Source organism: Phoenix dactylifera, chromosome 8 (assembly GCF_009389715.1).
Source record: "Phoenix dactylifera cultivar Barhee BC4 chromosome 8, palm_55x_up_171113_PBpolish2nd_filt_p, whole genome shotgun sequence".
NCBI lineage: Eukaryota > Viridiplantae > Streptophyta > Magnoliopsida > Arecales > Arecaceae > Phoenix > Phoenix dactylifera.
In genome coordinates, this window is record NC_052399.1 from 476614 (window position 1) to 714202 (window position 237589).

Below are 237589 nucleotides of genomic sequence, written 5' to 3' on the forward strand. Positions count from 1 at the left end.
AAGAGGTTCAAGGGAGTTGGTGCTTTAAAGAGGAGAAATCAAGTGCATTCAAGCCTTCTTCATCTGATTTCGTGCTCATCTACTCACTCCCACTTGGCAATCAAAGCTCGCATTCAAGCCAACGTGATCCACATCGGAAGAACCACCATCATCCACGCTTCCAACGGCAAAAAGGGTTCTTCCGATTTTATTGTTTCTCATTGCTATATTTGCTTTCATAAGAGCTTTTAAATCTTTGTAAAACGTTTGAATATTGAGCTTGTTCCAGTCAAGGGACTTGGAACAAAGGATAGGTGTCCCAAGCCTAAGTTAAAATTGGGGGATTGTAGGGTTCGTTGTTAGCCCGGGGTAAAACAACGAGTTGGGTAGTTCACTCGAAAAACTACCGGATTGTAGGGTTCGTTGTTAGCCCGGTGTAAAACAACGAGTTGGGTAGTGCACTCGCAAAACTACCGAACTGTAATCGCTGATTATAGTGGAAATTTCCAAAGGTGTTTGGGGAGTGAATGTAGGAGCAGTGGAAGCTCCGAACCACTATAAACCTTTGTGTTTGCGATTGACTGTGGTTACAACTTTAGTTTCACTTTTGCACATACACTTGTGTATTTTCTTTTAATCAGACAAAAAGTTTTTAAAACACCCAATTCACCCCCCCTCTTGGGTTGTATCTACTGGGCAACAAGTGGTATCAGAGCAGGTGCTCTTCTATTAATTATAGTCTTAACCGACTAGAGCTAAAGATTATGACAACCCTACATAACATATTATTTACCGAGGGACTTTCCATAAACAGACCTCCACTGTTTGATGGAACATATTATATTCAATGGAAAGCTAGAATGAAAATTTTTGTTCAATCACAAAACTATAGAATATGGAATATCATTATAGATGGACCTCACACACTCTCTCAAAATGTCAATGAAAAAGAGTTAGTACAATTGAATGCTAACGCCATGAACTTTCTATATTGTGCTATCCATGAATCTATATTTCATAAGATTTTTGCATGCTTATCTGCTAAAGAAATCTGGGATACTTTAACAATTATTTATGATAAATCTCAGATTAGCTCACATGTGCTTCAATTACGTACTAACAATGAGATTGCAGAATCTTCCACATTAGCCGAGTCGACCCCCAATTTGTACGAGTCAACTCCTAGAGAAGAACAGTCTGAAAGACAGATCAGTTCAAAAAATAAAGAGTTCGGTAATGGAAACAAGGATCCATTCCCGAACACCGAAAGATTCAAAAGCTTCCTAAAGATAGAGAAGAAGAAGAAGCAAGAAGAAAGAAAGAAAGAGATAAAAAGGAAGAAAGTTTTGACCAAGGAAGAGTCAAGCAAGAAAATGAAAGCTAGGAGCAACAACGATGATTTTAGCTCCAAAGAACTACAAGAGGTGACTAACTTTTGCTTTATGGCACAAGAAGATAAGGTAAAATCTGAATCTACTTTTACATCAAATGATTTTCAAGAAGAATTTTCTTATGATGAACTTTTAAATGCTTTTCATGATTTGTATGGTGAATGTAAAGAATTAGCTATGAAAAATAAAAATCTTAAAAAGCTTAATTTGGAAATTTCAAAAGAAAAAAATTCTATTGCTGAAATACATGACAAACTAAATTCTGAATATAAAAGCTTAGGGTTAATTTCAGAAGAATTGATTCAGAAAAATCATAGCTTAATCAAAACAAATCAAAACTTAAGTAAAGAAATTAATCAATTAAAATCTTTTATTAACAAATTTACTGTAAGTTCAGAACGATTAAAAATGATGTTTGAAAGCCAATATGTTGCTTATGATAAACCAAAACTTGGCTTGACTCCTTTACTTAACAATAAATCTCTAGAGAAAAAGGTTATCAATGCATCAAGCAAACCATTAAATAAGATAACTTATTTCAAACATGAAAAGAATGGACATAACAACTTTACCTTTCGTTCTAACATAATTAAATCAAGTGGTAAAGTTATTACAATTAAACAAATTTGGGTTCCAAAAGAAACCATATGTCCTAACTCTCAAGGACCCAAGCAAGCTTGGGTACCCAAAATGAAAATATGAGGATATAGATGTAGGTGTGCCAAGATACCCATGGAACAAATAGAACTTTCATACAAATGGGTGTTCTAGACACACGTCAAAAAAATGAAACTTAAAATATAATTATGAAAAGTGATTAAAAATAATAATAATGAAATCAGTAACCCTTGCATCTCATCATTATTTTTGCTTTAGTATTTGATTAAAATATGAATTGCAAGTATTGATCAATTTTGTGATATGGAAAATACTTTTGGAAATATAATCAAATCACTTCATCTTATAGTATGATTTACTCACTATTGGATAAGTTGCTAAGAATAACTCTATGAATTCTCTATATGCTTGATTGAGAGTTTTTATCCATGGCATTATTGTTTATCGATCATAGATATGAAAATATGCACTCGGTATGCCTTTGAATATATGCACTATGAATACCAAGATTAAAGAAACCATCCTTGGGATATAAAATTAACTCAAGTTAGTATGTACTTAATCTCAAAAGATCTTGTCATTGGTTTACTTAGATTATCTTCTGCAAGGTCAAAGTTTGCTATGCATATTAACTAAGGAAACAAACAAAAACCAATCTCTAAATCTAAAGATGTTGTTTCCAACACTAAGTTTTCAAAAGCTTACATTGGCCTTGTTCTTGGCACTCAAATTGAAATATTTTCTACATTGGCACAAACTCACAAAAAGGGTTCAAAAGAAAAAGGTTTGCAAACTATGAAAATAACGAAGTATCATGGCATAGTTTTGAAAACCAATTTTGTATTAAGTTGTGCATAGAAAATAATATTGAATACAATTGTTTCTGCACCAAGAACACCATAAGTAAAATAGGATTAATAGAATCCTTGAAGAAATGAAAAAGGCAATGTTGTATGATAGTCATCTACTTAATTTTTTTTTGTTAAAAGCTATCATCATTGCTTGTCATATATATGGTTTCTACTAGGTCTATTTTTGATGAAAACTCTATTTGATCTTCTGAAAAATAGAAAATGAACTATTGCATATCTTTCATATTTTTCAGTCATACATGTTATGCTTGATATGTTCTTATGAAAATAATGCCAAATCTGATAAAGATACTTCTATCTTTGGGTATCATTCATCAAGCAATGCATATAGAATATTCAATGAAAAGATCCTAGTTGTAGAAATATCAAGTCATTTTATGAGACTAATGATCTTTCATCAAGTCACTAAAATCAGATTATATATGTATATGTTGATCTTTTTTCTTACATATAACAATCTAAAACTAAAACACCTTAAGAAGAATGAACAAGATTAGAATTGGTCAAGTTAAACTAAATCATTTTTAAAAGAAAGAGAATTTGAAATCTTGTCGATAAAATCTGAAAACTTGTTAATAATTAGAACCAAATTGAGTTTTCAGAAATGCACTTAATGAAGAAAAATTGGTGACTACTAAAAGATTCAATCAAGAAAAGATGAATTAGATCTTGATGAAATTCTTGCATGATTAGAAGTAAAGATCACCATTATCATTTGCTTGCTTCATGAGCTTTATAGTCTGTCAAATGAATGTGTAGAAAACACTCATTACAAATATGATAAAGCAATATGTGATTTGGAACATGCACCAATATACATGACATAAAAGCTTGAGTAACTTTTTGATAGAAAGTAATAGTGATAAATCTATGCATCAAAAAGAAGAATTTGTGATATCTTATTTGCTCAAAGTATACATTGATGATATCACTTTTTGGTTCTACAAACGAGGATTTATACGAAGATTTTACTAAGCTCATGCAAGGTGAGTTTGAAAAATGTATGATGAATGAATTAACATCTTCTCTCAAACTCCAAATTAAGAGAAACAAGAAAGAGGATCTTCATTGACCAAAGTTAGTCCACAAGAAAACTCTTATAGAAGATTGGCATGAAGAAGGTATTCTATGACCTCATCTTGTAGAATTTGAAAAGAATGAGCAAGGTAGATCTATTGTTTTTAAAGCTGTATTGAAGCATGATAGAATACTTATTTTATCATACAGCTAGTAGACCAGATTGTATGCTCATCATGTGCAAGATTTCAATCTAACTCTAATGAATCATAATTTATTGATAACAAATAAATCATAATCTGAATTTTGATAGAAACAACTGTTTAAGATAAGTTGATTAAAACTTAGCTAGCGTGTCTTATTGATAATTATCTTAAGCAAATAAAATCTAAACTAAATTGAACTTTGAAAATAAGAAATTGATTTGACCTTGATAAATCTTCCTATTGCCTCACATGCTTGTCCTTGAACCATCTTGGTTAATGAAACTATCTCTATAGTTCAAGTGATATGTGCTTGCTTATACTTAGGCAATCTCTTGAGTAAAGTGACTCAACATTCAACTAGTGTCATATCTTGTATTGAGTCATCTAGTTAAAGATATGGTAGATGAATGTTTTGTATCTTGAAGAAACTAATGACTTTCTTTCAAGAAAGAAAAGGAGTTTGCAGGATCCTTGAGCAAGAAAATGAGAGATTTCAACTTGAAGGACACCTCCATAAAAGGTACAATAAACATTCACATGCAAACAAGAGAGAGGACTTTCTTCAGCCAAAAGGCTACACATAAGAAATCTAGTAGGTATTTGACTTGAAGAATGCAGAATGATTCGATAATTTTAGATACCTCTCTCATAAATTAGCTGAGCAAAGTCATTAACTTAAATCTTACTATGGCATGATTAAAGTCTTTAATTATTAATTTCTTGATATCATGTCTATATATGTATTGATTGACTTGTGCTTTTAGAAATTGTTTCATGGTTTGCCCAAACTAAAATATATCTTTACCTATGTCGTAACCATGAACTACACAAGTTTATGCTTAAAATTTTGATTTAAAATGACTTGTGAGAAGCTATGAATTCTTGAGCATAATGAAAATGTGTTTGCATGATATACCTCTATATGATACATTTGATTATTTCTTTATTCTGCTCTTTCAAGTAAATTACTTGAGAATAACAAAAAGAAAGAGAGATAAAGAAAAGATAATGGATATTATTCAAGAGAAGTAAAATCTAAGTAAAGGCAAATACTCCAATCTTAGAAAAAGCAAAACAAGCGTAATATATTCAGCACATTTGTAAGACTTGTATGAGCATTCTTTTGGAAGGATAAAATCCGTAATGAATTATACTTAAATAGAGGGAGAGTTTAAAGTAAATATTTTAACCTTTCTATATTGCTCATCATAGGGATGGTGCCAATGGGGAGGCTAGTGGTAGTACCCGGCACTATTTGACCCAACTATTCGGTGTAGGGCATATTAGGGACGGCACAAGAGGGAGGCTAGTGGTAGTACCTCGTGCCCCTTCCAACTCCACCGGATAGGGAGCAAATAGAGTATAGAGCATAAGAAAGTTAAAATGAATGACAAAGTAAATGAAAGTATATAAGAAGAATCAAGTCAAGCTTTAATCACTTGAAAACACATTTCAAGGATGAAATCAGTGCAAAATTATATTTAAATAGGGGGAGTTTATTTGAAAAGAATTGATTTTGATCCTTGACATTCTTTTTCTTATTATTTTAATGCATGACTTAACACATAATATATTTTGCATGTGGCATGATGTCTTGAATTATGAGTTCTCAATATTTTGTAATGCTCCATGCTTGGACAATTTGATTGAATGTTTGGAATACTACATAAAATTTTTGTTTGGTAATATTGAAAAGAAATTCCAGATTTGTCGTACACAATCATCGTCAAAATCTGAAAGTTGAATAAATTTGTAAAAAGGAGAAGAGAAGGATATCTCTATTTAGGCAATGACTTTAGTATATAATGTTCTAACTCATACCAAAACTCAACATAAATACAAATATTCTGAATATGCTCTTATATGTTTGAAATATGTGTTTTCAATCGTAATGATTTAAGATGAGCTACAATGTGGAAGATACATATCTCAAATTATGACTTCGAAAGCCTTTATTGAAAATCTTTATGAAATTCAAAATCTGATTTTATATAAAAGCTTAAACTCAATATGATTTCTAAATAAAATCTTAATGTAAGAAAAACAGAACTAATCTTGATGCCTTGGTTGATTGCTCCGATACGCATCAGAAACATATCATTTCTTATCTTTAGCATGTACCAATATTGGTCCAAATGATGTGTCTTTCGATGATCTTGATTGCAAACAAAAATTTCTAAATATATGACTTTATTTTGATATTAAAAAATTTATTGTGTTTCATGTATACATTGCTGAAAAATTGTGATTAAGAAATTGAGCTCTATAAATATATATACCCCAATGGTAATCTATATGTTTTTCTCTCCTACATTCTTAAAGACTTCCATAAGAATATATATAGAGTGAATGATCTTAAAGCTAGAAATATTTCAGCTCACTCAAACGAGTCTAAAAGAAAGAAAATGTAAATGCTTTTGAAAGAAACTGAGCTTCAAATGAATCATTTTCTGATTAATATTTCTATACATTTTCTCTAAGATTAAGAGAAAGCATAACTTGTTCTTGAAGGATTAGAAAGAGTAATTGCTACAAATTTTGAATAATACTAGATTACTCTACATTCTCGATATCATAGAATTTCAGTTTTATTCACGTTTATCACTAAAATTTGAAATTCAACAATAGAAAAGAATGATTAAAAAAGAATGCATCTTTTGAGGGGGAGCTTTAGATATTCAGTATCTCATACCTTGATTTTTATGGATTGATTTTGATGAACCTCCTTATATTGCAAGACTTGCTTTAATTATATAATAAGTTTATACCTTGAGATGAGTTCTATAAAGGCTGTCTTATCTCAAACATTGAGTCTTATAAAAATAAGCTGAAACTTATAGAAAATATATTTTTTTTGAGATTGACAATTTTATTGAACATTATCTTCAAATTCTAAACTCTTAAATGGAATGATCAATTGAGGGGGAGAAAGAAAATCTCAGAAGGAGAGATCTTATGGAACTTAATCGCATAAATCTATAACTAAAGGAGAGAGAAAGCATACTAAATGAAAAGTGATCCTAATGCTCTCCAATATGTATCATCTGAAATTTAAATCTTAAAATCCTTATGATACACCTTGAGGCTTGTTATTGGATTAGTATATCTTATGCATCAATCATGAACCAAGTTGCAATTCAAATAGTTGATCTTAAGAGCCTCTAATTTAATGAAAAAGGGAGAGAATAATGTGTTGAATTTTCTTGAGTATCTCTTAGAAAACCAATTTTTGGAATTTACTGATGAGTTCTTATTGGCTTGTTCTCTAGATCTTCAATTTTTATGCCAATTCATTATTATATGTACCAAAATGTGTTTCCTTTTTAAAAGGATTAAAGTCTTTATAAGAACCTTCAAAGCTTTGAATTTTATGTATGCTCTAAGATATATCATAAATTGCATGAATTCATGTTTTTGGCATTTATGCCACAATATTTTTACACCATAAAAGAACTTTGCAATCATACTTAATATACTGCTCTTATACTCTGAAAATTAGTTAAATTGCTCTCATGTTGATAAAATACTTAATATATTGGGCAAAAGATCTTAAATGAACAAGCTTTCATACTTATTATTGAAGAGAGGTTAGATTTCCATTCGTGCTTTCCTTGAATATCATGTGTGGTACTTCTTGAATTAACTTAAGAAAGATTTCATCTACACTTGAGTTGAAAACTATCCTTGGAATCACATTAGATGTGCTCTCATCATAATTTGCTCTGAAATTATCCGAAATGGCTCTGATCTATGCTCATTTATCTTTTTCACTATCTTTTTGATGTTGTCAAAAAGGGGGAGAAATATCTGAGTATATGCTCCAATATGGAATGCAAAATGCAAAATTTAAACTCATACTTGAAATTTTAATTAGAATCAACAAAATGAAAAGATAAAATTGAAGAATATTGGCTTTAAGACAATTGTCCTTCTGGAAAAGAAAGGGGGAGTCAAAAAGAACTTAGCTTTCAAATTTTAACTTAATTCAAATTCGGTTGATGTGCTAAAATTGCTTAAGAGCTATAAAGATCAATCTTATGCATAATGATAGAACTCAAAATTGACTATTTTGAATTATGCACACTGTATCTAGCTCTAATCAAAACATTATGCTTATACATCTGATCAAATACTGTGTATATGTTTAAATTTTGAATTTTGCATATACTCAGTGTTTTGTCATCATCAAAAAGGGGGAGATTGTTGACCCCCTAATAGATTTTGATGAATACAAAACACTAGAGTATAATTCCATTTATCTTAACAATTTAATTGAGGATTTCATGTATTTTATTAGGAATATTGTTAAGAAATGTCTAGGCAAGTTCCCATAATTTTTAAGGACTTATTAAAGAATTTTTGAGATGAAAGAAAAAGTTCAGGGACAGCCGAGACGTCTCCGGGTTGTCTCAGAGACGTCTCTGGCACAAACAGGAAGAACTGGCACGTCTGGAGACGTCCCCGGCACCTGCCGAGTCGTCCCCGCGATAGCGGAGTCGACTCTCTCAGTGGCGGCAGAAAGGCAGTTTTCAAGAGATATGCGCGAGACGTCCCCACCGTACGCGGAGTCGTCCCCGCAAGTAAAAAGCAGACTTCCCGAGTCGTCCCCAAGATAGCGGAGACGGCTCTCTCAGGGTTTTTCAGAGAATGACTTTTTCGGTGATAAGGCAGCGGAGACGTCCCCTGAAAGAGCGGAGTCGACTCTCTCAGGGAATTCCAGAAGACATGTTTTTCTGAGATAAAGAAGCGGAGTCGTCCCCGAGGCAGCGGAGTCGTCCCCATTCAAAAAGTGCAAACAAGCCGAGACGTCCCCGTAAAGTGCAGAGACGACCCTCTCAGCAAATCAGAAAGGCAAGGATTCAAACGGTACAATTCCAGAGTCGTCCCCGTAAAGAGCCGAGTCGTCCCCAGACAACGTAAAAAGTAAAATCTTGTAGCCGAGACGTCTCTCGTTGAAGCAGAGACGTCCCCGGAGCGCCTGGGACGCGACTGACAGCTTTTACAGGTTTGGTTTGAATTTCAAATCTCTTTTACTTTATCTCTAACGGCTATATTTGCTTTTTGAGCTATAAAAGGGAGCTCTTAAGTGCTTCTCAATAACTTCTCACCAACCCAAAGCAAGATCATTCAAGAGAGAAGAAAGAAAAAGAGGTTCAAGGGAGTTGGTGCTTTAAAGAGGAGAAATCAAGTGCATTCAAGCCTTCTTCATCTGATTTCGTGCTCATCTACTCACTCCCACTTGGCAATCAAAGCTCGCATTCAAGCCAACGTGATCCACATCGGAAGAACCACCATCATCCACGCTTCCAACGGCAAAAAGGGTTCTTCCGATTTTATTGTTTCTCATTGCTATATTTGCTTTCATAAGAGCTTTTAAATCTTTGTAAAACGTTTGAATATTGAGCTTGTTCCAGTCAAGGGACTTGGAACAAAGGATAGGTGTCCCAAGCCTAAGTTAAAATTGGGGGATTGTAGGGTTCGTTGTTAGCCCGGGGTAAAACAACGAGTTGGGTAGTTCACTCGAAAAACTATCAGATTGTAGGGTTCGTTGTTAGCCCGGTGTAAAACAACGAGTTGGGTAGTACACTCGCAAAACTACCGGACTGTAATCGCTGATTATAGTGGAAATTTCCAAAGGTGTTTGGGGAGTGGATGTAGGAGCAGTGGAAGCTCCGAACCACTATAAACCTTTGTGTTTGCGATTGACTGTGGTTACAACTTTAGTTTCACTTTTGCACATACACTTGTGTATTTTCTTTTAATCAGACAAAAAGTTTTTAAAACACCCAATTCACCCCCCCCCCCCCCCCTCTTGGGTTGTATCTACTGGGCAACACCCTCTCTAGATTTCGGGCAGGACTCCGCGAGGAGATCCAGAAAGAATTAATCCTCCGAGAAATTACCACCCTTAGCCAAGCATACCAGTTGGCTTAAGATATGGATAGTTTCTTACGGATCCCTGTAGTGATGCGTACCGACTCTCGCTCCATAGCCCCAGGAGCCCGACCTAATCAAAATTATCTTCCGCAATCCAGGCCATTTTCTAACCCTCTAAACCTGCCCGGTTCTAGCCAAGCGCCGACTAGGACGTCCCCGATGCCTGGTCAAAATCCGTCAAATGATAAATAAAAAGGCATACTAGGTTCCAACCCTCCTTCAAAAAGCCAAACCCAATGTTTCAGGTGCCAAAAGTTTGGTCATATTACGTCCCAATGTAATGCCAAGACCTATCTAATGACTGAACTTGAAGTTGGGACCCAGGAGACTGAATGTGTCGAAGAAGTCTATGAACCAAACATCGAGAATTTTGTAGAAGACTTTGGAGACGAACAGATCGGGTTAGAGTTAATTCAGGCTGAACCCCAAAATGAGCCCACTGATCGGAATGACCAAAATCCTAGGCTTCATGTGGTTCGGTGTACTCTAGCTCAGACTAAGATTGAGCAAGATTGGCGTAGGACCTTCCTATTTTACACGCTCATTAAGATCAATGGTAAAACGTGCAAAATCTTATTTGATAGCGGAAGTTGCATCAACGCCATTGCCTCCGGAGTTGTTTCCCACCTAGGTCTGAAATCGACCCCTTATCCCAACCCATATAAGGTAGCTTGAGTGGATAAGATGTCCATCTCGGTGTCGGAAAGATGCCTTGTTCCGATTCAATTCCTATCTTATAAAGACAAAATCTGGTGTGACTGCATTCCAATGGACGTAGGTCAAGTCATTCTAGGAAAACTTGGTTATACGATAGGGACGTCACACTTCATGGACGGTCGAATTCGTATAGCTTTATGTTCTAGGGTCGGAAAATTATACTGAACTCATTGCCTCCTAGAGAGTCCGCCCTTAAAAAAGAGTGCTACACTACGGAAAGATAAATCACTTAATATCATTACTTCGAAAGAGGTAATGAAAGATATCAAAAGCCAATCACCTGTGTTTGCCCTTGTGGCTAGAGTTATCAATGCGGAGTCGAATCCTGAGCACCCACCAGCAGTAGTTCCCCTATTGGAGGAGTTTCACTCTGTTTTTTCTAAAGATCTTCCATATACACTTTCTCCGATGCGTGATATCCAGCACACAATTGACCTCATTCCTGGAGCATCCTTGCCAACTCTTCCCCATCATAGGCTTAACCCAAACGAGCACACTGAACTGAAACGTCAAGTTGACGAACTCCTCACCTGAGGGTATATTCGTGAGAGTTTGAGCCCCTGTGTTGTACCCGCACTCTTCACTCCTAAGAAAGATGGCTCTTGGAGGATGTGCATCGATAGCCGTACTATCAATAAAATCACGATTAAATATCGTTTTCCTATTCCTATGCTAGATGACCTTTTGGACTTTGTGTCTGGTGCTACCGTTTTTTCCAAGATCGACCTAAAGAGTGGATACCACCAGATTCGGGTCCGTCCTAGGCATGAATGGAAAACTGCCTTTAAGACCAAAGATGGACTCTACGAATGGTTAGTGATGTCGTTCGGGTTAACAAATGCTCCCAGTACTTTTATGAGGATGATGACACAGATTTTTCGATCTTTCTTGAATAAATTTATCGTTGTATATTTTGATGACATCCTCATCTATAGTCAAACTCAAGAGCTCCATCTCTCACATTTAAGGCAGGTCTGTGATGTCCTTAGGAGAGAAAGCTTCTTTGCAAACTACAAAAAGTGTACCTTCCTGATCGACCACGTCACTTTCTTAGGGTTCATAGTGTCTTCTAAGGGTGTCTCCGCTGATTCGGAAAAAGTAAGCACGATAGTCGATTGGCCTGAGCGCAAGACCCTAGCGGAAGTACGTAGTTTTCATGGTTTGGCTACTTTTTATCGTCGCTTTATTAGAAATTTTAGTTCAATAATGTCTCTCATTACATATTGCATGAAGAAAGAAGACTTTATCTGGACTAAGTCGACATCCCAAGCATTTAATGAAATTAAGAAAAGTATGACCGAAGCTCCTGTTTTGCGTCTCCCTGATTTCACGAAGGTATTCGAGGTCGCATTCGAGGTCGCATGTGATGCCTCTGGCATTGGCATAGGTGGCATGTTAAGCCAAGAAGGTCACCCTGTCGCATTCTTTAGGGAAAAATTAAGCGATGGCAGGTTGCGTTATTCCGTCTATTATAAGAAATTCTATGCGGTAGTGCAAGCTTTGTGACATTGGCGATACTATTTGCTACCACAAGAATTTGTCTTGTACTCAACCATGAGGCTTTAAAGTATCTCAACTTCCAAAAGAAACTGAACCATCGACACGGCCGATGGATCAAGTTCTTGCAAGCCTATACTTTTGTCCTGAAATATAAAGCCGGAGTTGAAAACAAGGCTGCTGATGTGCTCAGTCGACGGATCTTCCTCCTATCCATGATGAGCACTGAAGTAATTGGTTTTGAAAGGATCAGGAAACAATATACCACCTATCTCGACTTTAGTGAAGTATACCTGACCCTACGAGATGGAGTAGAGAGAGAACAAGATGATTTCTTCCTACAAGATGATTATCTCTTTTGCTCCGATTGATTGTGTATTCTTCGAACCTTATTGAGAGACTTCCTAGTATGGGAAATACACACTGGAGGACTGTCAGGGCATTTCGGGAGAGACAAAACCATTAAAATGGTAGAGAGATGTTTCTTCTGGCCGAGTCTCAAGAGAGACATGGCCAAAATTGTCGGTTAGTGTCGCACATGTCATCTAGCCAAACAATATAAACAGAATACTGGTCTTTACACTCCACTACCCGTTCCCGATTGTCCCTGGCAAGATGTTAGTATGGATTTCGTGTTCGGGCTTCCACGTACCTCTACCAAACATGATTCCATTTTTGTAGTTGTGGACCGATTTTCTAAGATGGCTCATTTTCTCCCCTGTTCTAAGACTTCTGATGCTTCTAGGATTGCGAAACTTTATTTTGATGAAGTTATTAGACTCCATGGCCTCCCAAAATCTATTGTGTCCGATAGGGATGTTAAATTCATGAGTTACTTTTGGAAAACCCTTTGGCACATGATGGGCACCAAATTAAAATTTTCATCTGCCTATCATCCACAAACTGATGGTCAGACAGAAGTTGTTAACCGTAGTATAGAAAATCTTTTACGATGTCTGGTAGGTGAGCATGCTAGGACTTGGAATTTAGTGTTACCGACCGTCGAGTTTGTATATAATAGTTCGGTCAATAGGTCCTTAGGCATGAGTCCCTTCGAAGTGGTGACTGGATATAAACCTAGGCAACCCATAGACTTGATTTCCATGTCTCATCAATATAGAGTCTCTGAGTTTGCACAATCATTTGCATTACACCTGCATTCATTGCATCAGAAAATCAGCAAACGTATTCACTCTAATAATTTAAAATATAAATCCTTTGCTGATTTGCACCGACATTATAAAGAGTTGAATGTAGGAGATTCTGTCATGGTGAGAATTAGACCTGAACGACTTTCTTCAGGAACGTTCAAAAAGTTGCAATCCCGTAGTGCGGGACCGTTCAAAGTTCTAAAAAAAATCAGTTCGAATGCTTATGTTGTAGATCTTCCTGAAGACTATGGGATTAGTGCGACATTTAATATTAAAGATTTAGTCCCATACAAAAGGTCCACATTCATTCCTTCTGACCCTTTTGTTGATACACCCGCCTCTGTTGATCACTTTGACCCATCACCTGCTATTGAGCCTAAACCATCAAAGTTTCATGCACGTAGAAAACACATAGAATATATATTAGATGAGCAGGTTATATCTACCAGGAGAGGAAGCTACCAATGTTACCTTGTTCGGTGGAAAGGTCGACCCGAATCGGATGTGACGTGGATCTCGCGAGCCGAGTTGCAGCGCCTTGACCCTGACCTTCTAGAGCAATACAACAGCCGGCCAGACCTGCACTCGAAGGGGTCAAGCTTTTCCCACCCGTGAGGAGTTGATGGGGACATCAGAGCTGACCATCTTTTCGTTTAGTCTCCTATTTTATTTGCATCTTATTTTCTTTTATTTCTGGGTTTGTTTGCAATTTTATTATTGTAGGACTTTATTTGTGTATTTTTAGGCTTGGTGGGAATTATTTTGTGTAAGGGAATTTTATTTTAATTGTTCTTATTTGGCCCTATTTATAGGAGACTTTTATGATGATTAGGATTAATGAAGGATTAAGAACTTTTCCCCCACGTCTTTCTCTTCTCTCTTCCTCCTTCTCTTTCTTCCTCCTCTCCTCTTCTTCCGCTTCTCCTCCTCTCTGCTGCTCTTCCTCTCTTCTTCTCCTCCTGTTCTTCCTCCCTTTTCCTCTGTTTTCTATGTTAAAGCTACAGCAGTCATCCCAAGAGTGAAACGTTACCGCTGCAGCCACCTCTCCTGTGACCGGTCTGGCATCAATAGCAGTACAAAGAAAAAAAGAAGAAGGTTGAACCATGTCTCGTGCCAGCCTTAAAGAAAAATCATAAATCAACTTGCTGTAGGTTGAAGAACTCAAAAACTAGATATCACAAATAGATTCCTCGCAAACAGTTCTAGAAGAATCATCTGTTTCTTGCCACCACAGCTTTGAGCTGGGCAAACCATATAGGAATATGGAAGAGATACACTTCATCCATTGGATATACAAGTCGAGATTTATAGTGTACAGGGTAAGGGAGAACTAGAAAGCTCTAGGGAATCAACATGAAGGGTGAAGAGAATTAACTTGAGGAAAAAGAAGAAAAATCCAAAGTACCAGAAGTTATTTAAAAAGGCAAATCAAAAGTTATTTTTTTAGATTCCTTAGTCCGCCCTCCCATACTCTCCTCGTTTAAGCCCTGATGTTCTCGTTAGGCTAAGGGTTCAAATTCATTCAAATCTAATCACAAGCACCACGATCAGGTCGTAGTTAGCTTTAATGAATCAATGTTGCAGTGTCACGTTGTGTCCCGTAATCCACATAAGTTATGAACCAGGTCTGCTTTGATACTGTTGGTGGAAAAATGGACCACCCCACAAATGCAATTATAGCACCCAAATCCGTCAGCAAGATCGAGCTCATCCAAGTGCTCGGGCTCTTCCGCTCTCGAGCTCATCCAAGTGATCGGGCTCTTCCGCTCTCAAGCTCATCCAAGTGCTCGGGCTCTTCCGCTCTCAAGCTCATCCAAGTGCTCGGGCTCTTCCGCTCTCGAGCTCATCCAAGTGCTCGGGCTCTAAGTGCTCGAGCTCATAGGCCGAGCCGAGCACAGAAGGCCGAGCACAGCAGGCCGAGCACAGAAGGCTCAGATCAGAAGGCCGAGCTCAGAAGGCTGCCGAGCACAGAAGGCTGCCGAGCTCAGAAGGCCGAGCACAGCAGGCCGAGCACAGAAGGCCGAGCACAGCAGGCCGAGCTCAGAAGGCTGCCGAGCTCCGCAGGCTGCCGAGCATAGAAGGCTGCCGAGCTCAGAAGGCCGAGCACAGCAGGCCGAGCACAGAAGGCCGAGCACAGCAGGCCGATCGCAGAAGGCCGAGCACAGAAGGCTAAGACCAGAAGGCCGAGCTCCGAAGGCTGCCGAGCTCAGAAGGCTGCTGAGCTCCGAAGGCTGCCGAGCTCAGAAGGCCGAGCACAGCAGGCCGAGCATAGAAGGCCGAGCTCAGAAGGCCGAGCACAGCAGGCCGAGCACAGAAGGCCGAGCACAGCAGGCCGAGACCAGAAGACCGAGCACAGAAGGCCGAGCACAGCAGGCCGAGCACAGAAGGCCGAGCACAGAAGGCTAAGACCAGAGGGCCGAGCTCAGGAGGCCGAGCACAGCAGGCCGAGCACAGCAGGACGAGACCAGAAGGCTGAGCTGACCTCATAAGGCCGACCTCATCGTCTATATGCTACGGCCATGCCCTGCAGCAGCCTTACCGCACCATGTTTTACTTGCCGGCCACGCCACGACATATTAATCAGGAACCATACTCTGCTACGACTGTGAACGTCTCATCATTCCCAAGAATGTACTGCACTATGCGCCTCAAGCAAGCTCTGGCTGCACGCCATCTCCTTCCATGATGGGAACGGGCCATCCACGGCAACTCATTACTTCCACGCCCACGTCCAATCGTGACGGTAACCCATTAATTCGCCCAGTCACATCACAGGTAACCCTACCACTCTCCCTATAAAAGGGGAGCTTCTCCCTCTAAAAGGGGGGGAGGCTTCTTCCTCCCAAGGAGATTTTTCGGACTTCACATACAGTCCCTCTCTCTTCTCCAAAATTAAGCCCCCCTCTGACTTAGGCATCGGAGGGCCGGCGCCGGAAAGCCCGGCCACCGGCTTCTTGCAGGTTCCCCCGGAAGGAGCTGCACGCCGACGATCCACCGCCCACCGTTCTCGCTCACAGGCCCCCCCGGAGGACACCGCCAGACGACGAACCGCCGTCCGCCGATTCTCCCACCGGAGCTCCTCCTCCTCGGTTCGCGGCCGCCCCCGGGTCCAATTTCCAGCAACAGTTGGCGCTAGAGGAAGGGCCCGAGTTGCGGCCATGAAACTAAGGAGCAGAGGAGTCTTTAACGCCTCTCAGCATCATGCTCCAAGTCCCAAACGCTCAGTCCAGAATTCTCCACCAAGATCTCCGGTAGATCAAGTTCCACAAGTCCAACTCGAGTACTTCGATGCGCTAGTGCAGCAAGTCCAAGCGCTAGCCATTGCAGCCCAAAGCCTGCAACAAGTGAAGGCCCCTCCTGTGCCGCCTCCACGGGATCATGTTAAGCAGAGGAAGAAACTTTCTCCCGACTCCCGAGCCATCTCGAATCAGGCATGGCTCCCGCTGCAACGATGTATGTGGGGGCAACCAGTGAGAAGTAGTAATCTAAGTCTCACGTCAACGAGTTGGGAGGAAAGAGAAATAAAAGCTGAGGTCTGAAGAAGGAGAGTTATGGAGCTTTAAAATGGGATTGTAAGCCTCTGTGACAAAGGGTACAGCCCCATTAAATCCCATTATCTTTCCAAGTCTTCTGTCTTCCGGCAGCAAGCAAGAAACCAGCATGTACTCCCTCCTCACGGGCATAAGTCCTTAGGATAGCGCCCGCAACGTTCCTCCCCTTCAGAGCGTCGCCATCACAGAAGCCCCCGCCGAGCTCATACAGGCCGAGCTCATGCAGACCGAGCTCAGAAGACCGAGCTCATGCAGGCTGCTGAGCTCAGAAGGCCGCCGAGCTCATCCAGGCCGAGCTCATGCAGGCTGCCGAGGTCAGAATGCCGAGCTCAGAAGGCCGCCGAGCACAGAATGTTGGCAGCGACCCGCACCGGAACCCACTCACACCGGTACAACCACCAACGTCGGACAAGCAAAGAGAGAAGCAAACGGATAAGCACTCTCTCGCTCCCTCGACACCGGACTCAAGGATCACCGCTTCGCTTCCGCTACGAAGGGCAAAAGATTACCCCGTGGTATCAATAGGGTAAAACACTTGAGCACCGCAGCGGATTATCAAACCAAAAGAAGAAGAAATAGGAAAAAAATAGCAAAGCAAACACAAAGATGTAACGAGGTTCGACTACAAGTAGCCTACGTCCTCCACCGCTCCAAATCTCAATTAGGATGAACAGATTACAGAGATAGCACACACCCGAACGATCACACGCGATCGCTCTACAAGAGATTCACACAGAATTTCCTTTGCACAAGAAGTAGGATCTCAATCCTCTTCTTCTCTAGAACCCTAGCTGCACAAAACAAGAGTCTCTCTCAAAAATTATCCTTGAATATCTATCCTCCTAGGGCTCTCATGAGTCCTATATATAGTCTCAAGACCTTCAGATGATCATAGCCGTCGAAACGCCACCAAAAACACCAAAAGAAAATCGTCCGTACGATTTTTCGCGAGCCCGAGTCGACTCGGCTGTGGTTCAAGTCGACTCTGGCACGTCTGGAAAAAAACTGGCACGATCTAGAGTCGACTCGACTGTAGCTCGAGTCGACTCGACGATGCTTCGAGTCGACTCGACTGTATCTCGAGTCGACTCTGACAGTCGAGACAGAAACATGGTTTTCTCGGTCTTCTGGCCTTTCTCCTCCCAGGTCGACTCGACTGTTCCCGAGTCGACTCGACTGTTCCCGAGTCGACTCGACTGTAGCTCGAGTCGACTCCGACAGTCCGCCAGACAGAATTATGCAGAATTGATTCTCCTTCAATTCTCTTCATCACCAATGGTCTCCACATACCCCAACAATCTCCCACTTGGAGACCTTGGGTATATCCTCTTGTTACTTGGCTCTCCTCTGTGCTCCCACTGAAACTGAATCATCCTAGTGAGATAGGTACGATGCCTCCTCAACGTCTTCAAGCATGAAGACCAGCAGAAGCTGAACAACTCCTCAGCTTCTCCACCGTGACGACCTTCGTCAACATATCTGCAGGATTCTGACTTGTATGAATCTTCTCCAACTTGACGAGTCCCTGCTCGAGCAATGACCTCACAAAGTGGTACCGTATGTCAATATGCTTCGTCCTTGAATGGAAAGCTGAATTCTTTGCCAGATGAATTGCACTTTGACTATCTGAATATAACATGCAATCCTTCTGCTCCTTCCCAAGCTCCTTCATTAAGCCCTGAAGCCATATTAGTTCCTTGCACGCCTCTGTGGCTGCCACATACTCCGCCTCCGTAGTCGACAGTGCAACAACTGGTTGCAACCTGGAAATCCAACTGACGGCTCCACTGCCCAGGGTGAACAAGTACCCTGTCGTGCTCCTCCTGCCGTCCAAGTCCCCTGCCATGTCTGAGTCTACAAAGCCCTGTAACCGGATCTCAGAACCTCCATAGCACATTGATATGTGCTCCGTGCCTCTCAGATACCTCAGTATCCATTTGACCGCACGCCAATGCTCCAAGCCTGGGCAGCTCATAAAGCGACTCACAACTCCCACTGCTTGAGCAATGTCAGGTCTCGTACAGACCATAGCGTACATCAAGCTCCCCACCGCCAATGCATACGGGATTTTTGACATATTGAGCTCCTCCACCCGCGTCTTCGGACTTTGTCCTTTTGAAAGCTTTAAGTGGGCACCTAGTGGTGTGCCAACAGGTTTGGCACCCTCCATGCAAAATCTCTTGAGTACTCGGCTGATGTACTCCGCCTGAGATAGTCTAAGGATATGTTTAGACCTATCTCTGTTGATCCGCATCCCAAGGATCTGTTTCGCTGCTCCTAGATCCTTAATTGCAAATTTTCTTGACAGCTTCAGCTTCAATTTTGCAATCTCATGCATGCTAGCTCCTGCAACTAACATTTCATCAACATATAATAGCAAGATAATATAAGATGTACCGAAGTCCCGGAAGTAGCAACAGTGATCCTCCTGACATCTCCTGTATCCTATCTCAAGCATGTAACTATCGAACTTGAGATACCATTGCCTGGGCGCCTGTTTCAAACCATAGAGGCTTTTCTTCAATTTGCAAACCAAGTCACCCGTGCCAGCTGCAATGTATCCCTCCGGCTGCTGCATATATATCTCCTCATCGAGATCTCCGTGAAGAAAAGCTGTCTTCACATCAAGCTGCTCTAAGTGAAGATTCTCTACTGCCACCATGCTCAGCACTGCCCGAATAGAACTCATCTTGACTACAGGAGAAAAGATCTCCGTGAAGTCGATACCTGCTCTCTGCTGAAATCCTTTTACAACCAGCCTGGCCTTGTACCGTTTCTTCCCATTCTGCTCTTCCTTCAGCCTGTAAACCCATTTGTTTGACAGTGCTTTCTTTCCCTTGGGCAGATCCACCAAAACCCACGTTTGATTCTGCTCCAATGACTCCATCTCATCATCCATGGCCAACTCCCACTCCTTCCTGGTATCAACCTCCAATGCCTTCATGAAGCATTCAGGTTCGCCATTATCTGTGAGCAGCAAATAACTAAGAGTTCCATCATACCTTTGAGGAGGCTTCCCATGAGTACTACGAGTGGACCTTCTTAGTTGTGGAGAGGGTGCCAATACTTCAGGTTCTTGCTCTGACTGAGTCTTCTGACCAGAATTTGTAGACTCCTCTTCAGGATCCACAAAACACGGCTCAACAGGTTTTGTTTCTGATTCAGTGCTCTGCTACATTTTCTCATTAAATACCACATCATTACTACGAATGATCTTCCTGTGCTCGGGATCCCAAAAACGATACCCAAACTGTTGACCTCCGTATCCAACGAAAATGCACTTCTTTGATTTGGCATCTAATTTGCTTCTTTGATTGGAATCAACATGGACATAACTGGTACAACCGAATACTCGTAAGTGCGCCAAATCAATCTTCTTCGCTGTCCATGCTTCCTCAGGAATTCCAAATTCAAGTTTCTTTGATGGCCCTCTGTTGATCAAGTAGGCAGCAGTGTTAACTGCTTCTGCCCAAAACTGCTGTGGCAATCCAGCATGTATCCTCATACTCCTGGCACGCTCATTAATTGTTCTGTTCATCCTTTCAGCAACTCCATTTTGTTGTGGTGTCCCTGGAACTGTCCTCTGCCTGACGATCCCAGCTTCTGCACAGTAGTCCTCAAACTCTCTGCTACAATACTCACCACCGTTGTCTGATCTCAGGCATTTTAACCTCCTTCCTGTCTCGAGTTCTACCATTGCCTGCCATCTCCTGAAGACCCCAAATACCTCTGACTTGTGCTTCAAGAAGAACACCCAAAGCTTCCTGGTAGCATCATCAATAAAAGTAACATAGTACTGAGATCCACCAATGGAAGAAACCGGTGCAGGCCCCCACACATCCGTGTGCACGAGATCTAGCTTTTCTTGCTTCCGAGGTTTACCTTCTTTGTTGAATGAAACACGCTTCTGCTTTCCGAGAATACAATCCTCACAGAAGTCCATCTCAACACTCCTGAGACCCTGCAGCTTTTCCAACTGGTGCATCACCTCCAGTCCCTGATAACTCATGTGCCCAAGTCTGCAATGCCATAACTTGGCGTCCACATCTGCTGCAGCAACTCCAATAGAGTTTTCCGTGCCATTGGCGATATAAAGTGTCCCAACCTTCTTGCCACTAGCCACCATCAACGAACCCCTGGATATCTTCCACTGATCAGCTGTGAAAATAGTCTTGTACCCCTGGCTCGCCAACTGTCCAACAGAAATCAGATTCCTCTGCAGTTGAGGCACGTGCCGTACGTCCTCAAGCTCAAGTGAAGATCCAGAAATCAACTTCACTTCCGCGCTTCCCCTTCCTTGTATGGTGCAAGGCTCTCCATCTCCTAAGTAGACTTTGCCGAAGTCTCCCTTCTCATATCCTCCAAGAAGCTTCCGTTGGGATGTAGCATGGAAAGACGCGCCTGAGTCTATCACCCAAGACTCGTCACCGGTAGATAAAGATAGAACGAGGGCATCCATGTCACCGTTTTCAGCAAGATTTGCCAGATCCTTGCTGACTCCTTCGGTGTGGTCGCCTTGCTTCCCTTTAGGAGATTTGCAGTCTCTCCTAAAGTGCCCCATCTTTCCGCAGTTCCAGCACTTCGCTCCCTTGTTCTGAGGTGCTCGAGACCTGCTGGATCTCGACTTCGAGTCGCTTCGAAATCGACCGTCCTTCTTTTGTCTTCCCCAGTTAGAGATGTTTAGTGCACTTCCAGACGACTCCGTAGCTCCAGAAGATTTCCTTCTTGCTTCTTCACTCAGAAGCACTCCCACAACGTCATCAAAGATCAACTTCCCCGTCGCCGAAGAGTTGCTCACCGCCATCACCAGGCCCTCCCAGCTATCAGGCAGTCCGGAGAGGATTAGCAATGCCCGAATCTCATCGTCAAAACTAATCTCCACTGACTCCAACTGGGCTGTGAGTCCGTTGAACTCGTTGAAGTATTCTGCTACGCTACCGCCATTTTTCATACGAAGATTAAACAACCTCTTCATGAGAAATACCTTGTTTGATGCTGAGGGTTTCTCGTACATCCGCGACAATGTTGCCATCAACTCCATCATCGTCTTCTCGTTTTTGATGTTGAATGCCACTTGGGATGCAAGTGACAATCTAATGGTGCCGAGCGTCTTCCGATCGAGAACCTCCCAGTCTTCATCGGACATCTTCTCTGGTTTCTTCGCTCTACCTCCAAGAGGTAAATAGAGATCCTTCTGGTAAAGATAATCCTCTATTTGCATCTTCCAAAATCCGAAGTTCGTGCCATTGAACTTCTCAATTCGTAACTTCCCTTCATCCGCCATTGCAGAATACCAATAGCTCTGATACCACTTGTTGGCAGCAACCCGCACCGGAACCCACTCACACCGGTACAACCACCAACGTCGGACAAGCAAAGAGAAAAGCAAACGGATAAGCACTCTCTCGCTAGCAAAAGATTACCCCGTGGTATCAATAGGGTAAAACACTTGAGCACCGCAGCGGATTATCAAACCAAAAGAAGAAGAAATAGGAAGAAAATAGCAAAGCAAACACAAAGATGTAACGAGGTTCGGCTACAAGTAGCCTACGTCCTCCACCGCTCCAAATCTCAATTAGGATGAACAGATTACAGAGATAGCACACACCCGAACGATCACACGCGATCGCTCTACAAGAGATTCACACAGAATTTTCTTTGCACAAGAAGTAGGATCCCAATCCTCTTCTTCTCTAGAACCCTAGCCGCACAAAACAAGAGTCTCTCTCAAAAATTATCCTTGAATATCTATCCTCCTAGGGCTCTCATGAGTCCTATATATAGTCTCAAGACCTTCAGATGATCATAGCCGTCGAAACGCCACCAAAAACACCAAAAGAAAATCGTCTGTACGATTTTTCGCGAGCCCGAGTCGACTCGGCTGTGGTTCGAGTCGACTCTGGCACGTCTGGAAAAAAACTGGCACGATCTAGAGTCGACTCGACTGTAGCTCGAGTCGACTCGACGATGCTTCGAGTCGACTCGACTGTATCTCGAGTCGACTCTGACAGTCGAGACAGAAACATGGTTTTCTCGGTCTTCTGGCCTTTCTCCTCCCGGGTCGACTCGACTGTTCCCGAGTCGACTCGACTGTTCCCGAGTCGACTCGACTGTAGCTCGAGTCGACTCCGACAGTCCGCCAGACAGAATTATGCAGAATTGATTCTCCTTCAATTCTCTTCATCACCAATGGTCTCCACATACCCCAACACAGAAGGCCAAGCTCAGCAGGCCGTCGAGCTCAGAAGCCCGAGCGCAGAACACCTCCCAAAAAATCGAGCCAAAGAAGGCCGGTGCTGAGCCAAGTCCTGAGGGACTTTGGAGCTCGGGAGCCATCAAATTATCTCCAAAAGGTACAGGACGCCACTTTGGCTTCAAATAATTTCAATATTTTATCTATTTTCAGGTCGGAGAATCCAAAAAACGACCTACGGGTATCTCTATCTCCAACGTCGCCCCGCTTCGAATAAGGGCGCACGATCGCCAACGAATGAAGTCCATCTCCCGCATGTCTCCAAGATCGAATTCCCAACCAAGCTCAGATCCCCCAGTTAAAGGATTAATGTCATGCTACATCAACTATCGAGCTCGGCTCGATCTCCATCGACTAATCGAGCTCGGCTCGATCTCCATCGACTAATCGAGCTCGGCTCGATCTCCATCGACTATCGAGCTCGGCTCGATCTCCATCGACTAATCGAGCTCGGCTCGATCTCCATCGACTAATCGAGCTCGGCTCGATCTCCATCGACTATCGAGCTCGGCTCGATCTCCATCGACTATTCGAGCTCGGCTCGATCTCCATCGACTATCGAGCTCGGCTCGATCTCCATCGACTATTCGAGCTCGGCTCGATCTTCATCGACTAATCGAGCTCGGCTCGATCTCCATCGACTATCGAGCTCGGCTCGATTTCGGCTTGATCGCCAACAGACAAGGCCAAAGAAGGCCGCTGAGGCAACCTGGAGCACTTAACTCCAACTGCATGAGAGGTACACCCTACTTGGCACGTACATCTCTATACATATTTGGCTATATTACAGGATGATCGACGAACAGACTACTTCCTTCGTCCGAGCCAAAAACCAGCTCGAACTCGGAAGTCGGGGGGTAGTGTTGGTGGAAAAATGGACCACCCCACAAATGCAATTATAGCACCCAAATCCGTCAGCAAGATCGAGCTCATCCAAGTGCTCGGGCTCTTCCGCTCTCGAGCTCATCCAAGTGCTCGGGCTCTTCCGCTCTCAAGCTCATCCAAGTGCTCGGGCTCTTCCGCTCTCAAGCTCATCCAAGTGCTCGGGCTCTTCCGCTCTCGAGCTCATCCAAGTGCTCGGGCTCTAAGTGCTCGAGCTCATAGGCCGAGCCGAGCACAGAAGGCCGAGCACAGAAGGCTTAGATCAGAAGGCCGAGCTCAGAAGGCTGCCGAGCTCCGAAGGCTGCCGAGCACAGAAAGCTGCCGAGCTCAGAAGGCCGAGCTCAGAAGGCTGCCGAGCACAGAAGGCTGCCGAGCTCAGAAGGCCGAGCACAGCAGGCCGAGCACAGAAGGCCGAGCACAGCAGGCCGAGCTCAGAAGGCTGCCGAGCTCCGCAGGCTGCCGAGCATAGAAGGCTGCCGAGCTCAGAAGGCCGAGCACAGCAGGCCAAGCACAGAAGGCCGAGCACAGCAGGCCGATCGCAGAAGGCCGAGCACAGAAGGCTAAGACCAGAAGGCCGAGCTCCGAAAGCTGCCGAGCTCAGAAGGCTGCTGAGCTCCGAAGGCTGCCGAGCTCAGAAGGCCGAGCACAGCAGGCCGAGCATAGAAGGCCGAGCTCAGAAGGCCGAGCACAGCAGGCCGAGCACAGAAGGCCGAGCACAACAGGCCGAGACCAAAGGACCGAGCACAGAAGGCCGAGCATAGAAGGCCGAGCACAGAAGGCTAAGACCAGAGGGCCGAGCTCAGGAGGCCGAGCACAGCAGGCCGAGCACAGCAGGACGAGACCAGAAGGCTGAGCTGACCTCATAAGGCCGACCTCGTCGTCTATATGCTGCGGCCATGCCCTGCAGCAGCCTTACCGCACCATGTTTTACTTGCCGGCCACGCCACGACATATTAATCAGGAACCATACTCTGCTACGACTGTGAACGTCTCATCATTCCCAAGAATGTACTGCACTGCGCGCCTCAAGCAAGCTCTGGCTGCACGCCATCTCCTTCCATGATGGGAACGGGCCATCCACGGCAACTCATTACTTCCACGCCCACGTCCAATCGTGACGGTAACCCATTAATTCGCCCAGTCACATCACAGGTAACCCTACCACTCTCCCTATAAAAGAGGAGCTTCTTCCTCTAAAAGGGGGGGAGGCTTCTTCCTCCCAAGGGGATTTTTCGGACTTCACATACAGTCCCTCTCTCTTCTCCAAAATTAAGCCCCCCTCTGACTTAGGCATCGGAGGGCCGGCGCCGGAAAGCCCGGCCACCGGCTTCTTGCAGGTTCCCCCGGAAGGAGCCGCACGCCGACGATCCACCGCCCACCGTTCTCGCTCACAGGCCCCCCCCGGAGGACACCGCCAGACGACGAACCGCCGTCCGCCGATTCTCCCACCGGAGCTCCTCCTCCTCGGTTCGCGGCCGCCCCCGGGTCCAATTTCCAGCAACAGATACCATTTGTAACAATCCGTGACCTCATCCAAAAAGGCTAGTCGGAAGGTATTATTTGGATTCTTTAGTCCTATATAAGTACTCAAGATTTTCTTGGCAAATAACCGATGTAAGACTAAATACATATCCATACAGGTCCTCACACTTACCCTGCTGAGTTGTTCTAACTCATCCCTAATCTCCTAAAAAAGGGCTGTCTACTGTGGCTTGTTAACTGGCCGCTCAACTTATAGATTATTTGAGACGATCAAACATGTCTGTAAAGGAAACATGTACATAAACGTTAAGGCCAAATTTTACAACCTCTGAAATGTTTAAAGCAAGTAAAGGCACGAAAGAACCTTTTCAAAAGCAATGTAAAGTTAACCCCACTCATCAAATGGACGTGCTAATGAAAAGCTATTGAAAAGTTTGCAAGACAACTAAGAAAGCTTTAAATCACAAAGAATTAATACAGTAAACATCACACAGGTGCCCCAAACTATGAAAGACCAATTAAAAATTTCCAATAATTTCAATCTGGAGCTTAAAAATTTGGACACGTGCTGGTTCATGATTTTTTTTTTTTTTTTTTGGATCAGGGTGAGCATGCACTCCACTAACTAGTGGAGCTTATCAATGCTGGAGGTCTATTTCCAAGTGCTGTAGTGAGATGCATGCATGGAAATCAGAAACTGAAAGAATAGAACCAACAAACCCAACAACTTGTCCAATTAGCAATAAATGCGAAGTCCACTTTGGTTTCTTCAGCCTTTCAATATTCCAAATGCTGAGGTATCTAAAAGAACTCTTTCCCAGCAGCAATGCCAGTCCGTTTTCTCAAACTATTGCCAAATCTAAGCCCCTTTCTTTCAACTTGGAAGAATAACTTGGAAGCATAAAGATCTTGTTGACTAGTGCTCAATTGATAAGCCGGATCTTGGCATAATATATGGTGAATTGAAGCTTTACTACGGCACAAATATGTGCTGTTACATGTGCTACATAATAAAGTTTACAAGTTATTTTCAGATGTAATTGAAGGCAAAGAAGGAAGATTTCGTGAGACTCTGCTTGGTAAACGGGTCGACTATTCGCCGGAAAGCCTTTCTTCTTCTTTCTCTCCTGGAAAGGATTTATCACAGTACTATAAAAAGAAAGCTAATGTCTGGGAAAACTGCAAGTCACCATGATTTCCAAGTCTTGATGGTCCCAATTATAATCTAGGCGCATGACAGGCAAATTCTAGTCTAATGATGTAGTCGGTCGCATGTCTTGCTGGCCGTTCGATAAAGTTTAGCAAAGCATGATGTGAATGAATCACAAATGGAAGGACATGCTCTCGCAGAGCTGTGCCCTTGTCATGCCGTGCTAGAACTCTATTATATTTTTGCAGGTTATAGTAATCCGTATACATTTCCCATGCAGATGAGGACGAAGAAACAAACCGACCACCAAGTTAGATCTCATCAGAAGAAACAGGAGCAGCAGTACCATTGCTGCTTGCTTTTATTTGGTCCAAACTTGGCCTAACTTCCATGTTTTTCCCCCCACCAAACTTCGTAGTAAAGTATCGGACATCTCGGGAGAATCCAGCACTGGAGTTTTAATGCCTTGTTGTAAAACTTCTACCCCTGAAACTCTGCATGGGGCATCAGCTTCTGTAGCTGTAGTTGCCACATTGAGAAATGTATGGTCAAATTTACCTACAACTCGCTTGTTTGTAGAAGATATTATTTGAATGTAAAATTATTAGCATTTGTGAGGTTGCCCCCAGACTTTCATTATGTGGTCCTCACTTGGAAGACCCAATCATTTCCCCCATTGATAGAGAGAAGGAGAAAGGTGGGGGAAGAGAGGCAGAGCTGCAGAGGGAGGCTCATTAAAGGTCCTGTGTTGGAAGCTTTGTTTCCTTGCTTGAAAGTAGATGGAATCTCTGATGATTTCCCCCTGAACGCAACAACCCTACTCTATTTGTGGTGCAACAAATATCCCACAGAGTCATTGCCATAGCAACCTCTCTCTCTTTCTCTCTCTCTCTCTCTCGGAGCCAATCAAGATAAAAAGCTGCATGCGTACATCCATCCATCGTGGGAGAGAGTAGTCTTTTTTTGACGAATACTGACGGAGAGAGTGGTCACCTCTTGCGACCTTTTACAGAAGGGTTTGGTGGATGCGGTCAAAAGAGCTTTCAAACTGAACTCACCTCTCTCTTTCAATCTCAATGTGGGGCTCTTCTGTCAAGATCTTACTAGTTTTAGTGCATTTTTGTCGAGAACTTACTAGCTCTAGTGCATTTACTCGAACTGAAATCAGTTGCAAATTAAGGTAACCAACACCAGTCCTACTATTACCTTTAGGCTTGTTGACCTGGGTCAACATAACTGACAATAGAATCACTAGGGGCTAGTTTAGTTTGTGGAAAAAGAAGAGAAAAAAAGTATGGCTAGCTTAAAAATAAAAAAATATTTTTTATGTGAAGAGTTTTCAAAAAAAAAAATGGCATTGCTATGGTAATAAGATTTTCATATTTTACTGAAAAAAAAACCAATAAAGGACATAGAGAAGTTATTTTCCTACCAGTTGAAAATTGGGCGAGATCGGCATGGCTGTGGGCAGGGTTCCCGCAGGGGGTTTGGTGTATGAGGCTTCAGTTTTTACAAATGATGCAGCAGTGGTTGACCCGACCTCGGACATGTCAGGAGACTATTCGAGCGACCTGCACAGCACATCAGATCTGGCTGGCGAGGAACGCCCGCACCTTCGGTGAGCGCAGGGTGTCAGCGAGGTTCGTTGCGGAGTTCGCACGAGTACAGGCATTGGAGATCAGACCTTCTTCAGATGGACCTCTAATAGCTCGGGACACCTGGGGTTCCCTCTCTGCTCCGGCAGCTCCTCAGCTGGTATTTTTCACCTGGGAACCCCCACCTCCGAGTTTCCTCAAGGTCAACTTCGACGGATCGGTCCTGGATGGAGGCGCGCGAGGTGGTGCGGGTTTTGTGATACGGGACCCGCACTCCAGAGTGGTGGCAGCAGGAGGCTGTCAGTTGTTCGGTACGTCGGTTCCCGGGGCTACGAGCTACCTGGGCGGGTCTTCGATATGCGAGGCAGGTATTGCAAGCTGGCTCGATTGTCTTGGAGGGCGACTCGGCCACAGTTATCAGTTGGATCCAGGAGGAGCTGAGGGGTGAGAGCTTAGACCACCCCTTGGTTCGGGATATAGAAATGATGTGTGGAGTTGGGGTGGCCATCCAGGCCAAACATGTATTCCGAGAAGCTAATGGGGCAGCCGACTGGGTGGCTGCCTTCGCGGCTCATCATTCAGGGTACACTTTTTGGATGGGGGAGGGGGAGCTGCCACTGGCTCTCCGTGAGTTAGTTTTTTTTGACTTTATTGGGTGTATTCGTACACGTACTATATGAGAACCCGTTTTCAGCAAAAAAAAAAAATTGGGATCTCTTTTTTTTTTTCAAAAATAGCCTTATGCCATCAAAATCCATGAGTAAAGTAGTTTCCTTTATTAGGGTATAATTGGTATTTCATACAACTTTTCTAGGAAGGTAGATGTTGAACCAAACACAAGCCACTTTAAAATATGTCACTTTTCCATGATCAACCAAATATGGCAAAACCATTTTTTCAGGCATCATATTTTCAGGAATCATCTTTCTAGAAAAAACATTAGAATGAGTAAATTTTTTTTTTATGAACCAAACGAGTCCTAGTTGGGTCGCCAATTCTATAATCAAGGGGCCTAGCACAAGAACCTTTGGGGCAATTTTACACCCATCTGTTTGAATTGAGGCGACTGGAAGTAAAAGCATTGTTAAGTGTCTAAATCCACCAAATTTGGAGACTTTTCTTGCCCATCTCTACTCCAAGCTTTGGGCCCTTGCTTTGGGTGGTCCAAATCAGTTTGAGCACGCAAAAGTCACTTACAAAGAGAGACAGGAAGGATGTTCAAGTGAAAAGCTATGGTAGCGGACGGGAAGAAAGAGATTCATCTTTTTTTTTTCTTTTTTTTTGTTCTTTTTTGAAGGTAAAAAGAGACGCATCTATATGGATAGGAAACATGTTTCAAGGGCATTAGGCCTTGAGCTAACTATTCTCCCATAGAGAAGCAGGCACCACTATTCCAAGATTGATGCCATCCTTTGCATTCCGTTCTCTGAGGAGTGAGGAGGATTGGAGGTGGAAATCATAAGCTCATGTTTTTTCTTTAATCATCTGCGGTGCAAAAAGATGGTAAAAGCCATCAAATGAAACAGTTTGTTTTTATCAAGGCTAAACAAAAAGCCCAAGTCAAAGCAAAAATTTAGGAAATCTGTTGGTCCACATGAAAAGAGTCCAAAAGAAATTCTGCTTTTTATCCCTGCTTTTAATATTACTCATTCACTGATACAAATCGGCCAAACCCGTTCCAAAAGGCATTGACCTGAAAATTTTACTTATAGCAATCCAATATCTACATAATTATTATTTAATAAAACAAAGGGTAGTACAGTAGCAAATAAGCTTGTTTAGATCAAAATCTTTTTGCTTTGAGCCTTTGAATAAGGTCAGGTTGGGGCATCTCAGCATCAATTCGTGTTACATTGAGATAGGATCGGATGCATTAGTACTGGTACGATCGTACCCAAATTGACATTTAAAGTTGAAATATGCTCGATCCATCTCTGAAGACTACGTGACTGGGGTCAACATTTACCAAACCAGCCTACATGTTTTGCGAGCCACAGCAGCCACCCCTCCTGCTGCTTGACCAAAGTTTAGGTATTAGTGGGGTCAACAAAGAAGAAACAGACAAATGGAGAAGAAAGGGCATGTAACTCGTGCACATTTTTAGCTGCCTTCTTGTTGCCATGTACTTCTTAAAGTATTAATGGAGCACTAAGTTTTCTTGCCGGCACGGTAGGAAACGTACTAGTTCAAATTGAACAGTATAGTAGCCCTGTTTCCTTTCCATTGACATAACTGTAGGATCTTTTCCGAAGATATTGGTGGTATCCAATAATCATGGAGCTACTATTCCAAATTTCAACCAGGAGAGAAATCTTGGACCCAAGCAGTTTGAAATGTCAGTTTGATCGAATCAGGTCTCCGTAAGTTTAAGTGGACAAAAGCTGAAACTTCTTCATCAGCACATTCAGTTCAAGAAAATTTAACACAGGTATTATCCAAATCAACCCAATTCAAGATTTCTGCTGCTCGACTAGGAACTCGGCACAGCAATGGGAAATGGAGCCTGAGTCTCGACGGAGCAAACCAGATTGCCGACCTAACCGACCCATTTGCAGCCCCATTTGCAGGTAAATAATAATGATAGAACTGCACTACAAAAGCTTCCACCAATCATTTATTTTTAATCTCCATAAGCTTTGCATGTGCTTGGCTGAGTGATTTTATCATTTAACTTAGTTTCTGTTCCCAGTGAGACCTTCCTTAAGAACTTCTTATAACTTTCTATTGTGTTCTTTAGTTAAATGTGATTTCATCATCTCCAAGCCACTTGATGGATCTAGAGAATCTAACAAGAGTCACTGGCCCCACCACCCACAACCGACCCACTGATTGAAAAGCACCAGATCTCCACAACGGTTCCTGTTAATAATTCACACGGGATCCTAACCAAAATCCAAGGCCATGAAAGAAAGAAGGGTAAATAAAATAAATTTTGGGATCACGGAAAGCAGGTGGGGGGCCAATGGCAGCCACACACAAAGATGTCATCCAGGACCAGCAGGCTTTCACATCTTAAGATCACAACAGCAAAGTCAGATGGCAGGCTAGCACCCAATAGCCATTGGATGCTTTTGTTCCACACCTTTCATGGAGACTGTAACTCACAAACGAAGGTCCAACTCCACGCAACCAAACAAGGAACGATACCATGCTATGAGAAAGTTTCAGAGTTTTGGTGGAATCTTATGGGTGAAGAAGTCGTAATAAAAATGATTCGGTGTGGTGCTTATTTATTGTTATAGGGTAGAAAGTGAGGGTACCAGTCATGGGGACAACCTTGCATTATGCCATACTTGTTTTCTATCTACTTCTCTCAGTGAATGCTGCAACCTGTCAAGGAAAATAATGCGCGTTAAATCATACATCACGAGCCATTAAGCCTTTAGTTGGAAAGCTTGACTAACTACACAAGACGAACCTACTGATCATGCAGGCGAGAAGTTTGCCCCTGCCAAAATTCGAAGAAGTTTGGTTTTAGTCTATAACCTTGCCGATCCTCTGGTTTAGGAATCAAGCTCCTGTTTAATCATACAAAATAGGATCAGAAAATCAGGTCTTTTACCGACCCGATCTATTAAAATGATGCAGAGATCACATATCTTGCAAAGTGGGCAGTTATCAACAAGGTCTAACATTAGAAGGGTGATAAGAATTTCTTTTCTATGCAATTCTGTTCCTAGTCAACATCTAGAACAGTATAAAAACTACCTTATATAATCGAAAAGGGTATTAATTCACTAATATTAGTAATGTTGAGGTCATGAGATCGGATAAACTTTATCCACAAGAAGGGGACAAATCAAAAGCAGAAATAAAAAGAAAAACATATATGCAATGTGACTCGAGTATGGAAAATAATTCAGAAAACTATCTTAACAACTCAGGAACGAAATGAACCTTCTTCACCCATAAGAAGGCGACAGAATCAGAACTTGGGTTAGTCAACAACTTGCTTCAAAAGTCAGTATCTGTTATCAACTCTAAACTCTAGTATATATCATCCCATGTCTCTCTGACATTAACCAAATGGAGTATGTTTACATAAAAAGAATGATACATCAATAAATTCTCATAATAAAACCAATAATGAGACAAAGCATTCTATACTCCCCATTTTGAAAAGGAAATAATATGTAAAACAACCACCAATAGACAACGTGTTCTAGTTTCACAAAACTCCAGCTACCTACAGTCATGTAAGCAAAGCGCGAGCCACCATGGGCTTGGTCCAAGTCCAGCACATTTAGTATAATAATCTAATGATCGCACTGATAGAAGAATAGTTTGATACAAATTATATGTGTTCTTCTCTTATGCATGCAATGCTATGGTTACTTTGTCTGCTTTTAAAATTTTGGATAGATCATAGGTGCATCAATTGATTAAGAGAAAGGTATGCCGTACTAGCCCAAATTAGGCAATACGGAGCATACCGTACCGTACCAATTTGATACCGGTACCCGGTACGGGTGGCATACCGACACTCGGCATGCTAAAAAAAATTTTGTACTGTACCATACCCACACTATGCTAGTGTGGCATCGGTACAAGGTCCGGTACCGAGACGGCGAACCTTGATTAAGAGCATACATATAAGACCTTTTCAATATTGAAATTCATATAAATATTTATTTTATTTCATTGATACCTAGCGGCAGATGGATTTGATAAATCCAAGCCTTATCAAGAATAAGTTGTGCCTTAGCGAAAAAAAAAAAAAAAAAGAAAAAGAAAAAGAAAAAGTTGTGCCTATCAGGCTACTGGGCTAGCCCGTCCCATTGACACCCTTAATATGGAAACATCACATTGTACATCCAACCTCCATGAAAACGCTTCATGAGCTGTTGAAGAAAAGACGCCATTATTGCACCAATCAATTAGGAGCATACATATAAGACCTTTTCAATACTGAAATTCATAATAAATATTTAATTTATTTAATTTATACCTAGTGGCAGATGGGTTTGATAACCAAACCCAAGCCTTATCAAGAACAGGTTATGCCTGTCAGGCTACTGCAAATTAACCTGGCCCGTTGGCACCTTTAATGTGGAACCATCAGTTTGTACATCCAACCTCCAAGAAAGCCCTTCATACGTAGTTGAAGAAGAGTTGTTATCATTGCACCTCTCTCTCTCTCTGGATTAGAAAAGTAGCTGCTACCTTCCCATTCCACTCTGCTGCTCTCCAATCCCAACCTCTTTTTCTTCAATATGCTAGTCCATCTTCTCATGAGCTATGCTGTGTTCTGTTTCTCTTTGCACTTAATTTTGAATGTCAGGGTGAAGAAAAAAGCGATTTACAGTTTTTTTTGATATTGGAATTTTCAAAAAAAAATATTGGATCGAAAAGTAAAATAATTGATCCAACAAATAAGTTGCTACTCAAGTTAGGATGAGTTGGAAATCTAGTACTAAATATATTTAGGCTGGAGTAGAGCTGCATTGGATTTTCTGAGTATATATTGGCATTTCATACTAATATCAAGTTCAATAAGTCTACCCACTCTTACTCAAATTTCAACTTGCGCTGGATCAGGCTCAAACTAGCTTGACCTGATCTGGGCCCAGTCCCACAAACTCTATTTTTCAAATAGCTAATCGTAACAAACACTAAAATATCATGGTTTGGGTCTGCCTCAAATTAACCCAACCCAAATAGCATCCTCTACTGTACAAGGATATTAATAGAATAATTTATCTTTGTCAACATCATGCTTTTGGAAAGCGCACAATGCACAGTTTGTATTCCATACAGTCAAAATAGGATTAAGCATTTATCTTATACACATCCATACATCTGTGCTTCCATGTGCACGTGAGCGCACAGAGGGTTTCTAGGATTCAATCTTCAACCTGCTGGTGCAAAAGAAATCATAGTTTCGTTAAGGAACCACACGATTGATCTAGAATATCTATGATATCTAAAAAAAGTTCATGTGTTTTGGAGGGCATTTACTTATGCCTCAAATGGTCCAAAAAGTGGGTATTAATGGCTCCACATCATGTTTTTACATCATGTTTTGGGATGGTTAGATCATAATCTCCAGCATGGATCCAAAAGTTTTTGTCTTATTACTCATTTCAACATAACAGAAATATTGATACCATCCATTTTGTGACCCCATACATACGTAAATGACCTGCACACACTTCGTGGTTTTTTAGCATTTAAGATGTCATAGATGATGATTAATGGTGTTGATTTTGCACCTACAGTACTGAAGCCTCCCATCAGCATAAAATCAACCATGCTCTATAACATTTTAAATGTCTAGAAACAAGAAAATCAAAAGGTTTTAAGATTTGCTACCTCTTAGAACCTACCTATGCATCAGTGACCACCAATAATGAAAAACCAATCTTTTGGTTCTCTTGTGGGTGTGGTTAAACAGAAGCTGATATTAACCAAAACATCCTTGATGAAAATCACATCTAGACTGAAAAATTTTGGTTTTCAAACAAGGATGGATATCTAGAAATAGCTTATAGATCATGGATTCATGCAGTCTACAGAAGGCAATATAACAGCAAAATAATAGTATGCATCCACTATGAAAAAATTAGCGCACCCTTTCAATAATCAGAGAATAATTAAAACTAAAGAGAAATCAGGCCTGAGACAAATTGACCCATTAAAGAATCTTCCTTCCAAATCCTTGAATGCTTGGAAAAGCACAAAGCAAATATAAAAATCTTCCCAGTCTAACATATAATAAAAGAGATTTCTCTTATGGATGCTCAAAGACAAGACAAACAAACCATACCTGATTGCTAGCTATTGCACAAAGCAGATGTTCTCGAGGACAACTGTGGAAGTACCTTTCAGACTCCTCATCAGAACCTTTTGAACAGCGCCTTCTACTCTAGCCTGCAAATTTTGATGCTGATAATCTCAGACATTGTAAACCAACCAGATGGTAAATAAGGATGTTGAATTTCTTTCCCTTTACATCAGTATAGTTCAGCATATTTTATGAAGGACAATGAGTCAACAGCATGCCCTGGGCATGTTCTCTAGTTGAACTAATATATGGTGATGCATATCAAATTAATTTTGACATCTATATAAGGTTTCAGATTTTTACTAACAAGAGGCTAGTTATAACACAAACCGAAGATGACATAACCAGCTCTAAGCATCAAGAATGTGTGCCTTTTTTCATCAAGAAATCTATCTGTCACTGTATGAAAGATAGAAAACTAGAAAATTAAAAACTAGAAAAATTTATACATACCAAGTAGGGTTTTGAGAAAAAATAATCAAAGAAAAATATATTCTAAACTTCCAAAGGAAAGCATTACCTATCCATTTGATGCTATCTGTCTGAAATATTCTTCGCCAAAGTTCTTATTATCAAGGACATCTTGTGATGCTACAAGCCTTTTCCTATCTTGTCTCACTGCTATTATTGATGTTTACCTGTTTTCCTTGTCTTTTACAAGCCTCCAAAGTAAATTGAAACCTCTCTTCTTATTGAGAAAATCTTTGGCCTCCCTTATCTGAATCTATTTCCAGCACGTTTAGTACTATTCCTTCGTTGAGTTTTAATATGCCTATAAAAAACCTTCTCTTCTTCAGATTCCCAGCAAGCTCCTCAGCATCCATGAGCATGCTGATGTGCACGAGTCGACCAGGGCTGATAACCAATCGAAATTTTTGTGCTAACACAGACATGTAGTTAAATGGATCAAGTCAACCTACAGCCCGGGATCAACCATAACCTTGTCAGACATGGTGTTACAATTTGGACATAAGTTCTAACAAATGCAGAATATAATAGAGAAGGGTAGCCATGAGAGGGATACGAAGCTTTAAGTGGCAGTTCAGAGGCATCTCACCGCTTGCTGCCAAAGATTCTATAATGAAATCACCTTTCTAATTCTAACAAGTTAACTACTTATTCTCTCAAGGTGTTCTAAATAGAAATACATACAAGAGAGCATCTAAAGAAAGAGTACTTGTACTTGTCCATTTCCTATTGTTTAATCTAATAGACTGGGTCAATATCTAACCAAATAACACAAAAGTAGTACAAAATAGAGCTCTGCATCACCTGGCGGTTAAAAGAATTCCAGTACAAAAGAAGGGATGAGGATTTTCAGATAAGTCTTGATCCTTTCAGCCTCCATAATTGGTATACCTAAAGAAATAAAACCAAAGCCATATATAAAAAATACATGAACTTCAAATTTATAACTAAAGCTCTGCATCACCTGGCAATTTTCTTTTCGAACCATTATCAATATCACTCAGTGAACCAAGCCTTTGGATAAGATCATCAAAAGGTGGCCTCGGTTGACCTAATTTTGTAAGAGTCAAAACTATTAGCCACAGATTGCGTGTGAAGTAGCTGCAAGCAAGTCTTATCCTGTCAACTACATAAAAAGATATTAACGTATGATAATGCCAAGATGACATAGAAATAAAAAAAGAAAGCATGAACTTTTAAGTATTCTCCAATTTTCGCAATTCATGCATGTACATACCATCAAAGTAATAAAGTAACATGCTGATACCATATTGAGACAAAAATCTAAGACAAAGTTATGCCAGTTTGAGGTCAGTGTAGAGAGGTTTTGGGTATGCCTTTTGCATAACAAACAAAGAGTAACAAACAAATGGTTTATATCCAAAGTGATACAGATGACCGGCAGCTACCAGACCATCACCACCATTATTTCCTGGGCTGCCGATAGCAAGAATTCGGCTATGTTAACTTAATTTGTAGACCTATTGAGATAGTGAATTTATAATTATTACTTTGAGGCATAGAAAAAAGTTAACAAGCATTACACACTAAACACAAAAAAGTTGTCTCTAACGTGATGAAACTATATTATACCATAATAAAGGATCAAGCATGGTACGTCGTATCGGCCCGAACTAGGAGGCACGGAACATAATGTACCATACCGGTTCGGTACTGATATCCGATACAGGTAGCATACCGACACTCGGTACACCAAAAAAATTCCGCACTGTACTGTACTGATACTGTACTAATGTGGCACCGGTACGGAGTCCGGTACCAAGACGAACCTTGGGATCAAGGATTAAGAATATAAAAATATGCCAAAAAAAATTACAAGCTGGCTAATAGAAAAAAAGGATAAAGATAAAGAAAAAAGACATGTTTGGTATAATGCCCGTGTGATTTGGTAGTGGGAATATATGATGTAATCTACCGTATCACCACAAACACTAGCCAAGCATGTTTGGAAAAATGAGTAATAATATCACATAATGCAAACTAGCCATCTATAATATGTTAGTAGGGGGGAAACATTTTTCTTATTTCTTTGTGTATATACTACACTCAGTTTCTTTCATTAAGAACTATATATGTTTTGAACATTGGGACAAGAATCTTAGATCTTCAAAACAAATGTCATAGTTTAAGATGAACAAAGGAAGCTAGAAGCAAGAAGAGAAGATGCAATAATAAATTCTGATGCAAGGAAGATACTGGCTATATCTATTTGTTACTAGTAAGAAGTAGATTTGCTTTGAACTTTCAGGTAAGAATTTTTTTGAATCTTTTAAGATAAACTTCAAGCTTAAGTGAAACCATGGAATCCTATCACTGAAAGGAACGTAAAATTATATTGCTAGAATTCAAACTAACACAAGGAACAAGTGTGAGGGGCAGTTGACGCTGTGAGGGCCTGGTCCATTGACCGGCCCGCACACTCATTGGGCTTGGGCTGGCCTGAAGAGACCAGCCTAGTGGTTGTACGTGAGCCGCACGTGACGAAACAGGAGAGGAGCACTCCGGTTGGGAGTCTCCTTCCTCCCCATTTTCGATCGCGATCGCGATCGGAATAGTAGTTGTTCAAGCTAATCCGAACACCGAAAAGCCCGGATTTTTGCCTATTTAAGCTTCCCCATCCTCCCCTTTTGAGATCCATCAAAGAATAGAGGTAGTTTTTCTTTCGATCTCAAGCTTTCTTCTCAAGAATCTTTCCCCGTTTTTCGTCAGAAAAGGGCGCCGGCGAGCCTCCCCGGACCTAGGTACGAGCTCTCCATCTTCTCCTCTTCCTTCCTTTGTGTTTTGGGCCTTCATTCCCGTGGATTTAAGCCAGCAATCGCCTGAGTCTCTTCCAAAATAGAGCACATTTATTTTGGTTTCTTCCACCGTGATTTCACACCGCCGGCCGCTGGGTTTGATCGGGGATTGCGATCGCCTGTGGTCACTGTCGGGTGGGCAACTGGGCCACCCTGCTGCCACCTGTTACTGGCGAGGGGAAGAAAGAAGAGAGATGGAAAGAAGGATTCTTCCCTCTTTTCTCCTCTCTACTTTCTCTCTCCTGTCTACTTTCTCTTTCTAAAAGATCTATGGAACCCAGTATCAGGTTTTATTGACCTGATCTACGAACCCGAGTTGATATCTGAAAAAAGGTCCTAAACTGCTCTAGTGCTCGGAAAGCCTACCAGATCGATCATCCGATCTTGTCAAGTGTCCGTAGAATCCACTGATGATGAACTATGTTAAATGACCTTGGTCCTGATCAAATTCATGCCCTATGAATTATTGATCGAATCGTTTGGGCCTGACCCACCCGAAATCGTCGAATGCTATCATCCGGCAAATCGTCCCTATTTTTTATTATTTCAATTCGATTAAAATCGTCAAACAAAAATTAATTTTGCTTGTAATATTTTTAATAGGGTTAACTAAATTGCTTAGTAAAGTTTGACAGTCTAAGATGAAAGAGGTAAGTAGATCTTATACTCCTTATTATTTTCAAATTATCATGTTTTCCATGCATATGATTTTTCGGTAAAAATATTATATTTTTCTTAAAATTATGAATCAACATACGTATTATGAAAATCATGTTTTATTATGAAAAATAATTTCATGAATGTTTTAATAAAAATAGCTTTGTTATGAAATATGAATCTGATAATACCATTTAGTATTTTTCATCTATTTATATGAATATTTTAAGAAAAAGATATTAATTTTCTAAAGGCTCTTCGATACCTATGTATGATCTATAGAATTAGAAAATCAATACCCTAAAGTTAACATCCAACAAAAATGGCTCTCTATCAATGAATTAAAGTTGGTAACGAATACAAATTATGATATCTTGTTGATTACGAAGATGGCCCTATCATGGGTTATAGTGACCATGGCACGATTATCTGTGAGCAATGTTTTGATCCATAATGATTAAATGACATGAAGAATAATTTATCAATTTATTTGCAATATAAACTTGGAGCTATGTTTATGAAAGATGGATGATTTGTTCATACATGATTTACTTTATAACTTGTTTTAATATACTATACTATAAAATGCTTATTTTGAAATATCTATTATTTTTCTTAAATGATGCATTGACATGAAAAAACTTATCCTTGATCCGGTAAGATAGACTAAGATTTGCTTACTGAGCTGTGTCTCTTATATATCTCCATTTTTATTTTTCTCTCTCTATATGAATAGGGTCGATAGGAACGAAGAATGGTCCACGCTTGGAGTTCACGCTAGCAAGCTTGGCGATTTTGTAGAAGAATTTTAGTATCTTAAATTAACTATGAATTTGTAGTTAATGATTTTATGAATGTTGAGGATTATGAATTTGATATTTATATTTGGATCTAGACACTCTGGACCAGTGTTGGTTGTATTTAATAGATAGTAAAATTGGACTTTTATTTATCATATTTTGTTAGATAGATTTGAAAGCTACATGTAATATTGGCTTCATGTTATCTTGGATTGTATCCCTCGGTAGCACGACCATGTTATACTCCGAATTTGAGACGTGATAGAAGCATGGATGGGGAATGGATTTACATTAAATTTAATGATTCCTACATTTGAAAGCTGAAATCTAGCCAATGCAATAAGATAGACCCTATCATACATGACAGCACTAGGAAAAAGTATAGATACATACATTAGGAAACAACAATTTTCCAACATAGGCTACTTTTCAGCACTTGATCCTGAATAGAAGATTTTTGAATCTTCAAAACAGATCTTATAAACTAAGTAAGATGTGTAGAAGACCACTAATAACAAAACCAACATATATTATGAATGATCTTCTCATTTATATTCAAATCTTGACAGCCTATTTGGATGATATTTCTATCCATCTTGGGAAGGTGAAATAATGATGGCAAGCTGCAAGGTGGAGCAAACACATCTGCCAGTATTGGATCTTTTACAATGTCTAATGGCATGCCATGGAGCTTGAAGGATCAGAGCCTGGACAGTTAAAGCACTTAGATTCATCATGGCATCTCCCGGTCCAGATGAAATACCAACAGCCTAAGCCAGATGCCTGATCTCTATCCTTACTTTTCTCAAGTGTCTCCATGCTTGACTCCATGACCATTTACATGGTCTCACATCTAGCTTATCATTATCCAAAGCTCAAATGTCATGAGATCCACATCAATTAAAAAACCTTCCGTTCCCAACAACAAATGTAAAGATAAACTCCATAACGGAACTCAGGACACAATCTAATGCCATTCACAGGTATAATGAAAGAAATTTGAAGGATATCATGTGTCCAACAATCAATCCCTTCAGAATTAGTATACGATCCAATTTTCTTCAGGGACTCTTAGTCACGCTACAAAGTTTTATATCAGCATAAACTCAAAGAAAAACGGAAAATATCAAAAAAGCCGTGAACTGAACAGAAGCAAAGATAGAAATTGGCAAATTAAGCAGAACCAAAAACGACTTCTTTCAACCAAATTACCCAACTTAAAATTAATTCAATGGGAAAAGAATTACTTCTTCCTAGGCTTTAATACATCAACCAAGGTACTAAGCTAAAAAGCCATAAAGATGAAATTTTTACCGCTGCGATCGGATAAGGACCCCATTAACTCCTCTATCAAGGTGGCCACGCTCAGTCTCCGCCACATCTTTCTGGGAGAGATACGACACCGCTTGGCCCCCCATCCCTCCTCCCGAAGAGACGCCGCAAGAAGAAGGCGAGGCGCGGGTTGAGACGCAGCGCGTCTTCTCAGAGACCAAAGAGGAAGACGAGAGAGCGTCGGAGATGGTCGGCGGCGGGTATATGGGGACGTAATCGGGGCGGTGGCGGCGAAGGCGGAGGAGGAGGAGGAAGAGAGAGTGGAGGCGAGAGGTTTCCAGAGGACACAGTGAGATGGCATCGGGCGGGATTTGGCCTTGACAGTTGTTAACGGGACAGGGCTGTTACAGTCGCATCTTTTGCGCGAACAAAAGGGTTCCCCTTCCTTCGTCAGCCACCGTTGGATGACCATCCACACATATCTCAAAGCTCTCCAAACCTGCCATTCACCGCCGGCGCAGCTCTCAAAGCGACCGTGGGCGATCCAACGGTGGCCAAGCGCAAAGGAAGGTGATTCCTTCTTTCGGACAAAGGACGGGGTTGCTAACATTCCGATGCGATGGCGTCCGGCCATAGAAGGAATGAGATTTTTATTCATTTATTTATTTTGCAAATCGACACGTAATATTCTTGAAGAGAAAAGAAAAAAAAAAAGCATGTAACATTATCTTGCATTTGCCAACTATTTTTCGGTTTCCTAAAATAAATATAATTAACAATTTCAAAATAAATGTTTCAAATGCAGTTGGTAATGCTATATCCTCAAATATGGTCGAGATGTCAGAAAGTCTTAGTTCTTTTCAATTTTTTTATTTACAATTTTTTTTTTATATACAACTGCAATTCCCATCCGCCAAAGGGGTGCAACCAACATAATTAAAAAAAGAAGATAACTCAGAAGGTGAGACACCGACACGTAGCCCTCTTGGTGAAATCTCCAAAGTGGTGGACCACGAATCAGGCTATCCAATTAGCCGCATTGTTTGCCTTCTTATAGATATGTTTGAACCACGACGGGTCATCCTCGTCCAAAAATCTGCGAACATCATGGATCAGCGAGCTCTATCAAGCTCCGAATCTTGGATGCATGCAATCACCAAGGCTGAAATGTATAGAAAGCATACTAAAATATCAATTCATCTTATTACACTTGAATATAGAGTTCCTAATAATAAATTGACTTCAACCTTTTTCCAATATTATTATCATAATAAATTGATTCTTAAATTATATCATATTTATGATGAAAACTAGCATCGATTTTTATAAGGTCATGTTGGTTTAAGATTATAGCATTGATAATCCAATAAAAACACTTTATCTTATCTAATATATTGTTGGTGAGTTACGAAAAACTAATTAAAAAATAGTAGTAAATTTTGAAGTAAGGACACTTTAAATGATAACCATTCCCATAACTATATTTTATGGTTCTCATGGTCGTAATGTATAAATAGTGGATATTTATCAGACACTAGTAGAGTTAGGCATAACACACGTGTCGATATGCTAGAGGTTAGAGCTTAATATTAGATTTAGCAATTGTTGTGCTTCTCCTAATTTAATGCTTGAAGCAAATAAGTTCAAGCTCAATCAGCGGCCACTCTTATATAGCAAAACAATTTGACATTGAGCAAGATTTGGGATATTGTTCCATTCCCCCTCAATCAATCACTAGCTTTCTAAATTGTATAAATAGCCAATGATTGAGCATTAATCCTCTCTAGTTCGAACGCGAACCAGAGAAAGCTGGAACTCTGCATAATCTTTACTTGTAATAAAAGAGAGCTAATTTATTATAAGAGAGTCCCACCTTAAAATTGAATGGTAGGACCATTGGGACAAGCCTTAGTCCACACCAACTATTTTTTATTTTGCCTATTTTAATTAACACTTCATTTAATAGAAATTATTGAAGATAAAATGTAGCAGTTCTTTCGTCATGGATACATGCACGTCATTACCCATTGCTCACTACAGGATTTTAGCATGCCAATAACAAAGTATCTTGTGGACGGTTTGAGAAAGAAGGCTATAATTTTTTTTAGTCTAGATAGAAAAGAATTCCCAATGACAATTTTGACAATTTGGCCACAACAACCTTTTGCTATTAAATATTAGAGATATTGGTAAAAGTTAATGATAGAGGAAAGGTAAATGAGAACTATTTCATCAAAAAAAAGAAAGTCTTACGGAAGTTTATCAGAAAGCAGCTAAGCCTTGAAGATTAGCAGGCAAAGTAAATGAGTTTAAGCTTATGATGTCGCAAGTAGGGATGACAATGAGATAGTTTAATGTTAACCTAAGCCTGAATTTCGCATAGTTCAATGGGGCCCAAGCCCAACGTTGATTTGCTTGAGACAATGCACCAGGCCGAACTTAATATACTAATCAAGTGGGCCTAAGCCCACCCAGCCACATTGGGCAACATCAACTTGACCGGGCCTGTCATAGTTTAACCCATATACACATCAAATGCGACCGAATGTTCCTTCTCGACCAAACTATTATTTTGTAATTGGACTTTCTTTATACCTGCACCATCCTTCACAGGGCTTCAGTCCAACTAAAATAGGGACTTTTTTTTTTCAAAAAAAAATTAGCACTCTTAACTCAATTGAACACACCAATATTGATGTGCTGATGTGCCTAGACTAGAATCCTCATGCCATAAGAGAGAGGGGGGGAAAACTTAATCAACAGGGGTCAACCATCATACCAAGAGAGTGAATACATATATTTAAGAAGGGTCCAAAATAATCTTTGATATCCCTACATATTTGGAGACCATATGAATTGATGAAATATCTAAAAACTTAACATAGATATGCTCTAAATTCTTAACCTCCTCGACTCTGCATAAAAGTATCTATGTTTTTTAACTTTGCAATTCTCATGATAACCAAATTAGAATTCTCTCCTAGGGTTTTTAAATCATGCTGAATTTCCATAAGAAAAGAGTTTTAACATTGCCTAGACTTGAGAACAAAAGGGTCCAAGAGGGATAGATACTTTAATTAGACTGGGATTTCCATAATTCTATGCATAATAAGAGTTCCAATTCCTCCATTCAAATTCACAATTATATGTTAACCATAACGAAACTTAAGCTTATCTAGATTAAAAATATAATATACCAAAAAAAGTATAAATAATTTCATGAAGAAGGTATATTAGAATCTAATTCACACTAAAATCTTTTCAAAATTTATTCTATATTTAAAATTTTTGGTAGCAGCCAAACTTTCATTTTGACAACAAAATTTAAGCTTATTCAATTAAGAGCATAACATACCAAAGAAATCATCTTGAATTTCATGGAGAAGGAATATTAGCATTTAATCCATGCAAAAATATTTTCAAATTTATCTTACATCTAAATTTTAAATAACTAGTTCAAATAAAATTTCATATCAATTTTTTCTTTCTTTTTTTTTTTTCTCTCGCATGAATATAGAGAAGTCTATGAGCTCGAATATATAACCATGCTTTTATCATGTGTACATAGCATCTGCTTGATGCTAATATGCATATGCAAGTTTATTTTCACATATTTACGCCTTCGAGGTTTTAGCCAAAAGGAGTAAAGTTCTTTAGAAAGCTTAAGATGTCGTTACTACAGGAGATATTTAGGATACCAGATATTTTGCTTAGACATTTTACAGAATATTTTTATGGATCATTCTAGAAGATATTACATAGATATTCCTAGAATTAGATATTTGTTGCATTGAGAGGACTAGATTGCTCTTAGAAAATTGACCAATTGCATAATTAAGGCCATACGTGTACTTGGCCAGGGCCTATAAATAGCAGAGGAGGGCTCCATATATTATCAACTCCTCTAAGAGTGTTGCGCTCTCTGCACTTTGTAATAGTAGAGCTCTCTTTTCACTCTTGATCGCTCTTTTACATTCTCCCCCTTGCCAAGTTTTGGGAAGGAGACCTCGTTGCCCAGAGGGTTTGGCACGTGTCTTGGTAAAGGCTTAGCATAAGACGGAAAGATTTACTCAGTCTACGCGGTGGTAATCCAAGCACAGCACGAGCTTTGGACAAGGCAAAATCAATGAATCCATGGCATCGTGCTGGTAATAAGGAATATCTTGCGTAATATTTAACTTATGGAGGGTGGTATTCACAAGACTGTTTAGAGCTTTAACTAGTCTTATCTAGAGGTGCAAATGGGTCGGGTCGGATCGGGTCGGGGTCACCGACCCGGTACCTAACCCTGATCTGATCCGGTTTTTTGTTCGGGTCCTAATTTTGGACCCAGACCCGATCCGGTTGAAGATCGGGTTGGGTCGGGTCGGGTTCGGGTCGGGTCCGGATCCGAGTTGGATTGGGTTCGAGTTCGAATCGAGTCCATTTTTTGTGCTTTTGGGAAAAAATTTTGAGCAAATCTAATTTGGTCATATCATAACTATGAGGTGCTGGGTGACCCATGACTTGAAAGACTTGCAATTGACCTCCAGTCAGAACAGATGACCCGTGACGAACTAAGTAAGTTTGTCTACCAGCCAAATTTCATATCACACTATTTTTTATCTACATGACTGATTGGACGGAACTTGGTGTCTCCCAGCTCCCCTCTCAGGAGGGCAAAGAAAATTCCAGACGTTCTTCCAAAATCCAATTCCATTGCAGAAACTGGCACATGACCCATATTCAGTTCAGCGTTCCCTCACTTTCTCCCTTCAAAAGTTAAAAGAAACAAAAACCGAAAAACAGAAGAAAAAAAAAACCCAGCTACCGAGACACCGGAGGTTTCAACAGTGTAATAGATCAAGAAAGAATCCGAGCTTTTTCTTTTTTATCTCTCTCCCTCTTCGGGTCCATTCGGATCGGATCGGATCCGTTCGGTAAACCCAGATCCGACCCAGAAAATGATTCGGGTCCATTTTTTGGACCCGACCCGGATCCACGGGTCCTAAAATTCGGATCGGATCGGATCTATGCGGGTCGGGTCACGGATTAATCTGACTTATTTGCAGCCTTAGTCTTATCCCGCGTACTGATGTGACTAGTTCTCGGACTGCGGAACACTTGCATTCAAGACCATATCAGCTAGATATATTCCATTCAAATCCTTTTCTCTTCATCACAAATTTTTTATTTCGGCCCTGCTTCCAGTGGAATGGTACCTCTTTAACTAGCCTCGTCAGACTAGTACCTGGCTGCGGACCTGCGGTGCGGAGTAATTGCATTTAAACCCCTGTACTATGGAATATTATATCTAGTACCTGGCGGCCTGCAGTGCGGAGTAATTGCATTTAAAACCGTGTCCTATGGAATATTATATCCAAGTGCTACTTTTAAAAGAGCCTACATGATAGGCTCCGTAAGCATTATAAAAAAAATCATTTTTTTGAATTTTGCATGCCTAGAAAAGCATTATTTTAATTGTACCTTCGAATTATTGATTGGTATGGGCCTAGCTCTAATGGATTATGAGCTGATGCTGGTCCAATGTGATATGTTGTATTAACAGAAAAATAACACAAAATAGAGCGATACGGTTCATGAGTAACATTTATGTTGCTCCACTATATATCTTATATTTCATGAAGTATGCAAAAATAGCGAAGATTAATTGGACATAAATTGTGTACAGTTTACTCGAGTTTTGGGTGTTTCTAGAACACTACTCTAGCCTAGTAGCAGATCAACCACATTAAGATTGGTTGGCATAGGACATTACTAGGTTGATCAAGCTTGTTGACAAACCCAGACATTAATTTTTTTTCCTAAAAGATCTCCAATAATGGAAGAAATTTCTGCGTTGCCTAGGACTGCAAATGAGTTCGACAAATATGGGGCAAGTAGTAATTTACTATAAGTCAGGGATATTTGAGCATGAGCTGAGCTTGAGCCAAGCACAACAGCTATTCAAACTTGATATCCAACATTCTATTAGCTCAATGTGTGTTCAGGTTTAGCTTGTCAAATTTTTATTTTATTTTTTAAAAAAATATATAACTTGTCAAGTTTTAAATGTCAACTGAAGTCTGCCATTTTCTAATCGAATTAGCATGATGGAGCCTATCCTCTTTGTGCATAATTTGATTCCTTTGATGCTCTACTAGTACTTACTGAATAAATGGGTATTTTCCTTGAGCTTTTCCTTCATTACCTTCATGAATTATGTGGGTTTTCTCTTGTAGAAGTGGCTGAAAGAAATTTCTAGATAAATATTTACAATATCAAATGTCGAAAATCTTTGAGGGGATATATGCAATAAAAGGGAAAATCAATATGAATAGCCTATACTTATATGTCTAGCCTTTGCATATAAAATTGTCCCTTGAGTGGAGAGTGCCAACTGGTTCAATTGATAAAGTCATTAGGGATTCGTTACCAATAACTTCGGTTCGAGTCCTGCCTGTGCTCCAACTTTAATAGATTTTGTCTCGTCCCAATTCTGAAAATTTTTTAGAAAATATAGTGTGCATGTAGCTTATGCAGGGGCGGCCCAATACATTTGGGGGCCTTAGGCGAATTCATTAGAAGATGCCTTTTTTATTATTATTTAAATAATAATTTTTTTTAATAAGTATAAAAATATTTTAAAATTTTTATTTAAAAATAATTCGTCTAGCTTTTTAAGAAGCAAAATTACTAATTAAACTTTTATACTCAAGATCCATTAAAATACTATTTTCAATCGATAATATAGCTAATCCATTTAATCTTTCTTGTGACATAGTTGATCGCAAATAAGATTTTATCAACTTTAATTTTGAAAAACTTCTTTCAATAGAAGCAACTGTTACAGGTATTGTTAATAATATCCTATATGCAATGCATGCATTTGGAAAAGAATCTGTTTTTTTTATAAAACTTAAAATATCAATAGGGGTACTAGTTTCTGTTTGTAAAAATTCTTTTAAAATTTTTAACTCTGAAAACAGATCAATACCATCAATATCAGAATATTCACCATGCTTTAAAAAGTTTTCAAGATTAAGACAACACTTTTTCAAATCATCTTCATTCAAAGATTTTAACATTCTAAAATTAAACAAAAAACCAAAAATATTTTCATATGCAGTAAATTGTTCAAACCTATTTTGAATTGAAAAAATAGCTTGATCTACTATATATAAAAAGTAATCAATTCTAAAAGATTCTTCAGCTGATCTTGTTATCTCATCATTATTATTTTCATCAAAATATTTTTTCTACGGATCACACGTTTTTCACGAAATATAGGTTCTGTTTCCATTTCATTTGCAATTTCTTTAGATGAATTTAAAGCATTCATGAATCCATTTTTCCTATAACTTTTCAAATAAGAAAGAAGACCTTTTAATTGATCTATAGCAACATCAATATGAATGTCTTCAGATTGTAAAATCTTACTAACTGAGTTAACAGCAAACAATATATCGTGCCAAATATTCATGTCTAATAAAAATTCAAAATTTTCAATCTCATATGTAGCTAAACATGTGGCTTCACTCTTTATTTTAGGATCTTCACTAGTTTCTGCTAATTGAACTAAAGCATCTCTTATTTTAGGAGCTTGGTTTTTAATTGCTTTGACACTTTCAATACGACTTTTCCAACGTGTTTGTGACAAAGGTTTAAGAGTTAATGTGGATATATTATCTTGTAAAATTTTCCATCGTTTTGTAGAAGAAGAAAATAAGGTATAAATTCGCTGTATCACTCCAAAAAAAGATATAGCCCTAGGACACGAGTTAGTAGTATCACATAATACTAAATTCAAGTTATGACATCCACATGGTGTGTAAAATGCTCTAGGATTTATATCTAATAATCTCCTTTGTATACCTTGATGTTTTCCTTTCATATTAGATCCATTGTCGTACCCTTGTCCTCTTATATCATTAACCTCAAGTTTATGTTTTTCTATTATATTTATAAGTTCATTAAAAAGGCCCTTTCCAGAGGTATCATCTACTTCTAAAAATTCTAAAAAATATTTTTCTACTTTTACTGAACTTGTTGAAGTATCTACACATCTTAAAACTAGGGTCATTTGTTCCTAATGGCTTGCATCAGGAGTGCAATCAAGTATTACAGAAAAATATTTTGCTTCTTTAATCTTTTTAAGTATTATAGCTTTAATTTCAGATGTTAATATTTGAATCAATTCATTTTGAATATTATGACCTAAATAATGATTGTGAATTTTACCATGTTGAATGCGCCGAATATGTTCTTGCATTATTGGATCAAATTCTGCAATCATTTCAATAAAACTTAGAAAATTTCCGTTATTGTTTTGATAGATCTTTTCATTCTTTTCTTAAAATGCTAAATTATTTTTTGCAAGATTTTTTACGACAACAATAATTCTAAATAGAACTTTTTTCCAATGATCCTTCTCTTGGTTTATTTGTTCTTGGAGACTTTTATCAATTGTATTATTTTTTAGCAATCTCACTTCTAAATCAATCCATCTATTCATGCTAATGATATGTTCATTAGTTGTTTCATGACTTTTAAGCTTAATACCTAGATTTTTCCAATCCCTACTTCCTTCATTGACTAATTGACTCGTGCTAGACTTTGAATCAAATAATTTACAGCAAAAACAATATACTTTATCCAAATCTTTCGAATACACTAACCATTTTCTATCATGTTTTTCACCATTAGATAACTTACGAATATAATATATCGTAGAGAAGTGTCTATTGTTTTCATCTTTAGGAAAATGAAAATCATAATCCCTAATTGGACCTCTTTCCACTATTAGATCTCTAAATTTTGTATCAATCATTTTCTATTGACCAGGATCATATAAATTTGTAGGAATAGAACTAGTTTCACAATCTTTTTTCTTATTTATCCTATCTCCATCTGATTTTTTATTGTGTTCTTTACTAGATATTATTTCACTAGCAATCTCATTTTTTAACTTTATTTCGGGTGCCTGTTCTATTGCTAATTCTTGAGTTGAATTTGATGTAGTGTTATGTTTGTTTGTAACAACAAATCTATATAGAGCTTCTTTTTGAGATTGAATGAGTTTATCGATTTTTCTTTTTTTTTGAGTTTTTCATACCCACAGTCATATTTTCTATAAGATATTTTAATCTATAAATAATATTATCAAACTAAGCAATTAAACAAACACTACAAACAAATCAAAATATAAAAAAGTTAAAAATAATAAAACTTAATTGTGTCAAGAAAAACAAACTCGGATTCCGACAAGTAGTGTCGAACTTAATTGTGTTGAGAAGAGGTGGAATAGTTCCGAACTCGACGGCGAGAAGAGGCCGAATAGTGCCGAACCGCTGAAGTCACAACAAATCTACAATTGGACTAAAAAATAACCAATTCTAAATTAATTACTTGACTAAATAAAAATTAATTGGACCAAAAATTAATTAATAAACTAAGTAACTAACAGTTACTTACTAACTCACCTACCTCACACTCACAGTGACCCGCCGATTCGCCGAACCGGGATCAGTGGGAAGTGGGAACTGGGATCAGTGGGAACCGCCGAACCGAGAACTTGGGATTTGGGAAGTGGGAGGAGGTCGGGAACCGGGAACCCCAAGGAGGCCGAAGCGACGGAGGAGCTGAGGAGAGGATGGGAGGAGGTCGGAGCGGCGGAGGACCGTGGGTGGGGGCCTTCCCTGGGCTAGGACTTGGGAGGAGGTCGGAGACTCGGAAGAGCCGAGGAGGAAGTCGGAGACTCGGAGTCGAAAGTCGGGAGGCCTCGCCGCCTCGGTCACCGCGGAGCCCGGAGGTCGGAGGAGCTGAGGACGGCGACTCGGCGAGGAGAGGACGGGAGGCCGGAGGCCCGGAGCTGAGGAGGCCGGAGCTCGGAGCCGAGGAGGAGGCAGCACGGATTGCCCGGACGCACAGTGGACCGGAGCTCGGAGCCGAGGACGGCGACGTCGGCGAGGAGAGCTGGAGAGGACTGAGAGCCGAGCTTAAAAGTTAAAATCGATTCTTTGGCCGTTTTGCGCTTTGCAAGCCGATTCTGCCGAGAACCGGAGAAGGTTCCGACATTAAAAAGGCAGGCCGCAGGCGGGCCGCAGCAGATGGGCAGAGAAGGGGGGAGAGAAGGGGGGAGCCGGGGAGGAAATGCCCGTTGGACTTGGCCGTTGCGTTGCGCGTTGCTTGTCGACGACTCGACGTTGCCCGCCCGTTGCTTGTCGACGACTCGACGTTGGCCGAAGGGACGCACTGCAGGCTGTAGCGGCGTACGGGCGGAGCCCGGTAGCCGTCACCCGTCGCCAATCCCCATCTGCCAGACGCCACCGCTCACTCCCAGTCCCAGCTTAGCCTTTCACATCCGTCGCCTAAGCCCACTCCCCATCTGTTATAGCGCCATTAATGGAGCAATAATAATAAAAAAAAAAATCGAGCCGTGGCTGGGTGGGGGCCTTCCCTCGGCCGGGGGCCTTAGGCGACCGCCTCGGTCGCCTAAGGCTCGAGTCGGCACTGAGCTTATGTAAAATGCTAACTAGTTAATTGACAAAATCTTGCCTCTGTTATGGTTTAGAGGATTTTGATTTCCCCTTGAAACACACAACCAGCACTATTATCTTGGGACAGAAGTACAAGATGAGGAGTATAGTTACTGGCCCAGTATATCGAACGGTCGAAAGAAGCAAGGTTGGCAAAGTAATCTACCAGTTCCCTTCCCTCAATATATGGCTGCAGGAAAATCTTGTTAGATTGATTGCTTGTGAATGACTCTAAGAAAGGGATCAGCTGAGTCACCCCCATCATTAGTCCAGGCGATCAGTGTCATCTAGTCATCTTCAAGAGCAATCCTGATAGCTCCCTTGCATATATGTGATTGCAGCATGAAGTCCCTCACGAGCGGTACTAAGCTCAGCCTTGGGCATAGACCTTGTGACATAAGAATGGTTCCCGCCATTAGTAGTTGTCAATGTTGATATTTCCAAAATCTACTCCATCATGCGGCTTAAATCTATCGAGGGCTCTCAGTCATCATCAAGAAAAATGAGGTGGAGTTTAAATTTTTGAGAATCCAACTGATACTTTTCAACTAGCCTTTTCGAGTGAGCTTATAGGTTGCAATAAATGTTATCAAAGTGAATCCGGCCAATAACATATGTAAACTAGAAGACACTGCATCATAGGCCCATTGAGGCTGATCAGGAGCCGATCGCAGTGGTAGTGATTAGATTTGAATAAATCTGAATTTTTAACCTGATAAAGACACTGAAGCTTAAACGAGAAAAGTATGTGAGGATCTGTGCAAGCTATATTTGGTCTCACCTTATATATGGTAAATAAACTCAAATAATATTTTATGGCTAGCTTTTTAGGATAAAAGTTTAGGTTGCGACACTCCACTCCAAGAGGGAAAAAAAAATAAGTTTCTTCTTGCCATGAATTGTGATGGAAATTTATTAATTTAATTTTGAAAATAATGGCAGGAACATAACTCCCTCGAACCGAACCCTGCAAGCTGACTTTCAGGTCAGTACCAAAAGACTTCTAATATGTCATGCCAGACTTGGGTCCATAGGTAGGCAAACCCTCTCCTGAGTTTTGACGAATACCAAAAGACTTCTAATATGGAGGCATGGATCTGGCCTGTATCTAGCTCCCAACAAACCAAATATACACATCAAGTCTATGCTTCTTTCTTTTGCTTTATTTTAAATTTTATTGCACTTGGATCTTGAGATTGACTATTTAATTAACGAAATCTTGGTTCATCCGACATCTAACCTTTGGTGTGATTCGGCGGCCTCCTTCCAACCTGGAAACTACCAGCCTCCAACTTACCAGAAATCTTCGAATCTCTTCAGCGACCACCAAACACCCTTTCCTCCACCTCCATGGCCCGCGGTCACCAGGACGGCATATGAACTGTTACCAGCTCGGAGGGCTTCGATTCATCCCGTCCTACCTAACGCTTGCCATCATCGGCCCCACACACATGGGCCGGTCGAAGCTGGCTCCCCACAAGCGACATACCATCGTACCAAACTGTGGCCCCTGTACTGTTTCAGTCATCAGATGTCTGTACTTGGGCACATCATTCACCACAACTTCCTCGTCCTTTCATGTCGTGTGGTGGGGCCGGAGTTGCCCTCCTTTCCTCACCATCATCATCTCCATCACTTTTAATGAACAGAAAGAAGGATTTTTACATCACCTGTGGGTAGACCGTAAAATGGGTCTTACTCATACAAGGATCATGCTGTACGTACGTACGTAGTATTTTAAATGTATGTGCATGTGGATCGGAGGAGGACTCCAACTTGAGTAAGTATATGAACGAGTTCCATGGATCGGACGATAGTTGTTCGACGATCAGATTTCCTTCTCTCGAGAGACGTGAAAGGTCATAGGTTCAATTGCAGGTCAGCGTATGAAAGTGCGACATAGTAAAAACCTTAGTAAAAAGCTACTACTACAGTCATCAAAAAATTGCGACATAGCTGGATTATTGGAGTCTCCGAGAAGGCTACAACTGTATGATGGAGGATTAGTTCTCGGTTATCAGCAAAATGCACGACCGCTACAGTCAGAAACTACAGGAAACCTTCCTCTCTCTCTCTCTCTCTCTTTGCCTACTCATGAAAAGAAGAGTCGAAAACATGCACTTCATTCATCTCAGATGGTCTCAAGTTCGTGGAAGAAGAGTTATTTAACTTTTAACTTACATATATAAGGGGAGGATTAACTAGAGACCTCTTCCAAGAGCTTATACCTCCGGACTTTTCCTCTGAAGACCTGCCTTCCCCTTCCCGAGCTTGGTGAGATCTCTTCCGAGCGCATCCGGTCAGTTGCATCCGGCGCCGGTCGATCCAGCGATCTTTGTTTCTTGATAGGCTTGTTAAGCTGTGGTGAGAAAGCCCCTCGATGGATCTTTCCTCCCGAGCCACCACCGGCACTGCTATTGTCAGCATTAGTAGAAGCTGAAGAGATTGAGCTGTTATGATCCGTGGTGGCTTCCTTTGAGAGAGGCTTCCCTCCTTCCTCCCTCAGACACCAGTTGCATGCTCGGTAGGATTCGGCTTTCGGATAGAGATTACTACAGTATCTGGTCGAACAATTACAATGAAAAGGTATCATCATTGTCAGAGAGCTGTTATCAATTTGATGATATGGCTGCAAAACGCACCTTGTTTCTCTTCAAGGTGAAGGCTATTATGGTTAACATGGTCAATGTTAATTCTACCTTGTTCTTTTTTAAGATGATGAGATAATGGATTGTTGATACTAGACAGATTGTCGACGACAATAGAAGGCTAAACTACGTAATGAATCTTAATTCATACGTTGACGAGAAAAATAAATCGATCAATGATCCCTTAATTCCATTTAATCGAACTTAGACTGATCATATACATGCTAAGGATTATTAATTGACTCTAGTTATATCAACTTACTATGAGCCTAAGTTGGATATTTGCTGTCTCTGAAACGGCCGGTACCAAATTGATGGGGCAAGGGCTTGTTGATCATTGTGTTGATTATGATTATTTTTCTATGGATTCATAGAATAACCATAGAAAACGTGTATGGAAGAACTAGCAAAACCTATGCCTAGTTGATGGAAATAGGAATTAAAAGGTCATGGTTTTTCATTATGGTTCTTTAATTTTGCTTTAGAATCATAGATTAATAGAAGATGATCAGTTGGACGACACTCTTATATCTCATTCCAGATCGACGCGAATAAGGCTTGCAGGCTATAAAATTTTGATTATGATTGTCGAGATCCTTGAGATAGCTCTAGATTTACGGAATAAAACCACAAGATAGGTCGGATCGAACACTTTTTAACACCTACGACAAATTAATGGAAATAAGGTTACAGTCAGCCACGATTTCGCTTATGATTGACAAATACCTCTGAACTCATAGAATAATCACAAAGACACTCATAAAACCAAGACCAAATTAATGGGAGCAAGGCTTGCTGATTATGATTTTAATGATGATTGCCGAGTTGCTCTAGTTTCATAGAACAAGTAAAAAAGATAAGTTGGAGATGAGGACTCGCAGAACCTAACCTAACCAAACTGATGGGAAAAGGCTTGCTAATTGTGATTTTGATAGCAATAACTCGGATGTAGCTCTATAGTCGTAACAAGAGAAGGGATTTCGAATCTTACTTGTGCTGAGACCTAACAAGGCAGACCTTGCATCGAAAGAGCTCTTGCCGCAGCCCGTGATCGCCGCACATGCAACAGACGGCCGACGATGGCGATGACGCAGCTCCTTTGCTCCCCATCTCATTTCCAAGAGAAGAAGAGGAAAGATCAAGCAAGAGTACTGCTCGTATTTTTCTTCTTATTTGTTGTTCTTTGAGCTAAAGAGGAGAGGAAAAGCATGGGAGGAAATGAGAAGAGAAAAGAGGGTGGAAGGGAAGGGGATGGTGGGGTTAGGATCATGCCTCACGCATCCTGCAGGGCTCTTTATGGGAGGGGTCCCTATCTGTGGTAAAATCTTGAAATTTCAGTATATGAAGGGTAGTTTGGAATAAGAGGAAGTCAAAGACAAAAAGGGTTAGAATGTAGAAAATGGATATTAAATCAAAGCTGCAAGGCTTCACGGTAAAAATATAAGTTTAAGTAAGGGGATTTAGGTAAGTTGGAACGGGATGGTTTGACTGGCTGAATGAGCCCCTTCCATGGATTTGTGTGGCAACTACCTTGCTGTTTCATGTATTATTCTTCAACCGGGATCCGGTTTGCAGAATACTATACATCTATGGGTGGCCACCGTCAAAAAATGGACGGCCATTAAATAATGGACACCGTATACGATACAACACATGCTCATAGATTATCTTGTTCGATAGATATCGACAGTCGCACGGCATTGCAATACTATATACGCACTGTATAGGATTCATGCTTATTATTTATGTTAAGTGGATGATAATTTTACTTTGCGATACTATCTCAACCCAATGTTAATAGACACAAAATGCATAACATGTTACCACCTTCATCAAATCAAGTATACATATCTTCAAGAGGGAAGAAAATATTATGTTAGAGAATTTGCCATTTCAATAATCACCAAAATGTTTCAAAACTACATTAAACATTCCTTATGGTCATATAATCAATAATAGAAGGATACAATGGCATGTATGTCTTATCCTCTAAATTTACTATGTGGATCTTATCTTGTAAAAAGAAGGAATTCTTTTATATTATGCGGGTCGTAAACAAATGTGGGTGAAGATTAAAGTGATTTGTTCACCAGAAAGAGGGATTAAAAATATAAAGCATTATTTCTATAATATGACCTTGTGTATCGGGTTCAACTGTTCCCCGTGAACTCCTCACGAGGTTAAGATAAGTTTTTTTTTTTCAAGGAGATATTAAACTCCGTTGCCTCAATGAGAGAGATGAGAAAGAGGTGGTTGGGTTGTTGGTGCCTCGTTCACAAGTTATATCGAAGACAGGACTTTTGGAACGAGAAACATCAAACTGTCCTCCAAAAACAATAGTTTTCATCTATTTCTTCCGTTCTTTCTTTATTTTTCTTTCTTTTTGGGCTTCCAGCCCCAACACTGGCATTTCTAAAACATTGTGCTCGAGCAATGAGGAAACAGGATCCGGGCATGTGCATGGTTCCTAAATACTTGCTAAGTCTATTGACATTGATAGGCTCAAATAGAAATTTTTCTTTTTTGTTTTTATAAAAAAGAACACTTGAGAAAATTCTCTAATACTTACACAATTTTTTATGTTAATATTCCTATTGTATCATTATTTGGATACATACCAATATTAGTTAAGTATTATAGGTGAGTAATCTAACAACAATTTGCCTACATCGTATCTTGTAATAACGTGCAACGATCGTTGTAGGCTTTTGTTGACTTTGTAATTGTTAATAGGTTGTAATATTTTTCTTACTACTACATTTATATTACTATAATAGAAGTAGAAATATGATCTTGTCTATAACAGCCAAAATGTCCTTGTTTTGTTATCAACCATTCCATTAGTTTATAGGATTTGAACTGTTCCTCGATTACTGTATATAGAGTTCAGAGACTTGAGATAGGAAATTTTGCAAAAGAGTTATGAAATATATTTGGGTTTGGCTGTTAATTTCACAAAGAGCTCCGTAATGCACGAATTGAGGTTTCAATAATGCTACCATTCTCGAATGGTAGACCTCTTTTAAAACCATCGTTTACCATAATAGTGAATGTAATAGTCACCTTTAGCTAGTAGCCCGAGGTTATGTAAATATGTTGGAACGAAATAATGAATGCTAAAATTTGGAACAAATGCGAGAGTGTCAATTGGTTGAGTTAATAAAATGATTTGGGGTTGGATACCAGTGAGCTATGGTCTATCCAACCTTGATCCTGGTTTTGGCCAACCCTCCTCATATCCTAGTTAGAGGGGGAAAGAGAAAGAAGTGAGAATCTTGATACAAAAATGTCTTTAAGACATCTGTCAAACCACTAATTCACAAGAACTCATGTGAAATAATCAGATTTAGACAGTTTTTTTTTTTTTTTCAAAACCAAGGATCTCAAGACTGGGACTAGCAATCTTTTCATATCAATCTCACAACTTGTCCAAAATAATTGGGTTTCCAGTTCTTCAAACGTGCCCTCTTATTTTTTGAGAGAATCTTTCCTCTCTCTCTTCCTCTCTTAACCTTTTTCTCCATCCGAACCCAGCGGTGTCAGCTCCACGTCCGTGGGATTTCTCTGGTGGTCTTTGTCTAGTAAGACCACAAGTACACCATTCTTCACGGTTAAGTGATCCATTTTTATTCCTCTTTCCTCTTGTTCCCTTCCCATCACCAAAAATATTTGAAGGTTTAAGGGTTAGAAGACGGAGATCTCTAGAAATGAGAGCTAGATTTCGGTGGGGATGAGCTCTATGGCGAATTCGAAAGGCTATTCTATTAAGTAAGGATCCTTCGCACTTCGGCCTAAAATGTCCCCAACCCCCATCACTGCAGAACTCAATTAGAAAAGAGAGATGTAATAGCTCTCTTTATATACGAAATTTTTGCTATACCCAAAAAAAACCACTCTTGTATTCGTAAGGATGCATAGTAGCGTTCAATTCTTTCTTCTTTGGCCGAAGGTTTATGTCAACCGCCAGCACGTATCCCATCTAGCTCTGTGAAAAGTCTAGCCAGCCAATCTCCTTGGGCAGATTGCTTTTCATAGCGTAGTTTCGTAGCTTTGCTCCGGGAAGGAGACTTGCCTTATCAGATGCGGGATTACCTGTTGATGCGGTAGAGAGAAACTAGCGAAGAAGAAGGGAGAAAAGAATTTTGTTACTCTAACAATTCTCTTTTTCTTTTCTCTCCTTTTTATAAAAAAAAAGCTGACTACAGCAGTTTCTTGTAAGTATGCATGTATGTATATCATAGCTACGTACATATGTATGTACGTGAGTACATATGGATGCTTGCATGCATGTGCCTATGTGCATATGACTATATATTGTTTAGATGAAGAGAGAAGAACAGTGGCAACCGCTGACTGGCACAGAATTTCCTGCAAAAAGACATCATCATTACCATTCCATTACTTCTGCCAACTCAGATTCGGAGTTTACGAGATGAAAGAAGGTGATGTACCCGTAGCTTATGATACGGCTGAGGGTTATGTGATGATCATGGGGACTAGAGATGAGGACGTTGCAGGCTTCCCATTGCAAGCTCCACATAGTAAGTTGTTTATGAACCAGGAATCTCGATGTTAATGTCTTGCCCCACTCCGTGCATGGAAAGCATGGAAGGGCCGAAAGTGGATTCGGACATTGTATCGGGCCATAAGCTAGGCTCGACGAAGAATAAGGCATGAAGGAATTTGGATCTGATCTCGGATCAATGCGTTGTCTGCCCTGGGCCTGTCCCTAAGCCCGCGCGCAGATTGGACTCAAAAAGTAAGCACCAAATCAGGTTCGATGCCCACCGAGAACCAAATCCAAACCTGGTTCGAGGCTCATCCCAACCCTATATTCAATGGAGCTTCGACTCCTGGGATCCTTTCAAACTTTGAGGGCTTCCCCTTCAACACCACCCTCTCCTCATTTCTCTGCCCTTCTTTCCCCAACGAGATCTCTCCCTTCGTTAGCACCCACATTGACAAGGAGGCTGTGCCGGGTCATGCCTCTATCTGCGCTCGGTCTGAAAGTTTTTTTCAGACTTTGGGCCAGACTTAGACCTGAAGGTTTTTTTTTTTTATTTTATATTTTATATTTTCTATTTTCTAAAGAAAAATTAAAGTTCGGTCAGCCTTGGAAAGTACTGCACATAAGGAAACTTACGAAGAATAATAAAAGATGAGCAATTTCCCGGTACTCACTGGCCTTAAACATCAAAGGTGGAAAGAAGAAAAAAAAATCGTACCTCATGATGTATATTCTCAGAAGAATAGTTGGATGACGTAGATCGCACATTTTGTAGCGAAGCCGAACGGCAGCGTGGAGCTAGCCAGCCATCACTGGAGTTCCTATTGTACATACTTACAGAAAACTTGGGATGTTAGAAATCATACTTACGATCCTACACATCAGTATATTCTGTAGCAGCCCAAAAGCTATTGGCCCGGGCCAGGAGCACAGGCCCAAGACTCATATGCGCAGCAAGTGAAGTGAGAGAGGAGGAGGAAGACTTCGACTGGGTGTCTCCTTCCTTCCCTCATCCGATCGTGATTACGCCGGCCCAAAGAGGCCAGGCTCAAAAATCGCATGTGTGGCACATGAGAGAGGAGAAAACTTCGGCTGGGAGTCTCCTTCCTCCCCTCATCCGATCCCGATCAAGCATGAAACCTAGTGCTTCAGGGCGATCCAAACACCGGAAAACAAGAGATCTTGGCCTATTTAAGATCCCACATCCTCTTTCTTTGAGTTCCATCGAAGAATGGGCAAGAAAACACTCAAATTTTGAGTTTTCTTTTCGAGTTCTTCCTCCGATTTCCACTGAAAAAGGTCAACGTCTCGCCAGACCGAGGTAAGGATCCTCCATCTTCTTCTCTTTCTTCTAGCCATGTTTTAGCCTTCGTTCGCCATGATTGAAGCCGGCGAATCACCGGAAAGTTGTTGAAACAAGGGTGCCATGTTTCGGTGTCCTTTTACTGCTATCCTGCCACCACCTGCCGTCGGTTTGGCCGAGGCTCCGGCCGTCGTCGATTGGGGACCGAGCCACCATGACCGCCACCCCCTTAGACCCGCAGGGGAAGGAAAAGGAGAAGGGGAAACGAAACTTTCCAGTAGGGGCAACCCAACGCATTTGGGGGCCTAAGATGAACTCACTGAAAGATTTTTTTTTAAAAAAAATGATGAAAAAATTTTAATAAGTGCAAAATATTTTAAAAATTTTATTTAAAAATTAAACACCCTCACTCAACAAAGTTCATACCTACGCAAAAAGTGAAACAAAACTAGGACTCTAGTCAGAACGAGAGCATTTTCACTATAAAATTTTGTAACAAATTCAAGAGTAAGGCCTCGAACAGAACAATGATATATATATATATATATATATATATATATATATATATATATATATATATATATATATATATATATATATATATATATATATATATATATATATATATGGAAAAACATGGTGATTTCCCCCTTCAATTGTGAAACAAAATAATTTTTGGAAAAAAATCTAAAGATATTATGTTTCTAGTGACGAAAGGTAAAGAAAAAGAAAATCAAAGTTTAGACTTTAGCGGAGGATCCCATTGTTCCACTGTAAACGGTAAACCCGAGAAAAAAAAAAGAAAAAGAGGAGAGATGAAGATGATGGTTCGTGATGGATGGATCTCACCAAAATAAAGTCATGTTGAGGTGGTGATGCCAAAGGAAGATCCGGCATGCCAGTGAGTGAGGGGATGAGGTCGTGGCCTCCGTGCTCGATTTGAAGCAGAAAAAGCAGTTCGCCTTCGCCGCCGGCCGCTGGCGCCGGGGATGTCGGCCCCAGGACCAAGGTCTACGCCGAGGGCGGTACCGCCGTGCTGGAAGCCTAGACGCTGCGCTAGGGAGTTCACCGGCACGGAGGAGATGATCCGGGTTGGGGAAGCGGCGAAGCGCTGTTCGGGATCGGATCCTACTGGCCTAGGGATTGGCAAAGGAAGAAAAGTTCGGTTGTTCTTGGCTACGACAGTGCGATGGGATTGGCCGATTGGCTGTTCAGACTATGGTTTCCACGTTTTTTCAATTTTAAATTTCCACGGTGAACTGGCGAAGAAAATAGCCGTTGCAAGAAAAAATTCACTGCAGCGCAAAATTTCACTATAGCTCTGTGCCTCTAGCCCTCTACGGACTGAGTCTACGATGGGCCTTCCTTCGGCCCAGGGCCTTAGGCGACCGCGGCCCTGCTTCTCAGTTCGCAAAGAGAGAAGAGACGGTTTCTTTCTCTTACTCCCTCCTCTCTCTAGTTTCTTTCTCTTTCTTTTTTCTTTCTCTTGGCATCTCTCTCTAGCTGACCAAAGTAGGTGGTACCAGGAACTCGAGAGACCTGGTGATGGACCCTTGGTGGACACCAATAGACAGTTTAGGTTACTAGTCAAGTATTTAATTTTCTTTTGATAATCAGGTTTAATTCTGTAGAGGAAGAGCCATCTGTGCAAGAAGGTTCTAATCGGGATACTCTGCACCCCAGCTCATAGACCATGAAACGGGTCAATGATTATTGTATTTAGTTAGTCTTCGGTAGAGGCAAGAATTTATGTACTCAATCACTAGTTATATATATCTTTATCGGTTTGTACCGCTGGATTTGCATCATTAGATTTTATATCGATAAATTTGGTTTGGCATGTGATGATATGTATTATATGATTTTCAGTACAACTATATTCGTATGGTTATTGTATGTATCAAGCATTGAAAATATAAAGATGCAAATAAAGATATTTTGAATTTGAGAAAAATTATTGTATAAGTGAACATACTTAATAAGAGTAATATGTAAATCAAACGAAGATATATTTTAAACTAACCTCGTCATGAGATAGTCTCCATAGGCTTATATATGGAATAGCTTCTATAGGCTTATATGTGGAATAGCCTCCATAAACTTATATGTTGGATAGCCTCTGTAAGCTTATGCATGTAATAGCCTCCACGGGCTTAAGCATGGAATTGTCTCTACGAGTTTATGCGTAAGATAGCCTCCACGGGCCTACGCGTGAAATTCTAGCAGTCTTAGATAGAGTTATGAACTTAGTTAGTCCAAAGCCGAAAGCTAATTGATAAAAAATCTGAAAATCAAGTTAATGAGAAACAGATAATATGACATAACAAACTATTGTTGAACAATTGATTATACTTAAGATATACATGTACATACATATATTTATATATATAAGAAATTAATAACCTACTCTCTGTTACGGTAGATTATCAATCTACCCATGTTTCATTGAACAAAAAATACACTTACGTTTTATAACTCTTAAGGGTATTTTATGTCCGTTTACAATCTTACATTAACTCATTCTCTCAATCCCCAATTAATACTCTCTTCCTCTCTCTCATGTATATGTATGTATGTATGTATGTATGTATACATATGCCTTTTTAAAAAGATGATAATAAAATGCACGCAATTATATAAGCTTTCAGAGTATTAAAACGATATTCATTTTATCTAGTATTGCTAATTGACTAATTAATTAATTTTACATTACTTATAATATAGCAGTTTGAGATTCTTATTGGGTTGGAAAAGTTTATATTTTTTTTTATTTTTTTCAGAATCATAGAAGGCATAGTTTCAAATAAGAGAAACGTACAATTCAAGCAGCTAGTCCTTGATTAATTAGTTATTTCTTTTATTTTAAAACTGTTGTTGAACAATTGGTTATATTTAATATATATGTTTGTATGTATGCACATACCTATATGTATGCATGTACATGTATGCACCTACCTGGATGCATGCATGCATGCTTCTTTGAAAAGATAATAATAAGATGCATATATTTATATTAGTTTTTTGAGTATTAATATGATATTTATTTTATCTAGAATTAATTTTTTATTACTTATGGTACCCGATTTGAGATTGAACCAGAAAAGTTTATACTCTTTTAACTTTTTTTTTTTTTTTCAAAGAGAGAAAACATAGTTTCAAATAGGAGAGACGAAGAGCTCGAACAACTCGTCATTAATTAATTATTTCTTTTATTTTGCTGAAAACCAGCTTGCCCTTATTTTTCCTCTAAAAATATGGATTGCACCTATTGTTATTTAACTACAATTATTGTTTTAATTGATAGGTAAGCAATCCATTTGTATATCAGAGGAGCACATGTTCCACGTACCCTTGCTTGCGTTAAAGAATGAACCAAATATTATGTTGTGTTCTCTGTACAAAGGTTAGAGCTGTTCTAACACTGAAACCATAGTCTTGAAAGCACTGATGGTCCGCAAAACTATAAATCTACATTTAAAGATACCAGCGGGTGGAAAATATGCCCACAAAATCACCATGACGATGTTTATTAACATAAGAACTCGGAACACTCGCTGTACATGAACAACTCCAAATTCTAAGCCTTGGGATTTTCTGGTAACATAACCAGTAGTGATGCAATCAGCCCCTATGATATGATGCATATCGCCAAAATGTGAAACCACATTGCGTGGATGCTTTGCTCCTACTGCAGCAATCTCAGATACCAGGTCGCTCCAATTCCTTTCTCAAACAGCTTCAATTATCAACAATCAAAGCTTTCTGGTTTCAGTCATGCTTTGGATTAAAAAAAAAATCAAATACGATATAAGGAAAAGAGAATAAAAATCATTGCTGATATATAAATCAAGTCTTTCCACTGGAAATTTCTTCCCTTCCCACTATATACTATAAGAGAAACCAGGCACTCTAAGGGAATTTCAATGGAATTGTCACTCGAGTAATGCCAAAACAATAGTGTCTCCCCATGTTAACTTATACCGAGCCAACTTTACTGTAACATATGAGATGCAAAATGATATCTGGATCTGACACAAACCAAAATAAGTATCTATGAGGTAATTTTTTTTTTTAAAAAAGAAAAAAATACCTGAGTGTTGACATATTAGCTCTGGGCACATTCAAAAGGATGTAGAGTTCCTTCAGCAAACTCAGGCATCCTAAACCGCTCCAAGAATTCGAATGGCCTGCATGATATATGACCTTAAAGAAAAACATAGATATGGGAAAAGGTGTTAAAGTGGAGAGGAATTAATGAACAAGTCTCCTGTGCAAGCATAGATTCAGCCACAAAATGAAGATTAATAAGTATATAGAGGGGTGCACTTATTTGTAAACTCAGTCCGCATGATGACATCCTGGCATCTTTAAAATAAACAGCCTACAGAGAACAAATAAATACGATCTGTGCAAAATTTGTGTAGGTTCACATATTAAAAAAAAATATAACCAGTCATTTACTAAGATAATTATATTTCAGAAATTATGAGAGTACAAGATCAGTGTACTAGGATTCATTTTACATCCTTAAAATTAATTCCACATAGAATTTAATAACAGGTTTCCTAGAAGTTCATACCAGTAAGAAAGTTAAGCTTGCTTTATAAGAAAAAGGAAATAAGGAAAAAAAAATGATACAACAGAAACCCTGGATGAAGTCAGGACAGTCTTGACAAACCAGTGAAACTTCAGAAACTAACCCAAAAAAAAAAGTAAAAAAACTACTATTGGCTCTGATAGTAAAAAGAACATTAATGTCAAGAGGAAGAATTAGAAAGTTGCTTGATCTTTGGCATAAACAAATGCTCTCCAACAAGGAGAAATATGCTTAGGTGTCTTTCAAAATTACTTCTGAAATCAGCAAAGTAACAGCACATGATCTAATGATACACATCAATGGCTTGATCTAGGGATCTTTGTTTCATGCAAGATAATATAGGAGATAAAAGGTTTTGTACAAACGATCAGGTGGCATGATTTACTTTGGATGCTTCAATATATTCTAAGCAGGATTTAGTAATATTAGCTTCATATAATTATTCAATAACAGAAGCTTCACATCAGTTAGGAAAAAGTAAACAACAAATACAAGGTAACAATGGCTACTAGTTCTGATGCATTAAAGAATGCCATTGCCCATCGAGGGGAACTCTGGCATCACCAACGACCCAAAATATGAGCAAAACGTGATGCTCTGCAATATTAAGAAAATCATCCTGTTGAATTTTAAGATATCCTGTTGATGATCTTGAGAAATTATAAATTAGCTCTTGGTTCAAAGCACTGTCCTCATATTGTCCAATGGCTCTTGCTAATATGCATGATGAATATCATAAATTAATTAACATGCATGTCTCACATTATTTAGCAACAAAAGGAAAGGTTGAGGCCTGTACATGGAGCAACTTAAACCATATCCAACAGAAGCAGTTTGAGAAAAATCCTGACCAAGATTTCTTGCTTGACCTAGTGAATCTTGGTTTGATACAGGACAATATACGAGGACTGACTACAAAGGATCATTCTCATGACATACGGAATATGCAGAATGTCTGCTCAGCCAATGATTAATTCTGGCATACATGGTTGGAAATCTTGGTGAGTCAACGTGGAACTTGGCTGAGTCTCATTTTTCATAAGTCAAAAGTTCACTTGAATGGGCTAGCAGTGTTTTCAAGAAGAAGCATGACTGAAATGACTGGGCAGGTTACTTGTCCAGGTCACATTCCCATTTTTCAATCGTGATATTTCTAACTTGGTCAGTTTAAACCTTATTTTTACTTATACTTAACAAAGACAAAACCTGTTTAGAACTCACCAAATCAAGTGCATGTGATCTTGACTGATATGTTTCTTCATAATTGTTAAATATTAAGTTTGTTAAATCTCTGGTAGCATTACATACAAACATATAGGTAATGAGTTGCATATGGATTTATAGTTATTAGAATCACAATTAGATGATTGTCAAGTTGTCCTTGATCTCTTAATGTTGAACAGAAGATTCAGCTTGTCTTTCCTTTCACTATATTATATCAAGGGCAGATTTTATATTTGTAATGCTCTTCTCCCTATATAGGCTATGGAACTCTATATATGTAATAGTAGTAATTAAAGGAAACACCACTTAAAAACCATAGGTCAGAAAGTTTTTGCATTAACCAATTGATGAATGCAGCATGATCCAAAGCTTCTTCAAGACGACATGGTGAATGACCAAGACTGATTTGGCGAGTCTTCCTCTGTTCCTATAAATGAGCTTCACATCTAAAATCTCTTCCTATATATACAATACTCCTTGAAATAGTATAATCAAACATCAGTGAAAAATGAGTGGCTGCTGGCTGGCCACTTACATGGGCTCCACTCTTATGATTGGCATCTACAAGCCTCTTATCTGTATGTTCAAAAAAATGGATGAATCAAAAACTCAGCCACAAGCAAGGAGCTTTAGAAGGAAGTTGGCTACTTAATAAGTTCAAAGAAAAAACACTCAAAGGATGCATTCCTCTTGTTCAGTCAGAGATGGAGAAATATGTCACTTGGCCAGCATCATTCCCTTCGTTAAGCATCTCAAATAGTGCAAGAGAAACCTTGATCACCACGAAGTCGACAAAAAGGAATACACACAATGATGGGAATTTCTGCTGCATGATTGATAAGGACAAAAGAGGAGGGCAGCACAATGTGGGCTAACACAAAGCACAAAGCAAAGAGAGGACTCATTGTCAGTATGGTGTGTATGCTTCAGTATGGTTCGGTGTGCCCCCATCTGACATATAGTAAACTTTGTAGCCGGCATGACAAATAGCACCATGCATGGTATGTTGTACCATACCAAACCGAATGGTACGAAATATATTGTACCCTACCGGTTTGATACCGATACACAGTACCGGGGTGTATAAACACTCGGTATGCTAAACCGGCCTCGTACCGTACTGTACCGATATAGCGAAAGCGTTGCACCAACATGGGCCCAGTACTGAGATGGCGTACTTCGGTACCATGTGCCAGTATGCAGGGCAAATCGGGCCCTATAAATATTTATACCGTTTTAGATCAATACATACCAATATCCTCTGGTCAATATGACATACTACCCAATTAGAAAAGAACTTAACATACTGATTCAGAAATCCATTTATTTTCTAGTGATGATTTCTTTCTATTGTTTTTCTATAAAAAAGCCAAGAATCAACATCTCACCTTGCTTAATGAAGAAATTTTGAAAACTTTAGTTCTTGATATATTCTAAAATGATAGTTGTAAGCATCAAAATATAGTTGCTCTGAGTGAAGGACTTTTTAGTGAAATAACTACCACGATTAGCAATTCAACCAATGGATCAAAACAAGTAGTTTAGATATCATATCAATCTGGTGAGGAATCAATACTAAACTGGGTGTCAATACCTAGTTCGTACACAAACCAGTTTGACCGGATCAGATCATACTACTTAGTATCAACTGGTATCAAGTAGTATTGAATACTAATTACTACTCACCAAACTTGCCAATTCCACCCGATATCGGTCGGTACCAAGTGAAGAAACCTTTTTATTTCCTTTTTGTTAACCGTGTTTTGAATGCGAGAGAGAGAGAGAGAGAGGAAAAGAAGCAACTAAGTGCTCCTATTTCTTCACATCCAACCACCCAAAATACAGGAAGGTAACCACTCTCCCTTCCCCCTTTTTTGGCAACAAAAAATGGACAAAATTCAAGAAAAAGGAACAAATAATGCCAAATTTTCTGAAATGCTAGCGGTAAGAATCAACATAATATAGCTTTCATCAGAGGACTTGCTGGCTAAATAGGATAAGTGCTAAGAATGTTGTTTGGGTTGATATGCAACAAGATGACTTAGATGCCTACATTATCCCTCCAGTGGAATTTACATGTCCTATATAGCAAGTACCATCACCCTAGAGTAAAAATATACCAGAATTAAATTTTTTATTTAGCCTGACTAGATATGGGGGGAGCACAGATAGATTTAGGAAATGCTTCATTTGACAAATAGGCAAGCATAAGAAAGATAATCACTGCATTGATCTCACTTGGAGAGTGTTTGGCATTGCTAATGCTAATCAAAAATTGCTTCTAAAAAGCATCTCTAGAAAAAGTGTTTACGAGTACCATCCCCCTAGTGTAAAAATATACCAGAATTAAATTTTTTTATTTAGCCTGATTAGATATAAGGGGGAGCCCAGATAGATTTAGGAAATGCTTCATCTGACAAACAGGCAAGCATAAGAAAGATAATCACTGCACTGATCTCACTTGGAGAGTGTTTGGCATTGCTAATGCTAATAAAAAATTGCCTCTAAAAAGCATCTCTAGAAAAGTGCGTACAAGGAATCTGTGCTCATATAATGTGTTTGGTCAACTGAAGTAAAAAATCACATTACTTATGGAGTGTTTACAAGAGAACATTTGTTTGTTAATACTGAGATAGCATTAACTTTTCTAACCTTTCACATGAAATAAGCTGCTTTTCAATGTTATGAACTTTGTGGGAAGAGATGCATGCCAACAAGTTGTCTCCCAGTAAGGCAAGCTACAAATCCTAATGTATCCTAAAAGCAATATAAAAAAACTCTACTTTTTAACAAAATCCCGTTAGAAATAACTTACCAAACAATTTTTCACCTGAAAGACTTTTTGCCTTATAAAGTTGAAAAAAAGAAAAAACCCCTCTTATAAGCAATGCCAAGCATGCTCTTAGAAAACTACAATGAAAAAAGAGTGGATTTTGTATTGGAGCAACAATTATAATAATCTTACAGCATATCTTCACGGTTGCGGCACAATTTGCGCTGATTGTTTTCTATAGCACTCAACACATCTGCAGTCTCTGGTCCTGCTGTTCCTCCTGCAACCATCGATGGAACTTCTGCAAGTGGTGTCCACATCTGCAAATATGTACAGTTAGAATCCAACTCCCTGGTTATACGTACCCATTGAAGATTTCTGTTCATCATAGTTACCTTAACTGTGTTATCAATTCCACTAGTTGCAATAGCACAATCAAACGGATGACATTGTACACAGTTCACAACTAGAAAAGAAACATAATCAATCACAAAAGATTTTTTTTTATCAAAAAAAGTACAATAGGAAGGAAGTCAGGGATCATAGCATGGTGCAACAATAAAAGGCTTGGGATGACGGGCGCAATTTCACGGGTTCGATTCTTGGGGCAACCACTTTGTGCAAAAAATGCCCAAGGTTAGGTCTGTCCCCAGTTTGCCCCTCTTAGGAGCCAACCTTTAACAGAAAGGAGGCATTACCAGCTTCATCTCCAGCAAGCATTTTAATAAGCCTTCCTGTTCTCTTCTCCCAAATAAACCACCTTCCATCATCACTTCCACTAGCAACAAATGCTCCTACATGAGTAACATAATGTATGAGACAAATCATCAGCAAGCATGACTACTATAAGTGGGCTTAGTTCATTTGATAGTACACTTTCAATCCTGAACATTGTTTGTGCTGAGAATAAAGCAGCCAATACACGAAGCAGAATAATGGACATTTTGCATGAGACAAGTTAGTGATCAAACGTGAATGCACAAATAATCTGCACAATGCTGTCTGGATTTTCCAAAATCTATACCTCGTTGATGGACATCAAACATATGGTTGTTACCTTTCAAGAGTTCCCCTATGCATTTATTGTTAGACATCAAGATATTTTCTCACATAGGAGTTACACGCCAAGGTGTAGCACATCATTTTGGATGCGAAAATCATTGCCTTGTTTGAGGACACGTTTTATCGCACCAGCCTGAAGAGGTAAGTGGCATATATTCGAGGAATGTGGAATATATTCTTTGCAACTCAGTGCATGTAACTTAGAGGGAAGGAAACATAGTATGGGACTCACTGACAATGCTGCAAACCCCGTAGCAAGACCTCAGCATGGATTTCGTAATGGGAGTACATGGAAATCGGACTACTTGGGACCATTTGGAGTCATGATTCAATTATTGTTATAGTGGAACTCTTTTAAAAAGTGGCATGTTTTGCTTCTTACAATAAGATAGCTGACGTGCCACATGTAGCTAAGATATTACTTAACAATGTTGTAGGATTGCAGTCTTCCTAACTCTCACTAGTAGGGATATTCATTATGTAAGCAACTTTTAGAAAACTAATATCACTCCAGCCAAGGTTGGCGGAAACAAACCTAATGATTATGCAACATTTGCTAGGTCTCTTTATGACATGCACAATGAAATTAAAGTTAACATAAAACCTAAATAAAGTTAGATATAAGTCTTCTGTAGATATTTGTTTCGGAGTTTCACAAACCTGAAAAATGATGGAGCAACTTCAACCTAGAAGATTTCCAAAGGGCACCTTAAACAAGGTCCATGCCAAACATGTGGATCCATACAAGATTTTCAGGAAGATTGGTGTTAATGCTTATGCATTTTTTTCCTCCAAAAGTAGTAATTAGCAATTTATTTGATGCAAAAGACTTGAAAGCAAGCAACAGACTCAATTTTATCCCTGGAGTTCGTCACCAACACCCTAATCTTTCAACCCATTCTCGTCCATTCCATGCAGCATTATACCACCACTCCCATCCATACCTACCCTATCTATATAACCACCATTTTCAAAGAGGAAATTGCTTGGGGACACCCTAGACTGATGACGCTCTCCATGCATACAGAAATATACCAGAAATTTTTTAGTCAATTGGCAGGGTTGGTCTTTCTAGAATGTATGTTGATGAGAAAGGAGCTAAAAAGACTCAACCCAAAGATATGCATGATATACCATAGATTTCATCCACTGGATTTCTTTTCTTTCAGCCTTCTTTCTCCTGCAAACTTCCTAGCCTCTTCTCATCCTTTTTTTTCGGTTTTCCTTTTCCTCCCTTCCATCTTCATCCAGTCTCGATGCATAATACCAATCCTCATAAGGACATCAAAGAACCCTGTTTGTGCATCTTTGCAGCCAGCTCTTGCTGCTGTCCGGAACATGGCAGTTGGCCCTTATATTCATTAGACCAGAACTTGACCATTATCAGTTGAGCCAGATGCAGGTCTACTCAGCCACCAAATTTTTCCTAGTGGCCCTTCTTAAGGTAGTAAGTTAACTCCCTTTCAATTCCTAACCAGTGCACCATCAGCTCTAAAGCCAATAACCCATAGATCATTACCTAATCCTCATACCTCTCTACCACCCTATTTGCCTTGTTGTTCTCTCAAATCCCTGTCGCTTTCAGTCTTTAAACCTGAACCCTATTATTCCCTCAAGCAAACAGCAATTCGTAGCCCTAGCCACCTAGTCATCTTAATCATTTCTTAAACTTGAAGCCAAAGATCTAATACCTCCTGTCACCAATTAGTAACAAACCACAGCAACCTGTCCTAGACACTGAAAATAAAACTTGATTCCTGACATAGCAATAATGTGTCTTCCCTAAACCATTTGAGAAGTTTCTGATCATCAAAGGCTTTCAACCAATTGTTTGACAGCTTGGCAGCCATATTTCTGATTCAGGAGAGAATTTGGTCATATGCTCATAGCAGGATTTTCAAGGAAGGGCAGAATCAGCATCATATTCTAGTCACAATTTTTTCCTTTTCAAAGATGGGAAACCTTTTCAAGCCCATCTAATCAGGACAATATACCCTTCCCGTGTTGCCTAAGGCTGTGCACCCCCCTCCCCATCCAGCGACCCCTTCAGCAAGCCCCCTCCACCTCTAGTGACCTATCATCTTCTTCCACTCTCTATTCCCTACTCCCTTCCATCACCATGTGCCACCATCCTCCCCTCCATTGCGGTCCACCACCATCCACTCACCCCCCTCCACCCCTCTCTCTCCACCACCACCAGCTGCCCGACATTGTCCTGTTCTTCCATTTCCTCTCTCTTCCACCACCTCCCACCACTACCATTGCTTCATCCTCTTACACCCCTCTCTACCCCCTTTTCCACTACCTTTCTCCACAATAGTCAACCACCATCCACCACCACACTTCCCCCTCCATTTGCAATCCCCCCCCCAACCTTCCACACTGTGGTCTCCCTCCGTTTCCAATCATCCTCAACACGTCTCTTTCAAGTGGTCTGATATCAACCATATGACCGAACAACAAAAAATTCATTTGTAATTACAACTACAGGCAATCAAGTAAAAACAGATTTTGCAGATCAAAATATTTTGCAGCATTTTTATGTGCAACTACAAATCCTTCTACATGCAATAGGTTTGCAGGCAACCAAACAGGCCCTAAGAGGGTTCGCAGCTGGTTTTATTTAATTCTAATCTAAGCCAACATTAATTGCATGCCCATGTCATATTAGGTTTCTTTGTTATCATACAGAACATTGAAAGTATTTGATTATGCTTATTGGCATTTTTTTATGCCCTTTGTTGCATTTCTTCCTATATGGCATAGTGTTTCTTTAGGTCTGTCTGCATCAGGAGGTAGCAGGTATAAAGGTATATAACATTAATAGCCAAATGATATATTAAATGATTGGCAAATAGAGATTTAACAGAATGAAAGTCAAGTTTGATGATTTCATCTTGGGGTATTAAATTGATTTTATTAACGTCAGATGTACCACTGAAAACGTAAGTACAGCTTACACGCGCATCAGTACCTACCATGCAGAAAGAGGCAAGGAGCCTTTTTCATAAAATAGATATAGAGCAAAAAGTTATGATCACTAGCCCTAATGTTCTTATCAGTTGGAACTAAAAAGTTACTTAAGTTCTATAAAAAGAGATTAGCCAAGAAAATCCATCATTTACTCTCCCCTTTGCATATTAGACGGCAATCTAAATAAACTCTATAGAAAGGATTAGGTTGGCATAAGTAAAGCACTTATGAGGATGTAATAGTCGAATTAGTTTTCTTCCACATGTTGACAATACATTCATGTCTTGCACTTCACTTGACTTTGCCAAGGGACTAGAATAGGTCATAGACATTTTTTCTTTTTTCTTTTTCAGAAAAAAAAGCGAGTGTTTTGTAAAGATTTTTTAAAAATAAATCTGTGAACTTTGCTTCTGTTTTAAGGTGCTTTCATAGGATCGAGGATCCAAGCATAAAATGGTAAAGAGTGCCTTGGTGGTCATTGGGATGAAGGAGTTAAAGTTGGAGCAACTCTCATGAAGTGTATGGTCAAGAAAATTGTATTAGATAACCTTCCTCATCAGAGAACTAATTGCAGAACCAAGAAACACCGTCATACCATTAAATATAAAACCCATTTCCGTCCCTTTCATTAAAGATCCACACCTGTTCATTCGAAATCTCCCATTAAATAATGTGGAGAACCACATTCCGAAGGGCACATCATCTACAACCTGATCACAAATGAAAATTGAATAATTCTATGTGGTGCATTGTTTCTTCACCAATTAAACTGTAGATTCATCACCATGGAAATGGTGGCAAGAGCAAGTACATGCAAAATGCATATAGTGTCATTTTTAGTTTTCCACAATTATAGGGTGCTTTAGCTTCTTGGTCTCGATGCTTGGCCTTAAAATGATACTCTCTGTACTTTCCCTCTTCCAAGATCATGCATTCAAGAAATTGACATATTATTCTTTCTTTTCTTCCCGGTGCAGTGAAGTGGAAATTAATATTTGCTTGCAAAAACTAGCATATTTTATTGAAAAATATACAGAAAAATCAAATTGTTGGATGAACCCGATCCAGTACTCACGAACAAGAAGAAAATGTAAATAAACAGGCAATCTCTCACATAAAGAACCTAGATTATGAACTAAAGAAAACTTCAACTATTTTGCAGTGTAATTTCATTATTATTAAAAGAGAGAGAGAACTTGCTTGTTTTTTGCACCTTGTTGTCCAAGAAAGCTAGCTTGCTTTATATCTGTCCCCACATTGCAGTGGCCAATAAATCTTTGTTTCATATCAATCGCAGCTTCAGGCTGCAGAATATAGAAAAAGCCACATATTGTATAAAAATGAAAAAATAAAATGAAAGAGAAACCAAAAGAAGAACAATAAACAAATATTAAAACAACTATCACATACACCAAATAATGTAGTACAGAATTTCCATCCTTACAGGCCACTGGACAATTTTGAATAGCATGATAACCAATTGACCATCGGAACAATGAATAATTATAGTGAATAATGGTACCATTCCAACAGTAGCTTTGTTAAAACCACGCTTTCAGGTCATTCATGATTTTACTGGCACATGGATTTTGACTGGATGTCTTCAAACTCACGTGAAATTTGGACAGAAAATAATCTCTGTATCAAATAATTAATTTACCCCAGCATGCAACCAATACAGAAAGAGAGAGATAAAGAGATGGAGAACTGGCTATGAACAGAAGGGGTCCCACCATGCAAGAAGTTCTTGAGATGTATGGCATGCAAATCTGAATATTAAAATGCATCAACAGTGCTAACTACTTGTCATTACTAACAAGTGAGATTCAGTTAAAAGTTCTTGGAGGGAAGAAAGACCTGATAAGAAGAATCTTCATGTTGAGAGGAAGATGAAGGAGATCCATGTGAACCATCCGTACTGCAGTTTTCTCTAGCTGAGTCATCTCTTCGATGAAACCTCAAATTTAAACTTCCTCGAAGAATGTTTGAGTCATTATCACGACCCTCGTCTCCTGATACTGGCGTTTCAAAGTCCAGCTCCATTTCTTCCTCATAATCAGAAAACTCTCTACCATACCAATCCTCTTGAGATGGGCTACTCAGCTCTGACTGAATGAGTACATCACCCAGTGATCTTAACCTTCCATGTCGCCCTTCACTCTTAGTTATTGCTTCATTGTCCTTTTTGCTTTTCTCAGCTTCAGCTGTACCAGAGTAACATAACACAACACGCTTGAGACAAACTTTGTAGAGACCTGAGAAATGCATGTACAAAGTGCAAAGCACACAAATGTGTTTGTTTATGCATGTGAGAATTTGCTGTGCCTACATGTCTACAAGCAATAAGAAAGAAGAATTCTTCAATTACAAATTGCATAGAAAATTCATATATGAAATGGATCTGTAGCTATAATATATTTTAGATAGTTCATATTACAATGATCAGGACTGATTACACATAGATGCAATTTGCAATCAAGTTATACCATCCACTATTTCATGAAATGGTACATGGATGCAGCAGTAGGTGACCAATATAATACATCCATTTAGAACTCCAACTCCACCTCCACCTCCCTACCCCACCCAAAGAAAAAGAAGGGAAAAAAGAAAAAAAAAAATAAAAGAAAATATAGAAAATAAAAGGAACAGCTGATACATCTAAACAAGTACCTAGTATAACAGATTCCAACATCAGCACTTTAGATTGGCAATAAAAAGCATGAGAATGAATAAGAGGCATCATAAGAACTTAGACATGCAGAATTTAAAAATAATATCCCCACCATACGTGGTCGGTTACTCAAGCCATGAATAGAAATTTAATAAAGGAATGCTAAATGCATATCATCCTAGATAATTGCATGCAATAAAGAACTGTTTGACATACCTCTGCCAGTCATAAGTTGGCATGGCATGGCATCATACAGGAAAGTGTTTTGCCAACTGAGCATACACTTGGTCCCATGCTAGGGCATGTGGCAAAAAAATTGGTCCTTGCCGAGCCATGTTGGTCTATGCCAGTGCATATCAGTCAGACCAATATACAGGATACAAAGGCACATACCTACATACCATGCCCATACCTATCCAGCATGATAAATCAAATCCTATCTGGAGCAGTACAGTACGGTACCTTAATCCATGAACTGCACATTTCCTCCTAAATGCAGAGCATATCAATATGATGCTCGGTTCAATTATAACGAGTTCATTAAATAAAAAAATTGACTGCATGGCCTCTCCACATTGGCAAGAAGTAGGCTCAATTCCCCTATGTTATACTCCAGCAACTACAAAATCAAGCATACAGATACAAAAAATTATGATGCTAATGAATTCTACATGGCCAGTGCTAGAAACACCCACCAAAACAACAATATTAACAGATAAAATTGAATGCATGTGAATGTACAGTTACCTACTATGAAGAGTAACTTGTAAATATCAAACTATCAGAAGAATAATGAGCTCTAAAGAAAAACAATGGGCTTCAGATAAACTTTTAGAAAATACAACAGCACCATATGAAAAGTATCATGAAAAATATAATTAATCTGACATTAGTAGCAGGAATCTTCTAATTAGGATGGTGAACCTGCTTCCAAATCTCCTCCAAAATTCATCCCTACCCACTTCTCAAGTGTTCTCTTACTACGTATTTTATGAGACTCACTTCCCTGTCCCTACACCCAACCCGTTTCTGGTAACCAAGCTAGCGTTTGGCAAGGTCGCCAATCTTTAGCTCAGTTTTCTCTTTTTAAAAAAAATGAAACCAGTTTACCTCTGAAAAAAACAAAACTTGGCGGTGAATATGGTGATGGTGGTGGAGGCAGTGGTTTTCTGGCCAGCAGCAACTGGAGGGGGTGACAGACAGCAGTAGCCAGCGACGGCCATTGTTGGGTGGTGGGGGTGGTGGCAGGCAGTTTCCGGTTTTCAAAAAAGTTAAATACACATTGTCCAGGTTCACAAATTTTAGAAACATTTTCAAAAAACTAAAAATAGAAATAGGATTACCAAACACCAGTAAAAAAAAATGAAAATTGTAAATTGACAACCATGCCACAGGGCTTAAAGAATCTGACACCAGCATCCCATATTGTTCTTATGCAATCCTCAACTAAAGGTTGGCAACACATACAGTGTAAACAGGGATAAAATTAAAAAGTTTCGAAGTCCCACTCATCGGTTGACAAAAAGGATCAACAAACATCTATTACAAGCCTAGGAGGAAAAACAACTAATACTAGCCCCCAAAGTAACAATTAAAGAGTTACAGAACCGTCTTGTTCCAACTGCAGTTAAGGAACCTACCCTTTATTCACAAAGATTCATGACACTAAAAGAACAGCAGGTATGTTGTTTGTCAAAGGCTTTTCTTTCACAATGCAGCAAAACAAGAAAATGGGGGAAATTCGACTCCAAGTATGTTAGAGGCTTATACTTATACACAATGACAACAGTTAAAGCATGAAAGCCCTTAAACTAAAATGCAAAAGACACAAAATATTCAAATTTTACAGACTAACCTGCAGCAAGACGATCTTTTATTCGCTCTACCATTTGAGCAGCATCAGAGTTTGACGGAGCCAAATTATGAGCCGCTTGTGCAAACTCTAAAGCTTCTTTATTTTTCCCTAACTGCACCAAATTTCAAACAATTCAAAAGAAATCCATTTAGAAGGATCTAACATCAAATGTCAAGGGATTTCTTTGAGAGGTAGAGAAGCTTATCCAAGTCCAGAAGAACATTGATTGATTTACATGACAATCATTAAGGAGTACCTGGAGAAGTGCTTCTGACATGTAATAGTGTGCCTTATATGATGAAGGATCTATAAATCGAGCTTTGTTACAATCCCTTACAGCCATGTGAACATCATTTTTCCACTTCCTCTGAAACCAAGATGTCATGTATGGCAGATTCTCATAAAATTGATTTAACACTTAGAATAATAAGATTGTGCTGAACCTTAAGAAGCAACGATGCTCGAATACACAAGCATTCATGTCTCAGTGCAAGGCCAATCTCAGGACCTTTTCCGTCCAGTACTTCATTACACGCTTCTATTCCATAAAATAAGTTCAAGCCATCATCCAAAGCTTTTGCTGCGTCTTGAACCAGTTTCTTGCACATGTCAAGCTACAATTGGGTATTAGCACAGGCATAAAGATACACATACAAAAAAGACATAGCAATTGGATAATTATTAAACAATAAAAGAAAAAAGCTTCCCACCCTCCTCAAATCATATTTTGTTTCAGGCAAGTTGTCAGAGGAAGATGCTGGTGCTGAAGGTACTTTTGTTTCTTTAAGTAAAGGAGCTATATACAATTGCTTTGGAACATCATCAGCAGTGTATCTTGTACTACCCTGGCCATCTAGAAGTTACAAAAAAAAGGTACATTAGCAGTCATCATGAAGAAAATATGAACTAAAGTACAAATATACTTTCTCAAACATATTAGCATCACTTGCACTAATTTCAGCACCTAAATTACGTAATTGATATTGAATGTTGCTTCCATGCACAACCTCTCTATACTTTCAGATCAAGGAAAATGAAAAAATCTACGTAACCTAGCTCCGATAACCAATGATCGGCAGACCGACCAAAACCGAGTGGTTCGGCCCAACAGAACCAACCCCGATGCCAAGTTGGAACAATTCAGTAAGTTAGATCGGTTCAATTATAAAATTCCTCCCCCCCCCCCCCCCAGTTCGATGGTTTGAGTGTCTTTGTGGGCTCTCTCATTCGCTTCACCGCTAGACATCGCTCGCTCTACACTCTTCGATGCTGGCCATCATAGGTAAACCTCCCCCCTCTCTCTCTATCTCTCTCAATCCCCACCATAGTCCAACCAAACCACATCCACGATGGCTCTCCTCACTAAATTCTAGCCCTCCCCTGGCGAACATTAGCCCTCTTCGATGGTCCTCAAAACCCCGGCAGTCCCCAATCGAAGCCATCCCATTGGATACCGGTCGATCTAAGGGGATTCACCATTGTGCATGGCATTTGCGCTCCTGGTCACTGATAAGCATCCCCCTCTCTCTCCCTTCCACCCTCCTCCTCTCTCTCCCCGCATCCACTACAGCCCTCCTCCCTACGGACATATGTGTGTAGGCAAGTAAGCAAACATATATATTTCATAAGGAAGGGTGGATGAGAACTCCATATATATCAACATATAAACATATGTGTACACACACACGCACACAACCTAGAGGGCTTTTAGCTAAAGGATTTTGCGTTGAGGAATCATAATGCTACTAAGGAATCCCAGATCCGAAATGTGACATGGCCGTGCTATCAAGGGTTACAACCCACGATAACACGAAGCCAACATTACATTTAGTTTTCAAATCCATATCAAATACAATAGAGTAAATAGAAATTTAATTTTATTACCCATTAAATAAAACCAATACTAGTTCAAAGCGTCTAAATCCAAACATAAATACCAATCCCACAATCTTTACTATTCAGAAAATCACTAACTATAATTTTATAATCAACTGAAGAGCTAAAGTTCTGCTCTGCTATAAAGATCGCCAAGCTTGCTAACGCGAACTCCAAGCCTGGACCATCACTCGTACCTATCGATCCTATTTTTCTAGAAAGAGGAAAAAAATAGAAGTATATGAGCGACACAGCTCAGTAAGTAAACCGTCCACTATCTTACCAGATCAAACATAAGTTTTTGCATGTCAATGCATCATTTAAAAAAAATAATAGATATTACAAAATAAAGCATTTCATAGTATAGTATATTAAAACAAGTCATAAAGCCAATCATGTGTGCATAAATCATTCATATTTCATAAACATGGTCCTAGTGTATAGCATAAATTAAATCATAAATTATGTACCATTGATTAAATTACTTCTCTCAGACTAAATGTTAAGGTCACCATTATACCCGTGACAGGGCCGTAATCGACAAACACCAACTATTATTACTCGTTGGTAAGGTCGTATGCCAACTACTATTACCCGTTGGCAGGGTCACATGGAACTGGATGTTGATCTACCCCACTTTCAAAGGCCATATATAGCTATCTGAGAGCCTTAAGAAATGTTTGGTTAAATGAATGTAGGAGGAAATGGCTTTAAATGGATTCCTCTCTCTTAATGACTCTTCTTAGGGAGTAGGATCTGTTGCCTAGAAGCTCAGAGAAAGGTAGCGAATTTTTCAAATCATATTTCTTGAATCATACATGAATAAAATACTAAATAGCTTTATGAAGTTCGTAGCCCATAAATAAGCAGTTAACAGTAGAATAATCATAAAATTATTCTTTTTCATAACAAAAATACAATTTTCATAAATATGAAGTTTATAGTTCACAAATAGTACTTAACGGTAAAACAATCATGGATCCATTATTTCATAATAAATTATAAGTTTTATAATATCGTATGCTTGATTCTTAATTTCAAGAAAACATGATATCATCAACATTTAATACTATTTTCATATTTTTATAATACCAGAAAATAAATGAATTTGAAAATTAGTAAGAAGTATAAGGCTTACTTATCTCTTTTGTCTTAGATTGTCAAACTTCGCTAGGCGACTCCGCTAGAGCTATTTAAAATATTAACAACGAGATTAATTTCTAATTGATGACTTCAATAAAATAATACAAGAAATCTTGACCGAGCGTTGGTGGTTCAATGAATCGGACTCAATCAATGCCAAGATTAATCAACATGGTTCATCAATGAAGGTTTCAAGAATATTCAACAAGGCCGGAGTGATCAGTCCAGTAGACAACCCAGGCACCAAGGCGGATCGGAGCCCTTTATAGGGTCAGCTCGAGTTCGTAGATGAGGTCAACAAGGCCCGATACTGGGTTTCATAGATCTTCTAGAGAGAAAATAAAGAGGAGACGAGAGGAAAGAAGAGAGAGACTCTTCTTTCTTCTCAAAACAGGGGAGAGCTCGTCTCTCCCTTTCCTCTTTGAACTAGAGGGGGTGGCAGCCATAGTGGTCAGCCCCGACGATGGTGGCCATGGGCGGCCCGTCGGCCGCTACCTCGCCGGTAATGGTGGCTGACCGGCACAAGAAAGAAGGAAAAAAGATCCCAAAAGAAATGTGGAGGATGATCCATGGCAACTCCCTATTCGCAGACACATTCTCAGTTGTCCTAGACAATGGCAAAACCCGGCCAAATCTGGCGGCAAGTGGCGGCGAAACTCGGTAGGACACCGAAACAGGGCACCGCTGTTTTAGAAGGTATTCCGGCGATTTGCTGGCTCAAACCCAAACAAAAGCTTGCTAAAACACTAGGAAAGGAAAGGAAACAAGATAAGGAACATTTACCTGAAAGAATAATGCCCTACAAGCCAATCACAATCTGTATTGTGAAAGGATTTCTTTTGATTTTCCAACTCATGTACATGATATTTTATTATAAATAAAAAAGGCATTATGTTTCATCATATGCTGCATCTTATATTTATGATGAACCCCATAGATAAGGGCAATAGTTTTAGGGCTATGATGAGATCATGCAAGTGAGACCTAAAACCCTAAAACCCTAATTTAAAATATTTCTAGTTGTTGGTATATTGAGTCGGGGATCAATATTACCGGAAAGACTGGCATATCTTCTGTATGCTCGATGGAAAGGGTGATTGATCTCACAATCACTTGTGTGGAGACACTAATACAAGGATGTGGGTGGTCATTAGAAAAATCAGTTTCCTGAATTGACCTGCCAAAAGAATATCTTATGGAGTCTTACTTACATGTCAAAAGATGATTCTCTTAATGGAAGTTATGCAACTGATTCTTTGAACTGAGACCACCATAACATCTTGTGCACATGAATCCATGTTTTGGTTCATACTCATTCATGACTAAAGTCGTGCATGGGGTGTTCTGGATATGGTGGATTTTGCACGAAGGTTGTGAGTAGATCAACAAGAAATCAATCACTTCTAGTAAAAGAAGATCGCATCCTACTTACTCTAATCATATGATAATTCAGAAAGTCTTTGATCAAAGCAGAATGAAAATTAGAAAGAGTTTATAATGTTTCATTATTAGAATTATCATTAAAAGATTGAGAGAGACATGAATATGTAATTGAGTTTGACATAGATCCATACTCATATACATATTCGAGATGCAAATTGATTGAAGGATTAAATCACACAGTAACTTGCCACTGAAAAGTATGTTTGGTATTTCCACCAAATATCATATCTTCCGAGTAGACATGATACGTTGCTAGACGTCAATCTTGTCTTGTAAATTTGATCGAATTAAAAAATTTAATTCAATCACCAATTAGAAAGGGTTCTAATTGTTAAGCTCGGATTTGCACTGTTTGGACCTAAATTGATTAAGAGAGTTCTAATCAAATCAGGTCAACTTGCACCTCGACCTACTGCTGGCTGGATATGGAATCCAATGAGTCACACACAAGAGAACTGATTAAAGATCTAATTAAATTAGATCATATTTGCAGAATGAACATGCTAGCACGTGTTACAAACTCGAGCTTCTAATTGAATTGGATTCGAATTTGATTCTTGATTTGGATTGATCTAATTAAATTGGCCTTTATGTTAGATCATATCCTAGTTTGGGCTAACCAAGAGTTGGCACCTAATTGGCTTGGTTTTGAACCCAATTGGATTGGGTTTGATGGGGCCATAAATGGATAAGGATGAAAAATTCATTTGGATAAAGGAATCTTATTTATTTAACTTCCTACTCTTATCTTATCTTTTCCTCTCTTATCTTCTCACGTCTTTATCCATATGGGGCGCCATCTTCTGATTAACTTAAGCCCTTGGATGTTGGTTGGCGCCTCACTAATGCTTGGCACCCCTTCGGAAAAAACACCGAAAAAATTCTGCATGACGAGTCCTGCTTTAAGGCGACTATTTGGTGTTTTGGATTTGAATTTAAATCCAGAAAGGGTGTGGAGGTGTGGAGCATGAAGAGATAAGGATGGTGCCTCATCTAGAGGCGCCACTTCCTTATGGCGTGAAGAGAAAAAAATGAGGCACCTCTTCCTTTTCTTTAGGCATGTGGATAAGGATGCATCTTTTGGAGATTTATCCTCACACCTGAGCCAAGCACCCCTCCGCCAACTATAAATAGTTGGCATTCTCCGAAGTTCTACTCACTCAATTCTAATCCCTTCTTTCTTACATCTCTCTCCAAGGTTGTTCTATATTAAGACAAAAGGTTTTCTTTAGGACAAAAGGCTTAGAAGGAGAATTAGAAAGAAAAAGACAATTAGAAAGAGGAAGATGGAAGCCAAGAGAAAAGGGAGAAAGGCAAAGTACTTGAGAAGTATTATTTTGCCTAGAAGCCAATTGAATTCTTTGGAAGAATTCAGCATCAAGAACCAAGTTCTTTCGGAGTTAGAATCTTAAAGCAAGTTTCTGTGTGGATCAACGTTGAAGGGCGAACACTTGGGTGCCTAGTGAAAATTCTGAATATTAATTAGCATTACAGGTATTCTTCTATTCCTACATTTATTTTAATTTTGATTGTTACCATTAAGGTGGTCTTGGGTTTAAGATTTGATGTTTCGAAATTTCATTATGAAAATTTTTGAAATCCCGCGCTTCCGCTGCGCCCCTACATCATAGAAATCCTTACAGTGGTATTAGAGCCGACCTTTATTGGTTCAATCAAATGATCATGCTAGATGTAGGATTGATGATCACTTAAGTTTTGATATTTGCTATGTGATGTTATATTGTTCAAATGTCTTGATATGAATTCTCATATAAGATATGTTGAAGCATGGTCATACTCCTTGCTATGTTTGCTTCTTACATTAGAAATGCAATATATGTTACATTTATAAAATGTGCAAGAGACCGGAAAGCCCTCATAAAAATTATATTAAGTCGTAGTGAAAGATACTTTAAGCTGATCCATTCTGGATTAATTGATCAATTGGTGTCTAGGAAAGTGTCAAACATAGTTACTTAATTAGGACCGTTGCGAAAGCACGGGAAGCCTCCCACATACTTATCTGGCCAATTTGGTTAATTATCTTTTATGAAAAGCTTAATGTTGAAAAACACTACTCTGAGCCTTCCTTCATGCCAAGACATTATTTTGTCAGAAATCCAAGCAGGTTTGTTGTGAAACCGCAAGGTTTGCTATGGAGATTGATGTCATATTGTCTTAGTACATAGAGATGCTTACGGCATGTTATGATATGTTGCTTTGTTGTGCAACCACAAGGGCAACATTATTCAAATATGACTGTATGGAAATAAAGAGTTTGACTTAATTAAAACATTATAGTTTGTTGTGTAACCGCAAGGCTATAAGTGTTTTAGAGGACAAGGTAATATTGAGAATTGCATGAGATGCAACTGGAAAAAGTTTTCTACCTCGGAACTCATAAAGGTTTGTTGTGAAACCGCAAGGCCTCTATGAGGAATTAGGATCTCAACTCCACTAAGAAAAACCAATTCGATTTTCTCGTTTATCATAAGAGAGGGCTATGATATTCGATAAAATAGTGGGAGTAACAATTAGATAAAAGTCCTTATCTAATTATATATATCTCATCATGAATGGTCTGCTTATGTTAGTTTTGTTCTTTGCTTAAGTAAAATAATTCTGCATTAATGGCTTCTTCACTATCATTGAAGGGCATCTTGGATGCCAACAAGTTGACCGGTTCTAACTATGTGGACTGGTTGAGAAATTTAAAGATTGTTCTCACTCAAGAGAAAATATCTTATATCCTCAAAACCCCTGGCCTTGGATCGGTAGGGAAAGATGCTACTGAAGAAGAGGTAGCCACATACAAGATGTGGAAGAATAACAGTTTAACTGTTAAATGTATCATGCTGGCCTCCATGAGCAAGGAATTGCAAAGGCAGCATGATAGCATGGATACTCACTCTATACTTCTCAATTTAAAAGAGTTGTATGGAGAATAGAGTAGAACTGCTAGATATGAGATATCTAAACAGTTATTCCGTGCAAGGATGAGTGAAGGGACATCCGTACAAGACCAAGTTCCCATGGTAATTGACTTGATCACTAGATTGAGTTAATTGGATTTTGTGATGGATGGTGAGCTAAGTCAGGATTTAATCCTACAGTCACTCCCAGAATCCTTCTCTCAGTTAGTTGTGAATTATCACATGAACAAACTGAATACCTCTTTGCCTGAGCTGTTAAATATGCTTAGAACAGCTGAGAGCCCTATCAAGAAGGAAAAGGGTCCACTCCTTGTAGATGGAATCTCTAAGAAGAAAACAGGCATTAAGGGTTCTAAGAAAAGATTGAACCCTAAAAGTAGCAGGATGAAGAGGAAGAAAGGAAAGAAAATCTCCGGATCAAGTACCTATTTCTATTGCGGCAAGGAAGGCTACTGGAAAAAGAATTGCAAGATATTTCTTGCAACTGTAAAGCCTGATGCAAGAATTGCATCAAAAGATATGCATATGTTACATGCCAGTTTGTCATTAAGTTCTTCAAATTCAAATTCATGGGTATTGGATATCGGCTGTGGTTCTCATATTAGCAAGTCATTGCAGGGACTACAGAGAATTAGAAGTTTGAAGAAGGGTGACTTCGAGCTTTATGGCGTTGGAAGAGAGTCCACCCAGGCTGAAGCTATTGGAACCTATTTTTTGAAGTTGCCTTCGAGCAAGCTCTTGGAGTTGGAAGACTGTTATTATATGTCTAAAATTATCAGAAATGTAAAACAAGGATTTGAAATTAATGGGAAGGGCAATAGTTGCTCTATTTCTTTTTCTAATAAGCATTATTGCAATGGCATTATGAAAAATGGTCTTCTAGTTCTGTCTTTTAATGATAATATATTTCATATTGATTAAAGCAAAAAACGAAAGAGAGAAGAGGTGAATTACACCTTCCTATGGCATTGCCGACTTGGTCACATAAGTGAATCAAGAATAAACAAGTTATACAAAGAAGAATTCTTTGATTCTTATGATTATGAATCATTAGGAACTTGTGAATCTTGTCTGATGAAAAAAATGACCAAGTCTCCATTCACTGGACATGGAGAAAGGGCAAGTGAGTTATTAAGACTTGTACACTCAAGCTAGAGGTGGATACTCTTATTTCATCACATTCATTGATGATTTATCAAGATTAGGATATGTGTATCTTATGAAACATAAATCCGAAGCCTTTGATAAGTTTAAAGAGTGTCAAAGTATGGTTAAAAATAAACTGAAAAGAGTATTAAAATTCTTCGATCAGATCGAGGAGGTGAATACCTTTCTAGTGAATTTTTAGATCATCTTAAAGAAAAGGGTAATCTCTCTGAATAGACCCCTCTGTATACACCACAGTTAAATGGTGTAGCGGAAATGAGAAATCATACTTTATTAGATATGGTACGGTCCATAATGTGCTTTACATATCTTCCTATTTTTTTCCGAAAATTTGCCCTAAAAACTACTGCATATATATTGAACAGGGTACCTTCTAAATCTGTATCTAGCACTCCATATGAGATATGGAAAGGTAAGAAGCCAAGTCTTAAGTATCTTAAGATATGGGGCTGTCCAGCTTATGTCAAAAGAAATTTTGAACATAAGCTAAGTGCTAGATCAGATAAGTGTTTATTTGTAGGATATCCTAAAGAGAGTATAAGATACCTCTTCTATCAACCTACTGAACAAAAGGTCTTTGTTGGTAGGCATGCCACTTTCTAGGAAAAAGAGTTTATCCTAGAAAGGGGCACTGATAGGAGAATTGAACTTGAAGAAGTTCAAGACCTACAAAAAGAGACAAGATATTTCTCGACCAGATGTACCCATAGATGCGGTACAACCACAACATACATCTCTTCGAAGGTCAGAAAGAGTGCAAAGAGCACCTGTAAGATATAGGTTTATCATTGAAAATGACGAAGCCCACATCGTTGAGAACGATGATCCTCTGACTTATTCGAAAGCTATTATAAGTAAAGACTCTGACAAATGGCTAGAGGCCATGAAATCCAAAATAGGCTCAATGTATACCAACCAAGTATGGACTTTGGTTGATGCACCTGAGGATGTAACCCCTATAGGTTGCAAGTGGGTCTATAAGAAAAAGATTGGAGCAGATGGCCAAGTAGAAACTAACAAGGCTAGATTGGTGGCAAAAGATTTCAGGCAAAAACAAGAAATTGACTATGATGAAACCTTTTCACCAGTTGCCATGCTTAAATCTATTCAGATTTTGCTTGCAATAGCTGCATACTATGATTATGAAATCTGGCAAATGGATGTTAAAACCGCCTTCCTTATTGGTCATCTTGAGGAAGAGGTTTACATGACTCAGCCAGAAGGATTTGTCTCAAGTGGAAGAACAAATCAAGTATGTAAGCTTAAGAAATTCATTTATGGATTAAAGCAAGCATTGAGGAGTTAGAACATCCATTTTGATATGACAGTCAAAGAGTTTAGCTTTTTTTTATTAAAAAAAAAAGAGTTTAGCTTTATCAAAAATGTGGATGAACCTTGTGTGTATAAGAAGACAAGTGGGAGTGCTATTGTCTTCTTAGTTTTGTATGTAGATGACATACTTATCATTGGAAATACAATCAGTCAAGACTTGGCTATCAAAAAGTTTTTCCATGAAAGACTTGGGTGAAGCATCCTATATACTTGGAATAAAGATCTATAGGGATAGATATAAAAAGATGCTAGGCTTGTCCCAGTCTAGGTACATAGATCTTGTACTGAAAAGGTTCAGTATGGATGGAAGTAAAAGAGGTTACTTACTCATGGGTCATGGCTTACGTCTCTCTAAGAAAATGTCTCCTAAAACACCTGAAGAGAGGAATAGAATTCATTCTATTCCCTACGCTTCTGCAGTAGGATCAATAATGTATGCTATGCTATGTACCAGGCCTGATGTTGTTTATGCCTTAGGCATAGCAAGCATATTTCAGGCTGATCCAGGAAAGGATCATTGGAAAGCAGTGAAAAATATTCTTAAGTACTTGAGAAGGACTAAAGATGTTTTTCTAGTGTACGGTGGATCTGAGTTGAAACTAGAAGGATATTCTGATTCTAGTTTTCAGTCAAATCTAGATAATAGCAAATCCATTTTAGGGTATGTCTTTACCCTGTATGGTGGTGCAGTGAGTTGGAAGAGTTCTAAGCAGCAGACTGTAGCTGACTCAGTTCCTGAGGTAGAATACGTTGGTGTAAGTGAAACTGCTAAGGAAGCTGTCTGAATAAAGAAATTCAACACTGAATTGGGTGTTGCTCCAGAGATTGCAAATCCAGTGCCAGTTTATTGTGATAACACTGGAGCTGTTGCTCAAGCAAAAAAATCAAGATCTCATCACAAATCCAAGCACATTCTAAGACGCTTCCACCTCGTTCGAGAGATTGTCGAAAGATAAGATATAATTATTGTACGAGTAGATACAAAGAACAACTTAGCAGACCCATTTACTAAAGCATTACCTCAGCAGCAGTTTGATCGCCACCTCGATTGTATGGGGTTAAAGATTAAGGGCGACTGACTTTAGTGCAAGTAGGAAATTGAAAGAATAATGCCTTACAAACCAATCATAATCTGTATTGCAATAGAATTTTTTTTAATTTTCCAACTCATGTACAAGATATTTTATTATAAATAAAAAAGACATTATGTTTCATTATATGCTGCATATTATATTTATGATGAACCCCATAGATAAGGCAATGGTTTTAGGGCTATGATGAGATCATGCAAGTGAGACCTAAAATCCTAAAATCCTAATCTAAAATATTCTTAGTTGTTGGTACATTGAGTCGGGGATTAATATTACCGGAAAGACTGGTACATCTTCTGTATGCTCGATGGAGAGGATGATTGATCTCACAATCACTTGTGTGGAGACACTAATACAAGGATATGGGTGCTCATTAGAAAAATGAGTTCACTGAATTGACCTGCCAAGAGAATATCTTATGGAGTCTTACTTACACGTCAAAAGATGATTCTCTTAGTGAAAGTTGTGCAACCGATCCTTTGACCTAAGACCACCATGATATCTTGTGCACATAAATCCATGTTTTCGTTCATACTCATTTATGACTAAAGTCGTATAAGGGGTGTTCTGGATATGGTGGATTGTGCACGATGGTTGTGAGTAGGTCAACAAGAAATCAATCACTTCTAGTAAGAGAAGATCGCATCCTACTCACTCTAATCATATAATAATTCAGAAAGTCTTTAATCAAAACAAAATGAAAATTAGAAAAAATTTCTAATGTAATTGAAAGAAAGATTATTAGATTTATCATTAAAAAATTGAAAGAAATATCAATATGTAATTGAGTTTGACATAGATCCATACTCATATACATATTCGGGATGTAGATTGATTGAAGAATTAAATTACACGGTAACTTGCCACTGAAGGGTATGTTTGGTATTTCCACCAAATATCATATCTTCCAAGTAGACATGATATGTTGCTAAACATCAATCTTGTCTTGTAAGTTTGATCGAATTAAAGAATTTAATTCGATCACCAATTAGAAAGGATTTTTATTGTTAAACTTGGGTTTGCACAGTTTGGACCTAAATCGATTAGAAGAGTTCTAATCAAATCAGGTCAACTTGCACCTGGACCTACTGCTGGCTAAATATGGAACCCAATGGGTCACACACAAGAAAACTGATTAAGAATCTAATTAGATTAGATCATGTTTGCAGAATGAACATGCTAGCACGTGTTGCAAACTCTAGCTCCCAATTTGAATTGGATTCGAATTTGATTCTTGATTTGGATTGATCTAATTAAATTGGCCTTTTGGTTAGATCATATCCTAGTTTGGGTTAAACAAGAGTTGGCACCTAATTAGCTTGGTTTTGAACCCAATTGGATTGGGTTTGATGGCACCATAAATGGATAAGGATGAAAAATCCATTTGGATAAAGGAATCTTATCCATTTAACTTCCTACTCTTATCTTATCTTTTTCTCTCTTATCTTCCCACGTCTTTAATCATATGGGGCGCCACCTTCTAACTAACTTAAGCCCTTGGATGTTGGTTGGCGCCCCACTAATGCTTGGCACCCCTTCGGAAAAAACACCGAAAAAATTCTGCATGAAGAGTCCTTCTGCTTTAAGGCGACTCTTCGGTGTTTTGGATTTGAATTTAAATCCAGAAGGGATGTGGGCGTGTGGGGCATGAAGAGATAAGGATGGCGCCTCATCTCTAGAGGAGCCACTTCCTTATGGTGTGAAGAGATAAATGAGGCGCCTCTTCCTTTTCTTTAGGCGTGTGGATAAGGATGCATCTTTTGGAAATTTATCCTCACGCCAGAGCCAAGCACCCCTCCGCCAACTATAAATAGTTGGCATTCTCCGAAGTTCTACTCACTTAATTCCAATCCCTTCTTTCTTACATCTCTCTCCAAGGTTGTTCTAAATTAAGACAAAAGGTCTTCTTTAGGACAAAAGGCTTAGAAGGAGAATTAGAAAGAAAAAGACAATTAGAAAGAGGAAGATGGAAGCTAAGAGAAAAGGGAGAAAGGCAAAGCACTTGAGAAATGTTATTTTGCCCAAAAGCCAATTGAATTCTTTGGAAGAATTCAGCATCAAGAATCAAGTTCTTTCGGAGTTAGAATCTTAAAGCAAGTTCTCGTGTGGATCAACGTTGGAGGGCGAACACTTGGGCGCCTAGTGAAAATTTTAAATATTAAAATTAGCGTTACAGGTATTCTTCTATTCCTATATTTATTTTAAATTTAATTGTTACCATTAAGGTGGTCTTGGGTTTAGGATTTGATGTTTCAGAATTTCATTATAAAATTTTTTGAAATCCCGTACTTCCACTGCGCCCCTACATCATATTAAATCCTAACATTACCTTGGTTCGGCGAAGCCTCCAGCAACTCTTTCCAGCGAGGAATTGAGGAAGAAAATCCAAAACGAGGGCTTGAAATCAGCGACTATTCTTGACGATTCCAGTGGAGAAAATCCAAAGGAAAGGAAAAATAAATAGGTGAAGTCCCGGAGTTCTAGATGAACTCGGATTACCCTAAGAGTCCCCAATTTCTGCCGGAAATGGAGGAAGAAGACGAAGTCTTCTTCTCAGCCTTCATCGTGCCACGGGGCACGGTGGCCATGGGCCTGGCCTCTTCGGGCCGGCCCATAGGCCCAAAACAAGTACAGGCCAATCAATGGACCGGGCCCTCACACAGTCAGTGCGCATCACCAAATTACTAGCAAATATTAGTAGAGCACAACACAGAAAATGATAAACTAAAAGAAAATGTAGATAGATACTTAAGGTCAACTTGCTTTACTACATTTATGAGGCTACGCATAGGTTTTCTTATGTTGTGGTTAAGAGGTATGAAATGTGAAGACAGAAATCATTCTTGTGTTGTGTTAGTTTGTACCTAGGTTATGTCACTTGTGAGAAGTTTATAAAGCTTTTTTGAGCGCTTTAGATTCATGGAAGGTTGATTATATTTCATGAATTAATAGCACAAGGCAGCTCCTAAAAGCAAAGCAGCAAACTCCCTCTTGTCTTCTCTTCTTTCTCTTTGTACTCTTTTTCTTAATAAATTTTTTATATACATAGAAATACAGATCTTACAAAAATTTCTTATATACATATAAATACAGATTTTACCCACATTATACATGGGAAATAAGGAGGGGTAGATTATTATTATAGAGATGTGTATCAAGGACCACCCAGCACACGATTCCTTTTGTTGTGTAGGTACCACCGACCATGTAAAGTGACGACGAAAATTTGGCATTTGCAACCTACATGGCACAACTAATTCTAGCATTCCTCATTTGAAAATGGGCTAAAGTTGCAAGCCTAGCTGATCTGGGAAAGGATATTATGTTTGTTAAGTAGGCATTTGACAACTCGCATCAAATACTCTGATACAAGAAGAGGCAATACCATGATACAAGTTTATTAGTTCACTTCAAACAAAGATGAAAATTTTCTCCTGATAAGACTTTTCAAATCAAGGTACGTCATCTCGATACGAGGCTCCATACCAGTACCACCCTATTATTGTGTCGGTATGCCTGATATGGGGGCCGGTTCGGCGTTCTAAGTATCGGTACACCCCCATACTGCATACCGATACCGAACTAGTACGGAACGGTATGCTTCGTACCGCCCAATTTAGTATAGTATGGCGTATTTTGTTTTAGATAATTTGATCTCACCTTTGCACCAACATTTTATTGGCGGAATCATGTGTTTTAACAATCAACAATTGTGCCAATAGAGTGCTTCCAATTCATGTATCTCCTTTTCCTGTTAAAGCCGTGTATCCAAGAAGCCTTACTAGCTTCCCCATCTACCTTACAAGCCATCATCTTTAAGCATGCGTGCAAAACCCCCACATCTGAAACCATGTTTTCACTGCATTAAATACCATATAAAATTCCTAAAACTCAAATACTTCAGATACTTGTTACCTTCCCTTCAAATGGCAAGAATAAACACCAATAACAGTATAAGCTGTGTAAATTAATAGTTAGAAAGTATTCAGCACATTTAACTTTTGATCTTCATGTAATATCCAAAACATGATTTTGACCTTCATGTGATATGCAAAACATGATGAGTGCTCTAGACTGAACTTCGACTGCACATCATGCATTTTCGCACAAGGCACTGATATGTTAGTCATGTACTGGGAACATAGACATGCACATGTTAGTTATGCTTGGGAATATATAAAGACTTGAATAGACAATGCAAAATATAAAGCATAGTAGCATACCATGGTTAACATCCATTAAGTAAACATGTTCGCCGCTATAACTCAAGAGCACCTCTTCACCGTTTGGGCTGAACGTTACATGTGTCAGATGCAAGCTTGATTTTCTCTGAAAGTAGACAATTTTAAACTTGAGACCAGCAGGTTTGAGTTAGAGAACAAATTACAATAATTTGATGCAATACTGTGGAGGAAGCAATTCAAAAGGCTAAGAATTGTTTCAAAAAGCTAAAGCAAGCAGTAAAAACATGATGATTACTGTGACAACCGTATAGGTAAAATAAGGTATAACAACAAACTGTGAATGCTGAAGTTATAATTTCACGCTCAGAACACTACACAATCAATACAATATGCTGAAAGCTTCTAAACATACACGCTCAGAAAGATGCATTGGACAGAAATAATTAACACAAGGTGGCGGCTTCATTTTCGACTGGCAAGAGCTCAAAGGTGGAAGCATTCTCCGATCATACAATCGTGCAAATGCATCACTGTGCAAGCATCAAGGGAAGGGGAGGGAAGAAAACAAAAAAAAAAAAAAACAATATTTAATAACAGTTCTCATTCTTAAAGTTCAAAACAAGGGTCAGGATTGAAGGAGCCCAAAAAGGTTACCTGCCACCAACAAGAAGTTGGTGGGGACGAGTGGAACTGATGTCACAAGACTTCAATGCCAGACACTGCTTAGGAGAATCAGCCAATGATTTCTTTGCCCCACACCTAAGATCAAGCTGCCACAACATGCGAAATATGAAGGGGAAGAAATAAAAGCAATAGCTACAAATACAAAATTATCTAATAAATATCAATGTGTTAGAAGACCCTTTTCCAAGCAATTCTTTGAGCACCAAAACAAGTGTATGACATCATAATATGCGGGCTAAACACATGAATAAACGGCATTACAACTTACAAGACATATAAGCTATGAAAGACCTTTAGGAAACCTAAGTTAAAACTTATGTGTTTAAAATCATGAAACATGATTAACTTATGAAAATTTATCTCACTCAAATTCTCAACCAAGTATCCTGTTGCTGTTAATAATAACTATAGAAAATCTGGTAAACTATATTAAGCACCAAATCATAACCGTAATTAAACAAATTTTACACAGCATTGAATATAACAAAATAAAATAAATACTCAAATTACAAATTAATACAATTCTCCCTAACAAGTGCAAGTTAGCAGCTGCAATTCAAGGTGTATAGATACAATAAAACCCTATCCAAAAAAGTCAGATTAGCATAACGGCCAATGAATCTCCACTGAATAGGTTATTTGCTTGTTGAAGAGAACATCAGACATTTCTGAGACTTCTTCACCACTGGACAGTGAAAGACACAGATAAAGTGATGGAAGTGCTTCCCTGTTGATCTTCTCAGATCCAATAACCATAAAAGAGGGTCATTAATCCTGGTCTACTTCAGCTGAATCAGGAAAGCAGTGACCAGAAATTTCACAGTAAAAAGCACAAAAATGAGCTAGAGGATGAAACTTATAAGTAGAAATAAAGCAACATGTAACTGTAAAAGTATCCAAAAGCCAGGGGTACAAGCATTCCAATAAATGAGAGAGGATAAGCAAGTTTCCTTGGTAAGTAGCTCAACCAAGCTGACTCAATTCAGAAAGATACAAGAACGCCCAAAAGAGGCTCAAACTTAAGGTACACATGCATCAGGAATAGGTGAAAACATTAATAGTCCCATTGATACTCTATAACACATGCAGGTGGAAGCACAAACTCTGCAATTTCATACTGGAAGCCCAATATTACATGCAATCCTGCAGAACTCACTGCTCACACTGTTGAGCAAGTCTGCAGTAACATGGGGATAGATATTCATAACCTCCAATAGACCAGAAAAGTCTAGCATGAAGCAATACACATTATATAACTTACCAAGCCCCTGTCTTGCCAATACAGTATCTGCCACAGAGCAAAGATCGGCAAATCAAGATACTTTGATATCTGGCCTCTGCCTCATGCAAGATTTTGGGATGTCCTTCCATCTTGGTTACGAGTGTAGTTTGTCAATCAGTCCTTGTATTCAACTTGGTTTTCATATGAAGAGATTTACAAGCATTTGCACCAACCATCCTAAGTTTTTTTATTTTTTAATATTTATCCTTCAGGATCTGCTATTATTAATGATTATCGATTCCATAATAATTGTGTTTTAGTAAGTGTTTATGGCTTTTAACGGCATTGGACTGAAAATATCATGTTCTCATCATCTCATTAAACCAAAATCTAATTAAGACAACCTTTCAATTCTTGCATCTAAACCCACAAGATTTTCCATAGAATTTGATGCAAGGAGTGCTTTATGGATTATAAAAACCTACACAGATAGTTCGCGTACAATGGTATAACCCAAAGTGTAAATAGTAGCCTTTTTGGTAATTTACTTCTTAGCAAATGACAATTCCTTGTTCCATAGTACTCCGTTTTACAACCATATGCAGATACATAGTGCATACTCCATACAAGGATTGAAAATATTGCACTTCCTTCCAAAGCAAGTTGACATCATCCTATATGCTGCATACTTAGAACATCAACCACCCATCAATATAATATAATTCTATTATTTTTTACTTTTACATACATCAAGATAGATCTCTAACCTCTAACCAGTTGGCCTAAGTCAGGCAACCAACATTAATTTGCATGATAAGCATGCCACCCCTTTCTGCAAGCTAGATTTCTTCAAAAAACTGGTAACATGTTATTCCATGTATGTCAATTTTAGGGGCAACTGTCGGTCAAGTCACAGATATCTCCAAATCACAGAAACATTCCACAACTGTCTGAATTTTTTAAGCAAAACATTCTTTCCCTGACTTTTCCCAAGTTAATATTTATAGCATGCCATTTGATATTTGGCAACTTCAAAAAAATCAAGAATTTAATAAACAATCTATTATTTTTACCGATCTTTTCTGTATCTTGTTCAATCATGCATACTCATCAAACAAACCAGTTTACATGTCATTTCTTCCAAAGCACAAAATTTCCAGTTTTTCTTCAAAATTTTTGCATTCACAAAGTTCTTCCCTTTACATATCAATCCAGAATCCTAGCTTCATGCTTGTGACTGTAAGAAACCTGTAAGTGACAACATAAAACTTAACTTGATGTCCATTTCAAAGGATTTGGCAATATAGAGGAACGAGCGGGAGGTGGGAGGTAGCATCCAATAAGCTAACCCCTTGATGGTAGATGTATTTTTCCAATGTCTCATGATAAATAATATTCCCATTTTGGATCTAATAATTGGCACTTTTCTTGCTACTGTTCTGGAGGCATTTAGACTAGAGTTGCCCAGCTTCTTCAAAAGAAAGAAAGAAAGAAAAGAAAAGGCAAAAAAAAAGGCTTTCTGCAGTTTCATTCTTCATCTTATGTTATCCACATAGCAGACTTGCCTCCTTTGAAAGAATACCTACCATATATGGCAAGCATCGTATAAATGTTATCCGTATAGGACACTAACCTTTCATAAACATTTGTTAAGTTTGTGACAATACCTGCTTGTCAGCAAACTCATACATGAGTCCATTCTATAAGTCAGACTTCTGCATACTTAAAAGTTAAAACCATAAAGAAAAACGCTAAGAACAATGAGGAAACAGCAACTAAAAACCCTCGAATGAAAGAAAGAGGATAGTTACACCATTTGCAGAATTGATTCGTGAGAATAAGTTCATAAATCTCCTGAGCATAGAAAAACTGAGTTCCTTTTTGCATTGGCTTGACAAGGAAGTTGCAACTAACTTATTTACATGGGCCAATTATAGCATGCTCAAAAAGACATATTCACTTACAAGTACATTACGACATTCCTGATTTGAAGATCCAGCGGGCGGGCATGAAACACCTTCACGAAAGTCATGCTGTCTTAAAGTCCCATCCTCACTCGCACTCCATACAACATTAGGATTTCCAACTTCAACCTAGATACGGCAAATGGTCATTCAGCATAAATTCAGAATATCCAGTTCAAACAAATTAAGTCCAACACATCAAAAATATTGCAAATTGAAAGAAGTTCAGATAAGTTTAAATATGATGCTGATGCCTCAATGAATTTCCTTCAAAAAAAAAAAAAAGAACAGCTGCTAAGAAGTGGAATGTCCAGATCATGATTCATGGAAAAACCAGTCTTTAGATGAACCATGAAATTTCATGTAACACATATCATCTTATAGAGTGTGAATCTTACAGCTAGCTTCTTGACCCTCCTTGAGTGACACCGGTACAATGCTGCAGGTTCTAGAGCAATTTCTTCAGAACTTTTCCCACTTAAACGAGATATATTGAAAAGTCGAACCTAAAAAAGAGTTTAGTAATGATACACTAACAGTCTCAAATGACATAAAGAAGAATAGTTTTTTGCAGTAAGAGTTTGCCTCTGCGTCTCCTGCCCCTGACACAACAAGTTCATCAGATGTCTCAGGAACAAATTTTGTGCAAAATATGTTGGAGGAATGCCCAGTTTCAATACTATGCAAAAGTCTCCAGTTGTTGTAATTCCATATATTAATCTGCAGAGAAGAATGCACAAAGCATTAAGATGTAATCACAGACATGGTATGAAACTTCTTCTCTTCAGCTATTTAATGAGGCCATCATTGACCGGTGAAGCAAACTAGACAAACAAGACATTAAAAAGCAATTACAGATGAAAGAATGAACCAACCAACTCAACAGAATCCATTCAGTAAAAAGTCATTGGCACCCAAAAATGAGAGAGAGGGAGAGAGCAGTAATATATGCAACCACATATTGATGGTGTTGTTCCACAATGAAAGATAGGCCGTCATTGTAACAGGGAGGCGGAGGGAGCAAGCAACTTAACCAGGAAAAAAAAATCTTATCTGATGATTTTTGCAAAAGAAGTATAGGTTTGTGAAAGTTATAAAAACTATTCAAATTTGATATTGCTCATGATTCAAAGCACCACAAGATCTAAAAACAAGAGCATGGTTCTTATACATGTTTTGACAACACATCAAGCAGTCTCATCTTCTAAAAGCCTGCATTAAAAATTAGAATTAATAAAAGAAATAGGATTATGGGCACATATAATAACTCTATACAATTACGTATATAAGTTTCATTGCATATCATAACATGCCAGTCTATATGATTCAATACAAATTAGTATTATACCATATTATGCTATCTAGTTAGCAGTATCTGTGGCAATCTTGATAAAAATATAGCATTGCCTGACAGCTTCTAATCACCACCCAATTACAACTCTAAGTAAACAAGGCAAAGTGCCGGCGCATATTGGGCCAGTACCTGCATTAAGTAAGGGTTGGCATAGAACTTACTAATTCTTTTCTTAAAATAATTTTGTTAAAAAAGGGTTCCAAGTCTTTTTTATTTTTATTACAGCATGGTGCAGCATGCGTGCTTACACGGAAAAACAAGGCGCATGCCATGCCAGCTAGCGCACATTGCTCATGCCTTAATAATTCTGTGGAAAAAAATAGAACATTCTGGCCTAAAGAGTAACATTTGCATTCTCTCATAAGGTGCATATCTCATCATAAAGCAATTTCAACTTTTCAACAATATAAAATTTCTATCACATACTAAAAAAATTGCATGACTCACTTTGATCTTAACTTTGTCACAGAATAGTTAAAAATACTGTAGCATACAAGACAGAATCAAAACCAACATACTGACATAATTCTCTCAGACTAATTAACATGAAATATTCCTTTTGACACATAAGTTCAGAGAAATATACTCTTGTATCATCTGATCCAGATATTAGAAGAGAGCCTTTTGAGTTCCAAGCAATTGCATTAACACAACTTTGATGGCCCTGTGAAGAAATGCCATCAATGATAATTAACAATTATGACAATGAAAATGAAGAAAAGCAGCAAGAAGTATACTCAGGAAACTGTAAACAAGTACAATTAGTTGGTAAAAGACATGACTAACTGCACTCAGTATCAAAAGTAGGCTACTATAGAATGAGGGCTTAACTTTACGTTCAAAAGCAAACCATTCAAACTCAAGATGATATGCTTGAAAGAAAGGTTCGCAGTACTGGTAACAGGCCCCGTACTAGTGCCACACTAGCATAGTGTCGATACGGTACAATACGAAATTTTTTGACGTATCAAGGATCAATACACCACCCGTACCAGTACCAGTACCGAACCGGTATGGTACGGTACACCTATACAGTCCGGTACAGTACAGCATACCATGCTTGAAAGGGATAAGTAACAAGAGATAAGCAGCACTTAACTACCAAAAGGAATATGAAAACAAGTTTGCTAATTTTCAAGAGCTGTTTGGTTGCCTGCAAATCCTTTTGAATGTAAATGATTTGTAGTTAAAAGAGAAACATTGCACACTACTTGCATTTTCAAGAACTACTTTATGTTTGGTCGTATGCAACTATAACTGCAAATGCATTGTGTTATTTCATTGCACTGTTGAGATTAGATTACCAGAAAGAGAGAGAAGAGAGAGAGAGGGTGGCAGAGGAGAAGGATAATGGGAAGCCAATAATGGTGGAGAGAGGCAGCAGTAGAAGAAGGAAAGGGGGCGATGTATTTGTATATGCATGCATGCATGCATGTATGTATATATACACATACACATAAAATATGTATACCAGATACATACATATACACATATAATACATGCATAAATTTGTACATATACATATACACACATACATACACATACAACACACACACATATGTAAATATATGCGCACACACATATAAATATGCATAGAAAGAGCTGGAAGAGGAAGAATGAGGTGTTTGGTAGTGGAAGGGGGGATGGTGGCAAACAGTAGAGGAGGGTGGCTGCGGCATCAGAAGTGGGGGGAGAGGGTGAGGGCATAAAAGAACGACAATGGATGGTTAGTAGTAGAGGAGGGAGGCAATGGTGGAAGAGAGAGACGAGGTGGACAAGGACAAAGATGAGTAGCTAGTGGTGGTGAAGGGAGGCAATGGACAAGAGAGATAGGTGGAAAAGGGGGGAAGCAACCTATGGTGCAAGCAAGAAAGAGGACAATGGCATGTGGAATGCAGAGGGGAAGAGGATGGTGACAATCAGTGATGGGAGAGGAGAGAGGTGAAAGAGTAGGACAAACAATCATAGGAAGGAAAGGGACTTACCATCAAAGGGGGAGGGACGTGGCCTCACGTGCCAATAGGCAGGAGAGTGCTCTCAATAATGCAGGCAGAAAAGGCTTCCCACACAACTTGCAACATAAGTTGCAAAGGCTTTTGTTACCAATTTTTACTACAAAAGTTCTTGCAATTTTTTGGGACCCCCTTTTTTGTAATTCAGCTGAAGCACTGAAAATGATTTGTGAGCAACCAAACAATTGCAATCAGCTGCCTCCAACTCATTTGCTGCAATTGGGTTTTCAGCTTACCTATTTGCCTGCATCCAAAAGGCTCCTAAAATTCAATGTGTAAAATGTCCATTGAAAATCTGAAAATCCAAAAGGTTCTCAAACAAATAAGAAATGACTCAAAAAATTCCATGATCACGTTACAAAGATCAGAAGACTAGATGGTATTATGATGGGTCCTCATTTCTGCAAAGCAAAGAGGTGCATGGCCGCTGTCATGCCAGTGATAACATGGGAAGCATCGAATCTTTCCTTGGTTTAAATAAAAAAGGAGGAAAAGAGGGCATGGGAGAAGAAGAGTGAAAAGATAGAAAAGGGATAAAAAGAGCAGAAAGAGGAAGTAAAGAGGAAAGAAAGAAAACATAGAAAAGAAGGTAGCAGCTATTCAATCCAGCCATCCCTTCCATTCTAATCCATTATGCATCTCCAAAAGGTTTCCTTTTCTTTTTATTGCAGCCATAGGATTCTAGGAAGTCTATGTAGGTTCTTGGATTTAATTTTTCATTGTAGGATTTTAATAATGGAGTGTGCGAAGTTCTGCACTTTTTCGCTTCCCCAGACAAAACTGCATCTGTTATTGTGTTTAACTAAAATTATATATAACCCGGAGGCATGAGGAACCACCTAAAAAACATAAATTATTTCTTGTTGCTGCTTTCCAGCAAAAAAAAAAAGAAAAATGAAGACTTTTAAACATTAATTACATAAAAACCCAAATATTAACCACAATCTCAAACCCAGGATCCTAGAAAAGATTCGTTCACATATCTGTGACTCAACTCAACATAATAAAGCCATAGTATACCTCAAGTACCTGCACCCAACATGTAAACATGGATATTTGGTGCAACTCTCCAACATGGCCTCCTAAGAAGAAATTCTTAGATATTAGAAGATCTGACATTTAGACACACACCTGAGATGCGAATCTGAGTCCATGTAATTAAGCATAAAAATCCAACCGCAATCTCAATCCTAGAGCTGGGGGCAAGATTGGTTCAAAGATCTGTTACATATGTGTGTGTGTGCGTGTGCATATGCATATATACACACACACACACATATATATACATATATGTATATATGTATATATATATGTCCATATCTATGTATATGTCTATATGTATATGTCTATATGTATATGTATATGTGTATATAGATATCCATATCTATGTATATGTCTATATGTATATGTCTATATGTATATGTATATATGTGTATATAGATATCCATATCTATGTATATGTCTATATGTATATGTCTATATGTATATGTATATATGTGTATATGTATATATATATATATATGTGTGTGTGTGTGTGTATATATATATATATATGTGTGTGTGTGTATATATATATATGTGTGTGTGTGTGTATATATATACACACATATATATATACATATACATATACATAGACATAGACATATATATATATACATATATACACACACACACACACACACACATATATATATATATACATATACACACACACACACACACATATATATATATACATACATACACACACACACACACACACATATATATACATACATATATATACACACACACACACATATATATATATGTATATGTATATGCATATGTATATGCATATGTATATTTGTATATATATGTGTGTGTGTGTGTATGTATGTGTGCATGTATCTGTGTGTGTGAACATACACGTATGTATGTATGTTTGTGTGTATATATATGTGCATGTATATATGTATATATGGATATGTATATAACTCATCATGATAAATTTCCTCTCTGAGCTAGTAGTGTTGCTTGTGAGAAAACAAAAGCCCTATATATGACCAAATAACCCTACCTTCAACAAGAATCACAACATCTACATTGACATGAGTAAACTAGAGAATTTGCTACCCAACGAAGAAGCAAAACAATAAAGCAGAATCTTCAAGTAAATCCTTTGTTTGGCCAGTTTGTGAAGATTGGAGAAGCTAGGTGTGCTCTACTATAGCAAGATGGGTGTTCAGTTGTTCCCTAAATTTGCATGAATGAAGCCGCAATGAGCCCAATCACCAATGGACTTGCATGTGCCTTTGAACTTCAAAGATTCTCCATAGAGGGGGAGAGATAAAAACGCTAGGATAACAAAGGACCACACTATTGCATCATTACATTTAAACCCACACAAAATAACATAGATCATAAAATTGGCATGTTCGCACTCTTTACATGATTATAAGTTGATTTACAACACATGAAATGGAACTGCTATAATTTTGGATCTTCAAAAACTATGATGTACTTTGGCAAAGTCCTCATTATGCAGGGCAAAACTGGGTTAACAACTTAAAATTTTAAAATTACAATCTAATTTTGCTTTTCTAGTATAAATTTAAAATTGCAGTCAAAATTTTTGCTCAATGAATCGGAACCAAAGCATCTAAAAGCCTTTTCCCGCTTCTAAGTATTCTCGCTGACAGATAAAACAAAAATGTGGCCATATATAGGTTTAGTACAGCATATGAGACTACTTTTTTGGGCTGAATTTTAAGTCCTCCACAAATTGCAAGGTGGACCCAGTTGAAATATCTACAACTAGGGATCTTCTAAAAAGTTACAAGACGAATACAAAAAATATGGTGGCAACACTTTAAGAAAAAATTGACAACACAGCTTGTAGTGTAGATAGAATCATGTGACTAACCTTTTTCCATATAAATTAGGACGTGCACGTGTACAAGTCCTTTATTAATATGCAATTTAGTTGTGGTAGACTATTTTGAAAAAGAAAGGATGAAGAGACGATGTCTAGCTGGCTTCTGATGAGGAAAACAAAAGTACAAAAGTAAAAGATGAACAATATTTGAAGCACTAAAAAAAGACTTTGATCCCACTATAAAAATGCAAAACCAAAGTAAAACTGAAAAAGATGCTTAAAAAATGGGACGTTTCATATTTAGTGTCCCATGTTGCCAAAGTAAATATGATACTAACTTGTGATATGCTTCTATGTAAAGTATAGGACTCTTTTTCTGTCCCTAAGTCCTAAAAATTATTCTAGAACTTCACTGTTCAAGCCATCATCACAATCAAGGTCTGCAATACCAGAACTGGCACCCATGCTGATAGGCTGGCGGTATGGTACGGTATTGTGCCATGTTGTTCTGGCGTGTACCCATAAAGAGAAACCAAAGGGGGAGGGGGAGGGGGAGAAGGAGAGAGAGAAAGAGAGAGAGAGAAGAGGAAGGAAGGGAGGGACAGAGAGTTAGAGGAAGCAGGAGGGGGAGAGAGGCTGAGAGAGGGGGGAGAGAGGTATTTCGAGGCCCCTCTCCTCCAACACTATGTAACAGGGCCTCCGACCCTGTTTTGTTTAGAGAAAGGAAAAGAGAGAGGGAGGGAGAGAGAAAGGGAGGAGAAAGAGGGGGAGCGAGGGGAGAGAAAGAGGCCGAGAGAGTGAAAGGGAGAGAGCTTTCAAGCCCCCTCTCCTCCTGTGAATCGTAACAGGGACGAAGCTCCTGTTTCGTTTCGAAATAAAGGCTCTGATCCCTTTATTTATTTATTTATTTTGTGAAATTTTTCTAAGTGAAATCAGTGATTGCCGACTTCACCTTTTTTTTGAATATTTTAAGTAAAGCCAACAGCAACTGCCAACTTCGCTCAAAAAAATCTAAAAATATATATATAAAGGGGATGGAGCTCTTGTTTCGTTTTGAAACAACGGCTCTACCCCTAACACACCTTGCCAGAGGAGAGGCGGTTTGAAAGCCCTTTCCTTCTCACTCTCTCGACCTCTCTCCCTCTCCCTCTCCCTCTCCCTCTCTCTCTCCTTCCTTTCCCCTCCCTTACCAGTGTCTCGAAATATGGGGTGGAACCATGCTGGTCCGCCCTTAGTACAGCTCGGTATGCCCCGAACTAAGTGGTTCAGGCGGTATAGTGAACCTTGATCACAATTTTCTAAGTTATGTAATCTAACTAAGGGCGGACCAGCATGGTTCCACCCATAAACAATCAATAACTGAAAATACAAGAACAAGTTATCAAGCACACAAGGCACAAGAAATTACAAGGAAATGAACTTGGTTGCATTGCTTATTTGTTATTTTTTGCATAGCATTCCCTTCTTAATGTCTACATGATCTTAAAAAGTATTAATTGCTTGGCCAAGAGCAACCGGGAAATGCAGAATAAAACTTCTATAACAACACATACCTCCATAACTTCCTCCAAGGCAAGCCTTTGTATCAAGGATAAGTGTAATTGCAATCTGCGGTTTGCATCCTACGTAACAGCAAGAAACTATGTGAGTCTAAAGCAGCAATGAAGTCTAGCAAGATCAAACCAATTTATAAATGCAAGCATCAACTACTAAAATAAGGTTGATGTCCTCAAAAGCAGTTAGTATGCTGATAAATGTATCAGCAACTGCTACAAAGCCCATAGAGGTAGCCAAGGTGTGGTTTGAAGGACATTCATATAAAGAATCCAAATTTTACATTGCTTGAAAGAAGTAGAAATTTTAACTGGAAAGTTCAGCATTACAGTGGAAAAGTGCTACTTGCATTTAAATTCCTTGCCATAAAAGCTAAAATATTTCTATCACATGAATGATCCAATGGAAAGAGAAGAAAGCAATAATAAATCAGAAAAAGAAAAAAAGAAAGTAGGAAGAGCATACACACACACGCAAGGATACTTATCCATATAGTGACAATATATATGCACATATATATATATATATATATATATAGAGAGAGAGAGAGAGAGACTTATCCACAAAGTGATAATATATATGCACATACATGAAAACATATAAATATGCACATACATTCCCATAAATGAAATCCAGTGCAAAGAGAAGAAAGCAACAATAAATCAGGAAGAGAAAAAAAAAGTAGGAAGAGCATTATATAATATATAAATAGTTAGATTTGGCTACACTTGAGTGGATCTTCACTCAAATCCAGTCAATTCTAGATTGGATGATGGGAGTCCCACGTTGATGATACTAGCCGTTGGATGTATTCTACTACCTCTAAACTGCTTACACACAAAAATCATGTGATTTGGAGACCCCTGGCCTATACATCAAGTGGTCAAAAAAAATGGTTAGTGTAAATCATGGTCTGCCAAACCGGTCCGGCTTGGAACCGATACCCGAACAGCGTGGATACCGGTTCAGCTATTTTCGGATTCGTACCGCCCGGTACGCATGCGTATCGGCTGCGTACCGATCTTGTACCGGCCCATATCGGTGCGAACTGGCCGGCCGGCACCGGTACCTTTTTTTTTTAACCACAGCGTGCGCGCTGTAGTGTGAGAGCGCGTGGCCCGAAACCCTCGAGGAAAAGCACCCCTCATGGGCTTGGGGCCGCGCACCCGCGCGCGGCGCGATTCGGCGCGCTAGGAACCACCCCATGCGCGGTTCCCCCACACACTTCATAAGTGCACTTCATTAATGCCACTCTGTGGCCAGCCTGGCGTGTCCCAAAAAAAAAAAAATTCCGCCGGTTTCCGCCCCACGCGGTTCCACCGCGCACGGGCGCGATTTCGTGCGCTGGAAAACGCCCCGCGCAGGGCAGCGCGCCTGCGGGCTACCCCACGCACTTCATAAATGCCACTCTGTAGCCAGCCTGGCGCATCCACGCGCGAACGCGAACCTAAAAAGAAAAAAATTCCGCACGCGGACGGAACCAAAAAAAAAAGATAAAGCAGAAGACTAGTTCGTACCGGACCGATTTTGGTACGAACCGGTCTCGAACCAGTCTGATAGGCGAACGATACGTCTACCGGTACCGGTTCAGCATACCTTCGTGTAAATAACATAAAACTATATTTTTTTTATCACTTGATGCATAAGCTTGGGATCTCCAAATCATATGAGTTTTGGTGTATAAGCTATTTTGAGATAGTAGGTTACAGCCAATGGCTCGAACCAAGGTCCACCGTACCGGGTCCGGTAGGCGTACCGGTTGCCTACCGGACCGGTACGGGCCGGTTCGTACCGTGCTCCGGGCGGTACGAACCGGGAAGCTCTTCCCCGCCGGAACCGGGGAAGAAGAAGAGAACCAGAGGGAGCGCGGGGAAGAGAGGGAGCGAGCCCACCTTTGGCCGCCATCGGAGAGCCGCGGAGGGGCGTCGGAGGCCGGTGGGGGGCGGCGGAGGCCGGCGGGGGGCGGGGGAGCCCGCGGGGGCGCTGCGGAGGCCGCGGCCGCGGCCGCGTCACTGTTTCGAAAGAAACAGGGCCGACTTCACTTAAAATCCCCAAATTAAAAAACGCGGCCGCGTCCCCTGTTTCTTTCGAAACAGTGGATGCGGCCGCGGCCGCGGCCTCCGCAGCGCCCCCACGGGCTCCCCCGCCCCCCGCCGGCCTCCGCCGCCCCCCACCGGCCTCCGACGCCCCTCCGCGGCTGTCCAATGGCGGCCGAAGGTGGGTTCCCTCCCTCTCTTCCCCGCGCTCCCTCTTTTTCTCCTCGTCTTCTTCGTCTCCGGCAAGAAACCGGCCTGTACCGGTTTCCACGGCTCCGCCGTACCGGTAGCTGGCCGGACCGGTTTGTACCGGCCCGTACCGGCCGGTACGGGCCGGTTCGGCATACGCTGGCTCGAACCAATGATGTGAGACTCCCATCATTCTAACGTAGACCTAACCAGATCCAAGTGGTATATATGTGCATGCAGTGATATACATATACATATATATATATATATGCATGTGCGCGCATGTAAATGTGGGCGTGAATGTGGATGAGTGTGCATGTTTTGGTGTCTCTACAAGCCCATGCACATGTGCATCAGCACATATTATGTACCTGGGCGCTTGTGAACATGTTATGTAAGCATATAAGTATACACATATATGTAAAAAGGGCATCCTGGTGCATGAGGATCCAACTATTTGGGATCAATTTATGAATCTTCATGGTGTGGTTTAGGTCTAAATTAGGTTTGGTTAATTTTCTAGTTTTATCACATCTTAAGGAGTAGGTTGAGTATTTTTATTTTATTGAAATTTTCGTACTAATTTTCAGAGATATTTTTCCTAGTAGGTTTTTGAGTCCTATCATGAATAGAGTTATAATCTAAAAGTCCTACTTTAGGTCTAGGTTAGTTTAGGAAAGTTTTAAATTCTTTGGAATTGTATTTTGGAAAGTTTTTTTTTATGTGAGACCCAGTGAAGTTACGAATTTACTATTTTCTTCTATTTAGGAAAGTGAATAAATTCAACATGATGCAGTTTTTGGCTGAACATGAGTTCTATCTTGAGTCAAAAAGTGTTAAGAGTCTTGGTTCCATTATAGATAAGTCAAGAGTCCTTTTCCAAATAGGAAACATTGTTTTTAGGGTTGTTTGAGTGTCTATGGATGCGCGTCCTTGGGAGTGCTGAGTTATGTATGATTTATGTATATTACTGAATGAAGTTGCACCTTTGCAGAGATTTTACTCTACCATTATCTGTCCTCTTTATATTCTTCTTCTCCTCTATTCAAACCCTTCTTCTTCTTTTCTTTCCTTCTACTTTCTCATAGTTTTAGCTGTGGAAAAGGAAAAACACTCAGATCTAATCAGATCTGAAATTTGTTCTCTCATATCTATACTATTTACAGCCCTAGCTCCAAGGTGTTGCATCACTTCATTTGGCAATCAATGAAGGGTTAACCCTATGGTTACCACAAATAACTCTGATGTTATACTTCAATTCAAGGTCTCAATCTTTCAACAAAAGATCTAAGTAACTTTCTTTACATGAGATTACACGGTTATTTAGTTTTGCATCATTTTGCCCTTAATTAGGGCAGCTCTCGCAACTTTTATAATATACTCATTCCTCACTCTGTTCTTTCTGGTTTGACCACACATTCTTCTCAATATTCACAATTATGCTACATTCAAGTTTCTCTGTCAGACATTATTCATTTCCCAACAACTGAAGTCATACAACGACTTAGACCTTATTACCATTCTATCAGATTTATTCATACGTGTTGAGGTTTGCCTCAATCACTTAAACACCCAAAAGCGCCACCACACTCCATCCATTTATCGATAATTCTATTCAAAATGTCTTCATTTATCTCTCCATTCCTCAGCATAATAGTCCTCATTAATGAAATCAATCACCCTATGGTATCTCGTGTAAACCAATCTTGAGATGTCATCTTCATTCCCTTTTTTGCAAAAACTGCATTCTGCAGATTGTGTTTTTGTTGTGCTGATTTCCAAGTCCTCAGCCACTAATATTTTCCTCTATAAAACCAATTTAGCATGTAACCTTGTTATTCTCTCATATTAACATTGTATCAAATGCAACTAGCACACACTATGATACATCCTTCTATACATAAATATCTAGTTTGTCTATGATAAGTGCAACAAGATAAGGTTTAGTGTTGATCCTTCGTGTAAGCCCACTATATTTGGAAATACACTTGTCAGGCCATAATTACTAATGTTCATTAGAGCTCCAACATACATGTCCTTAATATCAACATACAAATTGTCTAAATATCAATGTACCAGTTAAGCAAACCATCCCTTCCGAGTTTTTAAGGCCCACTTAATTAACTCTCTTGGTTTCTTAGGATGGCCTCCAATATCTCTTACACCTGTCTATGTATACATGGGTATAGTTATGATAGAAACGAGGTGGAATGAGATATGTAAAAATTCACTGCAAATTACCTATTGCCCTTTTTTTATTCCCATGCATTTGAAAAATAATAAGGGCATTCTTGTAATTTGACTAAGCATTAAAAGTGTCATCATTTACCATGTGATTAACATTTTCAGGTGTACCTAATCCTCAAATTGTCCTTATCCCTTTTTTAAAGACATAGGAACAAAGGCATGCTATTTCCACCCCACTTACATTATAATTCCACTGTATAGTATGTGTGCATGTACATATGTATTATATGTATATGTTGTAATCTTTACCATCCCCCATCCTCATCCCCATTATTTTGGGGTCATATCTAGTAGTCAGAGTTAGCCTCGATTTGGTACCGCTCTAGTGGCCCACATTTTACAATGTTTTGCCCTAGATGTCCGGTCAACTGCGAGATCTCAACACATTTTGGGAAGTGCAATGCAATGTTGATGAAGAGATTCTTGGAAACTTTGCTTCTCGATATGCAGGTTCACAAGAGATTTTAGGATTTATTGACTAATGCAAAACATGAATTTAACCGCCATAGACATGGCAATGCCTTACCAACACATGGCACTAGTACAACAACCATGCCAATGCATGCCAAGTGTGTCAAGAACCAACACAGCATGCCACAAACCGCGCCAATGCCAAGTGGGCAAGCAACTATCACATGATACCTCAATACACGGTCTTAAGAATACTTGTTTACGATATGCCTTATGCAGCCCTCATAGATTATTTTCCATTGGTGAACACTATTAAAAATTAAACCTGTCTGAAAAAAAAAATTGCCAAAAGTGGAACTTCTAATGACTTGATGTAGAGCAAGTATTGATTGTTAAAAGGTAATGCAGAATGAGACTTGACAGACAAGACTTTCTTCCATCAAGGTAAAGAAGCAGAGAATCATATTTCTTTCTTCACAAAAATGCCAATGGATTAACATCAAGCCAATTATATCATGATTGTTCAGAGATGAAGAACGGAAGGGCCATAAGTTTCATGAAGAGATGTCAAATATCAAAAATAATTTCAGCTAAAAGAAGAATTAGAGACAACTAGGAATATTTAAGGTCTCAAGCTACTGAGTCTTGGAGCTTGGAGAAGAATTTTGGAGAGAATTAGTTTAAGGCTTTGTAAACAGAATGACTAGGAAGGGAGGTTTAAATCTTGCTTGTTTGATTGGATTGAACTTCTAAGCAATATTATAGACACGTACGAGAATTCTTAATGATGTAGATGCCTTGGTGAGATGAACTACAGTGAATTTCAAGTTTCATCACCCTTATCCTTAAAATGGAGGTATAAAAGAACATGAAATACTATTGACCAATTACTATTTGAATCAGGTGTATATGATTGATACAACGGCCTTGAATTGTTTGGTTGAAACTCATAATTTGCCTTTAAGGGAATAATAACAAATCATTCTATAAACAGAAAGATTTCCCATTGTAATTTAAACGAAACAGTTCATCTCTAAAAGGAAGCATCATACTCCCATACTTAATTGTATTTTGTTAAAAGCTACCCTCAGGCCCATAAACAAAATAATCTTTCATCACAACCTAAAAGGGATAACCTACTGATAAATATTCTCCATTATATTCCATATATCTTCCCTTAAAAGTGCCCCTCAAGTTCATTTACGAATTCAACACCAATTGAAGATTATAACTTACAAAAATGGAGTTAAGAAAATGGAATTAAAGTGCCCCCACTAGCCAAACTAAAAGGTTGTTGTACAAGATGCCTTTGAAAGTTGAACAGATAAAGTGGGCAGCCCTTCTGTAATAACTTTTAGGTCAAAGCATGATTAGACATTAATTTGACAACAAATAGATAGGAAACAGTTAACCAACCTAATCACATAAGTTTGGCATGCCTTCTGACCAACAATTCAGGCCCACCATCTATAAAGAATTGTCAACTCCTAGGATGCTATTTTGTCATAGAAATATCATATGTGAGAAACAGTTTTATTTAGCATAAAAATATCATATGCACAAGAGCGCATAGTTTTCTTCGGGTTTGATAGTTAAAAGTCACATGAATGTGCTGCATCATAGTCAACAACTATATATCCAACATGACAACAAATCCATAATTGATGATTGCATCTATTATATGGATATACCTGTTTGGTGAATAAACACTTGAACTAGCCACATCAAATTACAATAACATTAGAAAAACCATCTATAGAAGTAAGGCCAGGATTGACAAACTATCACATACAAAATGAAAAACAAAACTATTAGGTCCTATTTGGCACCATTTCTTTTCTTGTTATTGTTTCTCAACAAAATAGTCAAAGTCCATATGGAGAATGACATGAAGACAGCGTTTTGCACCAATCTTCCACCGCTCCATCAATCTCACTAGTTTTCAAAAGCACTAGATACTTGCTTCCAACGCCTCTGAAGGTTTTTCAAAAAGCAGTTTGAAAAACCGAAAAGACTCAACGTACATGGGATGATATAGTCTCAGGGCTCCATCTTGTACATAGTTTATGTTTTTTGTTGTTTCCGTGTTTTCCATCCAAAGCCATGTTCAGGCTTGAATTTTCAGTCATGTACTAGGACTGCCAAACAAAAAGATTCCACCTAGGTGTGATAGAAAACCTAATCTAACTCCAAACCACCACACTTGATTGCTTGAGCCTTGGCTTTTCTTCAATACCCATGACCATCACTCAACTCGAGAAATGGAGGAGGATGGGTGATAGTCTTGGAGATAGAATTGTTCACGTAAACAGTAACCCGACCCGAGTTACTATTCACGGAACAGTAATGAACGGTTGGATAGAAGACAAGGACAAGTGGAAAAAAGATAAGGGCTGTTAGGAAAGTTGTTGGATACGGATTAGTGAAGAAGTTATAGGAACTATTTTGAAGAATTTTTAGGAAAATTGTTACAGCTGTTTTTGGGCCTATAAAAGGAAAAAACAGCAACCATTATTAAAAAAAAAAAATACTAAAAAGGTGAGTGCCACTATGGGCAAAGCCTGAGAAATCCTTTTCCTTCCATTTTCATCTTACTTCTTGACCTTTTTTTTTGCAGCCACCTTCTCAACCGCGTCATCCTTCGTCTCGATGCCTTGGTGGAGCGCGGCCTGAAGATTCTCATTGAATTGGAGGGACCAAACTCGCAGAGGTAATTATCCGATTAGTTCTATTATTATCTTTTACGCAGCCCTCGTTTCTTCATCTAGCAATCATTATCTCTACCCATCATCATTACCATTGTTGTTGTCATCTATCATATCCTTGGAACCCAAGTTTACTGGCAGTATTTTTTATATTCTGTTGTAATTATTTTCAGTTTGCTATACTAGTTATATTTCATTGATTAGGCTACATTAATAAGATATCTATCATGTTCTATTTTGTACTCACATACCTCAATGGTGATCTTTTGGGATGAAGAGCATTTGCTGAAATATCTAATCAATCGAACCATAATTGACTATTATGAAATCAATCTACACCTGTAGTAATCGATTATAGATTGCACCATAGGCCCAGTCCAGTTCGGTTTTCTTCTTTGGGCTTTTTTTAAACAAAAACAGAAAATGAAAGCAATACCAACCAGGCCCCTAGGTATCTAGATAATACTGTATGTTGCTTCTATTTGAGAACTTTTCCTTTCTTCCATGAAACACCTTCATTCCCACAACCCCTTCCACTCTAATTCATCGTATTCCCCTGTGACTAGTTTCAACCATATAATTATCTATAATAGAGATCAAACACTCCATGTACAAGAATATCCATAAAAGCCTCGGCTTTAAAAAACCACCAAGAACCCCTCCAACTGTATAACATCTCAGTTTTCAACCGTACAGCCAGTCCGATTTTAAATCTTCAATGCGGGCAAACATTTATAAACCTCTAAAACTGAACATAGAAAGAGTAATCACATGCCAAAAACTGAAAATTACAAGCTTCGTAGACTCTCTTGACTCAGACGCATGTCTGATATTCGAAGAATCATCGAAAAGGACCCGATTTTCTCATTGCTCTGCTCATCAGATATCAGAAAACCAAGCAACCTAGAACTAAAGGTTGCGCATTAACAAAAAGAACCGGAATTCAACTAATTCAAGAAGCAAGGAAGCCATCAGCTCGCAAAAGAACCATCAAACAACAATAAAATCCAACAAAGAGATAGGAAAGAAAAACATAGAACAAGAATAAAAAGCGCTAAAGAAAAAGAAACAACAGAAGAATTCTTGGATGCTGCAGAGTGGAATAAGGTGGGATTGGGAGAAGGGAGGGAAATACCGGGAGGGATTCGATCCTCCGGCTCTCCACAAGATTGGCGACGTTGTCGTCGGGGAAGCTCCAAGACTCCATCGGCGCAGCGAAGCGAGGGACCGAGAGTGGAAAGGAGAAGAATCACTAACCCTAGTTCTTCCTCCCTCCCTCTTCCAAAAAAGAGAGAGAGTAGCTTCTTCTTTCGCTTTCTTTCTATGAATAAATCTTTTAGTTTTAGGTCGGTTTGTGCGCGGTGGGAAGCAGAGGAGAGGAGAAGAGAAGAGGAAAGAAGAGCGCAGGGAACGATCACCTGCTCGTCTCCGTTTTTAAGTTTGCATCGCCCCCTCCGGGGTTCTACCTTCCAGGAGGTACGAAGAAGCCCCAGCCCACCGGATCGGATAGAAGGCCCATAGTTGATAATCTTTCCACGGGCAAGTGGCACGGACTATGTATTAATGTGGGCCCGGCCACAGGATTGGTTGCTCGGGCTTTGTTGGTATGCCCGCTTTAGGACCGGATTCGTTTTTGGATATAAATATTATAACCGGATCCAGACGCAGTCTGGAACCTGCCGAGCGAAGCCCGGCGGGCCCAGATGCGCTCTCAACTGTCGTGCCTTCCATGTCCGAACGGGTGGTGGGCGAGGATGATTCGACCGAGGGTTCATCCGGAGGAGGAGGTCGCATGCCCCCCCGGCCGGGCGACGAGAGTTGCTCGGTTGCTCCTGGGATAGGATGGCACAAGGAAGGGCTCGGCAAGTGGCGTGGACAAACCACAAGTTCTGTGATAATGAGACCGAAAATCTCCAGCGATACTTCATGGAAGTCACTACCAGAAAACACGTTTATAGTGACGAAAAATTAGTGACGACTGTTATCAGTCACTATTTGTGACTGATTAGTGACCGACAGAAATTTGGTCACCGTGGTGTAAACTTAGTGACCGATTAGTGACAGACCGGTCACAAAATACGCAGGTAGGATGGGCGCCAAAACTTAGTAACCATCATAGTGACGGATATCTGTCAGCAAAATGATAACCGAAATTGCAACCATGATAAATTCAACAGTCACAAATATCGTAACCCAAGTATTTATAAATTTTTAAAAGATTATTTTTGGTGATGACAGATTATTGACAAAAATTTCCGTTACAAAATTTAATTTTTAATTTCAAAAATATTAAAAAGATTATTTTTGGCGCAACGAGCTATCAGAGGCAAGGATTCAAGCTTCAAGATGGGTATGGGAGACGACGGCGATGATCTGTCAGAGCTTGGGCCAAAGTGGCAAAAGAGCCTCAACGTAGGCAAATCGGCCATAAAAATGATGACTGTAAATTTCCTCCACTGGTCCCCGCTGTAGCAAGCTACCACCCTCCCGTTCGGCTGGTCAACTTTACGAACCTAGGCACATAGGGTGATTGTCCGACACCAGTGGCGGTGATCAGGGAACCTTGTCGAGCAGACCCTTATGCTTCGGGATAGAGGTTGTTGTATCTTTGCTAAAAAAAAAAAAAAAAAAAATTCATCTTCCTTCGCATGAATCCACTGTTGGATCATTCATTGGTTACTTTAAGATCAGAACAGATGGGTGAATGACATAGTTCGAAGCACTTTGCGATCCGTGTATTGTGCGATAATGGTAGATTCATGTGAAGGAAGGTGCATCAAATAATCTGCCAACCTCAGTTTGGATACTGTTGGGGGAAAAACTCCAAGTCATACCACCACGGAGGCGCTCGGCCGAAAAGCGCCGACCGGAAAGGTGCTCGGCCAAAGAGTGCCGACCAGAGAGCACCAACCAGAGGGGTGCTCGGCTAGAGAGCGCCAATCCGAAAAGATGCTCGGCCCAAGAGTGCCGACCGGAGCGCCAAGAGGTGCTCGGACCAACCAACACGTCCCAAGTAGGGATGCTCGACTAGAAAGAGCCGACCAGAAGAACGCCGACCAGAGAAGCGCTCGAACTAGGAAGCGCTGACCAGAGACAGCGCCAAATAGAGGCGCTCGGCTAGAAGGTGCTCGCCCAAAGGGCGTCGACCAGAGGTACTAGAAGCAACCCCGCCACAGGGCGCCCCTCTGGGCGACCAGCTCGGCTCGGCACCCTTGCCGAGCCGGTGCCTTTAACTAATACTCCTCCCCGCCAAGCTTTCTCGAAAGGTCCGGCGGCTATACACGCGACTCTACTATAGCCTGCCACTATCTCCAAGCCATCAAGGCATAAGATCTCTGCAGGTATTCGGCACGACTTGCCATTAATGCATGAGACTCCCTCAAGTCTCCGATGCACCCAGTCATTTAATGAGCACGGCCCAAGACGATCTCCGGATCACTGAACCATCAGAGCGTATGGCTCTCCCTGACCGCCGGTTCATTCGGTAATAAATGCACTTACCATCCACGGACCCCAGGCCCACCACAGCCGGCGGTTCAACCACTCCAACAGGTCCGATCGACCGTGACAACTCCCTGATTCCGGTCCGATTCGGTCCCGTTCTCCACTACGCCATTAATGGGCCAAATCGTGCCCAATTATTACAAAAGAGGACAAACCTCCTGTCACCTCCCAGGTAACAAAAATCCTTCTATAAAAGGAAACCTGGGGGGAAAAGGAGGGGGGCCGCCCGGACAGAACCCTCCTGGACCGGGTGAAAAGAAGCACACAGCACAGACACAAGGGAGGATATCACCCTCTTCATCTTCTTCATCTTATCCAAATATTCCTGCTGTCTTCTCCATATACTCTCTTCCTTGCTCTCTACACATATCTGCCCCCCTCTGACTTAAGCATCGGAGGGCCGGCGCCGGGGAGCCCGGCCACCGGCTTTTTTGCAGGACTTACACCCCTCCAGGAGGACGTCACCAGTCGGCGCGCCGCCGACCACCGTCCCTGCAGCGAAGCTCCTCCTTCCCCGGATTCGCGGTAGCCCCCGGGTCCAATTTCCAGCAACAGTTGGCGCTAGAGGAAGGGCCCGAGTTCGCTGCCATGAAGCTAAGAAGCAAAGGGGCTTCCAACGCCTCTCGACGTCCTCCACCCAGTCCTAAGCATTCCGTCCGGTACTCACCACCTCCGGCTGAGTCAGTTCATCAAGTTCGGCCGGAGCAATTCGATGCCCTGGTGCAACAGGTGCAGGCCTTGGCCACTGCTGTCCAAAGCCTGCAACCCAGGGGCATCCCAACGGCACCGCCTCCTCCGGCTCCAGTCCAACCGGAGCCTCCTGCAAGCGGACTTCCCCTTCGAGGTCAGGATTCTCAAGTCCAGGCCTCCCTCTGGAGAGAGCACCCCGCCAGAGGCCATGGAGGCTGGCCACAACCTTCAGAAGCTGAGTCGGTTCCAGGGCAACCTGCACCCGAGCGAACCGCTGCAGCAATCCTCCAGAACGATGAACTCGACAGGAAGGTCGAGAAGCTGGAGCGCCAAATCCAGGCACTCCATGGCAGGAAATCGGGGCGCGATGGCGACTTTGAGTTTACTACGAAGTCGCCCTTCTCCCCGGAGATTGAAGATGAACCGGTTCCGCTACGGTTCAAGATGCCCCAGGTGGAGCCCTACAACGGCAAGGTCGATCCCCTTGACCACCTGGAGAGTTATCGGGTCTTAATGGCCCTACAAGGAGCCTCGGAGGCCATGATGTGCAAAGCTTTCCCGGCGACACTCCGAGGACCAGCCCGGCTTTGGTTCACCGGGCTGAAGCCGAGTACTGTCTCTTCCTTTGAGCAGCTCGGCAGACAATTTGCTGGCAACTTTGCCGCCAGCCAGCCCCAGCGGCGGACATCCGACTCCCTCCTTGATATCAAACAAACGGAGGGAGAATCCTTCAAGGAGTACTTGGACCGGTTCACCGCCGCAACATGGGAGGTCCGGGAACTTGACCAGTCAATCGCCATGCCGGCATTGAAGACTGGAGCCCGGTCCTACAGATTCCTCTTCTCGATCGAGAAGAATTTCCCCACGGACCTCACCGAAATGTTCGCTCGGGCGCGGAAGTATGTCAAGGCAGAAGAGGCCGTGGCAGCTAGGCGGGGTGGGACCGAGCAGAACCCCAAGAAAAGACGCCGCGAGGAGCGCGGCCGGCCCAGAAGCCCGTCTCCGCGACGAGCTAAGAATCCGCCCCGCCCGAAGAGTCCACCCCGGTTGAGAAGACCGCCTATGCTTTGGTCATCTCGGCTCGGAGGCTCCGACCCTACTTCCAAGCTCATACAGTGGCTGTGCTGACTGACCAGCCGATCAAGCAGATCCTGCAGAGATCAGATCGTGCGGGTCGGATCACTAAATGGGCCATTGAGCTCGGGGAATTCGACATCGAGTACCGGCCCAGACCGGCGATCAAAGCACAAGCACTCGCAGACTTTATAGTCGAGTGCACCATACCGGATGAGGTCGAGCCTGAACCTGAGCCACCGCTGGAGCAGACCCCGAGTTTGACATGGACTCTACATGTCGATGGCTCTTCAAACTCGGGGGTAGCGGAGCAGGATTTATTCTCACCAGCCCGGAGGGGGTGGTCGCCGAGCAGGCCCTGCGCCTCGAGTTTCCTGCTTCCAATAACATGGCGGAGTATGAAGCACTTGTCGCCGGGCTCAAGCTAGCCAAGGAGCTAGGAGTGAAGGACTTGAAGGCCTTCAGTGATTCTCAGCTCGTCGTCAACCAAATTATCGGCGACTTCGAAGCCAAAGACCCGACCATGCAGAAGTATCTTCAGAAGGTACGGGATCTCGTCTCGACCTTGGAGTCCTTTCATATTCAACATGTTGCCAGGTCGGAGAATCTCAGGGCCGACCAGCTATCAAAGCTGGCGTCCTCTCGCATGAGCGAGCTTCCCAAAGAGGCAGTGCTGGAATATCTCCAAAAGCCCAGCACAGACGAGCCCGAGCAGACCCTCTGCACCGAGCTCGAGCCAAGCTGGATGGATGAACTCATCAGCTATCTGCAAGACGAAACCCTCACCGCTGATGAACGAGAGGCTCGCCGAATCAAGCGCCTCGCCACCCGGTACATACTATACGAGGAAAAGCTCTATCGGAGATCCTTCACCTCTCCCCTCCTCAGATGCCTTCGCCCAATGGAAGCTAATTATGCCCTGCGCGAAGTCCACGAAGGAATTTGTGGAAACCATCTGGGAGGGCGAGCATTGGCCCATAAAATTCTGCGCCAAGGATATTATTGGCCGACACTCCAGAAGGATGCTATGGATTTCGTCCAAAGATGTGACCGGTGCCAAAGGAACGCCAATGTTCAGCGCCGGCCCTCGGTTCCTTTGACTTCTATCAGCTCCCCTTGGCCTTTTGCCCAGTGGGGAATTGACATCCTCGGGCCATTTCCACTGGCCACCGGGCAAAGGAAGTTCCTGGTCGTCTCCATCGACTATTTCACAAAGTGGGTGGAAGCTGAGCCCCTCGTCCGGATCACCGAGCAGAAGATGCGGGATTTCGTCTGGAAGTCCATTATCTGCAGATTCGGGCTTCCCCGCATCCTTATCTCTGACAACGGTCGCCAGTTCGACAACATCCACTTCAGGGAGTTCTGCTCCGAGCTTGGCATTGACCATCGCTTCACCTCGGTCGCGCACCCTCAGACGAACGGAGAAACCGAGGTAACAAATCGTACTATCTTGCAGGGTCTCAAAGCCAGGCTCGACAAATCCAAAGGACAATGGGTCGAAGACCTATACAATGTCCTGTGGGCTTACCGGACTACGTTCCGCGTCCCCACCGGCGAGACTCCCTTCAACCTAACATATGGGATGGAGGCCGTCATTCCACTAGAGATTGGGCTCCCCTCTCCAAGAGTCGAGCACCACGATGCCAGCTCCAACTCTTCGCAGCTCAGAGGCAACCTCGACCTGATCGAGGAAACAAGGGAGGTCGCCCGAGTGCGTATGGCGAGGTACCAGCAAAAGACAGCTCAGTACTACAACGCCAGGGTCAAAGTCAAATCTTTCAGACCAGGGGACCTTGTCCTCAGAAGAGCTGAAGCCTCCCGACCAACTGAGCAAGGGAAGCTGGCCCCGAATTGGGAAGGACCATACCGAGTCACGCGCATTCGCCGACCCGGAACTTATCAATTGGAGTCTCTAGATGGGACTCCCATTCCGCGGAGCTGGAGCTCTGAAAATCTCCGCGTGTACCACCAGTAGAACCCTAAGGGGTTCCCCATTATTCAACCATTGAATTTCATTCTATGAATTTCATTTCACAATAAACTGATGGTTTGCGAACTTATTCCGAGCTCACCAATTTTCCTGATTATCTCATGGCATCAGGTTTATTCTTCTTTCCTGACCACGGTTGGGATGCCCCGATGCCTCGGGATGATGGAGTACCTGCGTGGACTCCCTGAAGATGTCCGTGAGTTCGTGGTGCGCTCTCCATCAACCAACGAGCTCGGCTCGTTCTCCTACCCTGGCCACGGTCAGGATGCCCCGAGACGTCGGATGCCCCGGTTACCGGGAAGCTCGAGACGTCGAGATATGAGTAGCGGTCCTCTCTGACCGGACGAGCTCGGCTCGTGCTCCATCGACTATGAGTAGCGGTCCTCTCTGACCGGACGAGCTCGGCTCGTGCTCCATCGACTATGAGTAGCGGTCCTCTCTGACCGGACGAGCCCGGCTCGTGCTCCATCGACTATGAGTAGCGGTCCTCTCTGACCGGACGAGCTCGGCTCGTGCTCCATCGACTATGAGTAGCGGTCCTCTCTGACCGGACGAGCTCGGCTCGTGCTCCATCGACTATGAGTAGCGGTCCTCTCTGACCGGACGAGCTCGGCTCGTGCTCCATCGACCATTGAGTAGCGGTCCTCTCTGACCGGACGAGCTCGGCTCGTGCTCCATCCACTATTGAGTAGCGGTCCTCCCTGACCGGACGAGCTCGGCTCGTGCTCCATCGACTATTGAGTAGCGGTCCTCTCTGACCGGACGAGCTCGGCTCGTGCTCCTACCCCGACCTCGGCCGGGATGCCTCGAGACGTCGAGATGCCCCGGTTTATCGGGATGCCTCGATGCGTTGGGATGCGGTCTTCATTGACCAGGACGAGCTCGGCTCGCTGTCCGCCGGCTTCAACCGACGAGCTCGGCTCGTTCTCCATCGCCGGATTTCTCTGCCGACGTCCCCAAAAAACGGAGTCCGAGCAGAGAAGCGTCTTCAGTCGCCCCGGCGCAAGGACGCACACGGTACAAGGTACCCATTTATTTAATATTTTTACATTATCTATTCTGCTTTTGGATTTCTCTGCCGACGTCCCCAAAGAACGGAGTCCGAGCAGAGAAGCGTCTTCAGTCGCCTCGGCGCAAGGACGCACACGGTACAAGGTACTCATTTATTTAATGTTTTTACATTATCTATTCTGCTTTTGGATTTCTCTGCCGACGTCCCCAAAGAACGGAGTCCGAGCAGAGAAGCGTCTTCAGTCGCCTCGGCGCAAGGACGCACACGGTACAAGGTACCCATTTGCTTAATGTTTCTACATTAATGTCTATATTGTCTATTCTATTTTTGGATTTCTCTGCCGACGTCCCCAAAAAACGGAGTCCGAGCAGAGAAGCGTCTTCAGTCGCCTAGGCGCAAGGACGCACACGGTACAAGGTACCCATTTGCTTAATGTTTCTACATTAATGTTTATATTGTCTATTCTATTTTTGGATTTCTCTGCCGACGTCCCCAAAAAACGGAGTCCGAGCAGAGAAGCGTCTTCAGTCGCCTAGGCGCAAGGACGCACACGGTACAAGGTACCCATTTATTTAATGTTTCTACATTATCTATTCTGTTCTTGGATTTTTCTCTGCCGATGTCCTCAAAGAACGGACACCGAGCAGAGGAGCGTCTTCAATCGCCTCGGCGAAGGAGTGCTCATGACACCAGCACATTATTATACTAAGTCCGGTGAATTCCCGTCACGAGCTGACGAGCATTCGACCCATTCGTTGGAAACGAATCTGGTCCGCCCCGGCAACGCGAGGATCGAAGTTCACTAACTTCGCAAAAATTTTAAGTCCTAGAGACCGCCTTAGGGCTCGGTCGAATTCTGGACTGAGCTCGAAAAGACTCTCCGAGCCCAAATCCTTGGTATAAGCACAAGCGTTGCTATACCACTGGTTGAAGGACCGAGCAATGGAGCTCGGCAAGCCAAACTTAAACTCAAACCCTGTGGCGGGTAAAGCTCAGGCCCTAGAGCCCATATCCTCGGAACCTAAAACAGATCCGAGCAGAGAAACTTGGACTACGATAGACGAGTTTTCAGAAAAAAAAAATGTATATTCATTTCAAAAAGGCCCGTAGGCTAAGTACAAAATTCGGGTTCGGCCCTTACAAGTACGGGAGGCCATCCCGACTTTACAAAACAAAACAAAATTACACTCTAAGGCCCGAGCCGACCACTTCGGCTTCGGTAGTGTCGGGAGCGGCGGGCTCAGCAGTCGGGACCTCCTCGGCCTCGGCAGCGATGGGAGTAGCCTCAGGGGTGGCTTCGGTCGCCTCGGCCTCCGGAGCATCCGCCTCCGCATCCGGCCTTTCGACCCCTGCTCCCGGTTGGAGCAAGTTCACGTCAAAATCCGGGAGGAGCCGCCGCAATTGATTGCGGAAATCCCGGAAGCCCTGGATCAGCCCATTCACGCCCTCCTCTTCCAGGAGGTCGCGGAACTCCTCCGACTCGCGAAAGAGCGCCACCGCGCTCTGAGCTTGCTCCCGAGCCTCGAGCTCCCGAGCCTCGTGGTAGGTGGCCTTCTTCTCGAGGGTTTTTATTTCCCGCTCGAGCTCCGAATGTCGGAGGCGGGCATTCCCCACCCCCTGCTCGCGGGAGGCCAGCGCCTGCTCGACTTCGGCCAATCGAGCCTCAGCAGCGCGCAGCTCGGACCTCGCCAACGCATGCGCGCCCTTTTCCTCATCGAGCTCGGCGGTAAGGGCTCGAATTCTTCCCTCGGATGCTCCGACCTTTTCTTGGAGCACCTGTCGTTCGGCATCAGAGGCCTGGTACTTCGCTTCGGAGGCCTGGTACTTCACCTCGGCGGCCGTGTACCTCGTCTGGGCCTCGTCATACCCGCGCTGGCACCTCCGGGCCTTCTCCCGGTATTCTTGTACTAGGTGCATCAGCATCTCCGTCTCGTGCAAATGCTGTAAAAGAGACGAAAAGAAAAACATAAGGCGCCACTAGTAGAAAATCTATACAGATTACACAGGTGGAGAATTTTACTTACCCGGACGGCGTTGCAGCGGGTAAAGTCCATGAAAGCATTATAGCTCATGGACTGCATCATGGCCCGGTCGGCTGGGAGCAGCGCGACCCGGAATATCTCAAGCGCTACTCGAGGATTTTCGAGGGCTGAATCACCCTCGAACACCAACCAGGTGGGTGCAAGGGGCACCCGTTCCACCGAGCCCAATGGGCCCGGAAGGCCAGCATCGGCTGGCCTAGGCGGAGCCGACCCCGAGGCTCCCTGACTGCTCCCCGGCTCGGAGCTAGGGGGCTGGGGTCGCACAAGCGACCGATCTGACCGCCGCACAACTATGGCGGGGCGTGCAAGCACGGGACCCGCAGAACTCCTCCCCTGGTCGGCAACTGAAGCGTCCTGCCGACCAGGAATCTGCGTCAAGGGCGCCGGGCATGGGGGCGCCATCGAGGCTCCTCTAGAGCCCGAGCCCCCGGAATCCGCGCCCTCCCTCCGACCAGCTTCGGGGCGCGCGGGCTGAGAAGGACCCGCCTCGGAGTGAGCGGGACGAGAAGGACCCGTCTCGGAGTGAGCGGGGCGAGAAGGACCCGCCTCGGCCACTGCTGCCGCCGGAGGCGCCGGGGTCGCCGGGGTCGCCGGGGTCGCCGAGACCTTCTGCTTCTTCCTCGGCTCGGTGGGCTCGCCCGAGAGCTCGGCTGCCCTCTTTTGGAAGCGGGCGTAGAGGACTTCGCTTTTCGTCACCATCTTTGCGATATCTGCAAAGGCAAAAAGGATTAGAACATTAGAACAGTAAGGAAATAAATACACCTTGAAATTACTCTTACCATGGGGACGCGCCGAGCTCAAGCCCACGTTTACCAAAGCGTCCTCACATATGAGGCCATTCAGTAAGATGCCGTCCCCGAGGCTGCGGATGACGTCGAAGATCCCCTGCTCACGCGGAGAAAGTCTGGGGGGTTTGTTGATGGACTTGAGCTGAGCCGGTCCCCACCTGGGGTCAAACCCCCAGGACAGTGCAGAACCAAGGAAGAAGAATTTCCCCTTCCAGCCATGAATGGATGAGGGGGCACCATGAAAGAGTGGCCGACCCGCCCGAAGGGCGATGTAAAGCCACTCCCCGTCTCCCGAATTCGACTTAAAGATAAAAAGTCGCCGGAAAACGTTGACAGAGGTCGGAATCCCCTGCAGTAAACACAGTGACAGGAAGCCCATCACTGTCCTCCAGGCATTCGGAGTGAGTTGCGCCGGAACCAACCGGCATACCGTCAGCAACTCATTCACGAAGCCGTGAAGAGGAAATCGGAGGCCGGCCCAGAGCGATTCCAGGTGCACTCCAATCCGGCCTATCGGAGGATCGGTTATCCGATCCCTTCGCCTGGCGGGCTCCAAACGGAACCCCTGAAGAGGGAAAAACCACTCTTCGGTCATTTCAACCTCCAGGATGCTCATGGTGGACTCGACCTCACTGGGAAGAGAACCCATTGCAAAAAAGAAAAAGAAATCAAAAAAGAAGGACGACCTGGGGAAAACGCCGGAGAATAGAACTTCGGACTGAGAGAGGCTGGGAGGAAGAAAGCTAGAAGCAGAAGGCAATAGAAAGAGGACAGAGGGCCAGGGGAGAGTTTAAATAGACCTCCCCAACGGCCCGGATCAGCGAGAAAAATGCTGTATCCTGTTTAGATGGCGACGCGTGTCGGTCCAAAAGACAGAACGACGCATTTAATTAGGGCTAGCGCTTCGGACGCCGAAGCGCCCCATCGGATCGTGCGGCCCCATCATGAGCCCACGACGCGAGGACGCTTCGCAAAAAGTGTCCCAATAATGAGACTTTTCGGAAAAGAAGAGACGCCGCCTATTAAAGGCACCTCAAAGCGCTCGATAATTCAAAATACGCAATAAATTAGGATTTTCGGAATCCGTAATGACCCAACTGAAGCTACTTCCCACGCTCCAGCTGTTAGCCAACTGGAACTCGGAAGTCGGAGGGTAGTGTTGGGGAAAAAACCCCAAGTCATACCACCACGGAGGCGCTCGGCCGAAAAGCGCCGACCGGAAAGGTGCTCGGCCAAAGAGTGCCGACCAGAGAGCACCAACCAGAGGGGTGCTCGGCTAGAGAGCGCCAATCCGAAAAGATGCTCGGCCCAAGAGTGCCGACCGGAGCGCCAAGAGGTGCTCGGACCAACCAACACGTCCCAAGTAGGGATGCTCGGCTAGAAAGAGCCGACCAGAAGAACGCCGACCAGAGAAGCGCTCGAACTAGGAAGCGCCGACCAGAGACAGCGCCAAATAGAGGCGCTCGGCTAGAAGGTGCTCGCCCAAAGGGCGTCGACGAGAGGTACTAGAAGCAACCCCGCCACAAGGCCCCTCTGGGCGACCAGCTCGGCTCGGCACCCTTGCCGAGCCGATGCCTTTAACTAATACTCCTCCCCGCCAAGCTTTCTCGAAAGGTCCGGCGGCTATACACGCGACTCTACTATAGCCTGCCACTATCTCCAAGCCATCAAGGCATAAGATCTCTGCAGGTATTCGGCACGACCTGCCATTAATGCATGAGACTCCCTCAAGTCTCCGATGCACCCAGTCATTTAATGAGCACGGCCCAAGACGATCTCCGGATCACTGAACCATCAGAGCGTATGGCTCTCCCTGACCGCCGGTTCATTCGGTAATAAATGCACTTACCATCCACGGACCCCAGGCCCACCACAGCCGGCGGTTCAGCCACTCTAACAGGTCCGATCGACCGTGACAACTCCCTGATTCCGGTCCGATTCGGTCCCGTTCTCCACTACGCCATTAATGGGCCAAATCGTGCCCAATTATTACAAAAGAGGACAAACCTCCTGTCACCTCCCAGGTAACAAAAATCCTTCTATAAAAGGAAACCTGGGGGGAAAAGGAGGGGGGCCGCCCGGACAGAACCCTCCTGGACCGGGTGAAAAGAAGCACACAGCACAGACACAAGGGAGGATATCACCCTCTTCATCTTCTTCATCTTATCCAAATATTCCTGCTGTCTTCTCCATATACTCTCTTCCTTGCTCTCTACACATATCTGCCCCCCTCTGACTTAAGCATCGGAGGGCCGGCGCCGGGGAGCCCGGCCACCGGCTTTTTTGCAGGACTTACACCCCTCCAGGAGGACGTCACCAGTCGGCGCGCCGCCGACCACCGTCCCTGCAGCGAAGCTCCTCCTTCTCCGGCTTCGCGGTAGCCCCCGGGTCCAATTTCCAGCAACAGATACCCATACAATTTATTTCCTGAATAATTCTTATCTAGTAAGTAGAGAGAAAACTAAACAAAAGGATTTCTGCTAATCGATAAAACTACTACCATAAAATCTCAACATGGATGCAACGAGATAAACCACCTTCCAATAAGAATCCGGTGTACTCTACTTTTCGGGATTGTTAGAGACCTTCGCTGATTATATCAAAATTCCGCTTTCACATCCATCTCCATCATCTTAATTTCAGCTATTGAAGTAGTCGCTTGGTGGATATCTCATTCGAACATCCCAGCAGACCCAACACTCTTACAAGCAGCATGGTTATAAACTTATAATGGCTATTAATTGCCTCATTTGATATTTTACATAATTATTTATACCAAATCAGTATCCATGATAATGGTTGTTGTGGTCGAAATTTGGCCTGAGGGAGACCACGTCAGAGAAAGCTGAGAAGATGCCGGCCGGAACAGAGAAAGGAAAGAAAGAGAACCACCTCCTGCGCTCCATGGTACCTACACGAAGTCTTAGCCGGAACATTCGACGAAGGCCCTCCGATGACTAAGTTAGCATAGTATTTGAGAAAAAGTTCCATCCTCATCATCATAGAAGGAGATGATTCTAGCCAGTGACTGAGGTATGGTCCATCCTCATCATAAAGTGTTTTTGATATGGCTTATTTATAATCCTTATAAGGGTGCCCAGGCGGCTGAGGTATGGTCCATCCTCATAATAGAAGAAGATGATTCTGGCCAGGTAGCGTGTGGCCAAGGCCAAGGCTCACTTGAAACGCACTGTTTTGGCAGTCCTTGTGCATGGCATGGTGTTGGCTACTGTGGCAGGGTATGGCTCTTGGCAGTTGTTGCAGAATATGGCTCTTGACAGGTGTAGCAGGGTATGGCTTTTAACAGCAAGTATAGCTGTGATCAGCTGACCATTAGCTAGAGGCAGCATGAATCACGGAGATCAAGAGGGCTGAGGTCGGCTCGGCTTTCAGCGAGATCCGAGATCGGCCTGACCGAAGTCGGCTCGGCCTTTGACAGAATCCGAGATCGGCTTGGCTCTTAGCAGGACCGAGGTCTGGTCTGCTCGGCTCTGAGGTCTGCTCGGCCTGAATTGGGTGGCTCCACGCTGAAATAGGACGATCCATTTTGTCTTCCATCAATGGTCATTGTAATAATGCTATTTAGGATAACAATAAAATAAATTATATACTAAGTAATACATTATAGCGACCATTATTTTTTCCGTTATTACATAAACCATAATATGTAGACCGTTGTTGCAACAATATTGTGGCCATTGCTCTAAACATGCTTGGAAAAGAGTGAAACGTTCTCAAGACCTTGCTCATGTCAAATGACATTTTATCAAGGACATGTTATCACAATTTGCAGTGAAAAAAACTTCCTTATGTGCTTAATTTATTCAATGAAACTGTGAAAGGGAGCTAGCATTTTGTTTTTCCTTTGAAGTAAATGGTTTCCTGCTTGCCCCCAGCCGGTTCCGGACACAGCGCCCTGCTTTAATGCAGACTTAAGAGAGCGTTTTGAGGTGGCATGGTCGACTTCTCGACCCCGTGCCCACGCATTTTCGGAGCGATGGACGAGGAGGTCAGCATTCCGGATTCGTGCGCAAAGGATGCGGGGCATGATTGACATCAATTATTATTTTATATCAGCTCTTTATTCTGAGTTGGGTTCGCTTTCTCAGAATTTAATTGTTTACTTATAGGGTTTTTTTTTTCATAAATATTTTTCTAAAAAATTAAATTTACATAAATATCCTCTTAAAATTTATGTTTATTTATATATTCTTATAAATACTATTTTTCACAAATACTCGTAATATAATAGTTTCTCTAGCACATTTAATAAAAACTATATTTATTTTAATTAAAAATAAAATAAAATTTTAAAATTACTTTTTTGTCCTCTGTCGCGATCGTTTTATAAATATTTTTTTTGCACATCTACCAATTAAGGATATTTTAGTAATTTTAATTTGAAATTATTAATTTTTTAATAGCGTTAGATGGTGTGGGTAGGTATGCAAAAACAAGGATAAAAAAAAAAGGGTAGAATAGCAAAACAAGTATTTTACGAGGGTATACATATAAATATAAATTTTGGAAGGATATTCATGCAAAATTCGATATTTAAAAGGGTAGTCATGTAAAAAATTCTTATTTATATACATCCATTATCCCTACTTATTTCATACTACAGAGCGGAGAGAATAAAATACTACAAAAATTATTTTTTTTATAAATCAATTAGTTTTCACTTCGGAGAGGAGATTTACGAAGAGTTATATATTCATATCGAATTCAAGAAAAATTTTATCATCATCTGCATCAACTTCGGAGCCACTGCAGGTCAGATAAAATCATCCTATTAAGATTGGATTAGGCCGGATATCAAATAGAGGGACGTAAATTACGAGTGAATTAGCCCATCTTCTACAAGATGCTCAACCGAGGGACACGAGCAGTAGCAAGGAATGTTTCCTAATGAAGCTCGTACCAAATCCACAAACTATTTTATCAGAAAAAAAGATGAAAATTTTGACAGGCACTTTGTTTAAAATAATTATTTCCAAAACAAATGGTCGAGATTTCTTTAATTAATATTAATTAGTAATGACATGACTGGTAGAACTCATTTCAATATACAAGTTTGGCATAAAACCCTTAGTAAAAAGTAAATATAGAATAAAATTTTATTTATTTGATTTCCCACTAAATGAAATCTACCATTAGTTTCATTGGCAATTTAGATTCCCTGTGCTCTCAAAATGCTCTACTACTATTTCGCCTAACCTCACCCTAGTGGTGGAAGCAAAACAAATGTGATCTCGCTTATTCATTTGAATATAATCTGGGGAAGGCTGGACCTGTCACTAAAACATATCAACATGCAATATTAACCACACTGTTCCCTAATTAATATTTGGGCCTTTCCTTTTCGTCATTTGAATGCAGAGCCCCACCGTGTGATGGTGAATTGTGTGGCTCAAATCATGCAGAGCCGCCGTCATTGTTTCACGTTCGGACATGTGACTTGGATGAACATTGCCGCATATATAGTCGAATGGATGAAACACGCGCCACGCGTCCAACCTATTCGCAGCCAAGTCGACATCCATAGCTACCATCTTAAATTCACAAACGTTTAAGCGGTCAGGAGTTGTCGACTCCAAAGTCTAACGGGACAGACATTCCGTTACAGGATCCAACCCGTACTGAGGTGGGGCTCGAGCATGAAAACATGTCACTTCTCTTGAGAACGACTCGGCCACTGTGAGGTGAATCTGGAGCCGGCAGGCCAGATCTAAGTGGCACTCATTTTCGAAATATTTGGTACTTTGTGGAGGAGTTAAAGTCATTTTGGACCTCGCATTTATTTCGAGAGGTGAACCGGACTGAGTTATCTCCAATGCAGCCCACCATTTCAGAAGTATATTTTGGGGTATTTACGATCTTGTATCGTAGATATTAAATCGTGTTTTGTATTGTGGCTGTTCTAGGCCTTCCCACGGCTAAGTGTAGTGAGAGACCGGTTAAAAAAAAAAAAAAAAAAAAAAAAAAAGCAATTTGCCAAAAAGATCTCTTTTTCAAGACATGCAATATGAATTCATGGCAGATACCGAAAAAATCTTGGTGACTGGGTCAAGAATTTAGCTAGAATTTACGAAATTGGAGCATGGAGGATATGATTTGATTCTGTACTACTATATCCATCCCATGAGAACATAAGTTGCGAATCAAACAATACGTTAAGCTTATAAGCTCAGATTGGGCTTTGCAAATAGTATTATGCCATTCATCCTCCACTTGCTTGAATGCCTGATCCTTGTTGTGGCAACTTCAGATCTGATCCTTGTTTCCAATTCTCCTGTTGCAGTTGGTGCATTGTGATTCATTAACTAAAGGTGCTGTTTCCTGAATTTATTCATGATGTTATTATAATCTGGGCTAAACTGCTTAAAATTTTTAATAAAATATATTTCCCAAACCAAGATCTAAAGAAACCATGGAATGCCACTCATGGAATGGAGGGGAAAAGCCCGCAAGGTCACATAGCCAATGGCATGCATAAAATCTCCAAGCACAACTTAGGAGAACATAACGAGGTCTCGGTTCATGTAATACCAGGTGGTTTCATGCACGTAAGAGCAATTAATATAGAGTAGCAAATATAAACCAAATGGACAGGAGAAAATGGCAATATTATGGGCCCTCAGCAACATGGCAGAAATCAGCATCCAGTAGGAACAAACAACGTAGCAGCATGGCTTCATCTCTTGCGTTACAGAGCAGCTTGTGTTGGAATGGAAAAAATAAGTTTAATTCTCCCAAGATTGTGATCTCACAGAGCAGCCCATTTATTATTGGTAAGTATGAAGAGGTAGATCCATGTTGCAGAAAACAACAAACAACTTCTGTGGAAAACTGCAGCTTTCAGCTGATGAACAGAAGACCGGGAGAATGACAGCCCCCCCAAAAAAAGGAACAAAGCAAAAAAAGAGATGGTAAAACATAAATTCAGAGAAGAGAGGGAGTAGAGGCATAGAGGGAGCCCATAAATTCATTTATTCTGGGGAAGAATGGAGAACAAATGAGTCGTACCGGTGGGGTAGATCTTAAAAGCAATAGAGAATGGCCTCCTTGAAGAAACAAAACGAAATAAAGGCTGCAGAAAGCTATGGTTTTCATATCATGAACACCAAACAGATCCCCTCAGTAAAAGCAAAAATGGATCAGCGTACATTCCGCGAGTAGGAGAGGGACAGTAGGGAGCCCATGACGCAGCCTGTAGAATTCTGAAAGATATCAGTAGCGACAGAGTTCAGAGATTTCCAAACACCGCATGTGACTAGTTTTCTTTGATCACTCCCCTCACTGTCTGGCCTTAGAGACCCATACTTATATGTTATTCGGCTTTCTTCTTGTATTCACGCTCATCTTTGTTGCTGTTCTTGGTCTAACTTCTGTGGTTTGGCTTCTATGACTATATTTCTAGTGATTTACAAAAGATTTAGCTTTTTTTTTTGAAAAGTTGATTTCAGCCAAGAAATTTGTTACTTCGTTTGATCTTTAAGCTCCACTTCGAGTTCAATGATTTTTGATCTTCTAGGAAAAGAAACTGAAACCTTTTCAGGGTTTGGGGGCTGACAGCAGTCCACTTTTCACTTAGATATTGTTTGTTTCCTTCAAAAATATTGACCATCTGATCCTTGAGCAAATATATCAATTAGGCTTCCTCCTCAGTTCTATCACAATGGATTTCTAGATTCCGGTACATTGATCCTTTGCCTTTTTATCTAGTTCTTGGGACACCAAACACAGTCGCTTCTCTGTTCTTAATCTCCTTGATCTTGTTCACTATTTCAATATTTTTTAAATTCCAACTATATAGATATTCCTCGACATAGCTTCAACTCTTTCATCTGTTTAACATGTGGGAGACCAAGACCGAGTCCCAAAGCGGCAGGAGAGGGTACTACAATTACTCCTTCAATCCGGACGAGCATGACGGCCTCAGTATGAACGAATTTACATGCAGAGATAACTCTTGGTATTATCTCTTCCTTCTGTATTCCACAAGCATAATAGTCTCTTCAGAAGATACTGTTAGTTGTAATGTTATAACACTTTGAAACTAGAACCAATTATTTGAGTTGTGCATTGTTAATAGGTCTGTCTCCAGCGATGTTCCAAGTGATCTGCTTGTCAAAGTGGAAAGTTATATTTTCCATTTACACAAGGTATGTTTTTATGATGCACAATCTAAAGTTCTCTTTGTGCTGTTTTGAACCTCCTCTCTCTTTTTTTTAAATTTGTAATTCTATCTGAACTCTCTTATTCCCCCTTCCAGTATCCTCTGATCACAAGGAGTGGAAAGATGAACCGAATTGTTAACGAATCACCAATACGAGACTCGGAACCAAACTTCATAAATTTGGATGATCTCCCTGGTGGCCCGGAGGCATTTGAGTTGGCAGCCAGGTTCTGCTATGGCATAGCGGTTGACCTGACTGCTTCGAACATCGCCAGCCTACGCTGCGCAGCCGAGTACTTGGAGATGACAGAGGACTTGGAGGAGGGAAATCTGATATTCAAAACTGAAGCTTTCCTCAGCTATGTAGTCCTGTCCTCCTGGAGGGATTCAATTGCAGTCCTCAAGAGCTGTGAGGACCTCTCCCCATGGGCTGAGAACCTCCAGATTGTGCGGCGCTGCAGCGAGTCCATTGCCTGGAAGGCCTGTGCGAGTCCAAAAGGAATTAAGCAGGCACACACTGGAATCTCCCCAAAGACTGGCAGCCCGCAATGGAACAGTAGGTGTAAAGAAGGAAGCTCAAGTAAGAACCAGCAAGTACCGCCAGATTGGTGGTTCGAAGATGTATCCACACTCAGAATTGATCACTTTGTAAGAGTTGTTGTTGCCATCAAAGTAAAAGGGATGAGGTTTGAACTGATCGGCGCGGCGATTATGAACTATGCATCGACATGGCTCCCTGGTCTAGCGAGCGAAGCCACACAGAACAGTTATGACAGCACTTGGAACCGAGGGGGAAGGAACATGATTGTAGTAGGTAATTCTAGCAAGGAAGAGTTATTATCAGGCATGCCGATCCGAGAGCAGTGTATGCTTGTTGAGAGCCTGATCAGCATAATTCCACCTATTAAGGACTGCGTCTCATGCAGCTTCCTCCTCCAACTCCTAAGACTGGCCAACATGCTACAGGCCGCGCATGCGTTGATCGAAGATTTGGAGAAGCGCATCGGAATGCAGTTGGAGCAGGCAAGCCTAGCAGATCTTCTGATCCCTTCCTACAGCAAATGTGAGACATTTTATGATGTCGAATTAGTTCGAAGACTGGTGCAACATTTCATGGTTCAGGAGCAGACAGGACCTTCAAGCCCAGGAAGGGAATCATCATCTGATAAGCATAGACAAAGTGGAGCCAGTGCTAAGGCAAGAGTAGCCAGGCTCTTGGATGGATATCTCGCCGAGGTGTCGAGGGACCAACATCTGTCGCCCTCAGAATTTCAGGCCTTAGCAGAGGCATTGCCAAAATCAGCAAGAACCAGTGATGATGGATTATATCGAGCAATCGATTCCTATCTTAAGGTAAACACAAAAGGTCGTTGCATCCTTTCCTTTTTGAATTCAGATTCAGTCGTCTTTAAACTCAGTATATTTTGAAATCTTACAGAAAATAAGGAGACCTATCTTTCTTAATTGAAAAGATAAAATGTTGAATCCACAACAAAATCTTGTGCCTTTCTCAAAAACTAAACTAAATTTATGGATTCATTAAATTTTCAAGATTCTGTTTATATATTGGGTTTTATTCCTCAATCTGAAGCAATATTACTTGTTTAACTCCAGCATTTTGGTAACATTTGATAGATGAACTAAAATTCTAAATAATAGTCAACTTACGTTCTTCTGATTGCTCCATCGATACGAAAGGAGTGGACTGAAACTGGCGCACAAGGATCTGACTTAATTTCTTCCAAAAGTTTACAGTTGGGCCATCTTCATCTGGTCTTACCTGCAAGTATTGTCTCTTGTGGATGTCCACCTTTTAGTGCGATCTGGTGGTTGGATCGCCTACAAACTGACTTACCTTTTGGCCGTTCAATTTATAAAAAGAAGTTTCCTGAAAAGAAAACCAGTGGCTGAAAACAAGATACCTATCACAAGCATCTAAAAAAATTTGGTGAAGTCTCGCTCATTGACACCTCTTATTATCCAAAAGTTTTCCACACCTGTCTCCCATGCATTTTGAAGAGTGAGCTCCTTCCATAACCTTTACATCTTCCGAATTTCCTCCAGGCACATCCAACACTCTCCGAGCATGGACGCAGGCGGCTCTGCCGACTGATGGACTGCCAGAAGCTCTCAGTTGATGCCTGCATGCACGCCGCCCAGAATGACCGCCTCCCCCTTCGTTTCGCAGTCCAGATTCTCTTCTCTGAACAAGTGAAGATAAGCAAGTCCATCGCCAACTCTTCACTCGAAGGAGGAAGGGAGCTCGTGCATTGCCAACCCATGCTCCCCACTCAAAGCCAGCTACCGGAAGGGAGGACTCCCCGGTCCTTCTTCCAGGAGGGGCGGGCAGCAGAAAAGAAAGATATCAACACCCTTAAATATGAGCTGGAAGACATGAAGGCCAAGTACACCGAGCTCCAAAGAGAGATGGATAGCTTGCAGAGTATGTTCGAGAAGATGGCATCGCCGTCGTCGAAAACTATAAAACACCAGTCGTCAAGATGGACTAGTAGGTGGAAAAAACTAGGCAAGCTGACAAGAATAACCGGCATGGGGGACAATGAGATGGAGGCTCCGGTGGAAGCGAGGAAGGAACCAAGGAGGAGGAGGTATTCAATCTCGTGAAATGGTACCTCAGAATGGAAAAGAGAATACAATAGGATCCTTTCCCCTCGGTTTATTCTCTGAGTGCCCGTTTGGTTCGCGGGAATCATATTCCCTCTTACAAATATAATTCTTGGAAAGAAAGATTCCTCAAATGTCTAGGAATATATTTTTGGCATATTTGGTTAAACATGCAAAAGTGATAGATTTACGGAGTGCTTATGTTTGGTTGACCATCCACTTTTCTGAAAAAATTATATATAATTTCTATCATATCCTTAATAAAAATTAGGTCTTTAATGCCTCTTTAATATTGAATGGTCTTTTTGGAAGAAAATAAAGTTGGAGTGATTCTCGCCTTATAGGAAAGTAACTTTTTCATATTTCTCATGAAAAAGACTTTCCTATAAAATGTAGGAATCATATTCCTATGGGAACACAACTTTTCCATCTCTCTTCTTTGAAAATTCCAACCAAACAAGAGGTATCTCATTTTTTTCTCGTTGACCACACTTTTTCCTCTTTTTTTTTCCGCGAACCAAACGAGCCCTAGGTTTCTCTTGTTCTAGTATGGGATTAGAACCCTTAAAAGCTTAAAATTGCTATGAATTCGAGGAGGTGGTTGGTTCATCATGGGGGGCTATTTAATTACCCGTTGCTTCAGTATAAGATCATCACAAACCGATGCAAGACATCACCATTTGATCAGACTACAGGTCTCCACATTAAGATAGACCACAATAAACATAATCATCGAGGCTTTTCACAACTGTCGTAGGCATCCTATAAATCCTTTTTTCCCAATTATTTCTCTTAAAATCTAACTCCTACGTTAATTAAAGTATTTTTTACATCTGCCTTCCCAGGATTCCTCACAAAGGATTGCGCCGTGATGTTAGAATTGACTAGCATCTGGAGTTTCTTACAGGGACCGAAGAAAATAATAAATTAGAGCAGGATAGTCTTCTAGCTGGGAGGGTGAATTTTTGATCGACTCCTGCAAATAAGGTCCCACTGTAGTTTGCTAGTAAAGTTTCTTGGTGGTTATACCAAGCATCTAAGATAAAATTTCCCCTTCGTTGGGGCTGGGAGAGCTTAGGGTCATTGGGAGAGGGGTATCCTGTGGCGATCCAAATTCCAATTTATTGTTCTTAAAGATCCATTTTCTCGTGCAGCACTTAAACAATGCCTAAAAATACCAAGAAGTTATAATATCATTTCTGGCTCACAAAAACAAATAATGTTTTTTTTTACAAATATATTACTACATATATGATTATTGCATATTTATCCTAGCAAAATTAGGACTTGCATATGTGTTCAACTCATCATGTTTTTGCATTGACATTCCTAACATTTAATTTTTGCATATGGCTCACAATGTTCCAAGTGTGAAATGACTATCATACCAATTTGCATCAATAACCTTGAAAATTTTATGCAAAAATATAAATCTTCCGTGCAAACTGAATTTAAAATTTTTACGGGATGTTAATTTAAAATAGCAATATGGACATTTAATACTGCAAAAAAGCTAACATTCTTAGCCAAAAATCTAATGGGAGCATTTTTTCACAAAAACAGGTTTGTTTGAGAGATATACATGTACATAGTGACTTTGTAGAAGCCAATTTGCAATAACTTATATTGGTGACTGTGTATATGCAAAAATCTCAAACAATTCTTCTGGATAAACTGCTAAGAACTTCTCCTCGTGAACATCCAAAATTTTTATGCTGTCACAAAACTGCATAGATTCCTATAGAGACCTCATCTGTTTCTTCTATTGTGCATTTCCACTTTCATCTTCAAAACTACAACATAATATACAGCTTTAGTAACCTGAAAATCTAGTTCAGCGACCTCTCCAGCAAAAGGGCAGATTCTGTTTCTACTATTTACAAAAATGTTATAGGGCCAGAAAAGATAATGGGAACCAATCCGCAAATTGGCAACATGTAATCACTTATGGCACCCGTGTCATGTCATGCATACATAGATAGTTCCCTCCGCCTTCCACCTTGCAAAAGAGCTGCTTGACTGCATGCCATTAGTTAAATTCATGAACCAAATCCTAACTGACATGGTAATCTTTTTTAGAGCTAGAGTCCAGGATATGTCCATCCTTCCAGTGAAGATACACCATGAACCAAGGAGGGTTTACATTAGCTTCTTTTGTTTCACTTTCCTGATCAAAGCTGCTCCATCAACTACTATAAGATACATCTTCCTTTCTTTAAGATAAACTCCAGCCTCTGGGGTTCCAAATTTTACTTCCATGATACTACAGCAAGACTGGCTATAAGGAAATAGTTGCAACAGTGCTGCATGCAAGGGATCCTGTACAGTGGCACAAAAGAAGTTAAAATTCTTGAAAGAAAAATAGCGATCAACATTGATTGAGTAAAAGAAGAAAAAAAACTCACAAGATATCAGGATTCATGTAACAAATCTATCTTCATTCTTTTGTATAATCCTCTGCGAAGTCCTTGATTCTTTGCTTGAGGTTCTGTCAACAAAAAAGAATTGCATAAGCAAGCTTTTATTTTCTTACAATTAATAAATCCAATTAGTGAATAATATCCATTGGATAACTCCCGGTAAATTATCTTTCAAGACTTCAAGTCTTTGTATACATAGATGGTATGTGAATATGACGACTCAGAAAATAACACAAAATCAGGGCACTAGTTGTGAATGAAGTACAAAATAGCTACACCTTTAATTCTTCATGCAGCAAGGTGAAAACCTTCTTCATCTGCTTTTGCCTCTGCATCATTGAGGTCAGGAACATGGAATTGTAAGAAAAAATTTCAGACTGAAAGATAATTAATTTCATGTCAAAAAAATATGGAATTTTTTTTCAGCAATAATATATTCAAAAAACAGTTACTCGGTATTTCATAATGAAAATTAGTCACAATACATAAAAGATCACGCTCCCATTCTTACTTGCACTTTCTTCTAGCTCCAACCACTAAGACAACATCAATCCTGACTACAAAATCACATATCTGTGTGTGCGTGTCGCGCGCGCGCGTGCGCACCCACCCACACACACACACACACACACAGAGAGAGAGAGAGGAAATTTAAGAAAAATATTTTTCAGGCATAGGAAGAAATAGTTGGCCTATATTAAAAGCAATGTCGGCGGAACTGTCCCAAATCAGACGGTTCCGGCCATTCCGGTGGCTCATCGGTACGTTTCCGGCAATGGAAACAAAATCCGTCGTCGGAGGCAGATAAGAAGAAGGAAAAAAGAGAGAGAGCGGAGAAGGGAGGGAGGCCAGCAGAGGCCCGGCAAAGGCCTCTTTCGCGATTTACGCAGTGGTTCCCCAGTTTCATTCGAAACAAGGGTCAGCCGCGTAAATAGAGAAAGGGCCTGGCGTTGGTCTCCGCCGGCCTCCCTCCTCCGCTCTCTCTCTTTTTCTCTCTCGTTCTCCCTCTCCCCCGTCTGTTCAACTATGTCGGTACAGGCCCAGCACGGCGCAGGCCCATACCAACTCGTCCATCCGAAAAACCGGTACGGTGCCTGGTACCGGTTCCGCCGACGTTGTTTAAAAGACAAATTGGAGCTCAAGCAAAGGTTAATAATTGCATGTGAAAATATTATCAGCTAGCAGCATTTATCAAATGGAGAAAAGCAAATGCATGCAGTGTTTTTTTTACAGGATATCAAATGCCCAGAGGCATCTCAGTAACTCTGCAAATAATCTTTGATGACAGAGCTATGAAAAATGTACCGGCCCACAATGATGGTACATATCTCTCAACTGCTCCACAATATTATAATATTCCTCCATATCTCTCCCTTTGGCAAGCTCAAGGTCATGGCCAACTTTAAGAAAGTCATCCCTGCAAGCGAACAATTTTAGTTACATGACATGCTTGAACCAAAAAGAATGATTAATATATGAATCAGGGATGCAGTAAAGTACCGAATTTTTTCCAGATTCTTGTTCAAGTAACAATAGATCTCATACTTCTCACGATACTCCTGCACGTATTCCTCATACCTGTTGCAGAGCTAGTTAGCAAGTGCTAAAGTAACTTTCCTGCCCTCATATTTAAGTTGTTACCATAATGCACATTAAATTTCTCCCTATGTCCTTAATTCAACAAGGTTGAGGTGTTCTAACTGGCTTCTGATAAGATTTTTCCTTTTCTACATAAAGAAAAAGGTGTACTAAAGACACACACACACACACATATTGTATTTATGTATGTATGTATGCATGTATGTAGTATTTCAGAAAGCAAAGCATAATAAACCTTTATGCAATGAATTAACCGAAAATTTATCAGCTTTATTTTCTACATAAAGAAATAGGTGTACTAAAGACATATATATGTATTTATGTATGTAATATTTCAGAAAGCAAAGCTTAATAAACCTTTATGCAATGAATTAACTGAACATTTATTAGCTTTAAACTATGATACTCCTAGCTACAGCTAGGATTTCAGGGAAATAGATTGGGATATGTAACCATTCTGATCAAAGTAAGTGGAGATAATCCTTCCTGAAAAAGTTATACTGCCCCAAAATCTTGTATTTGTTGAAGCTAGAATAGTAATGGTATAATTTACTAATGTTAACTCTTCATTTTTATCAAAATAATCAAAGGAACACTTCTCTCTTTTAGTATTTAATGAAAAAAAAGGGTTTCTATTATCAACATTTAGATAGGAGTAACATCCATATCCAATATGTCCAATCACTCTTGCCTGTATTAAGGTCAACAAACCATCATGTTACCTCAAAATAACTCAAGTAGCAAACTAAATAATAACTGAAAGAATGTGCATTAAGTCGTTAGAAGAATCTAAAACCAGGAAGATGACATGGCAAACAAATAAATCATTGCAAATTGCATGTACATGCACATCATGTGATGAACTTGTAGCTGATCAGTTTAATTTCAGCTCAAGACTAGTCTAATGCATAAGTGCAATGAGACTATAACAATGATCTGACTGGGAAAGCAGTAACTTACTGTGATAAGTCCCTTACAGGACCCTTGAGCTCTGGGCAAGCCTTGTCATACTTTGAGTATAAGGAATTATCTTCATCGGAGGAAGAATCTCTCTTTTTCCTGCCGCTACTATCATTCTCCATCACAAAGCTATTCTTATTTTGATTTTTAGAATCTCCCAGTGCATTTGACTTCTGGGGTTTAGAGTCTCTAATATTTCTAGAACCCATTTGACCACCATGGTTATTATCATGCTGTGGTAGCATACTGGCAGGGATTTTCTTGGGAGCATCTGCATGATTTTCCAGATACACTCCCTGGTTTGTTCTCGTCTCATTCCTACTTGCAAATTCAGCTGGTCTATCAAAATGAGACATGGCCTCTGAATCAGCATGATCCACTCTTGATAATTGTTGATTCTGAGAAAGCACTGCTCTTTGCTGAGGCCGGGTGGAATCAAAAAAACCATCTGATGGCACTCCCCTGTAAAACCCATCTTGATTCCCATTAACACCCCTCAAATTGGGGGATGGCTGTCTCTTTGATTCATTAAGCGCATTTGAAGCAGTTCTTCCATTGCTTGTGTCTAAATTCGAGTTATCAGTAGCAGCAACCTTATTCTCTAATGATTTGAAGGAGCCCTTTCTCTCGAACTGTCTCTTAACCCCCCCAGACTCCTCTCCAGCAGGAGGCTCACGAAATTCACCCAACTCCAGATCTGAAAGTTCTCTTCTGAGCAGATTTGTCCTCGCACTGACTGGAGATTTATCCATGTCTGACTTTTGCCTCCTGTTATAGGAGTCAGGGGTAGAAAGTTTGTCTCCTACAGTGATTTCCCGGGCATTCTTGGCCAAATTTTTTTCAGTCACTTCATTGTTTTCATCTCTCATATCTTTATGCAGTTTATCCTTTGACATAGAGGTTTTATCTTGTATGTAAATGTTTTTCGTAGCAAAGGTATCTGAGTCATCATGACGAATGGACACCCCTTCTGCATGTCTATTACCTCTTCCAAAGTTCTCCATATATCTGCTAGATTTCTCCATACTGTCCAAGGCTTTCCTCCTTCCATCAAGATTTCCAATTTTTTGCCCTGATTGCTCTGCATCGATACTAGAAGCATTCCGCAAATCAGGGCTTGGCTGCATCCTGAGTAAGTTTCCAGATGCAACAGGTCTTCCACGCATGACTGAGCCATACTCTTGTGAACCATTATCTATATACCGGTCCCATTCAACATTATTAGCCTCCTTATGTCTCTCCTGCTTACTTCTATCAGGAGATAAATGGTGTGAGCTCTCTGAGAAAGTAGCATCTCCATTTTTCCCACAAGACGTGACTTGAGCTGGGATTGCAGCCTTTGGCCTTTTAGCACTTTTTGGCTTCTCTTGGAACAAATCTCTACTGGAAACCCTTTTAGATTTGGGTTTGGAAATTCTTTCAGTAACATCTGATAGCTCATGGCCAGACCCATCTTTCCGTAAGTTTTGTTTCTCATTTAGAGCCTGCTTTGAAACTTGCTCATTTGCATCACTAACTGAAACTTTTCCATATGCTATCTGCCTGCCCTCCGATTGTCTTTGTTGATGAGGAGAAAAAGATAATCCCTCTTCTGAAAACTTGGAGTTTCTTTGATACAGGTTCAACTCAGTACTCCTTGCAGCTTCAGTTTCAGAGTTTTCAAAAGCATTATCACTTCTATTAATAGGAAAATATTTAGTAGCTTCTACTGCACGATCCATCTCATCACCCCTTTCAAAATCATTTGGAGATGATGATGCATTTTGGCCCTCCTGATTTCTTAGAGCAACATTATTTTGTTCATGCTCACCATCATAAGCTCTCCATGATCTAGCCAAGGAAGATAACTTTGACTCAGCTGCCACCGTTTCTTGCACTGCTTCCTCCTTTTCATCATCACTTGTCATGATATCCACATGCACATCAGATCCCTCCTTGCTGCTGGAGGAACCATCACTCTCACTGTCACTGCTGCTTGCACTGCCACTGCCTCCAGGGCTTCTGCTTTTACTTCTACTTTGGCTTCCACTGTCGCTTCCACTGTCACTGCTATCACTTTCACTCTCGCTATCGCTTCCACTTTCACTAGAGCTGCCTGTTCGTCCATCACTATCATTATTGACCTTCCTCTCACTAGTTAAAAGACCTGGGGAGTTTTGTACCGGGTCAATCTTTTCAAAGTGATTTGGTTCTGTTTCTAAGTTTAAGCTTGACTCCGTTTGCTTCTCAAACTTTTTATTACTAGCCTTCTCTACATGGACTGATTCTGCTACTGATGGGTGATCATGGGCACTCTCAGGAGAGCTGCAAATGAAAGTCAATATCACATTCAAACAACTTGCTTTGGATCAAACACATGGATCTTAGCAAAAATGCAACTTGCTTTGGAGTATTTTTAATTTCATATTATCAAAAAAAAGGTACCAATCACATTCAAACATAAACTGACACTGCACCAAAAACATGAAAACAGATCAATCTATTTTGGGGTCTCCAGCATGAAGACCATTGACAGGTAATCAATAAAAAAAATAAGTCAGACTATAAAGTACCAGAATGAAGTATAGCTCTACATGAATTAGAAACATTATTTATGGCATGAGAAAAATGGCTGGTAAACCAATTAGATATCTGCAACAAAACACACTTCACATAATTACTAGTAATGTAGTTATCAACCAGAGCCCCTCTTTATCATTGCTTCCTTCTGCATTTTATGAAAACATGCCACCTGGGAAAATAATCAATTCCGACCATTGATCTCAAATAGGGGTAACCATCAATGTTGCAAGCTGACCCTTCTAAAAGATTGCTTTGACAAGACAAGGGAAAATATGGAGTGCCAATTCACAAAATGCTAATAAAATGACAGCAAGATGTGTATTTAGAAAACCAAACATCAAGCTGCAAACCTACAGAAATTTTAATTAAACTAACAAAATGGTTCATAGATATTTCCAAAAGAAACAATCCATAGGCCTCAAGTATGCAAGTTATAGACTAACTGTTTAAAAAAATAAATCACCCAATGTGCACAAGTAATTCAGCAAGGCTGGTACTTGGCAAGTGCAACACATGATAGTAGGGGTGGCAAAAAGTGGCCCAACACAGCAACCCAACCCATATCTGACCCACAATAGAGTGATAGATAGGTTTGGGTTCGGGCTAAACAGGTTCAGGTCATAAACAGGTCAACACATTTAAATTGTTTAATAATCGGGTCGAGTTTGGATTCCAAACCATTGACCCGTTTAACCTGTTTAACCCATTTAACAATCAGGTCGAGTCAGGTAACCTGTTTAAACTGCATCCTGTTTTTCTCTCCCAAACCCTTATGCCGCCTTAAATACCACTTCTGCCATTTACACCTTCCACCTAAATACCACTTATGTTGTCTTAGCCCTTAGGAGTTCGCTTCACCTTTAAACAATTCTAAGAGTGCCATTCACCTTCTTTCTCTCCTCATTGACCGAGCAGCAAGCACCCCTTCTTTCTCTCTCCATCCCCTACTCATTTTCCCTTCTCCTGATCTCGTTTTCTTCTCTGGTCTCTTCTTATTCTTATCTTCTGACATCCTCTTCTTCTTCTTTTTGTCTTATCTTATCACAGATGATAGAGAATCAGAGGAACTTTAAGGATCTGAAGAAGATGCCCTTGTTCTCAATGGCAACACTGCGAAAATCACGGCAATCCTTCGCAAAGCTCCCCTCCTCTTGGAAACCCCCCCTCTCCCCCCCCAAATCTATCTCTCGCCTCCCCGATCTGACCCCAATCTCTTCGATTTTGGGTTAGAGAAGCCTTTTGTTCATTTCGAGTGATTACAGACGGTGGGTCACTGGTTCCAATACTAGCGGTGATGATGGTAACTATGGGGGTGGGGAGATGTGGGCTCCGATAGTGATAAGAGCGGCAGAGATGATCAGCTCTTCTTCTCGTGGTAATGAAAATCTTATCTTTTTGTTACTTTCCTTCCTCTATTACTTGGTTAAGTTGGTCAAGATATAATTTTGTTTGTCCCGGTTAATCTGTAATATGTGTTTATATATTGTTGAGCGCTTTTTTTGTTTCAAAAACTGCTCCCCCCATTTTTGTCTTTCCTTTTAGGGTTTTGGAGATTAGATCCTAAGATCAGCTCGATTAATTTAGGTGAACTATTATGTTTGTTTTCTTTTTAGGGGGGAGGTGGTGATCAAATGCATTTTTCAATATAGAATCGACCTTGTTTAGATAAGATAATCTCAAAATCTTCATGAATTAAAATATTCTGACTCATTTATTAAACAAGTCAAGCAAGTCGAGTAAAGTTACCTGCTTATTAAACATAACAGGTTCAGGTTTCAAATCTTGACATGGATAGATTCAGGTTTAGGATGTTCTAACCCCACCCCACCCCCCCCACGATTGCCACTCTTACATGAAAGACCAAAGAGGCGGGAACACATAATGAATTTTAACTATGAAGCATTGTTACACATGTATAGGTAGATAATTACTCTCGCTTTTGCTTTATGTACAGTACAAACTCTAACACTTTCTAGAAAGAAGTCTCAACAAGTGCATGTTCGTTGAATTATAGATTATTAAAGAAATTATAGCTTCACAGAATCATCAAAAATAAATATTCACTTAAAATACAATGTGTGAATTGAAAAATATTCATCAGATTAAAAATAAAACAAAGCATACAACATACCAAGAGCCGAAGGTGATAATTACATTTTAGACAAATATAATATACACTTATTTCAGAATAGAACTTTTTTTAGAACCCTAGGGAAACAATCATGCATATCATAAACTAAAAAATCTTTCATGAGGCAATGCCCAACTAGTTACTTGCTGTTTCTCAGGAATTATGATTTCTGTGCGATATACTTACTTATGCAGAAAATTTTAAAAAAAATTATGGAAAGTAATTTTCATGATAACTGCTGATTTTAAAGGTTAAAGTGAAAGAAATCGAAATAGAGTTTTTCTTGTTTTTAAATGATGCACAAGGTCAACTTCAGCTTAAACAAACAAAACTAGGTCACTTACTTTGAAAAACATGAACAAAAACTCAGATATGGCAAAACATTCTTCTAAGAGAAAAGCCAACATGCTTGTCCAATAAATTCATTCATTAAAGTCATCTTCACCAAGCATTCAACCATGGGTCCACATTGCATTATACTGTATATTGCCCAGTATCAGACTATATTATTCTATTGCAGGAATACCCTATGATACAGACTGTCCATACTGATTCCTTACCTTGTACACACTGTTGATCCTGCAAAATTCAAGTACTTTAATTAGGTGAAAGAATTCTTACTTTTCCTCTCTATTACTTTATGAGCCCCTTTTGAGCTCTTGCATTTACATCTGGTTCTTGCTCCAATAACATACTAGCAAGGCCGGCCCGAGCCTTAGGCGACCGAGGCGGTCGCCTAAGGCCTCGGCCCAAAGGAAGGCCTCCGGGAGGCAAAGAGAAGATAACGACAGAAGGAAGGGAGAAGGCAAAAAGGCACCGACATGCGATGAAATAAAGAGAGGAGAGGCGAGAGAGATTGAGAGAGAGAGAGAGAGAGAGAGAGAGAGAGAGGAGGGGGGGAGGGAGGTTCCTTGCCCTATTTTCTATGTCTGACCGTGACCAAGAGGAAGCAAAGGCCCCATATAAAACGGGAACAGGAGCTGGCTACGAGTCTTCCCCCTTGATGGAAGGGAGGTGGAGAGTTTCCTAGCCTGCAGAGGGGCAATTTGGAAAGTTGGAGACAGTAGTTTTGTTTTGGGTGGAGAGAAAGAGAGAGGAGGGATTTGGTTGGCTTGATACATGCGTCCGAAGCCACTCTTATCTTTCATCCCTTCTCTTTTTTGGTTTTGGTCCTGGTTTTCCTTCCCTCGCATTACTCCTGATCCAGCTGGGACATCAGGAAGAAAGATAGGGGGATTGGAGATGGACTTCTTGGAGGGTGGAGATTCTTCTAATTTTCTCCTCTCTGTTTCTTCTCCCCTCTTGGGTGGTAGAGAGAGAAAAGGTGGGAGGGGGTTGAATGGCTGCTGTGCTGTGATGTTGCAGTTGCTGCTTGGGTACTCCCTTGAAGGGGAGATGATGGGATGGGACTTTTATTAATCAGATGGAGTGAATTTCCCATAATGCCCCTACTTTCTCTTATAGACAGGTCCCTTTTTGGACAAATTCTTTCCTTTACCTTGACCATAAATTGCAACCTTTTCCTATTATGCTCTTGCTTGACATGGTAAACAGTATTGCCAAGCATTATCTCAGTTATTTAATCAGTTTCATGGCCCTTCTTTTAGAGTAATTACTTTTCCGTGCTTCCATTCAAGAATTATCTTAAACTGAAGAAGCTTCTTGTCTATCTTTATTAGATTCATGCATCTTTGTTGAAATAGTGTACTTGACAGCTATATATTTCCATATCATTTTTTTAAGGACTTTGTATTTATTAAAAAAAATTATTATTAAAAAAAAAGCCTCATTCACTGAATTTGCCTTAGGCCTCCAAATGTATTGGGCCGCCCCTGCATACTAGATAACCTTCATTTGTTAGGTCTTTTTTTCTTATAACATGTATACATGTAGTACATAGTTTAGTGGGTATCTATCACATATTGACATGGATTCGCCAGGCACTTGTTGCATTACCAATTTCAAATTTTCCTTCAGTGTTATGTGTTTCCCATGTTATATACATATATGTCAGCATAACATGATATGTGTTATATACCTATATGTCAGCATAACATGATATGATATAACAAGGGCAACCTTTTAGCCCTTGACTAGCATCAGCACAATAGAAATCACTTAATAATTCCAGCTGACTAGCAAAGGTCAAACTTCATCCGAAATAACTAACAGAGATGCATATCAAAAGAGAGACATTAATTTTAGGTTAGCAATATCCACAAGATAAGATGACTCCAAGGCCACATAGGGTATCAGAAATAGTTTTCCCATTTCTGCAAAATACATTCCTAGGAATCATCATGAATGATTGATTCCAATTCCTGTGTTTGGATTAAGTCTAGATAAATCTCTAGAAAATGAAGCAAACCTAGGCACATATGATATTATGTATAATTATTAATATATCAATATCAATATTAATATCATAATACTGTATTATAATATAATATTAATGTTAATAATATTCATATTATAGTAACATTAGATAATGTTATGATGATGATTATCTAAATGATATTATGTATATACAAGATTTATAATATCATATGATGTAAAATCATATGAACACATGCAATTATGATAATATAATATAGTATTACTTAATACAACAATATCAATATTAATGTTATAACCAGGGGCGGCCCAAGCCTTAGGCGACCTAGGCAGTCGCCCAAGGCCCCGACTCGAAGGAAGGCCCCTGCCAGACCGGCAGACCGCGACTCCTAGTCCTAGCCTCCTAGCTCCCACACCCACAATCCCACTCCTAGCTACAGCCTACAGTATACGTAGAGCCTCTACAAGACGCTTGAGGCAGGGCCGCAGGAGCCAACGGCTACCTCAACAAGACGCCTGAGCTACTGAGGGTGTCTCGCCACGACGCCATCCCGTGACCGGTGACTCCCGTCCCAATCCCATCAGCCATCGCCCATCATCCTTTTCTTTAAAATCCTCATCATCCTCCTCCACTCCTCAATCCTTTTCTGCAGCTGAGCTCCTCTTCTACTGCTCTACATGCTGCAAGTCTGCAACATCGGCCCAAGCCTTTAAAGTTTAAAATCCTCTTCGCCGGCGAGGTCGTCTCCTCAGTCCTCCGCCTCCCCGCCCTGCCTCCCCGACATCCCGCGAGGACGCGACCTCCTCGCCTCCCTCCCGGCTGCCTGCAAGTTTGCAAGTCTTCTCCGCGCCAGCGAGCCGGCGAGGTCGGCTCCTCTGCCTCCCCGGCATCCCGCGACCTCCTCGGCTCCTCACCTCCCTCTCGGCTCCCGTCTGGCCGTCCCCTGAGTCCCTGACTCACGTCTGTGAGACTGCGACGATGTAACCGCATCTTCTTCACGTCAGGTCGTCAACCCGCTGCACTTGAGTTGTAACTTGTAAGTCTCTCTCTGACTTAAAGATGTTTGATGAAATGCCTAAACCAATAAACCATATGTTATTTCTTTCTTTTTTTTAGGCAAAGGATGGGAAAGTCCGTTGGATTCATTGCATTTTTTATTTATATAAGAATATGAGATGAAGAATGATAGAAAAGGAAAGAAAAACAAAGTTAAAATCAAAGCTGGTTGATGTCTGAGCATGATGGTTTAATTTCTTGGTTTGCTTGGAGAACTTCAAAGCTGCATTTTGGTTGCATAACATTTTGAGGTTCAGGAAAGTAGATGTCAACCCAAGCACAATCAAGATCATGAGGTTGGGCTCTACATAATTAACAGTTTACCTTGCATCATAATGTGGTAAATGGTAATGTAGGTATACCATATAGATCAGTTCACATGGGGGTCTGGAAACCAGTAGTCATGTGAATCACACGGTGTTGTCGCATGTGGCCTGTGGGATCATGGTTTATTCATGCAAGATTCTTTCTTGGGATTAAGCTATTCATTAACAACACAAGACTCAAATATAATGTGCAGGCTCTCAGTATCTCTTCTTTACTTTACAACATCATCGTCATATACATATCCAACCTACCTAAAGAAAAAAAAAATCCTAACCGTTTTTATGAACAACTTAGGTAGGATATGCACCTCAAAATTATTGAAAGTTTGATTAGCAATTTTGCATCTCAAAAAGCTAGACGGTTTATTTTTAAATAAATTTTTAAAGTATTTTACACTTATTAAAAATTTATTATTATTATTATTATTATTATTATTATTATTATTATTATTATTATTATTATTAAAAGGGCCTCTCTTAGTAAGCTCGCCTTAGGCCTCCAAATGTATTGGGCCGCCCCTGGTTATAACAACACTTTTTAACCTTCTATAATATGTAGTTAATGCCAATATAATATTATATCATAAAATTCGTAAATAATAATATTAATATTATTATCATGGAATATAAAAATGCAAATAAAATAATATTATACATATATATTAATATAGCATTAAAATATATCAAAAATAAGTATAGTAACATTATTATTGTAACAAAATAATTGAACTTAAGAATATTGTTCTTAATAATAAATGACAAAATATAATATATTAGCAAAACAATGTATTATATGAAATATTTAATAATATTAGTATTATGAATATAGTAATATTAGTACTAATCAAATAACAATATATTAATCTTATATTAATTATATTATTCATACCAAAAATGAAATTATTATAATGATCAAAAAATTCAAAAAGAAATAGTATAGTAGATAATTTAATATTAATACTAATGTACTGATAATTAACAGATATTTTATAATACATTAAGTATATTAGTATTATAACAATATAGAATAATATATAAGAGTATAATAACAGTATCACTAATAATATATAAACATAATATAATCCTTACTATATATGATATAAAATATTAATATTAACAATATGATAATATAAATTATATAATAATATTATAATATGAATGTAATATATAATATGAATACAATATATGTAATACTAATATATAATTTAAAATTATGAAATAAATAATATTGATATATAGTATTATCTTTCTAGGCACAAAAGCTGGCCAAGAAAAGAGGTCCTGCCATAGATAGGCATAACCTTTAGCATGAGATTGACCAACTAAGCCTAGCTATTTTCACTTGTTGGCTTAAGGTAGCGGACAACTTACCTACTCTATTGTCTTTGCATGAGTAAAAGATAATAAATTACTTAATATATTTCAAAATAATTGATATTAACAATATAATATATAAAAAATCTATTTTTATTGTTACTAAGGCACACACCTGGGACAAGGGAAAACAATACCCAAGCCCCTCCAGAAGAGTTTTATCCCTTCTTATGGAAATCCAATAGTGATGGTAATTAATATTTCTATATCCAAATGAGTCACCAAACATGGAATGGATTGGATGAGAATCTGATACCCATTCCCACCTCCCAATTGATATTAACAATATAATATATAAAAAATCTATTTTTATTGTTACTAAGGCACACACCTGGGACAAGGGAAAACAATACCCAAGCCCCTCCAGAAGAGTTTTATCCCTTCTTATGGAAATCCAATAGTGATGATAATTAATATTTCTATATCCAAATGAGTCACCAAACATGGAATGGATTGGATGAGAATCTGATACCCATTCCCACCTCCCAATTCCCGTCAACCCGCCCAAAAGTGGAAATCAAATTCAGAAAGTAAAGTTCCATGTTATAATTTTTCAATTTGGATAAGTAATTGTAAATGGAGGCCACAGAAAATTTACAGCAAAGCTCGAAACATGCCCTGTTTATGAAGAAGAGCTAGGATTTGAGCAGCAGGACCAGGAAAGCAGAAAACAAGACTTAACATAAATGACCTTAAAAAATCTTTAGCTGTAGTTACGAAAGAGAATTCGAAAAACTTTCACATCGACAGATGTGACCTTGGTAAAACTTAAAAATCAATGCCAGGACAGATTTAAGGACCTAAGACAAAAATTATTAGATTTGACTTGTCACTTATGGTTGTCATCATGGTTTTGGACAGGCAATTTCTAAGCCATACGTTCACTGATGAAAATACCATAAAACATCCAGATGGTCTCACTGGCAACATGTTCAATCTGTGGACATATTAGACAAACATTAAAAATTGAACAAGAAATATAATAAGCATATTCCAGAATAGTTTTTTCAGATTCTTTCTTTAAAATTGGAACGATATCAGAGTAAAATGAGAAACTTCTAACAGTTTAACAGAATCTAAATCATAAGCAATAAATAGAAGTCTAGTGACAAAATAAAGAAGGTAAGGAATCATGTCCTCGTAGATCCAAAAAATAATAGCAGAAACTGAACAACTGTACCTTCCACTTTCAGATGTTCGTCTTTTAGAGCTTTCCACTTCCACTCCAGGTTTCAAAAAATACCTTCCTGGTGCCTGGAAAGTTGCTATCTGGTGCTCAACAGGAGCAGGTCATTCAACAGGTCAATCTACAAGTTTGATTTTTTGTGTTGTGCACTTGCATTTGTATATCTATTCAAAAATGAAATCTATCACTTACATTTTTTATGATACCCTCAATCTTCTTCGCAGCGTTTGGAATTGTCTCTCCAACTGCTTTCTCCAGAGCCTAGAAATAACACAACATATATATAAAACCTAAAAATGACATCAGTCCAACTAGTTTTGCGCATTAAAAAAAACATCTCAGGAGCTTGATGTATCTAGAATACCTGAATCTTCAAGATGGCATAATAAAAATATGATATGGACAACAAGGTAGCTGAAGCAAAAAGTAACCAACTATATCAAAGGAAATTATTACTCTAACAAAAGGCAAGTGATAAGATGGTTTCAACATTTAATAAGGACCAAATGTGGCAAGATGAGCAAAGGCAATCAAGTTCCCATTGACATCCAGATAGGAGCTCAATTCCATAGCTTTCATCTAAAGGATAGCTCCTAAATCCTAATGCATGACTCTGCTCCCGTTCCAATCCCTCATTGTGCTTGAGCATGCTTCTGTGGTTCTCTTGCATGCATCATATATCTAAGCAATTATAACAAAACTAAACCATCACATTAACAAACTAATCACACATAAGATTCCTTCATAAGACATCTCTAACATAACTAGTAATAATTTGTAATTTAGCAAGTAATAGATCATGAGTTCGGAAACATACACGCATATAGTCTCATCTGATATCTCACTAATCACCATCCTCTGATCACCTACCATCCAACCAACAAACGACTCCACTCTAACACTTCTTTCCTCCAAACACCTTCCTCCTCCCCTCATCCTTCACACCTAAACCACCACCCCCCCCCCCCCCCCACTTTGCCTTCCCCTCATCCACCTCTAATTCCCTCTCACTAGCCTCCTCCTTCCTCCACCTATCTCCCTTCTTTCATATCCATCCCATTGCATGTTCCAATCAATGCATATCCCCTCCTATTCCAAGTTCTATGGTCCAATAGGATGCCAAGGGAAGATGGCAGGCAAGAGAAGATAGATTTATGCTCTAGTGGGGGCAGCAGAGGGGTGAATAGAAGGAAATTGTTTGGTAAGAAGAAAGAAAACGAGGTAAGAACCGTAAGGTGAAGAAGTGAACTAGTTGTATCCTCAATAAAGAAAAGACATGGCAAGTTCTACCAATGAGTAATGTGGGGGTCGAAGGGGTGGGTTTGGGAGGGAATATGGGACAAAAATAGGCCTTGGCTAACTCAAGGCCCTTCACATGTATTTGAAATAAAAGTAATCTGAGCTATCGGAAAGGCCAAGCAAATTCAAATATCAAAATGATTTCAAGCCATGTACATAGCCCCCTGAGCTAAATAAAGCTCAGCCTAGAAGTCCCGTCATATATATCCCATATTATTTTAGTTCATACAAATATCCTCATACATAGATTGACATAAACCCACCCCTACTATAATAGATGCACTGCTCTCTCTCTATCTCTCTCATACACAGACAAAATACAAATGTTATCAGAGGATACAGAAACATGGGTATTGTAATGATAAAAAGGGTTTTAATAACCTTCTAGAAGTTAATATTTTGATACTAGTACATTTTGTTCTTTGCATTTGCTTCATCTCCTTGCAAACCCCTCATCATCACAAGTGAACATCACCAGTTATATTCAAGTCTCTCCCATATGCGATGTATAAACAGTAATAAATGCAAAATCTCAAAAGTTGGCAGACAAGTCATCAAAATTGATAGGCTAATGTCCATTTCTAACCTTTATTTTATTCTCTCTTGAACAATAAGCAAGATACAAGAATGAACATGATTATCCTTCTCCTCCGTTGATTGTAATACATGTGAAAATTGCCTAAGACATATGCCCATGCAAAACATGAGCTAAAGATACTGCTAAACTGAAGTCTTTATAAACAAATCATTATTGTAAAATACAAAAAAGGACATCCCTCATGCTGATACATAAACTATCATCATTAATTTGTACAATCCTTTAGCACCGTTGACAGATATAACCCCATTTATAGCTCCCCGATCTTTGAGACTTGAACTTAACCATGCTGTGCAAATAAATAATACGAAAGACACGAACAGGAGCTTCTCACGGGCCAAAAAAAAACCTTTCCTTTCATTTACTACTTATAAGCCTACCTGATGCCACTTGTTTTTTTTGTACATGGACCTTCTTTCTCTAATCATGTTAAATTTTCACTGTAATATCTCATCCTCATTAGCTAATGCTGTATTATACATATTAATAAAAATATGCATAGCCGTGGTGCACAAATAGGAGACAGAAATAGGGTTAACTTGGTTACAGGATAAAGAGAGCGCTAAACCTGAAGGGAGGGGAAAAAAAAGAAAAAGCAGGAATTCCAAGAAGAAGAAACATGAAATACAACAAAACTCATAGGACTATAACATGTCTGTAATTAGGTATCATAAGGTTTGCAAGAAAAGGTAATAATGAGGTGAGCAACAGAACGGAAAAAATTATATGCTTACTATACCAATAATCCAGGTCTACTGGTGGCAAATTTCATATTTTAAGTTCTTATTGTCCAAGAAAATACCAGACAAATTATGAGAACAGGTGTTCAATAGGTCTGAAAAATAACTGAACTTGCACAGCTTGGGAAATTCAGCAACTTTTTTCCACCAGTTGAATTGACTCAATCGTACACAAAGACCAGAATTTTTGTCCCAAAAATTATCGAGTTAACATAAAAACTGAAATTCTCTAAAGAATTCAACCGTTATGTAACATACCAACGTAACATTTATAAATGATTTTGGCCAATCCAGAATTCAGTGCTAATTGAGCAGTGTAATCCTAGAAAATCAATTACATTCATTTTTTAGCAACACTATAATGCAGCAGATGTAAAAATATGCCAAAGGAAGGAAGCATCATTTTATAAGAGTAAATAAACAGCAATGGCATAAATAGCACATCCTTACCTTCAAGCTCATCCCTTTCGGGTAATCTGAAAGTAGAGTAATTAACATGCTTCGCAAATCTGTTGGTTGATCACCATTCCCCCCTATATGTCCATGTGACCCTTGCTTGGCTCCATGAGCCATCCTGCTAGGCATTTCTTTCTCATTGCTAGCGCCCTCCTTCTTTAAGTGTGGAAGAACAGTAGTATCTTCATGATTTGAATCACCTCGTAGTGAAGTACCAGTTCCAAAAGGTGATGCTGAAGTGCCTGGACCAGGCTGCTCCGGAGGGGAAGGTAGAGGTGATTCAGAAAGCATGCTTTTAGCAGTATTTTTTGATGATGTTCCTGGTCTGAAGACAGATTTAGGTGGACCAATATTGGAAACTGTATCAAACAAGGAGAAAATACAAATCAGATTGTGATCATGTACAGGCAGATGCTAGGACAAGACATATATCACACTTAAAACCAAATGAAACAGAAATAGAGGAGTAAATAATCTTTGCCAAGTCTATAAACATCACTTTTGACATTTACTAACATTATTGAAGTTATTTAAAATTTCCCAGGCAAAGTATAAGTTACATCACCTTGGTTTGGTTCAACTTTCCGCTTCTTAAAAAAGGGCTCCTTCTTCCAGATCCTCCGCATATTACCTAGAGAAAATGAATTAATACTTGATGTACTTGATGTATTACAAGACTCACAGAGCTGAGTATGCCAAATGAATAAAGGAAACCTAAAACTCTAAATCAATATAGGAAGGAAGATCTAAAAAAAATTCTAATCATCCATTGCATACAAGCTTTCTAAAGACACATGTTGGAAGACAGGTGGACGCACAGGCATGTGTAGGAACTGAAAGGAGATTCTAGGGAGCTTGTAGGACCCTGGGCCGACAAGTTGAACTACTAAGTACAAAATTAAAAAGAAAGACATGAGAGGAAATGTGTGTGAGGAATATGAAACTGTGCCTGCTTAAATCCAATTAACTAATATCATGTTTGTAGCTCCTTAGGAGTCTTCCAAGAGAATGTTCGCATGAAAAAAGGGCTTGCTGCTCCATTCAGTGATAGATTTGAATATATAATATACATAAAATTATTATGGTTGCAGCATGTTAGCTTGGCATATATTAGTGTTATCGCCACTAGCAGTTTTTTTTATCTAAAACACAAATACATGTCAAGAGATGCATGTCAGATCATTTTCATTTCTCCTCTTAGAAAAACATCTAGAGCTCTAGCATTCAAAATTAACAGGAATCATAATTGCAATTCTAAGTCGCTTAATTTAGATAATCAGCAAAACAATATTTTACAAAATAAGCCAGCTGATAAAAGATATTTAAAAATAGCATGAACTCAGCTTTGGTCTGATCAGCGTGTCTTTTGAATATTCAGCACTATAGGCAATAAAACTGCAATCATGATTTTTCTGTGATAAAAGCTAAAAAGAAAGATGGGCACTCACCCTCAACTTGAGCTGCAGCCATTGATTTGGCTTGATTTTTCACAGAAGGATTTGCAGGGTCTAACACAATGGCCCTGTTGCAGCGAAAGGTCAATCAAAATGACTCAATAGTATACAAAGCATGCAGAAACCAACAAGATAATGTTTTTTTAATCATCTGATGTTTCATCTTCATTGCTCCCATATCAAGGATTCTGTTAGAGATGGCATCCTTAAAAATGATGCATTTCTTAAAATTCCAGACCTAAAAGAAGTGGCAAGGTTGTGTCTAAGAATTCCCATTTTTCAACAGGTTGGAGGAAAGCTTTCAAAGAAGGCATTAATGTTAAAAGATTACAGAAATAAATATTTCAGAAAATCATCTATATAGCCACCGATACAGAATAAATTTCACATGTAACTGTCTGTTGAAGCTGTCATTTCAAAAATGGCATGCATTACAGGAATTCATAGTTTAGAGTTTAATGCAGGTTGTGATCATCTCTGGTAGTTAATTGTGCCACATCTTCAGTTGTGTGCACATGCCATCATTTAGTAGCACCCGACAATATTACGTATTTACCAATACACCATAATAGTAGAGTTAATGTATGAGAAACCAGACTTTTAAAATCTGTTTTTCCATGATTTACTTCTTGGACTAATGCTATTTAAATATTATTCAGATTTGCACACATTAACATGTTGTTTAATGTGCTTCATAGTCCAGAGATGTTTTTGGAAATTCCAATGCATATGCAAAAGCAGTAACAATACCTAAAGTGTGTATACAAAGCAAGCACATATTTTAACAATTAAAGACTTATCTTTTATCACTGAAAAGCTAATGTAATAGCACATATCAAAGAGAAAAAAGGTTTAGCTGGCATAGTTTCAAAGCATTCATTATTCTAGATAGCTGTCTTTTCTAGTCAATAAGTTCTTTCTGTCTTAGCACCATGAAGCAAGATAAGAATTTTAAGAATTTTCTGCAGAGTAATGACCAATACCATTACAATAAATGACTCTAGGAAGCTAGCAATACCAACTCAAAATTTCAAACTGGACATATATCAAACAAGAGAACCGTGGTATAGTTAACAAATATGCCAAAGGCAATTTGAGGACATATCCTTGATAATTATTTTCAACATTTTTAGCCAAAATATATGACAGAATGCAGATGACAACCTCCCCTCATGATGCTCTTTTTTATAAAGAGAGAGAGCTTTTAGTATGTGAATAAATAAAGTTTTGCAGCAAATCCAGGTTCAAAATCAGATATAAATGATTTTTATGGGCATAAAATAGCACAGAGATGATCTGGAAGAATGCTTAACAAAGATGAAGGAGAAATTTCTGGACTTGTGTCATATGTGTCATTTTCACATTGTGCTTGGAGAATTCACTATGTATAAGAAGACACTTAGCATGTACAAAATTGACAAGGGCACCCTAGAGTTAGTCTTTATAATGAAGTAATTGATCTTCATATAGACATCCAAGACCTTTTCTATTTTGCAAATTTCATATTCTCATGGGATGACATAAAAATCACCTAAAATTACACAAACTCAAATCCTAATGATGTTGGGACTTCCAATCCAATATAAGCCTAATTCAGGACCTTTGTACACCAATCCTACTTAGTTACTTATTTTTCTTCTCCATCAGGTAGTGTGGGCAATGGTGGAGAATGAAAGTATCCGCAACCTTTATACAATGGAAGGATATTTGTAATTCACCTTGCAATGTCTGACATGCATATTTGCTTTCATAGCAAGTAAATGTCATTATTTTGCATGCATCTTCTCTTTCATAATAAATAAATGTCATTATTTTCCTTGCATGATAAAGTGTGGAATCGACTAAAATATGATCAAACAAGACATTACTAGTTGTAGTAGTAGCAGTAGCAGTAGTAATACTCATATATTTATCATAATAAGATCCATCAAATAGCAAGTTAAATCAAATAAAGAAATTAAAAAAAAAGAGGATTGCATAGCATACTTTCGAGATTTAGATAACCGCTCAGCCTCTTCGGAACGCATTTTCACATGGTTCTTTGTAGACTCATCTAGAATTCGTTGTACGTTCAGCTTGCGCCATGCAGAGCCACTTTCAACAAGCAATCCATGTCCATCCTCTCCATTCCGATGTTCTTCGTAAATATCGCATAGGTCACCAAGTTCCCGTGACCATGTAAATTTGAATTCCTTACCGCCAACGTCTATAACCTGGTGCATAGAGAGACCTTGTAACTAGTTGTTCATAAGTAAACAGAAGAAAAAGAAAGCGGAGGAGGAGGAGAAGGAGGAGGGCAAAGTAACATGCCTAACAAAATTTACACGTATGATAGCACCATAGAACATTCAGGGTTTGTATAATAGGCAAAATAGAGACAGGCCTTTATTCCTTGTTTATGCTGCCAAACATTGTTTTTAGCCTCACAAAATAGGGTGACATTCTAACAAAGAATAAGTACGGGAGAGAGTATAATCCCATTCCACCATTTTGGTGGAATATATGTATACCACATGAGGTGGGAAAGTTATTGCTTCCAATTACATTTTTCCTTTATCCACTCTCTAAACATCCAATAGAGTAGAAGTGCAGTTTAATCCTTGTGACAAAATCCAATGTACATTAATGCATGCAATTATCCCTTATACTAATTCCTCCAACCAAAAGCACAAAAACTCTGTTCCATGGAATAAGTCTTTTCCCTCCAAATAACCAAATAAGTTTCCTTTATCCCTTCAAAATTTATTCTACAACCAAATGCTGCATCAGGTATTAAACAATAGTCTGATATTTGTACCCAAAAAGGGGGGAAACAACAACGATGGTGAGATATAACTATATAGATATGATAAAAACTGAATACCTATAAGACATATCATATCAGATGAACAAGCTCAGAAGTGGATGTTTAGCATGATGATTTTGAGTGGCTTGCATCAAACCATGTATATCAACTTCCTACATAAAAATTATGTAAATGTACCAATAAGCTTCCTAGATATTCTAAAGCCTTTCCAACAAAGGTTAGGAGATTAATGTAAAGTCAGCATTATTGCCACTTTATGCAAAAAGGTGACCAGACAAGTTAAGAGAAAAAATAATTTGTGATCACAATTTCTACAAAGATCTATAGATTTTAATATCAACTATTACATTGAATGCAGAACTAGTCAATTCTCATCTATAATTCACAAGGAAGCAACTTTAACATGCATAGAGAACAAGAATCCTATATGACACCGAACCAAGAGCACCTAAAGAATCCTTCCAATGGATGCCCCGAATTACAAAGCATAATTCACGCATATAACACATGATCATTCAACTGAACCCCCAAACTTCTCCATTTTTTCTTGTAGTCACTCTCCTCAATAACAGAGCTATCATCTTACGACTTTATGCAAATTGCAATGCTAAAGAAGAAAACTCCCAACTCACAGAACCGAGACTCTAACATCTTTCGAATCACAAGAAGCAATCAATCCAAAGAACGCCAGAAGCAACCAAAATTAAAGGGATACGGATCGAATTGGCTTACGTTTTCCGTAGGGTTATTCAAGTTGGAATCAAACTTAATCCTCGCGGTCCCTCCCTGGGCCTCGACCCGTCTGATCTCCTCGACAAGGTCAGGGGTAAGCCTTATGATCGCGGCGAAGTCGAGGGCCCCCCCGGATTCGAGACTGAAGGTCTCCTCCCGGGCAGGCGCGTCGGTGGGCGTCCCGCCAGGGCGCTTAAGGGCGGAGGCCGAGGAGGCGCCGATCGGGAGACGCGCGCCCGCCGCGGAGGCCGGCCGATGGATGGTCGGCGGGGGAGGGGGCAGCGGCAGAGACCGCTTCCCGCCACCCCGCCCCCCGCCGCCGCCCCTTCCCAGTTTGAACATCGCCGGACCGCCGTGGATTCGCGTGTCGAAGGTGCGGTCGAGCGAGGCGGTGGCGGTGGGGGCAGCGGAGGGAAGAGAAAGAGAGGGTTTTGATTTCGCCCTCCGAATGGTAAAACCAGGAAAGCTCTTCTCTATTTTCTTAAAAGGGAGAGAGCGCTGATGCCTGATGGTTCCCGTTTACGGCTGGGATTATTTTGTTCCAAGGTGGAGTAGATTTACCAACATACCCTTAGATATTTAAAATATTTCTTAGTATCGAGAAGATGGTTTGGATATTCGGCTTAATGTTTAGGGGTAACTTACGGTATGGGAAAAGTTCGTCCGGCAATGGTTTTCGTATGTACCGCGAGATCAACAAATTGAGCAATTGGAAGGTGGTTGAATCAGCCATAAAGATGGATGGAGATGGGCACTGATCAGGTTGGGTCAATGAGTTGAGCTGGAATAAGACATACCACCAGGTGAACAATTTTTGCTTATTGGATTGGGTAAGAAGGCCATGGTTGAAAGAAAAGTCACAAAAACCAAGAAGTGCATATTTCCTAGATAAAATTTCTATTTATACTTCTAGATTATCTAAAAATGTCATTAAGATTGCGATTTCTAGAGCATAGAATGAGGTGTTCTCTTAGATTGTTGAACATGAGGCAACCTTGAGCTTTCATGAGTTTTGAGTTTTACTAATTAAAATGAGATTCCCATGCTGCAAGGTTCAAGGTTGAGATTATTTTTCATGGATGATACTTCCAAGGTAAGGCATGACCTACAACGAGGCTGCTTAGGTGGCTAGTATTGTCTGCTGATATATTTGTTTGCACTTTTTTTTGTTGTGATACTTTGATCCTTCAATAAGATTCATTTAGGACCTTGGCATTATCAATGATACCTGAGAAGGTTTTCACTCATTAGATGATAATTTACATAAAATTAGCATGTCCAGAAGTCCATCTAAGGCATTGTGTACATATATTATTAAGACACCAGGTATTTAACTAATCGGATATATAATTTACTATCTTAACATGTTAATGAATATCAATTTTTTTGAGAAGGATATATATGCCAAACTCTCTCTCCAACCTCCCAAAACTCTCTTTTCTCGTGTATACAAGAATCTTTGCTATCTCCATCAACGCTTGTGTGATTGTCATGCATGTACTTAGGTAAACAACTATCAAAAATTGTTAGAAGAACTAGAAATTTTCTACTAGTTATCATGTAAACCATATGATTAATGTCATAACTATTTAAGATGTTTAAACAAGAGAAGCATAAAGTTATTGGTTGAATTCAAGTAAAATAGTCTTGTACAAATTCAAAATTAACGAGTTTTTAAAAAATGTCGATTTGGTTGTTTTTTTTATATAAAATGTATTTTACCAAAAGTAACACGCCACAAACATGAAAAATTAGATTTGTGCAAAAACTTAGAATTTTCTCTCTTTTTTCCCCAAAACTGGTTTTCAAGCGAATCATATTTTTAGATTATTCATATTGAAAAAATTGATATGCACCGGAACAACAGCTTAGTTTGCAATAATATTTTCTAAATCAATTTTATATGGAGCAAGCTGCTGACCGATATGATAAGCTCTATCTTTGTTAGGGTTTAGAGATTAAATATATTTTGGAGAGGGTTACTCTCCATATCGTATATGAACTTCTTTTGTCTTAGAAAAAAAAGATATTTGATATTGCCGATGAAACATGGAAACTTCCTCTAAAGATAAGGGAGAAGAAATTGAAGTACGCGCAATCCTAGGCTTTCTCATTAATATTCGTAACTCTCATGAGCAATGTATACTTTTATTATTAGAGAAAGAGATATTTAAGGAAAAAAAAACTGTAAGGTTTTTTTGTTTGTCTCTTTGGAAATACCAAAAAATAAAATTTTTGACAGAAAATATAATAAATAATGGTAAAAACATATTATAGCAAGCATGTTGGATTCATTTAAAGTTAACTGAAGTAAAATATCTATTACTTTGTTATATTTTGCTTTGAACATTTATATGCGAAATAATCAATAGGATAATCTTCTTTCAATAACAACGTCAGGGAAACTTTTGTTCCCCCACTTCCCTTTAATTGATCCTATGATAAATTAGAAATTCTCGAGGCAAGAATTGTTTATTGTAAATATCCATAGATTTGCACTTGATTTCTTAGGCTATATCATAGATTCCATCCGAAAACAGAACGTCTATTTAATTTTAGAACTTCATTCAAAAGGATTGCTTGTGCCTAATCATATATAGAAAACTGAAAAGATGAAAATTCCAACAATAAGATTATCCAAGCTAGTTTATCCATCTAGATCTGATGCATTATTTTCTTCAATTGATTCAAAATCTTGCAATCACTAAATCTTGAAGAACTCATTCTTGATCTCTAGAAACCAATATTGTTGCTCAGCTAGATAGAAATGAGAATCAAGGCTTTCTTACATCAAACCTCTCAGCAAAGAGAAAGGACAGTTTCTGCAAAACAGAAGCACAACTTATGACATTTCCCATTCCATTTGCCAATCATCATCGTATTCCCTCATCAACCGTCGCAGGTCTAGGTGATAGACCTAATATTTGAAAACAAGGAAACTTTTTTAGCTCTATTTCTAGTAATCCAAGTAGATTGTTGATTCAAACAGGTCAATTCACAAATCAATAAAAAGCAAACAAACCATATACAATAATTCACGAGAAATATCTAATAATAATTATATAAATACACACAAAGTGAATCAACACATGCTCATAAAAGGTAATTTTAAAACCTAGACGCAACTTGAATTGGACTGCCAAATTTTGGATTCAATTATTCACTAGAAATCTTGACAATATTTCAAAATGGATAATCCCAAAAAAGTTTCCATTCTCAAAGGCATAGCACTACTTTTAATTTCGGAAGGAACTCTTCTGGCTAGGACTAGTTAGATAATCTAAATGATTTAGAGCATCTAAGAATGAACCCTCAAGAGTCGTGCAATCTCAACGACTCATACTTTAGAACGTAAAATTAAATAATTGATATAATTTGGATTGAAATGATTCAAAAGAAACTCCGAGTCATTCATACAATGCCTGTAATATTATTAACAAAAAACGAACTATTAACGTACAAAAGTAATAAATACTGATAGATTTACTCCTATATCATTGTCATTTCATGTTAATAATATCCAGAATTCATGACTTACTCGAATACACTAGAGGCCGCCTAACAAACCCATAACCCACCCGTTTTCTTCTTAAATTGAACCATCCATATTTGCCCCACTACAATTGCAGGCACATAAGCTTTCACTGATTGGGTCACAATTTTGGACTAAAAACCGTGGTGGTCACAACATTTTGCACTGACATTATCCTATTAATGTCTCAATCCCTTTGCACTTACATCCACAAAATTTGCAGCCCAACGCTGTGCGGCATCTCTGCCTCGGCCTGTACATGGGCTTTGAGCACAGTCGATCTGCACCCAAATCTAACTACTCGCGCCCATCGAAACAAAGGTCAGAGATTCGTGCAAAAAATAAGTAGCAATTCAAAATTCAGCCAATAGCATACCTTCAAAAGTTGAGCATTTAATCCCAAAATTTATTTGCACAACAAAAACATTCAGTACTTTATCACACATGACAGCAAGCAAAAACAACAAAAAAAAAAAAACGGAAATATTTACGAATCAAGACAAGATCGCACTTAAATCATAAATAACCAATTGTTTCGCGCAAAAAACCCAAGACTGAAACATGATAAACCACCTAAACTTGCAGCAGTATCAATTTGATCAAATGACCACATCAAATAGGTAAATATTAATCAAGCAGCCGAACCACTCAATGCCTGCACCACGCTACAGAGAGGAAATGCAGCAGATCATGGAAGAGACCACACATCACATAAAGATCATCACATAGATGTAACAAGGGAAGGTCAAGTGACACTTTAGAAGAAAGTTTTATACAATGCATATGAGAACCACATGCATCAACCAGGCCTTCCAGAAGGGCCCAATCATCGCACCTGGCACATCCTTAAAAAAGTCCCACCACCACCCAGCCCACCCATGCACCTTTTCTCTACTAGAGATATCTTCTTACATGGCCCCCTACAAAGGCTGATAATATTCACCTGCCCCCCTACCTTATCCATCCACGTCAACTTAAAAAAAAACAAAGACAGAAAAAGCAGCAGCAGAAAGAGATCCCTCAGCAAGTTTCCCCCAGGAAATCATGAAACGAATTCAAGGTAACAAAGGATACAAAAGCCCCAAAGGATACAAAAGCCACGCCGCGGCCCCCTCCCACGCGCGCGCGCCCGCCCTTCCCGAATCCAACGCCACATGCGTGTACTACTGCCTCAAGCTCCCATCATGCCCTTGCGGTCAAAAGAGACTGCTCTCACCACCCCCCCCCTCTCTGCGTATCACTTGAAATCACGCCCTTCCCCCCCTTACCACCCACACCCCAACGCACACAACACAAGCCCGCAAAGACACTAGCAGGACTGCTTTATTGGACCATCATACTCCTCCATCCCCACCATCAAAAGACCAAGGAGAGAGAGAGAGGGTGAGAGAGAAGCCTCACACCCCACTAATGGAATGCACTAGAGTGCTGATTCCCACCTTCAATCATTGGAGCCGTGTGGAGAGAGACCATTGGCTTCTCTCTCCTTTCCTCCGGACCACAATGAGCCCAATCTCAACATCAACCAAAAAAATAACGAGAGGTTTCTACGGCTACTACGGCTGCTAATTAGTACCACAAACTAACAGTAATATATGTACGTAGAGCTACTACTAGTTATGGAGGTGCTTCTGCTGAAGTTGTTGCTACAGTGGAGTGGCACCCAGAGCCTTGGCTTTCAGCTTGAGGGATCTGAGGTAGCGAATGGCTTCGTCGAGAATGGTGGCCGCGTCTTTGCCCTTTCCGCCCGGAATGATTCTTCGCAGTACGCCGACAGTCTCTTGTATCCTCGTCCTCTTCAGACGCTTGCTTCCATGGTTGGAGTCGCTGCGTACTTCGGGCTCTTCTTCCACCAGCCTTCTTTTCTCGCCACCCCTCACACAGCTGGACTCGGCGTCATCGCTGGTATCTTTGTTCCTATAGGCGGAGGAGCACAAGTCATGGCAGTGATCAGCTACCACCGAGCTCGCTGTATCCACGAGCGATGCGTCGAGTTCCGGATCAAATCTTCTTCTCTTGGCTCGCACGGTAGAGCTGGCGACCTCTTCAACACTATCTGCTGCTGCCATCTTGACCGGAGAGTGCCCCGTGCTCGCTGCTTCTTCCTCCTGCTCATCATCAGAGTCCGAGTACAGAAGTGCATCGATTTCTTCGGTGTCTTCATGCATCTCCTCGCCGCCATGACCGCCATCGGAAACATTGGTCTCGTTGCTGCCCTGCATGTCCGGTGCTCGATTCATGGGTATCGGACTCGCAAACGGGGTGCCGGATGAGCTGAAGATTAAGCTCGTTTGATCCCCGGAGTGATCGAAAACCAGGAATCTCTTCTGAGAATCAGCAGCAAATCCTGTCGGTCCATAGGTGTGGATGGAAGGCGGGATCGATGCCGGTGTCTTCGGCGGCGTTTTCTGTGCTTGAAACACAGGGAAAAGAGGGGCGGCATTGCCAGAGAAGGCACACCCATAAGGGTTGAAGTAAGTAGGAAACATCATGGAATTGGTGTTCTGCGGCCCGGCATCGGGTTGCCGGGGACTACTCGCACAGCTACTAAATCGCCATGGTGCGTGCGGGCAGTGGATCCAAGGATCGAAGTCCTTCCCCATCAACAAAAAATCACCAGAGCAATCACCTAACACACCAGTTTAAGTAAATAACAACGCCAATCAATCAGAAGGGCATATAAAACTAGAAACTAGCAAAACTTGATGGACTGAAGAAAGCATGGATTACCAGGCGGAAATCAGCTAAGATCGAATGTCCTATCCACAAGAATCTCTTCCACTAACAGTAAAGATTCCAGCTTTATTTGACGAAGCAGAGAGGAGGAAGTTAATCTACGTAACGGGCTTGAGGAGATGGCGGAAGTACTCGGCCTGAACCAAAGACAAAGATGAGATTCTCATCATCTTATACCATTAAAGAAGCTTAAAAAACTCGAGCTTTGATATTGCGAACCCTAAAACCAATCCCGACACCACCCACCCCAAAAGAGAGAGTGAGAGAGACAGAGAGAAAGAGAAAGAGAGACTTCTTCCCCTCTTCTTTCTCTTCTTCTTATACTTTACCTGGCAATCCCGTAATGGCTGGAAGCAAGCTATGATCCTAACGATTATGGTGGAGCTACCGGCGATCCCACTCTCGTGTTTCAATGCTCGGAATCTCGTCTGCGTCGCTGCTTGGCACACCATTACTACTCTTCTTTCCCTCGAATGCAAACCAGTCCGACAGGAATTAAGAAGAAACCAAAAGAAATGGAAAGAACCCAGTAACTCTTCACAGAAGGCAGCTCAGACAGAGTCCAGGAGACCAGAAGAAAAAGAACAGATCCCCTTCTTCTCTTCTTTTTCTCTTCGAGGTTTCAACGAGTTCTAAAGGAATATGGCTTCGATGCCATGAAGCAAGAGAAAGGAAGGAGAGCAGTAGAAAAGAGGCGAGCAGGGGAAAGGGAAGTGGAGTTACAGAATGACCCTACAATACAAGTTCAAGGAAATCACTTTCCGAAGAACATCCACGGAGAGGCTCAGCCACCGCATGCTGTTCCGCGTCTTCAACCACCCTTAAGATCCCTGTAGCACCGAAATCTAACTCAGAAAACACTAAAAGAAAACCTTTAAATCACTCAAAAAATAAGAAATCACAGCTTGACACTTCCAAACCCTTAAAAATTTGGAAGAAAAAAGCTTCGGGACATCAAACTCCACAAGAAGCCCCAATTTTGGGCGGAAAATTCAAATAACCAAGCGACAAATCTCATGGAACAAACCAGTTTACTGACCTTGGCTCGAATAGCTTAACAGATCCATCAACTTACAGCTAAAAAACACACAATCTAAGCCAAAAATCTCGTACAGATGCAAGAAAAATTGTTCTTTTAGCTGAGAATCCCCAAAAAAAGACAGTAAAACTACAGATTCGAGCATAAATCACAAGAGAAAACCGATTCCTTGAGCAGAGATGGAAAGGCTTCCAACATTTATCAACTTACACCGAAAAAAGTCCGATAAAGAACGATTCCAAGGCGAAATCCTCAGATCGCTTCGCTCTATACGGATCGAGACAATCCAAGACCCAATTCCACGCGCGGATCGGAAAACGAGATCGAGGAGGACGGGCGCAAGATCACGGAAGGGGGAAAACTGAAACCAGGCTTCTCGGAGCAGGAGATCACGAGAAGGCGGGCAGAGAGGAGCGTGGGTTTTATCGGCCTCCTTGGACGAAAAAACCCCTACAAGTTCAAAGATCTTACCCATAGTTTAGCGGTTTCTAAGTGTAATTTTTGACAACTAAGTTGTCCTCGGGGACTAAAGAGGGTTAAAATAAGGAAGTGTAGTCAAATAAGGTGTTGACCGGAGGGGTACGAGGGTTCGAACCCGTGGGTTAGTTTATGGGGGTTGGTGGAGAGGGAGGCGAATCTCCTTCGCGGGAATGTAATCATGTCGATTTTTTTATTCCCATATTGCCCAGGGATTGTCTACCGAATCACTTAGGTGCCACGGTCAAGGGCTCTTTAATGTGTGTGTCCACCACACCGGAGAATTAATTAGTTTATAGGCTATAAAAAATACATGTAATCGCAAATAATGCATATAATTGGGCCTAGATACAAAATTTTCATCAATAATGTAAATAATATATACCGGATATATATATATATATATATATATATATATATATATATATATATATATATATATATATATATTAAAGCACCCAGGATCTCCTGGAATGCAAGCATGTGAAAATGAGGTGCCAACTAACTATACTGACCATGGTAGGCTGCTAGATTTGTAGGTTGATTGAATGATGTTTAAATTTTACTTCTCCTAGATTTAGATGATAATTAGCTTGTTTATTGGACGGCAGGATTGGGTTGGTGCCTGATTCAAATTGTTGAAGTAAAAAAATTTCTAGTCCGATCAAGATTATAAGTGTATCCAACTTTCATGAGATTGATACGCCGCCAGTTTTATTCAAATCGTAGCGGAGGACTGAAACCCAAAGCATGGTTATATGCAATATAAGTCTAGTACAAAAAAAATCTAGATCTAGATTTATTCAATCTTCCTGCATTCATCATCACCGTGATGATGTATAGAATACTTATGAAATGAGATAAACTCTTTGTATTGATCAACTGAAAAGAAAAGAGAGATCATTAAAAAAAAAAAAAAGGTCATGCATGTAGTTTGAATAAGCTTCATAATATTTATATTGTATCTGATTTTAACCATTCGAGTCAAAGCATCAAATTAATGTCTGTCAAGTAGTATGTGTGGTTATCTTGATGACTAGTTGATTCATGCACCCCAATTTTTTCTTTATAAAATGCATGATATATATGACTATCATACAAGAAATCTTGCAAATCTACATATTATTAATTCCTAATCACTTGCCATGTATGAAAGTACCATGAGGATCGTAGGTGGCAAATGGCACCATACAATAATTGATCTCCGGCCTTAAATTTTTTTGCAAATGTTCTTCTTGGAAGCGCAGCAATTATTTGAACACGGACTTTGGATAAGGTTCTTTGATGAAATCCCTATGCTATGCCTTCTTCATATTCATAACTTGGTTACAAAACTTGATTAGTATGATCAAACATATAACTGAATGGATAAATAGAAAATATTTAATTTGTAACAATAGAAACCAAGTTCGAGATTTGCTGATATTAGGGTCAAAGTTGGCTTGCTTTCACATAGTCTTGACTATATTTTTCATATTAATGGTGACGTAGTCTTGCAAATATATATATAGAGAGTTGATGCTGATTGAATGGCATCAAAACAATGAAATATAGAGAGTATAATGCCGTGTGAACCTATAATTGCTTGATCTCTCTATTGCACTTCCCTTTCTCATAGTGCCTTCTGACTTCATGAAGCGTGAGCTCCATCTCTCACTCAGCATATCCTTCTTCCTTGGGTCTTCTTGTGCCTGTAGGTGGATGCCTTTTTTCTTTTTTTTTAACCTACGAAGGCTTTCGTGTGAACTCCCTTCTTGACCTTCTAGTGTCCGACTTGCTTCCACACAGTGGAATTCTCGAATCAGAGCTTGCTTCGTGCTTGTAAGTTATTCCTTCTTTCTATTCAAATAAAGAATGGGAAAAAATTATGAAGAATTCATATAATGGAGCTTGTGCCATCTCTCTTGGCAACCATCTCTTCCTATATAACCATGGCTCCAGATTATTTCCACATCGAAAGAGATTAAAACCGAGGGTGAATGACAGAACCTCCGATCTTTTTTTTTTCTCCCTGTTAATCAATTACAAGATACCATTTGTCACATTCAAGGTTAAAATTGCTCCTTGTTAATCAATTAAGTGCTCTTGATACAATCCAAAGTAAAATCTAAATATTAATGAGAGATAGTGATAGGAAGATATCAGCTTATCCATGCTTAATTTCCATCTCTTTCGAGCAACAAATTGATTCAGAAAGGATACACAACAAACTTGCACTCGCGCTAGTCTATTTATTCATGTGTCATCAATAAAAGGTCAATGGCATGGCTAGACAATATTTTTCTACTCTAAGTCTTTGTACAATATTTAGCATACTTAGCATCAATCTAGTGAGTCCATGGTCATTTTCAACTAATGCATTAATTACCAGATATTTCATATTTAATCTAGATTATATATGAATTTCAAAATCCACCATATATTGCACCAAAGACTTGAAGTCAAACGCATCTTTAGGATCATATTTGGTGGCCAAAAAAAAGTCAAAAGAATAGCTTTGCATGCGGAGGGTGTTTCAACTCTCAAAAACAGAAGGGAAAAAACAAACCCTCAGATAATGTCAATAGGCAAATCTTGTTGGATCTAGTCAACGCACTACATTTCATTTTTTCCAATCACACTTGACTCCAATAGCAGGATCCCAACATCAGAAACATCACATCAAGTTTCAGTGTATGAAACTCGCATTGCTTCATACTCCTGTAACTTGCGACACCTGGGCAACCCATTCTTACACCAGCCTATGATCCTTAAGAAAAGATTTTTGGGGATTTGATTCCCCAAAGGCAAATGGAGACATCGCACCCTATGGAATATACAAAGTAAGGAGTGACAATATAAAATAAGAGATAGAATATTGACAAAGTACGCACGCCATGATACCAAACCCCGCCGAATCTTAGGGGCTCAGAGAAGAAGATTTGCCGACAAATAGTTTAAGCGCCCCTATAATACTGCTATAACTTTAGCATGATCTTTTTAGTTTCACGCCCTCTTTGTTTAGAGGGGAGGGAACAAAGGGAACGGCCGGTCAAGGAGCCCCTCCCTTGAGGTCTACGCTTTGGGTGGCACCAAACCTATCTTTTTAAGCATAAATAAGTGGGGGAGATTGCAACGGTGCATATGGTTGGTTTTTTTTTTTTAATTAAGACACATAGTTTATCCCATAACAACTTTGTTAATCATGGTTAGCGTGCGCTCCATTTGTACAGTTGTCTTGATCCTATGCATGGCTGTAGACACGTGTCTGATGGATGGTTGGTCGTGTTGGTCATGGGTTGAGAAACCAAAACAATTGATGTGGATGATCATTTAGCTTGTTTGTTATACAATAGTGTAAGGACCATACGAGCATGTGTTTAATCTCATATCGATTATTCGTTGGGTAGATTATAAGTATTTATGCAGGATCAAGAAACTCAAATAATACCTTCCGACTAACCATTTTAGATGAGATCCTAAGTTGTTACAGATAGATATTGATGTATGTTTCTCAATTTCAAGTCGTCAAACTAATAAAATAACTGCACTACTACTTTTTTCTGCAAGCAGATTAGTCATCTCTTCTCCATAGCAAAAGTAAAACTGATCGTGGTGCACTTTAATTAAGAGGTATCTACATAGCACCTTGAAGACCTAGAGTGATTTTTGTTATATATAATGGCATCGATCTGGGGCTCTTGCGATGTAGCCCTTATCAATATTATACCAAAATCAAAGCAGCACTAGATGAGCATTTTCCCGTCACAAGAACAACAACATTTCAAAAACATGGTACTGGCAATTACAGCGAGATTTCTTGGTAATTATGTTCCAAAAATAATTATCTAACTCTCCTTAAACTTCAGGTATATATATTACTCAAGCATGCCGTAAAAAATAATAAAAATAAGAAGAAAAAATCATGCTAATTTGTCAACCTTCTCCCTGCTTCTTTTCCTGAGCCATGGAAGAGTAAAAGCATATTGTAGTTGGGGAGGGCCCGCCATTAGCGCAAAGACGCAAGCACACCTTGGCTCGTGGGGATGCTTGTGGGGTCATCAGATGCTTTGGGCGAGCATGGTGCCATTTGGTTTGTGGATTCTCCAACAGGGACACCACGCTCGGAAAGCCACACCACCTCCCCCACCATCAAAAGGGGGAGAGAAAATATTGCATGCCATCCCTTTATAATAAACTCCAAAAGAAGCAAAGCAAAAGGTAAAAAAGGGTGGAAGAATCCATGCTCTCATGCGTGATGTATGGAATGCAACCCCACCCACTCCCCCAGACCTTCAACCTCATCCCCCCCCATCACCACCACAATTATTTAGCATCAACACACTAAAGTGTCGATCCTCCTAGCTCCTATCCTTTTTCCCTCGTCGCCTTGCCATGCTTCTTGTTTTATATATATGGTAGGAGATGAGGTAAGGGGCTCGAGATGGAGAGGATGGTCCATCTCGGCAATCTCCATCATCGCACACGTGCAAGTTTTGTTCCGGTGGCCATGCTCATTAGGTCGCACGTGTGTATGAGGGTGGTGTGTTTGTGTGTTCATGTCTGAGGCTCTTGGTGGTCGTCTCTTTTGAGTACTTATAGTGGCAATGATAATGTTTAGGCTCCACAAATTGGAAGAATAGGATAGAATTTAGGCGAGCGTGAATTGCTTTGTGCTGGGACTCTTGGATGCCAAGCAACAAGACCATCATATGTTGATTCATGGTATAATTAGATGGTGAGGGCCATATTTGGTGGCGTGAAACAGGCGATGCAAACCATGGGGACTGTTCATTGCAAGATGACACTGAAAATAGGGCTGCTATCAAACCTACCTAATGCTAGGGCTAAAATTTTACTGATGAAAAATACTAAACTAACATAGACTCCATCACCACCACATTTGAAAAATCGATGTTAGTGTGATGTGGAGGCTTATTATACAAGCATATTGCCCTTCACCCCGTGAAGGTGGCTAATTAGGCACTAACCTTTGAGGACAGCAACAATAAACACGGGCAGAAAAACCCGACCTGACCTGATCTTATTTAGGTCAAAAAAATTTTGTGGTCAAAAAAAAGATATAATTCACTAATAGATCGAGTATGGGCTACAACTTTGACCCAATTCAAATCGTAAGATCAAATAATTTAGAACGGGTTGAATCATTTACTTGGATAAGAATTCTTGATTGGTCAATTTTTTTCTTGATACTAGTTATTCAAAGGAGAACTAAACAAGAACATGACAATTTTATAAACTAAATTAGTTCTCAATCAAACAGGTGACCCAAAATAACATGCAGGTATTGAATTAGGTCGAGTACCAATCAAAATTTTTCATGTTATCATTATTTGTTCCAATTCAAACTTGATCTAATCCATTGCCATCTGTATCTTACTAAACCTCGTAGGGGCATTACTCAAACCAAACCTTCTTGGCTTGAAGGTAGGGATGTTCATAGGTTGGTTGACTACATTTGACCAAGAATATCACATGAATGAGTTGCTACAATTACCCATTTTAAAGCCCTCGTCAAAAATTTAACGTAACCGCCATTATGTTACAGTTGCATGCGAAGCAGCAAACAGAAGGCTTAACGCTGCCGGCTTGGTCGGATTCAGGTGGTGTGCACGCACTGCATGCACAGCGGCTCCAGGCTGCCGCTGCACGCTGTGCAAAAAATCTGGCCCGTACGATCTGACAAGAGCGTGGGATGGATGATGATTGATGAGAGGTCGCCCTCGCCATTTATAGCCCACCTTTGACCTCCGCCCTTCCCCATTGGTGCTCGTGCCTCGCGTGCGCGACCATCGCGCTCACGCATCACACCGTACACGAGCAACTGTTCCCATCGCGGCCGCCTGCGACCATGGCTGCTCCTTTAGCCCCTTCTCCGCCCCCCCTGCACGCGTGCGAGAATCGAAGACCAGGCGTCACGTGTGAATCCGCCAAGTTTTTGATTGTCCCGAGCATATCCGTACGGCCCTGCCGAGTGCTGACACGATCTTTTGCCCTAAAAAATAATTTTTAAATACTAGCTTCGATTTAGAAAAATTTGTTAAGATAATACGCATTTACCTGTGGATTGGTGTTAAAGGCTAGTTTAGGGGGCGAGGCAGTCTTTATCTTATTTTATTTTTACTTTTTATAGATTTCCAGTAGATTTACACGGTAGAAATTGGGAGGCGTGCAGTGCCTTTTACGGAGTATTTGTTTATTTATTTTTTGTTAAGAGATTTTTAATTTGGAGAGTGTGTTATTATTTTAATAAAGTTACGCGAATAATGGCGAGGAAGATTAAGAGGCTGGCACTAGATTTTGTTGTCGGGAATCATAACGTCACCGGATTCTCTGCGTAAAAGGAGACAAAGCGAGTATGCGGTCTAAAAGAATTTGCTTTCATTTGCACGCGTCCACGGAGATTTCTATGCGGGTTCTGGACCCGCCCTGGCCTTAGCACCTGTCAAGCCATCGCGTCCACCCGTCACCTCATGGCGAGACAAGCAAATGCTTGTCATTTTATGAATTTATTTACTTGTACGGGTTTGATTTATTTCCTGACGAGCAAAACAGGCGGGCCATCATTATTAGATGAACATTTTGCATTAAATTTTTTTATTTTTATCAAGCTCAACTATGTGATAGATAAAGATTCTCTTATTTCTATTTTAGAGTTATTTTTTTTAAAAAAAAATGAAAGCAACGGAGAACCCTAAAAAATGGGAATCTAAGCCCAAGCCTATCAAACTCTGGGAGAGAAAGAGGAGGAAGGAGATTATGCGGTGGTAGAAATTTCTCACTCCTTTTTTTTTTTTTCCTTTCTCTCTATTTTTTTTTTCATAAAAAATATTAACATAAAAAAGTTACTATTTCGTGAGCCGAAAAGCATTATTTTTTTTTTTTTAAAATAGCCCTTTAGCATAAAAAAAGCATTAAAGACCTAATTTTTATTAAAGATATAATAAAAATTACACATAACTTTCTCAGAAAAGTGAATAATCAATCAAACATAAGCACTTTGGAAGTTTGTCACTTTCCTATGTTCAACCAAACATGCCAAAAGTACTTTATCAGGTATCCTCTTTTCAAGAATCTGCTTTCATAAATTATATTCTTAAGAGGAAAAATGTTTCTCGCGAACCAAACGAGCTCCTAATGTAATGCATTAGTAGAGATTTGTAACTAAACTTTGAACGCCGGATACAAGCATCATAAGGTCTAAAAATTGCTCGGATGACAAGCCCAACCCAGATATATATGTCACGCCATAAGTTCGAAGTTCAACACCTCTCCACTGTAATACTTCTAGGGTGTATGCTCTCCATAAGGTTTGAGTCGACTCTGGGCCTGTTGAACAGCTAACGGATCGGGTTTGAAATACTACCCTTTTACCACTAGCAACAGATGAAAGCAAGAATGTTCACCAGTGAGATTCTGAAGACTAGCCAGCAAGCAGAAGACCAACAGTGAAATTCTGAAAACAATTCAGCAAAATTTATTCCGATTCCGAGACATCAAAATATAAATTAATCCATAGAACTGGAGCTTGCATGACGTTTGTTTAGATGAAATAATAGACAAAGCTCAATAAATAAGAGATCAACATGTAGGCTGAGAACATACCTCCCACCTCTCCTGCCATGGCATCGCCCGCTATTTCCTCCCTGCCTTCGGCCAACCTGGTCGCCATTTGAGACTGACTGGGCTTTCATGTGTTCAGGCGATGGGAGGATCTGATCGATACATTTACGAAAGCTGAAATCATCATCGGCTCCATCAACCCAAACGATGAAGAAGCATCGACTTTTCCACGCCGGCCGGTACCGGACCTGGAATGCTCGGATCCCTTCTCCGATCTTCTTGTCAGGCTCCGGATGGCCCCTCTGCAGAATGTCCAACAGCACCATGTGCTCGTACTGCACAAGCAAATGGATGTGACTTGTGAGTCAAAACACCTTAAACGGCTAAACCTGCATCTGAATGAATGCAGTGTCACCGAAAAGATTTGCTTGCGAACAGACTGAGAAAAGTTACAATGCAGGATTTCAACAGAGAGAAAATGAGATAATATTATGCATAAAGTGAGTGCTTGAAATTAAGCTGTATAAACAACAGATGGACAATTTCAGTCCTATATAAAGAAGCATCCAATGTCTTGGCATGAATCTGGAGGGAATGGTATCTACACTGCAAAGTAATTGATAAGCAGTACGTAAACAGTAAAGAACAGCCAGTGAAATAAGATATTATCAATCATCCTAGCTTTCTGGATCAAGAATTAGCACTTGAGCTTACCACCCTCAGGAATATAATGAGTCGCCAACTCACCATGTGGTGGAATAGAATACTAAGACAAAATAATAGGAAAAAAAAAAAATCTTCGGACAAAGAGATTGAACCATTTGATACGACCATACGACTAAAATATGCCATACCACACCGAATCGAATGACGTATTGTACTGGTTCAGTACCGGTACAAGAGGCAGACCGACATTCGATATGCCGAACCAGTTAGACAGCATACCTTACATATGACAAAATATAAAATAGTTTTTCAGCAAAATCAAGTAAAAGCACAGGAACCAAAACAAATATAGGATTCCAATCTTCTATGCCGAGTCTCGCATATGGGCTGTAACTTATGGTGATTTGTTTTCCATCATACTCCATCATTGTAAGGTAATATCTGATATGAGATGCTTCGCTAATTTAGTTAATTCAAACTGAACTCAAAGAAGAAGCATCTGAAGCTTTAGTTTCATAATTGTAGCACCACAAAATTTCCATGGGCACATTTCTTTCCACTTGCTTCTCTTTAGATGTTACATTAAGCTACAAAGAGGGTGAAAAAAAAAAAATTCCCCCTAACAACTTCAAACATCAAAATAGAAAATCACTAATCCTTGGAAGATAGCAGTGTGTTGAGTTGACATGAGACATCACACTCTTAGGAACATGAGATAAAATCAATTAAGAGGTCCTTAGAAAGTGAAAGTACAGAGACCTGACGGTGATGAAGAAGCAAGCGCTAGCAATGCTTCAGAATGCCAAAGAGGTATATCAACCTAACGAGCTAGGTTCTTCTATTGGCTATTAGTTTCATCAAAATCTTAAAGAACGTTAATTGCAATTATATAGGTTGTGAATTAAAGACAGACAGGTTTAAAATTCTCGAAGAGAATTTCTTAAATCTGATGGTCAATCATAAACAAAAATTTCAATTGCTGGGGAAATCAACAAAGCAATTTGAACATGTGATGACTGATGTGGTCGTGAAGAGTGGGGGAAAAATACATATTTCCCAAAGTCAACAATGTACAGATTACACACAGTAATAGTTGTCCATTGGCATCTAGCAAGCAAGAGAATGCATGGTTACCCTTTAATATTGGAGAATAGTATATTTGGTTAAAAGAAAGTCAGAAAATTAACTGAAAATAAATTTATCATGTTTGTCCAGCTAAAAAAGACCCCATAGCATTATTTTGGTCTTCAAGCAGATAATCAAACATTTTCCTTCTTCAGACTTCAAGTTACCAACTTACCATAACAAATAATGTCAACTTTGCACCAATGCATTAGATCATTTTGTTATTGCATCTTTCTTCTTGACTCACAAAAATTGGAAACTCATTTTACTATTAAAACAGTAAGTCCAAAAAAGAAACAATTATGTGTGAATTCCACAGTGGACAATTAGATACACATAATACATTTCAAATTATCAACACATTGTAATCAACCGTAGACAGAAAACAATGACATTACTACTGGAAAAAAAATTAATTAAATGACATATCACACTTTCATTCAGCAATGGCACTTCTCAAGTAGACTAAAGAAAGTCTGTTGATAAGATTCTTTGGCATTGAAACCCCGTAAAACTAGAAAATAGAAAACAAGACGGAGCCATGACATCATGATATTACGAGTATCGCAAACAAATCATTACAAACGCAAAGGTTGTAATGAGGCAATACAATTAGATTTCACCTTAATAAAAACTATAAACAGGATATGAATCTAAACAGAACTATGTGCCACATAAAGCCAAGAAATCAGAGGAGGGTGTAACATAGAAAAACAAGATTTTGTTGCCTGCTTGAACTATCTAATGAAAATACTATTTGACAAGTGTACTAAAATTCCATCAAAGCATGGCCTCTGTCAGAGAAACCCAACCAAATCCTTACTGACACCGCAAATTCTTTGATCCTAACAAAAAACACTCTCTGTGGATTCTATTTGGTCATAGAATTCCAACAGATTTCCAATGAAAACAACTGGAGCACAGCATGAATAAGAAAATTACAAGTAATTAACAGGAAAGAAAGTAAAATTCGTTCAGTAGAAATTTGAACTTCATCAAAACCCATCTAATGCCACATCAACAATCCAAATTCCCTGATCAAATAAAAAATTACTCTGTAAATTCCACTTAAGAATGAGCTCAAATAGAGCATGATTCATGAAACTACATTGAATTAATAAAAAAAGACAGTAACTTCGGAACTGCAGAAAATCTTTAAAAAACAAACTTTTTAAAGAATAACCTCGTTGATATCGAGATTGAGAGACCAGTGACGTAGGAGATTGAAGTAGTAGTCGAACATCTCCTTCGACGAGTCAAACACCTTCGGCCCCAGGCTCACCGTCATCGATTCCTTGTCCTCCCTGCCTCCTCCTTCTTCTTCTTCCTCCTCCTCCTCCTCCTCCTTCGAATCCTCTCCCCCCTCCTTCTTATCTTCCATCTTCTCGAGCCTTTCTTCTTCCAGAGACCTCTCTACCATCCGTTTCTTCAAGGCTCCACCCTCGTCCTCCTCCTCCTGCTCCTCTGCCGCTGCATCGTTTCCCTCCTCTCTCTTCCTCTTCGCCCGCCCTCCTCCGCCCTCCTCCGCTGGCTTCTCCGCACCGTTATCGGCGACCAGGGGCTCGGAACCGCAGGGGATTTGGGGGATGAGGTCTCCAGCTCCATGCCTACGGCGGATCCGGCTTCCGTCGCGTCCCCTTCAATCGTTTGGGGGATTCGCAGCGAGCTCTTCCGCCATGACCGAAGCTCTGAGACCAGGGAAGGAGTTCGGACGTATGGGAAGCCCCCGGTTCCAAGACCCCAGGGTTTTCCTCCTCGTTGAGCGGGCGGATGAGCCCGTTTGGTTCCCGAGGAAATTGCAATCCGGACCCGGATCCGAACGATACTCCCAAACGTGGATCCCATCCCTACCAATCCATTATCTACTAACTCGACCCGGAAGCACTCCTAACAAAAAAAATTGTTATTTAATGCATTTTTACAGCCTTAATAATGGAATCCACGGCTTCCCTAAAAGATAAAGAAGTCACGTTTGCGAGGCTTTCTCACCATGGTATAGATCATGGAGTTCCCTAGAGAGTTCTCTAGCACTCTAGGCAATTATTATTTTGTATATAGAATAAGTAAGTTGTTGTTGGATACACGAATAGAGGCATTATCCTAGCTATCCTTGTGCATAGCTTAGTTCTATATAAATGGAGGGGCTTTAACTCAACACCTTGGAATTCTATTCTCCATTTGTAATAATAATAGGAAGGACTTGTATGATTTGTAGAAAGAGAATGCGAAAAGTCTGGTCAATAAAAAAAATAGAGCAAAAATTTATATTTTGTTAGAATTTTCAAAGAAAGGAGATAGAAAAGTAGCTTTTTCATTAAAAAAATCCATATTTCATGAAAAAGAAAAATCTATATGGAATGTGAAAAAGTCCACTTCACACCTGCTAAGATCAGATTTTTTTTTTCTCCAGATATGTCCTTAAGCTTATAGATAGAATGAAGCAAGATCTTTTCCTTAATAACTTTATTAAGGATATAATATGTATTTTACTTTTTTTTAGAAAATTAGATGCTTAACTTAATATAAGCGGCTCTGAAATGTACCACTTTTTATAGTCAATCAAACATGCAAAAATTATATTCTCAGGCATCATATATCCAGGCATTAGCTTTCCATAAAAAATATATAAGTGAAAAGAATTCTTCTTGTGAACCAAATGAGTTCGAAATATTCTTCATCCACTTGCCTTATAGTTAAAGTGTTGTGACGCAGTTGCCAAACACATGGCTTGGGCCCCACGGATGAAGATCGCTAAAGAAGAGGTATGTTATTTTTATTTTTTTATTTTCTCTTTTTTTTTTTTTGCCTAGACAGCGTATTATACAAACCTATTGTGAATACAACCACAAAAATTAGAAAATAAATTGCCTCTAAACGCTATGAGTACATGAGCCTCAAAAGACTAGAGAAGTCTTCTTGAATGATCTGCCATATACAAGTCCATCTAATCCGCCATGCCATTCATCTCCTGATAATCATGCCTTGCTACAAAGGCTAAATAACCACTAGCAAGACGCCAGATATCTTGAATCAGGGAGTTTGGCCTTGCATCACCAGCCTACTTTTGGATCCAGCTAATCACTGCCACAGAGTTGCCCTCTAGTATGATGGCATTAGCCTTCAAAGAACTCCGTGCATTGCTGAGGCTAGCCCAAGCAGTACTCAGCCTCGCCTCGAGAACTGAACAGGTGAATAATTGGCATCCGCTTGCAGCAACCAATCTGAAATCAAGATCTCTGACGACGAAATCAACCCCATGCCTCTTGCCACTATCCATTATAACTCGTCGAAAGAATATGCCTTGCCTGCAGACTTATTCCAAATTTCCAATTCAAACAAGCTCAGGTTCAAGTTTTCAATCGAACAGTCCAAAGGCAAGTCAACACAGATCTCATTTTTCTTTAAAAGAAAATCAAATTTTAGGTTTTCTGGTTAGAATCAAGTCTTTGCTTTAGTTTTTGCCATATTTGAGCGGGGTCAACGTGCCAGCTAGCTAGACATGCTCAAGTGCCTGGCAGTGGTTTTGCTGAGAATGAAATTTAGATCACATCAATTTATTTTACAATAAAAATCATAGAATTTAAAATAGAAATATGTTACGTGCTTTTATTTATTCTAATTTTTTAAAAATATTTTATTATTTCTAGAAAAGTGAAAGTAAGAAATTCTTATCTTTTTAAAAATAAAATGATCATGTTTTTTTTACTGCCACCATGCATTCTGTAGTCTCCACTGCTGACGCTTCTAGCCGTCTCTGCTACACTACCGCCGTCTTTACTACACCACCGACACTATCATAAGCATCTTTACCATATGGTGGTCACCTTTGTCATTAACGTGGATAGCTCCATTGCCGTTATTATCGCCATCTTCACTACTATCGTCGCCTCCACCACATGTATTATTGTCCCAACCACCAACACTACCACCACCCCTACTGCTTCATTGCTACTACTACCACCTTCCGTTGCCATTATATACCATTAGAAATAAAAAATAAAAATGATGTCAAATGGCAACCTATTTTCTCACTTAGATCTGCTTACATTACGATATAAATATAGGAAAGAATCTTTGAATCTAATCATACCATTAGATTTTGTTGACAATTATCATCATTGTATGACTGATTGGCAAATACTAGCGATTGTAGCCTCTTACAGACGAGTTGCAACCGACAATCCAAAGTAAGAACCAGCTTTTGGAGTTGGCCATCTTTCTCTCATGCATTTCAATTATAGATTAAATCTCTTAATTTAGAGCCTTTTTGGAGTTCCAAATAGTCCTAATTAACAATGCATTTCTCGGACCAAGAAAATAAAACTGGTTTGCGCTGCATATTAGAATACATTTAAACCCCAATAAAAAAATCGAGGGGCTTTCTGATTTGAAAACAGTTCCATTATTAGCTACTAGTGGGACTTTAAACACATGATATTATTACGAAATCTCGGGGGAAAAAAAAAAGCTTCTGAATCTAAGAGTTCACCCTATGTCAATAGCTCATGGCGGACTAAAGCCGCACTCTTGCTTATTTGACCTGACTTTGCGCGCGGAAACCGTGAACGCACGCAGATGGCTGTCTTTTTATTAAAAAAAAAATATTCTTCCTCTCGAGGAGGCAGCCCGCAGCCGCACGTATAAAAGTTTGACTTTGCACTCATAAAAATCAAAAAGCAGTCACCTGTAAAAAAATATAAAATATATAAATAAATCTAACTCATCCGATCAACTTAAGTTCTTAGTATAAGTGATAATTTTAACATGATATTAGAGCAGAGGTCCTGAGTTCGAGCTCAACCATTAAAGAGAAGTCTGGCCCACATATGAATAAAAGTATAAAAAAATATTGAAAAAATAAATTTACCTCATTCTATCATACTTTTACGCCAAGAAATCTCTCTGTTCCAGCCATGTTTTAAAAAAATGGTTATTAATGCAAGTGACATTGCAAACTACACTGTATTTGTTTTGTTATGTCATATTTTCTACCAATTTCGATATATATGTATATTTTGCAGCAACTACGTAGTTCACAAGAGGAGGGCTTCTTCATTGGATATTGAGTTTTATTATTATGTCATGAGTACAAGCAATTGTGTGGTGGCATTATAGGTTCCATGCATGTGCACCGCACAAGATTTGACTTTCTCATTAGCATTAAACAATTCTTATACATGAATATAATTATAAGATTAAAATTATATTTCTATTTATATTAGGAAATATACTTATTTCTATGCTTTTGTTATTATAATATGTTTATTTTTTTCTTAAATAAAAAAAGAGAAGAGGGAAGGATGGTCATTATGGAAGTACTAGTTTATCTATCTTGTTGATAAAATCTCTTGATGATTGTATTAGAGGTTTAGATTCAATTCTCAACTTTACTATATTAGGAGTTAAAGGATATTTGGGTGAAGCTATCCTCATTTTGCAGTCTATTAATTGAAAGCATGTTCCAAATAAAAATGAAAGAGAAAAATATTTGGCTTTTTAGAGAAACAAGCATAATAAATACTTCAAAAAAAATTGGTCGGAGATAAATGGATAGCTTGGAAACTTCTATTGGATATCTAACATTTTTTTTGTAATTTGTCGGACATCTACTTGAAGGTTTGTCATACAATAACCATTGGGAACATCTACATATCACGATGTTAAAATACCGAATATGAAATATCATGTTGCTTACAATCCACAATATTTATTAACTTTTTTCATATAATAGGTTTGCAATGTGAATAAACGAGGGACTTTGCATGTCAACAGCTTATTCCACACTACAGCCATACCATGAACTCTCTACTCTTACTTCTAGGTTGAGTTTTGTTATATTTTTCTCAAGTTGCTTTTCAACCTAATTCTCAGTGCAATATGCATAAAGTTCAACTATTAATTTAGAACCAAGATGCCAACTTTGCTCTTGATGATTTATAAGAAAACCGTGGATGACAACCGTCTTTGCAAGGTGTTTTGAAGGAGACTAATAAAAAAATTTCTTTCTAAGCTTATCCTACTTTATAGTTTATTCTTTGCACCAAAGCTCTCTTGACTGATACTACGCTTCTCTTAGTTCAGCAATTGCCTTACCTTTTAGCGTACGTATCAGATGCAATATTTTTTTTTTAATTTTTTGATAAACCGAATAAATTAAACCATTCGAGTATAAATATGACTATGAAAAACAGCTAATCAAATATTAAACATAGAAAGGTTTATCGAAGAATTTCAAAATATAGTTCCAATATAGTAGGCCATATAAGATATCATCCAATTAGCTGTATTATATATATATATATATATAATTTGAATGAAAAATAATGTAACAATCTTGCAAGAGAGGTTGAAAGCCGGGAAACTTATTTTTGAGAATAAGATGCAGCAGGAAATAATTGAACTATTTCTAAAAGAACGGTCCATTTTCCAGACCCTAACCTCATCTGCCATCAGTCCCCGTCGAGAGAGTTCCGTGCTCGCCCTACGGTCAGCTTTCAGCGAAGGCAGTTGGTGTTCGCCGGGAATGACACAACCGTGAATTTCGCAGAAAGATAAGGACAACGCCAACATCAAGTCATAGACGCCGGCCGACACCGTTGAATTCAAATCAGGTGGTATGGTATTCTGCAAGCGGCCGCATACAAATTCCTAAGCGGAGACACATATATAGCATCCAGCTATTTCCGTTGTTTTTTTTCTTTTTTTTTTATACAACAGCTTCTCACACTGCTACGATGAACGTGCAGTTAGAAGAATTAAAAAAAAAACACTAAAGGGCGGTCTTCTGATGTTGGCTAGAGGACCGCTCCAGAATACTGGAAAGCATAAGTAGCAGCCTAATCGACAACTCTATTTTCTTTCTGTTTCAGCTCGCCTATTTGCTCCTTAGTATAGAAACTGCCAAGAAATTAGGCATCGCAGGCAGCCCCCATCCCACATACATATTTCTATACGCACGGTAGATAGCACCATCTCATGCTTGGAACTAACAGCCGTTAAAGCCAGTTTCAATGGTTCCGTTATGCCACACTCACATAAAATGGGCAATTAACTAACAAAATATGGCTCATCAGAATTGTGTTATAGGTGAAAAATAATAAGTGGACCGAAGTTTTGTGCCAAAACTTTTGTCTTCCTTGCTTGCACATTTTGCCATACGAAAAGATTTAAAAAGAAATATACACATATGTAATAAATAAATCTAAAATAATTAAATATGAAAAATTTACTGCTTGAACACTTTGTCTTCACTGCTAGCCTGGTATTTTTTGTGCACATGGAAAATTCATCCTAAAAAATGGCAACAAAAAAAATAATATAACTTGTCTAAATTGGTTGTCAATATGGAAGCTTGAAGAACTAATTTGTGGATAAAATATTTTTACATAATAGGCTTTTATGACGTGCATAAAAGAAAGAATTATATTTGGATTAGATTTGAAGAGTCGCGGAGATATACAATTTCAAAAGAAATTAGTTAATTTAAAAAGTAATTTTTCTTATAATTGAGGAAAAACGGTGATGAAATATCTCTATCATAATAATATCTTTGTTCAAATTTTTGTACCTGAGAAAAAAAAAATCCACGAGTTAGATAACTAGGCATAGAAATCCAAGTTGGTAGAACATTGAGTCCCAAACTTAGTAGTACGTGGATCTGAGGAACTTTGTATGCGCGTTAACGTGCACCCAGAGGCAATTTTTTACTACTCTTTCTAGTTTTTCGAAGCAGTAGCACTGGAGCTGGTCGAGCACTATAGAGTGGGATATCATATATACCTATGTGTCCTATCATATATGGTTAGACAGAAATGTCCAGATCTTTGAGGAAAGAGAAGTGCACTCGAGAACAGTGGCAGATAGTGCTTTACTTCATGTTGCGGAGGTCATCGGCACTATTGCTATGTCGTTGCTTGGGTCAGCCAGGGACATCTAGGGGTCCCACCTAACTCGTGTACCACCCAGGACCATTCTGATCTCTTGGGAGCCTCCACTCCCTGGTTTCCTCAATGTTAACTTAGACGATAGTATCACTGACGATGGTGGTAGAGAAGGAGTTGGCTATGTGATTAGGGACCATGAGTCTAGGTTTATTGCGGTAGGGGGACGACATATCTTTGATGAGGCAGTCAGTAGCGTAGAGTTGAGAGCCGCATGGGAGGGTATTTTCTATGCCAGATTGACACTAGGGGCGGATTGTATCAATTTTGAAGGTGATACAGCTACGGTGATCGATTGGATCCAGGAGAGTGTTCATAGGCACAACCGTCTTGACATTCACCCATTACTGTGGGATACATGTGAGCTTATGGAAGGGCTTATAGCCTTTCAAGCTACTCATGTTTATCAGGAGACGAACAATACTGCTGGCTGGGTTATCTCTTTTGCTGCGCACCATTCAGAAGAGTTTCACTGGGAGAGTTCTGAGTTTGCTTTCTCCCTCTTTGCTGACTTCTTTTTTTTTTGTTAAAACGGTATTTCATTTCATATACCTCTAACGTGAGTACAACCAGCCATATCAAATGAAAGTAAACAGTAAAAAGAGTGTGGAATGCATTCTGGGCTTGTCCAAAAGGCCTTCCCAAAGTGCAGAGCAACATAAGAGGCAGCTCAGTCTGCTGCGCTGTTCGCCTCCCGATATACACGAGCTATCTGACATGCGGTCAGCTCTCGTGCCAATCTGCGTGTGTCCTGTATTAGCGGGGGACCATCTCCGTACCTGTCCATTCCTCAGATCCAGTCAATCACCGTAGATGAATCACCCTCGAGGAATAGGTTGTCGACCTCCAACACCCGTCTCGCATACAAAATGCCCTTCTAGGCTGCCCGCAACTCCGCTCCCACTGCCGTCAATCTGGGTGCACTCCGCCCTTCAGCTGTAATAAATCTGCTCCCATGGTCCCTGATCACAAAACCCACACCCCTAGAGGTGCCGTTCTCCGCCAAGCCTCTATCGAAATTCACCTTAAGATAACCAAGGGCTGGGGGTACCCAAGAGAAGTAGCTAAACCTGTACGCTGAGACAACAGTACAGGTACCCAGATATCCCTGGCCCTCTCAGGTGAGGTCGATGTGGCCACCCTAGTAATCTTTGCCGTATGCCGTATGGCTCTCTCCGTCACAACCTAAGGGGACGATCTAACAACCGTTATTTTCGAGAAACGGTCGTTCACGGCAACTCTGGGGCCCGTCATAACGACATAACGGTATCGTAGAAACCTTGGCGGTGCCCGACCGAGACCGAGGCTACGAAGTCTCTTTCTCCCAGTCTCTGTTTCTTCCCTCCGCCTCCCTCGTTCTCCTCGCCCTCCTCCTCACACCCTATAAACACCCTCCTTCGCTCCTCCTCCAATGGAACCCTCGTCTCTCCTTTCTAAGGTTTCGTTTCTTGGCCTCGAAGAGAGAAAGAGAGAAGTAGATATAGATGGCTTCGATCATAGCTCCTTCTCCTCCAGTTCTCACCAGTCCTTCGAGGAAGCCCTGTTCTTGGCCTCCAATCCCCGGTAAGGGTCGCCTTAGGTTCAAGGGATCGAGGAGGAACCGGAGGAGAGATCGGCCAGTCTTCGCGGCTTCTACAACGGAGGTTGGGACCCAAGAATTGGATTTCGGGGACACGGATTGGAAGAAAAAGTACCAGGACTTCGAGAGGCGGTTCAACATCCCTCACCTCACCGATTTGTTTCCGGACCTCTCTCCCATGCCGTCCACCTTTAGCCTCAAGAGTAGGTGAGCTGAACCGAATTCTTGGTTCGATATCCTGTTATAATTTGTGAACTCGACGAAAGTAGGGATTTTGATGGTTCTTTTTGAGGAATTTGTTGGTTGTGGTTGTGACCGTCTTTCTTCTGCCTCAAGAATAGGTGGGTTGGAATGATTTCTTGTTGCTGGTAGACCAAAGAGCAGGTAAACTGAAATTGAAACTTGATGAAAGTTTGATGTTTCTTCTTACAATTTGGAAACTTGATGAAAGTTTCATTTTTAAGGTCTCTTTTTAGTTATTTGTTCCTGGGTTGTGATGATGGGCAATACTTATCTTTGCTGCTATCCTTGTTTTTGGATTATTCACCTAGATTACCGACTCTCTTCCTATTTGGACTCTGATCTGATTTTTTTGTCATGGTCCTTTTGAAACGTGGCCACAGATGTGAACTAGTCATTGATTCTGGGTATTGAGATAGAAATATTGAACATGAAACTTATGCTGTTTGACAAGGCATGCAGGACTTTTCCTTTTAAAATTATAGAAGCTGATCTTATATATGCAATAATGTTTGTAAAATTGAGGTTCTATGATTTAGATTGTTTTTTGGAGTTTCAAGGAAAAAACTTGCTCTGTTGGTAAGAACGATGATATGTATAACATTACGTATCATATAGTTTTTCTTAATAAGAAATTGCTTGTCATGTGAAAAGCATCCACCTAAACCTTGTTAGTAGGAAAGAATTTGATTGGATTGATAACACCGGGAGCATGAACTGAATTATTATTGTTTCTGTCATTATGTAATCTTGTTAGAAGCTGTTAGAAGATTGCATCATCATTATGTTTTAGTAATTAACTCTAGTTCTTTCTTTTTGATGATATCCACAAGCAGTTCAACAGTGCTCTGTGAGTTTTGCTTTTTCTATATAATCTTGTTGGTGCACTTTATCTTGAGCTTTCTTTGACATATATGTTCCAGGCGTTCTGTGAGTGATGATCTACTCAATGGTTATCCATTAGATGGTCAATGGAATGGATATGTGAACAATAATGACCGAGTGCTTCTCAAGGTATGCGCATTGATACCGCTTCACTTATCTTTTCTGATTACCTAGGACTGATTGTGTTTACCATAGCACACATTCAGAGAACTTGCTTGTGTCAAATTTTTCCTTGATTTCTTATGCAAACCATCTATTGAACTATGAACTAAAACTAGTCAGAATAAAGATAAGACATTGACAAGAACTGTTAATATCAGTGTTACTTCACCTTTCCTTGACTAAGATGAATTCTATAAATCTAAGTTTTGGAGATATTTTGAAGTCTACTTGCAGCTATTTTGCATGCACATCCATCACAGTTATGCTTCCCAGGTTTCTGCTGCATGTTTTATTCTCATTTTCCAAGTTCAGACAATTGTTGATATTTTTTACTTAGATGCTGAATTCAAGTACATAAAGTTGTATTTTTCTTCTTCTTTGAGCATAGCATGATGTTCTCTTGGATCAACAGATAGATATGGTATCTTGAAGGTATACGTGCCATAAATCCAGCTTGGTGGAACCCACAAGAACTCTAAGATCATGTTAGAGAAGGATGTGGGAGAAAGAATGCTGGTATTTGGTAAAGACACTCGATATAGTTACATCCTTACATACATCTACTTGAATAAATGGACATAAATTGATGGACTGAGAAATAAACTATGCATGCAGAATTGGAGGCAAGAAATTTTAAATATTCATATTTAGACATATATTTGATTTATGAACATCAATCAAATTTGGTTACCATTGGGTGGCAGATATACATCTAATGACATACTCAAGCCATCATTGGAAAAATTTAGAACTCATCAATTGTTGTCCAATTCTAAATTTGTGAAGATCCTTATATATATTTGTGTGTTTCATGCAACAAATTTTGAAACTTAGTTGCTTCATTGTATAAGAGTTTTGTAACTTGGATGAAGCATATGATCCGTGTTGCAATTGGAGGCTGCTGACAACCAGACATATTAGGTTGGAAAAGTCATTCATGTACAACTCTATGTATTCTGTCCATGTATGTATATATACATTCTGTATGTATGTATATATGTATTAACACTTATGCGCTGAACATAACAGTACATTTGTAGCCAACATATTAAGCATCAATCTGTTGTGTTTTTCTGAGAAAGGACTTAACTTCTTCAGTCTTATGCAAACTCTTTCCAAGCCTGGAATCATCTTGGAGGGTGGTACCTTAGTTTCATGACTTACAACTGCGCAACTAATTGTACAATAGGCGATTCTACTTGCTGTTCAGCCTCCTATGTGTCTTGCAGACTCTTTTTTCATCCAAATTCATGCTAGCTAGGGCTTTTGCATCAGTTTAGTTTGAGGAATGAGATCAGGTTGACAGCAAGTTTCAAAATGTCCCAAAACTTTGAACATACTTGGTTCTGTTAGACATCCTATATACATGAAAAAAGCCTTGTTGTTTAAAGTTGTCTATGGTTTTAGTATATGTTGCTGTCTGAAGGACATTCGACAGTACTTATTTATGTTAGTTATGATTTGCATATGAATTGTTTTGGTCTTGAGGTGCTTGCCCCAGATTTTGCATGGCTCTGTTTGTTGATGTTAGCTAATAATGCATCTTTTCTTCTAGGTTAAATATATTTTATACAATGATAAATTTTCTTGTGCTCACAGTGACTATTAATTTACCAGAATTCCTTAGAGAAATTTATCTGTTCTTAAATCTTACCATTCTTTCAGGTCATAAACTACTCTACTCCAACATCTGCTGGTGCTGAGTGCATTGATCCTGATTGTACTTGGGTAGAACAATGGTAATTTGAGACTATCTATTTCAGTTCATAGAGAAAATATTCCCTCCATAGGAACATGGTCCTAGCAATAATCTGATGTTTATCATGATTAAACAGACGACTGTATTTACATGAACATAAACAAAGACTAATTCTTCTGAACACAAGATGTCATTTAGAAAATATATGACATAGGATAAGCAGTTCTGGACTGACATGGCAACAGATGCCATAACTGTGAGATATAACCGTTTTTGCTATACCTGTTAAATTTGGAATTTGCCATTCATTTGGATCTGTTGGAATGAACATTATGAGATTCAGTGGTTTTTTTGACTTACTGTACACAATATATCATGATTATACGTATTTTAATGGTAGCATATGTAGCAGTCGGGCTACAAGGAAAGTTTACTGCTTTAACAGTTTCAATCTTCCTTAAAACAACTTGTTCTGCAAGCATAGTTTGTCTTTGGAGATGATTTTTCTATTTAGATTGTTTCATATACTAATTTTACTCTGCCAGAAACTGGCTTCGTAATAGTTCCTCATCCAGGAATAAGATGCCTATCTATTTGACTGTGCTATGTGGGGTTGTCATTTACATAGCTAGGAGGGAGCAGTTGAGGAAACCATATGAGCGGAAAGAAACATAAAAATCATGATTTTGGGAAAGGAAAAGCATTGATGAGATAACGCCATTAAATTTCACCCAAACTTTGTATGAGCACTTTCATACTCTGGCAAGGACACAAAGGAGCTCTACCTATTAGTTATTTCAATTGCTCCATTTGAGACAGATAAACACTAGGTTTCCTGTATTTAAGCAAAGTGAGAGGAGTCTATCTAAAATGCTTTTAGTCTATATAGTCCACGAACCATTTATGACGTCTCATAACCAGGGATGCAACTTGCTCAGGTTGTTTTAGGTCATGAGACAAACCAAGCCCAAGATAATACAACCTGATTCAATAAAAAAAAATGAACCTCCTTAGACATGAACTCAAACTAACACTATATTCTTCAATTTAGTTGAGCTGGGGTCCCACTAGCTTGGCATGGGGAATCCAAGAAGCCATCATTACAAAAATCCTTCGCCATCAAACAAGCTGATGGTGAGTCAAGTGCAATAGATAAAGGATTTAAGGAGCTGTTTGAAGTTCTGTAAGTACGGCCGCAGGCAGCTCAAGTTGTACATGTAGGCTGGCCTACTTGTTTGAGTTGCTTGTTGGCTACAACACTGTTTTTATGGTAGGTCAACTTGTGGATAAAAAATCTGTGGGACGAGTTGTAGCCGCTTGAGTAGATATCTTTATTAAAAGGGGATTGATAACCTACTCTCTGTTATGGTAGGTTATCACTCTACCCATTTTTTCTAAGACAAAAAATACTCTTATTTTTTATAACTCTTAAGGGTATTTTATGTCTTTTTACAATCCCACATTAACTCACCCTCTCAACCCCCCAATTAATACTCTCTCCCTCTCCTTCTTTCTCTCTCTGTTATATATATATATATGTGTGTGTGTGCGTGTGTGTGTGTGTATGTATGTATATATGTATACATATACATATATATAGATACATACATACATACATATATATATACATATATATGTATATACGTACGTATATATACATACATATATCTATCTATATATATACATACATCTATCTATATATATACATACATCAATATGTATATACATCTATATGTATGTATATACATATAGATACATCTATATGTATGTGTATATATATATATGTGTGTGTGTGTGTGTGTGTGTGTGTGAGAGAGAGAGAGAGAGAGAGGGATAGAGCATTAATTGGGGGGTTGAGAGGATGAGTTAATGTGAGGTTGTAAAAAGACATAAAATATCCTTAAGAGTTATAAAAAGTAAAAGTATCTTTTGTCCAATAAAAAATGGGTAGATTGATAACCTACCATAACAAAGAGTAGGTTATCATTATCAATCCCCTTATTAAAAAAAGAAAGATTTTCCTTCTTCCCCTCTCCTCTACTCTGCCTCCTCCTCTTCCGCCGCCCACCCCCTCCAGCTCTGTGTAACGTGCATTGCCTCTAGCCGTTCACCCCGCTTCTTCCTTCACCTTCTCTACCCTCCTCAAGGTCTGGAACATCGCTCGCTCCCTTCTGATGGGCGCCTAGGTCCATGTCTAGGCATTCATCACTGGCGGCTTCGAAACCGAAGAACTCACCCTCATCGCCATATATGTTGAGTGGTTCGACTTGGAATCCGCTCATAAGGCATCCGACGGAATGTACGACAGAGATTTCATTCTTTTTCTGAACTTCTCTCCAAGTACAAGAAGTGAGCTTTCTTGTAAATCAACAATTACATCTTAAGTTGCAATGCAACTTCAACTATAGGGATTCAAGGCTTCATATATCCCTTGGATATAATACTCTATCTTGTACTACTAAAAGTTGTCTTAGTCGTCTCAGGGTGAGGGCATCCTGTTATGCAAACAAAGTTTGGTCTGTGGTGGATTGCTGTGAATTAAGTCAGGTTTAGGTTGGCCAGTTTGCCCAAGTTCTTTGCTTAATGAAGACCCAACGTAAAATTCATTTGGTGAGTTTGATTCAGAAACTAGTGCGAGATCAATACTTACTTTCCCAGTCCAACCCACATATCAGGCTCATATGGTGCATATAATTTCACCCGGGTTCAACTAATTCTAAAGTTGCACGGTTGCACCTGGCTATTAACATGCTTTGGACATGGAAATGCAAGCAAGACATCAGCTGATGTTGGGATGTACCTGAAAGGCATGGAAAGGCAACACAGTAGGAGTGAAATAACTCAGGGAGTGCCATATCTCATGATACTAGGGTACTGAAAATGCATTTCCTAGGATTCATAAAGATTCTATTTCAATACATGATAAAATATTAAAATTGTTGAAACATTGTTGGACATGGTGAGGATTCTCAAGGCAGTGGTTGTGTTACATTTCATAAGGCGACTTACATGTCTGTGGACCGCAGGAGGCTTGCTAGCCATTCCATTTAAAACAACTAACTGAAGATCAAGGGAGATGAAGTTCATAGTGTAGATGGTATGATGACTTCTCAATTTTTGTTCAAGTGCATAATTAGGGCATTTGTGCCAATTTTGGCAAACCCTTATTTATGAAGGGCCGCCTTCGATGCTGAATCTCAATCCAAGGAAGCTTGGTCATGGAGCAGTACTTTTCATGTATCCATGCTGATAAAGTAAAGTTTTGATGAGTTATTTTCAGGACTTCGTTGAAAAATGTGATCTTTTGACAGGCCATCAGAAAACTCATTCTCGGCATGAAATATCAATCGCATTTTGACAGGTTTTCTTAGTCCTAGAAGGGCCATGAATTAGCTGTTTTGCCTATTGTCTAGTTTTTTGTTACTGAAATAAAATAATTTGATTATATGTGATGTAATGTGCTTATTGTGGGCCATTCATTGTTTGGTAGACCATGGGAATACAATAGCAAGATCATTCACAATGACAAGGGAAACCTACATGTTAGGAATCTTCCAAGAAATCAGAAGTTACAACTAAGGCAAAATCAATGGAGACTGTCAAACTTCTTTTAATATCTTGTTGATGTATCTTGTCCTAGTACTAGTAATACTTTATATGAAATTCTGGGTGGAAAGTGTGCACTGATGTTGTTTTATATGTTTTTCTAATTCATTCAGGTTGTTATATGGTAGGTCTATCAGATAAGATATCACCTGATTAATGGCTGGTGGATTTGTTTTTATTGATTTCAGGGTTCATCGCGCAGGGCCAAGAGAGAAAATATACTTCAAACCAGAAGAAGTAAATGCAGCAATCATTACTTGTGGAGGCCTTTGTCCGGGTCTCAATGATGTTATTCGCCAGGTGAATATAAGAAATATACAAGTGTATCAATAACAATTATCTCTATTTTAATTACATAAAATCATTAAATGTATGACTTTCTTTATTTTTTTGCAATTACCGAATCAGAACAGACACATACTCAATTTCAGATTCTAATTTTTGTATATATTTTTAGCTATAGGCAACCATTTAATTTATATAAAATTTTTGAAGTATAAGTTTCGTCAAACGTCTTCCAGTTCTTTTCAGAGAATCCAACACATACTTGATTCTACACCAACATAATAATAATATAAGTTTGAAAATCACAAAAAATTGTTGCACACATCAAGAAATCACAAACCGACTATCAATAATGCTCGAATAATCAATATAAATATGCATATCAAATACTAATAAAAATCTAACCACTTAAGAGCGGTATATCATACGATATCTCATAAATCTTCAATAGTGTTTTTAATGCTTTTCATTCCATTCCTTTTGAATTTGATCTGGATCCAAGATAAATTATCTTTTCGACTTTGGGCCAAATCTCGGTCACCATGGTTAGTGGAACCGTTTCAAACCATCCGGTTTGGGGCGTCCCGATCTATACTGGCGGCGCACCAGGACGGTTATGGCAACAAAATCGAGATTCCATCACCGGAGGGAGAGAAGAAGGAAAAAGAGAGAGAGAGAGAGAGAGCGGGGGAGGGAGGGAGAGGTAGAGCAAGGAGGAGAGAGGCGGGCCAACGAAGGCTGGGGAGCCTCCACGTGGAGGAGGCGGAGGCTGAAGAGCTGCGGAGGTGGGGCTCCGCCTTCGGTCCCCACGCCTCCGGCTGGTCTTTCTCCTCCTTCCTCTCCCTTTCCCTCCCTCCCCCCTCTCTCTTTTTCTCTCTTTCGTTCTTTCTCTCCCTCGCCTCTGCTGTATCGGTACAGGGCTGATACGGTATAGTGCGGGGCTGTATCGACCTGTGACGCTGGGCAACCGATACGGGGCCCGGTATCGGCACAACAGACATGGTCGGTCACGTTTTCCACTCGTGATGGGGCAATCGATAGTATCATATTTCCAACTTGTATCGAGGCATTCGATAGTTCACATTTTCAGCCGGTGACAGGGCATTCGATAGTATTATATTTTCAGCCTGTGACGGGGCATTCGATAGTATCACATCTACACCTATATCAAATTTGAACTTTTAAGTCATTTAAACAATATATGAATATGGTATGGTATAATCAGTATGTCATGGTTAACCTTCCTACCCTTATCTTAGGTTAAACCTCTTTTATCATGATCAGACAAATCATCCAGGCCTTTTGTACTTATCGTATACCAAACCCAATGCATACATTTTATCACAATGCCTAGTGATTTTACACCTAGGCACTGAATTTATTTTTGCTACTTTTGTCATATCCCAAGCGATCATAATCTCAAGATCTGATACATTTCTATCACAATCCTTAGTGACCTTAAACTTATGTTTTGATACCATTCGTAACAACCTAAGACCTCATCCAAAATGGCTAGTTGGAAGCAAAGTCGGAGGAACTGGTACCGGGCACTGTACCGGTTCTCTGGTGGGACGACTCAGTACGGGCCGTGCCGGGCCTGTACCGAGAGAGGAACCGTGGGAGAGAGAAAAAGAGAATGAGAGAGCGAGTGGGGGAGAGAGGGCCGGTGGAGGCCACGACAGGCAAGGCCATGGTCGGTTCCCTTGTTTCGAACGAAATAGGGATCCGACCGCGACTAAATTTTTTTGCATTTTTTAAGTAAAGTCGGCAAATTTCTTTCCTTCTTCTTCTTCGGCTTTGGCAACGGGTTCCATTTCCGTTGCTGGAACTGTACCAGTGAGCCACCGGTACGGCTCGGGACGGTTCCGCCGACCCTAGCTGGAAGGTATTTTTTGGGTTTCTTAGTCCTGTGTAAGTATTCAAGATCTCCTCGGAGAATGACCAATGTGGGACCAAACACACGCCCGCACGTTCCCTCACATACCCTCCCCGTTCAAGCCCTGACATCCTTGTTAGGCTAAGGGTTCATACTTCATACCCTCTCCTAGTCCACATAGGCCATGGGCCAGGTCTCTCTGATACCATTTGTCATAACCCAGGACCTCACCCAATATGGCTAGCCAGAAGGTATTTTTTGGATTCCTTAGTCATGTATGAGCATCGAAAATCTTCTCGGCGAATAACTGATGTGGGACTAAACATACGCCTACACGGGTTCTCACAGTTGGTGCCTAGGCTTGAGATCAAGGTTCGTCATCTCAGTATCGGATCCCATACCAGTGCCACACTAGCCTAATGTCAGTACGGTATGATACGGAGTTTTTTTGCCATACCGACACTCAGTACGCCACCCATAGCGGATACCGGTATCGAATCGGTACGGTACGCTCCATACTGCTCGGTCCGGGCCGGTACGGAATATCGTGCTTGAGAGAATGTTACATGATGATACTTCTTACGATATGCAGTGCCTGAATTATATGTGCAATCACAAGTAACCTCCCAATCAAAAGTGCTAGAGAAAATATATTAGTTTATCTGTAGTTGTAGAATATATGTTTCTCTCATATGTATAGCCTTTGTTTGAATCTGCATATGGCTTATATGTAGCAAGGTTTTAAATACTGGTACTGAACCCCTTATCATTTTTCCATTAGAAGAGTACAGTATTGATACAGTACTGGTATCAAATCTATGTACTGAACCTAAAAAAAAGAGAAAAATCATTGGTACCAACCGGAACAGTCCATATGGTACTATCAGTATGTATCAATATAGACCGATATAGCTGGTACATGCCAGTATATATGGTTTCAGGCTCCCTGCATCTGTTTTGCATTGGAACGGTATGATTCCTGTGGTACCTCCCTGTTCTGGCAGTTCTGAATCCATGATATGCAGAGTCTATAAGTACATTCAGCTGGAATCAGGTATCTTGTGCATTTTTGTGTGTCCAGCTAATTGCATGTATATGGTTTTATGTCAGGCATTTGAATCCAGCACCTGATCTTTTAAAATTTCCTGGTATCATAACTTGGAATTGTTACCTTGAATCATGGTTAAATCTTTATTGATGAATCATGCAAGACTTACTGCATGAAATCCTCACTACATGATCTAATTGTTGCAATATCATTGTAGCCATAATTGCCTAAATGGTGATCAATGTGTAAGAAGTCTTCAGATGGGGAAGTTTCTTGGGCTTTTTGACAGTGTGCTGTCTCAGGACACTGGATATGCTTCTGGATAAAGGAATGGATCTCCAATAAACATGTCAGTTTGGATCACTTTTGCACTAATGGACAGTGGCAGCATAAACCTTGCAATCTGTCGTACCATCAATAAAACTTCTATGTCAAATGGGCATAAATTATGCTGGATTCACCTCCTATAATTTATTTCTATTTGCAATTTTTGTGAGTTACATCATCTCTGACTCTCAAATGCCCCTTTTGTGTGTACGGACCTCCTTGTATTTTGACTAGTTGCTCGTAAGAGGACATGATATCATGTGCTTATGACAAATTTCCTTTGAGTTTGTGCTTTAATCATGTATATCTTCTCACTTCTTGCCCTCAATTTTCTTTTTTTTTTGCATCAGATTTCGTTAGTTTTGGGATAAAAAAACATCTCTCTTATTGACTGACATCATATATTGAACTCTTGTCACCTTAACCTTAGATTTTTTGCTTGTTTTTTTTTTTTTTGGGTATTTTCCTTGTTTTTGTACATGGGGTCTTCTACCTTACTATTTTGTACACTCCATCTTAGATATCACATTAGTACAGAGTAGCTGCTTTTCCCGGTTAGAAAAGTCACTAAGCATTATTTTGTGAGTACCCATTTCTTTTGATTCCTCATTAGGCCTTTATCTCCATCGTTCATTATATGGGACACACTTCTTTCTACTTCTCCAATCATTTCCTTTCTTTCTACCTTGCAGGTTCCCCTAGTACACTAGTATTCCTTTTGGACTATGGTTTTTCCTCCATATTTACCATCTTGACTATTTGTAGTTCCTACCTCATGTATTAGGTGTAAGGTTTTTATCTTTGAATTCAGATTCCTTTCCTCCAGATTTATTTAGAACTGGGACTCCCTTTTTTCAGTTCTTTATTATCCCTCAACAAGTTCTATTCTGCTGCCCTAATTGCATACTTGATGCTTGTTTATGAGTTAATATCCTTGAAAAATTATGTTGCATAACCTTTGTTTCGTTATGGCCCTAAAGCAACAATCTTGGTTATTGCTGCTTGTGATTCTTGCGACTTCAAGATCATCTGCTTCTGCTGTATATCCTCGTACCTACTTTACATTCCTAAAATACACAGTTTAAGATTCAGCTAACTTTTTTAACCATTTCTTTTGACATTTCACATGCATGTCTTTCCTATCTTCTATTGTTGTCATCACATTTTCACTCCATACATATTTGTCCAGTTTAGATGTTTGGCAGTTAACTTTGCTGGTCTATATGCTTCTTTTACCTTGGTTTTTGTTGGCCAGCTTTTCTCAGGACTAGCCTATATAGCCAACCTTATCATCTTTTCATTGTACATTTCCCAAAGATTTTATCTGTATATTTTATATGATGGTATGTTCCTTGTGGTGGTGTGAATGCAAAAAAATATTTAGAAAACATAGGTAACTCATGGAGTGTGTGCACACTCAGTATACCCCTCAAACTCATGGTAGTCATAAACTGACAGGGGTCAAAAGAGAATTGATAAGTACGGAACTCTGCAATCGTATTTACCGAGGCTAGTGAAAGGATTTGAATCATTTGATATTTATGAGAAACATCCATATAAAATTATCTTCATCCAAATTTTATTGTTCATTTCTGTCATGATATATGCGAGTTCTAATTTCTAAATATATTGTCATGTTTATTTTCTGATGCAGATAGTTATCACGCTTGAAATTTATGGTGTGAAAAACATCGTAGGTGTACCATTTGGTTATCGAGGGTTTGTAAAGGGAGTACCTGAAATATCAGTATGTTCTTTGCTCTCAATATATGTAACCATACTGCAGAGCATTTTTCTGTTGCAAAATTGCTGGCAGAAGCTCTTGATGGATTTTCAATACAGTGTTCTACATCATACAGCAGGTAATTTTGTTTGCAGCTTTCACGAAGAGTGGTACAAAACATTCACCTTGGTGGAGGAAGCATACTGGGAGTTGCTAGAGGAGGTCCTAGTGTCAAGGAGATTGTTGACAGGATGCAGGTATGATTCTGGCTTCTGTCACATGGCAGGATTTAATGCCTTGTTCATTTTATTTCATTGCTAGTGTTTTAACTTGTAGAATGAATCCCATGATGTCAGGCTGAATATTCTGAATAGATCTTTCACCCTGATGCCAGGAACGCAACATCAACATGCTATTTGTTTTGGGTGGAAATGGGACGCATGCCGGTGCTAATGCAATACATAAGGAGGTTGTTGATCTGCATTTTTGTTAATCTGTTAGTGACAAGCCTCTCAAATATTTGCTCTCTCTCTCTCTCTCTCTCTCTGTGCACGCGCGCACGCGCATCTGTGCATGCATGTGGTTGTCTTCCGTGTGTTGTGCACTTGCTTATCTGTCATTCTAGATGTATGGGAATTTTGCTAAAATATATATATTTTTTGATGTTTTACAATATGTCGATATTCATTTTTAGAATGATTATTTTGTTTGCTTGACTTTTAATTGGCACTTCGAACTTGGAAATTCATTGTTTTTCATTTTTTCAACTTTTGAGGTGTATCTGATTATTGTTTGGGTTTGTCTTGATAGCCTTTTACCTTATTTCTTGGTCCAATTTCTCTTGATATAGTCTTTATGACAAGGTCTAACAAATCATTTCTAAAACATTCTGTTGGCAACATTTGTTTCTTTTTAATTTTTTGACATAAAGATATCATTTCATGTAAGTGATTTTGCCTCTGTCGACATACCTGCAATGAGAGCTTTACTGTAGGAACTTTGATTTTGCAGTGCTGTAAGAGATGGATGAGAGTAGCTCTTTCTGTCATGATCTAATGTCTTTCAATTTTCTTTTTTTTGGTCATGCCTTGACATCTCTGATATGTAAATGATTTGCCATCACCTGTACACCTGCCAGAGCTTCCTATAAAGTAGTTTGATTGTGCAGTGTCAAAGGAGATGGATGAGAGTGGCTGTTGTTGGTGTCCCTAAAACTATTGATAATGACATTCTACTGATGGACAAGACCTTTGGCTTTGACACAGCTGTTGAAGAAGCCCAGAGAGCTATAAATTCTGCATATATTGAGGTCCAATATGGCGTCAATTGTTATTTTTTTGGATTATTTTTATATTCACTATTGTCATCAAAAATTTCTGCATTTTGTCATTAAGCACTTTGACAACTTACAGTCTCCTGCCAAATTCCTTGGTTTATATTGCATTTCCATCATCAAATTGTTGAATTTTTTCATTTAACTGTAAATTTAATTGCAGGCACATAGTGCATACCATGGAATTGGTATTGTGAAATTGATGGGTCGAAGCAGTGGATTTATAGCTATGCATGCATCACTAGCCAGTGGACAAGTTGATATATGTTTGATCCCAGAGGTATGCATGCTAGAAAAGCAAAATGTTTGCTATTGAACTGAGATTTCTTTTTATGACAACAGCCAGATTTTCTTTTCTATCTGAAGGTACCATTTAATCTACATGGTCCAAATGGTGTTTTGAGCCATCTAAAGTATCTCATTGAGACAAAGAGATCAGCTGTAGTTTGTGTGGCTGAGGGGGCTGGACAAGTGAGTCACATATTTTATTTGTAGTCATTAGTCATTTTGACAAGTTGACATTGTGATTTAACATCTTTAATTTCCTTAAATTTTAATATTTGATTTTTCAGCTAAAAGCTACTGTTGCATGTAGTGTTACACATTATAGTTGCATTGCAAGTTGTGAGAATTCTAGGTAGGGTCAGTGGTTATGAGTTAACTACTTATCTCCACAATGCATGGTATAATACTTCAACATGCTTAGCCACCATCTGCAATTAAATGAGCAGTGGAGTTTCAAATTTAGATAAAAAAGGCCATGGAAATAGAAATTCCAGACAGCCTCTGTTTGATTTTCTTGGCCAAAATTTAAGGTGCTTCCAGTGTATTGAGCTAAGAGAGGTTTTGGGTCCTTTGTGTTTTATGTCAGAATCTTTGATATAATGGAATTTTCAATTTATAGTTCTAAACGAATCACCCTATGATGTTGCAGAATTTGCTCCAGAAGACACATGCAAGGAATGCAAATGGAAATATCATACTTGGAGATATTGGTGTACATATTCAACAAGAGGTTGGTAATGCTATTTCCACATTCAGATACTAGAGAGATATTAACTCATAGTATATGCTACTTGCAGCAAAATGATTCCCATTGCTTGTAGTTACTACTTGTTGGGACAGCTGAGCAGTAAATTCCTAATAAAGGACCAGTCATCTAGATCAAATTTAAAAGGACCAGTCATCTAGATCAAATTTAAAAAGTCATAGGTGTCATTTTCTCAGGAAAAAAAAAGGGAGGAACAAGTATCCACCTAGGGTAGGGTAAGTACTGAAAGTTTAAGTTTAATGTTAACATCCAATATGGTGTGAATTTTCAATAAAGTCTGTTAGTCCTTTTCTAGATGCTCAAATCTGTTATCCACATGATCTCTCTCATGGAGTTGGCAATAGCTAAGTTGAGAAGGTTAACAAAAAAAGGGGCACGAGGCATCAAATTCTCTGCCAGTTATCCAAATCATAAGCTTCCAATATGTTTGAATCTGTGAATTGGTGCATATTCTCAATGGTTCTGTGAATTGGTGCATATTCTCAATGGTCATGCCCTTTCATATCTGAGCAACCAGAGGTTTCAGGTTCGAGTCTTGGTTGGTGCACCCCCAAGTATCTGGCCTTCGGTAATTATGATGCAGACGGGTCTTCTCTATCTCTCTCTATTCTCTCCCTCCCTCTCTCTCTCTCTAAAAAAAAAGAAAAAGAATCCCTATAAACAGATGATTTTTCTGCTATTCTGAAATTCTAGGAATTGCTCGATAACAGTTGGTTCTCTCCAACCGGCTTCTCTATTCTGTTATTTTCTCTTTCACAATGCATCCATCCATTGTGGAGAGGTCAAAATTATATCTTGCTTGGGCATCCGAAGAGATCCTGAATCAAGATCCGCTGTACCGACCGTACCGACGTACCGATGAGCACCGGTACTGGTACCATACCGAACCGAACCCGTACCGTACCGGTTCGGGCCAAAAGCCAAAAAAAAATTTGAGCTCGGTACGGACCGGTCGGTACAAGTCGGTACGGGCCGGTACTGGTTTGGTACGGATCGGTACGGGCCAAATAGTCGGAACCGAAAAATATAGCTGCACCGTACCGGTTCCGTCCGATACCGGTACGTACCAGCCTGTACCGGCCCGTACTGATCGGTACGGCAGACCATGCCTTGAATGCATTTTATGTTTTTTTCTTTCTTGTTGTCCATATCACCATCCTTCTTTCACTATATTATCTAAAACTGAAGTTACCATGGCCTAGATTGTTAGATTGCAGTACTACTTGTCAATTTTAGATTATATACACATTTTACTACGTATGAAATGCGCATACATTTTTTGATATTATGGTCCATTGTTCTCCTAAAGGTCACCCACCAAAAATTTAGATGTATCCGTATGGACGTAATGTCCTAATTAGTGGATTGTGCAGTGAACTAAGTTTTGGCAACTCTTTATTCTCTTTGTAGTGTGGCATAAGATCTCATATTGGGCCTTTGTGAGAGCTCAGTCAAATAACTATCCCATGTTAAAGCTTTTGCTATTGAATTCCATTCTTGGATTTCAAGAAAGTATGCTCTCTTTATTTTGGTATACTAAGTGTTGAGGGAAAACCCAAGTCGTCCCGGAACAAAGGCGCCGACCAGAAGGCGCCGACCAGAAGGCGCCGACCTGACTACGCTCGAACTAAGGGCGCCCGACTCGGCAACTGCCTCGGCTCGGCACCCGACCAGGCGCTGAATTCCGAAATGCCTTGCCTAAGTATTCGACCCCAGCTTAAGCCCTTAAAGGAGCCTTACTCCAGATACTCAATCTCACCATATCCTGCTACCGTCGTCAAGCCATTAATGCACATGGCTTTTGCAGGCCTCCGGCACACCCGATCATTAATGCGCGTGGCCTCTGCAGGCCTTCGGCGCACTCAACCATTAAATGAGTATGGTTCATGATGATCTCCGGTTTATTCAGCCATCAAAACGTATGACTTCTCCTGATCTCCGGTTCACTCAACGATTAAAGCGTATGGCTTCTGTCGTCTACGGACGTCGAGCCTCTTACGGCAAACCCACTTAATCGCTGATGATGGCATGACTCGACGACGACTTAAGGGCTCCGGCCTGATCTCCAACAGTAACGGTGTTGACTCACACGATCGAACATTAATTCTACTGCATGCCAGACTGTACGACAGGCCGATTGCCCCGTCACATCACAGGTAACCCAGCTCCATCTATAAAAGGGGAATTCCTCCATTTGAGGGGGGGCGGAACAATGAGAACTCCAACTTCTTACTGCTATCTTCACTCTTATACTGGCCCCCTCTGACTTAAGCATCGGAGGGCCGGCGTCGGAGACCCCGGCCACTGGCTTCTTGCAGGTCTTCCGGAGGACGCCACACCCCGACGGACCGTCACCCATCACCGCCGATTTCCACCGGAGCTCCTCCTTCCTGGCCCAGCGGTCGCCCCCGGGTCCAAATTCCAGCAACAGTTGGCGCTAGAGGAAGGGCCCGAGTCGCGGCCATGAAGCTGAGAAGCAAGGGAGCTTCTAATGCCTCCCGGCGTCCTCCATCTAGTCCCGGATATTCTGTCCAGAACTCACCACCTCCGGCTGATTCGACTCTCCAAGTTCGGCCGGAACAGTTTGATGCCCTGGTGCAGCAGGTTCAGGCCTTGGCTGTTATTGTCCAAGGCCTGCAACCTGGGGGCGTCCCGACAGCACCATTACCTCAGGCCCCGGTTCAGCCGGTGCCCCCCGCAAGTGGACTGGCCCTCCAGGGCCAAGATCTCCATGCCCGAGTATCCTCCTGGAGAGAACCCCCAGTGAGGGGTCCTGGCGACTGGCCGCAACCGTCAGAGGCCGAGTCAGTCCCAGGGCAGCCTGCGCCCGAGCGGACCACCGCGGTGACCCCCCAGAGTGACGAGCTCGACAAGAAAGTCGAGAGACTGGAGCGCCAGATCGAAGCGCTCCACAGGAGGAGGGTGGGGCGCGAGGGTGACTTCGAGTTCACCACGAGGTCCCCTTTTTCCCAACAAATTGAGGACGAGCCGGTCCCGCCGAGGTTCAAAATGCCCCAGGTGGAGCCCTACAATGGCACGACCGACCCCCTCGACCATCTGGAAAGTTATCGGGCCCTGATGGCGCTGCAGGGATCCTCGGAGGCCATGCTTTGCAAGGCCTTCCCGGCAACGCTTCGGGGACCAGCTCGGCTTTGGTTTGCCGGGTTGAAACCCAGCACGGTCTCCTCTTTCGAGCAGCTCGGCAGGCAGTTCGCCACCAACTTTGCTGCCAGCCGACCCCAGCGACGAACTTCAGACTCCCTCCTCGACATAAAGCAAAAGGAGGGGGAGTCGCTCAGGGAATATTTGGACCGCTTCACTGCTGCAACCTGGGAGGTCCGCGAGCTGGACCAGTCCATAGCTATGTCGGCACTCAAGACTGGAGCCCGGTCTTATAGGTTTCTCTTCTCTATTGAGAAGAATTTCCCAGCCGACCTCACCGAGATGTTAGTCAGGGCGCGGAAGTACGCGAAAGCCGAGGAAGCCGTCGCTTCTAGACAGAGCGGAGCTGAGCAGACCTCCAAAAAGCAGAAAAGGCGTCGTGAGGAGCGTGGCCACCCCAGAAGCCCGTCTCCGCGCCGAGCCAAGAACCCGCCCCATCTGAAGAGTCCACCCCGGCTGCGGGGACCGCCCTGACCAAGGTCTCCACCTCGCCCGAGATCACCACCGCGGCTCCGCACACCCAACGGGAGGTACGAAAATTACACTCCCCTTACCGCTCCTCAGACTGAGATTCTCATGGAGATCGAGGGACGGGATTATTTCCGGCCTCCGCCTCCAAGGCGAGAGCCCGGAGCCTGGCGTAATCCCCGGAAGTACTGCCGTTTTCACCGGGACCACGACCATGATACGGAGGACTGCTTCCAGCTCCGAGACGAAATCGAAGCACTCATTCGCCGAGGAGTACTCGACCGGTTCGTGCGAAACCGGCGTGAAGAGAAAAGGCCAGCGGAGAATGCCGCACAGCCCGAAGATCCAAATGCCAACAGGCCCATCGCCGGCACTATCAACACCATTCGAGGCGGAGCTACAGAGGAAGGGGCCACCTCGAAGCGCCTGCGCGCCTCCGAAACCATCTCCTTCTCGGACGAGGACTTGGAGGGAGTCGAAACTCCCCACGACGATGCTGTGGTCGTCTCGATGGTTATGAATAGATTTGATGTAAAACGCGTCTTAATTGATAATGGAAGCTCGGCGAATGTTTTGTATTTTGACGCCTATTCTAGAATGGGGATGACAGAAAAGCAACTGCGAAGGATGAACGCCCCGCTGGTCGGATTTACTGGAGACTCGGTCCCTGTGGAGGGCAAGGTCAATCTCCTGGTCACGGTCGGACTCGTCCTCCGAGAACGTAACGTGAGGATGGATTTCCTCGTAGTGCGTTTTCCCTCAGCCTATAATGCCATCCTCGGGCGACCAAGGCTCAACGCTCTTCGAGCCGTGGTCTCGACCCGCCACCTACTCATGCGATTCCCCACCAGCCTTGGAGTCGGCAAAGTCCGTGGGGACCAGGCGGTAGCGAGACGATGCTACATGGCGACCCACGAGGCAAAGCAACCGGCCGAGGTGTCAGTTCCGACAACAGATGACCAGCCCTCGGCCGAAACTTTAGAGGCACGGGTCGGCCCTCAGAAGAATCGGATAGAGCCTGGTGAGCTGCTCATTCAAATTTCTTTACGCGAAAACTTTCCCGAGCTAACCGTGCAGGTCGGCTCCGGCCTCGATGATCGCGAGAGAGATCGCCTCGTCAGCTTCCTGCGGAACAACATGGACGTCTTCGCCTGGTCGCCCGCGGATATGCCGGGGATAAATTCGGAGGTCATGGTCCACCGACTCCAAGTAAAACCAACCTGCAAGCCTGTGCGACAAAAGAAGCGAGGTGCCGCCCCCGAACGACAACGAGCAGCAGTCGAGAAAGTTGATAAACTCCTCAAGGCCGGTTTCATCCGGAAGATATCCTATCCAGAGTGGCTCGCCAATGTGGTCCTCGTCAAAAAGGCTAGCGGAAAATGGCGTATGTGCGTGGACTACACCGACTTGAACAAGGCCTGCCCAAAGGACAGCTTTCCACTCTCCAGCATCGACCAGCTCGTGGACTCCACCTCGGGACATGAGCTGTTGGCATTCATGGACGCCTTCTCCGGATACAACCAGATCCGGATGGCGCCAGAAGATGAAGAAAAGACAGCCTTCATCACCGACGGGGTACCTATTGCTACAAGGTGATGCCCTTTGGTTTAAAGAACGCTGGAGTAACTTATCAAAGGCTGGTCAGCCGAATCTTCGAAGACCAAATAGGCCGAAACATGGAGGTCTACGTTGACGACATGTTGGTGAAGAGTCGAACAACGAACGACCATGTGGCTGACCTCGACGAAGCGTTCACCACGCTTCGGAGGTACCAGATGAAGCTCAACCCCGCGAAATGCGCATTCGGAGTGACCTCGGGCAAGTTCCTTGGTTTCGTGATTACCCAACGGGGAATCGAAGCCAATCCTGAGAAGATCCGAGTGCTCCAAGAGATGGTACCCCCGAGAACAGTTAAAGAGGTACAGCAGCTTACGGGACGGGTTGCAGCTCTCGAAAGATTTGTCTCCCGATCAGCCGAGCGCTGTCTCCCGTTCTTCACGGCTCTCAAGCGGCCGAAGAACCTCTTGTGGTCGGCAGAGTGCCAGCAAGCTTTTGAAGAGCTCAAGCACCTTCTCGCTTCTCCTCCTTTGCTCACGAAGCCTCAGCAGGGTGAGCTCCTTTACCTGTACTTGGCTGTTTCCCCAGTTGCAGTGAGCTCAGTCCTAGTTCGAGAGGAGAATAAGCTTCAGAGACCGGTATACTACGCTAGTCGGGTCTTAAAGGATGCTGAGACCCGATACTCCAAGCTGGAAAAGACCATCTTTGCCTTGATCGTCTCAGTTCGGAGACTCCGGCCTTACTTCCAAGCCCACGCAGTGGCCGTACTCACCGACCAGCCGATGAAGCAGATCCTGCAAAGATCAGACCGTGCGGGTCGAATTACTAAGTGGGTCGTCGAGCTCGGGGAGTTCGACCTCGAGTACCGATCCAGACCGGCAATCAAGGCACAGGCACTCGCCGACTTTATAGTCGAGTGCACTGTGCCGGACGAGGCCGAGCCCGAACCCGAGCCCGCGCCAATAGAGCAGACCCCGAGCTCGGCATGGGCTCTGCACATCGATGGTTCTTCGAACTCGGGGGGTAGCGGAGCGGGTCTCATTCTCACCAGTCCAGATGGAGTGGTTGCTGAGCAGGCTCTACGCCTCGAGTTTCCCACTTCCAACAATGCGGCGGAATACGAAGCACTCATCGCCGGGCTCAAGTTGGCCAAGGAGCTAGAAGTGAAGGACCTGAGGGTCTTCAGCGACTCTCAGCTGGTCGTGAACCAAATCTTGGGTGACTTTGAAGCCAGAGACCCCACAATGCAGGAGTATCTCCGGAAGGTGCGGGACCTCACCTCGACCTTGAGTTCTTTCCGCATCCAACATATTGCCAGGTCGGAGAACCTCAGAGCAGACCAGCTGTCAAAGTTGGCGTCTTCTCGCATGAGCGAGCTTCCCAAAGCGGCGGCGCTGGAGTATCTCCAAAAACCCAGCACGGAGGAGCCCGAGCAGGCCCTTTGCATTGAGGTCGAGCCGAGCTGGATGGACGAGCTCATTAGCTATCTGCGAGATGAAGTCCTCCCCAGTGATGAACGCAAGGCTCGCCGAGTAAAGCGTTCCGCCGCCCAGTACATATTGTACGAGGAAAAGCTTTATCGGAGATCTTTTACCTCTTCCCTCCTCGGATGTCTCCGCCCGACAGAGGCGGATTATGCAATGCGAGAAGTCCATGAAGGGATTTGTGGAAATCATTTGGGGGGACGAGCACTGGCGCATAAGATTTTGCGCCAAGGATACTACTGGCCGACACTCCAGAAGGATACCCTGGACTTCGTCCGAAGGTGCGACCGATGCCAGAGAAACGCCAATGTCCAACGCCGACCCTCGGCCCCGTTGACCTCTATCAGCTCCCCTTGGCCTTTCGCCCAATGGGGAATTGATATCCTGGGACCATTTCCTCTGGCAACCGGGCAAAGAAAATTCCTAGTCGTCTCCATCGACTATTTCACTAAATGGGTGGAAGCCGAGCCAGTCGCCCGGATCACCGAGCAGAAGATGCGGAATTTTGTCTGGAAGTCAATAATCTGCAGATTCGGACTCCCTCGCATCCTCATATCAGACAACGGCCGCCAGTTCGACAACGTTCGCTTTAGAGAGTTTTGCTCCGAGCTTGGCATCAACCACCGCTTCACCTCGGTCGCGCACCCTCAGACGAACGGAGAAATCGAGGTAACAAATCGTACTATCTTGCAGGGGCTCAAAGCCAGGCTCGACCAGTCCAAAGGACAGTGGGTCGAAGACCTGTATAACGTCCTGTGGGCTTATCGGACCACGTTCCGTGTCCCCACCGGCGAAACTCCTTTCAATTTAACATATGGAACGGAAGCCGTCATCCCACTGGAGATCGGACTCCCTTCTCCGAGGGTGGAGCATTATGATGCCAGCTCCAGCTCCTCGCAGCTCAGAAATAACCTGGACCCAATCGAGGAGACGAGGGAAGCCGCCCGAGTTCGCATGGCGAGGTACCAGCAAAAGACAGCGCAATACTACAATGCTAAAGTCAAAGTCAAATCCTCCAAATCGGAGGACCTCGTCCTTAGAAGAGCTGAGGCCTCCCAGCCGGCCGAGCAAGGGAAGCTGGCTCCGAACTGGGAGGGACCCTACCGAGTCGCACGAGTCCAACGACCCGGGGCGTACAAGCTGGAATCTCTCGACGGGACCCCTATTCCACGAAGTTGGAGTTCCGAAAATCTCCGGGTGTACTACCAATAGAACCCCAAGGGGTTCTCCGTTTCAATCATAAATCTCACCTTTCTACCATGGCTTATTTGCAATTGTTCAATTGTGCCAAATTTCTCCTAATGCTTATATGTCTCGTGACTCCCAGACTTGGCCCAGCTCGTCAACCAGCATCGAGCGAAGCCGGGCGCCTTGGCGAAACTCCGGAGCGCCGATGTCGAGCTCGGTCTCGATCTCCACCAAATACCTCGGCACTTCGGGAAGGCGGAGCAGTGCCCTCGTGGCCCTCCGTGGCGCTCAACAACGGGGTAATACCTTTGCGGTCCCCCCGCGGCGCCTCCTCGACTACGGTCGGGATGCCCCGACGAGTCGACAGTGAGCTCGAGCTCCCTCGACCTCGGGATGACGGGGTAGTACCTTTGCGGGCCCCGGACAAACGTTCGTGATCGCCGAAAACGTTCGTGATCGCCGAAAACGTTCGTGATCGCTGAAAACGTTCGTGATCACCGAAAACGTTCGTGGTCGACAATACATGTTCGTGATCGCCGAAAATGTTCGTGGTCGGCAATACATGTTCGTGGTCGACAATACATGTTCGTGATCGCCGAAAACGTTCGTGGTCGCCAAAAATGTTCGTGGTCGACAATACATGTTCGTGATCGCCGAAAACGTTCGTGATCGCCGAAAATGTTCGCGGTCGGCAATACATGTTCGTGGTCGGCAATACATGTTCGTGGTCGACAACATGTTCGTGGTCGACAATACATGTTCGTGGTCGATAATAAATGTTCGTGATCAGCAAAACGTTCATGATCGACAAAATGTTCGTGGTCGACTATACGTTCGTGATTGGTAATAAACATCCCTGATGGCAACCAATTCTCCTAATGCGCCGGCGTCCCCAGGAAGTGGACCCCGAGCAGGAGAGCACCCTCAAAAATGGCCAAGCAAAACTGCCAACCTCAGCAGGGGATGCTCGACTCTAACAGTACAAAAGGTACATTTTAGATTATGATTACATTATTTTATTCGTTCCTGCAACGACTAAGTGCATAAATAAAATCCCGACTAGCGCCAGAGCGCTCGGCCGGGCCGATCGTCGCCTGGTCCCATCCGCCCCGCATGCACTGCTCGGCGGCGAACCCTAACTCGGTTTATACCGGCAGCTCGGCGAAACTCTGTCCCGAGCTTGGGACCCGTATCAGACCCGCTTAAGTCGGGGAAGTCCGACAATCCGCCCCGGCAACTAGAAGTCCGAGCTCGCGGAGTACGAATAAAATTCGAGTCGGGTTAGTGACCTTTGGTCCTAGGGCTCGGCCGAATTCTGTGCCGAGCTCGAGAAGGCTTGATAAGCCCGAGTGTATTATCTTTTGGACCTAGATACCACGACATCGTTGGTCGAAGATCCGAGCAACGGGAACTTAGGACCCGAGCTCAGGGACTTGGCAAATATGCCGAACCTAAACTTAGGTCTAACTACGTAACGAACGTAGTTGAAGCCGCAGAACCTAAGTCCATAAAACTTAAAGCGAATTCGATTAGAGAAATTTAGATTTACTGAGGATCGGAACTTGGACCAATCGTGCAAGTTTGGAAAAGGATATTCATTTAAGAGAGCCCGAAGGCTAAGTACAAAATTGAGGCTTGGTCGTATAATAATGTGAAGGCCATCCTTCTTTACAAAAATGATAAAAGATGCAAAAAACGACTGTCCTAAGGCTCGGTCCTATTGTCCTCGGCGGCCTCGGGGACACCTGGATCCTCCGCAGCCAAAATCCCCGCGCGACCGTCTTCGGCGACCTCGGGAGCAGCCTCGGGCGCCCCCGCTGGGCCCTCCTCGGTAGCCAGCCTAGCCTCTTCGGCGGCCTCGTCGACCGCCGGAGTACCCGCTTCTGACTCTTCAACCCCCGCTCCCGGTTGAAACAGATCAAGGTCGAAGTCGGGGAGAAGTCGCCGTAATTGGTTACGGAAGTCGTTGAAGCCCTGGATGAGCCCGTTCACGCCCTCCTCCTCCAGCAGGTCGCGAAACTCTTCCGATTCACGGAAGAGCTTAACGGCATTTTGGGCCTGCTCCCGGGCCTCCTTCTCCGGAGCTTCGCGTTGCTCGGCCTTCCGCTCCAGATCCCTCACTTCCTGCTCGCGGACGGCGAGCAGGGACTGGGCCTCGGACAAGCGGACCTCGAGCTCTTGGGCCTTGAGGTGAACTTCCTTCACCTCTTGCTCGCGGATAGCGAGCGTCAAAGTGACCTCGGCCCGACGCGCCTCTACAGCGCGCACCTCTGACCTGGCCAGGGCGTGTGCGCCCTTCTCCTCCTCGAGCTCGGCGGTCAGAGCCCGAATCTCGTTCTCGGCCGCCTCCACCTTCGTCTGGAGCACTTTTTGCTCGGCCTCGGATGCGAGGCACCTTGCCTCGGCCTCCTCCTGCCCGCGCTGATGCCTTCGGGCCCGGTCCCGGTAGTCTTGGACTATATGCATCAGCGTCTCGATCTCGTGAAGGTGCTATAAAAGAGGGAGATGAGAAACAAGTCCAGTTCAAAACAAACTGGCACAAATGTAAAGGTTTAACTTACTCGGACGGCAGAACAAGGGGTCGTGTCCATGAAAGCGCCATAGTTCATGGACCGGATTTTGGCCTGGTCGGCCGGGAGTAGTGCAACCTGAAAAACCTCACGCGCCGTTTGGGGATTATCGAGAGCCGAATCGCCCTCGAAGACCGCCCAGCCAGGGGTGTAGGGCACTCTCTCCCGATGACCTTGATTACCCGGCGGGCTCGGTGGGCTAGGCCCTGCTGGGCTCGGCGGATGCGGTTCCACAGCCTCCTGGCTGCACCCTAGCTCGGGACCAGGGAGTTGGGGTCGGTCAGGCAGCCGATCCGATTGCTGTGGGATTGGGGCGGGGCAGCAAGCACGGACGCTCCCGTAGAGCTCGTTCCCCTTTGGTCAAGGCATGGAACTCCCGGCCGACCGGGAACTTGCGAAATCGGCGCCGGGCACGGAAGCGCCATCGTAGCTTCAGCAGAGCTCGTGCCCCTAGAACTTGAGCCTTCCCCCCGACCAGCCTCGGAGTGCTCGGCACAAGGAGTGCTCTTCTCGGCGACCACAGCAGCCGAGATCTTCGCCTTCTTTTTTGGCCCAGGCTGTTCTCCCGCAAGCTCGGCTGCCCTTTTCTGAAAACGAGCATACAGGATGTTGCTCTTGGTCACCATTTTTGCAATGTCTGCAAAGACGAGCAAAAGGAGCTGGTCAAATATTGCGAGAAAAAGGCAAAGGGGAAAATTCCTTAAAAATTACCACCCTTACCCGGAGGGCGCGCCGAGCTCAGACCGACATTGACTAGGGCATCCTCACTCACGAGGCCGCTCAGAAGAATGCCATCCCCGAGGCTGCGGATAGTGTTAAGGATTCCCTACTCGCGCGAGGAAAGCCTGGGGAGTTGGTTAGCGATCTTGAGCCGGCTCCGCCTCCACCTAGGGTCGAACCCCCATGGTCGCTCGGAACCCAAGAAAAAGAATTTCCTCTTCCAATCATGAATGGACGACGGGGCGCCATGAAAGAGTGGCCGACCCGCCCGAAGGGCGATGTAGAGCCACTCTCCATCCCCCGGGTTAGACTTTAGTGAAAAAAGTCTCCGGAAGACATTCACGGAAGACGGAATCCCGTACGCCATACACAGGGACAGGAACCCGATGATTGTCCTCCATGCGTTCGGAGCGAGTTGCGCGGGGACGATTTCGTACTCCCCGAGCAACTCGTTCACAAACCCATGAAGAGGAAATCGTAGGCCGGCCCAGAGTGCCTCCGAGTACACTCCGATCCGACCTAAGGGGGGTCCGTTACCCGGTCCCCCGACCTAGTGGGTTCCAAACGGAACCCTAGCAGAGGAAAAAACCATTCCTCGCACATCTCCACCTCCAACTCACTCATTGTGGACCCAACCTCATTCGGACCAAGCCCCATTAAAAAAGAGAGAGGGAAAAGGAAGAAGGGAGAGGTCCCAAGCGGATGAAAAGAAGGACACCTGCAGAGATTCGCCGGAGATGATGGAGAATCGGCCGCTTCGGATTGAGAAGGAGATGGGAAGAAGATGAAGACAATGGGAGGAAAATCAGAGATGGCCAAGGAGGGATTTATATATAAACCCCTTTGACGGCCCAGATCTGCGAAGCAGAGCGCTACTCCCTGCCCAGATCATAACACGTGTCGGCTCCGAGAATTAACGTACCGTATTTAATTCGAGCTGACGCTTCGAACATAAAAGCGCCTCATCGGATCGTGTGGTCCCATTATGAGCCCACGACGCGAGGACGCTTCGAGAAGCCAGAAGGTTACCTAATGATGAAACGTCTCGAGAAAGAAGAGACGCCGCCCACTAAAAGCGCCTCGAAGCGCGCGGTAATTCAAAAATTCCCTAAACCGCATTAACACGACTCAAACTACTTTCCGCGCTCGAGCCTGTAATCAGCTCGAGCTCGGAAGTCGGGGGGTAGTGTTGGGGAAAAACCCAAGTCGTCCCGGAACAAAGGCGCCGACCAGAAGGCGCCGACTAGAAGGCGCCCGACCAGAAAGCGCCGACCAGAAGGCGCCCGGCCAGAAAGCACCCAACCGGAAGGCGCCGACCAGAAGGCGCCGACCTGACTACGCTCGAACTAAGGGCGCCCGACTCGGCAACTACCTCGGCTCGGCACCCGATCAGGCGCTGAATTCCGAAATGCCTTGCCTAAGTATTCGACCCCAGCTTAAGCCCTTAAAGGAGCCTTATTCCAGATACTCAATCTCACCATATCCTGCTACCGTCGTCAAGCCATTAATGCACATGGCTTTTGCAGGCCTCCGGCACACCCGATCATTAATGCGCGTGGCCTCTGCAGGCCTTCGGCGCACTCAACCATTAAATGAGTATGGTTCATGATGATCTTCTGTTTATTCAGCCATCAAAACGTATGACTTCTCCCGATCTCCGGTTCACTCAACGATTAAAGCGTATGGCTTCTGTCGTCTACGGACATCGAGCCTCTTATGGCAAACCCACTTAATCGCTGATGATGGCATGACTCGACGACGACTTAAGGGCTCCGGCCTGATCTCCAACAGTAACGGTGTTGACTCACACGATCGAACATTAATTCTACTGCATGCCAGACTGTACGACAGGCCGATTGCCCCGTCACATCACAGGTAACCCAGCTCCCTCTATAAAAGGGGAATTCCTCCATTTGAGGGGGGGCGGAACAATGAGAACTCCAACTTCTTACTGCTATCTCCACTCTTATACTGGCCCCCTTTGACTTAAGCATCGGAGGGCCGGCGCCGGAGACCCCGGCCACCGGCTTCTTGCAGGTCTCCCGGAGGACGCCACACCCCGACGGACCGTCACCCATCACCGCCGATTCCCACCGGAGCTCCTCCTTCCCGGCCCAGCGGTCGCCCCCGGGTCCAAATTCCAGCAACACTAAGAATGATAGAACTTGGGCCCATCTGGTTGGCACCTTCCGTGTTCAATCCTGGGCATTGGCATATTACATTTTCATTGCTCAAAAAGGAAATATAGGAACCATATGACATGAGTTCCACGAGGTGATGTAAGTTTATTGAGTTCTAGCAAAAACTTGCTCCATTCGCTGGCATGCCAAGGTACATGTCAAGGTGTATCATGATCCTTCATTATAGGGAATACTATGACTTGATGTTTTTGTCTCAAGTGTTCGATATTTGCCATATTCAAATTAACAGGTCAATTTAACCACATTCAGTTTAACTGGTCACTGGAACCAGCCAAAGAGGCAAGCTGCCCGAATCCCTTCACCAGCCGGTCATTTTAACCACCATATTCAATTTAACTGGTCACTGTAACCGACCAAACAGGCAAACTTCTCTAATCCTTGAACCAACTGAGCACATTATGCTCGTGGCTTCGCAGCTATTTGTGTATTAAAGGGAAGGCACTTTTGGGCTTCATGTTATGCCATCTCTAAGCACTATCTTATCAGCGGCCTTTCTTCTTGATCTCTTCTTTTATCCTCTTTTATTGTTTGTTTTTCATATGTTTACTTTATTCTCTTATTTAACTAGGTTGTCCTCTATTTCCTTAGCTCCTTGCTCCCAATCTCTCTTCTTGTCCCTGCTTCAAACAATTTTACATCGTACTATGAAAAGATTCTCAAGTTAACAAGGCACCTGGTATTGATGTATCAATGGAATTGGGTTGGGGGCTTAGTGTCCGATAATTTATTCTCAGGCTGATATTCCTCTTTGAATCTCTTGTGAAGGTTCCATCATGTTCACGAGCAGTCATTTGTTGAAGAGGCTTCTTAATCTGAAAATTTTTACTCCCTTTTAGGCCATTGTAAAACGAAACCATCTAGTCAGTTGGTCCCAGCACCTAGTCTCTCACCAAGGCATGAATTTTAACTTTTGACGTGCCCACATATTGTCCTCATTAGAAACAAAAATGAGTATGTAAGATAGTCAAAAGTATGGCTCCTAAGCCGCAACATGTTTTCTCTCATCCTTTGACACCTTCCTCTTTCCAGTTTACTAAGCAGCTTTTAACTTACCAAAACTTATGCCACCAAGTGCTTTGAATAATTAACAATTGAACTCTTAATATATAATCCATCAAGGGTGAGAAAATGAAGGCCGTAGGAGGTCTATGACATACTATATGTGCATATATGATGCCTAATTTCCTCAATAGCAAATTTATTTCATTCTTTCAACATGTGAAAGTTTGCCCTCCAAATGAAAGTTTGCTCTACAAGTTGAAGCACTCATTTTGTTGTTAAAACATGCATGCAACTAAGCATGCTTAGTGTAGGATCCACAGTAAAGTTTACTATCTTTATTTCCTGATGATTGCCTTACATAAATTTATTTTACATCTCACTCACATATGGACAATATAAGTACTCCAAATCAAGCAGGGTAAAGTAGAATGAGGCCGAGAGTATTTATGACAAATTGCTATATCTATTGTTTTGATGGCAGTTCCTTGGTACCAGTCTTGGATGCTTCTTTGATATTATAAATACAATTAATATGATAACCCATTTAAGTATAAGAATAAATTCTTTCTTTAAAAGCTGAGATTCAGAAAACATCTGCTTGGTATACACAATTCAGATGTAAAAATGAAAACCTTGATTTTTTTCATGATGATGAAACAATAAAATCTCCATTGTCATCCGATTTATTGAATTTATTTTACTCCAAATCCATGCCCAAAATAGTTGGGAAAAGGCTTAATAGCTATGGTTTTTGACTTGTTTTATTCCAGAAAGGAGAAAGAAAAGGTGTTAATGTGGACTATGTTCTCTTGCAGACAAAGAAGTTTTTTCAGGAAATTAGTGTCCCTGCTGATGTGAAATATATTGATCCTACCTACATGATCCGAGCAGTCCGTGCTAATGCATCTGATGGCATTCTATGCACTGTTTTAGGCCAAAATGCTGTAAGAATATCTCTTCATAGGACCTATCTGATGATTTCAATTACATTTAAGTAATGGACTGAGATTCAATTCACAGGTTCATGGTGCATTTGCTGGATTCAGTGGCATCACAGTCGGCATATGCAATACCCACTATGTTTATTTCCCCATCGCAGAAGTCATCTCTTATCCAAAGCAGGTTGATCCCAACAGTCGGATGTGGCACCGTTGTTTGACATCCACAGGCCAGCCTGATTTCATCTGATTTCCAAGGACTTCACAAAGTCTGAAATGAACCGGTAATTCTTCATCAAAGAGTTAGAAATATATAGAACAACAGATTGTTATTCTAATGTTTATGGGGACACAAATGTACCCGTTCAATCAACAGAGCATACTCAACTTCAAGTTTTGCTCAAACAAACAAACAAACAAACAAACAAAAAAAGCACACTCAACTTCCAAAGAAAATAAAAGGCAATCAGTACTACTATTCAAATTTCAAATTTGTGAAGGTATTGTATACTGGCTCAATCTCTCTTCATGTAATTTTGTTGGCAAGCTCGATAGGGGTTTGAGATAATTTAAAAGCCTGAACTGGTGTCCATTAATGTTTCATTTGTCCCCCTAGTTACTACGAGAACCATTTTTCCAAAGATAAAAAAGAGAGAGAGATCTCCCTGCTATTGCACCCAAATTCACTACTGGAAAAACTTATGATGACAGGTAACTTACAACATGATTCAGTGAAGAATAGCAGTTTTTTTTCTTTTTTCCTGCTTCTTGCTATAAAAACAGACCTTCTGCAGTAACTTGTCGTTCATGTGTGTGCTGACTGGGTTCTTTGTCCTCTGGCTCATTCAATTCTGCCGTCAGCCTTGACAGCGGGCTGGCACCTCCTGCCTCCACTGATGAATCTGCTGGCTTCACCGCTAGGTGGCCGTGGTCCCTAACCAAATCAACTGTTCCAAGTTCCAAACACAAGGCTGGAACTGGCCATCAAGGTGGTCACTCCTTCCATCTGGTTGGCTGTTGGAAGTGAAGCTGATCACGAGGCAATAAATCAAGTCCCCAATCTTGCGGCCCTCCCACGTTACTTTGTGCCCTCATGATCCCCCCACCAACTTCACTGCCATTTCCTTTGAACCGAGTTAAAATGTGCACAAACAAATAACATAACTGCAGGGAGAAAATAACAAGGCTGTAATCGATGTATATTAATCTCATTGCTGCAATTTGTTGCTAAACTCATCCAGCATTTATCCTTTTCCTATCCATATTCTAACCTTGTCATTTGTCTTCTAGTATGGGATAACAAAGAGAGATGTTGAGCTTCAGCTGTTCCTAATGGTTGATTTTGTTTATTATTATTTAAACATGGTCTTGCATGGACCGATTGGAGCAGTTATTCTAGGTTTAGACTTACTGTGGCTGCCCCTCTATACTTCCAAAGAAATGGACAAATAACTGGCTCTGTCTTGTCTTCTAGTGCAGGCCAAAGGTGGCGGATCTGTTCTCCGCCTCCTCAGGACCCTGAGGAGTCCTTGTCTTTAGTGTCGGCCCCAAGTATCCATCTCTTTTTACTTCATATCTTTTTCCCTCCTGGGCTAAACCCCAAACCAAACCCAAATCCCAAAGAACAGAGTTGTTGTGCTTGTTAATTACCAGACTGACTGTCTTAGATTTTTGTTATAGTTTGTCCATTATGGATTGATAGAGAAATCGGTTTTAACTTTAGCATTAGCCATGTTCGAGGACTACTTTTTTTTTTTTGAAGCTGTTGATGCACGTTAAGTTCCGCAAGGGGTTGCTGATGATGAGCATGACTAACATTTACATTTTCTACCAAGAGTGCAGGAGTGTACAAGGCATATATCATCATTATTATTATTTTTGTTCCTTCAGAAAAGCAGATAAAAATATATTTATTTCATTAGAACCAATACTTTTTGATGGATTGGGATCTTATGATAACCAGCTCTCTCTTTCCATCTAAAGGAGACACTGTACAAGCTTTATTCGAGGTGCAGAAGTATGTTTTGCTGCCTTGTATCAGTCCCAAGCTTTAATCAATATAAAGGCTTTATTGGAGCTGCAGGAGGACGCTTGCTATTTTAATTAATCGATCTAATTCAGGAAAAAGAGAGTTGCGCTGTCACCACATTTTAATGCTGCCTTGTAAACGAGCTGAGCTAATGGCTCTAAAAGAGTAGGTACGACATCGGGCCTGCAAGTCAATGATAGCAGCAAAATTATTAATGGCGATGTTGACTACATCATAGTTAGGGTTTCAAACTATCTGCGAGCAGCTTATACTTTGGCATGGACATAGCTCGTCTTATCTAATTTAACCTCCTCATATCAACTCCATAAAAGGGCCACCAACTTGGCCTGGCTTGAGTAGTAGAGTCCACAAAGATTAAAAAAAAACACATCCTTCATGTCGATGAAAGCTAAATAATTTACAACTCACCAATTAATGGGCAATTGTTCGGAGAATAATTCAGTGAGTGAGAAGTTAAGAGATTTGATTGACAAGGTATCAGCAGTATGGAGAATAATGCGAGTCTCCGCCATGCGAGTTAAAACAGTTCGGAGCAGACGTGGACAGAGTAATTTTATTCTGGTCAGTAGTTTGAGATGGCATTTCACTCCATCAACTACCCGTGACATGGCTCGACGCTGGAAACCAATCTGTTGCTTTTGCCAGAGGCAAGCTTGGATGCGCATGGGGTGGTCGACTCTTAAAATGTCGAAGATTCCTACGCCCATTCTTTCTTTATATCGTCCCCTGTTTTGGTGGTAGCAAGTAGTGCGGTGTAGATACCGCAGTAGAAGATTAATTCCCATGCTCGCTTGCATCCAAGCATTGTACAAATGTGTTATCTGGTGCTCTCTCTCTCTCTCTCTGTCTCTGGGATCCAATTTAGCTGACCTTTATATACATCACCATTATTAAAAAGAGATGCATGGTGTCCCAAATGCTTGTAGGCAATTTTTTAGTTGTATGAGAAAGCTCTAGGAATGCTATGTTTTCAATTAAGCATAAGCATGGGTACAGAAAAACGTAAAATTAAATCAAAGTAAGTACTGTCGTAGACAATTGCTGCTGCTTTGATCAAGTTGATTAATACATGTACTGTGATCGATGGAGCATTTATTAATCTCAAGTCCACTTTAAGAGTTGAACAGCAGGGAAACACCAGGCTCTACAGGATAATATCTTTTTCATTGACTCAGTAGGAAACGTCTGCTTCAATAGAACCCGGTCCCTGGTTATGTTGCAATGGCCGTTTTGGAGGTTTGTACTTCGATGCACACCAAAGGGAAACCTCACGCCGTTGGAAGTGGCCCCTCCCCAACAATTCATATATGAAGACTTTTCCTCCAAAGGGTTACATTTGCTACATTTGTCACATAAGTTTCCATTTTCCTAATATCTAGAAAGTAATCCCTGAGCTCCTTTTTCAGAGAGCACCATATGGCCACACTTTCTTGGCATGTCTCCTTAGGATCAATGTGCTCCAACTCAAAACATAATTGAGAACTAAATATTGAAGGTCATTTACATTTTCAGGAAGCAGAGGCACACATGCTATGCTGGATCAACAATTCATATATAAAGACTTTTGCTCCAAAGGGGTACATTTGCTACATTTGTCACATAAGTTTCCATTTGTCTAATATCTAGAAAGTAATCCCTGAGCTCCTTTTTTGGAGAGCACCATATGGCTACACTTTCTTTGCATGCCTCCTTAGGATCAATGTGCTCCAACTCAAACATAATTAAGAACTAAATATTGAAGGTCTTCTACATTTTCAGGAAGCAGAGGCACACATGCTATGCTGCATCCAAATGTAGGGACCATGGCAAATGGAATGGGGTCATCCATCATAACATACAAAAGGAATTTGTTGAGCCAGCTCCACTTTGGCTCATTGCTAGAAGTGTTGCCTGCACACATGCTGCCAGCCTCTAGACTAGTCTTGAGTGAATCATTGAAGTCTTCTGAAATAAAGTATTTCATCAATAGACTTGTGAAGCTTCATAAGATTAATTGTTTTCATGCGGCAATTTGCTTAGCTTTTTTTTTTTTTAATACCTTCATCTTGTTTCATAAGAACTTAACAGCAGCTAAAAGCAAACTACCTAAAATTAGATATGACCTTAACAGATTGGATCTCTGGAAGTACTTAAGCCTTGCTTGTCTTCATAGGATAAAATAAGACAAAGCAAAGGCAAGCACTATAAAAGAAACCAAGGCAGGAGGAGAATAATAATCCTATCATTTTTTTTAAAGGCTCTTTGCTCTTTTAACAGCTTATGCTGAAACCTGAAACTTCCAAGGGGTCCCCCACATCTCCCACCATTCCCTATAAATATTGTCTCTGTTTTGTATGTTGCCATCCCAAGATTTGTACTGACCCAGGGGCTCTTCTTTTATATCAGAGGCAGCAAACCCCAGAATTGCAGACAAGCAGTCAAACAATAGAAAGACATACCAGAAATACAAATATAAAAGAAAGTAATCGTATAAATGATGCAAACCCACTGCTTTTTACCTCTCCTCTTAACTTTTTCATGTGGGGTCCTTTATAGATCCCAAATAGGAAAGTATTTCACAATAAGAACAAATCCAAAGAACACCAGGTTTTCTTAATTTATCTCTGGCAGCCCCTCCCTCAAATTCTAACAGTAATCACTCTCTCTCTCTCTCTCTGCCATATTTTTACTCAGTTCTCTGTTGTCCTTCATAATTTTGCAGCAGGTGATTGCTTCATTCATATTAAAAGCATGAGCTGATGACCCCCTCACTTATATTTATTCCCTTTTTTCTCATCCTTGTCAAGTTTCTCTATACTAGACCACACCAAATCTCCCACTAACCAAACCAGAGTTGAAAGATACCAAGCCTCCCAAACAAGTGAACACAACTAACAGAGCTCTCTTCCTTCATGGGATTGATGGCCTGCTTAGTTTCCAATTCTTGGCAGCTGGAGTGGGTTGATGAGAATTTGCATGCGACCCAACTGTTATATCATCACTTTTATAGCTCAGGGATGCAGCATCCAACACCCCAATTGGGCTATGTGGTATAAAGGAAGCTGATGGACCAGCACTTCTACTACTCTCCTTCCCCGCCAATGTCTTCGCTTGGATCTCTTCATAACATCTTAACACTCTCACCTGCAACACCGTCACCCTGGTCAAGATCGGAACAAAAACCTTCGAGCATGAATGGCAGTGTCACGTAACATATTACTAGATAGAAAAATATACCTTATCTACATGGATGCAATGAGTTAAATTGTTTTCGATTTCCACAATCTGGATTTCTCTCAACGCCGACAATGCAACAGCAGCGGCGATCTCAGAGGGCCTGAATCCTAGAAATCCTGTCCCTGCAATTCAATTTAAGCTGCACTTGTGTTAGGGTTGCAGATCAAGCCAATCCACTCTTCCACTAAGAGAGACTATATTTATGTATAACATGCACTAACCGACCTCTAACAGCGTTCAGGATGAGTTCTACAGAGCGCGAAACTAATGAATTTGTCGGGGAATTGCCATCGTTAAACTTCTGAAGAAAGTAGTCTATGAATGAGAACGGTGTCACGGCTTGCATCCTCCACTTGAGGGTGCTTAGTACTAAAAGCTCCATCCTCTGGATGGTCCTGGCTTCAAATGCATATTGTGCCTCACCAACCTACAGGACCATATAAGAATTACTGATAGGTAAGTAAGAACGTTGCAGCCAAGAACACCACAGAGAGAGATGTGCTTGCGGCTACTTTCTTCACCTGTAAATCTAGTGATAAAGGAACTTCATTTTCCTCCATCTTAGCAGCAAGAGATAAGCAGGCCACAGAGAGCAACTGTACCATCCAAGCCTTACTCTGCTATAAAAAAGAGATTGGATAAATGGAAACAAGTAATAAAAAAAGCATTACCAATTAAACACTTATGAAAAGTTACAGTCTACACTACAAACACTTAAACATATTTGTTCAATGGAGTTAATATTATCCTGAAATGGTTCTTACTGGGAGTTCATAGGCTGAGAGGAATCGATCCACATAATTTACAGATAAATAGGCACTCAGAGGTCCAAAATTGTAATGAGCATGAACCTGTTCATAACAATACCACCCATTGGTTACAAAAGGAGAGCATATTTGTACATTTAATTAAACAAAAGATAAGAAAGAAAAAGAATTTGTTAATATTATCAATGGACAGCTAACTGGAAAAGAAAAAATATAAACTTATTTCCATATAGATAACAAACAATATCATTTTTTTAGCATGAAGGAAGAACACCTTGAACTATCGAAAGCACATATAACATTAAATCTAAACAAACCAGGAGGGAAAAAAAAAAAAACTTAAAGAGGAGACAAAATAGAGCAAATGAAGAAAGCTACGCATAATTTACTATTAACATCAAGAGACGAATGATGACAAAAAGGCGATTTACACTCCTTGTCAAATAGATAACAAAGAGCATTGTCAAATAGATGGCAAAGAACCTACAATACGGTTGAAAACGACTACATCGCTAATTATAGGCAAAACCAAACTGGAAAAAGGCTTTTTTTAGCTAAAAAAATTAATTGAAACACAGGAGAATGAACAAGAAACGCGTCCAAGTTAATACACAGGCTCAAAAATCAAACATCATGTGCACAGAACTCGTTGAAAAAGACACAAAGCTCTAAGCCCAATAACAAATCCACAACACTGAGGTGAAAAGAAGAGGTAAAGGAAAAAACAACCTTTCCAATCCAATCAATAGCATCTCTCCTAACTGAAATGTCCAAGTCCCCACTCAGAAACCTCTTGGCATAATCCTCTTCCGGAACATGTTCTAATTCCTTCTCAACCAGCAAAGCAATGCATTCCTCTGATTGTCCGGGAAAGCCCTCCAAGAACCCATAAAGATCACTCCTTTGTTCTGGAATCCAGCCAGGATCATAGCCCCTGGCTTCTTCATTGAATCCCTCCAGTTCCCCATCATCAAATTCCATAATGCTGGTGTTATCCTCGGTGCAGAGGAGGTTTGATGAAGCGAAGTTATAGGCGACATTCATCGGAGTTGGATTTATAGGATTTCTTCTCTCTTTCTCCTCCTCAAATGGCCCTCTTTCGGGAGGAGGAGGTCTAAAAGATGGAGCTTTTTACACTATTGGTTTTCAGCTAAGAGCGAAAAAGACAGGAAGAAAGAGGAGAGGAGGACAATGTTGTATACGGAGCTTTGCGAAGCATGGGTGGAGATGGGCGAAATGGCCAGCAAACCGAGCGAGTGTAATAGTTAAAAGGACTACGAAGGGGGAGCAGAAGAAGGGCTCGTTTGGTTCGCGAAAAGCGAAAAAAAAAAAAAAAAATATTTGGTTAGAATTTTAAAAAAAAAGAAAAATAAAAAAATATATATTTTTATAAAAATATGATTCACATGTTTCAATAAAAAAATATATAAAAAATTATTTTTTCATAAGCCGTAAATCATTCTATTTTTATTTTTTCCAAAAAAGTCCTTCAGCATTAAAGAGACATTAAAGACCTAATTTTTATTAAGGGTATGATAGAAATTATACATAACTTTCTCAGAAAAGTGGATGGTTAACCAAACATAAGCACTCGAAATCTGTCACTTTTCCATTGTCAATCAAACATGCCAAAAGTACTTTTTCAGACATGCTCTTCGTAGGAATCTACTTCGCAGGAATCATATTCATAGGAGAAAAAATACTTTCCGTGAACCAAACAAGCCCTAAGTATCCGTTTGGGAGTTCTGGCTTTTAGGGTTCTTGGTTTTGGGATTTAGTGGGGGTGGTGTGAGAAGGGATGATGATGCAATAATTTGATTTGGTGTGGCAATGCATCATGGCATGATTTGGTGAGGGGGAAGTATGGATTTCTGCCCTTGGGTTTGGTGAGAGATTGCCATTGATGGCCAGAATGCAATGGCCCTGGTGCATAGGGCGGGTCCATCTAATGACCATCAAGGTGGAGGGAACCTTACATTAAAAATTTTATTGTGGAAACTAAGCTTCACCCTTTGCATTTCTTACAACGAAAAATAAAAGAAATCCATAACAAAATAATTGTGCTATTAAATTATGCTATTAGTCACCAAATAAAATATTTGTTAGGATCACTATGGAGATTTCAATTTAAAAACTATTATTAGAGTATGTTAATGTAATAATTAAATGAGTCATATCTAATTGCTAAATTATGTTTCTCATTCTTATCTATAACCAATCTTATGTCATTTCAAACACTAAAATACCAGAATCATTCAAATTGTCAATAAATTATTTATCAGCAAGAGAGCTTTGCCATTAGCATGGATTTTTAGTTCGCTGACATTAAAAATAAATATGAATGAGAATATATAATTAAGATTAATTGAATTCATGAGACGGAAATTTTAATGCTTAAGTTATTGAATATTTGAGGATAATTTTATTAGGCAATCAAGCTCTCATTTATCTTTAGTTTTTGGGATCCATTTTCATACTCGTGCTTTCTATAATTATAGAATTCTTTTTTTATTGGGCAAACTAGTCGAGCACATATGCTCCCATCTCACCGGATTCATTTTCATATTTGTATACTATTCCATTACAAAAAAAATCTGTTGAATCTGTTTCGTATAAATACATATATACATCATATAAATATAAACAATCATTTCATATTTATACTCTATATTCATAGACAATCATTGGGATTTATTTCTATATTTGTGCTATCTAAAATCGTGGAATCCTTTATTATTGACTTCCATTATTATAACTACACTATACCTGCTCTTAAAAATATGGGATTTGTGTTATATGAGATTATACATATCCAAGGAATGCAAAAAAAAAGAAGAAGATTGGCAACCATTCTTCCCAACCAATTTTCTTATGGAATGAGAGCAGGACATCTAACACTCCATCTCCTCTCCATATGAATCTATCTAATTCTTTCTTGCATCCTATCACCATGAGTATGTTGGAAGAAACTATCACTAATAGATCTAGTGGTGTCAATAAAGATAATGGTACGAGATTTGATACTCTCCTTATCATTAACTCCACGAGTTCTTGATGGAAACATCTCTAGTTCCTAGAGGTGTGCAGTTATTGTTGCCTCTGGAGCAAAAGATAAATTATGTTTTGTGGATGAGTCTCTACCCAAACCATCTATACTTAATTATCCTACTAACAGATTGTAGGCAGATTTTGAAGATCGTTCTTCTCAACGGAATGGTCCCAAAATTTAAATATAGGACGAGCTAGCCTTCTATTCAATGTAGCACCATGCACATGTAGTTCTTTCATGGAACTACAGAACGAACACAACGTGAAGAATTTGTATCAATATGACGCACCCCGGTGCGTGGGGATGCTATACACCGGGTGTCGCGCAAACTAGAGTTAGCTAAGAGGCGTCTCCGGCAATGGAACCGCGAGGTTGTGGGCGATATTTTCCGGAGAGTTGAGGGGGTTGAGATTGCGATCGCTGAGTTGCAGAGGAAGGAAGATCTTGAAGGTGCGCTCTCGGTGGATGACATGGATGACCTTCGGAGGCTTCTAGCGACTCACCACTCACTACTACGGCAGCACGAGATCTTCTGGCGACAGAAATCTCGGATTCAGTAGGTACATGAGGGTGACCGTAATTCTAGTTTCTTCCACCGGACTACGGTTATCCGGAGGCAGCGAAGCACGATCCACTCGTTGCGAGATGGGTCTGGACATCGGGTGGAAGGGGAGCCTGCCATCCGACAGATCCTGTTGGATTTCTTCCGTATCAGATGGACGGAGGATGAGGATTCCGGCGACAGAGACCACCCCCCGAGGGTGGATGCGGGAATCAAGGATGTTGAGAATGCTGCCCTGGTCCGACCGGTGTCGGCACAGGAGGTACAGGAGGCAGACTGGGCTTTGGCTCCAGACAAGGCCCCGGGATCGGACGGTTTTCCCCCATTCTTTTTCAGACATGATGCCGGAGGATTGGGAGGCACCTTCATCACGCTCATTCCGAAGCGTCAGGAGATGGCAGAGCCCAGTCACTTCAGGCCCATCAGTTTGTGTACAACCTTGTATAAGGTTGTGGCAAGAATAATGGTCGGAAGGTGAAGCCCCTTCTGCCTGGCATTATCAGCCAGGAGCAGGAGGCGTTTATAGCTGGCAGAAATATTTCCCATAATGTTCTGTTGGCCCAGGAGATGATGTGGAATCTTCAGCGAGCATCGAAGCGACATAGCTTGATGGCTATTAAGCTGGATATGGAGAGAGCTTACGATAGGATCAGATAGAGTTTTCTTCAGCAAGCACTGGAGGCGTACGGTTTCCACAGGCGGTGGATTGGTTGGGTCCTGGGATGTGTTAGGGGGCTAAAGTTTTCTATCTTGGTCAACGGCACACCGTCACCTTTCATCGAGTCCACCATGGGGTTGCGTCAGGGATGCCCTCTATCACCTTATTTGTTTATTATTTGTGCTGACATCTTGTCTCATGATTTGCAGAGGGTGTGTGCCCGCAGGAAGCTGGAGGTCTATGCCCCCGCCCCGAGGGCTAGTCCTCTTTCTCACTTACTCTTTGCTGACGATTGTCTTCTTTTGGCCAGGGCGCGGGTCTCTGATGCACGGGTCCTTCGTAGGGTGGTGGCGGATTACTGCGCGGCGTCAGGTCAGAGAGTTAACTTCCAAAAGTCAGCTGTTCACTTTAGCCCGTGCACGGAGAGTAGGGTCAGACAGGAGATCCGAGGGATTTTGCAGATACCTGAGCAGGAGGAGACATTGACCTACCTGGAAGTTTCCATCATAGGCCGTAGACTACGGGTGGCAGAGTGCTCCAGTTTGGTGCAGCGGATAGGGAGCAGGTTGGAGGGATGGAGAGCGGCCTCCCTATCTATGATGGGGAGACTGACTTTGATCAGATCGGTGTTGGGGTCCATGGCAGTATATCTCATGGCCAACACCGTGGTTCCGAAGACGACCTTGCTGAGAGTCGAGCGACTGCTGGATGCTTCCTATGGGGGTCACACGGCGGAGGTCGCGGGATGCATTTGGTGGCCTGGGAGCATGTCTGCCGGCCTACCAGTGAGGGCGGTCTCGGGGTGCAGTCCCTACTGGAGCGGCGTGAAGCCTTCATCGCTCGACATGCAGCTCGGTTTCTATTAGAGCCACATGGGCTGTGGAGTCAGGTGATGGCAGCCAGATATGGCCGCGAGGGCTCAAGGGTGGCATGGAGTGGGCGGCGAGTTTCCTTCATGTGGCGTGAGATTGGGAGGTACCTGCCAATGGTGTCGGCAAACATCAGGTGGCTGATAGGCGATGGACGGAGTATTGATGTGACTGCGGATCCATGGATGGATACCGTCCCACTGAGGTGGTGGCCGACCATGGTCGATGCTGAGGCAGTGGAGGGGTTGCGGGTCTCCGATCTTTTTGCCCCGGGAGAGTCTACGTGGGATGACGCCAGGCTACGACAGTTGTTCGGAGGACATCTAGCTGAGAGGATCCGGTCCCTTCCGGTGCTTGGATGTGGGGGGCCAGATGTCAGGATCTGGGGCACCTCTTGCCGGCCCAGCATCAGACTAGGAGACCTCTCCCAGGTTATCCAGTGAGAGCATGAGCCGGGGCAGGACTCCACCTGGATCTAGAGGTCGGGGCTTCACCCGAGGGCGGCACTCTTCCTATGGAAGGTGGCGTGGGACCGCCTTCCGACGAGAACAGTGCTGAGCAGGCGAGGATGGGGGATCCCAGCGGAGTGCGGGACATGCAATGTTGAGGATTCGGTCGACCACGTGCTCTCCCAGTGTACGTGGGCGAGGTCGGCATGGCAGTGGGCAGGGATCCCGCGAGAGGTCTGGTGTGGGAGGCTTCAGTTTTTACAGATGATACAGCAGTGGTTGGCCCGCCCTTGGACATATCAGGAGACTATCAGAGCGACCTGCACAGCTCATCAAATCTGGCTGGCCCGGAACGCCCGCACTTTCGGTGAGCGCAGGGTATCACCGAGGTTTGTAGCGGAGTTTGCGCGAGTATAAGCATTGGAGATCAGACCTTCTTCAGATGGACCTCTGATAGCTCGGGACACCTGGGGTTCCCTATCTGCTCCGGCAGTTCCTCAGACGGTATTCTTTACCTGGGAACCCCCACCCCCGAGTTTCCTTAAAGTCAACTTCGACGGATCAGTACTGGATGGAGGAGCGCGGGGTGGTGCGGGCTTTGTGATATGGGACCCGCACTCCAGAGTGGTGGCAGCAGGGGGCTGTCAGTTGTTCGGCATTTCGGTTCCCGGGGCAGAGCTACGAGCTGCCTGGGCGGGGCTTCGATATGCGAGGCAGGTATTGCAGGCTGGCTCGGTTGTCCTGGAGGGCGACTCGGCCACAGTTATCAGGTGGATCCAGGAGGGGCTGAGGGGTGTGGGCACAGACCACCCCTTGGTTCGGGATATAGGGATGATGTGTGGGGTTGGGTGGCTGTCCAGGCTAAACATGTATTCAGAGAAGCCAATGGGACGGCCGATTGGGTGGCTGCCTTTGCGGCTCATCATTCAGGGTACACCCTTTGGGTGGGGGAGGGGGAGCTGCCACTGGCACTCCGTGAGTTAGTGTTTTTTGACTTTATTGGGTGTATTCGTACACGTATTGTATGAAAATCCGTTTTCAGCAAAAAAAAAAAAAAGAAAGAAAGAAAAACAAAGTTTTTAGCACCTAAATCTTAGCCATGAAACCTCTGCAAAATGTGACTAAAGTGTATTCTCTAGTTCTTTAGGAGGAGCAGGAGAAATGCATTAAAATTAATCAAGGTTTAAGTGTTGATGCCGCGGTCCTAGCTACTAATACTGGTAATAATTCAAAGTTAAGAAAATTTGGACAAGCCTACTGGGGTCCCAAACTTGATTGCGAAGAGTATGGTGATGTTAGTTAGTCATGCCAAAGCCAAATGTGAGAGCAATGTGGTCTATCCACCAGATCATATAAAAACCAAAAGTAGTGGCTATCTACAATAAAAGAATTCTCCTACACCTGTTAGAGCATCAAACAATTTGCATCTGATTGTGCTTCCAGTTTGGAACTTTTACCGTAATCTTATTGCATCTCCTTCAATGTAAGTGCAACCAGCATTCCCTTTCCAAATGTAACACCAACCCAGTACCATCAGCTAATGTCAATTTTGAATGTTAATATCCATCCTTTTATGAACTTTGTTGGAGTGCTTTCTTATACTTATATGACACCTACTCATTCTTAGATCATTGATTCGGGGGTATTTAACCATTTTGCATTCTCTCTATCTTTACCGAGAGTTTTCGGTAAATGTTTCATGACTCGAACCTTTTGCATTCTCTCCATCATTGATATAACGCATGTTGGAATATGTACTTGACCAACAAACTCAAGTTAAGTGATATCCTCCGTTACAATCTTATTTCAGTTAGCTAGCTCACAAATATGCATTACAAGACATAGTGAACATTCGTATAAAATATTTTGATTGATCTTCGTTTTCTTTACTCTCAAGGTGATACATGCAACAATCATAATTACTATATTATAGAAACTACATCCTCACACAATTATTGCATTAATTTACCTCTTCCCGTAGCACAATCTCTATTCATTTTAGAGTATAACATTGTCCTCTATGGATATACAATAACTTTATAAGGGCTATATTTTTATATTATTAACTATGATCATTTGTTTCTAGGTTTTAGATTTTCTGTCATTTATTGGGCAAAATTCTAGAATGGAGTTGTGATAAGTTGATGACTCAGATATACGGTAAAACTTAATACATGAACAATAAGATGGTTATGTAGCCTATGAAGCAGGATTTGAAAGTCGAAATTTAGAATTGGGATTTTTTTTTTTGGACAAAAGAATACTCAAGCAAGTCAACTTATAAAGGCCAAATAATTTTTCTTATTTTGTCACTTTTTATTTTTTCACAATTCTTACTCAAACTCTCTTAAAAAAGAATAAAAAAATTAATATAAAAGATTAAGTCAAAGTACAAAACTTGTTATTGATAAAACTAAGAAGAAAATTTGTAATAACACATAAATTCTAGATAAGCAACTACTAACAAAAGCAAACATTTATGAATTCCAATATTTTTGATTGAGCATATGTTTGTTCAACAATGGAGCGTGAGCTCATTCTTCTTTGAAAACTTATAATGAATGAGAAGTGCATAACTAGTATAACTCGATCACTTATCATGCTTTTAACACAAAATAATGAATATATAAACTTGATGACAAAAGCTTATTTTAGATAATCATGCAAGCAATGCAAATATTTGTATTACATGAAAACGTGTATAAGGAGAGAAACTACCTTCAATTAAGCGAAAAAATATTGCAGAATGAGTGATTAAAGAATATAATTAATTGATGTTCTTGAATTATTTAAAAGAGTGTTTGGCCTGGGTATTGGTTAAAATGTGATCAACCAATAATTCCAAGAGTGAGGTTATGAAAAGATAAATTGAAGCCAATAGGCAAGGGATGCCCACAATATTATTGCAACACTAAATAAAGGTCTCAAAGAGGATCGATATCAAGTTCAAATGGTATATTAATGGCAGCAGTTATTAAACTTTTTGACATAACAATACCAATGGTGAAATTGCAGGATCCTTGCGAAGGTCTGTTGTATGTGATGAAGCATGTTAAGGCAGCCTACATTGTTCTTGAAGAGGATTTGTCGATAGTAATTAGGTGGCTATCAAATTCACAAAGTTTTGAGGTTTCTCATCTGTTACTATATGACTATTTGGAACTAACTTTTGCTCTACTTGGGTGACACATATTTTTTGAAAAGCTAATAGTGTCGCTCATTGGATGACGACATATATGGCTAATTATATTGGAACTACTTTGTAGATTGTTGTCTCAATTTTTTTTTAATTTTATATATTTTATTTTTTGATTCATACGAATGTAGTGTCTCTAAATTGATGAGAATAAATTCAATTTTATCCAAAAAAATCAAGACTTTTTTTTTGCTGAAATGGATGATTCATACAGATGTAGTACACATACATCTAAAAAGGTCAAAATACAACATATCTTGGAGGGCATTACTCTCCCTAACTCATAGGGTGTCTCTAAAGTAGTTGGCCATGTACGAGGCTATCCAGTCTGCAGCCTCGTTGGTTTTTTTTAAACATCTACGGTTCAAAAGACCATTCGTCGCAGACCATGGCTCGAATCGGGGGGTGGCACTCGCCCACACCACCGGTAGTCCGCAGAATTTATAGCAAAATTTTTCCCAAGCAGCACTAGACTGCAACACTCATCGACCTTTCTCACGACGCAAATAGCCCAATAGCTGACAAGAGTGAGCCAGTGAGTTGAGAATTATAAGATCCATGACCCAAAGGCATCTTTCTACCCATGATCGAAGTTTCTAGTATATATTCCGCTGGGAGAGTAAAACAGATGGCACTCCCGAGCCTTTCTAGAGCCTTCCCGATCTCTTCCCCTCCCTATCTTCACCGGCCCTGCGCCGTCCCGGTGCTCCGCCGCCGCGCTTCCTTGGTCGGAGCGCTTTGGGTGCTGAGCGTCGGCACCGTCGCCGCGCTCGCCTACAGGACGGGGTGTGCTCAGTCCCACCGCCGCTTCTTCCCTTTCCTCCGGTGAAGCACCCTTTCCCTCATAGATGACTTCTTGATAGCTTGCGGCTTCCGAATCGATAAGAGATTTTTTTTTTGCTTTTATCTCTCTTATTATTGATTGTGGAATGTTGAATTTCTCGTTTTCTCACGGAGTTTCTGCGAAATCCGTGAAAAATGACGAGAATTTCGCGTAAAAATGTGAACTTTTCTTTGGCCCATTATACTAATTGATGATCTTGATCCTGTACATTACTTTGATTTAATTGTTCCAATCTTGTGGGTTATCAGCTTGGAGTGATCGTTCAAGATAATTGGAGGAAACTGCTCTTTCTTTACATTAGTTAACCCTTCAACGGGGTTTTGGAATGCTCTAATCTTGAACTTGATGCCTTGACCATTTGCAGTTTATGGAATGAACATACTGAATCTACCGAGGCTGATTTTGAGCTCTTGAAAGTGCTGAAGAGGATTTTTTTCAATGTCTATAGATTTCTGATGTAATGTTTCTTAAAAAGTGTGTGCGATCATTTGACTGTGATTGGGATCGTACAGTAGGGATATCAATCTTTTTGAAACTTCCGTTAGATGGTTGAATCTCAATGTGGGAGAAAGATTTTAAAAGATAACAACTAAGCTGATAAAATGTCCAGTACAAGAGTGTTTTTTTGATGGCAATGCATGTTGTGTGCCGACAATAACTTTGGCTTGGGTTTCTTTGCCAGCATTATGCAAATTCCACCTTTTAGCTGGGTGCTGCCTTCTCCATTTGCCAATAAAAATTGGCAACTCATGAGAAAGGTTGAAATGTATTGGATCTCTTTTTGTATATCCTTTCTGATTTCCTACAATAAAACTATCTGTTTGAATGTAGACTAGATACATTGCCTCCATCTTCTCTTTCTGTTTGTTTTCTTACACTGCCTAACTGTCATTTTATTAATCCGAATATTTAATATGTATGTTCTTTTCTTATTATGTATTGCAAATTGCCACTTAGTATTTACATAAATTTATTACCTGCTTTAACTGATGGTTATCTACTATAAACACAAACCATGCAGGTCAAAATTTGTTAGTCAAACAACTGCAAGAAATCTTCACGCTACACGAATGGAGGCTGCATCTACCACAGTACCTGCTATTGTTGTTTATGTTACTGTTCCAAACAAACAAGCAGGTCTGTCTATATGGTTTTACTTTCTAATATGCTATTGTTGTTTATGTTACTGATCCAAACAAAGAAGCAGGCCTGTCTATATGGTTTTAGTTTCTAATATGCATACATGCTGCAATAAAAGATATGTAGGAATTCAAGATCAAGCGATGATACAATTGTTTATGCATATTAGCCAGGGCCACTTCAATGGCATAGTTTGTTTCTTTTATTTAATTATAATATAAGGAAATTGGACCTAATGCTACTAAAAATAAGAGGAAGCAACAGCCTAGAGAAGGTTATAGTTTTTTATATGCCATTGCTCCAATTTGCTGTCCCTCTATGTGCTCCATGAATGTGTTTGTGATGAATAAACTGGAGCAAAAAGAAACAAGAAGGAAAAGGCAGAGGTGGATTCTCTACCTGGTTTGCGATTTATTGAAATAAAAAATTTGATGCAGGAAGAAGCTTGGCAGACTTACTGACAAATATAAATTACAAACAAACTCTGTAAGTTTTGTTGGATGGGATAAAACCAAAAAAGAGGCCTATGATGCTTGAGGTGTCTTTTCAAGACTGTAAATTGAATTATGGATCTTATTAAAACTACATAGAGTAGAAATCCATGACAAGGTGGTTGCAATGTTAACTTGTTAAGAACCACTTTAATTGCTAAAACAGTACAAGAAAAGAAAGTTAAGGGCAATCTTTTTCTCTGCAGTTTGGCAACAAAAAGAAGAAGGCCAAGAAAAATAAGAAGAAAGTAAAGGACTGAAAATTTATCCGACAGACATAACATCATTATTATCAAAAAGGTAGTGTTGTGAGAGAAACTAACAAAAAGACAAGCAGATTATTGTAACTCAACTATATCTCAATCATTTCTGTGACACTCTCTTCGCAATTTTCTTAGTTCAAATGAATTTTGGAAAGTGCAAGTTTTCATTTCTTTTCTCCTTTCGGTGTACTTTTCCTTTATTTTATTTTCTTGGCAAACAAACAGAACCTACGGCTTCTAGGATGTGATTATGAAGAAACACTTACGTGAATTTAGGAATGATGAGAAAAAAATTCAATAGGAATCTCGATAGGAACGACGTTGAAACGTTTGATGGTGGAGATCAAGGAGGCAAGGAATTCATATAAACATGGTTGTCTTATTATTTTGTATGTGTATCCTATACTTATCAGTTATCAAGAATATGCATATTTAGGAGAACCAATTTTGGCATTCATATTCTTTGATATGACTAACTCATATGTGGTGTCATATGGGAGAAATTTCATTTGGAATGAATGTGCAAGAAAATGCTTAGGAGGTACTATTAGAGCATAAAATTAGGGGCAAGAAGGAAGTTGTGATAAAATTTTGTCTGAGAAGAAAGTGGGAAGACAAAAAAGACTTTGATGTAAGAAGAGTATGATGATTTTAAGATGATGTTATTTCAGTTGACTTGCAGAAATCATTTTACTTATTATTTTATATATTGGCTATTTATCATATGAACCAGCAGCAAGTAGGATTGTCGAACATTAAATTGAATATGTCTTTGTTTACTTGTCTATCATTTATCATGCCCCCGCATGTGAAATAAGTCATGATTTGACCACTATATAACTTTGCTTATTGGGGTGAATTGCCCATCAAGCATATCAGATTATTTTATTTTTGTCACTCCTAACAAATGCATAAGTTTTGCAAGTGCTTGTATAACACCTTTTTATCTTTGTGTCGTATACACACAATCATTCATCTTGGTAGACATGATTCCCTCATATTTGAAAGGTGCACCTCTCTCTCTCTCTCTCTCCCCCCTCTTGATTTTGGTGGTTCTTGCCATATAGAGGAACTGCAGATCTATCCTTCTCATTTCCAAACAGGATCAGTGTCTCAGTTTAATCAACATAACCTTATGGGGATGTGGCATGATTTGTTCCCTCATGTTTTATTTGTTTGAATGTAGGCAAGAAGCTTGCTGAGAGCATCATTAAGGAACAGCTTGCAGCATGTGTGAATCGAGTCCCAGGCATGCACCTCATCCTTAAATTATATACACCAGTAGTAACAAACTTCCTGACCTAATTTATTTTGAGTTATAAATATATGGGTACTTAATCTGATTTATGCATGTTGCATAGGTTGAGAATATGTAATTGATTTCGAGATCACTTTACAGATTTTGATGTAACATATTTGTGCAAACAAAATGGCATTAGATAGCAATATAAAGTATTCTTTATTATATACACTAGAAGCAATATACATCAAGGCTTTATCTCTAACAACTCTCTGACCTAATTTTATTTTGAGTTATGAATATATTGGTACTTAATCTGATTTATGCATGTCTTGTAGGTTTAGTATATGTGGTAGGTTTCCAGATCACTTTGCAAATTTTGATATCACATATTTGTGCAAACACAATGGCATTAAATAGCAATATAAAGTAGTTCTTTATTATATAAACGAGTCGTGTATGCTGGAGGCTTTATGTCCCACTACCTGACCTATTATTTTGAGTTATGAATATATTGGTACTTAATCTGATTTGTGCTTGTCCTGTAGGTTTAGTATATATAGTAGATTTCCAGATCACTTTACAGTTTTTGATGTCACATGTTTGTGCAAACACAATGGCATTAAATAGCAATATAAAGTAGTTCTTTATAATAGTATTTTGTTGATAGAATATTTGGTAAAATTTTAGGAATAAGTAGCATCTAAATTGAAGATTCCTTGGTTGTGCGTGGATGTGCACATGTGTGTGTGTGTGTGTGAGAGAGAGAGAGAGAGAGAGAGAGCTGAATTGAAATGAAAACTTCATGTATCTTATATTTAGTAGGACCACTTTCATTTTGCATGAATCAAAATTTTAATTAATTCTCATAGACATGCATATACAAAGACAAACTTTCCTGCAATAGGATGAATCCAATTGGATACTTTCCTACAATAGGATGAATCCATTGGGTTCATGGTGGTTAAAGTGATTAAGATTCATGGTTTTGGATTGGTGTTGACATTTGAGGAAGTGAGATAAAAAAACGGGTATAACTGAATTCTTTTCATAACATTTACAAAATCTAGTCTAACAAGTACTAAGACATCTTGACTTCATACTACCATGTCTCATTTCACCATGGAGAACCCTTTGTTTCTTTTGCCCTTCTCTATACTTATGCAATATGCTTTGTGGTCACCAAAAAGTCCAGCAGTAATATAATAGCACCCATCCTTTTCTGCCTTCCCCCTCCCCACCTTCCCAGGCTGCCTTCATTAAGTTCTTTCTCCACTTCACCTATCTACTGGTCTAGTCCAATCCTCCCATTTCAGGGCTACTGCAAAGATCGACGAACCTGGACCTGATCCAGACCCAAATATTCATGGTTAAATAAGAGATTTCAAGCTTATGTCTGCCTTAGTTAGGAATATACTCGTCCTGGACCCTACCTAACTTGGCCTGGTCCTAAGAACTAGTAGGATCTGGCCCTACACTATGAAAGCTGTGAAGACAAGACCTAGACTTGCCTGGTCTTGCTGCTTTTATTCTATGTATTTTATGCAATACAATTAAACTTTTATAACGTTACCCTTTTTTTTATTGCACATTGTTAGGTATTTTGTAATCTAATGTCCTTATTGGTAATGTTTAAGGGCATTCAAGGGAGTATGTATAGAATGTTTTTATGGTTGTACACTGTGACTCCTCTTTGGCTTCCTATTTAGAGAATGTCAAATCCCTGAACATGAATTCCTCTATTCTTTGCTTCCTGGCTTCTATAATCATCAGGCCTTACCCTCCACTTGCATCATTTTGAGGCTTTGATTGTCTTGTTAAGCCTGCCACCAACTCTGTTTGCCATTACTGTTTCCTGCCATTGGTCCTCAAGCCTGGACACCAAACATTCCGCTTTTGAGGCTTTGACCATTGATTCTGCTGCTACTATCTTCTTGCACCCATTGGCCCCTGCTTCCTCACACCTTGAATAACTGGCTGCCATCATTGGAAGTTTGGATTAAAAGTTAGATTTCAACCCTTGATGGGTTTAGGCACTGGGTTGGAGGTACCAATTCCAACCCAAAACTCAACGTGATAGCACCCCAAATCCATTTTGCCCTCCATTTTATAGTAGCATCTGCACCAAATCTATTTTGCATATAGCTTAATTTCTACTTGAAGTTTTTGATTTCTCTATGAATCTCTGTATCTAGTAGTCCATTCATATGTCTTTCTCTAGGTGTGGTAATTAAATGGGTGCATTGTGCTCGAGCAGGGACACAGGTCACATGTCTTTTGACGTACTGAACTTACCCATAAGATCATTATCTAGATATGGTCCCGGCAATTTGGGGACCTGGGAGGGGTGTATCGGGGACAGATCTAAACTTTGTTTTTTTTTTTGTTTTTTTTTTTTTTTTGTGCACAGAGTGGCTGCCCCAGGACTTGAACTTGCATCATTGCACAAGTTAGCCCAAGCCTTTAACCGTTGCACCAAGCAATGGCCTTTATACTCAACTTACCCATGAAAGAACTAAATCCTTGGGAGAGTCCTAAATTGTAGTTGCACCACCAAACTTTCTCATTGTTTAGATACCCATCAGGGTCATGAGAATCGACATCAATGCCCTGTAAATTTTTTGGAGATTTATATGGCCATACCCTTAATAGCTTTTCGGTATTCCAGCATCACTTTTCTCATCAACCATCGATCAATCTGCTGGTTTAGGCAATCCTTTCCTCAGGCAAGTTTTTGCCTAAGTTTAAACTGTGAAATCATCCTTATGAACCAATATGCTAAATAACACCAAACTGTGAAATCATCCTTATGAACCAATATGCTAAATAACACCAAAATTAAGGAAGGTTTCTGTGCAATCAAAGTTCTTCGACGTAGGTGTTGGTTCTTTCTGTTCTTCTTGTTAGTTTGTTGTTACTAAGGAGTTAAAAACCAAATGTTGATAAGATAACTGTCACAAATGAAGCTAAGGAGTTAAAAACCAAATGTTGATAAGGCAACTGTCACAGATGAAGCTCTTTTCATGCCAAATCTCACTAGGGCTTCCAATGCTTAGTAAAGAGGCTGCCAAACCCTTTTTAGTACCATAGAATTGTGCCTTATCTTCTTGATTATTCAATAGTGTTCTACTCAAGACTCTCTCAACATCAAGGGAAGGAATGTCATGTTATTACCACTTATCCAAATGGAAAAAAAGAACAATTTGAGGTGCCAATTAAACAATTCTGACAAAGTAGCATGTATCAGACTTCAAGGTATCATTTTGCAATTACGTTCTGATAGTGGTTCTAATCTTGAACTTTTTTGTAACATCAAATGAAGTACACAGTTTATTTGTCCTGACCTAGTCAAATTGTAGCCTTATCTAGCTACTGGATAGAGAAAATAGTGTGCTTTTTTTTTGTTTTTGATATCGTAAGATTCTGAGTGCAGTTATAAACATCTGTTGGGATATCGTGTTACTGCCAGATGTTTTGATGGTTCGTTTGTTGAGCAGAAAAATTCCATCGATCTGTGCTGGGCCCTGAAAATCTCGAGTTACAATTTTAATAGATGATGGCAAATGCTAGTTGAAAGACTTTCTTCTTTTTTTTTGTAATTTTAGAGACCATCTTCTGCTTACTATCAAGATATGTTTTGCATACATTTCCTAATTATGTATATGTTTTGCAATTTCAGGCATTGAGTCTGTTTATTGGTGGGATGGTAAGGTAGAGTTCCAACACTTGAAATGAAACTTTATTCCATTTGAAAATTATCGATTTTTGAGCACCATCAATTTGCCAGTTAATCCAAAAGGTACTTGACGCTAGTAAGTCCATGTGCCCCTACACCCACAAGTTTTTTATACTCATTCAGCATCAAATCCAGACATTGTCTGTATATAGATGCTGCACCATAGAAAAAATTGTCAATTGTAGCCCATATTAACTGTTAGATGTCCTAACTTCAAGGAACCAACATAATGCTTCCATACTTCTGATGTATCCATTTGACGCCTCACGTTTTTACCAACAAAAGAAAAATATTAGGTAAATAACAGTCCTGAATACTTTCATCGACTGGCTTGTTTAACTTATCTACCATAACATTTATTTTTCAGGTTCAAATAGATTCTGAGGAATTACTCATAATCAAGACAAGGGAATCCCTTCTGAATGCCTTGACAGACCATGTTAAAGCCAACCATGAATACGAGTAAGCTAAGCTCCATTCCTTACTCTGGGCACTGTGGGATCAAGGGTCTCTTAGACCATGCTACTAATATGCATCAACTGTAGTGGCACATAGATTTGTTGCATTCTGATGATAACAGTGCAGATTGCACGCAAGCTGGATGCCTAATCTTTATAAATTAACATTTACAGGGTTCCTGAAGTGATTGCTTTGCCCATCACTGGTGGCAACCTCAAGTACCTTGAATGGATCAAGAACAGTACTAGAGAAAATTGACCCAAGGTTGAGAGATGCGGTGCAAATCTGTGAAGATCTTTTTAAGTGCACTGCAGTTATAGTAATGGAGACTGCATGTTAGGACACTGTAAACAAGTAAACAGCTAAATAATGGAGACTTGCGTGTGGATATATGCCTGATCCTCCGTGTGCGCGTGTATACTTCGCAGGGGAAGGAACTAGTTGTCCTTGAATGATGAACAAATGAAATCCCCTTAATGCATTATTATTATACATATTTCCTGGTGGCTAGTGCATGTATCATTTTCTTTTTATCAACCATATGATTCGTCAAATGGATATTAGATTTTGGGTGCTCAATTATTTATTATACAGGCACGCCTTATGGATGGGATTCTCTTCAAGGTTCTTGTTAAATCTGATGAAGGAAAGAGTAACAGGGAAAACCAATGACGTCAAGAGATGAAATGGAAATTGGATTTTTTTTCTTTGCTGGAGAAACAATATTTCAGCATACTAATATGATATTTTCCTAGCTTGGGCGTCAAAATTAGTGCGAAGGTTATTAGGAATCTAGATATTTTTTTTTTCGATTAGGGTCCATTGTTGAAGCAAGTTTTAATTTTATCA

General features: G+C 40.7%; 10 protein-coding genes across 26 annotated transcripts; 3 read left to right on the forward strand and 7 right to left on the reverse strand.

Annotated features, from left to right (window-relative positions):
• Positions 1-33985: 33985 nt before the first annotated feature.
• LOC113462995 lies at positions 33986-41705 on the reverse strand. The gene is made up of 5 exons (XM_039128567.1): positions 41138-41705; positions 36515-36676; positions 36355-36441; positions 35065-35168; positions 33986-34153 (listed from the first exon to the last, which is right to left on the reverse strand). The coding sequence occupies exons 1-3, from the start codon at positions 41703-41705 to the stop codon at positions 36362-36364; spliced, it is 810 nt and encodes a 269-aa protein (XP_038984495.1). The 3' UTR covers positions 33986-34153; positions 35065-35168; positions 36355-36361.
• Positions 41706-53707: 12002 nt separating this feature from the next.
• Positions 53708-55522, reverse strand: LOC103711006. Its single transcript, XM_008796971.3, has 2 exons — positions 55252-55522; positions 53708-54173 (listed from the first exon to the last, which is right to left on the reverse strand). The coding sequence occupies exons 1-2, from the start codon at positions 55368-55370 to the stop codon at positions 53810-53812; spliced, it is 483 nt and encodes a 160-aa protein (XP_008795193.1). The 5' UTR covers positions 55371-55522; the 3' UTR covers positions 53708-53809.
• Positions 55523-63425: 7903 nt separating this feature from the next.
• Positions 63426-113129, reverse strand: LOC103711005 (WD and tetratricopeptide repeats protein 1-like). 14 transcript variants are annotated; one of them, XM_008796966.3, is made up of 21 exons: positions 113050-113068; positions 112767-112952; positions 104043-104111; positions 98207-98284; positions 96852-96986; positions 96665-96772; positions 96267-96395; positions 93051-93166; positions 92809-92926; positions 92436-92541; positions 77939-78081; positions 77672-77842; positions 77485-77595; positions 77229-77340; positions 74557-74903; positions 73913-74003; positions 69363-69458; positions 69060-69130; positions 68857-68984; positions 64161-64257; positions 63426-63806 (listed from the first exon to the last, which is right to left on the reverse strand). In XM_008796966.3, the coding sequence occupies exons 2-20, from the start codon at positions 112836-112838 to the stop codon at positions 64176-64178; spliced, it is 2283 nt and encodes a 760-aa protein (XP_008795188.1). In that variant the 5' UTR covers positions 112839-112952; positions 113050-113068; the 3' UTR covers positions 63426-63806; positions 64161-64175. The 14 variants fall into 14 exon arrangements, 4 of the variants coding, with proteins under 4 accessions (XP_008795188.1, XP_008795190.1, XP_008795189.1 ...); XR_604710.4 differs by having other exon boundaries at positions 73900-74003; positions 112767-113129; XR_604708.4 differs by having other exon boundaries at positions 64161-64273; positions 112767-113128.
• Positions 113130-129875: 16746 nt separating this feature from the next.
• Positions 129876-133782, forward strand: LOC103711029 (root phototropism protein 3-like). The gene is made up of 4 exons (XM_026806210.2): positions 129876-130706; positions 130827-130896; positions 131007-132263; positions 132975-133782. The coding sequence occupies exons 1-4, from the start codon at positions 130588-130590 to the stop codon at positions 133533-133535; spliced, it is 2007 nt and encodes a 668-aa protein (XP_026662011.2). The 5' UTR covers positions 129876-130587; the 3' UTR covers positions 133536-133782.
• Positions 133783-135035: 1253 nt separating this feature from the next.
• Positions 135036-158025, reverse strand: LOC103711004 (dentin sialophosphoprotein). The gene is made up of 13 exons (XM_026806209.2): positions 157570-158025; positions 156018-156244; positions 154026-154099; positions 153143-153208; positions 152572-152936; positions 149677-149745; positions 149479-149567; positions 138515-140818; positions 137456-137533; positions 137261-137372; positions 136234-136284; positions 135941-136023; positions 135036-135854 (listed from the first exon to the last, which is right to left on the reverse strand). Exons 1-12 carry the CDS (start codon positions 157909-157911, stop codon positions 135973-135975), a joined length of 3828 nt encoding a protein of 1275 aa, XP_026662010.2. The 5' UTR covers positions 157912-158025; the 3' UTR covers positions 135036-135854; positions 135941-135972.
• Positions 158026-161623: 3598 nt separating this feature from the next.
• LOC103711002 (transcription factor bHLH143-like) lies at positions 161624-165266 on the reverse strand. Its single transcript, XM_026806208.2, has 4 exons — positions 165087-165266; positions 164167-164667; positions 163832-163974; positions 161624-163730 (listed from the first exon to the last, which is right to left on the reverse strand). The coding sequence occupies exon 4, from the start codon at positions 163702-163704 to the stop codon at positions 162748-162750; it is 957 nt and encodes a 318-aa protein (XP_026662009.2). The 5' UTR covers positions 163705-163730; positions 163832-163974; positions 164167-164667; positions 165087-165266; the 3' UTR covers positions 161624-162747.
• Positions 165267-172289: 7023 nt separating this feature from the next.
• LOC103711001 (protein EMBRYO DEFECTIVE 514-like) lies at positions 172290-176453 on the reverse strand. Of its 2 annotated transcripts, XM_039128569.1 has the most exons (3): positions 175891-176453; positions 172959-173251; positions 172290-172809 (listed from the first exon to the last, which is right to left on the reverse strand). In XM_039128569.1, exons 1-3 carry the CDS (start codon positions 176125-176127, stop codon positions 172716-172718), a joined length of 624 nt encoding a protein of 207 aa, XP_038984497.1. In that variant the 5' UTR covers positions 176128-176453; the 3' UTR covers positions 172290-172715. The 2 variants fall into 2 exon arrangements, with proteins under 2 accessions (XP_038984497.1, XP_008795182.2); XM_008796960.4 differs by having other exon boundaries at positions 172700-173251.
• Positions 176454-184007: 7554 nt separating this feature from the next.
• Positions 184008-214490, forward strand: LOC103711028 (ATP-dependent 6-phosphofructokinase 5, chloroplastic). Of its 2 annotated transcripts, XM_008796996.3 has the most exons (13): positions 184009-184433; positions 185390-185480; positions 187179-187252; positions 191007-191118; positions 196009-196101; positions 196233-196334; positions 196472-196546; positions 197246-197386; positions 197574-197690; positions 197777-197881; positions 198345-198425; positions 213629-213757; positions 213834-214488. In XM_008796996.3, exons 1-13 carry the CDS (start codon positions 184132-184134, stop codon positions 213999-214001), a joined length of 1590 nt encoding a protein of 529 aa, XP_008795218.1. In that variant the 5' UTR covers positions 184009-184131; the 3' UTR covers positions 214002-214488. The 2 variants fall into 2 exon arrangements, with proteins under 2 accessions (XP_026662008.1, XP_008795218.1); XM_026806207.2 differs by lacking the exon at positions 197246-197386 and having other exon boundaries at positions 184008-184433; positions 213834-214490.
• A 3538-nt stretch (positions 214491-218028) lies between these two features.
• Positions 218029-221079, reverse strand: LOC103710999 (cyclin-D4-1-like). Of its 2 annotated transcripts, none has more exons than XM_008796959.4 (6): positions 220514-221079; positions 219782-219868; positions 219539-219637; positions 219243-219444; positions 219018-219139; positions 218029-218924 (listed from the first exon to the last, which is right to left on the reverse strand). In XM_008796959.4, the coding sequence occupies exons 1-6, from the start codon at positions 220826-220828 to the stop codon at positions 218691-218693; spliced, it is 1059 nt and encodes a 352-aa protein (XP_008795181.1). In that variant the 5' UTR covers positions 220829-221079; the 3' UTR covers positions 218029-218690. The 2 variants fall into 2 exon arrangements, with proteins under 2 accessions (XP_008795181.1, XP_017699255.1); XM_017843766.3 differs by having other exon boundaries at positions 218030-218924; positions 219539-219634.
• A 7878-nt stretch (positions 221080-228957) lies between these two features.
• Positions 228958-237280, forward strand: LOC103710998 (protein CutA 1, chloroplastic-like). Its single transcript, XM_008796958.3, has 6 exons — positions 228958-229392; positions 230433-230548; positions 232492-232554; positions 236225-236256; positions 236649-236743; positions 236914-237280. The coding sequence occupies exons 1-6, from the start codon at positions 229151-229153 to the stop codon at positions 236996-236998; spliced, it is 633 nt and encodes a 210-aa protein (XP_008795180.1). The 5' UTR covers positions 228958-229150; the 3' UTR covers positions 236999-237280.
• The last annotated feature ends 309 nt before the right edge of the window (positions 237281-237589 follow it).

Bases quoted from the DNA above. Each gene is read 5' to 3' on its own strand.
- LOC103711029 (XM_026806210.2), top strand. From the start codon at position 130,588: ATGTGGGAGACCAAGACCGAGTCCCAAAGCGGCAGGAGAGGGTACTAC. The intron at 130,897-131,006 runs GTATGTTTTTAT...TCCCCCTTCCAG, and splicing joins ATATTTTCCATTTACACAAG to TATCCTCTGATCACAAGGAG. The intron at 132,264-132,974 runs GTAAACACAAAA...AATTTCCTCCAG, and splicing joins CAATCGATTCCTATCTTAAG to GCACATCCAACACTCTCCGA.
- LOC103711004 (XM_026806209.2), bottom strand. From the start codon at position 157,911: ATGTTCAAACTGGGAAGGGGCGGCGGCGGGGGGCGGGGTGGCGGGAAG. The intron at 156,245-157,569 runs GTAAGCCAATTC...TCTATGCACCAG, and splicing joins TGAATAACCCTACGGAAAAC to GTTATAGACGTTGGCGGTAA. The intron at 152,937-153,142 runs GTGATGTAACTT...TGTTTGATACAG, and splicing joins GAAAGTTGAACCAAACCAAG to TTTCCAATATTGGTCCACCT.
- LOC113462995 (XM_039128567.1), bottom strand. From the start codon at position 41,705: ATGTTAGCAACCCCGTCCTTTGTCCGAAAGAAGGAATCACCTTCCTTT. The intron at 36,677-41,137 runs GTAAAAATTTCA...CTTTTTATGTAG, and splicing joins GTCCTTATCCGATCGCAGCG to TTGACAGGATAAGACTTGCT. The intron at 36,442-36,514 runs GTGATGCAGAGC...TTATTTCTTTAG, and splicing joins TTCGAAAAGAAAATTGCCAG to GTATACCAATTATGGAGGCT.
- LOC103711028 (XM_008796996.3), top strand. From the start codon at position 184,132: ATGGCTTCGATCATAGCTCCTTCTCCTCCAGTTCTCACCAGTCCTTCG. The intron at 185,481-187,178 runs GTATGCGCATTG...CCATTCTTTCAG, and splicing joins ATGACCGAGTGCTTCTCAAG to GTCATAAACTACTCTACTCC. The intron at 213,758-213,833 runs GTAAGAATATCT...TTCAATTCACAG, and splicing joins CTGTTTTAGGCCAAAATGCT to GTTCATGGTGCATTTGCTGG.
- LOC103711002 (XM_026806208.2), bottom strand. From the start codon at position 163,704: ATGGGGAAGGACTTCGATCCTTGGATCCACTGCCCGCACGCACCATGG.
- LOC103710999 (XM_008796959.4), bottom strand. From the start codon at position 220,828: ATGAATGTCGCCTATAACTTCGCTTCATCAAACCTCCTCTGCACCGAG. The intron at 219,638-219,781 runs GTAAGAACCATT...TCTTTTTTATAG, and splicing joins TCTCAGCCTATGAACTCCCA to CAGAGTAAGGCTTGGATGGT. The intron at 218,925-219,017 runs GTATATTTTTCT...ACGGTGTTGCAG, and splicing joins ATTGCATCCATGTAGATAAG to GTGAGAGTGTTAAGATGTTA.
- LOC103711001 (XM_008796960.4), bottom strand. From the start codon at position 176,127: ATGGTAGAGAGGTCTCTGGAAGAAGAAAGGCTCGAGAAGATGGAAGAT. The intron at 173,252-175,890 runs GTTATTCTTTAA...TTGCTTGTGCAG, and splicing joins TCAATCTCGATATCAACGAG to TACGAGCACATGGTGCTGTT.
- LOC103711006 (XM_008796971.3), bottom strand. From the start codon at position 55,370: ATGGGGAGCAAAGGAGCTGCGTCATCGCCATCGTCGGCCGTCTGTTGC. The intron at 54,174-55,251 runs GTAAGATTCGAA...TTGTTCGACCAG, and splicing joins CTTGTTAGGTCTCAGCACAA to ATACTGTAGTAATCTCTATC.
- LOC103711005 (XM_008796968.4), bottom strand. From the start codon at position 112,838: ATGGAGTCTTGGAGCTTCCCCGACGACAACGTCGCCAATCTTGTGGAG. The intron at 74,904-77,228 runs GTTAGTCTGTAA...ACTCTGGTACAG, and splicing joins AAAAGATCGTCTTGCTGCAG to CTGAAGCTGAGAAAAGCAAA. The intron at 64,258-68,856 runs GTAAGATTATTA...TATATCATGCAG, and splicing joins CGCAACCGTGAAGATATGCT to GCCATTCGAATTCTTGGAGC.
- LOC103710998 (XM_008796958.3), top strand. From the start codon at position 229,151: ATGATCGAAGTTTCTAGTATATATTCCGCTGGGAGAGTAAAACAGATG. The intron at 230,549-232,491 runs GTCTGTCTATAT...GTTTGAATGTAG, and splicing joins TGTTCCAAACAAACAAGCAG to GCAAGAAGCTTGCTGAGAGC. The intron at 232,555-236,224 runs GCATGCACCTCA...TTGCAATTTCAG, and splicing joins ATGTGTGAATCGAGTCCCAG to GCATTGAGTCTGTTTATTGG.